The sequence below is a fragment of the Trachinotus anak genome, unplaced genomic scaffold, assembly GCF_046630095.1.
Source record: "Trachinotus anak isolate AG129_WGS33_773 ecotype Australia unplaced genomic scaffold, CSIRO_AGI_Tana_v1 ptg000024l, whole genome shotgun sequence".
In the NCBI taxonomy this organism is placed as follows: Eukaryota; Metazoa; Chordata; class Actinopteri; order Carangiformes; family Carangidae; genus Trachinotus; species Trachinotus anak.
The window spans coordinates 6,040,085-6,245,381 of record NW_027273875.1 but is presented as its reverse complement, the minus strand read 5'-3'; the positions used below and the strand labels follow the sequence as shown (position 1 = coordinate 6,245,381).

Sequence of the window (205,297 nt, the reverse complement as noted above, 5' to 3'; positions counted from 1 at the left end):
ATTGAACGTACCCTGGGTGACCAGCAATGGAGCAGCAGGATGGCTGGTTGGATTTTTTTTTGTGTGAGAAACACAGATTCATACATGAAGGTGCAGTGCAAAAAAAAAAAAAAAAAAAAAAAAAAAACCCCCAAAAAACAAATGCTCACCATACCTATAGTATAACATGTATGGTATATAATAGCAATTCTATTCTTAATCATTATTTTTTTACTCTTAATTCACGCTTATTCTTTAACATAGTTCCCAGACAGCCTCTGTGAAGACTTACCACTAGATGGGGCCCTAACACTGATTTTAACTGCAACATCAGCAACAGCTGGTGGCTGATGCTGCTACACGAGGGGCAATGTTTAGATTTAGAGACATGATCATTTGAGAAGGCAGTGACACTACGTATTTAGTACTACAAGCTACACAGTTGTTGATGTAATTTTGTCATGCTTTTTTGTCCTCATACTGTCAGTCAAGACAATAGAGCCACTTGCTTCCTGACAGATGAGGCTGAGCATGTGATTAGTGGCAGGGTGAGTAATAAATCTCTAGAAATGGAGCCAGTGTTGCTCATCAGGCAGCAGGCCTATGCAGCGTGGAACTGTGAGGCTCGCACAAGGTGTGACTGACTTAGGCCTGTTCAAGCTGGACAGGAAAACACACCACAAAATCCATAACACTTTAGAGACTCAGTTGATAGCAGAGTGTCCAATACCTGTCCTAGGTGCCTGTGGGATGTCCTTGAAGTTGCCAATATTGTTGGGCCACATAAACCAGAGAGTGATGATGAAGAACAAAAGAAACTATGCTGGAGTTTGTGCTGTTCTCTTGTTCTCTGTTCAGCACTGGGACCAAATAAATACAGTTCCTGTACTGGACACAAAATTAATGATTTACTGCCTAAAAAACTTCACATTGCTTTGAAATGACATGGTATTAGAAGAGCTGACTGTCATATGTAAAGAGGAAATGTGTGCAAATAGGTTTTACTATAGGCATTTCTGTAGCCCCCTCCTTTAAACGCTGTTTTTGCTGGCATGCTGTCCTGGCACAACAGTTGGGGAAAATGGCACTAAGACATGGCCTATTCCAACACACTGTGGCTTATCCAGCTGTATGTTCCCACACAATTAACTCAGTTATTTACTTGCAGTCCTGTCAACACCACAAGCAATTAAAACACAAGCCATTTTGTATGTGAAATGTGTCGGCTTGAAAATACTGACAATTCACAAGCATATTGCAGCATTAGTCTTTTTTTTTCATGATACTCTAACAGCTCATTTTCCAAGCTGTTACTTAATCAGATGTCATACTGATTAATTAAATATTTTGTAACCATTTACATGACACCTGTGGCCCTCCATATGTCGTGCCCTGAGAGAAAAAAATATTTGGATTTCCCCACTTCCACATTAGGTAATCTGGATTTAGTTGTACTTTAATAAATTTATTTTATTTTAATTTAGTTAAATTAAAATAAAATAATTTAATTTATTTTTTTTTATTTTAGTTAATTTATTAGGTTGGCCAAATATATAATTAGTTATAGTTAAATGTATAGTTTTACCTTTTTGGAAATATGATAATTCACTTTCTTACCAAGAGTTAGTTTACAAGATTGACACCACGCTCTATTAACTATGAAAAAGAGCCCGGACGTGGTTAGCTTATCTTAGCATAAAGACAGGAAGCTGTGAGAAACAAGATGAGAAACAGTTCTCATGGTTCAGTCCAAGGCAAAAATACACCTACCTGCAACTCTAAGGCTCAGTAATCAACATGCTGTACTGTATCCTGTTTGCTTAATTAAAAAAAAACATGCATCATGGTGTTATGGCAGCTAGCTAGCGTAGTAATAAAGAACAGAGTGGTTATTTAAAATGATAAAGTGTGCAATTTTGCAAAATATGTGATTGGGATTCCTAGGCATTTTGAAGGGTACTTATGTCTAAAAAAAAAAAATCAAATTGTTTGCTTTGCTCGGGAAAAAGAAAAAAAAATCGGGGGAGTTTGTGAAAAGGAACAGCATCTGGAACACTGCTCCAACAGCTGGTTTGTTTTGGGGACAGATGATCTATGGTATTTCATAGGAAGTGAACTCACCAGGCACCAAAGACTCGCCAACAGGAGACAGGGAGAACCTTGTTTGCTGCCAGTGTGTCATGTTTCACACATTTGGTTTCTGGGATAACGCAGGTTAATTTTGTAAATGTCATTTTTATTATTGATAACATGATTGCATTTTAGCTCCCAGCTGGACTCAAAATGTTAAGCAACAAGACAACAAGAGGATTATATCATGATACAGTCCAATGATAACAGGCGTCTTTATAGACTGTAAAACTGTCACGTATTAGAAATCACTGCTGATTTATATAGATAGATGGAAACATAGAGCTTAATGTGGAAATGGACTGATGATGCCTCTAAGGGGTTGCGCTGCTAAACAATGAGAGAGAAAAGAACATTTTTATGTGTGAGCTGGGAGAGGCACTGTGGAAACCAACTGCAGAACAAGAAGCCAGCCTCTCAGAAACAAAGGGGAAGTTGAAAGTGTGTTACAGTGATCAATTGGAGACTTTACAGGGCCGGCAACATTCCACAGTACTGGAGAAAGCTCATGTTCGTGTCTCGCCCTGCTTTCTTCATCCCTTACGTACCTCTTTTTGGGCCGTCTTCGGGGGCTTTCCTATGGTGCTGGTCATGTGTGCAGCTGGGGATGGAGGCCATGCAACGCTAATCCTCCTCCACAGCTCAGGAAAGTACCCTGTCTCCCTGTGCAGAACGAAAACAACAAAGAGCTGAGTGTGGCTGCAGCCTCCGGGGTTCAGTGCACCCACCAGAACATGTCCAAGAGACACTGCTCGCTCCCTCCTACCCATCTATCCATGCATGACTCTCCTTCTCTTCCGTGCTTTCTCTCTTTGACCCTCTTTTCAACCTATGAAAGACACGTACGATTGCAGACTACAGTGTAATATTCCTGCCTTTCCAGACGAGTGATAGAGGACTTTAGAAGGTCAAAAGGGAGGACACATAGAACGCAACAAAAGAGCAACACAATGTGGTCGTAGTGGGTTCTATACAGGAAAAATGATTCCTGTTTGTTCCACGTCATTCCACATATAATTACAGCGACTTTGTCTAAAACCCTGACGGGAAACATACAGAAAATGTAGAAAGAAATTGAAACTCTAATTAATGTCTCCAGAATCAGTCGGAAATAGCAGAGAGGAAGAAAGAAAGAGACATTCAGTATCTCAGGGCTCAGATGTTAACAAAAGCATGTGGATAGTAAAACCTGGTTTAGGCACGTGGTACCAGCAATGCACCGGGGTTACTGTGTCCATGTGTTTACGGATCAACTTTGTTGTCTGTTGTGACAAATAGGTATAAATTGGTTCTAAAACAAGGCTGTAAAATCCAAAACCGTTCAGCCTGACTTTCACACAAATAAGTGGAAGCCATCATGTAACTTAATATGGATGTCCCAAAACTTGAGTCTAAATCAAATTTGACAATAATGAAGTACCAATTAATCATCTTTATCTGATAATAACAGCTCTGCTGTGTCACAACAAGGATTAGTGGCTGCGTTTGTTAAACAAACACAATCATCAAATTAGTCAAATTCTGGGAAATCTGCACTTTTATCAGGGTTGATCCGTCATCCACTGGGGACCAACTCGAATGCTTCAACGAGAGTAGTGATCGGAATGAACGGTGCCTTATAACCCGTTCTTCTCTCCACTGAACCTTCCTCATTTATGCGGCTCAGTGGCAATGATATGTGCCGATGTGTGTATGAAGCAGTGTCATGTTTATATGCAGCTAAAGGTAAAGGTGCATCTAGTTTAACACCAGTGTTACTTCCAGTGTCACAGCACAATATCATCCCCGCCATTATTCACAGCCATCAGGCACCGTCGAACCACCACTACTCCTCATCCATACGTACGAGGGAATAGGAGCAACTTAGGTCGAACTGAGCGTCAGTGAAGGTTTTGCTGATACTTTGTGCAACATGAACATTTTGTTTGATGTGCTGAAGAAAAACATAATATAAGCAACAGAACATTTCTCCCAAAACATAATTTGCGATGAAATCGTCCTGTGTGCATGTAACCTCCTTATTCTTGTGTTTGCGACAGAGCAGTGAAACTGTCATTTTTCTCCAACTCTTCACTTGGAAGAGTGTTGTTGCATCAAGTTCACACCCTAAATTGTGTCACTTATTTAGATGAGCTATCTGTTTTGAGACTGAAGAGATCACAAAGTGTGAAAAAGACAGACAGGTGGTATGGGACGCTTAATGTGGCTTTTCTGAAATGTTTTGCTTTGCTGGTCTTGCTTGTACCCATTTCCTCTATTGTTGTTGCAGCATAATTCCTCATCTTTGAGGTTAAAGGTATAAAAGTACCACACAGCCGTGCTCACTTTACTATCTGAGGAGGCTTTAATTTGAATTTTAAACAAACTTTTTTATACTGACTGATGGAATGAAAGCTAGAGAACATTATCAATTGGCATTGAAAGCAGATGTCATCTGAACACATTTTGTTATGTTTTAGGACAGAGGTAATTAGGTTTACTTGATATTTTATGATGAATTTAATGCATTTGCTCGAAATAAATATAAATCACAATGTATAATAACTTAACGCAGAATCATTATCATGGATGATCTTTGTTGTAAGAGATTTTGGGTCTTTAAAGCATCACATAAAATATTACAGCCAGGTTTTCCCAGCTTGAGAAATGTCTGATTGGTGAGATAAACGTCACAAGTTCCCAGTTCAGTGTCATCTTGGAACAAGTGCAAAAAAACTCAGAAACAATTGAAACGGCCCTGTGCAGATTTATGTTAAGATATTTAATATTTTAAGTCATTATTTGAAATGGTTTTACACTTTATTAAACATGAATTAACTTGTCTATGAGTTTGGAACGCAAATGAGGTAATTACGCATTTGGTGGCTTTTTGACTTTAGTATTTACTAAGTAAGTGTCATGTTTATGAGAGCCAGAGCATATTTGTTTGCAGGGAGGTTGTTTGGCAACTGGCAGAGTTAGTAGAACACCCCCTCCTCTCTCTCTATCCCTCTCCCTCTCTCTCTCTCCCTCTCTCTCTCTCTCTCTCTCTCTTCAGCTGCCGCGATATTTTCCAGCTCTGGAGCCTCAACCGCACAGCTCGATCGATTCGCATTGATTGTCCCTGACGAGCTGCTCCACTTTCTAGCCAATGTCAGCCAGTCTGCGATCGGGAAGGAGAGAAATGAAGGAAAATCTCTGCCGCCCTGGCGGTGTCATTTCCACACACTTGGGTTGGCCGCCTGCCAGCAGACAGGGCGGCCGAAAGAGGTGGAGTGGACTCTGGGGCCGCGGGAGAGGAGGAAGAGGAAGAGGAGGAGGAGGAGGAGGAGGAACAGGGAAGCGTGAGGCTGATTCCTGTCAGCCTTGCATGAAGCATAACCTCTGATCCCTGCCTCTTTCTTGACAAGGACACGATTAAATAATAATAATAATAATAATAATAATAATAATAATAATATTTAAAATATGAACATTTGAAAATATGTTTTTAGGCACATTTTATTAAAAAAAAGATCAGTGCTCATCCAGGCAGTTTTCTGTCGCTTAAACAATCTGCATGAGAAATAATAATAATAATAATAATAATAATAATAATGATAATAATAATAATGATAATAATGATATGATGGCCATTTGAGCTGCGGCTGTATCACAGACGGCTCCTCCCGGCCGGCAGAGTGGGCTCGGTCAGCTGTCCCTGACCCCACGCTCGGCCCCGCGGGGGCCACGGCTGAAGCGCGCGCGCGCCGCCGCCGTCCGCCGCGGAAAAGTCCACTTCGGTTTTTCCGCGAGGCCCCAGAAATCCATGCGATGTGTTTGCATGTTCCTCTCTGCGAGCGAGGATGTAGAGGTGGGATTGCGAGGACCGAGAAAGCTGGGGGAACCCACGCGTTCAGCCTCTGAGAAAGTACGCTTTTCCGAAATAACTGACGGTGAATATTTTTTTTTTTTTCCTTTCCACATTTGTCATTAACAGGCAGGCACTCTGCAGGATTGTGTCCACGGAGAATAAGCTTTTTTTTTTTTTTTCCTGCCCTTTCTTTTTTTTTTTTTTTTTTTTTGTCACCATTCTGCACGGCAGGCTGAGAGACGGACCGCTCGGACTGTGGAAGCCCTCCCCTCCACTCGGATCTGCTTTGGTAGGTGCGAATAAAATGGGCCCGTGTTTGCAAATATGCAGATACATGGAAGAGGAGGGGTTGGATGTTGGAGTGTGTGTGTGTGTGTGTGTGTGGGGGGGGGGGGATCATACTTTGTGGAAGTCTGCTGAAAGTTGGCATGTCATCTTCTTATAGGATCAAGTTATAGCAGGGTGAACAGGGGCTCCTCTGTGTATCTGCAGACCAGGGGCTACGCTGGTACCGCAGACAGGCTGCCGTGCTCATAGATCACTGAGTCCAGACAAAAGCCAGCTATTTTGATCTACTTCAAATTAAAGATAAGAATAAAGCTTTCGCTCTAAAGACGGCAATTGGGTGGGAAATGGTGTTTCAGCACTGTGCCGGGATGAGGGAGATATTTTGCAAGCTGTTCTCAGTCTTTCAAAGAACAAGCTTCATTTTTCTTTATTTAATAAGTCGCCGCCGGCGCTGATACCGATCGGCTCAATGCTGAACCGAAAGCCCGGTGCTTTATTGTGAATCAGCTGTCAGTAATGCGCACTAAACTTGGCGCTGCCAGTTAATGAAAGAAAAGATCAACGCGCATTAGAGTCGGATCATGCGTGCATTTGACAACAGACTCTCTCTGATCGTCACCCTTTGGTCTTTAATTGAAACTTTTATTTAATCCGCTGTCACCCTGAAATCTGGTAAATGGATGTTACAGTTTTCCGCTCGCGTAGAGGGAGGTGAGGAATTCATTGGCTTTTTGAAATATATATATATATATATTTATATATTTAATTCCAAATGTCATATTCGTCTAATTTTCCTCCACACCTCCCTCTCTTTTTCTCCGGGCATCATTAGAAAGTTCACAGGTAGCTTTTCACCGTGCTACCCGGAGATTTACAGTCAAACCCCCCTACCCTACCCACCCCCCTCCCCACTGCAATCCGCCGCCGGTATCGCAGCTCCAAGTGCTCCATATGTTTGCGAATAATTTGAAGTCGCGGTGTGCGCGGCGTGGCTGTTTCTCCCCCTCTTAACTTTTTGTGTGCATAGCTTAATTAGGAAGAATACAACGCAGCAGGTTACGGACAGTGGATGAAGCCTTGAGTCTAATTATTGTCTCCACGCTTTTTAACTTCCTCTGCGTTTGTGCGTCTGCGCGCGCGTGTGTGTGTGTGTGTGTGTGTGTGTGTGCGCCTGTCCGTGTACGCGCGCCGGTCGACAGGAGGTGGGAGGAATAGAGAATGTGTCGCTCACCGTGGACAGCGCGTCTGCGGACGGAGGACGCTGCGTTTGCATCGTGCATCGCCCTGAACTAATGCGTGAAGTCTTCCCGCGTCTCCAGAGGTGCGGTCGGCTGCTCCAGAGTTGGTGGCCGACCACCACCCCCCCCCCCCCCCCCCCCCAAAAAAAAAATTGCCGTGATTACCTGGCACCTGCGCATGCAGTGACGTCAGTGAAGGAAACTTATTCAAGAGTTGCGCCCGTGAGTCACACATGCACCTGACCGGTCCAGGTGGCTCAAGAGAGAATTGATCGTCAGGTCAGACTCGATCTGTGATTTCAATTAGTAATTTGTATTCAGTTCAGGGTTTTGTTTAGATTTTTGTTCTAAAAAAGATTATCCAAGAACAATGGGAAACACACACTGACCTTAAATGAGTTCCTCCATTCCTCCATAATGTATTGATCAGACCAGTCAACAAATGAACCAACCAACCATTCATCCATCAGTCGGTGGTCACTGTATTGTCCACTGACCTGCATCTGTCTTGTGATTCCTAGTACGGCAGCCGTTGTGACACCAGCCACCTGAGGAGAGAAATCATTTTAAATGATGTGAATTCAAGCTAACTTTTCAAGTTTAGAACAATTAGAAGCTGAGAGCAGCATGTGAGCGTTAAACGAGCTGTTCGTGCTCATACAAGTATCATAGCTCTGTGGCTGTCAGAGGGTACTCATCATTTTTAGTGCAGTGAACCTACAGTCTATCAAAGGACTACCTCATTCGCCAATGATTTAAGCTTTAAAGTTTTTGTAAACGTTGCACACAAAATGAAGACCTCCGCTTCGTTCGTATGGCCTGTCTATGATTCATACACTAAACCTCTGACATATTTATATGTGGTTTTGAATGGTTTTACAATGTTTTGACTCTGTTTAGGGCTTCTGACTAGCTTTGCTTCAGGTATACACAGTATATACAGCAGTACTGACAATTCGCCATTTTACCAAGGGTTATATACCGGACTATGTCTTGGCCAGGACCAGTAGCTCCCTGGAGTGTCCAATCCAGTTGCCTGACAGCTGGTCCTCAAAAACAGTTTTGCACTTGACTCATGTTAAAAGGTAAATTGTTGTTTCTTTGTACATATTAGACAAACAGGATAAAACATGTTAATTAGTGAGCTTCAGAGGTGCTGGCAGGTGGATCTTGTCACTTGTGGACAGAGCCGGGCTAGCTGTTTCCCCCTGTTTCCAGTCTGTATGTGGAGCTTGGCTAACCAGCTCCTGGCTGTAACTTCATAATTAATGTACATACATGACAGAGGCATCACTATTTTCGTTTAACTCTTGGTAAGAAATCAAATAAGCATGTTTCCCAAAATTCTGAACTTTTCCCTTTGAGTGTCTGTCTCAGGTCACCGATACTGAGCTGTGAGTTTCATGTAAATTATTAGATGTGTGGTCAAATAGCAAATAGACAGACAGCAAAAACAGAATTTTTCTTAATGGATCAATTCGGTATTCTGTAGAGCAGAAATATCTGGACACCACATTTCATCTAAACACCACATTTCACACTCACATGACATTTTGACACTGCATTTCTTGAGGCTGTTTGCACAGAATTTTGTAAATGTGCTCACTGACACAGCAGCCATAGTATATGTGAACCCAGACTCAGTTATAAGCTATAAGTTATAATAGTTACGAATCAAAATTAAACTTCACACACAAATTAATATCTTTATATCAACTTATGTGACATTTTTGCTGCACACATTTAAACATTATGGTTTGAAATTCTAATTGAAACACTGCAGATGAGCTTTTTTTAACAAAGTGTCCACAAAAGGACAAAGTTACTGAGCTGACATCAGCTGATTCACCAAAAGAGGGTCCAATTAAGGGGTCTTTACTCAAAGAACAGCAACATTATGTAACAACTAAATGATTTATTGATCATCAAAACTGTGATTCTCCACCATTCAGATTTATTTTCCATAAACTGTAAAAGAAAAACAACAGAACAGATTTTTTGTTTTGTCTATAATGATTTTCTGCAATTATTTTGTTCACCTCAAGCCTCTCAGGCCACACCCATGCTCTCCAATCTTCCGCTGAGCTCATTGGTCGATCTGAAAAAGGCTTCACAGCTGATCATTGGGGCCATCTACATCCAGATCTTTGTCTCCATCTGCTAATCCTGCGCAGCAGGTTTTTGTGCTTACATGTTGTAATATGTGACAACTAATTACAGTGCACTTATCAGGCCAATTCACACAAGTCTGAGGCTTCAATGTGAACCATAGCATTAAAGCTATAATATGTAGCTTTTCCACATCAAAATGGCTAAACAACTAGACCGATGTTGTAATTTTTTTGATTTGTGTACTTACATTATCTTAAATATTTCCAGCAATTTTCAAACCTAGAGAAATACCTGATTTTAGTCATGGTAATGGTCTGTTTCATTTGGTTGCCTGTCAATGGCATCATATTTCCTGTACATGCGTCGATGTCCTGGTTGTCTGCCAGAAGCTCAAAATTGACTTGTTATCCAGTTTTAACCCACATTTTTGAGATACAGTTTTCACACCCTGGTCATTTCCAACCATGTATTGTTAGTCATCGGATATCTGGTCTTAAGATGTCAGAGAAAAAATCCAAGCAAATGTTAGGCAGTTCAGCTCCCTTCCCCTCCGAGATGTCGTGTGCCGTCAGTGAATCATTGACTTTTAATATAAGACTTTATTTGTGTTTCTGCTGGTTTTAAACCAGTGGTCCGTTGGTTATGGAGAGGTGGACACCTCAGTGGATAATTCGGCTGTCGGTAAAGACCTCCTGAACATCTGGACCATAAGTTATCAGAGAAAAAATCAAAACAAAGATGAAATTACATACTGTGCATTTGATAGAGTAAACATGCTTAAAGGACAGAAGAGAACTTTTCACAATTATCTGGTTTTAGGAGACAGTTCACATGAGGACATATACCTCTTCTGTAAATGATGTGCTGAAGGATGCTGTAAGTGGAGGGAGCCAGAGACTATATGCCATGCTCAGGGTAGACGATGAGGGATAGAGTGTGATTGATAGGTCAGTGGGATGGATAGCTGCTGAGGAAGGTGAGTATGGAGCTGGAGGACCAAAGCAACAGCTGTGGTGTGGTGGACCACCTGTGACTACAGTCTGAGCACAACCTGTAAACATGTAGAACACAAATCTGGATACACATGGTTGTCACACAAACTGTTTTCCTTAACAGTCTCTTCTCTTTGAAATTTCTGCCAGGCAACAAAATGTTAAAAAAATACTTTATTCATATCTGTATTGCAGCTGTTGGCCCTTATAATACCTCACATATATCTGTTTGTTTCCACTGTTAACACCACTGTGGTCTACTACAAAACAGTGTGTTGAAAAGCCTACTGAAGAATATAGCTCAGTCGTGCATGTCACAATGATGTGTTCAGTTATAATACATTTAAAATCCCCGACATTTGTCAAATTATTTATATATTACTGTGGAAACAAAGCGAGTGCGTGTGTGTGTGTGTGTGTGTGTGTGTGTCACTCCATTATCGTCATATAGTAGGTGTTGTTGGGATTGACGCAAAGCAAGTCAGAAGTACCCATGAAAAGCATTGTGTCACATCCATACTATCCAGAGGGAAAGCACAGCAGTTGAAACGCATGTCATTTTCATTCGAGGAAGACTTGCCTTTTTAAACCCAGTGGTGTCATCAGCAGGTCAGCTACTGGCTGATGGGACAATGATGTCTGGGCTGAATTATTATGTTACAGCCGATCAGTGATATTTTTGAAAGCGCTCATAAGCCGTGATTGCCAACTTTGTCGCTTTGTAGCGGACTTGAGAACTCATTTATCCTAGCTATTGATAATGTGCCAGTTCATTAATTATGTGGAATACTCAAGTCTTTTAGCACATTTACTGTATTTAGATCATTGATGAAGCAGTTGGATCAGAGCTGGATATTCTCCCAGGCCACAATTAATCAGGAAATAGTGCTGTTGTACAAGCGGCTAACCAGATTTATTTTTATAAATGCGCAGTTGCCATAGAGTTCAATTAAGATCTCAGTGAAAAAGCACCTTGAACAACATTAAAATATTCATAACTGACCCCTAAATACCTAATTTTTCTGTTCCAATATTCCATAAAACCATACAAATCCCCTTGTATCCCTCTGATGATTTGCACTGCTGTAATGCATTCAGCCACAACTGAGCAGAGATGCAGTTAGTGCTGAGATGCTTTTGGGAAACTGGACCCTGGTCAGTGGTGTAGTGGGAGAAACTGAAACTATGGGGCTGAGGGGCTGCGGAGCTGGCTCTGGTTCACTGGCGCCACATCCCCCTGAGCTGGTGAGAATGTGGGGGCTGTGCTCTTGCCTTTGAAGCTTTACCTCCCACTAATTCTGGCCTTCCAATTTCCACACACTGCACAGACACCCCCCCCCCCCCCCCCCCCTCCATCCTCTTCCCCTCCCTTTCCCTTTGTTTCCCTTATAAGGACTGGCCCGGCCATTTCCTCAGCTTTTCTGTGGGAGGTGGTATGCTTGTTTGTGAACACAGACAGGTCAGGAGAATAGCAGCATAGTTTTTTTTTCATAGATGAGCAGTCACAGGAATCTTACGCTAAAAGCCTGTGGATGCATGCATCTCTCTGCAGTGGGGAGTCTCACACTACAAGCCTAGTGAACCCGTTTTATAAACCTCACCACTCCATTTAATCTACCATTTCACCAAAATATATTGTGCTACAGGTGTGGTCTTTAAAACTAATTAGGTGGAAAGTAATTGACTGACACGTTCAAATGACAGCAACCAAGAGGAACCAAAAGTTCATCAAAGAAAATGAACTTCCTTGGTTCTGTTCCTTGGCTTTGGGAAAATTTTCAGCAGCTTCCCAGATTCTTGGGTGACACAAGATTCACAAGGTTATACACTCAGATTAATGACCATGTAATTGATAGTCAGTAATGCTTCATGTATTAAGTGACTAAATTGCATTAAATAAACTTGGTTTATTTATACAGTAAAGCATTCAAAGCAAGTCAGATCAGTCTCAAAAGCGAGCTCTACAGGTCGTGTAAAGGGACACTATTAAAGATATGACATGATACTGATACAACAGATCAATAGGTTAAAGAGGTCTTACAGAAGTTCACCTGGGCATTGTGTCTACACAGGTAGTAATGATGATTGTGGAATTGTGTCCAGCATTGTAGAAGGTCACACCACAGATTCAGGGACTTTTCGGTAATGACTGCAAAAACTGTGTTTGTTTATGAAGTGCTGCATATAAAGACACTGGTTTGTATGTATGAATGTTTTAACTTAAAGTGCAATATATACATATACCTGTAGCTTTTAGTCTTTTAGTGAAGAATATAAAACTGATATCAAATGTTAAAGTGATCTTTGGTTATAGTACTTTAGAGTTTGTAATTTATGTAGTTTACCAAAGCAATTACAATTACAATACAACTTAATTAATTAGATTTCTTTTGTGCTTATAATTCTTTTTCTTTGCTAACCAATCAGAGAAACACCAGCGGAGCAGGTGTTGATTCACCGGTCAGGAGTCTCTGAGGTTTGATTTGTAGATTGATGTGTTAAAACACGAAGCAGAGATGCAATTAAAGCTTGTGATTTCCCGAGGTTGAATTTTAATTTATTATCAGCTCATCTTGATCAGTGTTTTTTGGGCTATAAACGAAAACGCTGGGTGACCCCAGTTGAAGAATTAATTTTGAAAAACTAATTTCATTAGGCTATGAGCGTCACTAACTGAAAATTAATTTTCATCTCAGTATTTAATTCAAATGTTTGCATAGTTTAGCATTACAAAACATCATTTGACATGTTTGCCTTCAGACGACAGAGAATTATCACGTAAATCTGTAGCTTCCCTCGGACCTGCACTGTGCAGCTTCACTATCACTGTTCTCATAGCGCTGTTGTCAGCCACAGAAGGCTCTAAAAACCTACTGTACACTCCCTGCTCAGCACCAAACAGAGGACAGTAACAGTTAGCAACTAGCTGGTGGAGCATGTAACAGCTAAAGATTCTTTGGTATGGACGAAAAACAAACCGAAAACTGAGAGGTCTAAAACAAATGAATGCTAATGTTGCAAACTGTTTGCTGGTAAGTTCAACATGTCAGTTGTGCTCACAACTTAATGTCCACTGTCCCAGAAAAGAAAATGATTTCAATGCAGTTACAATATTATGGTTTAGTGGAAATCATAGTAGAAAAGTGGAAACTGTTGTTCTTGAATGTTGCAGTGTTTAGGTAAAGTGATCGCTAAAGAGTAATTGATACACATCTCCTCTCTCTCTTGTGTTAAGTTTCCAGACGGCCCATGGAAGACCGTGGATGAGGGCTGAGCTGTAGTACGGGCAGAAGGCTCCGGGGCCTGTCTGTTGTCGGCTGGTTGATTGGTCCATTGAGGTGAGGCATCACTCTCACCGGGGCACAGAACGGACCGAGAAAAGGTCTTTGCTCCCCCTCCTCGCTCACCCCTGCCCCCTTTCCACCCTCACCCCCAACCCAGGCACACACGCTCTGGACCATGTCTACCGGGCTGTCGGAGGGGGGCCGGACAGAGGACCTGGAGCGGAGCAGCTGCAAACAGGACTCTCCTGTTACAGAGCGCAGGAACCGCAGTGGCATCATCAGTGCGCCCCTCAGTAAGAGCCTTAAGAACTCCCGTACCCTCTCACAGTATACAGCAGTCTCCTCCGCCACCACCAATGGACACACGGACAATAGTGAGAGTAAGAGCCACTCGGCCAAGCCTCAGCCACCCCCGCAGCCCCAGCCCACTGTCTCCGCACTGACAGCAGCCAAGTTGGACCGAACCCTAGAACAGGTTCTGGAGGGACAGAATGGCCTGCTGCACTTTGCCCAGGCAGCAGCACTGTTAAAGCGGGCCGGTATGGAGCACATGCTCTTGCCTGGGGGCATGGGAGTGGGAGTTGGCGGTGGAGATGGAAGCTCGGGGGCTAGCGACTTGGAGGGTACGTCTGTCACGGACGCCGTAGGTGGTCCTGTTGACTTCCCATATGGAGTAGGGGGTGGCTTCCCCTTCAACCCGGGGCTTTTCATCATGACGCCGGCTGGAGTGTTTCTGGCAGACAGTGCACTACACATGGCCAGCCTGGCCGAGTACCCAGCGCAGAGTGAGCTGGCCTCTGCTATCAACTCCGGTAAAAAGAAGCGAAAACGTTGCGGCATGTGCCCACCTTGCCGACGGCGGATTAACTGCGAGCAATGCAGCAGCTGCCGGAATCGCAAAACAGGCCACCAGATCTGCAAGTTTCGCAAATGTGAGGAACTGAAGAAGAAGCCCTCTGCTGCTCTGGAGGTAAGAGGGTGGTGGTTACGGTGTGTCTTTGCTCTTCAGGGTTCTCCAAAAAAATAATCTTGAGGGGTTTTGAGCCAAAGAGTCACTACAAAGCGTCAATGCATTTACAAAAACTAACAATATTTGGATGCAGTAACCATTACCAATTGTGAAAAACCAGACAAATAGACATAAGTTTATCATCATGGGATATAAAATTTGGAGATGATCCACACTGAGGAACTGGAGGATTGTTTTAAAATTACTAAAGAGATCTGCAAACCTCATAAACAAATTTAATCTTCACATCTGAAAGCACAAAGGCCTTTGGGTTCATACCTGAATGTCGTTCCCCTTTAAGGGAAATAGTACAGGGGGGCTTTTTGGTGGGATGATGGCTCCACAAGCAGGGAAATGACAGGTGGTGAGGAGTGTGGTGGGTATGTGCAGGGTAAGGATGCACCATGGGGTCTCTTTAATCTGTCCACCATAACCACACCATCACCCTGCCCACATCTTTCAATCTGAGGACTAATTCTCTGGCCAAAACACAAGATTGTTTGTGTTTTTCAAATACACCTACGAAGCGTAGTTCCCCACAGTGGACCTTTTTGTTTGGTCACATCCACATCCTCTTTGTGCTGACTTGTGCTGATTGTACAGAAATGTAAGATAGATGTGTGGATGCAGGTTGGCAGTAATTGAGAATATGGGTACAGTATGTTTGTGCGTAAGTGTACATGCGTGGGTATGTTTGTGTATGTTTGTGCATGTAACAAGGCCCATCTGGCCACCGAGCTGTCATCTGGAGCACCAGGTGTCAGTGCGGCACACGCGCCCCCCTTTCGCTGCCTTTTGCTGTCCTTCTCTCCGGTGACACTCCTGCTCATCTAAATGGCCCTCCAAACTTCCTGTCTGTTACCTCCATCACACGCGGTGGCCTCACTAACCCTGACTGTGGTGACAGAACGACCAATCATGAAATCAATTTCAACAGATGTTCCATCTCAAAGGAAATAAACTTTTGTGATCAATGGATAATAGTGTCACTTTGGCATTACATAATAAACTGATAGATACGTAACACAGCGTGAGCATGAACCAATGGAGAGGTCTCTGGTCTAATTGACGCAAACTGGATCTGTGCTTCAAACCGCTAATGGCTTTACTTCTTTCTCTTTCTGATGGTGATTGAGGGTGACAGCCTGGACTCTTGTTTGTAGGCTGAAAGGTCGGTTGTTCAATCTCCATGTGCTGATGATGGCCATCCACACTGAAATGCTCCTTGAAGGGACAGTTTTGTTACTGGAGAATTCTGAGTTAAAAGTAAGTGATGAAAACCTTGTGGAGATTTAAAATATGTTTAGGTCAGGTAATCCAGCGAACTGAAGACCATGGCTGGTTTTTATTGAGTAATAATGTAGGCACAGGCTGATGTGAAAAGTCTGTGTACATCATCACAACAGTAACTGAATATACAGTACCTACAGTAACCGTTCCTATCGGCAGCAGTTATTATCCTAGAGCAGAAACAATACGCCCATTAATTGATAAGTTGATTGACATAAAAATAATTGGCATCTGTTTTGATAATCAATTTGTTTCAGTAATTTGTCAAACAAAGCTTGTGAATGAATGGTGAAAATTCTCTGATTCCAGCATCGCAAATGAGAGTATTACCTGCATTTTCTTTTTTTTCTTTTTTTTTGTCATACTTGCCTCTGTAAAGTTGTGATTTTTTGACATTTTTTTAAAAAGTTCACTAACTTTTGATTTTTAACTAAACAATTAATTGAAAAAATAATTGGTAGATTAATCAATCATGAAAATAACTGTTAGTTGCAAATAAATCAGTGACTGTCTCGATGTCACTGATTTGGGGAAGAACAGATCTATAACACTTTAAAAACATGTGGTAACGTTTGAAAAATAATGGGCAACAACAAAAAGTGTACATGAGCTGTAGAGCAGTAAATGAGATACAACACTGAAAAAGTGTGACGTGGTCCTTTAATAGTGTGACATTTAAGGATTTAAGAGCTGGTCGTCATTGTAAGCGAAAAAACCTGACTGTCTCGCGTGTTGAGGATCAGACCGATGTGTCTGAATATCGGCATGTCGTTTTCCAGTGTTGTGTTGTTCAGCTGCAAATTGATGAGATGCTTCATTTGTCTCTGTTGATGATTCACCAAAATGGTGAGATTTGTCAGCTTGCAATGTAGGTGGTACGCCTCAATGTCTGTAACAAAAAGGAATTTAATTTTAATTTATGATTTGCAACTGATGTTGGCATAGCCAGTTAGCCTAATACCAGACGTTCACACCATTGATGCCAAACCCAAGGGGGCTTGAATATTCATGAATGTTGATATAGGTCATCATGTTGCTTGTAACGTCACAGTCTGCTGATGAAAGAAACTCCAGGGTACCATAAACCTGCCAAGCCTCCAAGTACCAAGTATAATAGCAGTCTGATTATTGACTTTAGTAATTGTATGGGCTGTAATTACCTTGCACACAGTTTTTACTCCTGACATTTGAGAAGCTCTACTACTCACTAATTTATTTAATGTGTCTGTCAAGCAATTTCCTCTTTTTCAGAGCAGAAATGAGAAGGCAAATCTCTGCTTACAACTAATTTTCACATTTACAGTTTAGTATAACAATGTTAGGGTAATGAGTATTCTTAAAGGATAATATTGGTGTTTTTAAAAGGTTGCAGCTGTAGTATGGGCTACACTTCTCTACTACATCAGTCCTGATGGTGTCTACACAACATCGGTGTAGCTGTCAAAAGCACACAGTGTGGAAAAAACAGCTTTCAGACGTAAACATTGCCTGAAGTAGTCCATCAGACATCAGCGCAAACACAACATTTTATTATTTTTCACCAGGCAGGAAGGTGGATTGTTACAGTCAAGGTGGTCTGAGCATTAAATAGAAATGGACTTGAGGGTCTCATTAATTGCCAAAGCAACGGGTGTATTGCAGGTGCTGAACAGATGAAATATGACATTATACCAACAATGACACAGCCTTCTTGGAGGTCTGAAAGTTTCTGCCGTGCCACAGCTGCACTGAAGGTCACAAGATAGTAATGGGAAAGGCAAGAAACATTCATGCCAAACTCCTGCACATGATGAACCAAACCTTAACCTCAGTCACCTGACAACCTAGTGCAAGAAATAAAATCTTTGTGACAAAATAATCCTTGTAATATTCCTCTGATGTCGCCTTATAATCCGAATGGTTTTACTCAGGTTCTTGACAGTATATTTTGGACTTATTTGTTATATGATAGTTGACTTTGACACTGTAAAGTTTGTACTTCAAGAATGACTTGAAGCAGCAAATCATGAATACATTGTAACACAGCTGACAAATGCACCTGGAGAGTGAATGGGCTATAACTCAAAATGAGACCAGTATTCACATTCAATCAGGAATCCATCAAAGAGGTCTGCAACTGTTACTTCTTTGCTCCAAATTGATTTGCTACAGTAGCACAGTATCAGCCTGTATTTCCACCTGTACAGAGCTCTGACAGTAGTACAACATTTTCAATTTTGCCTGTTTTTTTTGATATATTTCTTATTTTTTTATTCGTCCTCATGTGCTCGTACGTTTCCTTTTAGCAGTCTAGTAGCTGTCTCGAAAGGCTTTGTTATTAAGTCAACAGCTCTCGTTCAGGTGCAGGTGGCAGGTGATTAGATCAGAGAATACAGCCTGGGCCGCACCGTCAGTGAGCGTGATGTCATCAGAACAAGCTTAAATGTCAGAGGATGAGATTCATTGAAGATGTGCTGTGTCAGGAGAGAAAGTGGGGAGCGGAGAGTCAGCAGTAAATCCCAAATGTCAATATTGAGTAGATGATGTAAGATTGTCAATTATAGTATATAGTTTTATTGCCTTGCCTTTGAACAAGGGTTCTGTAAGAGAAATTCCTGCTTCCCATCAGCACCTTTAAAGCACATTGAGGGTGACTTGGGCAGCACCTGTGCCAGAAGAGAAGATCCTCCTGGCTTTCTGAACTGCAGTGAGCCTCAGCTGCAGCTCAAACAGCCCCTGAGTGTCACATTCCCCTTCAATCAAAGACAGGGCGGCACATCCCCGTCTGCTGTGGCTGTTGCACTCAGTGTGCAGTCTCTTAAGGGGCATGACGTCTTATTTAACATGTGTCTTGCGGTCAGTTTGTCAGATGGTTGCGACTGCTTCCTGGCATGTCTGTGTGCACGCACGTGAGCGAAGAGGCTGGAGGAAATATCGCAGCTTCGCTTTTTACTGCGTTTGCATCGCAGGGTTACGCTTGTGTGTTTGTTGAAGCCTGTGAGCGTATACGGGTTGGTACACAAGTGCAGTCCAGCAGCAGTGTGCTTATTTTAAGGGTGTTGACGGTTTCCATTGAAAGCTCATGGCAGCTCAAAGAGGAGCGTAAAATTGGCAAGTGAGGGGGAGTTAGCATGCTGAGGCCTTTGCCACCTCATAGCTCACTGGCTGAAGATGTCTGGATTTATTCTGGGAATGCTACATTTGAGAGAAATAAGTGGGAAGGCAGTTCCTTTCTGCTCTGTGTCTGAATACCCTCCAGTGGTGTCAGTCTCAGCAATGCTGTTCAACACAGAGCGACAGAAGGAGAGTCAGGATTAGGAAGTTGTAGTGTACCTTGTTTTTACTTGTATGTCACTGTATTACACTCAGGGTGTACTGTATATGTGTGTGGGCAGTATTTCAGAATATTATAAGACAGGAGCTGAGTTTTTCTCTTTTGTCTACTTGTTGAATAATATATTTTGTAATGAAATTCTCTGGTGTCGTCAGACACGGCTAACACCCGAACATACTTGGGGCCACTTTGCCCCTATCATACATTGACATGGGCGTGGCGTAGTCCCTCATGGTCTTTCCTGCCTCCCAGACACCGTACACCAGACAGTCAGGACAGAGGAGACTCATGCAAACTGACAGGCATGCAGACTGACACTGAGACACATGGATGTGTGGGCAAGTTGCTGGGCAGACTGAGGGACAAGTTGGAGTGGACAGAGGAGGCTAAGGAAGACAGAGAGAAAGAAAGCAGTGAGGAAGCCAAGGTGTCATACTGATATCTGGATTTACTGAAAGAGAGACATATGTGCAAAATAAAAATATTTTAAAAGATTTTGTCATTTGCAGGTCAGCAAAACACTATTTCAATGAGTGCATTTCAACATGTAAATGCAGTCATTTAAATGCTATTGAAAAAAATCAGTATACAAAAGCTTGACATCCAAATACCTTTCAATTTTTAACCAAATTAGCCCAACTCCATGGGTATTGAGGGTCAGTGTGAAAGATTTGGAGCACCAGCTTTAGCATTTATCACCATTCAAACATGTCCACCATCGCCTCTGGTATATTTACAACAAGAGCTGGAATGAGAAAGTTAATCTGCAGCTGTTAAGATAATCGACTAATTGCCTGTAATTTGTTTTTAAGCGAAAACATGTCACATATCATGGTTAGTGGAATAACAGAGGACATCACACCACTGTGGCCTGGTTATTCTTTCACTATTTTTTTTTCATGTCATAGACTAAGTGCTAATAATCATCAAATTAATAAAAAAAAAAAGTTAGCTGCAGCTGTATTTATGCCAGAGACACGCATAATTAACTGCTACAGGAGTTATGGGTCATACTAATAGATCAGCTTGAGATGGCTGTGAGATGTATGTAATGGTACAGTAAGAGAAACTGTAACATTTCCCTGTTCTTTGAACAGAAAAAGTGTTACAGCCCTCATACAATATGTGGATGAGGAGATTCTTTGTGTTCATTGTGTCAGTTTGTGTTTTTTTTCTTGTAGGTGTCCGTGAGGGAATTCTCACAATTGTGGATGATGAAGCCATGAAAACAATAACCAGACTGCTCAATGGTGCCCTGGGGCAAAAACTGAATTCACGATGGCTTAAACTGGCTAAGAGGAATTTGCATCAGTAACACCTAACAACATGCACTGTACTCTGAAAGGCCATTATAAATGATGGTGGATTTAACTCATTGTTTCCGTTTTCTGCTTTTGCGGCGCGAGTGACACACAAACTGTTGGCGCTACGCTAAGACAAATGTGCTTTCCTTGTTTGAAAAAACACATCCATCGATTATAGTGATTGGCCACTTCACACCCACGGATCCAATCTGTTTGAACCTGTGCAATCAGTGTTGGTGAAGGGAGGGTTTTTCTGTTCCTGAGTGGCTGCCATTTTTCCATTGATTGCACATGTTTGATAATGAGGAAAAAACAGCATTTACAGTTCAACCGAGGGACATGTTGATTTTCTTCCCACACATTACGTCATGGTCACTCCGGCCTTCACCAGGCTTTTGACATCTGTGGCAGCGCCAGATGTTGCTGTCCTCTGACTGTCTTCTGAACAGCTGAGTGTTGCTGCGGAAAGGTCATCACAGAGATGGATGAGGGGCCAACTATACTTAACACACAGACCATAAAATAATGTGGCAATATGCTGCTGTTAACCTCCAGGTTTGTGGTTCATATTCAGCCAAAAAGCATTTCCTAGACGTGCAACATCCTGTGCATGTCCATGAAAGCTACAAAAATGAGCAGCTCCATGAACGCATCCAATCGAAACCTGCATCCGTCGAACTGCATTTGCTACTTCTATGAGAAACTGACATGAAGTTTGGAGAAGCTGATGTGAACTGGCACACATACATGTGGGCAACGAACAGCACTGTGTCTCTGCTGTCATACTATTCCTGATTGAGTCGATTTAACAAATAAAGCACAGTGTGGGCTATATTTGGCTGAGATCACCAGCGTAATTACCTTATTTGAAGTCTTTTTACTCGAGCAAAAATGTTTCAATTTTGTCAGCAGGAGTTAACTTTCAAAATCAAAGTAAATGAAACCTGGGGAGCATGAACCCCGCTGTCACTCAGTTTCATGTCCAGATATGAACAATAGCATTCAAAAGAACACTGTACCGCTGATTCAAGGGTAGAGGAATGGTTTAAGTGAGCCTGAAAAGTAATTAGGGCTGGTATTGTTTTTGAACAAACTTCAGTGGGCTAATGGGCCATTTTCCTCTGAGTTGCCTTTGTTGAAAAACTCATAATTTCACTGCAGCTGTGCAAGAGTGCCGCACAACAAGACACAAAATTCTAAATCTGATTATGTTCAGGTTACAATTTAAAAAATTTTTTTCCAACAGAATTTGGGGCAGAGTTTTCACAATTTCATCTTTTTTTAATCTTTATACAGCAATACCACAATGTGAATATCAGCGATGTATGACACATACAGTGCATTTTTTTTTCAATAAGATAGGTGTGATCGTATGCATGGGTGTGTGTATTTGTGTTTCCACTCACAGTATGTACGATTCCTTATTAAACCTTCTGCTGTCGGGTACTGATGGAAAAGTGGATCTGAATCCATCGTGTATGAGAATTTTAGTTTAACAGTCTCACTGTTTGGTGTGATTTCGGGGGTGTATTGTGAGTGTCGGTTAATGTGCCACTGTGTGTGGAGGTGTGTGACTGTACTTGAATACATATTGGTTCGGTGTGAGAGTGTGTGTGGGTGCATAAATGTTTGCCGAGCTCCTCCTGCCTCGCTCCAGGCAGAGCTGGCTAACGGAAGAATCCGTGCTGCAGAATGGAGTTGCAGAGGACGCCAGCCGTGCAGCTCCGTGCAGCTCCAGGGACCCGAGTGGCTCTCTATCTCCTGGCTGGCAGGCCGCTGCCGAGCCCTGCAGCTGCATGCATGTGTGCCACTCCTGCTCAGTGCAATCAGACACACAGATAACCACAGTGAGAGAGGGGTGGGGGACGGAAAACGGCATCATCATTGATGATGGTGTGGGAGAGCAACGCTGTGGTGGTGGTTAAATAATAAATGTGGCATATCGGGTTTTGTGTGAAGCCAGGACTGAAGCCCGTTCCTGTGGTGGTGCTGGGGGGAGAGGGGGGCAGCTGATGGACCAAACAATGTAGGATGTAGAGATTTCACACATATTACTCATCCAGGGAGAAAGATTGGAATAGAGCTAGTGCTGAATTGATTTGCTATTTAATCAATTTGTTGATCAACATTTAACATTTAAGTCTATTATTAGCTAAAAAATACCAAACATTCACTGGTTCTGCTTTTGTAAGTTGAAGATTTTCTGCCTTTGTCTGTTGTATAACAATGTAAACTGAATATCTTTGGGTTTTGACTGTCGGTTCGACAATAGCAATTTGAAACATGCAAGTCCTCCTTGGGTTCTGGTAACTTATGTTTTTTGTCACATTTCATATATTAGAATTCATAGAATTCACTAAAAAAGCAATTGATAGATTAGTCAGTAATGACAATGATCATTAGTTTCAGCCCTAAACTGAAGAAACAATAGAAAATGTAGGAACAGGAGGGCAAGATAACGTATGTCTCTGCTGAGGTGTGAAGAAATTGCAGCTTCTCAGTGAAATAGTAGATTTTGTGATTATATTTACGAACACTTAAAAAAAAAAAGTGCTGTTTTTCATTAACAACTCCAACCTCCTCTCTTCTCTTCTCCTCTCCTCCCTCCCCCTCCTCCCTCCCCTTCCTCCTCCCTCCCTGTCTTCTGTTTCTCCAAGAAGGTGATGCTTCCTACAGGAGCGGCGTTCCGGTGGTTCCAGTAGGACTCCTCCTCCACTCCCTACCCAAAGCTCTGCCATCAAGTGCAATGCCAACTCCTGGATTGTCTCCGGAACAGACACTGGCTAATAAACAAACAAGCAACAAATAAAATTATAGGAAAAAAAAAAACAAAACAACAAAAAACAAAAAAACAAAAAACAAAACAAAAACAAAGCAGAAAAAAAAAATCAATCGGGTAATGGATGCACCTACTTATTCCTTGAACCAAAAATGAAGCGTAAAGAAAAGCATCTACGGCAACTTTCATTCCCTTTTCTATGTTTCCATTTTGGTACCTTTTGTCCTTTTTCCAGCAGGTTTTTTTGTTCTGTTGCTTAAACATGGAACTGTTCATTACCAGAAACAGAAATGACGGACTGAGTGTGGACAATCAACTAATTTCTGTGTTTGGTGTTAATGTTGTTCATGTGTGGAAAGATACAGTACTTGTGTAGAGAATGTAAATTTACAGCTATATTTTAAAACTAGTGGCTAATGGCAAACATTATTGTAATTCTTCACCATTATGTTACTTAAACCCTTGTCTGTTTCATTCATTGATTTCATGATTCATTTCGTTGAACAGTTTTCAGACAGATCAGTGGTAAAGGCAACGAAAATGTTTCAAATTTGCGACGCTGTTGATTTCAGACTGAAATGAAACTGAAATGTTAGTGGGCAGATCTCCAGAGACTCTTCACTGGGTTGAAGACGCTGTTTGCCAGAGCCATCACTACTGTAATCTCCTCAATCAGCCCTCCTCTGCATTTCCAAACTTTTCCTTTAGTGAAACTGGCAGCCTTATGTTACTGTGGCCCTACTGAGCATGTGCCAATACTGCTCAGGGCAATAGCACTAAGAGACAGCACTTGCTCTGAGTCAACCCTACTGAACGCACTGAGACAAGATTACATTTTTTTTTGTTTTTTTTTGTTTGTTTGTTATATTTTGTCATGATTTTGTTATGTTGCTGGGTAGCTACAGCTTTTAAAAATAACCAATCTTTGTATTCGTTTAGAAAATTTGGACTGGTTTTGTGAATAAAAAGGAATGCATGTATTCGTGTCAAAATTTACAGCTCTGATGTTTGTCTACTTGTCTATTTGCATGTTTTGTTTTGTTCTGTTTTTTTTTTTTAAACAGCTGGTTTGGCATAAAGAAATATTGAGTATAAATTTTTTCCATAAATTGATGAAACTGTTTCCTTTTCTTTTATAATTGGATGTTATAAAAAAAAAAAAAAAAGAAAAAAAAGAAATTCTGACAGGAGAAGAACTCATTAAAAGTAAATCAGGCGGTGGTGTGGATCACCGTGATGTCCTTGGTTTGACTGAGATATTTCTCTCACCTATGTAATAACTTCCTATATAGTGGAATGACTGATGGAGCCTTGCTTTGCTAAAATGTAACCAAAATTATTTAAAAGATGTCTGGATAAGAACAATTTTGATTGCAGTGTTTCTTCAAAATGCATGAAACCTCCTGAAAATACTCCTAAATGTCTTATTTTTTCCTCAATGATTTTTGCTCTTCTCCAAGATCTTTGTGACATTCACCCTACTCCATGACATTTACGGCCAGAAAACACGAGCAGAGAATCATTCACAGTCATGGATTACTAATGGGACGTTTTGTCGTCAGAGCTATAAAGCCTATCATAAAGAAGCCTGGATAAAGTGTGTGTGTTTAGGGCTGGGTGTGTTGTACATACAGTGGGTAGAAGGGAAGTAAAGTTTGGATAAAGACTTGGAGATGTGAAAGCAGTGCTGATTTAAAAACCTCTCCAAAAATGTGGTCAGTCTCACATGGCTCTTAATGTAATTACTGATTCTAATGCCTCAGGTCTGTGACACTAGAATGAATTTCCATTTCCTGCAAAGTGATGATTTTCAGTGATTTTTTTTTTTTCAGCTCTATAGTCACTCTTTCATTTCCAGGTGGGGAAGTAGATGCAGATTTCTGCCGCAGCCGTAGTACTGAGTGTTTTTAATTAGTGAATATCCACAGTGGAAGGCCCAGTATGGTGGGCTTGTGTACGAGCTCGTGATCAGCTTGGCGAGCGGAGGGTTGGAGAGTGTAGCTATATTCCCAGCTTCCCCCCCGGTGACAGTGCTGGGCTAGTGCCATCGCCATGGCGATGGGGGGAGTGTGTGCGTGAGTGAGAGAGAGTGTGTGTGTGTGTGTGTGTGTGTCTGGGGGGGGCGGCTGAGGCCTTTCATTATTAATGTGCACCGCGGCGTCCTTACCTCCTCTGAGCCCGCACAGCTCACTGCCTGACCTGCCATCCAAGGGAGAGGGAGTGGGGAGGGGGGACTGAGGAGGCAGAGATAAAGAAAGAGAAGTGAGCCAGGGAGAAAGAAAGAGACAGCACGACTAGCATATAGCGTGGAAGCATACGACTGTAAAGTAGAAATTCATGCATGGACTTTTATTTAACGTTTACACCTGAAACAAACAAACAAACAAAAAATAAGATGACATGTGTCAGATCAAGATTTTCAGTTTGAGTGTGGAGGTTTTGGGTGTGGTTGAAGGTGAGTGTGGCTCCTGCCCACTGAGGTGTAGCAGCCCAGGGGTGGAGGAGGTCAGGTGGTAGTGGTGGTTGCGGTTGTCTCCGTGCAGAGGGGTGTACGGCTTGGTGAGCAGGCCTGTCACACTGGGAAAATCCTGGAATCTTATCACCGCCTCACAGACACTGAGCCGCACTGATCTACTCACCCTCGTTGCCAGCAGACATGCCCTTCCCCCCATCCAAATGCCCCTGCACAGGCTGGCCCCTTCGCAGCTCAGTTGCCACCTTCTTCGAACGGGGAGATAGCAGCAACTGATGCAGTCCACTTTGTTGAGGAGGGAGGAATGCTGCTTGTAAAATGTAACTAACAGCAAGAAATACAAGTGAGTATGGAGGCCAGAGTGCCGGAGAGTCAGCAGCAGTGACCCTTGTTTTACTGGCTGACCAAGTGAGGGAGAGGAACACAGTGTGGTACATGAGAATATTAAAGAGATCTATTTGCTTAAGTGTAATGTTAAGGTTAAGATCCACTGAGTGAAAATCAACTCACCTCTACACACACCTCAGCACCAGGATTCAGACAGGAGTAGTAAAGGAATAATAGCTATCTAGGGGATGTAACATTTATTTCTGTGTAATGCAGGAAAGTTGATGATGGAGTTTGTCTCATTAGGGTTCACACAATCTCTCTCTGTCTCGCCACATGCTCCAAAGAAGTTGCAATGGCAAATGCAAAGGTCATACATGATGTCACTGTTAAAATGTAAGTTTTTATCTCAGATTAAATTCTGGACTATACTTGTTTTCAGGCAAAATGTTTTCAGTGTAAAGCACTCCAGTTGAACTATTGATTGTCGAGAAAAGACAGTAGTAGTGGTCATTTGTATTCTTGCCTGTTTAGACCATTATTTATAACATGAATGTGTAATTCAGCATCACAATTTTTTGTATAATGGCCTGAATACCCTTAGAATACAGTAAGTCATTAATAAGAGGAAAGATACAGGTAATATCTATCAAACTGTGCTCTGCTCTGCTTGTGTGAACACAGGCTGAAACACTGAACCATAGAAATCAGTGCAGCCAATACCCCTGTTGAGTATTGATCATTTGGAATTCAGGCATTCTCTATCCAGTTGATTTGATAACTGAGCATAAAAAAACGTGGACAAACTGTGATGACACAGATGAATTCACGTTTGAATTTTACCCACATGCTGCTTCGTGGACAAACCTGCTAACAACAACAACAACAGCTATAGTGATGATGAAGTAAGATAAAATAAACTGATACTAGAAAGGAGGCTGTCACCCAACTATGGCTTCAGTGCTACTTAGATGCCTTTATGTTTTCCTGTGCTCTATCTCACAAATCCTGTTTTGTTGTTGCGGGATTATTTGGAAGAGAAGCCTATCCCCCTTCCACTACACTTACCAGACTTCTATTAAAGCTCAGAAACACCAGACATACAGACATGATGGATGCTGGGCCACTCACAGTATTAATAGTGTGTTATGAGAAAGCTGGCAACTAAAGAAACTGCAGCAGGTATTTTTTTTTGCCATGTGACAGATGTTATAACAGGTATTGTTTCCACAAGGCCTGGCATCAACTACCTGTACGCATAACAACAAACTGGAATTTATTGAAACTGTACATGGTACAAATAGGGTTTGTATTGCTGTCTTTTATCTATGTCTGAAGGTACACGTTTTTGAGCATGGTTTTACCTACTTTAACAAACCACCCTTGAGGTAATTTAAAACACATATCCTAGGACATATCTATTAAAGAAGTATATGACATTTGATTTCATAAGACTAAATACGACTTTCCCAGTGAGATCAGGATTCATACTGAGGTAAACGTGCTAAATAGCAAAGGATAAATCTCACTTTGGGTATGAATGAATAAAATGTTTACTCTTCCAGCCACCACCACCACTGCCTACCCACGCACCTCTGCACACACGTATATTTGGTTGAGACAAAATTACTTTAAGCTGTTCATATATTGGTGCAAATGTGTTGCACTCACTCAGTTATGATAAAACACACAAAACTATCACCTTGAAAATCCAAATCCACTGTGTTCATCATTCTTTCAAATAGTAACATGTAGCTGACGCATACCGCTGCTAAGGTGTGAAGACTTACAGTACTAACTGCTGCTGTGTAATGGGATAATATAAATGTCAAACATCCTGTGTAAATGTTCCCTTAGTGAATACACAATCCATCTGAAACCACCGTGGAGTAGCAAGTGTCTCAGCGGTTAGAGTCACACTGAGCTCTCATTTGAAGATCTGTTGTACCTTTTTAACCTGAAGCACTAAACAGATGGAATCCGAGAATGGCTTTCTGTGGCTGTTTTGGCTAAAACGCCATTAAAAATATGACAATCTGTGAGAATCTGTATTTAGTGGAGAGCTGCTCAGTTTCAGTATTTTTAAATCCTTGTTCTAAGTGATGACTATTAACTGTGAAAAAAAGATGCTGAGCTATTGGTGCTGCAAGTGACACTGAAATTGTTACAATGAAAGCTGTTGCTGTGAGGCGCTGGAAGACTACTTCCTGTTCAAACCTTTAATGCACATATAAATACTTTCATTCACAGAGTCTGGCTTTACATGAACAAATAACCAATTTTTTTCTGTATTATGGCTTTAATATTGAAATAGAAAAATTATTAAATTAAAGCAAAATGCACTACCAACAGGAAATTATCTGAAGTTTGGCTTTGAGATGCTCTGGAAAAAGATTGTGTTTTTTTCTTCATCAGATTCGTGCTTTCATTTGAATGTGGCGCCACAGATAACTGCAGAGCAACCATCAACAGGCAACTGTTGCATCTAACATAATAAAAACTGAAATAAAAGTTGTATCTGGCAGATCTCTCTCACCATCCGTTACTACCATTTCAATATATTATTGGTAACCAGTGCTTCAGGCCTATGTAAGGGCATGTTCTTCAAAAAGAAGAAGTGACCTTGCTCAGGGGGACCTTTAAGCCGTTAAGGGCTTTTTGTGTTACCTGTGTCACAAAACATAACCTAGACTCTATTTAAACATCTGACGCAGTCAAGATGACTCACGGGTTAATAACTCTGATAGTTAAAGTAATAATTTGCATAGAAACTCACTAAGTTTGTGCTGTTAACAGAGAACATCTTGTGATCAAAGACCCTTTAAAACAGTCTTACAATGCCTGTCCATTAATGTTTTATTCATGCTGGACTAGAATTGAAGAGTTGGTTATTACAACAACTTTAACATTTTAGTAAATGTGCAACCCATTACAATTTGTATCTTGACTCATGAAAATATATTTAAATCACTCAATTATAAAAATTATAATATACTAGATTTGCAAGAAGGTACACCAGGGTCCAAGCACCTGACTGCACAAATGGCAAACTGCCTTGGGGCAACCAGTAAGACGAGTCCATCATTGAATAGGGCTCAAATAGCTGATTTAATATCTATTTGTTTGCATGCTTGAAGGCTGAGACGCCCTCCTGCAATACACACTGCCAAAATCTGCTCCAACCTCAGACAACCAGAGCCATGGAACCTGAGTCTGTGCTAAAACTAAATAAATCTCTATAAATCATGATTTAGCCACGTGAGTGTTGAGGTGCCTTCTCGTTTGGGTTATGTTCTCTGCAAATAGACTTAAAGAGTCAAAGGCAAATGTAAAATGTGTTTTTTCCACCATTGACTGATTTGTTACTCACTATAGACTTTAGAAACTCATAAACCAAACACAGAATAATATAATATAAAAATAATAAACTCCTGATTCAACTATAAAGCAAAGGTCCATATGTCGTGCATTGCGTGGCTGTTCCTCAGTGTGCAGAGGGGAAGTGTTGAGATATATACATATATACACACACACACACACACACACACACACACAATGAACAGAACAAGAAACAAGGTTTGAAAATCAGTCTTGCACTAAATCATACACAAACATAAACACAAACACATATACTTCCAAACAGACAAAGACTCCCTTTCCCGTACTGTCTCTGTCTCTCTCTCTCTCTCACACACACACACACATACATATATATACACACACACACACAAGGACACGTAGGAACAGATTAAGTCCAAATCAATGGCTGTGGCTGGACTGGGAGAGAGATTTCACCCAGGGTTCTCGTTAAGGTCTGACACATGCGGCAAAGGCTCGAGGGAGTGTTATTACCAGGGTGATGGTTGATAAGACGCTCGTTTCTCCACGGTGCGTCCCGCGGGAAAATGCATCGTGCGGCCATGGAAACCATAAGGCTAGGTGTTATGCTATAATTGGGCCAGCTTTTTTAACGGTGCAGCTGCACTGCCAGGTATGCCACTGTCTTCAAATGAGAAATTATAGTGGAGCCACAGCAGAGAAGATGTGACCGATTTTCTAGAGCGTTTTTCTTCCGATGTGATTCCTTTTTGATTTGTTTGATCAAACAGACTTATACAAAGGGGATATGACAAAAGATAATTCTATCAGACAAGTTGGAATATTCCAAAATACCTCCTCAAAATGAATTAGCACAGAAAAAGGACTGTAAACCTAGGAAGAATTGCTTGTGTGACTGGAAGAGCAAAGCGAACACATCTGTCACTATATGTTTTGAGGTATTTACACCTCACAAAGTCCGTTCTTAATTGCTTGCTAACATTTTTTCTTCAGTCTGGATCAGGAAACACAGTATAAGATGGAGGAAGAAGACAAGGGAAGAGAAAAAGGAGGAGGCAGGAGGAGGAGGAGAAGCGGGGAAAGAAGGTCGTCGGCCAATCCCTGCTCAGTCTCTGTAACTTGGTTGATTACGATCAATTTCCCTGGTATCGATGGCCTCCCTGGCCCTGAGCTACACTCCCTCCTGCACTTTGCATGGTACGTGCTTTGTGTACCATGACATGATTCACACTCCACCACACCTTCCCCAACCCCTGGCTCTCCCACCTGCAGTCCCCCAATCCTGGCCTTGAGAAATATCAACAGCTGGGTAACTGATGATGGGGTATAAAGAAGCTTTCCAAAAACATAAAAGTTTCCATGTCCATGTTCTCCAACTCAGTTTGAAGTCTAGCTTGATGCAGTATTTTTAACCGATTGGTTTGTGAGTGTGGTAGGTGTAAAAAGTTTGGGTGGTGTTACTGCAGCAGTGCAGGAGGAAGGGAGATTTTTTTTTTTTTTTTCTGTCAGCGCTGCTAAAGGATTGAGCCCTCACCGAAAAACTCAGAGAGACAAGGTGGAAATGATGAGATGAAGTTTGGTCACGATGTGCTGGACGGAAAGCCCCAAATCTGTATTTGTTCTGGGGAATGCAAAACTGTCCTCCCTCCAGCATGTGCGAGGGCGCACCCCACTCGCTCTATCTCTGCACACTTGGCACACTCTATCCGAATTAATTGCATCTCTGCAAGGGAGAGAGCGAGATGGATAGAGAGAGAGGGAGAGAGGTTTAGCCCTTCTGTTGGGCTGGTCTTGCTACAAGGGGAGTCATTTAAAATTCTGCCTCCCATGTGGCTCCTGGTTTTCACTTTAATGACCCCCCCTCCTCTCCCCCTGCTTTTTACCCCATGACTTTCCTGGATTCGGAGCTGCATGCTCAGTTTCCTATGGCTTTACGGCGCCAATACACATCTTATTTATGCATGTATAAAAAATAAATAATGCGTGTTTATTGACCAGCATCAAGGCCATTAGTGACCAAATACCATATGCACCTTCTGACTCTGCATCTATACCTTTTCCTTGCTTCCTCTTTGTCACCAGACAACAACCCCCTCCACCTCCGCGGTCAACCATGCTGCCATCAACGATCCAACTCTGCTGCAATGTTTGCTTTCCAATTACTATATGAGCACCACCTTTTCTCTGGGAAAAAGGCTGCAGCACCTGTTGTCAAGCTGAGGGATCTTTGAATTAGTCTTTTCACTGGACTATGCAATAAAAGAAATAGTGCTTTATTTTGGAAAATCTTTTGTCTATAGTGTGAAAACGTATGTATACTTGGTGACAATTCTTAAAGTCAGGATTCTGACAGATATATTGACCTATCCTGGTTATTTTAAGGGGACAGCTATACATAAGGAAGTGTCTGGGACTTTTGCGGTGTGGGTGTGAGTGTGTGTGTGAGTGTAGCAGAGGCAGCAGAAGGCCCTGTGGATGGTTAACTGCCGCAGTGTTTACCGGCGCTACAGTGAGCGACGATAGGAAATGGCCACAGTAAGATAAAGCTGAGCTTTCTGCATGCTTCTCTGCAGGGGTCTCTCTCTCTCTCTCTCTCTCTCTCACACACACACACACATATCTGCGTGAGTGCAAGGTGGGGGTTGAGTGGTGTGGGCTGTAGGACAGCGATGGCCCACAAGGTCAGAGTAGGCAGTGTATATGGTTGTTTTTCTCTGTTTTTTCTCTTTCTCAGTGGTGGAGCTGTGTGCTGCCTCCCCGGGTCTCTCATCTGGTCAATACCACCACGCAGCTTCTGACGATCAATGGAGGGTCAATACCTCTCAGACGCCTGCCTCTTTGTGCTCTCACTGATTTAGCTACCACCTACCCAGGCCATCTTTTTTTTTTACTTTTTCTTTCTCCCTCCCTGTTTTTTTTATGACCCAAGCTCTCACTTAAACACGTGAACCTGCTGAAATTAGAGACACAGCAATAAATCTGCGGTTCAGAGCGCACGTTTTCTGCCAAACGGCTTAAACCTCAGCCTCTTCTTAGGTGTGTTGTATCAGGTATTAGTCAATGATTTGTCTGACATTGCACAAATGTCTTTTCATGTTCTTCATTAGCTAAAAGAAAAACTAAAAAGTCAGTTCATTCCACAGTGAAACAACGAATTTTGCTGGAATTAGCATATCAACTTAACGCTATACTTGTGCAGGCTGCCTCAGTGATAACATTCATCTAATTAATGGCTTGTAAGGTTCAGGGTGACAGTAAGAACCCTCCTTACATAAAGAAGTCTGATTCACCTGTAGATGGGGCTAGGTTGAGTCTAAAAAGCCCAGGCTCTGATATAATGGAGCTTGCAGCAGCTCATACGGGACAATCAGTCATGCATGATATCAGCTGACCCATGAGCACACAAGTTACAATCAGACTGACAATAAGTCGGTCTGTTCAAACCGGAGTGGCTCACACTCATTCTTGCAGCACATTCACAGTGCTGCTACTGGTGATAATGATGATGATGATGATTGGTGTTTGTGAAGCTTTCCTGCACCACTCCTCCTTCTGTCTGCACTGCTTTTGCTTTTAATGCACAGACAAAAAAAATCCCCTCTTAACATTTGGTGGCTACAAATATGTTGATATTATCTCACCAGGTAAATCTCCATACTTACTTTGTGTAATCTGTTAAGGTTTCAAGGCCTTTTCCTTCTCTTTAGGGACTAAATGAAAATTGCTGTGATGTGGATCGGGGGTGAATCTTAAATGTCATTTTATAAAAGAGCAAAGCCCTCCACAGAATTTCTGAAAATTTCTTTGAACCCTCTACTTGACAAAAACCTCCCCACTATATATATTTATTTTTTTTATTGTTTTTTGTTATTTATTGTGGTCTGTGCTTATTGTTCAAAAATTGTCTTCTGTGTGCAGGATAAATTCCCTTTGGGGCAATAAAGGTTTCATTCATTCGTATCTCAAAACATTATATTTATGGCAAATATAACAAAATAATGAAAACAGAGCCACTCTCCATATTTGAATAGAAGAGCTGCTGCCTCTCTGGTATGAGAAATGGTGGCAACACCCTCCCCGGCTCTCCCAACAAATATAAACTACCCTCCCTTGAGCAAAAATTAAAAAGACATAACCCTCCCTCCACAAATAGTTTTTGTACATCACCTTAGGACACATGAACTTGAATTGGACCTCAGTGATATATAAGAAGCGGACCTTTTACAACTCTATCAGCAGCTGTTGCATTAAGTGGGCTTCTTCAGGAAAAGGGTGCTGCTCCTTATCACCCACTGTTCTACTTGTGGCATGCTTTTACACACTGCTAGACATGAGTAGAAACAAAAACTATATGGACTCAAAGAGCAGGCTATTATTGGTATGCTCATTGTGGTCATTTTCAGAAAAAACACCCTGTCATAAAGATAACCCAGGCACAATACAGGGGAAAGTATACAGCTGAAACTTAAAAAAAAAATATTATGTCTCCCTGCTGTTGAAAGCAGTCTGGCACTCCGACAGTGTAACAAATCCTTGAGATGATTATGCCACTGCAAAGCAATGCTCTGAAAAAAAAAAAAGTTCTGCTGGCTTCATTTAGACAGACCACCCTGTCTGACAAAGTTAATAAACTATCATCAAGGTACTGCTTTAGGTTAGTGTTAATTTTGTGTCTTGAAATTACTATAGCCATCAAATAATACTGTGTGTCAGCATGTGAAGGAGGATTGATGTCACCATCGAGCGACCAGTGGCAGAGGAGAACGAGGCGTTTGCTCGCCTACTAATATGCAGTCTTAATACTTTGGTCACGTTATTTCAAGAAATTTGTCCGAGAATTTCTTGAAAGAAATCATTAGCACTAGTGGAGCAGCTGTTATTAGACTAAAATTGCTGCAGAAGAATGGCAGCATGACATCTGTTGTTATTCCATTGTTAGGGTACCAGTTTCCCCCACTGATCAACAAAACACCTCTCACTCCTCACACTCCACCAAAAGAAACAAAAAAAGAACAATGAAAAATTGTGGTAACACCAACAAGCTCATTGTTCCCCGGCAACAGTAAAACACAAAGGCCAACACAGACTTAACACCGGTGTAACTTATAGTTTTCACTACATTTATTCAAAACCTAATTTGCTTCATTCTTCATTAAAGCAATATGAATGAGCATGATGCATTGGTAAGAAAGACCCATTGATTTTTCAACACTAACTAAATCACAAACACAAGCCAAACACAGTGGGCCATTAAAAACACCCACAGAGCCATTTGGCATTGTTCTACTGGAAACTCAATATTCTTTACTAAAAAATTAAGTGGGAATAAACCAACAAACAAACAAACAAACTGTACGAAAAAGTGTATTTTGACCAAATGTTGTAACTATCTTTAGCTCCAAAATTCATTCATTGGCTTTAATTAGCAGCACATCACTAAGAGTAATGAAATAAAACAGCAGCTGTAGATGAACATCAGAGGTGCCATGTTATCTGAAATAAAGTGTGGGGTTTATCAGGTGATTGTAAAAAATGTGGCATGTGTGTGACAATCACACTCAATAACCTCAGATCTATTTCGCAACTTTTTAGGACAATCACCTTCTCGTCTGACACATGCTGAGTCACAGACACAAGCTGCCAGTGTAAACATGTTGTAATGACAAACTCACAGTCACTTTACACTCCTCTCAGTTCTGACAAGACCAGGGGACGACTACTTTTAAAATCACTGGGTAATCATCAACAATTCATTGCTGTGTCAATGAGGCATACAATTACACAATATTTCTCCACTTGTCAAACTCAATCAGTGGTAAAAAGATAGTTTTTTCTCAACTAATGAGAAAGGAAAACATTCAAAAAATAATATTTAGTCACAGTAGTTGTTTAATATCACAGGCAGTATCATCTCAGTGCAGCTTCAATCAGGAACTAGCTAAAACTGCAGATTTACCGCCCAAAAATATACTTCTTTTTGAAACAATGGGTTCTGTATTTCAGATAGAGGCAGGATCACTAATCGGTTAGATTCACTGCTCCTCCAGTCTGCATGTTGAAGTGTCCTTGGGCAAGATACTGAACCCTAAATTGCCCCTGATGCATCATTGATTGTGTGTGTATGGTAAAAAATCTTCGTGCTCGATAAGACTGGAAAAGTGCTATATAAGTGCAGTCCACTTCCCATATCTCATTTATAAGCCAAATAAATGTTAATGTAGTTCCAAAAAAGTTTTCTCACATTATAAAGTCTAGAGCTCCTTTTCCACTGGTCAAAAAACCTGCTAAGACCCGCTAATGATGTCAGGCTTTTGTCAATGCAATGGAAAAGGGGTCATTCGGGTTTTAGCCAAAAACCAGAAAAAAACAAAACAACAATAGGTCAAAACATAGTGTATTTTTATTTTGTCTCTCACACAGTGGACAGCCTCCGACTGGGATCCACAATAGTTTAGCCTTTTCTTATCTCAACCCAAAACAAAACATTACATTTATTTCACTTGTTTTCTAACTCCTTTTGTTTGATTTGCATTTCAGTACGAATCCTCATTTTCCGTCGCTCCCAATCGGCATGTTAAAGTTACTGCATTACGTAAGCCACCGGTTGGCATCCATATATGTTCCGGCCATGTACCAGGTTTATACCCAGTCTTGTTTGAAAAAAAATCTAGTGACAATAAACTAGATGCAACTTGTTTTTTGTTCTATGTAATATATGAAAACCAATAAATCTATGGAAATTTAGAATCAAATCCAAAAATGTATAATATGCTTTGGAAAATGGTCAAAATTTTATAATTTCCCATGAATGGGCTAAAACCTGCAATACTACTGTTACAGTCCCCTAAGGTAGTTTAGCTGGTAGCACAGAAACATGACACTTACAGTCTATAATGTCCTTCTCCTTGGCTTTAGTCTTACTCCTGAACAGCCAGCAGAAACTGATCAATTTCAGGGAATCACTCATTATCACATCAACCTGCCACTTATCTCCACCTCTCAACCCACTGTTGACCTCACCCTTGCTGCGGATGCAGCAGCTTTACTGAGCATTAAGATGTGGTAAAATGCAGGTGTCAGAGCTGCAGCTGCCACTTGCCAGAGGAGCATCACATTGCACACATTAGTTAACACTGCCAGTCAGTTTGAAGACCACAGACGACCGTCCATCTTCGTTCTACGCTGTGAGCAAAAAGGTTCGAGATTAAGGTATTTTGGTCTGAATTGTGATTTTCATGTTATCTTAATGTCTCCTTTATGGTATGAACAGACAAACAACCTATAGAGATGTTAATGCTTCATCAGTCAGTAGTAAGTAAAACCTTCCACTTCTTTCACATTGTGACAGATGAATGAACCCAAAAGAAAGACAGGAAGCAAACCAAGGATAAGTAATGGAAAAAACGAAGAGAAAATGGAAATGGTGTATTTGAATAGGCCAAGTATTGGTGAATATCTCATACATAGAACACTTTGGTGGGTTGTTACTAAATTGATAGTATGGTGGTTGAAAAACAGGTTTCAGCGTGAGACAGTGTCATAATCAAATATGGTGGTGCACCCTTTGAATCTCCAGCAGCAGTTGACTAGCATCCCCTCTCCCAAAGTGACGGATGATTGGAAGGCCCCTGTGGAGCCCAGTGACATTATGGTAATTGTCATTACTGGGGTTGGAGTGCGTGCGTGACTGACGCCATTAGAGAAAGTGCAATTACAGTAGGCTTTGGTGACCTTGCTGACTAGTGGAGGTCAGGGCTTCTCATTAGAGTGTGGTGGAAGGCAGCCCAGTGTCTCCACTGTGCCAATCAATAAGAGCGTAGCTTGGTCGGCGCTAATCATAGCTTTGACGCAGCCTCACACCCTGCCACCCCCCATCACCACACATCCCCATCTCTCTTCCTCTGTTCCACTTTTTAACTCCCTTATTACCAGAGCACTAGTACCTTTTTCACTCCACCATTTAATGGCACAATTGACTTAAAGGTATAGTATAATGCATATATGGATGCATACATACATACATGTAACATATAGAAACCGGTAAGGCTTGGTATAGTATTGCTGTAATAAAGCATGATGATGGTTCTTATTTGCAAATAAGCTTTAAGTAATTACTACAGATACTAATACTACTGAAACACTGAATTATGATACACAAACTTGAGTAAATGTACAATTCCAGCTGTCCAAGGCGTGATTGGATACTAAACCAATGTTTTACAGAAAAAAGGTTGAACTTACCAAAGCTCAGGTTTTGTAACTTCAGTGGGTCAGTTCAGTTGCAGCCTAACTTTCCTTCTGTTCCTCAGGCTTCTATTCAGACCTAGACCGTATACCGTGGGCGGTTTCAAAACTTCCTTTCAGATTAGTCTCAGTGTGCAGTTGTGAATGATGTATGACCAACAGTTTTGAACACAAGGTGCACTGATAGCAAAAAAACTGACAGGAAAGTGTAAGATTTTGGAAAACGTCTTTCTCTGTTTTAGTGGTTGAGGTGATGTAATCTATAGGAATCTATTCTTAACCCCCTAGATGTCAAGACCTATTAGCAGAGATACCTGGTACACAGCAGTATTTTTTATTTTTTTTTAAGATAAGAGAGGGGCTGTCTGAGTGTGCGGAGACATCTGTATTGATTTGTGTTTATTTATAAATCTCTTCTCCAACATTTACAAGCATATCTGTCTCTTTTGGACTCGAGTGTTAGAATGTGTCACAGATGAAGATCCTTTTTACCCACTTTTTTGCTGCCTGTTTTAATCAGTATAAATATTATGCATATATCAAACGTAAGTAATTGAAATATATCAAACAAATTATGATTGTCTTATGTTTTTGAGAACGACATGGTGTCCTATCATGACAAGAGTAAAATCCATCATGATCTGTATTTCTGATCACATCAGTTGTCTCAACTGTTTTTCATGAGTTTGTTGGGAAGTGACTTGGTTTACAAATACAAAGCTCTGTTTTTTTCAAACTATGTCATTTACAGGACTTGACTGGGGTTGAAACCACCAAAAGGAAATTAAAGAGATGTGTCATACTAGCTGTGTCTCAATGCAGGGGTCACATCCTTAGGAGGCGGCATTTGAAGACTGGTTGCGTTACAGCAGCATGACTAGGCTGTCCCATTTTGAAGGCCTGCTTAAATGCTGCTGAGGAATGCAGCATTCTTTTCCTGAGCAACGAAGAATCCAATGGGTGGATCCTTCATGGCCCAACTTCTTGGCCCAAGATTCATGGTCCACCGGTAATGAAAGCAAACAACACTGACAGAGCCTGAGGATTACACTTTTAGATGTAAGTATTGGGTTTCAGCTCAGTTCAATAGCTAGCAGTACAACTGTTAAAACCAATGGCCTTAAAACCTCAAGTTTTTGCAAAAAAAAAAAAAAAAAAAAAAAGATATGTGTTGTCGAGGTTGCTAGGGAACAGGAGCTGCACGTTGCGACGCAATAGTAAGGGCCAGGCCTCCTGGTGACACAAAGCTAACCCTCCGTATGCCAGACCATCTAATTTCGGTTCCGCCTTCACATTCAACAACAGCTACCAAGGGCCACATTTTCGTAGACCGCGTCATCCGTAGGATGTGGCCCCTGAACTGGGACACAGCTACAGTATCATTCTAGCTGTCATCAACTACATATTCAGTTGGTGAAATTTTTCCACCATTCACTTATGTTATGTACTCTTTGATAGCACCACCACAACTCTAGACCAATGTCACATACATGAATTAGTGGTATCCTGCTTCAATTATAAACCGCACAATAACTGTTTGCATTTTTTCATTCACTGTATAACAGGAGTGTGGGTGTAAGTCAATGTGAGACGATTCCATTCTGTCCCCATATTTAACTTCTGTCATTCATTGAAAGTGATGGGGAATGGCCATACTGCTGCTGGTGCCCTGCCCACACATAGTGGATACTAGCTGGTATCATGTTCTGTGTCTGATGAGGTTTGGAGGGAATTTATTATTGTCACTCCTGCATCTCTGTAGTACTAAGCCTAGTGTATGCTTGCAGTTACAGACAAATACACCGTCTGTAACTTAACACAGTACAACCACAAGATGTGAGTTGGCTGACTGAAATGGAGCAGTGCAGCTTGTATCCAATGCACACTTTACAGTCAAGATGTCTATCGAAGGTGTCAATATATAGCTTTGCACTGCATGCTGCTGCTGCTCTGATCATTTGTAAAAAATTGCTGTAGCACTGCTGCCAATGCTGTTGCTCATATAACATTTCATAAGCACCTACACACTATTATTAACATGTAGGATCTGTTTCTAAGTCAGTCAGACCTTGTATATCTAGACTGTACACCTTAGTAGTCAGAACACAACAGTTAACAGTGAACTGGCAGAACTGGTTGAAACTGAAAAGGAAAGTATTGGAAAACTTGGAATTTAATAATTTAAGATAGCCTCATGGCACATGCTTTCAGAGGCATCTCAGGACATGTTTGACACTTAATATGCTAAGAGAACCTTTACTCAGCAGTTTTCCCATCCGTCATCAGACGAGATTGACTCTTCATATGATGAGGAATTGATAATACCTCTGCATGGTAAGTGTGTGTGTTGCGGTGTGCTCAGGCCACGGTGGTGTAAGGTATGCAGCGTGGCTTGGGGGCAAGCAGTCAGGCAGACAGGCTGTGAGCCAGTCGTCTACAGAGATGGAGGGGGAGGTGTCCCCACCCGGGTCTTGTCATTCTCTACTCTGTTTTATCTTGCTTCCACTCTTTTCTCTCTTGCTCCGTCTTACTTATTTTTCCAGGTCTCAGTCAGATGGGAAAACACTGTGTTGCATCTATGGCCTTCTCCTGGTGTCTGTGCAACTCTCATTCGGCCCCTCTGAAGAGTGAAGAAAGACCTATAAAGGTTTTTTTGTTTGGCAGTAGCAACTGGAATTGTATCCGAGGTGTAAAACTAGCATCCCATGGCTATTGTGGCTTTTAGTGCCTTGTTTGCTAAGATCCAGCTTGTGTCATTTTGTTAACAAGAACAAGAGACAGTAGGATCATGATTTTTAGCCGTGCCAGCGGTGTGGCTCTAGGGATAGCAATGTTGGTCTGTTGATCCATCACTTTGGTCCAGGCTGAGATAATTCAACAATTATTGGATGGGTTGTCATGCCTTTTTGCTCAGACATTCACGGTCCCCAAAGGATATATCAACTGGCTAGTGACTGCTTTAACTTTTCACCTCTCACCACTATCTTATCAAAATTTCAAATTTACTGCTAATTAGAAAATGTCGGCATGCTAGCACGCTAAGCTTAGATTGCAGACATGGTAAACATTACACCAGCTAAACATCAGCATGTTGACACAGCATGTTGCTGTGAGCATGACTTCAGATCTGTTGTCATGATGTCACTGTAAAGTTTTTGCATTTCAAAATGCTTCCACACATTACATCCAAGATGGATTGGTGTCACGATTATCTGTTCAGTCAGCTCGCTTCCATTTTCTCTATTCTGCACTGATAAAAACAACAACTTTGCCTTGTGTACTGATATGAACAAGGGATCTAGTGACACTGCATTTTACGAATGCACTCTGAAGTGTTTTCTGCCTATTGCACATTATGCACTGTGAAAGATGTGAACACCACAGTCCAAACATTTATTCCCCCTTTATGATGGTGTGTTTGGTTGTGGTTCAAGATGGCACAGTTGTTTTTCAAACACTGCACTCTCCCTGCTCTCACCCCGCCCACCCTCCACACACACACTCCACACACTCCACACACTCCACACACACACACACACACACACACACTTTTTTAACTAATTTGTTGTCTTCTACTACTAATCTTAATTTTGTAAATTAATATGTATGTACTGCTATTGATCACAGATTGTATTTCAGGCCTCAGATTCATCAAAAGTGGTTTTCACTGACTGTTGTAACCTGTGTAACCTCGTGTCTTTACTCCCAGCCATACTAAGGTTCAGTGACAGTCTTAAAGGATAAGGCTTCTGATACACTGTCAACAATCCTACGAAAACACCAAAACCAACAAAGGTTTATCCTGCAGTAATTTTCCTTTCAGACTTCACCAATCAGTTTGTGGCTCTCGGACAAAGCACAATGTTTCCCTCTGAAATGTAATTAGGTGACAAATACTTAGTTTCATTTTAAAAAACTGCTCAGTAATTTTGTAAATAGCTATGGTCATTTTTAGCAGCTGTTACTCAGAGGATACATATCACCCATTGCAAGAATGTGGTTCACTTATGTGTTTTATTGATACTTTCTGAAAATCAATGGAGATCTATGGCACAGAGGAATACAGATATATCAGGGTTTGGCCACACAAGCAACACACAGCAGGTGACATTTATTGTTGGTTTTGGATTTTTTTATGGAATTTATTGGCAATAAAACAGATGTAGAATAACACCAGACTTGTCCTTTCATCATATCCTTTAGTGTATACTCAATACATAACAATGCAAATACCCTTAATGTTGGTTGTGTGTTACATCAGAATACTTAGTTGGTATTATTTCTCTTTTACATCCCATCACATTATTTTTGTTATCAGCTGAAGAAATCAAGAATTTGCCAAAAAAAGCTCTTTGGAACACAAAAATTGCTCTCAGAGAAGAATATACAGATAACGAGAAAACAGTTTTTCGTTATCTGCGGTGTACTGAACCTGCCACTTAAAAGTGAGACTTGCATGTGCATTTGAAAGCAGAGTCAGACTCAGACTGCCAATGTCTCAGTGATGTAACATTTATTATCAGTTATATCAACATAATTACCCAAACTAAAAATATAAATAGTGAGATTTCAGGTTGAGAAGCAGATTTTTTTTTAGTTTAGCTGGTTCTGCCTCTGCCTCATGTTGAACCCTCAAAAGTTCAGCACCTCAGAATTTCTGACAACTGTACTAACTGATATGGAATAAAGTAGTATTTAATGTGTACCAATTGACCACTGCTACTACTACTACTACTACTACTACACAATACAATTCTGTAGTAGTAGTAGTAGCAAGTATCCACAACTTTAATTAATTTACCCATCCTTTCATTTGTCAAACTAATTCAACAAATCCTTCCTAATAAATGTAATCTTTATCTACATTTATATGTTGTGGTAAGGTTTTATGAGCATAACCAAAATCATTTCCTAATAAAGATTTTGCTCCGTGAATGGACTTTGAACTTCACCAAACTATTTATTCACTCCTGTGTGAAAGCAATGGTGGTCATGGAACTTCAGGAATTTGTGCGACTGCATGAGTATTACATATGCAATCACATACTCCTTGTTGTCATACTTATTAGGAAGTGGAGTAACAAGAAAAAAAGACAGTGAGAGGTGTGTGCTCTTCATTCATCTGCAGGAGTGTGGGCCTCATGCTGTTTAAAGCTTACTTAATCATTCATAAAGATTACATGATATGACAAGGTAAAAAATAAAAGTCACTATGATATTTTCTGTCACGACCAAATAAAGCTAAAAACTGCACTACAGTAGTAAGAGGCCATCACATTTCCTACCTAGATCCATTAATGATCTTACCAGCAGAGGCAAAGCAAACCACATTTTGGTTGAAACTCAGGCCAGCAGACCTTTGTGCTTGCTTTGTTGTCGATGTCTGCGCATCGCTTCATCCCCTGGCTGCCTGTGGTTGTTCTTAATGGATTGTAAACCCTGGTGCAAGCATACCACGCTGCCGAGGGAGCCGCACCCCCATACCTCCAGGCGATGCTCCAGCCCTGCACGCTGCTCGCTCTCTATACGCTCTGCTTCCCTCTCTTGCTCAGCCCTTCCTGCTCTGATCAGCACTCCACCCAGCCCCAACTCGTCTCCCCTACCTCCCAAATGCTGGAATGACCTTCCCTCTACAGCCTTAACAGCAGAGTCGCTACCTATCATTGGATGTTAGTGTAAAATGTATCACCTTCCCAAGAATTCACCCCCAACCCTGGAATTCTTTGTCCTTCACTTTTTTGATATGCCCTTGTCTGAAGCTTTGTGTATAATAAGTATATAAGTTATAATAAGTAGCTCTCATTTGTCTTCATATCAAAGTTAAAGTCGTATTAATAGGTTCTTACACATACTGACAGGACATTTTAAATGTGTTTCTTTCACTTTTTTCCTTAAACTAATGACAAAACTCATTAAAAACTATATGTACATATAAAATTTGAGCTGAGTCATCTTATTTAAGAAAAAAGTATCAACTAAATACATAAATTATAAAATGTTCAATAGTTGAAACTAGAACAACCAAAGACGAAGGCAACTGGGGTTTCCTCTCAGGACTATTCAGCTCTGGACTAAAGGAGGGTCTCAGATGAATGTCTTTAGGACAAAAATAAAAAGTCCATTCACCTTTGATTGTCAATCTAGTGAGGAGATTTTAAAGATTTTAAATTCATGATATTTGATAATAACTAATATAGTCTGAAGAAAACTGTGACTTTCCCCACTGCTGCATCAGAGTATTAGTAGGGAGCTCAGAAACCCCATAAATATCATGGAGCAGGTGCTTAGGATAGTATATAGACAGAACGCCACCAAGCCAAAAGCCTGCTCAACAAGGCAATCAGACTGGAGAGTCAGGTTGCCAACAATGACGCACGCTACAGGAAAAGACTCAACAGTCCTCCTTCCCCTCACTCGCCAACAACCTCAACTCCCCTTATTGTTTTATGCTGCAATAAATCTCTCCCCCTGCAGAAAACAGAAGTCCATTTTACCACATACGATGTTTATCTGTGTGTCATATGCAACCTGACTCTCTTATTACGGTGTCATCTTCTTTCAGGATTGTATGTTAAAGTTTGATAAATGTCTTCCCTCCTTACCACCCACTGATTCACTTCTGTGGAGAAACGCAGGGCCAGCCAGGTGAAGCTGAAATGATCTTTTAAAAGAAAGACAAACAGCTGTGCAGTTTGCACTGTGGGATGGCAATGACAACACCTGCTGTCAGTATAGGCAAGAATATAACACACTGTATATATTCCTCTGCCTTTATGGTCTGTTTTTTTTTTTTTTTTTTTTTTTTTATTCGCCAGACTATAAAAATCCCAAATGTGATGCAGCAAAGCAATACAGCAGTTGTGTCAATTTTTTATTTTTGTAGCACCAAAATCACAACAGATGTAATCTCAAGGCACTCTTCATAGAGAGCAGACTGTACTCTTTATAATATTAATTACAGAGACCAAACAATTCCCACCATGAGCAAGCGTTTGGCGACAGTGGCAAGGAAAAACTCTCCCAGGCTCAGGGTGGGCAGCCATCTGCCTTGACCAGTAGCACTAAAGGACGGAGAACAGTGTATTCACTGTTTTGCTGACATAAAAACCGAAGAGACAAATTATTATGGTGTTTGGCAAATGGATTAAACTCTTAACGGTGTTCAGAAATAGTCATGATACATTCAGGACTGCAAAACTACAAGAAAAATAGGGAGTAAAAATAATGAAGATGAACAAATTGATGATTTGGTCTATCTGGTTGATTTTAAAGTTTAATAGTCTCCTCACTAAAACCATCAATTGTACAACAAATGCTTTTATCAGCATAAAGATGTAAATCTCAGTTTAGTATTGATGCAATGAACAGACACTGTAAGTGAAGAAGCTATCCAGCTGGCTTGCTGCATACAGTATTTGAACAAATATACAAACCCATAATAAATTGGAGATAGAAAAACACTGTAGTTGGACGATCACTTTGTGTATGTACCCAACTTTGTGAAGCACTATTCAACCATAATGCGCTGTTTGAGCTCTCCGGCTCTGTCTGCATGGGAGCATGTATTGTTGGACTGCTGAATATTTTGAAGACATTTGTGTTGAAACTTCAAACTTGTAAACCTCTAAGAATTAGTAGATAGTTTCCGCCTTTTTGACAAACATGTCGCAACCACCCATTGTGGCGCTACACAATAGATCCAAGTGGAAATGACTTAAACTTAATGGTATGCATATGGAGAGGATCTGAGCTTCGCAAAACTCTTCCATGAATAAAAGTACCTCAAACAGACACAACCACCTAACAATAAGGAGATGGGTGCAAATGGCAGTAAGGCCACTTTAGCCACAACATTATGTCCATAATCTTATAGGAGTTTCTTTATTTTTTTATGGTGACCAGTTTGACCATTTGCAGCATCGTGGCTTACGCTGTCAGTGAGGGAGAAGGGAAGAGAAACAACCTGGTGTGAGTGGGTTCGCTTTTCAGTAGGGGAGACAGATGCTTGTTTACTGGCCTCATTATGTCAGCAGCTGTCCCAAGCAGGTCACACTGCAGTCCTCTGTCCACCTACTGAGACCCATAAGTCCAGCACCTGACAATGGACACACTGTAAAGGGTTTCAAATATGAGAAAAGCTTGAGAGGCTCTTCATTTAAATTGCTGTCACTTGGCCTCTGTGTGTCCCAGCATAATTGCAGCACGGACTAAATAATGGCCTAACAGATTCAGTCATTTAAAGATGTGATGTGTGCTGATAATCTTAGAGGAGTAAGGCTATATAACTGAAAAGTTTGGCTTTGGGAGATGAAAAATACCCATTTTTAGAAAGCTATAATTAAAAAAGTTAACAATAATTAAAAATAGTTAAGAAAATAAATGCCTGGTTATCCCCTGCATGTAAAAAACAAGGCAAAACAAAATAAAATTTTGTTGTGCACATCAGCTACTTTAATTGATTATTGCAGCACTTAAACACAGAGAGGTGTTAGATTTGCTTCAGCTGAGCAAATATTACATTTTACACACTCAAATAACAGGTGATTAGTGGAATTAGCTTTCAGGTTGCAGGAAGACTTTTGCTTACTTTATCTAACAAATGTACCAATTTTTTTAGTTTGTTTGTTTCTGGTATGGACTTTTACAGATTCTGCATTCTTTTTTCTGTTAATCACACCCATAGTTTAGATTAGTTTTATGTACAACAAAAATAAAATGTATATAATTGAACAAAATACTAATTTTTATGTGCATACTTCATAATTCCAGCCATTTTTTGCCCCAAATGCATACATGAATGTGTTGTTTTTCCTCTCTGCAGTCCCCACATCTATAATCCCTTTTATTGAAATCCGTGTCACCTGCCGCCTGCGCAGTCCAGCACCCTGAAGCATTAGACGGCTGGCATAGTGACGGGCACTGCAGTGAGAGGAGGGGGAGGCAGAAACATGGCCATTATGTCTTTCATTTAGTTACGATGGTGTGCTTTTAAGATTTAGGCTAATTAGTGGTTTATTTCATGTATAAATTTAACCAGAAGGCCACAAGCAACTTCGCAGCAGGGTCTGCAACAGAGATATTAAGAGGAAGAACCTTAATTTTCACTGACAGTGGTACCAAATTTTGCTGGGAGCTTGACATCCCCCTGTTGTTATGGCAGCACACTGTCACCAGGGCTGCCCACACTGTTGGTCAGGAAGATGGAGTCATGGTGGGCATGTTGGCTGGATGCATGTTGCCTGTTTCCCTATGAGTATATTAGCATTGCTTCTTCCCTTAATGCACATGGCAACACAAGACAGAGCATTGTGTTTGGGGAAGGATTGAGATGGAGAGGGTGAGGTAGCCCACGCCACCAGGGAGAGAGAGAGAGAAGACAGAGTGAACGAGAGAAAGGAAAGCCAGAGGGAGAGAGGAAGAAGGGAGGATTGAGCAGAGGGAGTGCGAGGCAATTTTGCAAACCTGTGACACATTAATTATTAACAAACTCAGGCTAAACGCATAAACTCTCCCTCCTTGTTCATTCTCTCTTCTCCTTTCTTCACAGTCACCTCCTGCGGAAAGCGGTCACATGCACTCTAGATGTGTACACACACATACAAACACAAGCACAAGAGCAAAAACCCAACGAGGTGGCATGTGATGCTCATAACATGAAGTGGAGCATGTCAAAGGGGCTGGGGAGGGTGTCAGGCACGAGGCCCGCAAAGAGTGGGGAACCGGAGGAAGAAGAGCCGGTGAGGATGACGTGAGGCAGACAAACAAGAAGGTATGTGGCCATCACATGAAAAAGAGGAGTGAGTGCAGCTACAAAGTGAGAGTAAGCTATAAACAGCAGGACAATGAGAGAGGCTGTGGGGAAGGGGAGTGAAGAAAGTGCTTGTGCATGTGTTGCATCTTCCTGTAGGTGGGGATTTCTGTTTTTAAGAGCTAATGAGGCGGCTAACTCTGTTCATGATAGAAACATAAAGCAGGAACGTGTGGTCCGACCTTGATATGGATAAGTGGTGGGTGAATAAAGGTATTGTAAAAAAAAAAAAAAAAAAAAAAATGTGTGTGTGTGGTCAGGTAAAGCAGCTACAGCTACATTCAACCTTTGCTCGGAGAGCAGCATATATCTTTCAAGCAGCTTGGTTAGCTGCTAATCATTAATAGGTGGTCAGTCCATTTGGCATTCTGCGTTCTCTAATCAATTGGCTAGATTGTAGCAACGGCATAACAAGAATGTGCCTCTGTGCTTTTGTGTGTGTGTTTGTGTGTGTGTGTGTGTGTGTGTGTGTGTTGAGGCAGGCACTGCTTGAGCGGTCACTCTGCCCCTCAGGCGATGGTGTGTGTTTGGAAGGGAATGGATCCTCCCGCAGGAGTGCTGGGAGGAGATGTGTGTCAATGTCCCTACAATACTTTTGCTGCAGTCTGTCCTCTCACACAGGAGTCGGGTATCTGTGAGCATGTGTATACAGACACGGCATCCAAAGGAAAAAAAAAAAAAAGGCCAAGATATAGATAGTCAACTGTGGAGTATATAAGCAACTCAAATTGTCCCAAGGAATTGCACTGCAGTAGGGTGTGATTCTCCTTGTGTGCATAAAATGATCATTCTTATTCATTTGTAAAAACTGGCGCCGGCATTACCCACGATGCAACTTGACCACTGACAGTTGTTTGGCTGAAGATTCAGGTGTTTCACTCTACAAGCGGCTAATGTTGCCTCGAGCTGCTGGCCTCAAGCAGAGATGAGGAGCCGGCTACAGAAGTCTGATAAGCTCACTACTTTCTAACTGGAGCCATAAGAGGCTTTGTACACTTTTTTCACATATGCTCAAATACTCCCCGAGACCTGTAAACAGACTTTGATGTGTAAAATCGATGGAGTTCAGGCAATTCAAATTTTTTAAAATTAGTTTAAGAATTCAGAAGTCAATAATCTAGAAACTTTTTTTTTTCACAATGTTGTCCAAATTGATAAGATGAACATAAAGCTTCAGTGTGTACCTCCTCTCTTTTGCTTGTGACAGCAATGACAAACATATGAACTGAACAACTGCTCTCTGTCTGTGTTCTACCACATGTTCTAATTTAACTTCTGTCATGCTGCCATACAAACAGCAAATGACTGGAGAAATTTGAGAAAATGAAATGTGCCATTGGTGACTTCCCTCCCCAAGCTGAAGCGAATAAACAGGCTTCCTGAACGTCACAAAAAACAAATCTTTGTTTTTGCATTTTTCCAGAATTGATTAGCTTTAGTCCTGGTTGTATTGTATCTTTTGTGCAGGCTCCTGATGGCTATATTTCATTCTGTCTGAAGGCAAAAACAAACAAATGCACTTGTTCTTATAAAATATCCAGTATGCTAATGCACATACAAATGGCTATAGTATGCACCTTCATATCACAATAGGCACCTTTACATCACAATGGGCACCATTAAGTTACAATGGCTACCTCGATGCTCGCAGCAGGGTGTATGACATTTCTGTGATATCAAGGGGGACAAACGTCTTCTTTGTTTCTGATTCAGATTAGCATAAAAAGTGTTCTGTGATGCTGAATTAGTACTGGACCTCATTGGGTGCAATGCATTTTGAATATTTTGAATCCATGTCTGTGGAGTCTACTTCCCATTTCACTCATGTCATAGTTTCCGAGAGGTCAATTATCTCCGGTCGTCCCACACAATCATATATGATATCAGAAGTTCAAGTAAATCTTTATAGTGCCTTCTACATGTAGAAAGTGTGCAGCTGCAGGCTTAAAAAGCTGCAACAGACATGAAAAATAACAAGGTCAAAGTGGTGACACGCAACTAGTGGGATGCAGATTTTCAGACAGAAAAATATCTCTACTTTGGCTTTGAAAGCTTTTGTTGTGCGAAATGTTTATCCACAAAAGTGCAGACATAGCTCCAGCTGTCACCAAAGCTCAGAAAGTCAGTGCAATCAACTGACAACTTGACCATGATCATACTTTATAATGGGAGTTCCTCAAGAAAGCATTAATATCAGAAAACTTCTCACTTGGCTTTTGATAAACCAACATTTTTTTATAAAGTAAAAAAAAACACCTAATCCTTCTATTTCCTTTTTTTCTAGTATGTTACCAGCTGAGTTGTCTCCTTAGTGAAGAAGAGTCTGCAGCCATTACCTGTTCCCAGTCCAACTGCAGCGCACTGTGCGATTTTGCCAATGGTTGCAGTAATGCCATGTCGACTTTTACGCATGAGAAAAATTCAGACTTGGGTGCTAGCCAGTTGTTGAGGCACTTCACTTCGCCTTAGAGCTTCACATCCTTTCATGTGTCACAGCTCTAGCTAAATGGATATGGAGACAGGGCATCCTGAGTAGGCAGTGGTCACATAAGGAACAGTGGTAACCAAAAACAGCAGTGTGGGGAGATGCATATCATTTCAGAGTAATTAAATGTGATCAACAGTATCTGCCAAAATAATTCTCTTATCAAAGACAGTCTTAAAAGGTTACCACAATTTTGTGTGGACTGAAAGGTGTGTGTGAGTATAGATAAACAAGGTTCCACTATTTTTTTTTTTTTTTCCTGTCACTGACGTGCTCCCTGTTGTCGCTCACAACCACACGTCACTGGTGCAGCCGTTCTTTCTGCATCTTGGCAATTAACTCTGCTTTATACATAACTTCAGATCAGCACTTTTCTGTCATACAGACTGAACCTATTTACCATTACAATGCTACAAATTTAGAGCATTAAAATTGTCTACACACACTTAAGGTTAGGGTAAGTCGATCTAAAATTATTCCACGTGTCAGAAAAACAGGGTTACCCTGGTAACAAATGTTTTTCATTCAATTTAATGCAAAAAATCCTTTGTTGAATTCACGCAGTCTGTAATTATCTGTCGTGATAAAAACATGAAATTCTTGCCATATAAATATGTTTTAATTGCCCCTGAAATAAGACCAACAGTGTACAAGTCACCTTTGTATGTGGCGGTCCATGACCTCACAGTCACTATATGCACTATATTCAGGTTATATATGTATATAACCTGAAGATTTGATTGGTGAAGCTTGAGTGGGATTTTTCTCTGACTTGGAGGAAGAAATTCTTGAGACAAGAAACTCAAGGAACAAATGACCCTGAGAGGACATAAAGTCTCCTGTGCCCTGAATGAAATAACATAATCTGTGGAAAACAAAAAGTTGTTGTTAAAAGGCTAATTCAATTAAAAAACAAGTAATGTTTTCCAAGAATATGGAAAAGGATTAGGCAACTCTTAATTTCTAACAAAGCAGCCAAAGTACATAACTGAAAAGTAAAATAAACTACATCAATGACGTGGTTAATGTCTAAATAGAGTTATACAGTGCGAACGCCTTAAACCTCTGCAGACCATGACTCAATAAAGAGACAAGAATGAGTCTGCATGAGTCATATTTTGAAATCACGCCACGATGGTCAAATCTCACCTGAAACTGTGATAATGCCTTGAACTACGTGCTCAGCATCTTTGTCATAGCATGTCTGAGTCTGACACACTGGACACCGTGGCTGATTTAACAAATCTACATGCTGTTGAACTAAGGTGGGTGTCTGCTGCAAACACAGGAAGACTGGGTGAGGGTGCAGTCATTATGCTGTCACACGTCAATGCTGCGCCTACACTTTCGCTTACGCTCAGGCTGCAACATCTCGAATAATTTCCATAGTCAATATCAATCTTAATAATGCTCGGTGACAAAAGGTCATCAGGCACTGCTGACTAGAAACAATCCACAATGCAGTTCAGAAATATGAGGTGATGACAACTGAGCCGGCTCCATCTGCTGATAAAGGTTGCAGATTATTTTGTCAAAGCTCAAAAAAAGCGGTTTTTTTTCGGTCAGAGGTACAGTATCTGCTACCATTTTATGTATTTATTTATTTGTATGCTGACTTATTTAAGTGCTCTTCTCAAACCCATAATGTGCTCAAAAATTCTTCATCACCAAACTTTCACAGGGCAAAGTCTGATACTGAGAGCCAGACCTGTGTTCTTTCACATAGTCTATTTCATCTTCTGCATCTAAGCATGGCAACAGCATTTCAAGTAAACAGCATGCAGAGAAACACTTGCCTGTTTTACATCTTGTAGCTGTGGTTACAGGTTGTAGGCCCACAGGATTTCCAAAATATTCTCTGCTTATTTCCTGTGAGCTGTCACATTCATCATCTAGGTTGGTTTTTTTAAATGCTTTATTTATTTTACGACCACAATCGGCCTCATGGGGAGCTTAGAGTTGAGAAAGGTAATGAAGCAGTGATTTTGGGATTAAGCAACTACTTGATAGTGATCAAGTTACATTTTATCGGAAAACAATGTTGTAAAATAATACTACTCGTAATACTCATATTGATTATTATATCCTTCAGAATTACATCAAAAGAGTACACATAAACATCTTAAGCTGAGTCATTAGTTCTACTAACACACTTCTTCCCTTTACACATGATAAATGTGAAAACATTTTCAACAAAACAAAGCTGTTGTTAAGTCACGGGACTTGAGACACATGACAACAGTTACAATGGTGATATGTAGGTAAAAATGTAAGTTTTATTTCAGTTCAAATGTGGGTGGGAACAACAAATCAGTGAATCAAATTTCAACACCAATCAAACACCTCATGAGGGTGCAGCTCAAAGAATGAAATGCTGATTCAAATATGAAATTCCAATAGAAACTTATAGTTATCTATAACAAAAGGTGCTGCTTTGTCAGTGGAAAAATACCCATGTATAATTTCAAATAATCATTTCGAGATGTGTATTTATAATCAGATAGTAACAGAATCATCTGAGGACCACAGCATGTTTTTTTTTCCAGCTGAAAAATATTGTTAACTTAGATGATTAGATGATTGTTCAGGCTTTTATTTCATCCCCTTTTCAGCTGTCTCAGAAAGAAATCAAAGCCTCATTTACAGGTGGTCCACAATGTTTCCTCAAAGCTTTTGACCACTGGCGCCTCATCAAATTCAGTATCCCGTTGTGGTATTGTGGTAAATTGTATGGTAGGAACCCAAGGCCCACCTTAAGACTTGCTTAGTTTCATTTATTTTTTATTTTGTTGATTCATTTAATTTTGTGTTTCCAATTGATGTCTTGCTTTTGTCTTTAATTGTCCAACACTTGATGTAGAAAGGTGATAGACTTTACTTACTTAGAACAATGGTAAAAATGTTGCCCTGTGTAATAATTCTGTATTTAGCTTAGAAAATCCAACCTTCAACTATTGAAGTAATAAGTCCCTTTGTCCCTACCATCTGATACAACCCATAGGAGCGTCTCCCGAAATAGCACCCTTACGATGGCAAGCATACTGGACCACCATCGTCATGGATACCATATTAATCACATGTTTAAGCTTATGGAACGGTCACGGTTTCATCAGCTTTAGGCACAATAACATTTGGTTAGGTTTAGGGAAAGATCATGGTTTGGGTTAAAATAAGTACTTTCTGAAGGTTAGACGACCTTCATTGTCATGGTTATGATAATAAACACATGAAGTGTACCAGTGGCAGCGTACCAGACCTTTGTCGTAATGGTCACAATAATAAAAACATGTTTAAGCTCATGCAACTATCATCGTTTGGTTGGGTTTAGGGAAAAATCTAGGTTTGGGTTAATAGCTATTTCCATGGCTACAACAATAAACAGTCATGGTCCTGTACATTCACCCCAGCCTCCTCCTAACATGGAGTTTATATCATTTTTCTTCATTTTCGTTATTGTCATAATAACGCCAGTCATAAGAGGCCACCCAACAACACAATGTAAATATGGGTCGTAATCAGCTGCTTACAACTTGTTTTTTAGAGGAGGACAGTCTCACTTATTTGCTTTCTTGCCAAGAGTTAGATAAGAAGATTAATAACTTTCATAGTTATACAATAAAAATGAAGCTTAAGTCAGCAGCCAGTTAGCTTAGCACAAAGACTGGATTTCTACTAGGGACAAGGACTGTGCTGGTAGGTGAATTTTGTTACCTTTGGGCCAAGCCAGGCAACTTGATTTCAGTCTTTGTGCTAAGATACACTAATAGAAGATAGCAGATGGCTTCAGAAAATTAGAATGCAATGAAAGTGGTATTAATCTTCTCAAATAACTCTCAGCAAGAAAGCAAATTAGTCTATCTCTCAAAATTTCAAGCCATTCCTTTTAGTGGCACATATTTGCCCGTCACTGCTTTCTTTGACGCCCCTCTGAGAAACAAACACCTCGTAAGATCCTCCCTCTTAAGCTCGTCACACATGGATGACTAAAACAGACACATTATACTTGGACAGTGTCGCTGTGGCTCTCTGTGGGCTCTGCCTCTGTGGCACTGGTCCCAGAGGACATGATCTCTAAGGACGTCTTACTCTGTCAGTTGCTGTATCTGAGGAAAGGAGGAAGGAGGAAGCAGATGAGTCTGAGATGAGTTTGTGCATTATTGCTACAGCTGTTACTCTGTTGCTTTGTTGATTTAAACCATTTAATGTTATATTAACTGCTGTATAGTAACTATTTTGTGCTTGTGCACAATGACATACTAACTCAGACATATGAACACTAATACTTAGGATGCACATAGCAAAGATATCTGTTCTGTCCATGTGGTCTGGGAGAATGGTCTCTCTGGCCCGACAGCCTGGCTCACCATGGCAACACTTACCACTGTGCTAGCCCTGCAGCTGCATTTGTCTTCTGCACACTGCATGCAAACCAGGCTTCCAGCATCCCTAACACATATGCACCCCATAAAAAGTACAAACAGTATACAGTACACCCACAAACACATCCCTTCATAGGCATGTACACACAATCACACCACGATAGCCATATCCTATAACTTTCAGTTAAGGTCAAAGAAGGAAACTTCATGCATATCAGTGCTCAGTTAGTAGTTATTATTATTATTGTTATTGCTGTGGAATAATTCCATAGAGATAACATGATCTATCATCATCTATCTAAAGGACAACAAACAACAGAAATTCTTTTCAACGTATTTAGTTTTTTTAGGAGTTTCAATTCTTCTCATGAATCTCTTGAATTTATTTATTTATAATCAAAGATGAAAGATAAAGAGTTGAATCAATGCTTTGTAATTTGTTCAAAGTGCTTGGGGTCTTTGGTTGGTGACACTGAGCAAGCAGCTGTCTACAAGCCTTGCTACAGCCACCCCAGTTCAGACCTGAGGGGCCACCTGCTGCTCTCTGGCTAGAAAATCATTAAAATCTGTCCACTCTTTTAGACCTTTTTTTTTTTTTACCAACTTTATGAACAACACGGGGACATAAGGTACTTGGCCATAGATACACTTACTGCTCAGACTATGCTAAATATCATATTTTACCAATATCAACTATCTTCAGAGGCTATACATCTGTGTGTGCAGTAGCTTTTCACCTTTCTTATACACTGTAGGCTAGATTACATATAATTTATTCACTTTGTGAATTTGACCATATATACTTTTTCTCTAATCAAATCAAGAAAATAAATTTGACCTGGGAGTGAAATACTGCAAAGTTCCCCTTTGGTTTTCACCTGTAGTTGGCTACTAGATAGATTATAATGATATTTCCTGAAAAGTGTTTTCTGATATATTAACTGGACATGACATGCCTCAGTAACTGACATTAAAAAGTTTCTGAAAAGCTCATGTAGATCATTCATGATGCTGAACTACTTAACTTTTTAGTTCAGAGATGTCATGTAACTCAAACAAAACACCAGACACTTTTAAACACGAAAGACAGGCCAGCTATTTATGTTGTCATCTCCTCATTCATTCCTGCTGTCCTACCTGCTATAAATGGCTATTAATGGTTGTGCTGTTTACACTCTCTGCCAGCCCATTTTTTCTTCCGTATTGTTAATCAATAATGTCATTGCACGTGTATGTTTGTGGGCTTCTTAGTTGAATTTTTAAATGATGAGAAAAGTGACTAATAGGTTTTTTTTTGTTATCTAAAAGTTGGTGTTCCCACAGGCTCCCACCCACATGTAAACTCTATAACATTTTGTGCAGCAAATGGCTGAAAATCTGTGCTCCTGACTGAAACTTTTAAAAGTGTGTCATTTGTATTTAAGAAATTTGACCTATTTTTGCAAGTGAGACATTTTAGCTCAAGTGACTGAGGTGAAGAATTACTATATATTTTCCATACTGAAAGTATATTTTAGTATAACGTGTACATTAATCTGAAACAAATTATACCTGTACTCTACCTTTTGATCCAGTGTATTTCAAGAGTGGTTGTCTAATATTCCATGTAGCAGTCCAGTATATTCTCGACAAGTATATTGAAACAATTTTGTATTATTATTTCTTTTGTAATAAACACTGTAGGCTTGTAAAGTAAGTTTTCCCCTCCTTTGCAGACCAACTTGAATTCATGTTGATTATGTCAATTGCAATCACAGTGGGTATAAAGTGTCAAACTGTACACAAAAACTTCTCAAACCTCTCCTGAAGGATCCACCCTCCTCTGTCCATCTGTAGCCTCAATATGTTTCAAACAGGCATATTTTTGCCAAAATATGGATAAATACACAGATGGACCTACGTCAAGTGTTTGGCCCATGTATTGGATTACTGCTTCAGTTTTGTGCTAAAGCAACACTTTTATAAGAACATAGAGTACTACTACTGGAGTTACTGATCAGAAGACGATGCTACTCAAAATAATCACAACACCATTTCAAGGATGAAAGAGTCGGTGATATGTCTACTCAGGGGATCACAGAAGATAACACATTACAATTGAATGGCAAATGATACATAACGACAAAATTTTAACTGAGGTGGAAGGCACTGAAAGAGTGCACATACTGGCAGGTTCACCACCTGGACCGGCTTATAACAGAAGTAATGGGCAGCTCTGGATGTGTATGTAGACTAATGCATATTAGTGTGTGCACCTGAATGAGAGGGAGGCAAAGCTGTAGGTGTACCTTCTTTGGATGATACAAGGTTAAAAGGCAACTTGATCCATGTTTTGAGAATACTGTATGACAATATCAGTACATTACACATTGCACACTTATTGTACTATAATAAAATAATTAGGCTATATATTATGTTTTTGCATAAATAGAATATACTTATAATAAAGTATTACATAATACGCTGTTGTTTACATCCAAAAGAAGTAAACACATAAAAGATCACTTGCGAATACCTAAAAATGTCCTTTTGGTTATATTTACTGTATATAAGCAAATTAAACTAAATCAACCAAAACACAATTTAAATGTAACCCAGCTGCAGAAAGCCAGTCCTTAACATAAAAAACATATAAATATATTTCCAAAGATTGTTGTATAGGCTGCTATTTTGGAAAAATATAGTGTATGCTCATGACACACTAACAAACTAACAACAAACAACAAACTTGTCTTAAAAAGTACGTTTTGCCATCGCTACATTGCCAACATTAGCATTAACAGTTGTTTTGAAGAAACGTTATGAGTTCAGCTTCAAACTTTATTCCAATGCTCACCAAGAGCTGTCTCCAGCGCTGGAAAGAAATTGCAATGTTAACTTTTATTTTGCCTCTTCAGTATTTCTATCTCTTTTTTTCTTCTACTAAAGTCAGCATGCTAACCAGCTAGCCCTATCCCAGTTGCACCATATTGTCAGTTTTCACTGTAACGATGTCGGACGAGGCAGAGGCCGGAGTTTACTTCTCGAAACTCTTGGTTTATTAAAGCAACACAAAGGTTCAGCACAAACAGCTTTAACTACACAAGTCCCCGGCAGGGAGAGATGCGGTAGACTACACCTGGTGAAACCTAACTTCCTTTACACACGTACCCCGCGGTCCCGCCCTCCCTGTCCCCGCCAATCACCAGCTTGCGCTTTCACTTTTACCATACCTTAATGATGATTGACAGCCAGAAGGGAGATTATAGTCTGACTCCACTACACAGAACTTGAACTGTACACGGCTGCTACAATACAAAGTCACTGGAGTGTCGGGTCTGCCCTGAAGAAGCTGCTCAGAGAGCGTATCATCACCTCTTGGCTGAAGCTCTCGGTATCACTGGTAAGTAAGTAAGTAAGTAAGTAACAGCTGTTAATGCTAATGTTGGCTATGTAACAATAGCAAACCTTACAAATAGAAAAGAAGCAAGGTGCGCTACCAGTAAAGATATAGATGCCAATACATAGTGTTATATTATATAGTAGTTTGCTTAATATGGCTTTAAATGAAATATAACATTATTTAACACCTTGATGTTGGGTTACATCAGTTTCTGTGTGGTGTTGTCACTTCAGGGTTGTGATTTTCTTCCCAGTAGTTTTGTAGCTGCAGGGCTTCTCTCCTGACAATACTACACTCTCACCTTTTCTCTCAGCAGCACTATATTTGAAGTGGGTCCAACCTGCAACATTTTTTTTTTTTTTTTTTTTTTTACCAAGCAAGCCTGATTGTATGTTGACAAAGCTGCTGCAGCCATAGCCTTAAACTGCATACAGTGGCTATGTCTGGGGGTAGCATTGTTGATGATGCATTCACAGATACGCTGCCAGTATGCAAAGTCAGGATGATTTTGGCAGAAGTGAAACATACAATCCAAAGAAGGAAGGACATTTGGACTGTGTCAATGTTTTTTTCTCTTATTTTCTCATAAATACAAATCTTTGAAAGATTTTGCGAAAGTTTTTATTTTTAAACTGCATTTTAGTCACCCCTTTTTTATGAACGATATTGTATAGAGATTCACACATTGTATTGTTTAATGCAGTCATTTTCGTCTTGTGAACATCTTATTTTCATCATGGGAAAAAAAGGTTGTTTGCATACTAATTGTAGGCAGTCTTTGTCAACACCACAAAACATGGAAAAAGTTTAAACAGTAACATTGAGTGAATGCATTGAATAATATGTACATGCTGGATAGATAAGGTGTTGCAAGGATTACAAACAAGAACCATGCTGTATGGACCAAATATGAACACTGTGCTGGTGTAGAGGCTAGTAGGCAGACTACAGATCAGGCCATGGTGCATTTTTTATGTCCTCCCAAAAAAGGTATGATCTAACACCCATCAGAGTGGTGCGATGTACATTACAAGACTGCGACTTCAAATCCATGGCTTGCAGTACTCCACATACAAGAGATGTTAAAATGTCACTTTGAGCTCATTCAGGCATTTTTGGACGAGTTGCATGAGGTTGCTTTTGATTATTTCTCAGATGATTTCATCAAGGTGATATTATTTACATAGGTTGAAAACAACAAACTGTTCCACACACATACTGACCATTTCCAAAACCCTGACCTCAATCTTAACCCAGTGAGGGAAACTCAAATCGCTCAAATCTTGAATCACCAAACAACAAAGCTGACCAGGTCTCAACTTCCAGTTTTGCTAAAACCCAACACACTGCTCATATAATCAAATGGCCTTTCTCACCCTGACTGATATCTTCTTGGTTTACACATTCTGAATGATAATTCTTTGCATTGCACCTCAAATTCCTGATTCAACAACACACACAGAATATATCACGTGTCCCATTTCCACAGTACATACTAATACCATAGAATATAAGATAGATACTTTTATGGATAGCGTACTATTCCGAGGTTTCAGTAGTTCAATTTAAGAAACAGCATGAAAATGTCATTGAAAATATTTTTTCAAGGATTCCTTACTTTACACTTGTTTTCCACTGTCAAGCATGGCTGGAGATCGACCTATGAATCTATTGTTCCTACACATGGTCAGAGTAGGTTGGACTAATATGGGCACAGCATGGAGTGTGTGGCCTGTCTGACTCATTGGACTTATATACCGTATGTGTGCATCATAAATAAATATATACAGTGCGTACATGACCAACTGCCAATGTCCTCTTAAAGTAGATCAGACACACACACACACACACACACACACACACACACACACACACACACTGAGCCCCTGGTTTGTCCCCCTGCCCACTTCCTCTGCAGCCTATGGTGTTTCCGCTGGGGTGAGACAGTGCCAGCTCCCTCCCTCTGCTTCCCAGTGGGGTCCTGCCTCCCGGCATCTGTCAGGGCAGCTGTCTCTCCTCTCCACTCTGCACTGCGCCACACTATGCCAGGCCTCCACACAGGATCCTGAGCTACTCACACATTTCATTAATACGTGCCAAGGCAGGATAAGACATGTCTTCATAGTTTTATTGTCAGAAGTCAGAAGTTTTCTCAAATCGAAAAGCCTGATTTAATCAATTGATTTAGAGCACTGTATTACCCAAACTGCCGAAAAGACTGCAGTCAGATTAAATACACTTGTCAAATCCAGGGGTTATTAAATCTTATTCATGTGTGTTTGGTGTTTCTTTAAAACATAAACACCCCCCCAATGACAGCAAGATGTGCTCATACCTCATACCACCATCCTGTCAAAGTGACACAGTTATGCCTCTTTCAAGCCATAACACACCATATTGGACTACATGAATCTTATACTGTTCAAAAGGCAAGATAGCTTCAGACAAAGGGGATTATTCTACAGATAATTGGAATAAAGATTTAATATGAAAAAACGTTTTTGCCATCCACTCAGATTCTAGGAAGAATAAGTGAAACAGGCAGAAGCTGCTGTTTTCTGTTTTCTCTGTGGAAATGTGCACACTGACTGCCCTCATATTATTCAATTTCATTTGTTATTCATATGAATAGACCTGGAAAGAGTCTGGAGACATAACAGCCAAACAGGAGAGAAGGAAAAAAAAACACAAAACTGGAGAGCAGAGATGAAAGAAGGAGGGGTAGCTCAGGTCCAGGTGTGCCAGAAGCTTCAGGAAGTAAACATACAGGCACTGAGCTACACAGGTGCTGAAAAATGATCCTTTTCCTAGCGAGGCCCAGCAAAGCAGAGAGCGATGTGTGTGTGTATGTGTGCATGTGTTAGGGGGATAAGGAGTCGGGGGGGTGTAGCTGTTACTGAAACCAGGAGATTAATATGAACAAGGAGGAGGACATCGGAGCAGAGAAACTTGTCCATGACTCTAGTTTTGACTGCAAGGCTGGAATAAGCCCAGCATCACCAACCTCCTCTCATCTTTGCCCACAAAACACACAAACCCCTTCACTCAATCCGACCACATTACAGGCACACTGTGCACTCTCACAGGTTGCATGCACATTCACACTCACATGCATGGAAACACAAAACGTGTGTGCATACACAGACAAAAACACAAACATCTCTGCTCCACCCCCTCCCCTCAGGGTAGAGGTCCGTCCAACACAGATGTAGCCCTGATTAATTGGGCGCAACACAGGGAAGTGGGTCTGGAAACTACCTGGCAATTTCCTGCAGCCTGTCCTCCCCCCACCACCTTCTTTCCACCTAAACACCCCCTCCTCCTCACATTTGGATCACGTAAGTCAGCAGGTGGGCTGCTGGGAGGAGTGTCTGCCGTGTGGCGTTGATATTCTGCCTGCGTCCAGCTTGCTGGGCGCCCTACATTGCAGGCACTCCCTCTGGCAATGCTTGCCTTGGCTCTGGGCTGAGTGCTGGAAATGCTGAGAGTCTGACAGACTCCATGGGCGCACATACAGGTACACACACACACACACACACACACACACACACACACACACACACACACACACACAGAGAGAGAGAGAGAGACAGAGAATGGACTGCTCTCCACTGCCCAGCAGAGCACATCATAGAAAGAGAGAAAGAAGGGGTAAGGAAGGGAAAGAGATGGAAAAATAGAGATGGTTGAGGCAGAGAAATGGATAGACGTACTGTATTTACCGCACACTTTTTCGGTAAAGCATGTGGATTACCCAGTGGAGCACAGGGAGGCTTTTTAATGAAAGCACAGGAAGGGGGCAGCAGCTGGTGGCATGTGTTTGAGCCGGGAGGATAAGACCCCTTGCGCTAGGCTCGCCAGCCCCCCTCCCTCTCTCGCTTTCCTCATCTCCTAACGCCCCCTTCATCCCTACCATCCTCCCCCCCTCCTCCCCCCATAGAGAATGAAGTCCTTTGTCCGTTCCACTACTGCCCATCCTGGAGTTGGGCCTGAGCCGCAGGGGCCTGCTGGTCAGCCAGCACCAGAACCAGAGCAGAACCAAGTTGAGCTCCTCACAGCCCTGGCTACAGCCTTCCTCCACAGACCAACACAAGTCCCCAATCACCCTGTGCTGGGAAAGGAAAAAGAAAAATGAGCAAAACAGAAAGAGACATCAACAGAATGGTTGGACAATACCAATGAGAGAGATGGACAGAAGGAAAAACACAGGAGTGTGGCCAAAACTACAAAAGAACAAGGGGAAATTTCACTCTAAAGTCGTGCAGCCACAAGATGTCTTGGGCAAAGAAATTAGCCAAAGTGAGCAAAGGAGTACATCATTGTGCTAAACACATACCATCATGTTTTCCTATTATCAAATCAAGGGATTAATTTGCATCAAGTCCCCAACCTGAACAACCATATAGGTCGTTTGTGCCTACCCTTTGACCACCAGCGGCAGGTGTACCAGACCTTCATTGTCATGGTTACAAAACTAAACATGCAGTTACACTTATGGTAGGGTCATGGTTAGGTTAGGCTTAGGCATACAGACAACTTGGTTACGATTGGGGTTTGGGTTAAAATAAGTATGTCCTTAAGGTGAGAGGATTTTCGTTGTCATGGTTACAATAATAAACACACAGTTAAGGTTCTTTAATGGTCACGGTGAAAAAAAATAAAAATAATGATTTTTGGTTTCACACAGGAAATGAACAGCATCCTTGCAGTGTCAATGCCCTGTGTTTTGTGGACCCATCCACCCACCCCAGCCTAACACAGACTTTGTCCATCTTTATTCAGTGTCACTGGACTTCCTCTTTTGTCATAGTTACTATGGCAGCTGGAGGTCACCTAACAATAAAACGTAACTATGGGTCGTAAGAAGCTGCTGGCACAGACAACCTATGGGCATGTCCTTTACAGGAAGACATCCCTTAATTTGTCAAGGAGCACAGCCTGTGTAGACAGCTGAGTCTTGTATGAACAACTGGATAAGATACAAAGCTGGATTGGAAATTCTGTGCAAAGTCATTAAGTAATATAAATATTTATTACATATGAAAATATAATTGTAAAATATGTAAACATATTGCAGAAGTGTAATCTAATGAATTATGAGCAGCATTAAAACAAAACAAAACAATACTAAAAAGCCAGCGAGAGCCAGTGTATTGCAACATTACTCATCCCCTGTAAACCTCCTTTACTCATTTCCAAATATTTGTCCCCCATAAATGTATTTATGAAATTAATTAGGAAAAAGAATACAAATATCAAACAAAAAAAGAAAAGAATTAAAAAGAGAAATCTCCACCTAGAGATTACACACACTTTTTAGTTTAGCAGAATTTGTAGTTGAGGGAAGTTGGTCTGAGTTGGTCTGAAGAAATAAATAAGTGATAGACAAGTGAAGAAAACTGGGTTGTGCATTGAATCAATTGAAATGAGGTGAATGTTGGAGACTCAGTCCACTGCTGCCAGTGGTATCTGTATCAGGTTGCTTCCACGGAGTTATGTGTGTTCAGTAAGAGCAGATATGAGGGGCTCCACTTATCAGAAAGTCTCGATGCACAAAAGACCTTGTGTGTATTTCAGTAAATGGATCTGCATCACCTTGTTACCCCTCAGACCCTTCATCCCCCTACACTTCTGAACATTCACACATAAAAGTGATATCATTCAGTCTTGCCAAGTGAACAGTATTTCTGATTCTTGGTGAATCAGTAAAAGCAAATAGAAACAGTGAATACGAGTTTGGACACTGCGCTCCTGTTCTTCGTCCCCCCCAAAGCTTCCCTAAACTCTTTGCTCTTGGATTTGGTAAGAATATCTGTGAGCTCTTTTCTGCTGATTCTGGAGATTCTTATTTACTCAAGCATTTTAATTGAAATCTTTGATGATAAGAAGTCATTGCTGTGTTTATATTTTTTTGTTATTGTTTCTGCAGGTTTCATTTCTTCCCCCATGCTGGCCACAAGTGCTTATGCTAACTGCTTAAGTCTTCTTGTATCGATTTCAGACACACTGCTGCTGTTGCTTCTGGTAACATATCAGTTCCTGTGCACCAGAGAGGATTATTCCCAGGAATAAACATCTACTGTACCCACTACCAGCTGCTCAGAAACAGCAAACGCAACAATTGCTAAAGCTTCCCTGGACTCTCTGTTATTATGCTAAAATAATGAGTCTTTGAACACGTCAAAACAGAAATGAGTATTCCTTTTAAATTTACGTAGCAAGCCTTTGTACAGGCAATTACAGTGATAATTTTATATGGATTTTTTTTTCTACATCACTTCTTAAATGAAGAAATGAAAGTAGAATATTTTAGACTAAAATTCTCTTCCATAGGGAGCTCAGTCTACAGGGTCGGCTGCAGAACAGCAGCCTGAAGCAGGTGGGTTGTGACTCAGTGGAGGGGCTTGTACTCGGTTGCACAGGTTGAAGGACTTGTCTCACTACTTACTCTAATGCACGGACTCCCTGTATGCAGTAATGTGCAATATAATTTCCTGTGAACCTGGGTGAGTGTAGATATCATTACAACCAATAATCATCTTGTTGCTTACAGAGACACAATATTATATCTGCATTGCTACAGTATGGTGCAGTGTTTGAGTCAGATGTACTAATATCTCTATCTCCAGTGTAGAAATAAGATAAACATAACTTATAGAAGCCTTAGTGCCTTCAATATTCTGGGCACTGTGGTAATTATGTTGCCACTAAATATGATTTTATATAGAGCATGACAACACTGATAAGGCCTAAACATAAACAGGGGATAACAGTGATTTCTTTCAGTCCCAAAAGTAGTTAAATATTCATCATCCACTGGTGTTAGTTCCCCTGGTTCAGATTTCTCATTTCATAAATGTCCTTACAGTTTCCACTAAAGCTAATATTTAGGTTGTTAAACATTAAAATGTATGTTGTTTTTATGTGTGTTGAATGCAATGAAATGCCGGAAAAAGCAAAGCCAAATCAAAGGAAACGCAGACTTCAACTTGCAAACTTTCACACTAGTAGTAGGTAGTTGAGATAAAAAAAGATTCCCCATTCATTTTTATTTCATTAACACAAATGTGATGGGCCATGAAATAGAAATTAATGGCTTTACGGGAGCGCATTCTCCTTGATCTGTGGGTTTAACAACTCAGCTCAGAATTGATAAATTAACAATAAAGATGGGTTTAGTACACATCATTTAAAAGTAATTTCAATTCATCTTAAGTGGTAGGTAAATTGTGCAAATTTAAAAGGTGTTCACATTCACATGTCAAGGTTTTTACTCACCTGAATGGTTATTTTATTGAATGAACAATGCCTTTATCTGTCACCCTGTGTTATCTCACACTGTGTGTGTACAGGTACACGCAGGTATGTGTGGGAACATTCTTCTGTAATCTGTATAAGTGTGATCATTGTTCCCTGATCTCTGAACTCAGTGTTGTGTTCCTGCTTTGTGGCTCTGTTGAGTTGACGCAGCTATATGCTTGGTATTGAATTGAATTCAACACTTCAATGACTTACTGTGCTTGGGTATATTAAACTCCAATCCACACGGTGCATAATCTAAACCAGTGCGGCTAATGAGTGTAGCTGCACAAACCTTGCTAGCTGTTCCTCTGTCATGCCTCAGTCTTCCACTCTCTGGCAACTAAGCCCAAGAGACTTGCTTCTTTTGCACGTCGACACCTCGTCCTCCACCCCCCTCTGGAACCATACTCAGGGCGAACTGACCACCTTTGAGGCAGCTACAATGATCATGTGCCTGTGACATCTATTCTAGGCAACCACAAATGATGGATTGGTCACAGTTTCAAGGGAGAAAAGCTGGCACTGTTGGTGCTGTGACTCAGGTGCTAAGGGTGCCCCCTAGAGACAGGGGAAGTCATTACTAGTCCTTGACGATGATGATGAACCAGTTTTTTTTGTTTTTTTTTTGTTTTTTTTTTCCATGGCTCTTTCACACATGCTTCCTGAAAGAGTATTGAATCCTTGCCCTCCTGCACATCGGAGCATGGCAGGCAACAGCATCCACGCATGGCAACACCAGCCCAACAACCATCTCCTAGCAACGCATGTCCTCTGCCCCAGGAGGAATCTGGAGGTCTCTGCTGTAGTCACACCATGCATTTCCTGGAGGGCAATCAGATTTTTTCCTCATCTCTTCTCTAACTCTTGCCCTACCTCTCTCTGCTTCGCCAGTACTTCATTCCAACTGGCTTAGCTGTTCTGGAAGGAGTCTTTTTTTGGGATGGAAATAACAAGCCCACAAAATTTTAGTAAATTCAATTCTTACAAACTGCAATGCAAAGCCTAAGTAATCGTGAGAACAGGGCAAATATAACGGCAAAGATCCAAAATTCAAATTTGTCTGTGAAATTTTTGGTCATTAGTCTTTCAGTTTTCAACATTACTCAAATGTATAAAAAACTTTAATGTGTATTACCAAACGAGAAAGTTTCCCATGACCTTGCATGACCTTTTTTGAAGTACTACTATACGAACCGAAACAACTGAACCACAAACCTAAAAAAAAAGCTTAAAAAAACAAAAAAACTCCAATGAGTTTTTCGTGTGACAGAAGGTACCTAATCAAAACATCCTCTTCATGCAACTGCTAACATGCGCGTATGTTTCCCATTCGTGCTAGTTCCCTTCCTCCCAGCCCCATCACCACAAACCACCGTTCCCACAGTATTCCCATGACTCTCCGCTGCTCCCCCTCTCTTCCCTCGAAGGGCCCAGACTTCACCAAAAGGCAGCAGGGCTGCGTTGGCGAGCAGCGAGCTGCTCTAGCCCACCTTCCTCACATCTGAGAACCTCTGTGAAATCCTAATCCCCAGAGTAGGGTGAAGCGCAGGCCCAGCTTGCCTGACCTCTCTGGTTGCCATGGATACAGCGCACTATAAATAAAACAGAGGGGGCTTTTTTTCAAGCAGTTTGGCAGGGCTGTGTGGCCTGCTCACTGGTGGGGCTTATTTTCTCTCTCCCTCCCTCATTCTGTCTCTTCTCACTCTCATTCTACTCCCCCTTTCACTTATTCTCTCAATCAGAGAGCCCGTCCTCTTTCTGTCTTGTGCTTCCTCCCTCTCCTTGTCCCTGTTGCTCATTCAATACTTCCATTCAACCCCTTCAAAACAGAACACCTGTATTAGTGCCATACCTGTATTTATATTTATTTATTCATTTCATTCTTGCAAAACCACTGCAAAATCACTTGAACAAGTCATTGTTCAAATTAAGAAAGTAAACAGAGGGGCAACTTGTTTGGTTGGTAGCAATTTACATCTGTCAAGAAAACACAGAAAGAGCCATCTCAACAGAGGCCAAGTTGGTGAAAAAAAAAAGACGATCTATTTTCTTGGTGGTGGCAGAAAAGCATTAAGAGGCGAGGGAGGTTGAGTGTGCTTGCGCACTGAATCAGGACTGCGTTGCAGATTTTTGTCTGGCAAGGCAAATCTCGGGAGGCTGGAAAATAATTTGGTCATGGCTGTGGGAGGTTGTTGGGAGTGGGAGGCGTATGGGTGATGTGGGGGAGAAGGTTTGAGGGGTGACTGGTTGGTGGGAGGAGGAGGGGGTAGGGTTTTGACCGTCTCGCTGTGGTGAAAACATGCTTGACACTTCATTCCTTTCCAGTTAATGTGGTGCGGACTGCAGGATGTTAACCCTCTGCCTGCCTTTTGATGCTTGGTCTCTACTGTTGCACAATACCCATTCCCCGCAGCACTTCCTGCTTTACAGCGGCTCAGGGCTACAACATTCCAGGACAGTCTTATAGAAGAAATCAGTCCTGCCAGCCGTGGGAGTGAAGGTTACAGTATACATTATTTTCCGGTATCATGTCTACATTAGCTGAGTGTAATACTGTGAGACAATAAGACAGGCCTGCTGTGCAATCCTCAGAAGCTGTCATGGTGATTTGAAAATTTGACCATCACATGCCAGATACTCTTTGTCTGGGAGAATCTGGAAGAGTAAGCCACATTTCCTGGACCATCTGCCTCATATGAATTACACAAAAGACAAGACCAGCACCAGAAAACATCCACAATGTTGCCTGGGAGACAGAGGTCACATGAGAGGATGAGTCACAGAAACCCAGAACTACCCAGAAACCAACACTATTGAACGGCCTCACATCAAGGTGCTCTTTACAGTTTGGCGACACGCAGAAGGATTAGTGTCGTGTCAGTGCATAAACGACAGTGAGATGCTGCCCTTGGCAAAAGCCAAGTATACAGTTAAACTTAATGGGACCAGAATCTGATACCTCAATAGGAATCCACTTCAATGCCGGCCACTATTCTTTACTAGCAAAACACACACACACACACACACACACACACACACACACTCTGCTATTAGTGTATATCAACCTGTGTCTGACCATGGGTCTGGCGCTGGTGTGTTGGTTTGTGTGTGTGTTCACGCAGACTGGAGAGTAGGGAGTTAATGCAGGCAGGGCTGTGGCAGTCCTCCTGCCCCTCAGCCAGATTAATCATGCAGGAGAGACACAGCAGGCCCCCGTTCATTCTGCCTGGGGGTGAAGCTGTGCCCGCATGCTCTTCGTATCACATGGCCCTGGCCCCCCTCCCCTCTCTCCTCTCTCGCTCTTTCTCTCGCTCTACTGGGGGTGCTGTGGATGGGGCTGGTGGTGGTGGACCAGGAGGAGGGCGGGCAGGGGGTGGGGGGGTGGTGGTTATTGGTGGTGTGGTAGAACGCCACAGCACGCAGTATAGCTTTCTTTCTTTTTTCCTCCACACTTATTTTTTTTTCTCTCCTCTCTCTTCACTTCCCCTTCTGTGGGTGTGAAGCGAATGAGGCAGAAAAAAAAAAGAGAGAGAAACAGACGTCTATCTCTCCTGCAAGGAGACAACAACAGCCTCTTTTTTATCTCCCGTCGGAGGGCCCTGACGACAGCAGTGGCCAGGCTCGGTGGATGAAGAGGAGAAGTGTGTGGGGCAGAAGGGGTGGGGGGGTGGGGAGGGTGGGCATACCAAGGGACTCGCCACAGATATCTCCTGGAAACTGCCCGACGATGTCTCTGCGCATCAGAGAACAGCCACAGCCATTGTTGGGCTCATTGGGAGACAGAGATCCAGGCAGCATCGCACAGTTGCGTGCTTCAGCATTTTTCATTTTTGGCATTGCACGAGCACCAGTGTGTGCACAGAAGTAGATCCTTATACGTTTTTACCTTGTGTTATATTGTATATCTTCAACATGAGTAGCCTTCTGTAAATGTGACTGTAAACAGTACAAGCATATGTGTGCTTAGGTACGCGGGCTCTCTGCTGCCTGTTTGTTAAAGCATGATACGCTTTTTACAAGTGAACATCTGTCTAACAGTGACACTGGTGCCTACCTCTGTGTGGGCCTACACGGATACAAGAAGATCCATGTGTATTTAAACAGCAGTGCATTGTTTTCAATGAATGCTTTGCCTCCTGAGTCTTATCACTTTGTCCAAGAAACGACACAGAGACTAGGTCAAGTGTAGCTTTGCTGGTCTTTTTCATCTGTACCAAAAAAGCCTTTGCCAGGAAAGTATTAAGCTTTGTCTTTGTATGATGTGCTATAGGTACATCAAAGTTTCACTCAAGAAAGTAATGATTTTACACATAGCATGGTGTTTTTAAATGTAATACAAGTGAGGTTTTAGCTGTTCTCTACTAAGAGACAATATTGAGTGGCAGCGATGTAATGGTTATACAACAGTAACCAGCCTGACTTTAAAATCTGTTTCCCCAGCTGGGAAGTGTATGTACTGGAGTAGTGAAAAAGACACACTACCATCAACATGTTTTAGACCGAGCAATCAAAAAATATTTTCAACATAATTTTGGTTCATTTCTATGCATAAACACAGCAGGCTGTTGAGATGCTGTACTGCAGGTTTTCACTGTTTCCTGGGAGTTTCCATCCAGTAACCATACTGCTCATCCTTATAGGGTCACTGGGGGGCTGGAGCCAATCCCAGCTGACATTGGGTGAGGGCGGGGTACACCTTGCACAAATCACCAGTCTCCTGGGAATTTGTCTTGAAGATATATACTACTAGCCTGACTAGTCCATCATACTTTATGCTGAATATGATCTATTATATGAAGCATGAGCATGACAATTTTGTAACTTTAGTGTACAACCAATTGTCATACATCTTTAGTTATTGGGATGTTTTATACACAAGTTTAAAAAAACTGCAATACAACAAAAGTTGCATTCATTAAGGGAGCAGTTTGTCTCTGTGAGGTGTCTTAAACGAAAAGATCAGCAGCCAAAAAGGAATCTCTTTTAGGATATGAGCTAAGGGTTCCAGAGACAGAATACCCACTCATTCAGCCCCGCCAGCAGCAACAACTAAATAAATAATAATAATAACAACTAGTAATGATGCTTGTAAAGGTTTGCTTAAAAGTAAAACACAGTGATGCTGATAGTACAAGTGTGTGTGTTTGTGTTTATGAATGCAGCCTGCTGAGTCTAGATAATTTGCTGTCCTCTGAACTTCTCAGAAACAATTGACGATTGCTACAACAGTCTGTTCCGCTAACACATGCTACACACACACACACACACTGAACTTACATGTCCCCTGTAGTGAATACCATGACTCCTGTACCCTCCTGTACTGTGTAAGTGTATTACATTGCAATTGTAGTGCAATGAAACACCACCATACTCTCTGCGTTTCCATACGTTTGAGTTGACTCGTGTGTATTAATGTTTGCTTGTGTGCATGTATGGATCTTGCTTCCCATCTTATCCCCTTTAAAAGGCCATTCACAAGTAGGAAATGTATGATTTTGCAATTATATATTATATCCTACAGCTGCTATGAGACAGGTACCCTTTCTCCAACACCCATAACCAGATTCCATGAGTTGGGCTGTAATGTATCTGTCAGATAAATGACAGGCAAAGACTACATGATGTCTAAATTTTGTTAATGAAAACTGTGTACAGCAGCACGGGGCATTTCTCTCTTCATCATAAATCATATGGTGGTACATTAGTTTATACAGTGCTGGAGTGTTGCTTTTATTTGTTACAGTGGAGATTTTCCTTAAACAGATCAACCAGCTGCCAAACATTAACCATAATCTGCAATGGAAATCACAGATATAAATGTGAAAATATGCCTCACAGTTTTAGCATCAGCAAATATTTAAATGTCACTCACAAGCTTGGGGAGGTCTTTTGCTGGAAATTAGGCAAGAAATGCCTGAGTGCAGTAATAACAAGCTCGGGGGGTGGATGTGTAGCCCTGTTGAAATTCAAGTGAAAATTTTACACTGGTCCTGATGAAGCTCGCAGGTCTATTTACTGAGGCTGAACATTACAAAGTTGCATATATTCTCAGTGAACTATCTGCAAAGTGTGCGGCATGTCAGTGTTGTGGGTTTGTATGCAATTGTGATTACAGCCTTTGAAAGAATTATTCTATTGCTGTGGGTGGTTGATTTTAAAATGTTTGCCCTAGAAATACTATGATGCTTCATTTCAGTATGAAATTATGAGTTAAAGACAGACAAAATGGGAGAGAAACAAAAATGGTTTTTTTTAAATACAGGATGTACAATTTATACAATTTTATTGTTTCTTTGATTTCACCATACAAACTTGACATCAAAGATAAAGATGCCTCTCATTTTACAAGTGAGCATTGTAGTAGCATTAAATATCCCATTACAAAACATCTTTCTTCCCATTGAAAATATAAAAAAAAACAAAAACAAAAACAAAAACAAAATGCAACCACAAATCTCTAAAATGAAACTGAAATGGGGAAGAGTAACACAGAGCTGGATAATTTGGCAGCTACTGTCTAACTTGCCAGGATTTGATCCACTGGGAGTGACAGATGAGGCATTTGGCACTGTCATTGGTCCACAACAGGTCGCAGTGAGGCTCCTGCCAGGTGGCAGAGGGAGACATACATTGCATTGTGACAAATAAACAACCCTACACTATTCCCAGGGAGAAGACAGCAAGATGAAGGAGGACCCTACTGTACCTTATTTCACCCCATTCTGCCTGCCTGTGCCCATTCTTTCATTCAAGGAGACAGAAATTAAAAAAGAAACACTGCCCGAGCAAATGCACACTGTCTCATAATACATGAAAATAAAGGAATCTGTAAGTAAACAATATTGTGTGCGCAGGCTTTGTAAATTGGACTAAAAACTGTGTGTTAGAATGAGGGTGCATTTTTCCACGTTACACAAAGTGGAAAGAATCAGCAACAAGTGAATACATGTGATAGTCATCAATTCCCTGGCAAACACATAAAAGGTAGAAGAATTGTTTGTTAAACAAAACAAATATTCGATTGCTTTGGAATTTCTTCCCCACAAAGAGTATTTACAGTACTGCAACATCAAAAATAAAAGAACCATTACGTTCAAGCATTTCCACTGCTAAACTTTGGGAGTGATAGCAACATTGTGAGCATTACCATATCTGAGGGCCACCTTTGCAGGTCTCCATCACATTAGCCTATTGGCTGATGCTTCCCAACAGGTGTCTGGTATTGTCCAGTTTGGCTTTCTTTGAACAACATGGAGGCGTGAAACCGGCTGGGCACCTGTGCAGTGGTGTGTACGGATTACCTGACAGTAGGTGTGGTCGTGAGACGCAAGTGGCTAGGCTTGGTGGGGAGAGGAGGCTTGATGCTGCGAGAGGGGGTCTGTGTGGGGGTTGCAGTGCTTTCAGCGCTGAAGGTTTTCATCAGCTGAGCCACCCGGCCACGCCCTGCGCAGGTTGGTGCGCTCCCTGATGATCCGGCCTCCTCTGAGGCCGCCCTCCGAGACACTTCTGATGCATCTGAACAAAAGAGAGGATGAGATTTCCTTAAGAGCTCCAACACTCTGCCCGTTTTAATTGTTAGGTTTTTATTAAATCAACAACAACAAAAGAAACTTAACCTACAAATAAAATGGAAATTGGAGTGTTTTTTCTTAATATTTCAAAATTGGGTGTATATTGCAGTGTATTTAATGCTTCATATAAATATATATATATATATATATATTTAATATGTGAACTTATTGTTATTCAGGTTTATCATTTAGCATGTGCAGTCTGCTTCTTTTTAGTGTTTCTGTTTGAATCTACCACAAACCGCATTATCAAATTTCCTCTCAATTTCTCTCTCCACTCTGAATTATCGGATGATTTTCCAGGCTGCACCTGTCACAAGACGACCTTGTTTACTGTAAACTCCAGTGATCAGTGTCCTGTTGCATCAGGAAACACGCTGCCTTTCGAGAACACAACATTATGGTGAAAATCAGTTTAAACCGTTTTTTTCCAGTGAGAATTAGATGTTCAACCCATGTGTGCTACTATCATAAAAGCAGGTATTCAGTCTTCCTACACTACCTGATCGTTTTCCCCTCTTCAAATACTGTGCCTACATCTTTCTTCACTTTTTTCTACCTTTTTTTCCCCCTTTTCATTTGCCTCCCTTTATCCCACTCTGGCTGAGCAGAGGTCATCCTCAGTGGAAGTAGGGACACAGCTGGGTGTAGTTGGGGTGTGTGTGTGTGTGTGTGTGTGTGTGTGTGTGTGTGTGCTCTTGCTGAGGTACTGTGTTTGGAAGAGGGTGTAATTGAGGGAGGAATGGAGGGAACAGGAGTAACGGAGGGGAGGGAGGGCCACAGGGACGGCAATGGAGAGCAGACAGACGCTGCTCAGACACCAGAAGGCTTGAGGAGCCACATATTTTTAGCGTCATCCCCGGGGGACAGAGATATGTGAGAGCACCCACGTGCACGGCTGAAGACGCGCGTGTGTGCGCACACACACACACACAAAATAAAGTGAAAACAGGCACAAACGTGCACACAGTTTCTAACAGTTGAATTTCAAAAGACACACACAATCTCACGTTTCATTCAGGTCCATGCATGTTCACACACACACACACACACACACACACACACACACACACACACACACACATACACACAAACATGCACCCTTGCACAGCCCTCCTGCTCATGGATTCAGTCACGCATGCAGCCATCTCTGACTAACACCACAGCATAGCACAGAGTCACACACACAGAGGTGGGGTACAGCCAAAACCACACAGGCACTCCTGGGGCCAGGAAACCTTTAGAGCTCCTGATGTCTTGCAGGCATGAAAGGGAGAGACCCAAAGTAGCCTTTAAGGTGGAGTTATTGTTTATTGTTGTTTACTCTCCTTTCTCTCCTCGCCCTCACTCTCTCCCGCCCCTCTCTCTGTGGCTCTAACACCTACCTTCCTCCTCATCTTCCTCTCTCTCTGTCTTGCCCTGCCTTCCTCTGCCCCCTGACCTGCGGTTCCTGCGTTAATGTCCTCTCGCTGCGCTGCGTGGGCTTGCCTCTGATTGTCTCGTTGTGTTGTGTGGTCACCACGGAAACCTTGGATAGGCTCCAGCAATTGAGGCTAACACACATTCAGGCACGCACCGAGCACACACACAGTCACACAGATACGCACAAACACAGACAGAGGCACACACACACTCATGGTCAGAGAGTTTTTTGAGCTCAGAGCCTCGGTGCAGGTCTGAGTGGAATGCTTAATAGAGAGACAGATAGAAAGTGGTATTATGGGCATGGACTGTTGGAAAGAAATAATACAAATATATAAACCTATATATATCTTTTGAGAATATCTTAAAGCAAAACCCTAATACCTTTCCACAGGTAACCTGACGAACCTGTCTTAACACACCCAAAAAATGCTTAAACCCCACGCCTTCCTGTCTGTAACTCTCCTCAGCAGCTGCACTCTACGCTCCGTCAGCAGAAACAGCCATTAAAGCTACCTGCAAAAACACCTATTAAAATGAAAGAGAATCTCTGCATTAAAGCACTCGTCAGGATTGATTAATCTCCCATTTGAGCTTTCGGACGCCACTCCTCACATCTCAGTCCAGCTCGTAAATGTACAGGGAGGACAAAGAGGAGGGGGCGGGAAGCAGTGTCACTGACCAGGCTAGCACAAAAATTAAAGACCAATCTATCTCTTTAAAGACCTCCACGTCTCTCTGGCAGAAAGAGAGGAGGAGGGTGAGGGGTGGGGGTGGGGGGCAGAAGTGGGGCAGAGGGCAGAATTCCCGAGTAGCACGTCTGTGGACTGAAGGGCAGGGAGGAGAGGAGGTGTGCAGTGTGTGTGTCGGTACATGTGTGTATGTGTGTGTTGGGTGGAGGGGGGACGTCGGGTGGGGTGGGGTGGGGCCTCCTGTGTGGGGGCTGGGGCCCCTGTCACTTATCAGCTCTGGCTGAGCGTCGCCCAGGGCTAGAGTCGGGAAGCAGTGCAGGAATGTGTGTCCTTCCCTCTGAAGGTGAAGAGAGAGGAGAGGAAAGCCGACGGACGGACAGAGAAGGGTTTATAAACATGAACACACACAAACACACACACGCATACACATATGAGCATACACCGCCAGCTGCTGGAGTTTGATACGCTTTCATGCTCATGCACTTATGCTCAGATCATGACACACGCTAACACGACACACATACCTGCCTCTCTGGGTTGAGTTGTGGACTCTCACAGTGACTCTACACGCTCTCCGCTCTCTGAGACATTTCTAATAATGTGTCTCTCACTTTCATTTTTATGCAGACGACACACAACTTTAACATTGTATCTGCGTTATCTGCCATCATGTTCAAGTTTTTTCCCAATGTTCAATAAAAAATAATCAGGTTTTGTGGATAGAGTCGCTTGATTGATAAATATATATTAATGCATCTCCAAAAGATTTATTTCCTCCTTCCTTTTAGTATTAAGTATTAGATAATTTGCACTGAGTAACTAAAAAAACAATTTAAAGTAGAGAGTGGTTACCATTTGGATGGTAATTTTTAGATGAATCTGAGATTCAGATTTTTCTTTATTCTATGGGGTATTATTTTTTGATCTGATTTTCATCTGTTTTGTAAGTATCCAAATATCTTTGGGCAAATAACACATTTTAATATCAAATGCAAATGTCACACTTTCTTAAGTTAAGTTAATTTTAATCCTGCATTTCAAACAGCAAAAAAAATTCTTCAGATAAAATCTTATTATTTCCCCTGCATAAAAAATCTCACATCGCTTTCCCAGTTTGAGTTTACTCATCCCTGCTCGTTGTTTTCATGATATGTGACAACCACATCTTGACACAGTCTGTTTGGGGATAGCTTTTACCCTATCTTCTCTGGTGAAACAAAAAAACTATTAGTATTTGTCATGCACCACTGTTCAATCCCATGTACAACTTCTTGAAATCTCAAGTCAGGAGGTGTAGTCTATCTTCAACGGCTAAACGCACAACAGCAGATTATTAAGTTCATCTTCTACAAGTGTTGCGTGGGCCACAGTCTCTGCTCACAGGACGCAGGAATCCTTGTCATTAACCACATTCAAAAGAAAACAGCTGAGGCTTGAGCCTTATCCTAGTCTGCCTCCCCCTCCCCTTGGACCAAGCTTCCTGCCATTGTCAAGAACAGACACTCTGTCAGTATTTTTTTGTCCAGAGTCAAGACACATTTATTCAGCACTGTGTTCAGCCCACCTCAACTCCCACCACACCAGCTGTTCCTTTTCCTTTCCTTTCCCTTTCTTTCCTCTTCCCTCCATTCGCCTGTTATTTGCTGCCCTGGCATTGCACACTGATCTCATATCCAGTCACTAATGTGGGCACAGGCACACACATAAACACACCCGTGCAACCACAATTTATTGGAATTGTATCTTTTGGTTGATTTTTTTCTACCCAGGTTTTTGATCAGTTGGTCATTTAAAAGATCTGAGCTCACTGCACATGCCTCCACACATTTTTTTTACTTGACAGCATTGGAGCAGAAATTCCCTTAAAACGCTGTTTGATAATGACATCGGATGTTCAGTTCAGTCCAGTCTAGTTCAGGCAATAAGCTGTGAACGTGGTTTCAAAATGATTTCCAGGATTTTTTCTCTTCATGACATTATTAAGAGCTTGTTAGCCTTCCTGTGCCTGGCTTTTTGAGAGATTTGTCCAGCCTCCAAAATCTACATGGAACTGCCAGAAATATTCAGAGTGAACCAGACACTAAAGAGAGGGAGCAAAAAAAAAACATTCAACATTCAGGTAGGCTACTGTCTGTCACTGTGTCATTAAATTGAGAGATTGCTGTTGTGGTGTCTTCTTCTGAACGAAATGATCTGCATTGTCACAATTTAACTCAGATGATGTTAAGATGGCAATTTCCATAATTCTGCATTCATTTCAAACTACACTAGTTACACATGGCATTGGCCTGATCAGACTCTCTCAATCAGTGTTTAAAGGAATTCAAATTAAATAAATACAGTTTTCTTGCATTCTTCCCCCCAAAAGTTCAAACACAGGAGGAGAAATTTCACTTTGCTTGTAAGCTCCTCTGCTGTTCTAAAACTCAAGGACATGTTGCAGGGTAAAGTTTATGTATGTGAACACGTTCCTTAACTTAGATGTAGGATGAGCATTTTTCCAGCAGAGGGACCTTATGGAGATGAGGTTTTCTTTCCAACTTGACTTTTTTTTTTCTACAGTATCACTATTTTCCACTGGATGGTGCTAATTTCACCCTTACACTTTCCATTTTTCTGCATAACTGGGTCACTGTATGGTGAATGAGTGTTTGTCAATTCATGAAATTTGGTGTTGTGTTCAGACAGGAAGTCAAGGAATCACAATGACAATTCAAACAAGATTCAGTCTGCAGAACGCACTGTAAGACCAAGTGGCAATCATATTCAAGTCAAGGCACAAGATATCTCCTCTGAATAAAAAACCTTCAAGTCTGAAAAAATCCCATCTGTCTACACAGCGAACATCTGCATAGACAAAGGCAGAGATATGCAAGTAGCACAGACCGCATAACAGACATTAAGAGAGGAGCAAAAAGAAAGATACAGTATCTCACTGGTTTGTGAAAAACAGAATAAGTTACCCGCTCGTACAATGTGTTAGAACAGCACAGACTCTAATAAAGATCAAATAGTTCAAAAGGTAAACTGAAGGTTTTATTTCTCGTGCATCTCTTTGTGTGTATCCTAAACAAAGTGTATCCTCCATTTGATATTATATATGTTACTAAACTAAATGAGGGAAAAAATAAGAAGTGGTACAAAGATATTTTATTTCTGTGAAATTATCTGATACTGTTAACCCCCCATTTAATTTAAAGTAGATGACGGGTTCCATTATACTATGGTTTTGTAATAACACGCATACAGTACTAAATATGTCAAATAAATAGAGATTTTCATCTTAAAAGTTAAATATTAACATTTACTAAAAAATATGACTGTTAAAGACAAAGTCATTTTTGTCTTCTATTGCTCATTTCAGTTCACATTTAAATCAAAATCATTTGATATTGCTCTGAAGGACCATCGTTCATATTTTATCAGTCTGTTCTGGTTATATGACCATGCACCTCAATCAGTCTAGAGTGTTTTCTGACAGAGTCACCTCTAACATCCCATGACAATAGAGAAGCTACCAGACAAGCAGGTGTGCCGTGGCGACGTGGTACAACCGAACAAATCCCAGTCACATAAGCTTTTTCCCCTCTAGCCCGGCCTCTTTTTACTCTACCAGTCCATAAAGATTCCAGCAGGCTGAGGCACTATTTGGCGAGCACATTAGGTGTGGGGAAATAAATCCTTCTTCCTTGCTGCAGCACTGAGAAGCACATCTACTCTGAACTTTGTTCAGACTGGTTGTGCTCAGCTCTCCACAGTCATTATTACTCTCAAAGAAGAGAAGAAGCAGTGGAAAAGTGTTCTCTTGTTGGCTCAGTGGCTTGTGGTGATTTTCATGTAAGCTATGTGCAACGCTGTTGACTTAATTTTCAACCCACATCTGTGTCCAGTCTTTCTCCAATATGTCAAGATCCCACTCAAAAACATAATAGAACCTATAAAGTAAGATTCATGCACAAGCAAATTTCAGGCGACGTCTCTATTAGCTGTGTGTATCCACGATGACACCATTAATATGACTGTTCATGTGTCTATCTTAATTAGCCTGCTAGAGGAAGACCGCAGGGAGTGGAAAAAATACTCGTTCATCAAAAAGACAGAGGAAAATTTTATAAATAAACATATATATAATGATACATTTATTTATTTTACCCATGATGTTATGCTCACTCACCATTCCCACCTGGTGATTCCTGGGGCCTCTGAGGTTCCTGTGAGCACAGGGTCCTCTTGGTGGTTCCAGAGTCTATTTTGACAGTGCTGCTGGGGGAAGAGTATGGCGCGGCGGCGGCCAGCCTCAGATTTGTGAGGCCAGGTCTCGTGTTGACAGAGCCTGGTGTCGCATTTGCAGAAGCTGGTCTCACGTTGACGGGGCTAACTCTCACGGGAGGCCTGGAGCAGATGGAGAGCTGGGGAACTGACTTCTCCACAGTCGCATTGGCTGACTTCAGCTCGGGCTGCAGAGGGAAGAGTGACAAAAGAGGACAGACGAGTGCGATCAGTGTTGACAGCTAATTCACATACAGTGGAATTACTGTCATGTTTGATTAAATCATTGGATAAATGATTCACCAAATTACAGTTCTCCAGTGACTACACTGCACTATAATGAAACACACAGAACTATGACCACTGATTAAGAGTTTAAGGATGTGTGGAGAGAAAATTATAAGGTGACTTGAAAATCAAGCTGCCTTGCTAATCTTCCCTTCTGATCTTACGCCTTCTTAATCAGCAATCTCAATCTCCTCCTCTATCAGACTGACTCCTTCCCGCTCTAAATCAACTGGAGAAAACCTGCAGCAGCGCTAGCAACAGCCACCACTACATCTGCAGCACCACACCGGCCCCTTTCTGTTTCCAGGAAGAAATCATTCAATCTACAAACAAGGCATTCAGCAAAATAATGAATCTTGTAAGGGAGGGCTTAGATTGTGAATTCTTGGCTCTTTGGCTGTCAGACTGGCCAAACCCCCTAAAGTGTGGATTGCCACATCAGTATGGGTTGGCCAGAGATGTGTCTGGTCTGGGCCTGGTATAGTCTGGTATAGATATAAGAAGTGAGGGAGAGACATTTCCTTCTGTGGCAAAGAGGAGGGAAAACCAGGGAACAGAGGAGAGCTCACGCGCCCAAACCTCAGGAGACTATCCCACAATCCCATCCATCTGCGACTGACGCATTCTCTATCTCTGGCGTTTTAATTCCCTGATCAAGTTCATCAACCATCTGTTCTAGGGCAGTCCAGAAATCCTGCCTTGCCTCTGTGATTCAGCTGTTGTCGCAGCGCGTGTCACCTGCACACACACACACACACATTTACAGGCACATAAACACAGAAAAAGAAAGAAAGCGAGGGGAGATAGAGCGCACACTCCCCAGACAACCCAAGGCTGGAGCGATGATGGAGCCAGTGGGAGGACAGTTCAGTTCAGCTGTTCCCCAGAGAGAGCTATGAGGGGTGCGGCAGCTCAGACGTGACAGCGCACGGAGAGGGAGAATGCTGGGAGAAAGATGATCTGCACAGAGGCTGGGAGTGAGGGGACAGCTGGCCTAACCACCATTTCCTGTTACTCACAGAGGGTGGTGGAGCTGCCATGAAAAAAACACGTCGGCACTCGAAAGCCACATTTCAGAAAGCTGAGGAGTGGATTGTTGTGTTGTTAATCACACCTTGCTAGGATGTCTGAGGCTGTGTTTTAAAATGTGTTAGTCAGTGCAGATGGCACTACAAAATAAACGGTCTCAAAAAAATCTATAATTTATACTAAGAGCAATAAAACATTTTGAAAGAACAAACTGAATTGCAGGAACAATACAGAACAACCAACAATCTTCAACAATGACTTTAGTTCACAAATACCTTTTCTGCTGCTGGAGGTGATGAATGCTCACTCACTGACACCTGTGGGTTTAACAAAGACATTACATGAGTGTTATGGGCCATGATGCAACCCGAGACCACAGAGCTCAATTATGGCAGGCAGTTGCTTGAACTCACCGGCAGAGGGAGTAAAGTGCTTGTCTCCTCACATTTCCCCTGTTGGGAGAGACAGTGCCATGTTAGATGATACTAGAGGTGACACGTCATCCTCCTTAACTTTGAGTCAGTTCAGTATGAGCTTGGAGTGAGCAGGGAAAAGAGAGCAAGAGTTAAGAGTTAGTTAAGAGTTAAGTCAAAAAAATATATATATATTATTGCAAATTATAAATATTTGAAAACATATCTGCGCAGGGGGTGTGGTAATGTGACTGCAGGAAAACCAGTGACGAGCTGGGGTGCTAGTTATTTCCACTGAGTAAGCAGCTTGCAGATTCAGCTCAGAGCACCACCGTGGTCAGGCCAGATGAGACCATCCACCCCGGCTCGCTCTGGTTCAGTGTGTGCAGGGTTGCCATGACAACACAGCAAATCTCTTTTTAAGATAGCGTGAAAAAAGGAGACATCCCCACCCCCCAGCCCCCTCCAGCTCCAAAATCAACAGCTCACACACTGCCAACTGCGCACACAAACGCACACACCCAAATATATCACCACCCTGGAAATGATTCTCACTGAGTGCTTATTTTGACAGAAAATAGAGGCTCAAAGCAGAGCTAGATGAATTTAAAATGTGGCAGATTGATTGTCGCCAGCTATGCTCAAAAGCCTGACTGATAGTTTTCACAAATTGCACTGCAGGTAAGAGAAGTGGAGATGAAGTCATGGAAATGTTATGTTAGGCATGGAGGGGCTGAATTGAGAGGATGAGACAATGGATCAGTTCGGAAGTGAAGGTGATAGGACAAAGGGATACTATAGGACCTTAGTATAAGTTGATCTGACAGACAAGTGATTCTCTTTGATAAAATTATAGCTGGCCTAGGAGACAGTAATTTCACATGACAAAAAAAAACAAACAAAAAAAAACAAAAAAAAAAAAATAGAAATAAGAGTATGAAATCTATCATGCAGCCACACACCTTTAAATTCAGTGAGATTCCAGGTTGTGTTTTAGGAGGAAGGTTCTCTCTCTCAGTTCTGACAGGCTCTGTGGTTTTTCTGCTCTTCAGGATAGTTTGAAGGCTGTAAAAACATAAAGAGACCACGTCATATCTCTTTGCAGATATTGTCCAAGTTGCAACTTTTCAGGGCTGAAAAATTCAGCCAATTCAAATTGCCAAATACTGCAGTCCCTCGATTGGCCACTTGAGGCTGGCTCTAAAAGCGAGTCAATCCCCATGGACCCCAACGTTATGTTAAAAGGCCAAACTTTACTGCAGTAAACATATTTACAGCCTGGTACAAAAAACGGTTTGGTCTCAAAAGCTAATTTTCCCCTTTCAAGACGACTATATGGGGGGTGAATTTTAAATTATTATTATTATTTATTTATTTATTTATTTTTTAATTCACCCGTTTAAATGTCATTGAGTCTGTAATTATGCATAATTGAAAGATGGATGCCGTCACAGTTTGATAGCCACTCAATGTCACCTGAGCTAATTCAAGGTGACACCTTTCGGGGGATTTTTCATGCAGATATCGGATAAATAACATGACTTGTTTTGCGGTTAATTGGCTAGAAGAACGCGAGGAAGTCTGTGCTCCAGTTTTTGAGGTGAGTTCTTGTATTATTTTATTAATAAGTTAGCACAAATTGTCAGGTATTGGTGTCTGTGTATATCATACCTGGTTTGTTAGCTTAGCTCGTTAACTAGCTTATTAGCAAGCAAACGAGTTAGCCTTGGGTTATCCTTCGAGACGCCCAGTTGTGCTAAAGATGCTAACAGGAGTGTTTACGATGGATGTATTATAAGAACTTATAATATATCCATGGTGTGTACCTGCAGAGATATTTAACCTGCAAATACTGAGGTCTCGGCTTCGCACAAGCCCCACATCTTTGCCCATTTTTGGATTAGCCGGGGATGGCGACGGTGAGCAGCCCCAGGTGACGTCACGTCCATTTTTATATACAGTCTGTGATACAGTACAGTATATACAGACAGGTGACAGATTAAAAGAAAAACCTAAATAAATGAGTTGAGAAACATAGAAGAGCAACTTCACAGGTAGCTAAGAATTTAAATACGGGATGTGATCAGGCTGTATCAGCAGGAACAGTCTATCTACAATAATATAGAGGGATATTATATATATGGAGTTGCAGTGCATAAATCCCTCATTACAAAGAAAAATGCATATTCGATATTTCAGTGGTGCAGAAAACGTAGGTACTAGTCTACAGAGATTCTGACAAAAAAAAGTTATATAGTAAAGATACAGGGCTGAACAATTAAGCGAAATGTTATCGAAATTGCAATATGGCCAACTGCAATATCCATATCACAGACACTGCCTTTTTTTTTTGTACATGAATGAGGCATTGTGGTGCTGAAAAGATGCCCTGGCCTACAAATAATATTCTCCAGACATAAGGAAACATGCTTGTTTGGTTCAGACCCCAGCAAAAATCACATCATCATTTTAATATTTTTTTCAGTGAAAGTGAAATGCCAAAATAACCATTCAAAGTCATATTGCAATCTCAAAATCTGCCAAAATAATCACAATATGATTTTTGTGTGTGTTTGTGTATCATTCAGCCCTAGTCAGATGAGTCATCCTTCAATATATTCTCCACAGTTGGGCGAGTGCACACCAAGAGAATGGTACAGGCCTGAATTCTTGACCCCTACAGTGAAGGGATGTGGTGACTCTGTTATGCTGCGGGGGTCATTTTGCTGGCAGTGATTTGGTTCACGTTCCCTTACAAGGAAGGGTCACTGCAAATCAATAGAAAGTTGTTCTGAGTGATCACCTTTTTCTTATGATGAAGCATGGGAATGGTCTCTTTCAGGGCGAAAATGCCCCCATCTATAGGACACGAGGGGTCACTGAATGGTTTTATGATTATGAAAATTGTGTGAATCATATGCTATGGCCTTCACAGTTGCCAGATCTCAATGCCACTGAACACCTATGGGAGATATGTTTTGGAAGAATGGTGTTCAATCCCTCCAATAGAGTTTCAGAGACTTGTAGAAACAGTGCCAATGGAATTGATGGCATGTGTTGGTCCAAAGCCTCAGTGAGACACTTTATGTTGTTTTTTTTCCTTTTATTCGTCACCCGACTGTATATTCCCTTGTATAATTCGATGTCATAATAATATATCTCCTGGAATTACAGTCTTCTAAACAACACTAATAAACTGAGACACCAGTAGATTTTTTCCATGTTACATATTGTTCACTTTCTGTAATCTCACAAATCACTGCCTGTTTTATATTACAAAAGTGTCTTACTATGTGTTGTTCTGAAGACTCGGTGCCTTCTTCTCTCCAAAACCTGAGCAGATGAATTTGGAGCTCAGCTCATCAACCTCTCCGATCACAATGACTGCCACATCTCCATCACGGCCAAGCAGCCAGCTCACACTCTTACTGTTGGCTGTGGGAAACACAACACACATACACAGATGCAAACTAAGAGTTAACGGGCTGTTGAAACACTATGTGAACATTTGAAAGTGGTTCTGAACATACAAATATTTGTCACTCAAAGTAATATTGAAGAAATGAGAAGACATACTGGATCATAACAATCTTCTAAAATGTTATTTGTGGCCTTTTCACTCATTGGCCAACCATTGCTCAGTTTTGTCTATCTACTTTCTCTCACTTTCTCAGGATCATGAAATACCAGTTATAATTTGTAAATAATTTTAAAATACTGTATTGATAAGTATTCATATCTCTGAGATAATCAGTAGTAGCTCTGGTCATTCTGAAAGAAAACTGTCAGCTCATCAGCAGTGTATCTGATAAGTTCAGGTTGCTGTTCAGTTGCTGTTCAGGTTGCTGATATATATCTACACACACAGATAGCTATATATGTATATACATGAAATGATCTTTTAATTCCTGCCTTAAACCCAGTCCAAATTCCTCCCCTAAGAAATATTAATAAATGTGATCTTGTGTGGCATGCTCTCATGCCTTCTCCTTATCTGTCTGCCTTTGTGAGGACATTGAGTCTTCATAAGCTTAGAAGCACAAAGGGAAACATGCTCACACACATGCAAACATGTTGTTGCTTTGTGACTATGTTTGGGAGCACAGAGAAGCTACTTTGTAGAGATAACCCAGCTGACGCAGGCTCAGAGGGTGAGAGCTCGTTGGGTTGGAAACAGGATAACATACTTTCGTAGTGAACTGGTTTTGCCAGCCTGCCCTGTGGATCACATTCCAGCAGGGCATACCAGGATAACTTTGAAAACACAACAGCCATCGCATACCTTGGTAAACAAGCTGACAGCTTCACCACAACAACATTGTCAGGTGCAAGTGACAATTAGAAGACATCATATTAATTGTGTTAGTGTGTGCCCAATGGCCTACTGTAAAAATATAATTTCAAAAAGTTATAAAAAAGCAACTCTACACTGAGCTATGCGGTTTGTTTCTCTGCCACATGTGAATGTCACCAGTCTGCTTTCAACATAAACACAAGGCACAAAGACGTTAGGATATAGTCATGTAGGACATAAACACTAATTATATTAAAGTCAGCCTAACCAGGGCAAAAGTCCCATGATCAGAGAAGCCTTAAGGCTAAATATGAGCTGTTAACAGCAGCTGAGCGACGCTGGCTCATTCTATGCATAAAAACAAACTTAGCATGTGAGCTCTCCCGCGAGGCCATCCTGATAAAATCAAAATCTTTGTTTTTCAAACACATACATTTCCTGCATGCTTCCTGTTTTGCCCTATACTAATTGTTTGAAGGACTGAGTCCTGACTCACTTCCTATTTTTACACAGAAACACTAACTATCCACCATTTCCTCTGCACTACAGATGAGTAGCCTGTGTGGAGAACAGTTGGGACCATGTGATCACAGCCTGCAGTCTCCATCCAGCCTCCTAAGGACAGCTGCACTGGTCATTAAGAGATAGAAAGAGCACTGTTCCCTCACTCTGCACCACAGCTGATAGTAAGTGCTTTGTTATTAGCCAAGATCACATTACTATGTCAATCAGATTTAATGCACCAACTGCAGTGTAATGTTGATTGGCTTTAAGTCATACTCCAGTGGGTTTCATCCAGAGGCCCTTCTTGGGAATATAAAGATTCATTATAAAAATATACTATGTAAAACAATTTATTATGTCAAAGTCATTACACTGTCTATTTCTCACACTAAGACTCACTACCACCAAAGAGAAAATGCAGACAGGCAAGATGCTGTAGTATGCTAAACCAGTTTCAGGACAGACTTGCGGCCTCTTGAGTTTCAGGTTGTTTAGTTTTGTTTGATTGCTGCATGTATGCTTTTGACTCCAACTGTCGCCTTAGAGCAGAAGCCAGTTCCTCATAAACCCATTCACATTACCTGTGCATGTCACCCTCGTGGGCATTTTTTATAATGCTGATGTTTTCATCTGCTTATTACTTTCCTTCTATTACACATTCCAGACATGAGTGACATCTGTCACCCAGTGAATATTCTCCTCTGTTGTTCTTAGGCTCACATTGTGTTGTATGACTGAGAACAAATTGATCTATGTGAGAATCTGAAAGCAAAACCTTGGTATGTGAAGACGTGTGTTGTGATGTGTTCTTCAACACTATTAAAGCACATTTCTTACAATACACTCAGAGGGTCATTTTATCAGGCCATTCTCTTTGCTTTGCTTGTGTAAATGTTAACATCATCTTTGAGTGTCATGCTAACATTCACTCACCAGCATCAACAATCTGCTGTAATTGTTTAGAGACTGAGATATAAATAGAACTTCATATTAGTGAAGTATAAATGCTCTTTAGTTTCTGTCTGTGTATCACTCAGCATGTAGGTATTGTTATGTTCCAAGTCTCAATTTCCACAACATATTGATATGGAGCAGCTGGTGTTTATTAGCCCAAGTTTGTATTTTAGGAAACTTTAAACTTGCCACATGGACTTCAGGTAAATGCTGTGCCTGTGTTGGCAAACAGCTGTTGAGATGACGGGGAACATGAGCTGCAGCAGCAGCTATATTATATCCAGCAGCATAGGATGTCTGTCACAGCCAATGCACACATGCCTCTGCAGTGTGATTCTCAAGCTTCGTAACTCTCTATCAGATAATTCACAGCACACTATGCATACATCTCGACTACAAGGATTCATGGTGTAAGCCTTAAAAGGGGAACAGATGGTTTTCTGTCAAAAGCTTTGTTTAAAAGTGTGACAGTCACTATGCTTGAAAAACTTGAAGCTGCACCTTGTCACACTAGATAAACAGGAAGAAGAAAAGTTAACAAAGGTGAGGTGGTGGTAGTGATGTGTTGGCATGGTTACCTTTTTTTGGCTTTGTTCGCTTGCACTCTGCGTCCCCCCCTTCTCTCTCAAGCTTCTCCTCCCGCTCTTTCCAACGCCGCACCTGCTCCTGGCGCATTTTCAGGAACAGAGTCTTTTTCTGGTCCTCATTAAGAGCGTTCAGCACATCAGGGTCGATGTACATGTCCTGTAAAATCTGCTGCAACATGTTGGCGGCTAACTGGTGGGTTTACTTGGTACCACCTGGCCAAGCAGTCGGAGGGAGGAGGCGCTGTCCTTTGACCAGCAGCTTCTTGAAGTGGACAGTGTTGGTTTATAGTCTCATGTCGTCAGAAGACTTTCACAGCTTCTTTATCATCAAATCACTCTTATAAACCCTAATAAACTCTTCTTCATGAATCAAGGCTCATTCTCCCACACGCTGTTGTATGTACTGTACAGTCTCACGTATACATACACTCACTCACACACACATACACACACACACACACACACACACACACAAAATCCTGTTTCCTTTCTGTGTTGTGCTGACAGTTTCCCCGCCCTAAGATATCAGTTTCCTTTGACTTTGGAGGTCATCACTGGGACAGTCTACAAGAGAAAAACCAAAGAGAGCATTTTGAACAAACATTTAGTTGACTATGTATGTTGCGTCCTGAAGATTCTACATCTTTCTCAGAGTTGCAGTGTTCTATATGTTTCTACCACCCTTCTCTCATCAAATCAGAAACTTTGCTTCTATTCATTCCTCTGGAAATTCAGTTTCAGGCTGTTATCTTGCCCCTCCCTTCATGAATACGGAAGAGCCCAAACCCTGTTCCTAAACTGACAGACTCTGGCCCAAAATGGGAGGAGATTCCAAAGGAATGGGACTGTTTCTGTCATCAGTGGCCCACCCCTCCCTCCTTCCCCTCCCTACCACACATCCCTTCCCAAGCCCATGTTCCTTTCTCCCCCACAATCCCATGAGATAGCGGCTCTGTTTTAACGTGGTTTGCTTCAGGTTGTAAGAGAAAAAAAAACAAACAACACACACAGACGCACACACACAGACACACACAGGGTCATAGCCCAGGACAGCATGAGCCGCTTTCTTTTACAAGGGGATTGAAATGGACTCCTCCAATCACAGTGGGTCCTTAAACAATGGCTACCACATATGCAGCACTTGGAGGGAAAGAAAGCTTGTCTCAGTCTGAGAAGTATCTCACTGGTGTAACACAGATTGGTGTCTGCTAAACACGTTGTAGGGTGCAGAGAAGGAAACCCGGGGGAAAAGGGGGGAGGTGAGGAGAGAAAGGAAGTGATACAAAAGAAAAGGGAGTTGTAAGATAAGGGTAGAATTTGCTGAAGTACTCACAGTGGGATGTAGACAGCCGCTCCACAGCAGAGTATGCTAACTAAGCTGAGAGAGTCGGAGCGCCTGTGGGTCCTCCTTGTCTTTGTGTGTGTGTGTGACTGAGCTGATGACATCACAGCATTCCATAATCTCCCTCCCTCCCTCCCCCTCTCTCTCTCTCTCTCTCTCTCTGTCTCTCTCTCTCTTTCTCTCTCTCTCTCTCTCTGACACACACACACACTCAGACACATTTCATTTAAAAAACGGGAAGAGAGCAATTCAGGAAGTTGACATCACATATTAAAATGAGAAAGAGAGAGAGGAAGAAATGCACTTACAACTTACAAGCTCCACTCACAAAACTCTTCATCAACAGTGAATGCAAAAATAAAGTTGCCACAAAAATGGGACAACACTAACTCTTAAATAGGCACAACCTGCAGTTGTTCCTTTATACACATACAAAGTTTACATACACAAGGTTTAGGAACTAAAAGTAAAGGGACAATGCTTTCAAAAATACTGCAGTGAAGCTCATACAAAGAGCAGTAAACAGAAAAAACTTTGCCTTTTAAACAGCAGCAACAGCAGTTCTCCTGGCCATAGCTGTGCGTAATTGTTCAAGGTAGTTGTTAGTGGGTTGAGGCTATCTCAGTGTCTTCTGTCTCCTCATTTAATCCCAACTTGATGATGCTGAAGTCTGAGTTCTGTGGTGGCCATACCATTTCTTGCAGGACTCCTTGTTCTTCTTGTCACATGAAGATAGTTCTTTATGACTGGCCATATGTTTAGGGTCGTTGTCATGCTGCAGAAGGAATTTGAGACCGATCAGATGTCTCCCTGATGGCACTGCGTGAGGAAAAGTGCCTGAAACATTTGTCATGTATGTACTTAAAAAATTATTGCTTAAATATCAGTAGAGAAATGGATCTCATTCCCTTATCATTGGCCATCTGATATATGGCACAGATATATTAAACATACTGTTAACACATATTGTTGTGTGTTCTCCCTTTAAATTAGAGAGAAATTTGATTGATGTCTTGATCATGATCTTGCCAGGTACTGTGACATTAAAAGGTGAGCTCAGGTGGTGTAAATGTTACATTTTGTTCAAGGGCTGTTTATTTTATTATATCAAACAAAAGTTCAGACAATAAAATATATTAAATTATGGCCCAAATTGTATGTAGTGGTTCTAAATTGTAGATATACATTCTATGTATGTAGAAGCCCTGTTAAACTGCTCATGTTCTTTGTGACATTTATTTAAATAGATGTTTACTTTACCTTGTCTGTGGTTAATTCTACAATGGTACAGACAAAGGCATATTCCTCCTGTGGGATTCTTCTGCAGTTCCCTGTTCCTTAGTCATCATTTTTAGGTAAAGAGCAGCCTCTAGTGGCCAAAACCGGAGGAGCCCACTTATGAATTACGTCACCACTAAGGCCTGTTTAACTGCTTCAGAATACAGCACCAAATTACAAAGTTGAATAAAAAAATGGAAGCGACGTTCGAGTGAAGGCAGCATTTCCAAACATATGCCGCCACCTCTTGGCTTTGTGAAGCTCAGCAACACAACACCACAAGTAAACATGCACGCAGGTGTCCGTTCACAAAGGATAAAAAGCGGCCGGATTTACACTGAAACAGGCTTTGTTAAATAATTATTGCTGTCAGTTAGTGCTCAGGTGATAGTGACCATGTTGCAGCCACAATTTAAAAAATGAATTTGATCAAGTAGCTTCCTCTCGGCTAACAGCCTGGCAGCTGGACCCAACTAAACCTGTTATATTAATCTTCCCTAGCAGCATTCCTGTAAGCAATTATTGCCATTGTGCTTCTCAGTAGCATGACTGGCAAACCATCATGCGTGAAAATGAAAGGATTTATATAACCTTTCATCAATAGATAACGCTGTGCTTTCACAAATATAGTGTTGGTTTGACTAAATACAATTTATCATGATTCTGATGCATTGCACTTGTGCTTCCAAAGCTGTGATGACCAAAACCAATCCGCTCTGTGGGGTTCTTGGATAAAGAGCAAAGTCAGAATCTGAGTTGGCATTTGGGTTGGAGTCCATCTTAGGGTAGCACATCTTCAATTTTGTCTCCCTGCTTCATGGCCAGCATGACGCACACATACTTCACAACAAAGCCTAAACATAAAAACGTTCTGCAAAATTGCCTTTGAGTTATCCCGACCCTGCATTCTGACCTCCCTAGAGAGAGAATGTTTGTGGTGGTGGGAGATACAAAATTGAGTCATCCTTATGTATATTCACGTTTCTAAAGGGGTTTCCTCTGGTAAATGGTCGAGGAGAAGGTACAGGACAGTTTAAAGTTATAAAAATCCATACAAGGTTGACAGCCCTGGCAAGATCTCCTCATGTCATGGCAACTCAGTCATTTAAGGCAGAAACAACACTCAGGCTGTTGATGATCTGGTGAATGAAAATGCTTGGACTATTTTCAGTATTTACAATAATTAACATCTTTCGTAGCATACCATTTTATTAACACGCATTAAACCAGAAAACTAATTTTTGATTAGAAATCCTTCTAACTTCTAAATGGCTATAAAATTAATTAAGTAATTAATTTTTTTAAGTAATCTAAAATCTCCTCACATTTTAAAGTGTCATTTCTTTGGCTTTGACCTGTGTTAATCACATATGTAACAACATGGAAAACCCGAAACTCATATCAGGAAAAAAAAAAAAAAAAATTTGCAAATTGTGACAAAACTTAAAATATATGCAGGTTCTGTTGCGTCATGATCAGTAAGCTATAGTCTTTCATGAGCAGTAAAGCTCACAGAAGAGCAATCATGACAAACAGATGATCACAAATTGCATAGTCAGGGTTTTTTGAGACCAAAGTAATGCTTTATTTTACAGCCCGGTATTACACATACAGTACTAATGTAAAAATCTCTAAGAAGACATGAGTCATCAGGTACTTGTCATTGTAAAGTTTGCATTTTAAAGGCTGTAAAATTAAGCTTAAGTAATTAGTATCATTGCAAATGTAGAGTTAGACATTTCAGACAACACTACATCAAAATTAAACATACTTTTCATCAGTTAACTGTCGACATTTTGGAAGTTTTCTTTCCAACAAGAAATGAAACATGAAGAACACATACATTTTGAATGCAGATTTTCCCTCATGGGTAAATTAAATTTATTTTAAAATTTGTCAAATGTACATAAATTATATTTAATGCATCAAAACCAAATGAGCAAATCAAATCCCCTCTTTTTTTTAAAAAAAAAGGAGGCAACATAGGAGAGAATGACATTCTTTGTTGAAATCATTTTAAACAAGTATTAGTCAGGCATTTCATTAACCTGGGAAAGCAAAGTGCTACACACAACAACCACTGAAGACAGTTCACCATACACCTTAATGAGGATTGGACTGAAGCACCTTTTCTTAGCTTAAAGCTAAATGGAGATTTCACTGTTTCTTAAGTTTTCCTTTTCACAAAAACTCCACTGTGTGTTTATAGTCTACCTTCAACAACCCTTGAGCCAAGTTTACCCTTTTCCTAGGGAGAGGCATACTTACAGTGACATTGTTCTATTTCAAGTTAAAGTACTTATGTGAACTGCTTGACCCAACAGGCTGCTAAGACCTTGGTTTACTATATTTTCCTCCAGGATGGAGCTTTGAGTGCAAATAAAGGCATACAACTCCTTCATGAGAAATAAACATGGAATTCAGCCACATGCTTTCAAATAGTAATCATATATTTAATTGATATACATATATTGCCACCATTGGCACATACGATATTGCACACAGTGATGAAATGTTGCACAGAAAAAATAGATATATTTTTTGTGGGCGAAAACATTCCAAAATTACAAATAATGTGGAATAATGCTGAAAAGGTAAAACTACGTAAAACAAAAAAACAAAACAAGACATGCTTGCTACTCCCCATTAATTGAGCGACTTACAACTTACACATAACTACCCAAGCCATACGACGAGCATTTCAAGGGGGGCTTGCCAACAATTTACATCATTTCAGGCCACTGCCAATGTTCCCAATCAGCCCCTGCTCTCCCTGCTAATGCGCTTGGCTAGTGAAGAGCCAACTCCTCTGCATCATCTTGCATCTAGGTGACCACCCCCTTCCATGTTTACATGTAGGCCGATACCTGGATGGCTGGGAAATGGGGATGGCAATGAAGTTGGGGAAGAAGGAAGGTAGCAGAAAAAAGTTAAGAATTCTGCTCCTATTTTTCTTAAGAGTTTGTAACAAACCCTTTTAGCACCACGAGTCGTGCGCTAGCACACAAGGGGGCTGAGACACAAAAATGGAAGAAATTAAGAGGAAACGACAACAGAAAGAAGCCAAACTGCGATCCAAAGCACCAGGCCAGCGTGTAAGCATGCGGAGTGTGTAAGGCACCAGGTTGTTTATATGCTGAAGAGGATGCTCCCAATCACATATCATTTAGGCTATACCAGAGGCTCCAAAAATAGGTGGTCAAGGACAGTCTAGTTTGCTGGTTTCCAGTCAATCTAAACATGGGAGCAATCATTTAATTCAATGCTGAGGTAAATCTGACATTATCTGATTGTTGCCAGTTTCTCTGGAGTTTACTGACAGAGTTTATAAAACTGCTATCACACATCTATGAGATGCGACTGAACTGGATTAGAACCAGTTGTTTTCCGTGTGGCAGCCCAAATATTTACAATTAGACCAAAACAGAATCTCATCACCCCAGGTAGATATTTGGGCTTACAAATCTAAAGTAGAGCTATGAGCATGTATCCAAAGTAGCCCCACTGAACTTCACACCTTCAGATCTTAAAACTTGTAGGGATGGGCACATCCATTGACTCACAACTGGAGGTTCATCAACAGGTAAATTGAGCCCTCTTCACCTTGGCTTATCCAGGCGTGCTCCTCTGTGTCCCTCCTCATAGTGTGATGGTGATATTGTAATTACAGTTCGCACGATCGCTCCTTTTACAATCACGCTCTGAAAACAACTTTCACTACAGATACACCAAGCCTTTGGATGGAATCACTCGGTACTCAAACTTGAGATTCGTACAATATAGGCAGATAAAGATACATATAGAAGGGTCCTTGAGCCAATATTTTGGGAGACCAACGAAATCTTAGTGCAGATTAACATGCAGCAACAGCACTCCTTGGCACCATTTAGACTTTTATGACTGAATGAGACCATAAAATTTTTCTGTTTCAGGTGTACTAACCAATGACGCTCTGCTGAATTCTGTTTCTTTTTTTTCTTTTTTTTTTTTTTTTACACCACTAAGCCAATCAACACAGTATGTGTGGGGTGTTTGTCTTGTTAAGTAATCTGCAATTCAGGCCATTTGCTACATGTTGTCACTGCATTTCCTCTATCAAATACACATTTAGTACCTTTAAAATGAACACATTGCATTAACAACGAGACACAAAGGTAGTCTATAATATATCCATCTGCATGGCAACAATTTCAACTGAAACAAAAATTACAATATTAATATTTCTTTGAATGCCTCTGGCAAATGTCATCATGTCAAGATCCACTGACCAGTTCAATATATATTTGATTTTTATGCAATGCATATTGCACAACAAATAGAGCACTTATTTCATTTCATGAAAATGCCTATACTCCTTTTTATACTGCATGACATCTAACCAGGTTCCGAAGCAGGCCTAGCCCTCATATGATTTATGTGTAAACACATCTCTACTCACAGGTAAAGGTAAATAGGATGGCAAGTACATGTGACAACCTTTTACAAAGTTTTTGAATTTTGGTTTAAAAATTAAAATATCTGATTTGTGCTGAAGTCATTAGCTCACATGAAAAGGAGACGTTTTTTCATCGGAACTCGGCAATAATTCCATTTGAACATTGCAAACACTTTTTTACAATAGCTTTAACTGGTACAAAAGTTTTCTGTTAATAAGGGAAATAAACACTCAGTTCAATATTGTTTGTCAAGTAGGAAACAATGTTCAAATATAATGTTATTACTTTGTTTAGCAGCCTGTTAACTGTATTAATGGTGGATAAGTGGGGTAACATCCAGCGATGAGTGACAACATGTCATAACTGTCAGGTTGTGGAGGTTTCTTATATTGTGGGTGATGCTCCCTTGGAGTTAAACCATTACAGTTAAATCTTTAGATTTCTTTCTTTATACAGTAGAGTTTTAATTATATTTCTCTTGTTATTTTCATTACTCTTGCATGTTTTTGCTCTCTATATCAATCCTCGTCTCCATCGTCCGCCTGCATCTCCTCTTGTTGCTGCAGCTCGCATGCCCTTTTCTCCCGCTGTTTCTCCTGGATCTTCTTCATCTCCTCGGCATATTTACAGAAAGTATTCCCAAATTTGGACCACACTTTGTAGGGCACCGTAATTGAGTTGCGGTACGTTGGCTTCACCTCGCTTACCCTCATGAACACACCATACTTATTGGATCCGACGTCGAAGAAAAACCGTTTGTTGTCCACAGTCAATGATGACCCTTCGGGCAACTCTGCAGGTTCGTCCTCTACACCGTAATCGTCAATAAGTTTAGCCAAAGCGTCACGAAACTCAATAAGTCCCTGGGCAGGCAGAGCAATCGTCTGGCCTTGCGTGGATCCCAAACCGGGCCCCCGGTTAACGGTCTGTCGGATCCTCAGAAACCGTCCCCTCTGGTTCTCTTTGAGATCCATGTAGTATTTCCGATTTTCTCGGACCAAGAACTCGCTTTTGAGTGCTCGCCTGGGCTCGTCTTGTACCAGTCCCGGGTTGCTCGGACCCAGCTGGGCATAATGTTCGATGAAGTCCCCCAAGTAGTCACGGAACTCGACCGCCACGGACATGGAGAGAGTGAGGCGGCTCTTGTTTCCACCGGCCCCGACTTCTGCTATCTTTAAGAAGCGGCCTTTCGCGTTCTGCTTAACGTCCAAATAGAAGCGTTTGTTTTGGATGTCAACTCGCTTCGACGCCAGCTCTTGCGTCTCATGCTGGAGCCCGGAAGCCGAGCCCGCCCCTCCTGCCGCTAGGTGCATGGAACCGAAGCCTGGGCCCGTGGCTGCTCCTCCCTGCTCACTTCCACTGTCTCTGTCCGCCATGATGCTGCCTGCCTGCCTTCTCCCTCTGTCTGCTGCAAAGCCACGGCCAGCCACAGCCAACGCCGGAGATCTCGCGAGATCTACACAGATGTATAAAAAGACGAGGGAGACGAGACGTTAATGCAGAGCGATGAAGGTGTATTTTCTCCCACAGATCATGAGTTGAAATTGCATTGAAACGAAACTGTGGGTTGCTCGGAAGAAATGCACCCCCCGCTCTCTGGTTAAGTTTCGACCTCTCATACGGCCTCTGAAAATTCAGGGGGGGGGGGGGGGGGGGGGGGTTTGCCACTGGAAAGACCCTAGCTTACACCCTGTGCTTTTAAATAAGATGAGAAAATACATATCCTTCCGAAGTAGCACTTGTTAATATGGCATGGGTCTCTATACATAATTAACGTGCCGATTATTTTACAAATAATGGCTTGTGGTAACCTGACATTACTGCTCATTTGAAGTTTAAGAGTTGTGTTTACGATTCCAAAATTGGGCCAAAATCATTGATTTGCAAGTCATAAGAAAATCCGGTCAAAGCAATCAAGTCCCTCCAGTCTAATTCTGAAACCCTTGTTTCGCATCTTAGTCATTAGACCTCATAACCCGGTATATATATATATATATATATATATAAAAAACAACAACGATATTTCACGAGTATTTAATAAAATAATGTTCGTACTTAAGATAAAAAAATATGACCGATAAACACGAGTGGTCATTTCTTTGCTCACTCACGGGCCTGTGCAGCCAGTGGCACAGGATCCATGACAGATCCTGGTTTAAGGAGTCCACCTGCATCAGCTTTAAGGAGGTGACACTGAAAACACACAGCGTTATAATTCATTTCAGAATTCGACGAAATCACCCGATTTATCCATTAAACATTAAATTAGAGTTTGTTCTTTCACGACTTACATTCACATGTGCTTTCCAGCCATGGCAGTGAGGTGCATTATTGTCAGAGCATGTCGGGAGAAAGGGCAGACGGTGGCCATTTAACCTAGGTTAAGGTAATAGTTTAAGGAACTGTATTTATTGATGCAAAGATTAGGCTACATCCTAACACTGTGTTAGCTAGTTGATGTGATGGCAAGGTTTGCCTTCAGCCTATTTGCGGCTAGTTGGATTAAAAGCCACAGTAATATCCATCTTTATTATTACTCACCCCAGAAGGTGAGGACGGGTAAAAGCCCGCTGGTTTCTTCCTTCTGTGACCTGTGGCCGTGGTCACCTTAACGTCATTTCAGAAGCAGAAAAACGTATCGAAACGTTCATAACTTTTAAAGTCACGCCATCCGTGGGCCTGCGCTCACCGGTCCAGACATGGCGCAAACACTCAGCTCCGTCAGATTATAAAAGGCCGCCTGGGCCTGTGACAGTACCTACAGTACCCGCAGCCAATCAGGAGCGCGTATGAGAGGCACAGAAGGAACAATAGCATTGTTTTTAGTCTTTGGCCTCACTGCTGCTATCACGTCAAGTTGTTATTTATCAGTTATCTCTAACGTCATTTAAGTTATGACTTGAGTCCACACCTTGGTCAGGAGCGTCACCAGGCTGGATCACATGTGTCTGTCTACCTCACACAGGTGTCTTAGTCTGCCCCGAGCACCGTGCGGCAGTGGGGCGGCTGCTGCTGCCCAGAGGCCTGCCTCTTTACTCAGCTGTCTGTCAGGCCAACCGACCCCATGCTGCCGTCGCATTCAACAACAAGGGGTGTTTATTGTATCGGAGCTGCTTTTTTTTTTTTTTTTCCTTCACAGCAGCATATCATTCAGTACTAGCCTAAAAATCTGTGCCCCCATAATTAGACGTTTATAGGCTACAGCATAGACCTGCATTGTATTAAGAGACCAAAACATCCCTACAGTATATTTGAAGTTAGGCCAGCTGCCTATTTAACAAAGCTTACATAGGCTATAGGCTTTTAAACATCTCTCGGGTGAAATTGAAAATGAATTATAGTATTGTAGTTATCGGTTTATTTCTGCTAAAAAAAATAATTAAAAAAAAATATATATAAATATATATATCCTCCTCACCACATTTACCTGTTATTGGTCACTTGTGCAAATACTGTCCCCATGCTGGCGATACTTTCTCCACAGTAATAAATCTTCCATCTGGTCCAGCTGGAAACAAATTTGATTGCGCAGACCTTTCACTGGAAACATGGGCTACATGGGCCTATATATATATATATATATATATATATATATATATATTTTTTTTTTTTTAAATCTAGCTCAAATTCGTTTACGTAATTTGCTGTCGCTTGTCCGAAGCCCTGCACATCATGTCAGAGTGTTTTAATATTTCTTTCAAACAACTTCAGCGTTTCTGGAAAATTATAGTCTATGCTACAAGAAAATGATAAATGAAGTAATTCTTCTATTTTTTTTTTTTTTTTAAATTGAGGAAAGAGCGAAGCCAGACTTTTATTGGAGTCATTCAACCAGCAGTTTGAATGCATGTGAAAAACTGTGAGACTTGGAGGCTAATTCAGCCGGGCCTTTACACGCTGATGGGATAATAATTGCGGCCAATAAGGTTGAATTAAAATATTTGTGAGAGAATGCCATAAAACTTCTACATTATTATATTCGATTTTCACATATATTTTCAGGGTTGTCAAACAGCCAGAGCTGCACCCACATCGGGCCACACCAAGGCTGTAGCCTACTATGACTATCCTGTACGCCGACTCTCATTTCAGGCACACCTTCTTATATTTTATTTGGGAATATCTTTATTGACATTTATTGATTATTGGTGTATATAAATGTGTGTGAAGGCTTGAAGTTGCTGTAACATACGCCAGCCTCCTCAAAGTCTAAATGAACAGGATGACCAGCAGCGTAACTCCGTTTAAATTGGACGCTCTCTTACAACATTTTCAGTCGATATTCCTTATGCACTTAACAAATATGCATCTAACAAGACTGAGCAATCATCCTCAAAATTTTATTTATTATTTATTTCGCTTAAAACAAGTCTATTATTTTACTACTAATGATGGGCCAGTTTTGCATTTTTTTTGTTTTAACATGCAAATTATTACTTTATTGTTCTTCGTAAAGGAAAAGAACTTTATCACATAATTGAAAATATTTTTTTTTTTTAAATTGACTACATCAACATTTCTTCAGTGTATGCGTCTTAAAAGCTGTTTGAAGGCCTCAGTGGGATTCAGTAGCCTAATACAATCACAGGTAATCTATCCCAGAAACTAAAACACTTAAAATCTCTTACCATTCATAAATGCCTGTTTATTTACAGATGCGTAGACTGTGACTCAGTTATTGTCACACAGTGGACACACATAGGCCTATTATTTAAGATGTCTTTAGATGTTAAATGTTGCTTTGCATCTGCATATAAATTCAAAACACTTACTAACCTTTTCTAAATAAACAAACAAATAAATAAAGATGTCTAAAAGTATAACACTGAAATAATCCTAAAGTTAATGAGCATATAACAATGAGACAATATCCAGTGGACGGGTATAGACTGATATGAAGTAAGAACGCTGATCAAAGGCAGAGGTGAACCAATTATTCCAAATTTTATGCTCGGGAATTATTAGGACAAAGGACAAGCTACAAAATGAAATAAATAAATATTGTATTACAAAAGTAAAATATTCTAACGAATTGCTGATAAAATCCTCCAACGACTATTAGCCTCTTACTAAACATGCCAAGAAACGAGTGACGTAGGCTACATGAAAAGCAGTAGTTGAAAATAACGGGCCTCTCCAAACTTAGTCAAACTTCAGATGAGTCCAGGTGAACCTAGTGAGTCTAGTAGATTTATTTATTTATTTTATTTTATTTTTTTTTAGAACTTTGTTGTTGAACCTTGATCCGCATTTAGATTTGTTATATAAAAGCATTCACACATCCCCCGATCTTATTCGCTCGCAGGTCGGCAGGCCTCCTGATCAGCTCCAGAGCGATCATAACTTCTACACACAATCCATGCTTGCTGGAGGAAATTATTAGTGATATAAATAAGACATGCCAACATTCAGTGAAGCAGAAATAGATTTACAAAAAAAAAAAAAAAGATCATTTGAAATAAGATAAACGTAAAAAAAAATAATTATGTGTGTGTGTGTGTGTGTGTGTGTGTGTGTATATATATATATATATATGTATAGCTATATATATAATATTCTATAGGACGTATATCTGCATAGGCCTTTTATGCAGAAATGTGTGCAATGAGTTTGTCTTCAACATAGTAAACTAGTTACTTTACTTAATTGTCAGTCTCTTGAATTGGTTTGAGTCCCATCTTTTAATTCTTTGCCGTGATTTGTTTCTATCGGTGTTTGAACAATACCTTACTGTTACTCCTGTGGAGCGCCCTTCTTCTTTTTTGCTCTCCTCAACCAGGGGGACATGCGTGCTAAACACGAGTCTGCAAAATAACTCATCATATTGAAATTCAGACGAGATCTTGCTGTTTTGGCATTCGACATAAATTTTCCATGTAACCTGCGTAGGATGTTTAACATTCCCTCTCTTCCCTGAGCCTGAATAGACCACAGAAAAAAAAAAAAAAAAAATCCCAGTTTAGTATTTTATCCGTCTTTCTTATCCAGAATCTCACCACAAGGACGTTATATGTCTGTCCTCCAAGGCTTTACAGACCCCGTCTGTGTGCGGTGGTTGGCCAGCTGCTCCGACAGACCACAAACAACCTGTCAATTTAATGAATCTTTCATTAAGCAGTGCTTGTTCTATTTTCCAGACCAATTTTTAATCATCAATATCAATAAGAAAAAGCTGTTCTTTTCGGATGTCGAGGCCACGTCCAACGCAGATATCAGCCTCAAAAAGGTGTTGTCGCAGTTTGCAAAAGGCCGCAGCTGTGATCACCTCACAAAGTTTTGTCCTACATCCCAACACGGGAATGCTGCGGCGCCGCTCCTAATGCAGTAGCCCTACTGTTCGTATTTCAGATCAGACGCACGGCCGCATGCTGCATGTTATGCTTCTGCAGGAACTCTGCGAAGCAATGACACATTCTCGGCTGCACGTTGGGACACTTAAATGCTGCAGGACAACAGTAACAATCCGAATGGCATATGTAAATAAAGCGTCATTCCACCAAGCCAGATCCCACAACCTACCTACCTTACCCCGCTCAGTCTGCAGGCGGAGCGCCTTACAGCCTCGACAGCTCGCCGCAGGAGACAAGACAAGGCAAAAGACACATGTGAATACGCTCGGAGGGCCTTTTATGACAGCACGACAGACTGCTTCGGCTTGCTTCACAAGATGGACAAGAAACGGCGAGTCGTGGCACGGAGAGCGACACACGCACAAGTTCAACGCCGCACGTTTTCACCTCTGATGTCAACACGCACTGTGGGAACTCAGGACGTGCGCCTCCCCTCGGTGTAATTGAGGAATTGCAGCTCTGCCTTCCTGATGGTAACAGGTAGGGCAACATTTCGGGGAACTGTAATGGAGGGCAGCGTCTAATGAAGTAGTTGAGCTACTGCTACTATCAGTAAAAGTTACAGGTCTCACTTTACAGCAGGGGAGTCAGTGTTACGTTCATGCACCGGACCCCTGTGCGTCTGTTCTATGTTGGTATTGAGAGTGGTGTTTAAAAAGCACATTACATCAGCAGTCAGGAGAAAGAGGACTTTTATTCACACAGTAATGATACCTGATTTTATGCCCGTGTCTGACATCAGCTCTCTATAGGCTTAATTTATAGGCCTTGTAAAAAAAAAAAAATTCAGCACCACGGAGAGCAGCCAGGGCTGAGTCAGCTCTGCAGGACAGGCACGTAAATAAAAACATAAGTAACCTAAATGTGTGGGTTTGGGGGATTTAAAAAAAAAAAAAAAAAAGGGTAATACAAATCTGTTTGTTCTGAGACGCTTGTGCTCTCTGTTTAAGTGTAACTCAATATTCATTTAGTGGCCTAAACTGTGGGCCGGTGATAACACGATTATTCCAGTGTGCGCAGTTATTTTTGGACGGAATTCAAATTTGTTAGTGGCATTGGTGTTTGATTTACAGCAGCGTTTACAGCAAGTATGTGTCAGATAGCTCATAAATACACTGTGGTCAGCAGATGTCGCTCTTTGTGGATACTGACAGTACAGCATCCTGTATCCGCATTCTATTTGGTATTTAGGCTAAACCAAACCAAAGCACTACTACCAGAACTTGACCTAATACATCGCCCTTTATGATAATCCAATGTGTGAATTCTCCTATGTTTAATTGTGTCTGTTAAAGCGCTCTCCAAGAGCTATCTCACCATGTGAACACACATTATAATTGTATAAAAAAAAAAAAAAAACACAGGGAAGCAATACTTTACTGAATATTCTCCATCCAAAGTGATTAAAATATATATATTTTTCTCCTTTGGACCTCCAATATTGCAGCTGTTTTAGCTGTATGGATTTGATGCGGCGCTTCAACATCAGTTTTTTCAGAGGCAGAGCAGCGAATGTGACCTGAATACAGGGCATGACTTAATGGGATGAGACGCAAAACTCATTCAAAACAGTCTCTTGAAGAATCTGAAATGCTTTCGCAGCCTTAGTCATCGCAGCCATATGATTTCTCGAGGCCCACCGGAGTATATGCGGCTGCATTTTTCAATGTGAACCCGTTTCATTCTTGGAGTAATGCCTTGGCTACAGTAAAATGCGATTTTGAGGAGGGACAGTCATGGATTTAGGATTTCGTTTGTTTCATTATAACGTGAGATCACCGCTGATCAAACACCATGGAGTGATTGACACACAGTAGCTGGGTTTAGGGAGTGAGGAGATCGACCTTTTGGTCCATCGGTTGCCTGCATCTCAGTGCTCCAATCCTGCGTTTTTTTTTTTTGTTGACGGAGCCCCTTGGCAATCGGCATTATTTTCCCTCCGTCTGTGGCTAGTGGGGGAGGCGGAGAGAGAGCCGCGGTGGAAGGCGGCGTATTAGCGTTATAGCTGCCGATCAGAAATGCCGTTTTATTTTTTGGAATGAAACGTGGCTTTTGTTTTGCGACCGGACTACCAAACTTGTGCTTCACTGCAGCATTTTGCGTCTTCTCCCTCCGCTGCAGATGATACAGAAAACCATCATAGCGGTACCCCACCACTGCAATTTTTGGGCAAAGATAAGAGTGGCGTCGTCTTGCAGTTAAGGCTACTATGGCAGCATAGGGGGGCATCTTCTGGAGTGGAGAATCCGCCAATTCCTCGCTTCGCGTATCTGCCATGCCTTGTTATTAGCTGAAAGCTGTGACTGGATTTGAAACCCAGCCTCATCCCGCGGTCCCCCCGTTTCAAAGCTGCTCTTTACCCACTGAAAATCACTCGGAAAAAGCAGCGGATCCCGATGGCATGGACACTTATGCAAGGTCTGCCGCGCTGCCGTGCTACTGGAGCCTACTTGCTGTCTCTTCATTCAACCCAGCTCCATCGCCATCGCCCCGCAGCCGAGAGAGCCCTGCCGCAACGCGACCAGCGACCACCGAGCCAAAGCAGGCGGCATGAGGCTTGATTCAGTACATTTATCCATGCTGGTCATCGGGGTCTCATTCGCCTGCTACTCCCCGAGTTTGAATTCCCTGCAGGACCAGGCTTACAAATCCGCCGTGGTGATCGAGGGCAAGGTGCAGTCTACGCCTGTGAACGTCTCCGCGGAGCCGTACCGTGTGAATGTCAAAGTGCTGGATGTTTGGCCCCTAAACAGTGGGGGTCTGGAGCGAGAACAGCTTGTCACCGTGGGGGAATTTGGATCTGAGGCTCCGTGCACCAAAGTGAAGAAGAACCACAAGTACATTTTTTTCATGGACCCCACTGACGAGCCCTTGGTTTTCAAGGCATCGTTTGCGCCTCTGGACACGAGTGGAAAGAACCTTAAAAAGGATGTTGGGAAGATCTTGTGTGAGCACTGCGGTAAGTTAATGTATTGTGGATTACCGGTGAAGTCCAACCCGGAAGAATGAACGGTCTGTTAACAGCCCCCGGCGTAGGGCTTTTGGTGACAGGCGCTCTGGTGAATTGTGGTTATTATGGCCACAGCATGGTTTGGAGTCAGTGGGTACCAGATAGGTGCCTAAGGGGCGTCTATGCAGCAATTTTCGACAACTCTCGCAGGCTCCCATAGCCCACATGATCAATCAAACTCTCTTTCTCGCTTTCTCTCTCCCATTCCCTCTCCCCTGAACTGCATCAGACATGCGCCTCGCACTGTTGCTTGTGAGGAATTGCAGTTTGTGTGTATTGAACTATCTGCATCCTGCAAACCCGCATTATACTTTAAACGCTTTAGGCACATTAGGCAATGCATCTTTTACTTACCTGACTTAATATATAGATGCCCGTTGTACTGACACGTTGCAGCTTCGTATATGAACATTGAGCACATGTATTTCATGGACCCGGTACAATTTCAGGACCAGGGACAGCGGCCTGTATCACTGGTATCACGTGTGCCCTAAGCAAACTGGTTCCTTGGCTATATTTAGGCTCACGCCCTGCTTTAATGCTTTAATACCCTACACTTTGCCATAGCCTATCGTCCTGTCCTGTACACACACATCCGTGCTCAGTGCAGGCTAGCACCTTGTGTTTTAGTCCTAACCTGGAATCAACGAGGTTGTTGTTGAAAATGTCAAATTATCAACTTTACCACCCATCTCTTCAGGGTTTTTCTTTTTTAGATTCATGCATAAGAAGTTCAGGAATGTATTTTGGTCAGTAGATGTCGCCCTTAGGGAGTAATTTTGAATCACATCAGGCACATTTTATTTGTAGTAAGGCGTTATTTAATTATTTCTTAGTAAATGAATTATCACTGGTGATATTCAAATTGATATATACTGTTTCGACGGAGAGTGCTCTCTCACTCTCTCTCAGTCTCCACATGGCTTTTTGTAAGATTTCACAAAGGAAAATCAAGGCGGATTATATTGAATAGGCTGTGGAACTTACAGATTAAGTACAATGCAGCATACTGTTGCACTGTTGGTGCAGTAGGCTGCACACAAATACATCAGTTCATGTGCATGTTTGCAAGGATACACTGACACACATTTTATTTTTGCTACAGAATTGCCTTAGATGCTGACAGACTTTGTGGGGTGTACTGTTACTACTTTTGTGAGCGCCAAAGAGCACCAATGCTACAGAGAGTTTTCTTGCTCTTCACTGGGGTAAAATGAGTCTGTGCTACTTTATTTATAAAGAAGTGTCAGTAACTGGATCTTAAACACCTCTCAGTGCTTGTCATGGAGCTACTCCTTTACTTGTGTCTACTACTTATGTCCCATGCTGGTCAGCCTCCAGCACAACTCCAAATTAAGAGGCTGCTTGTCTTCCATACTTTGAATGTATAGAGCTGATTAGGACATATGTCACACATATAATAATAAACACGGTTCACACAGTTGTACTTCCATTCAAGTGTTGTGGCCTGGAACATGATGTGTGCCATACTGCTGCCTTCTTAAATCTGCTTACCCGTTACTCATGAGACACAAATGCTCCCTTGTCTCTCTGATTTTGCCACATTCATGCTGGCTTTTAAACTCATCATCCCATTAGTGAGGTCACACAAAATGGACCTTATTACCTCTTGAGTTTCTTTAACAGCCCAAACATCCCCCCTCAATTCTTCTGCCACCTAGTAGTTTATCAGTGATGTGATCAAACTGGCATGGCCACGTCACCGTGTTACCTGAGAGAGTTGCCACGCCCGCTTCCTGGGCCTCTGTAGCTTTCTTTTATTTAGTTCAAAGTACCCAACAACATAGCTAATGTTTCTCGGCTTGGTTGGTAGGCAATTCCAGTTGAGATGATTCTCACTCAGTGCCATTTATTTTTTTCAGACGCCCCCTCCCCCCAATCATGCCATTTTCAACATAGCCTTTCATACAGACAGATAAACAGTCAGTCCCTTGACATCCTCTTGTCCCTTTGAGCTGACTCAAGATCAACAATGTTCTGTTGACTGCTTCTTTCCCTCATGTTAAGTTCCCTGACATTGTATCAGTGCATCTATGTCATTGGCCATTATGTCCTCGTCTTGAACCTTGAATTGCTGCATATGCAGCTTTGTCTGGGCCCTGGCAGTGAGTCCAGGCCCACTTAGCACACATCCTAAACTTGCCTTAAATCCCTCTCTCAGAGGGACACAAGCTCCCTAGTGTGTGAACAAGGGGACTGAATGTACGTACTCTAGAGCTCTCAAAGTGATGTAGTTGTTGTCTACTGGTTCCTAAGGGCTGCCTGAAAAACAGTGCTTACCACCTCCACCCTTTCCTCAGGACTCAGTCAGCTGGGAGCTCTGACATACTGTTTTTCTGACATAGATTACAACAAACACGCAGCAGCAGCAACATACAGCAGAGACAGGCTCATGTTTAGTTATGAAATCTGACCCTCATTTTTGCTGCCAGTGTCACAAGCAGATCATATTGTATCTGGATGAAACTGAAATATCATCTGACATTATTGTACTGTAAAGAAAATACACAGTGTAGTACAGACTATAAACATCTCAGTAAAATACTGTATCTTAGCAATAACACATGACAGCCAGTGTTTCCTGGAAGTTCACTGCTGCTTTGTGACAAGTCACTGATGATGGCAAAACACTGTCACCTTTAAGAAGAAGTTTGCCTGAACATGTAATCCAGGCACGTGCATATTTCACATTTGTTTCACAGTGAACCATATGCAGTATATAACTGCAGCCACTTAAAATGACATTATAAAGCACTATGACCTATTCCTCAGTGAACACTTTCTATATAGTTGTCTTTTTAGCTTGTTTGGTATACACTCACCAAGCACTTTATTAGGAACGCCGTACTAATACAGGGTGGGTTCTCCTTTTGCTCTCAGAACAGCCTAAATTCTTCATGGCATGGATTACACAAGTTGTTGCAAACATTCATTTGAGATTCTGGTCCTTGTTAATGACTGCATCACATCATTTCTGTAGATTTGTCAGTTGCACATGTGTGCTGACAATCTCCTGTTTTTCCATATCCCAAAGGTGTTCTGTTGGTTTCAGATTGGTGTTGGGTCGGCAGCTGAGTACAGTGCACTCATTGCCATGTTCATGAAAACACTTTGAGACGACTTTCGCTTTGTGACATGGTGCCTTATAATGCTGGAGGTAGCCATTAGAAGATGATAAACTGTGGCCATAAAGGGATGCACATGGCCAACCACAGCACTCACATAGGCTGTTGCATTCAAATGATGATTGACTGGTATTAAGGGGCCAAAAGTGTGCTGAGAAAACATTCTCCACACTATTACACCACCACCACCAGCATGAAATGTTGACACAAGGAAGGTTGGGTCCATTGATCCATGCTGTTTTGATGAGCCTGCGTCCACTGCAGCCTCAGACCTCTGTTCTTGGCTGACAGGATTAGAACCCAACATGGTCCTCTCTGCTATCGTAGCCCATCTGCCTCTAGGTTCAACATGTTCATTCTGAAATGCTTTTCTCCTCACCACAGCTGTAAAGAGTGGTTATCTGTGTTACCGTAGCCTTTTGATCAGCTCGTAAACAGTGCTGTGCAGTCTCCCCTGACCTCTCTCATCAACATGGTGTTTCTGTCCACAGAACTACTGCTCACTGGATGTTTTTTGTTTTGCACCATTCTTAGTAAACTCTAGAGACTGTTGTGTGTGAAAATCCCAGCAGATCAGAAATACTCCAACCTGACACCAACAAATTAGGCCATTGTCAAAGTCATTGAGATTACATTTTTCCCCATTCTGATGTTTGTGAACATTAACTGAGGCTACTGACCTATAACTATGTGGTATTGCTACATGCTGCAATGTTTAGGTAACTGAATTAATTAGCAGGTGTGCAGGAGTTTTTAATAAAGTGCTCAGTGGGTGTATGTCGGTAGACTTGGTATGGGGGTACCTGAACCAGGAAGCCAGCTTCTCTACATTCGTGTTTTCGTTCATTTGTCATAAATGAAATCTAATCACTTCAGACATTGAGTGCTTTTTTATGACAGAAGCTGAGAGGACTGCCACAATTAGCATATCCTGGTTATCTTCTATTACCAAACTTTGTTGCTCATGTGCTGTGTTATAAACTATATATTGCTTTTTTAAAAAATCAACTCAGGGTATAAGATGAGATGACAAAAAAGAAATTTAGAGTGGATATGTTTTCAGTTTGAATGGAGTCAGACATTGCTGTAGTGCGGAACTGTAATTTCAGGTATGTCACATTTGCCTTTTACCTTAGCATAACAATAGTGTTTTTCCCTCATGGCTCAGCCTAAATCAAAAGTCTGCATAGTGGAACAAATGTGGAAGGTGAGGCCCCTGGCTGTTAATCTATTCACAGACTCCATGAAGGAGACCCTCATAATTGCATTTTGTATGTGCATGTGTGTGGGTGTATGCAGACTGGTGGGAGCATTGTATTAGCAAAAGGCAGTGAAAATCTGTGCAACACTTATGCACAAAAAAAAAAGGTCATCTGAGTCGAGGAGTAACACATCGCCCTGAAACCGCCTTCATACTTTTATCAAGTTGCACATTAACAAATGTGCAAATCATTCTCGCTTGTGGGAGTGTTTATTTATTGCTCATTAAGGCCACGTATTTCTGTGAAGTAAATTAATGTAACAGTGCTGTTATGAATGCACACTCGATCACTAATCTACCACTGTGAAGCCCCACTGTATGCAGGTCGCAGCTGTTGCATTGAGGTGGTAGACAGGCAGAATTTTGCCCCGAGCTATGCATCTTTCTGTGAATTGAGAGAGTTCCTTAGAAGAGCTAGACATAGAACATGAATGACAGCTGCCGATGGCTACTGGGCTCTGCACTTCCCCCACAAGGCTCTGTGGTGGCAGTATGAATCAACATGCATCTACAGGTTGGTCATTATACCCTAATAGCACCCTCAAGGGCAGTTCAGCATACAGTTGTTGATTGTGACAAAGACTCTCATTTACTGTCATGTACAGGATGTGTGTTTGTTTAGATAAGGATGATTGAAGTGTTTTCAACTGTCAGTGCTGTAGTGTCTCTAGCCCAGGGCAGAGGTGGAGGCTATTGAGACTGACCAGCTGGAAGCACGAATTGTTTCTATGGAGGTTATACTGTATGTTAGTGGGGACTGTTTTCTATCTTCACTGGGTTATTTATGTAGAATTTCTGCTCTGTTCAATCTCCACTCGTGTACTCCACTCTGACAAGATAGCTTGATGTATATTTATAAGATGTATAAAAAAAAAAAAAAAAAGGGCATGGCCATTTTCAATAATTGGCTGCTCATTTTCCTGTCCAATGAGGCACTTTCTCACAATCACTCAGACTTGTACTCCACATTTCTAAAGACAGAATTTTACAAGCTATTATTATGACGGAGTGAGCATACTGGGTCTCTATATTTTGTGTCTCCAAAAGTCACAATTCTGCAGTGACAGACCAGTTTTCACGGTAGAGTTGAGGTTTACTGATTCAGGAGTTGATACCTGTTTGCAGAGTACAGCTGTTACAAAGCAGATGTGTGATGAGAGTGAGTACTAAGCTTGGCGCCTTTCAGTTACTGGGCTTTACCCCTTAAAAATATCGTATCAGGGAGATGTCATCAGGTGGTGTTTGTGATTGTTGCTGCCCAGTCTTACACCACAAAGTGTGTACACCTGTGACTGAGTAAAAAACAAAAGTCTTTTCACAGTCTTGACTTCAGTGTGTGTAGCATTGTGTGAGCCAGTACTTTGTCGAGTTTACTACAGTGTCAGCTGATTCATATTTTCTTTAAAGCACTGTGATGCTCTAAAGAATGATCCATGTCTGTTGAGGTTAGATGACTAATACAGGAGTGAGGAATTCAAATTCCTGTTCTGCTCCAGCTTTGGTCCTCTCAGCATTTTCTTTGAAGCGCTTACATTCAGTAGTCCTTTCAAATTGCACCCGCCCAGGCTTCATGAAGATTATGCATGTAATAATTCAGAAATGTTTTGGATTTTATTATCTGAACTGGACTGACAGCACATACAGTATAATTATTTCTTAATATTACATCCTCAAACTGATTTTGACTTAATACTGTAATTTCTATAGTGTGTTTATTTTGTGTTTTGAGTGCGATTTCACCTACTTTGTTTGTATCTTAACAAATACATAGACAGGTGAAAATGCCATACAGTCACATCATGTGTGCAATATCTGCTGCTGCTGTATGGATGAAATTAATACAGCCCTGCAGTATACAAGGTCAAGACATGTTGTTTATTGTAAAGAGGATCTAGTCTCCTGTAGAGCTATGCAGTAAGGTAAGCTGCCTATCAATGTCATAACTAACCTCTCTATATATTTTCTTTTTCAGCATAGCAACAAACAAAACAACAACACAGAAATTTCAGTTTTGGTAGTTACTGAAATTTATGTTCTTCCATAATTTGTTTTCCATACACAATTTTTGGAATTGTTCTTGAAAAGCTGTAACCTACAACAAACAAATAGCTTATGACAATATGCTGGTGAATGTTACCCGTTGTCGGAATAACTCACCTCTTGTGTTTGTTAATTGTATTTTTGAATGTGGTTAAACATAAGCTCATGACATCTTTGGCATATAATCTTCACAAAGGAGGTGTTGAAACGTTAGATTTACAAATACATTTAATATCAATAGTTTGAAAGAGCACAATAGAATTGAACACTAGAGGGTTTAAATTTACTGAAGTGTTTTTTTTTTTTTCCTTTTGTGCAGAGGAACATCACAACAAGCTAACAAACACATAGACTTGTTATCTACTTGTTATAGCTGACATGTTAGCAAACAGCATGTCTGTAAGGATTCTCAGTCATTCAGGTCACCAATTAGTTAGATCTGAAGAAGCCTTTCTGGATGCCAAAATATCCTTAAGAATCTAATCAAGTCCCACCGGCTTTTAGTTGCCTTTGACTTAGCACTTTTAAGTTAACAGACAGTTACCCTATACATCCTGCTAACACAGAGCAACATTAGCATTAATTTGGAGATGTGTTTTGGATACCTTATGGATGTAAGTTCAATATCCACTCTCCTTTTATGTTTGTTTTGGCCTCTACCAAGTGGTGTAAAAATTGCCTACAATGTTTGGGTTTTTAGTTGCTAGATGGTTCTTCATTATCTAGCTAGTCACTATCTGGCTGTCGTTTGGTGTTGGGCAGGTTTACATGGGGGTGCGCATTCAGTTTGTTGAGACATTTTCAATAAGAATGGCTGCCTGGTGTGACTGTAACAATAAAATACACCAGAAACGAGAATTTTGCATCAAACTCACTGGAGTTTAAGGATTGTTCACCAATAGTGACATTAGTTAGCCTGTTAGGGCAAGAAGTCATCTCTATGGCAGCTAATGTAAAATAATCTCATGTAGCCACCCATGTTTGCAGTGGTTTAGAGAACTGATGGCACAATAGCTATTTGGAAAAGAGCTTAGAGAAAATGGGTTGTAGTTTTACTTGACACGAATAGAATGATGCAACAGAGAACCGTTTTTGCTCAAACAGAAAACTAGCTAAACGTACCAGTTTTGGATTCAGTTCAGTTTTGCAAGTATTTTCAGAATCATTGCCAATCTAATGCCTGCATGTCCAGTAACTTTAACTAGGCCTATGTGTGGTGATGAGGACTCCCTGTCATCCCACATTACCTGACATAATATCCCTTACAGTTTGACTCATCATAATAAGGCAAGCACAGGTGTGATAAGCCAGAATGCGCAACATCAGGGCACATGCTCACCTAAATGGAATGCAGCCGTTATTAAGGCTATTAGTTGCACAAAATGTCTGCCTCGAGAGAGGTCTAAGCAGCTTGTCTGGCATTTCACACGAGCTGACCTCTGACAAATAGATCCAGAATGTGATAATGTCACAGATGAGATCACAAACACGGGAGTGTGAGAAGGTTCCATAGTAATCCTGCCAACGTCCTATTTGTTTGTTTGTTTGTTTTTTTATTTCATGGTCATTTTAACATTTGGTGTATTGCTCCAAAGTTCACATTGAGCTGAGACAATTCCATGACCAGGAATTGTGTGCATAGAGATTTTCAGGAGATTACTTCTAAAAGACTTATGATATGAGAGTGGAAAAAAGTTGTGTTTTGATAGACTACAGTAAGCCCAAAACCTCGGATTATACTGTACATACTCTTATCACAACAGAAAGTTCCACTTCTGATGGATTAACTACAGAGCTCTCTGTGATGCAAGAAAAGCTCTGGACCTGACACAAACCTAAGTTGTTATCACCTCCTAATTCTGCTTTAATGTGCTGCACCACAAAACTAAAATACTACCAGTTTAGTTCTACATGAGCAGTTTACCCACTCTACTGTCACAGATACTGTATTTTCAACAGTTTTGAATGTCTGTTTAACATGCCCTTTGATTTCATACAGCAAAGCAACGCTTTGGATGATTATAAATTTCCATGCTGTAATACAGAATTATGTCTGGGCTCATGGAGAATAATGGGCTTACTCTAAGTTCAGCTGGATAAGAACTATGAGAACAAGAGTGCAATGTAATGCAGTTTAAGGCTTGTGATTTTATATCAAATTAATCATATGCTCCACATAACTGCAAATTGTTTCAGTAAGATTGTCAAAGAATTAAAATTATTTATTGGATTTTGAGACTGGGGAGATTTGGTAAGTAGCAGCCAGCAAAATGACATGTCAGCAGAGGTGATAGAAAAAGAGGAAGAGATTTGTTTGTTTAAAACCTGATTTGGTAAAATCTGCACATTGGACAGAAATGTCAAAATATGCATGTGCATTTAAAACATGTTTTATCACCTTGTAGTATCTCCAGTTTGTATTAAGAGGCAATATTAATTATTTTGTATTTATATCTATCCAGGGCATCAATACGCATTCAGCGTATTAGGTGGTGGATATTCATTCAGTTCACTGCAAATTCTGCTGCATGAGAGTCAGGCTCTTTTTTGTCAGTTTCTATCAAATGAAGCACATGCATTTGCATTGCAACAAAGCTGATCAGAGAGTCAGCATTTTTTATGTTTACAGAAACATTTGTGTTTTATATGTAACACTTCCTTTGTTTCTCAAATCATCGATACATGTATCACCTACAGCACTGCTGCAAAACTGCAGCTTGCAAACAGCTGTCAGACGGAGGAGCAGGATTGGGTCGGCTGCTGGTGGTGTGAATGCAGATTAGTCTTGCAATTAGTACATAATGTCACAACCAATAATCTCCATTAATCTCTGGCTTGAATTCATAAAATGGGATGAAAGCTGCTTTTGGATCAGCAAAAGTATTTGGTACACAACGTTTCTATTTTCAGAGAGTTCCATCACACATATCAGATTTTCAAATTTTGCTAAATAACTTGAGGTGTATATTTCAAGAATATCTTGTGATTTAAACGTTATATAGAGCTATCATTTGTTCCTTTAAATCTCGACATCAGATAAACTGCAGTAAGTTACACAGGAAACAGAGAGAAACACAATCTCAGTTTCACTCGTTGAAATTGTAATGGTAGATATTTTGTTAGTTGCAGAACTGACATAACTCTTATACACAGAATCCTTCATCCTTCATATAGTTGAGTTATTTTTGGCTGTGTCCATTTATCACTTAAGGCTACCGTTACTGCCCTGTAGCAAACAGCCATTTAGTGCAGCAACAAGCAAACTTATATATACTTACTATAACTGTAGACTCACTATAACTACAGTACAACTGAGATGAAAAAAAAGAAGTTATAGTAAATGTCCTACTAAACAGAACAGCAGTAAAACATTACAGTTTAAACCCTGCCTCTCAGGCTTTCCTGAAGAATGTTGCCTTCACCACAATGAGGCAGTATATGATCAGGATCAGGAAGCAGGACAAACACTGAAAAGTTGAAAGGGATGAGTCCGTTGGGAATGTCACAGCAGTTGTTAGACTCCCTGCCCCTGTGGCTGGAGCTGTGTCAAAAACACTCAAAAGCCCACAGTCACTGCACAGTCTGGGGGACATGTACAGGATAACAACTGTGAAAGTCACTGCCATTTGGATTTTACATTGTTCAGAAAAGGAAGCCATCTTTCCAGAGTTAGACCTATGCTGGTAATACTGCAGTCAGTAAGTGGATGTATTTGTGACTAAACTGACCATAATGGTGTGCCCTCAGGTAGAAGCAATCATGTACAGTGTTTGACCGTGGTCAAAAAGCTGCCCATCATTAACTCTGAGCAGCTGTGTGGATTAAAACATTCATACCTGCCCCCGGTGCTGGATAGTCCCAACATACAAAAAAACAGTGACTTTTAAATAAAATGTATTAGATAAGATTGAAACCTTACAGACATGGGAATGCATTTTTCTGTCTTTTTTAATCTCATGTAGTACTGAACAACATAAGGTACATGCCACATTTAAATATCACCACAGACAAGTCATGAAAGACAATCTACAGTGAAATGAAACACACAAAAAGTCAGGGAAAAAAACTGTTTTATAATTTGGCCTATTGATTTATCCCACCTCATACCACTGTTTAACGTTTTTATATCGGCCTGCTCTTTATCACTTGTATCCTACTGCTTTGTGAAGCCAGGTTAAGTTTACTCTGTCTTTTGAATCATTTAGTAATTTGCAGCTATCTTGGGCAGCAATACTCCTCCTTCACAGGCTGCAGCCAGTGCATGTAATTAAATATTTAAAGCATTTTTTTCTGTGCACAGCATGAAAGGTTGTTGACAAAATTAACCCTTTAAAGTCACAAATAGTATCACCCTGGAACCAGAAGAGCCAGAGGGACCAGTGTAAAAAAATGGTATACAGAAAAAAGATCTTTTTATGTTGTACAATTCAATCATTCACCATCATTAATAAAGGATTATTGTGCGTCTGTTTTGGCATGACTTATGCTTAGAGAGTAATGTAGTTTTATGCATCAAATTTGCTCTACATATAAAGTATACGTGGCCAACAGATTAAGTAATACTTGGAGGAAAAAAGCTGCCAATAATTTTTTGCAGGGGTGTTAAGCTTTTTTCATATGCATTTGGCTTTGTTTACATCTATTGACAGCTCCATAATTAACCCTGTTTAGTCTGGTAATCCAGCTCTGGATCAATGCATGTAAACGGCATAACTCTGAGAAAACCCAGGTAAGCTCATTTTTCAATGATCTGAAACCCGAATAAGCTGCTTGGCTCCATCCAATATCAAACTAGTTACTGTGGCATGTAAAATATTTTTCTTCCTGCCTCTTGTGCTTGTTGTCTCTGCAAACCCATACTGACAACAGGGTTGGATTCACATTTGATAGATACTTTTTAGGAGCAGCATAATTGCCTGTAACATCAGGCTTGTTGTCAGGAGTGTCAGGATCGCACAAATTACTGTTGAGATCAACTTTGTTTTGGCATGTTGGTGTAGAAGTAACCTACTATTGCTCAGTCCAAGGAGGGAGGGTGAAGCTGGCGGGCACAGATTTTGCTTGTAGATCTGTAGCCATGGGCATAGCACCAAGAAAACACATTCCATAATATTCCATAAACTGGTTTATAGATAACTACGGGTATCCTCAATCACAGGGCATCAAAGGTTTGTGTAAACAGCTTAAGGTCTTCAATGTCAACCTCAGACACAGTTTATTTATATTACAATGTCACAGCAGATTTTTAAAAATATGTGCATTGTCTTGTTGCCAGTGTCAAGTAATGACCTGATCGAGAATTAAAATTTGAGCAATGTCACAATTTCTGTCACTGTAGGTGAAATACAGTAAGGAATTCACAGTCGGGAATTCATCATGATGTTCTCGAAAACAAGGCAACATGTTTTAGCTGGAAGTTGAAAGTATAAATATCTCATCACTTAAATTTAGAAGGCCAGATTGCCATAGTTGCAGGCAGAATTACTGCAGCTAATCAGTAAGGCTGCACAATGAACATTTTTAAAAATGATGATAATATGATTTTTATTGGGGATTGTACCAAACAAGCATGTTCATTTATGTCTGGAAAATATAATTTGTGGGCTGGTGCATCTCTGCAGCACCCCAACGCTTATGATGCTAACAATGCACAACAAGGTTGTGACACATTTGACCTTTACCAAAAAATAAAAATTGCAGCTCTTGCAATTTGGATATTGCACTTGGCCATATTGCGATTTCAATTATGTTTCAATAAATTGTGCAGCCCTAATTGTCAGTTTTTCATTTGTTGCTCTGGGCACTTCTTCATGGCAGCTTCACCTGACCAAGGTGTCAGGTAGATTCTCAGGAAGCAGCATGACACTGAAGGACAGTGCAGGAGATAACCTTTCACTGCAGATTCTCTCTGGCATTCATCTACTATAGGCCCCAGGCCATTGCTTCCCTCTCACCATGCACCAGTTTCTAGTCCTCTATTGGTTTTATCTGTAGATCCGAGCATGTTGTGTTACATCATGATTTGATTGCAGAAACCACAGTGTTCTGGCTGTTTTTAAGATCATGTAATTGTGATAAAGTTTGTTGCTCTGACACAGGAGACTGAAATTAGCTTGGTACTCGTATTCAGTGACAAAACTATGTTTAGCCACATATTCTCAAAGTTCTACCTTTACACATACATAACCTAAACATAGTCTCTTACACTTCTGTTTTTCTGTATCAAATTGAGTTCAACTTTATGGAGATTTATAAGGAATGCAAGTAATTTGATTAAATTTCTTCCCAGCTCAGTGTAGATACCTGCCAGTCCTGGGGTGTGTTATTCTTTAGATAATTGTATGTATTTCTGTCAAGTGCATTTGCTGTAATTCAGTGTTGGCAAGCATATGCATGTTTTCCTGCGTCAGTTGTAAGATGGTTAGCTTCAGAAGCTTGTCTGCATTTGCACATTGAAGCAAGCATGATTAGTGTCGTGTAGTCCTGGAAAAAATAAAAAAATCATACATTGAAGTGAGTGTGTGTCCAAAAGTGTAATATAACTATCAGTTATAAATGTCCAGAGAAAGCTGACAGTGTCCATGACAGGAACTTCAACAAAACGATAGGGAACAAAAGGACCATGGGAAGGGCAACTGTGTTTGTGTGCAGCGTGCTGAAGTGTTGAAAAGAGGGGCTGCCGGCACTCCCGCTGGGCGCCTCCCGGTGTGTTTAAGGGACGTGTCCGGCCATGTTCACCCCACACACACAGCACATATCCTGAGAGAAGGTTTGTTTCCTCAGGTATGTTGTAGGTGTGGATTGATGTGTGTCTTAACATGAAAAGACTTTAAACAGAATGGAATGGCTTGTTAGCAGTGTATGGAGGTGGACCAAGGCGAAATCATGTTTCCTTCAACAGCGAAGGGGTCTCCTGCTTTGACACAGAGGTTTGTTTCAGCGGAGTTAGAGAAAGCACACATTCATGTCAGAGTGGGGATGAATTTCCTAATCCTAAGGCCTGTGCTTGAGTGTTACCATCCTGAATGTAACACGCAGGAGGAGCTGATAAAAGATTATGACACTGCTGACTCACAGAAGAATCACTTGTAAACAACTTGACACACGCATTCCTGAATATTTACAGTATGGATGTGGATATTTAGACACAATTCAGCTTCACCATCATCCCACTATGAGATGACCAGGCACTTGACACCAACCCTCGCAGTGACTCTTGCGTGCTGTCTGTGTTTCTAAAAACTGTGACGCCATCAAGTTGTAAAGTCCTGGAGCTTTTCCAGAGTGAGTGATTTTGGGAAATTTAGCGAAAGATGGTAAATCCCCACAGGGGTTTCATTTTTATTCATTAAAGACATACTTCAACTTTATAAATAAGGCACCTCAGTGGCTAGATTCAGATGCAACATACAGTACAAGGGAAAGAATAATGTTTAGGATCATTAAATATCAAGCTCTGATAATTAAAGATAAACCCTGCCTGTCTGTCTGTGATTACTCTTGCGTGTATGCGTGCGGGGGGGTGTGTTTTGGTAGTAGGCTGTCACTCTATCCTTTACCCTTGCTTTCTTCTGACCTTCCACCAGTGCTCCTGCTCATTATTGTGTTGCTCTAATCTGGAGGGGACAGGACTGGGTGCAGAAGTGTATTTATCTTCCTGCACAAATAGGACCTCTTTCCGTCTGGTCCCTGCTCAGCTTGTTGTTGAAAGATAACAAGTGAGCAGCGTAGAGCGAGCTTCAGTATGTGCTTGTGTGTGTGTGTGTGTGTGTGTGTGTGTGTGTGTGTATGTGTGTGCATGGGTGAACTGAGATGTGTCCCAGCTGGCCCACAGACCAGCACACTAACCATCACCTCACTGCAGCAAATGCAGACAAAAGAGGAATATATCTCCCTTGTGATATTGATACTCCTTAACTCGGGGGGTGTTTTACCCTAAATGAGAAAGCAACATTCCTCACAGAGGTCTTGTTGTACTTGCAAAAGCCAGTAAGATCAGTGTTACAGAAAGTCCCTGTAGCGTGAGCCCTGTAGCCCTGTTTCCGCTTTTTCTCCATCACATCTGTTGGGATGTGTACTTTTGCTACACATTGTCTAGGCATGTTTCTTTTCATTCCCTTGTTTTCTCCATGACATTAGGCTCGCAAGCCGGCTGTTATCATACTGCAGTCGCCACGGGCCAGGAAACCACTGTAGGCAATCCAGCGTTTCAAGACAACACAAAATGTGCCTGAAAAATAATACAAAGGATGGCTTCTCATATTTTCCTGTGAAAACCCCATTCAGATGGAACTGTTGGTCAACTGACCTCAGTTTTGCCCCGCGGTCAACGAGTTGCCACTAACCTGTCTTAGCACTTCATCTGTATCCACACAAACATAGTTTAGTGTCACATTATTACTACTTGGCTTTTTGAGCAACAATTAATACTCTGCTGGCCAAAACTCAACTATTAGATTTTAGGCTAAAGCTTTGGTATTGCTCCTCCATCACTAAGCTGCTCACCCCGGCGGTGGCTTGCCTATTTAGAACTATTACAGCTTTAGCTAGCTTTGACCTCCTTCTTAGTACGCGTGTTGTCCATCACTGCTGCACTTGGCAATAGATTCAACTGCTTCTAGAGGGGTGGAGAGGGTTTTGTGGGCCGTGCAGTCGTTCTGTCGCTCTAAGATGACCTACCACAGTCCTGGCTTCCTGTCAGCCATTTCTGGCCTGCCAGAGCCCAGTGTGAGGCCATCCTGGCACAGTCAACTGGGACCACTCTCCTGCCCACTTATCAAGTTCACTCAATTTGAGACCGCCTTGATGTGGGCTTATGCCGCCAAAGCATGATCTAAGCTTACACATGCGTAGTGGCCTGTTTTCCAGGAAAAGCCTACATTGGTGAAAAACAAACAAAGAGATAAGAAAGCCCCTTGATAAGCCCAAGCTCAGCCACGAGAGGCAAAAACAGAAATGCAAATGATTTGACCAAGAAGCTGGTTTCACTCTGTGTGAAACTCCTCACAGTGTCCTCATTGTGACATGTTTGTGTTGCTCCAAAAGCACATTCTGGAGATAAAGGACAAGTGCAGAGCGCAAAAGGAATTTGATTTGATGCGAAGAATGCAAAGCAGAGAGCGGATGCACGTATGTTTTTAAATGGGGGGGGGGGGGTTTGGTTGCTGATAAGAACACAACCTTCCCGTGTTTTCCCACGTGTCTATTTACGTTTCTGCAGTTTAAAGTTGATTTTCACCAAGTATGACAAGTTAATTGATAGATTCATTTACACTGAAGTGCCATTTATCATCAAATTATATAAACCCAAATAATTTTGTAGTATAGTTTTTGCACTATTGCAGTCATGGGTTTGCACAGAAACAATCATTAAGGTTGGGGAATCATTTTTAATCTTTCCTGAGATTAAGTTTATGAACAATACAGCATTATCTGGTCCAAGTTTGCACGTACAGACAATAAAAGATATATATATATAATTATTATTAATAATTATATTTTTGTATTTATAATGTTTATAATTGTATGTTTTTTCCAACATTCAAATACATTACATAAAGAATTCCATGTAAGATGCAAAACAGACATAAAAAGTTTAGTCAGTTGGTTTTAGAAGAAAAATGTGCGTAATGGAAAAAAACCACACAACAGGTGTGCTGTTTTTCAGTAGAAAACAGGTCCATTTTGAACACATCAATGACCCATGTGCTTCTTCTATTTACATGTGGATGCACCTGTGTGTTTGCATGCGTATGCGTATGTGCGTGTTTGAGGGGGTATGTTTGTATTTGAGTGTGACAGTGTATACTTTGTCGGCCCGAGGACACTTAGATTGAGTGTGTGTTGCTCTCTCTGGTGAGAGCACACATATGTGTTTGCGTGAAGACCTGGTTCTATGTGGGTGTGTGTTTGATAAACTGTGAGAGCATGTGGGAGACTGTTTGTCTATTCATCTGGGTGAGAGCAGGAGAGAAAGAGCAGAATGAGGAGGTGGAAGAGATCTGCTTCCAGCCTCTATCTTCAAGTCAATCTGCTCACAGTCACACACAAACCGCTTTATCTCTCCCTTAGACAGAAGGGAGGGAGACAGGCAGAGAGAGACAGACAGAGACGCAGAGACTCCAAAAAAATAAATATGTTTTAAAAGAGGAAAAATACAGATAGGAGATAGAGATTCAATCAGGCAGCCTTAAGAAGATAGAGCGGATTTTTGTTTAAGAGGATCATCAAAGTCATGCTCAGACAGCATCTGTCATTAAAATATTTGTGCTATTTTAGTATCACAGCAATGAGCTATTATTGTCCAATTGAGAGGCTATTTGTTATCAGTGAAGAAAGATACATAGAAAGTGAAGATGTCGTATCACCAGCGTTATCAGCAAACAGAAAATGATTTCAGTGTTCAGTACTTCAGCCACAGTGGAAGTTGAGTGGCAATTGACATCATCCGCAGCTTCTTTTTTCAACTGCACTGTATCCTCACGCACACTCGTACCAGTACATTCAGTGCACACGCAAACTTTGTCTCTCTCTCTCTCTCTCACACATGACAACACATGTCATCACATACCCATGACTAATGCCAAAGAGAGGCATTCATTTTCCCTCATGGAACAAGAAAAAGCACAGAATTGTAACTCTGTGTGGGTGTGTCTGTCTGCAGACCAAGCATTAAGAGCAAAACAAAAAAAGAAGAAGAAATTAATAAATCAACCTCAGCTTAATTGTAGATCTGGCATAAATGTATGGCTGTCATACACCGGTGCAGCTCTGGTAGATGACTCTCACAAGACAAACAGTAAGAGTTTGGAGGCACAGAGATCACATCTGGCAACAGGGCTGTGGTGTGTGCTAGGCTGATGTGGTGCTGGCCTGTCATTGCAGTATCATGCCCCATTGGCTGATGAGTTGCTATGCTCATGTCTTGTTCCTCTCAGCCCCAGTCAAACCTATCACAATATGAATCAGAGTGGCCATAAGTGGGGGAAGATGCCCCTTACCATTAAATCAATCAGTTATCAGACTCATCAGTCAGATTTCAGCCAGTGTGGAGCCACATCTGAAGCGGAGAGACAGGCGCTGGTGGTGTGTTGTGCTCATGAAACCTGGATAGTGACAGATGGAGGCTGGAATAGAGCTGGAGAACTGAACAAACTGAGAGGCTAAAGAGCTGAAATCTCATTTTCTCAGTGGCCTTGAGAGTGGAGCATGCTCAGTGCTGATGTTTGTCATCTCTCCCTCTCTGAGATGCTACTGCAGTGCTTCCCAGCAGGCTTGGCACAGGCTTACTCATGGACATCTCTCTTCTGGAGCGATACAGTGGCCAGGCTGCAGCTGCTCAGTGGATACCTCGCTGTGCTTCTTTGTTTCACTCTCTGTTTCTCAGTTTCGCTCTGTCTTCATTGCTCTCCTGTCTTACCTTTCTTTTATTTCTGCCTCTCTCACTTGTCTTCCCATTGTATTTCTTACACATTATCGCCTACTTTCTCGCTTGCATCCTCTCTTGTTTCTCTCCCCCTGTCTCTCATCCTCACTCCGCCCTTCCACATCTCTCTCACATACTCTAGTTGCTACCCTTAAGACTGTGGTTACCATGGTGACAGCTATGTGCTGCGGAAACGTCAAAGAGCTGAATTCACCCAGGATCACTTCCTTGTTTAACACTTAAATTCTTTCTTGCTGTTTCTCCTTGATTTCTAGCAGCTCTCTGTAAATAACAAAACAGTTATGCTTGATTTAAATTCATCCATTCATTTGTTTTATTAAATGAATGAGGCAGTGAGTGTGATTTCTGGTCTCTTTCCTGTGATCCTGATCTCAGCTGTTGCTGAGCAGAGTCATTATTAACATTCAGATTTGGAATCTCAGTTGACCTTGGCACAGCTGACCTTGAGAAAATAGCCCCTTCCTCAGGCCTCCAGATGTCACTGACATTGATTTGTGTCGTGTCTCCCCTTAAGGGGGCTTCACCAGCCCGCCCACTGACATAAGTCTTCAGTGTCTTGTCACATGCGTCTCATCCTTTGCCTGTCATTCATACAGAAAGCCACTAAATGTTCATGCTCAGTGTTGTGTATTTTACACAGTCTCCTTGGTCTGTACTACAACAGAAACTAGGGCTGGATGAGCAGGTTTTCGTTTCAGTAATCAGGCAGCCTGTCTGTGTTGTTCCAGCAACACACCTTAGTGCGTGGTCAGCTGAGGAAGCAGATGCCTTGTTAAAAGGTGAATATCAGCAGGTGGGGCTGTTTACTGTCATCTCATGAAGAGGACATTATTTTCACTCTTTTGCACTTTTTACCTCATGTCCTACCCTTTCCTCCCTCTTTCCCTGCTCCCTTTCTTACCTTTTATCCTCTGTTCTTCCTGTTTCTCTGAGAGGTTGCGTCCTCCCTCTCCCTCCCTGCCCCTGCCTCACCTCTGAGGGTAAAGACTACAGCAGGCATTATCCCCTACTTTAAGCCCCCCCCCACCACCACCACCACACCCATATACACTTTGTTGGCAAAAAAGCAGTCAGATGTAAACAACATAACCTAATGGCTGTTTAAAGCCATTATGTCTAAAAAGATAAACTCTTGTGCCTGTGAAAGGGCAGGAGTGCTGTTGAGCTGTTGAGCAGTATCAATGTGATGATGTGCAGGTATGCTGTTGTTAAGAGGGAGCTGCTCAACTCCATCATACAGGAAAGCTGTCTCCCCTTTTCTGGGAGCAGTGAGGAGGCATTAGGAGGCAGGCGGAGATGGGGCCTGTGAAGCATTTATGAGCAGGGCATACAAAGGATCCATGAACTTTTAGGGGTTGGCTCAATTTTTTTTTTTTTTTTTTTGGATGTGCTCTTCAAGTCATGCTCCTCCCACACTGGCCCACTGTGCCCCTCCACCTCCAGACCCTGATCCAAGGACGGCCCACGGCTGTTGAAAAACAGCAGATGCTTTCGAGGAGACTAAAAAAAAGAGAAAGAGATTTAGATGCACATGTCCGTGACCATATTTGTGCCTGGGTGTGAAAAATGCAGTTCATTTCAGACTCTTGTTGTACCCTACAATCTCATATACAGCAATTCAGACTTGTCCAGAACTCATCACACAATCTTGTGGACAAAAATACAACCTAATTTTCCTACACTGTGTAGTCTACTATGACACTCTGTCCATTCCCTTTTTTTGGATGTGCTTGCAATGCAATTTTTGCATATCCACTGGCAAGTTGGACACAGTTGTGGAAAATAGTGCTCATAAAATTCAAGCATTTTTGCATCCATATTGATATACTGCAAAATTTTTAATTTGGTCACAGTTCAACAAGTTTGCAAAAACTTTGAGACAAGCACGTCCTACTCCCAAGGTCCCAACACTACAGTTATGTTCTGTGTACCCCCATAAGTCATGTCAGCTACTGTTATATTTCACTGCTTTGCACCTTGTGTGGCTCTGCTTGAGGCAACCCTGTCTCCTTAAATTTATGTTTCTCTGCAACTAAGCTGCAAGAGCATATTTTGTATGATATGTAATTGGGAACAAATTACGTCTTACATAACATATTCAGGAAATGCTGTTTGGCAAATACATACATTCACAAACCAGCCATATCAGTAAAATGTTCACAGACAACGTATGTGTCCTCAGCCAATTGCAGTACAATTTTCAGTGAATACAGAATTATTTAACTTTTTATGGTTATTCTTTGCCACTTACAGCACTTGGTTAAAGTTAGGGAGAGTCCATGGTCTGGTGTAATACAGAAAATGTTCACAGTGACTTCAGACACATGTTCATTTACATGTAACCAAAGCCGTGTAACCATGTGAATGTAGCGCTTCATTCATCCAAAAATCATTTTGCATCTGAACATAATCCAGCCAGCACTTACAAATTTGCAGTTGCAGTTTCGTTGTACAGGGGTGTCATTTCTAGAGACAGGGTTGTCTTGAAGACAATCGCAGGATCTTGAAGGAGCACTGTGAAAAAATGTTGTTGAGAAGCACAACTTGTTCTAAATCTAAGTCCCATCAAACCGAAAATCACATTTCTTTTGTCCTGACATCACAAATACTCACCTTTCTGACACATACATAAACTACATGCCCACCCACAGACTCAGAGGCCTGGGAGCGAGTCTCATCTTGTAGAGTGGTAGAGAAGGAAGTGAGTGTTGAGATTGGGGGGGTGGTGGTGGGGCAGCAGCTCTCTGACACGCCGTAGCCCCTGCCAGTCCTCAGTTACCTCTGCTGACAGATTAGATCATCGAGAGCAACCTCTGGGAGGACAGGAGAGAGGAAAGAGCGATTCATTTCTGAAGTAGGAAAAGCACTACACTGGACCTGGTTGACGTGTCAAACCTTGGCCTTGGTTTGACCTCCCCAGTTTTCTTGCCCACAGATGACACTTAGGCTATTGAGTGTGCTGACCTGTTAAGACATGACCCTTCTGCTGCCCCTTCCAATCCCTGCTGCTGACGTCTCCTCCCAAGTAACGTCAAGAATCCTCTGAGGGCTGGAGTGAGAAAAACCTCGGGAGGGCCCCACAGATGACTCATCTACAGATTTCTTTTTTTTAACACACGAGTTTCATTGAGAGTCACTCTGCTGTTGTTTCGATGTATTTTATTTTGTTTCCACTTAGCAGGGTGACGAAGTTCAGTCAGCATGAAATTAGAAAACCTTACTCTGATAGAGCAGCTTAAAATAATACTGCGATCATCATGTAGTCAAAGTTTCGGCTAAACGGATAAACAGATTAGCCGCAGTGTTGTGTTGAAGTTATGTTTGCATTAGATATTGTTTCACACAGATGAGTAAAATATCCTCTTCTTAAATTAAAGTCAGGCAGGGAGTACTTCCGTTTTTTTCCCACCTCTTCTGGAGCCACATGTGTGCCCCTGCTGGCATTCAACTCCGTCCTGTCCCCCCTTTATCTCATGAGTCTCCCCTTGCCCTATTTTCCTCTGAATACACTGAAAATACCGAAGGAAAGGCGACATGCTCTCTCACCTTTCAGAATTAAAAAATAATGGATTTGCATCTTATTGCTCTTAATGCACCAATCACAAAGCTGATATAAAAGCTTGTTTTAATGGTTGAAAGTCCTTACTGCTGCGTGGACATTGATGAAACCGGGCTAACCCTGATAAGTGCTAGAGAGAGAGATACAACCACAGACATGCTGGAACTTGCCTGTAGTGCTGAGAGGGGAACTGTGAGACAAAAGAGGTGAGGAAGGGGAGCAGCCAGGGAAGCCAGTGATGATTTTGTGTAATATTTGCGAGGAGCAGTCTGTCACAGATTGTGATCTGACATTCTGCACCTCTCACACCGCTCTTTTACACATATCCACGGAATCTGTGCCCAGCTAATCTGAACCAGATGTGAAGTGTTTTGGGGACCCCGACATCAACCTGGCAAGGGCAGGTCTCCGCCTGAATGATCTGGGTGGGGTCAGCAGTGCAGAGGGGACAACTTAACGGTTCTCACTCTACTTTTGCATGGGCCATTACAAAGGGGAAGATGCTCACGGGGGAGAGGAAACAGAGTTGGCTACAAGCAGGGCCACAGAGCATGACTGGGCCAGCTTCAGATTTTTGTGTGGACTCCTTGGGACCAGTTTCTCTCTGTCCTCAATTGTGACTGCCGGACCACAACTGAGGACAGAGCCACTGCTTATCTGATAGATCCAGTAAGGGAACAGTTGATTGCCTTAAAGCAATGGGAAATGCCTTGCTTGCTCCCTCCCTCTTTCTTCCCTCCCTCTGTATTCTCTCACTTTCCCCTGTTAGTTTCTTGAGCAGTGCCTCTCTACCTTTCTTTCCCTATTTTTCTCCTTGCTCCCTCCCTCCCTCCCTCTCTCTCCCTCTCTCTCCCTCTCTCTCCCTCTGCCCTTCTGTGAGTAGGTGGTTCCTTGCTGTACTTGATTGGTGTGAGTCTATATAGGAGGAGAGACGCTCTAACAGACTCAGAGTCTGGTGGTGCCCACTTGCCACACGTTTCCAACAGGACTACCTGTTTTTTTTCTCTGTCTTTTCCTGAGAGGATTTACTTTGTTCTGACAGCATGACGGAGAGCAAGAGGAAAGATAAGAAAGGGAGAAAGAAGGGGGGTAAGAAAGGACAAAAGGAGAAAGAGGCCGATCCCGCTACAGGTAAAAGTAAATGAAAGGTGTTTTCTGTGTAACATATATATGTATGTGTGTATATGTGTGTGAGAGAGAGAGAGATTTGAAGAGAAAAAAAAAGTGAGATTAAGTTTGTGTGACCGTATTACGGAAGTGTGGGACCAAGTAAGTAAGTATCCCCTTGGCTTGTCAAAGCTTGCTGCCAGGTTGTCACATGTATGGCTCTCCTAATGTGGACATCGTGTAGAGGCACATCTGGTTTTGGCAGTACTTTGGAATTGCAGGAAAGCCAAATGATATGACGTGTGTAAAAAAATCAACGAAACTTTTAAAGCAAGAACCTCACAGAACCAAAGTACAGTTGTGTTGTGAGCTCTCTGAAAACTAACAACTAGATATAACTGTGCTTTCAAGGTTTTTGTTCATTTATGGCATGATAACAAATTCTCTGCCACATATCACAGGTTTGAAAAAAAAAGTCTGCTTTTTTTAACAGTTTTATCATAAAAGTGATGTTTATATAGCAGAATACATCATTTCACCAGGTACGTTTTGACTGCATTAATAATTCAACAGTTGCTTCAAAGTTTATCTTAATTCTTAGTCTGGGTTTAGTCATCCAACATAAATGTCTGTTTGGATTTTAAATTGACATTGGAATAACATGGGACCTACTTGTCTCCCAGTCACTTGAGTAGCAATGTGATTGCTCAGTGGTGGATCCTACAAGCTGCAGCATGTAACTGTAGTTTGACCTCAGGTCATGGGGAAGCCCAACCCCCGTTTCAGTGACACCTTGAGGACAATACCATGATTATTGTGTTGCCGAGAACGTTTCATTCTCAGGTTGATCAGATACTTTATCTTAGACAGCATCTCTTCATGATGGTAGCCATTTTGTACCTGCTGATGTCACTATGGTCAGCTTCCAACAGATAACCACCGAGACTGGGTTTAGCAAAGCTGTTTTTTTTTTTTATTGAAGATGCTTTGTAAGCCTCATAGTTATATAAATTGCTTCTTTTTCAGTTTACATGTGCTACTGTTGTTTTTGGCATTTGTGGTTAATTTTCTTGTTTTATTACGCATACAAAGTTGATTATATAAATAATTACTGATCCTCATTCCAAGTTTGATTGTGATCTATAAACACATAAGATAAACAGCTTCCCGAACTACACTGGACAAAGAGTGCTTGCAGAATGTTTTTTGGCATCTTTGTTAATCAACAAGTGCAGCTGCTGTACACAGAAAAGAGCTGCGTGTCGTGAACACATTCTGGTTTAATTTTCTCTACTTTTCACAAAGTGACACAAGACTTCAACTGTGCCTGTTTATGTCTTGAATTTTATCAATATGCATGGAAGTTGTAAGTGGAAATGTTGTTCATGTCAGTTTTAAATGTACCAGAGCATAAGAATTTGATCTTTAATCATCATTTTTAATATGAAAATGAGATCTGTTATTGATTTGTGACAAAACTGGGTAAATATATAACCTATGTCAATCTACATGCTCACCCATTGTAAAATGGAGCTTTCAAAATAGGTCAAAATCAAGACATGCTCATGGGTGATGTACATGCACCACATCAGGTGTGTTCTGTGCCTAAGACTCCAAAATGGGTCATCCAAGATAGAAAAAGAGGAATTTAACAACACTTTGGGGGATCTTCTACTCACTTTTTCAGTCTGATCATGCTCTATAATAAATGTTGCTAGCGTGTAATAAGTGACATCATTTTTTAAATTCATGATTAAATAACGTTTAAAAAAAAGTACTCATTTACAAATGATAGAATAAGTCGGTACAACCAGATATGCAGCTATGTATGAGCATAATTTAAAAAAATATGTAATTATGTATGTATATAGCATCAGAACAGCTGGCTTTCTTGTTGTCTGTGCTTAGTTCAAAAGATAATCAAAGAACCTTTAGCAAGCTAACTTGCTTGGCTGGTATGCTAACTAATCAGGACAAAATGTAGAGAAATAAGTTCAAACTGACAAATGTAGATTAGCGCCTGTCTTGCTGTATACCTCTGTGGTATTAGGTCTACATATACATATATATAGTTAATTGCACAAACATTTTCCCTGAGAGTTACAGTAACAGTTTGCTGGATCCACAGCTGATCTCGGAGCTTCCATAGACACAACTGATTCTTTGCTGATTTTTCCGGGTTTTCCTCCACTAAAAACAGCCCTATAATTCCTCTCTGCAAGTGTCTCATTACAACCAACAGGTGACCTATACTGGCCACATTAGGACAAGGTTTGGGGGGGATGTCCACAAAATACATGATTTTGAGACAGGAGACTGCTGTTTGATTCCTCGTTGAAACCAGTAGTCATCTTTTTACAATAGCCGTTCCAAAACATTAAGTACGTGTTGATTGCTGTAACCATGACAACAAAGATCCTCCAACCGTGATAGAACCGTGAAGTATATTGTAGCCCAAATTATGATCTTTCCCTAAACCCTATCTGAGCTGCTCTTGTGCCTGAACCTAATCACTTTGTGACTGTTCCATTAGCTTAACCACATGTTTATTATTGGAACCTTGATGGTCAAGGTCCATTGCACTTGCTGCTGAGGGGGCGCTATTTCATGAGACGCTCCTGTGGGTCGTATCAGGGGGTCTCTCAGATTGGAGGACTTTCCTGTAGTTGTGGCTGTAAGTATGGCTGACATAGAAATGTGTTTTTGTTAAATGCCATTCTAATTTATTTAAACTTTGTCAAGATGATATTTCAGCTCAACTTTTTACATCAATGCAACAGTATGCTGCATTGTGGATAATGCGTCTTACAATGTACTATCTGTGCATGCATGTGTAGATGTGCTTGTGTGGATGAGGTGTGTAAAAATATAGCGATCTGTTGAGGCTGTTACCTCACAGCAGGTATTTCTCAGCTATAATTGCCTTTTCACTGGCTGTGACGTCTTCAGGATTTGGAACAGAAAGTATTTCAAAGTGTTGATTTAGGGTGTATCCCTGCTCCAGATGATCTCCTTTCACATCCCTTTTTTGAAAGCTATGTGTATTGTGGCTGAAAGTTGACACTCTTTAAAGAATGTTGCATGACTTTTCTAATGAAACAGGCCCAGGGTAAGAAAGAAAGGACTTCTGCTGTCCCTAACAAGGACTCCTGGGCCTGAATGTTGGTCCTTATTGTCAAGAAAAGACACTTGGGAAAACCTGTGCAACTTTGTAATCTTTCTTATGAATAATGTGGACAAGGAGAGCAAAATGCTACAGGCATTTCATAAAAACTGTCGTCAATACAATGCAATATGAATGTATTTATCTCTTTTTTCAAGTAGTAGCTAGAAATCACTGTACAGTCTGTCTGACTAAATTTTGCTGCTGATAATACATTATAATTCATAAACTTCTACCATCCATTTTATCTTTCATGAAGACAAAACACAACAAGTTTCCTTCTGTATGACCGGGTTTGCTTGCGTAGTAAGTAATTAGTTGCGGAAGTGAATAGTTGGCTCCTTCATTGTGTGCCAGATGCTTTTTATTATGACCTAACAGCTACCACACCTTTACAAATGAAACGGAGCTACTTAGATTATTTAGCAACAAAATGTTTAGATGTTTGAGACCAGTAGTCAGGGGAGGTGGTGTTAAAGCCTCAGACAACATCAGTTTCCAATTCAGGTGTGATCATGCTCCATATAATTGCTCTTACAAAATTGCTTTCTGTTGTGCTGCTACTAGCAACAACTGGAAATAGGAAAACTAATCAAACAGGCAACTAACAGAACTTAAGTCTTTGTACAACTGACCTATACATACAGTATTATAAAACCTTTAAAACACCAAGAAATTTGTGCGCAGACAGACCCTATTCTTTGTTCCAAGTTCACTGTCAGTGATAATCTCCAAACATGGCTAATCAGAAGCAGAAGCATATCACTGCCAGGCAAAGGGAGGATTTTGAAGGGTGGTTCTCAAAGAAAACTTATAATTTGAAAGCAATCTGCAGATGAAACTTTTTAAATTGCTGGTTTACCAAAGAGCTTCCATGTCATGTTGTGACACAACCCTGTCTCCTGGCAAAATTACATTTATTTATTGCTAAATTGTATTCCCAATTATGTTGTGGTGACAACCATAATCGCTCACTGGATTATGTTTTGGTTTTTTTTTTTTTAATGATTTAAAGTGCTACATTTGTGAAGTGCAACAAAGTTGGTAGAAGGTGGATGGGTTGGACAGTGGGTGTACAGAGTGACCAACTATCACACCAGAGACTGTATTTCACATTCAGTCCTGTCTGTGGTTAGGTTTATGCAACAAAAGTACTTTGAGTAATGCTAAGGTAAGAACATGGTTTTGCTTAAATGTAAATGAACACGTTTTGTCAGAAGGTACTGTGACTTTTCTGTATTAGACCGTGACCTCTCCCAAACCTTGACCAAGTGCTGCGTGTACCGAAAGATAACCATAAAAAGTTTAATAATGCTGTAGTCAATGCAAGTGGACATTATACTGTAAGATCAGGTATTTAGGCAGAAAACAAACAAGTTGTCTGTGACCATTTTACTGATACTTTCGTTATCAACATTTTTGCAAATTGCCAAATATATCAATTAACATTGCCTGACAGTGTGCTTAGGAATCATAATCCAGGCTGCAGTAACCAGTCTCCACTTACTTTACTTGTGTATGTATCATTTGTAGTCTCTGATGTGCCCACTTGTGCATGATTTCCCTCCATCTGTTTCTGCCTCTATCTCTTTTTGTTGCTTTCTTTGTAAATGAGTCAGGCAGTACATATGTAACAGCAGTATTGAGCAAAACCCTCATCCCTAATGTAAATGTGTGTGGGCCAATGTCAGTAGCCCAGGTTGGGAGGAGGTAAGATGTAGGTTTGACCCAACTTACTTTGTCAGTCTGAGAGGTTATTATGCATCTGTCAGAAACAGAATAACATGGGCATCCCATTGGAGACTTCTCTGCCCACAGCTGTTAAAGTGTAATACGGTATTTGATCTGGTTTGCCCTGATTTTATCTCTCAACACCTCAGAAACATAGAAACATTGTTCAACGTTTCTGCACCAGCCTGTATTTAACGTTGTCTTGTCGCCACTTTAGGCACGAGCAGGCAATGGAAATCCAGGGTGTGTGAATTTGTGTGTTGGAAATGTCTACTTGCAGAAGAACCCAACCATGGCAAACCAGAACGCAGAGCTGGGGAGTAGCTGAACGCTGTCTAGAGCTGTGGTTGCGATTCTCTGTGGAATTAGTGGTATTGCCGACACGTCCACATTACAACGGTTAATATAAAAATATTTCTTAAAAGACAAATATTTTGTTCTTAATCTAAACATATTGAAATAACTTGTGTAACATAATAATTTTCCTTTGTCCATCATGTGGCTGCCACTGAGAGGCAAATGTCAAGGAAATGAGTAGAGATTTACAGCTTTTTGTTGCACAGTTTAAACATTCAACACAACAGTTTACAGTTTACAACATTACTCTGACAATTTCTTAAACATAAATGTCATCAACACAAATGCACTGTATTTCAGAAGAAGTCACATTATTGCAAAAGAGCAATGTAACAAAAGCTAAAGCATTGCAGCTAAGACTAAGATATGACTACGTAGGTTGCACACAAGTATCTTATTTTACATTTTTTATTTCACTGTGACAGTTTGCATTGAAAATTTTGACATTTTAATGTATAGACTGGGATGAAATAGTGTGACTTTGTGAAGAGAGTTTAAGCAGACTTCAGTTCAACACCTGGTAAATTCTGAACAGATGACTCTAGACTCAGTTTTGGTCGTCAGTTTGTAGCATGGTGGTCGCAGGTCTGACTACTAATAAAGATGTTCACACTTTGTTAATTACAGTAACTTGCTCTCATCCAGCCACTTCACATACATAGTAAGCTGCTGGGTGACACTGTGGTTTAAAACTGCTGGCACTAATCCAGTTTGAAATTTGAACTGAAACTATACAGCCAAACATATAAAACTGATATGCTACCACAAAATCAAGTCTCTAATTGGCAGCATGTTGTATTGCAGTATACTGCATGCTGTTATACAGTACTGCAGACATTTAGTCAATGGTTTGTGTAAATGTGTATTGGTCAACATACTGGCTCCAATATGTTGAGGGTATCAAGCCATAAATGGAGGCCAGTTCTGCTCCTTGTCTTTTGCTCCAAATTGACCCAGAGTCGTATTATTTATGATGGCCTTTTGCTATGTGGGGCAAGCCAACCATGTCAGTCAGGAGTTGTTTACATTCCACCATCACTTGAGTGTGCTTTGAACTTTTATCGCAAATGACATCCGTTTTGTTCTTCTTTCTTACAAGCCTACATAATTCACACTATTGAAACAGTGACAAAGGCTGTTGTGGTGTCTTTGTGCTTTTCATTGTAAAACCAAACAAAATTTAAACAAGCGATTTAAAAAAAAAAAAAAAAAAGAAAAGAAAAAAATGGTGTTAGAAAAACCAGAGTCTGTGTATTGTGTTTATATTATTTACTCTGCCTTTGTGCCAGCTATGAAGAATTGACGTGCAGAAACTGTGATCCCCACATTTTCATCACGTGTCAGTGATGGACTACCAGTAAAATTATCAGAAATTAAGAGTTATAAAATCATAAACTAATTTACTGAAACTGTAATGAAGTAAGTTTCAATACAAGAACAGTCTAATGGAACAAAACTGGGTGGAAGGTAAAATCAGAGTAGTAGAAATGATAAAAGCTTAACATGCATTGTTGGATTTCACACATTTTACTGTTGCAGAGAGACATAAAACAAAAGTTATTCATTTCAAAAGGAACACTATTAGCAACATGTCTATCGAGTTTAGTGAGTAAGAAGAAGAGCGTTTTGAGTCATATATAAACAATGTGCCAGATAATTATTTGGTGAAAGTGTATTGGCTCTGGTGGGAGGCTGTTGAAATGATCTCTTCGAACAGATGTTGTGTTACAGTGACTAGTGTGCAGTGTCTGAAGACCATTCCCACATGCAAAACCCATTTCTCTCACTGTCTCAGCATGTAATTTGTCTTTTGACAACGTGCAGTGAAGTGACATAACACCAGAGTAATCAGGGATACTTTGTCTAGAAGGGAAACACAAAGGCATGCCTCAGATTCCTTTTCTAAGCTCCTGGAAGTAAAACAGAAATGTTAACTCAATAATATGAGCAGTGCATTGTTAATTCATCAAATTACTTTGTTTTTGAACCTCTCTCCGGGCTGAAGTTTCCAACTGTTACTCAAGGCATGAGCTGTTGACACACCGGATAGGCTTCTATTCTCAAATTTGGTTTTTATAGTCCATGTCTGCAGCTGCCCCTTTGCTTCAAAAAGAGAGAATCAGGCTGTTGTTGAGGCAGGGGTTTATCATCGCTGCCTGACACTTTTTCCACTGGTGTAATGGAAAGTGAGATAACCATTTGTCTCTAAGAAATTATTTTATTTCCAATGATAATGACTCTTTGTTTTCTCGTTGGAAAACATGAATTGTGAGTAAATAAAATTAACATGTTCTATGTCAAGTACAGTTGACTTTATTGTACTGTACTTTATTGTATTGTACTGTACTGTACAAACATGAGCAACTGCTGTATATCACTGCCCAAGCTGTCAGAATACGTTATTTTGCGATTTCTACAAGTTTATGGATTCTTGAGGCTTTTGTTGTTAATATATTTTTTTGTCAGACAGATAAAAGAGCTGGAAAGATTTCTGACATTGTTTAACATGAATGTGAGGACTAATCCCTGCGCAGAATGATGTTAAACATCTGTATCCTGAAGCTAAAGTGTCTGATGGACTCCTGTGTCTTCATTAGGACTGTATCCTGTAGATGGAGCAGACCCTCTTACACATCTGGCTTACTGGGCTGATGAGAAGTGCAGTACTGTGTTTCTGTAACTTTTCCAGACAAGGACAAAGTTTGTTTAATTTGCTTGGCAAGGACAGACCTGTGTCCAGACGAAGTACTAAACATTCTTCTTTACAGCGCAGCCTCATTCCTGCTGTTCTCTTGACTATGACTGACAAGGATTTCCTCAGGCAGTGTGCTGGGCTGAGTCTGGCAAAGCTGAGTGTGTATGGAAATCATGTACAGTAGTTCACTTGTACAGACTTGGGACCATGGACTCATGCCGACTGTTCTGTTGTGTAAGCACTAAAATCAGTTTTTCTAATTAGATTCAAATAAAAGTTTTCTTGCCAAATCACATTTGTACAGTTAATGAAAATGTGTGATGAAGCTGCTAATCAAACATAACATATGTGTGTATGTTATAGTATTCATTTATGCGCCATGTAGTTACAAAACTCTGGGTCATTACATACAGTACAACTGAAACACTGTTGAAAATTTTCCATTAACCGGTGTAATGTGAAAATTAGGGGGATCAGTAGACCATAGGGCATTGTGCAGTCTGATCTTTATTTAACATCAAGTCCCATATGGTACATTACATTTGTTAAACAACAGAAAATGTTTAATGAAGAACATCTGGAACATCAGGGGTCTCATGTTCAGTATATGGTCTTGCTAGAGGCTATCGATAAACCCACACCACTTGCAGAGTTTATTTTAAATGGCGATATGTAGCACATGTTCAGTCTATACAACTTCATGATAAAACCTCATTTATGCCTTGCCTTTATTGTCCTAAAACCCTTTTTGAGACAGTAAAATCTTCAACCAACTGCTCAAACAATTGCAGCACAAAGATCCATCTTGAGAATAAGCTCGTTATGGATACTAAGCACCACAGTACAACAGCGCATCCTCCTTCTATTAGAATCTTTATTTTCCAAATGCCATGAATATCATCACTCACATTTTCCAACAGGAAGGTGCTCACAGATAAAAGTCCACTGTCTTACCAGCCACAATGTAATTTTAGTAACAAATAGCTGCTATTGAACTAAAAATAGTTGTTTTTCCATTGATCTGTGTTGTTTGTGGGCTATTTTAAATTTGACATTTTGCTATCTGTGATTCCAGTGGAAATCAGCACAAAGTGTATGTCAGTCAGGCAGACTCTCTTAGTATATGTGGTACTCAGTATCCTGGAATAATACCTGCTTGTGATGTGAATTGCCTTTGTGTGTTAAAATGTGTCATTGATGCCCTTTAAATTAGACAAATTGATGCTGCTCAATGTCATTACTTAAGTGCAAAAATGACAGTAAACATCAAAGGTCTTAAGCGCTGTGAACAATCACTCTAAGATTACTATAGAAATCAAGCAAATTACATTAATAGTCTATGTATATTTCTAATTTCTAATAATTTAGACCTTTAAGTGAAATAAAAGGTGGGTATAGAAGGATGAATGATGGTAGAGTTTATGTATGCTCTGCACTTTTCAAAGAGATCCATGGCTGGAACGGAGAGCAGTGACCCCTGACACCTATTAGGAGTATTAGTGCCTAGTGACCAGAGGTGGCAGAGCAGAGCTTCAGTGTCAGCATGTAGACTAGAGGACACACTGTCAGACACAGGACGTAGTCACAAGGTACTTGGTTGCTGTAAACAGCGCTCTTTACTGTCTGTCTGCCAGGATTGCAAAGTTTAAGAAAGCTACATGAGAATTGTATGTGAATTCTCATGTATATGGCTGATATGGAGAAGCTGAGTCAGGCACAATAATAAACAACAGTGACCTCTGCAGAAGGATTCCTTCAAATCACTGCAGAAAATTTTGATAACTTTTATGTTTTGAAAATTCTTACAAATTGTAGGAACACATCAGGTTTTCACTGGCAAAACTTCAAGTGTGAAAATGCTTTTTTCTTTTTTAGATGCAAACCTAGTTGTATCCCAAATCCATCACAACTGTCCACTGAAATCCACAAAGAAAATGAAAAATGCAGCATCATTAGGGTTTTTCTTTCTGTGCAGACGTGTCGCCTTTACTAGGTCAGTGAAGTAGGACAGTCTCCAAAAAAGAGGACAATGGGGGATAATTTTGGTGCACCTCTATTTCAATGTTTAATTGAAGTCATTACCTATGTACAGTACTTCATTTTGCTTGTCATGCTTTGTTTGTCTTCATTTTGCTGTCATCTTTTAGAGGCGATGCACGTCAAACAGCTGTAATTTGTAGGACTGCACAGTTCAGCATATGCATGAAATTATAAATGTTACACATGGAGACAGAGTGTGTGTGTGTGTGTGTGTGTGTGTGTGTGTGTGTGTGTGTGTGTGTGTGTGTAAGACAGAGAGAGAGAGAGAGGGAGAGGGGCATCTTGGCCAGCCCCTGGTTGACCCTTGTTCACCCCTTCTCTCTTGCTCCACCCTGGATGAGTCTTCTCCTAAACATGTGTGCAGCTGTCAGCTGGCAAGTATTTGTCTGAGTGTGTGTTCTATGTACATGTATGTGTGTGTTTGGACAATGATCATTTTTCATATTTCATTTTTTTTTTCTGCGTTAAAAAAGAAATTACAGAATACACCAAGACAGTGTTTACTGATTGCCTTTAATTGCACATGAGTTTGTGGTTGCAGGTTTTCTTCATCAGCTGGTGGATGCTGAATATTGCTTCAGGTGCTTTTATAGCAGCAAAGCCACAGTGAAATTCAGCCTGTTTATTAGTCTGAGGCAAAGTTGATAATGTCTCTAGTGACAACATCTGGTGGTCACATGAGAGAGTTGTTGGCTCAGTCCGTAGAGATGATGATTGGCTCTGTTGCTCTCTCTCTGTTCTTCTTTGTCTCACTGTTTCTCTATAAAATGATACATGAACAGCGCTAACCAAAGAATCATGTTTTAGCCCATATTGGTTAATAACATTGAGTTTTTCTCCTTCTTTCTTTTTAGCTGCGGCTCCAAAGTTAAAACCGATGAAGAATCCAATAATAGTGGACGAGGGAAAGAAGCTCATAGTAAAGTGTGAGGCCACAGGGAACCCTCTCCCCACCTACAGATGGTTCAAAGATGGCAACGAGCTGAAGAAAAACAAAAAAGTCAAAATAAGGAACAGCCAGTGAGTACAAATCACCCATGTCCTGTAAACGTAACACAAGCAGTGTAAGATGAAAAGTAGATACTCTGAAGGCGAAGCATGGTTGTTATTATCAGCTGACAGGAAACTGCTGTTGGAAAGTCATTGGAAAAAAGACTTTTTCCATCACTGAAATATAGACCAATGACTGATCCTGAGTCAAGTCAATTTATCATCCCTTCTTGTGTCTGTGTTTCATTTTCACACACATAAATGTTACATTTAGAGGCAATAAAGCACATCCACCCTCAGATCACAAGTCATGACTAATCAAGTCTTGATGGAGTGGCTGATGTTTGCTAACTTCAGCTTAGACATTATCGTGTATATAACTGACATTAGAGAGTGATTTTGCTGACTTTTTCTCAACTTGCTACAGTTACATTACATTTTAGGATTTTGCCCTTAGACATTGTCGTGATTAAGTCACATGAGTAAAACCAGATGAAAATGTAGAGTACCTCACACAATCGTTTTTTTCCTGTTTTGTTCTTGTTCCATGGATGTATTATAAGAACTGGATATAAGACTCCAAGAGTTTTCTGCCTCAGTTACTCTCTGGAATGATGACAACATCATCATGTGACAACAAAATTTGTTTTTTTATACTGAAGTCTGAGTTCAATACTTAATTTATAACACAAAGAGTTATAATGGACCTATAATGTCCTGTCAAAGTTTTTCTCTTTTGACAGTTTTCTCGCCCTGCCAAAAGTTTTCTAATACTACTGGTATATTGGGAAAAATTCTCTATTGGCTGCAGGGGATTTTTATTGCAGTGCCACAGTCACCACTGGGCCACTGAGTGGCACCACTATATCCGGCTCACTTAATACATCCATGGTCCCATTCCACTCTCTTTTAGTCTGGATGGCTAATCATTACATATTTAAGGCCAAAAAAAAAAAAGGTGAAAACTTTTCAAACTTCTCATCCTGTAATTATCCCTCATGACCACAGCGGCTGCCATGCCTCTTTAATAATATGCTAGGTAGTTTTAATGCTCAGTCCTGATCTTTCTTTTTGTTAGCGTTTTTTTCCCATCAAATTTGGCCTGAGAGTAAGTTATTATGGATTCACATCAAAGCAGAGAGTTGGTACCATGCTGCTGCTTGCCCTGTTGTCTGTCTCACTGTCCCCCATGTTTCCACTTGTTGCGTTTCCATGCTATTTCCTCCCTGCCCTGATTCCCCTGACTCAGCTGTGTGAGTGTTGTCTCCCACAGGAAAAACTCCAAAGTCCAGATCAGCAGAGCAAAACTGGAGGATTCTGGGAATTACACATGTGTGGTGGAGAACCCGCTGGGAAAGGACAACTCCACTGGCACTGTTAACGTCCAAAGCAGTGAGTACTGACTCCTAAGCAACAAGTGAAGTGGCACAGATGTACTGGCATTCTTGTTGCTGTTATGATTGTTCTCTTGCCAATTGAGAGATCCAGAGGAGCCATCGCAAACAGGCATGTAACAATGGTAACATGCATGAAGAACAACTGTCCGCACATGGCTCTGGCCCATTAATCAGTGAAACAATAAATTGAACTTGGAGGAGGATGGAATTTAAATGCAGTGTATGGTGTGAGCTCTCAGTTTTTCATTCACTGCAGTCAGCTGGCAGTGTAAAATCCCACAAAACTACACTGCACAGTGCCTTTGCCCGTCACTAGCACACAACAAAAGCAGCAGACCATAGAGTATAAAATCTAAAACATAGCTCGACAGAATATGAATATATTGTAAAACGTGTCTAAATCTTCAGAGTGTGTGATAGAATCTAACAGGCTTGTTCAGTAGTGGTGTCTGTGCATTGCTGCGTTTTACAAAGTACTGTAGCAGATGAAAGAGTTTTGATAACAGCTGTTTCCATTTGGTGGGGTGGTGAGTTTGTGTTTGTTCCAAGCAGTGCGGGTCGTGAGTATGTAGCTGCTGTGGGTAGCTTGTTGTCTGAGTGGTTGAAGATAAAAAAAAAAAAAAAAAAAAAATATATATATATATATATATATAAAATTCACGTTGCTTTGCTTCTGCCTCTTTTCAAGCGAAGACTTGATGTTATCTGATGCCGGACTGTCAGAGAACTGTACGGCAGGTTGTCTGGCATGCATAGGTCAGAAAGTGCTTGATGTGCTTGAGGAACTGCCACTTCCTACTGGCACATTGAGTTCACCTGGCTGTTCTATCTGAGGACTGCTGAATAATGCCTCAAGATTTTGATACTATTGAACAGAGTCCGTGCAGAGAGTGTTTTTTTTTTTTTTAAATAAAATGTAACATGCATGATGACATGTTTGTATTCATACTATTGCAGGTGCACCACATGACTAGATTCATATACTCACCGCTTGTGGAGAATCAGTGAGATAAAGGTAATGCGTTACCAAGGAAGGTTCCTCATGCCTCACTTCAGAGCAGATACTCTCATTCTCATTGCTGACCTTGACAGCAGGATGATTTCTGTAGACATCCCACACTGGCAGGAGAGGCGTCGCTGGTGAGGAAAAGGGAGGGACTGGAGTTTAGCCATCACTCAGTGTCCTTGTATTCACATTCAGGCACAATAATCACTCCCCCTTCTCTCTTTACATTTGTCAAGGCCACCTTTTAGTGCTATTGTTTACAGTTAACAGTTCTAAGCTGGGCTGCATTATTAGAGTCGCAGCTCTTTTCGGATAAAGAAAGGGCCCATTGTGTTTGGAAACACAGAGAATCCCAGAGGTTCCAACGTTAAAGTTTTGATTTCCAGCAAACAATTGTTCAGAAAAGAAGTCATCCATCTTGATTTAAATGGGGCTGCACATTGCCTTTTTTATTTTCTGACATGTAAAAAGCTTCAATTGTGTTTTATAGCCAGATCGTGTGACTTATAACACATGCTTGTTATGACACTTGGCTTTATTCCAGTGCAGTGATATATTTCGTTTAACTCATGAGCATGCAATATTTAGAAGGTTAGTGACATGAGATTCCATGACTTACATGCCCACTCTTATGAAAAAGTAATGTGATAGATGGTAATCACTCATTAACAATCATGTTTAAAGGCAATTAAATAAAATAGGTTAAATCGTGCTCTACAGCCTGCAGAGGTCGAGGAATCCCTGGTGGTAGCACCTGTTTGCCTGAGTGTATAATGAAGGCTTGAGAACATGTGACTAGTGGCCCATGAAACTCTATATGATGATCTTAGCAGGCAAAAGTGCTGGTAATACAACAATATCAAAGAAAATCTAATATTACAAAGCAATGAACAAGTGGTCTGAGACGTACAGTAGCCACAATGGATAAAACCTGCCTGAGCAATGATACGGTGCACTAGACAGTGTTTTCACTTACAGCACACACTGTTTTAGACAAGTACACTAAAACATGATATCCCTACAGTTGGTGCAAAAATATGGGATACCTTTGGGTGCTAATAGTTAAAGCTGATGTCAAAGCACATATGCGTATATTTGTGCCCATTGCAAAATGTACACATATGTGCAAATGTGCATACTTTCCATGAATGGGGAAGTGGTCTCAGACTTTTTGACCCCACTGTATGTTCATATACATTTGCACATTTTTTGCATATGTGTCTGTGTAAATGCATCTCTGTATGTTCTTTGTGTGGCCATCTGTCAGCACTGACATTTGCTCAATTCACTCCTGGATATTCAAACAATGGCATCGTTGTATGTCGTATCATGTGCCGTGATCACTAGATGTCTGTCTCTGTGTGTTTTTTGTTTGTGTATGTGCGAATGTGTTTGTTCAGTGTTCAATAAAAAAGTCCCATTGTGTTACAGCAGCACGCCTAGTTCCGTCATGCTTCAGGGGAGAAGGCAAGACAGGGCGAATCAGGGGTGGTATGTCCATAGGCAGGGGGAGGGCTACACCAAAACTACATACAGCAATAAAAGGAAATGGCAGCAAACAGCGCACGTTGCTGTGATTATCATATGCTGATGAAAGGCTGAGATGCAGGAAAAAAAAAAGACATATTGCATTTGCAGTGAATGTTTGTGACAATAATGGGCTTCATCTGCCTATGAAACAGATGGATTTACAAACGTGTTTGAACCAAACATGCTATTTGCTTGATTTTGATGCAGATGACGTGTAATTCAAGAGCTGCTTCTCGTCCTAAGGTCATAAGAGAAATGGCTATTGTGTTAAAGGGCTGCAGTGGAGTATGCTTGCCTGCTGCAGTATGTTGCCGAAGCAGCATGTAGCCGCAGTATTATCTGTGTATGTGTGCCTTCTAGGGAGAGAGAGTGAGGGGAGGGGTGCAGATGTAGATGGACAGAGAGAGCAAAAGAAGAAGAGAGCGTGGATAAAGGGGGGGGGGGGGGTGCAAAATGAGGAAATTCTTGACAGAAAGCAGACGAAGACATTAGGGTAGAGACCGAGAGGACGATACAGCTAGAGGAAAGAGAGACAGACTGTGAGGGAGAGAGAGAGAAAAAAGTATGAAGAGGACGAAGACAAGAGCCCGCTGTGTTGCAGAGGAGACTTTCACACCCATTTTAGAATGCAGTTAGTGCTTGCTAGCTTTATCCGAGGCACCTTCCTACTGTACTGTCAGATGCTGGTGCATGGCTTTTTTCCACCTGTGTTGTAACCACTGACAGTATCTAGCACGCAAGCATGCTAACCCAGCTTGAACGTGCTTTATCAATGTAAGGTCTCTGAGGAAAATGCAATCAGTAAGAATATCGGCTCTGACTCTGACTTGCACAGACAGAAAGTGAAAGCTAACGATCAAAGATAATAAAGTCAAAAAGCATCTTGGCACAGGAGCATCACTCTAACCCTGTCAGTGAGGCACAACGTAGCACATGGCTCTGCCTGCCTGATGTCTGCTCTGGTTAAAGCAGATTTTGGGAAACCATCACTCAGCTCCACCACATGGTGAATGCAGGCCACCACAAGCCAGCTCAGCAGCTCACACAGACTCCTGCACTGCCAGTCATTCATTTGACTCATTGTTGTGTTGGTGGAGGGTGAGGCTGGCAATTAATTTATATACATCTTTAGATTATTTATTTACTTGTTTTTTTCATGAATTTGGGGGGGGGGGGGGGGGGGGGGCATTGATATTTCCTCAGTAAATGCAAAAAAAACTTTTTCCTTTTTTTTATCTGCACTGCTGTGATTTGCTGTTTAGGCTTTTAAACAGTGAATCTGTAGTTTTCCTATCAATGAGTTTGAACATATTTACAATTGACATATGCATTGTATCAATTACACAAGGCATGTCAGACAAACCTGACACGTAGCCCTGAGGTGTGAATAACTGGAGTTGCCTGTGATGTGATGGCTCAACTCGCTGCCACTTGCCATAAAAAACAATAACATATAAACCCTTATTACTGATACAGCATATAACATCTGGTCATTACCCAACCCAGCCAACCCGTATCAATATTTGTGTAGGAAGACAAATGTGACACCCCTGTAACTCCAAGATGTCAAGCATGGTGTGCAAATCGCCTTGGGTGGGAAAGAAATGCTCTGGACGTTCAAGGCTGAACCTTAACTCAAAGTGAACCTCTCGTGCATTTTAAAGCACGCAGCACATTGTGGCTTCATGCCAGCCATGCAGTTTGCCAGTAGCATTGAATGATTGGACCTGTGTGGGGATTTTGCTCATGTCCGTTTTGTTTGACCAGTGGAAGAGAAACACACACTGTCAGCTGATTAAGTGCCAGTTAATGTATAATTATTCAGCACAAATGGTTGGTAGTTCTGCTGAGTTGAATGTTTAAGTTGCTTGCTATCAATGTTTCAGCCTTAAGACCCATTTAATACTCTCTCGTTCTCTTTGGCTGGATTTTAGCTTCCTTGGAGTTTCAAAACATGAGATCGATCAGCAGAACAATTTTTACATTCATGTCTGAATCCAGAAGACTTTCCTCCATGTTTTGCTGTTTGTATTTTGCCATTGTGACAGAATGTATAGCAGCACACAACATCTGTGAGAGTGTGTGTCTCCTGGTGGTCTGGAATATCATATGTCCTTTAAGCTTTAGTTTCTGTAACAATTGCTGCCTTTTCCAGAGTGGTGTTTTCAGCCTTATGCCCAACCCCCAGTGTAGGGGACCAGGGACCATTTGTTGTCCATGTGGTTTGACCTCTACCCTGTAATCAGTCTGGCATGGTAAGGCCTGCTGGCCTTCTGCAGAGCGGTGTAGTATATCATCAACTGTTTTCTATGAGGCCAGTGTGAAAGAGCAACACTGGTCAAAGTTTGCTTGGCTCCACGTGGCTTCAGATTAAGGCCTCCCATTATCCTACAGGCTGCTGTGTTGTGATAAGCGCTTGTGAGGCAGCCATGTGTCTGCAGGCTGCAGGTCACATCCTTGGGGGGTGCTGTGCACAGCTCCACTGAGAGAGTGTGTGAGCGTCCAGGAATGTGTTGATGGAAATCACAGCTGAACATATGATTGCTCCTCAGCAGTCATGCTGGGGCCCACCAGCAACAATTTCGCGCATGCACGCACATAGGCCCACACACACACACACACACACACACACACACACTCACACACACACACATAAATACACACATAAATACACACGTGCACATACCTTTACACATTGTCACGCCTCATCCTAAAGCCAAACACAACCCCCCCTCCCCCCCACATCTAATGCTTAACTAACTAATAACTGTCCACTGAGTGGACAGACAACATATTAGCATCTCACCAACACGATGATGTTCTCAATTTCTTGAGAACATCATCCATAGGCATGCAGTCACTGTTACTGCAGGAAGCTGAATTCACTCTCTAGTGTGCAATTCATCACACATCATTCAGCTGGAGAAAATCTGTCAATTGATCAAATAGAAATGATGTGTAGATGTGCTGATGTATACCTTTACAAAATAAAAGGATGGTTCTGATGATGTGGCACTACAGAGTCACTCTATTGAGAGAAAACCAGACGAACAACAGAAAAAAGGCAATAAAGAACATGCACTTTTAATAAGCAATAAATTCATTAATCCTCCATTACCAAAAATGTCATAAAATCATGCTGCATATATCTCATTTAGAGGACACCCCTTACAACCCTGCATTTTACTATTTCAAATTAAGCTTAGTTAAAGCAGATGTAGTACAGTTCAGGCACCCTGGGCCTAAATCTTGAGTACATTTTTTAATATCAGTTTCTACTGCAAAGAACATAAAACAAAACAAAACAAAACCAAAAAAAACACAGCTTTTTTTCTGTTTTCTTCCAGTAAGTCTTAATATCTGTCCTACGTAAGTGCTACTTTGAACTAGATAAACAACAACTTCCTTCTAAGTCTCTCTTTGGTCGGAAGAGTAAAAACAAAACTTACTCACTCCTACTACGCAAGCGACAAGATAAACTCATCTGTAATGACGCTGAAGGATGTTAGTTGTGGCCGTGGCTGAATGTGGAGCATCTGTAAGCCAGTCAATTGTATTGATTGGTGTGGGTAAGCAACAGCAGCAGCAGCAGCCATGTCTGAGAGGAACAGGGCTTCACATCTGCCAAGTGTTCTGTATTTACAGGCCACTGGAGAACAGCTTGTCAGGTTCTGTGGATCAAGCCGCTGTGCTGTTAGTCATGCCCACTCTTTCAAAATTATCCTCAGTCCTGGGGTCTGGACAGACATTCCTCTGAGGTGGCTATCTGATTGCACCAGAATCTCAGGTCGTGTCAGTTGGCAGGTTTGATCACAAAATCAGGATCCAGTTAAGGCTCTGTTGAGCAAATATGATGTTGCAATCTAAAAGACATACACAGCATGAACCACTGTGCATGGACACTGTGATTTTGAAATGCTGCTGAGTGTGTGCCTTTTCAATTCAACAGTAATGTAAGGAACTGATCCCGATTTCACCCTTCAAACATCTAAAAAACTATGTTAAAAAGTTACCAGAGATATAAAAATAAAAAAACAGGATCTATGTTGCTCCACCTTAAAAGAGTAAGAAACCTGTTAATGTGTGCACCATCTTCCCATAGCACAAACAAGTGAGTGAAGAAGTTGAAAATAATTTTAATGTAAAAGTCAAAATTTTAAATAAACAATATGTGAGCAACTGCCCAATTTAATGATTATTCATTATTAACTATTTTCATAGTCCTTTTTAAAGTTTTACCGACTAAGACTTTGTTATTCTGTCTGACATCACATCTTACCTCATGACAGCTGCAGCGTGTCAGAGTTTAGACCTTGTTTTGAAGTTCACCCACAATAATGTTTAGTTCTCGAGGCAGTCACAAAATCGTCACTTCACCCACACTGCATCTTGTTTTTGTTTAGTGTTAGGGCCTTTCTGTATTAGTGGGCGCAGCATCCGGTACAGTGGGAAGATCCAGAGTAAATGGAAGAGTTTATGTCACGAGCGGATGAACACCCACAGCATCGTAAGCACACATCATGCTCTCATGCAGCATCGCTGAGCCATCGTGTTACAAATGGGTTCAGTGTATACATACGCACACAACTCTGAGGAAGACCTTGACCCCGCGCAACGAATATCATTCACAGGAACAGTAAATCACAAGGAATTACTCATTGTGGTGAATGTTGTGCAACTTGATAGGACACTTCAAGAGAATTTTTTATGAGAAATTCTAGCACGAGGCAGCAACTAGGTTACTGAAGAAAGGAACATCTTCATGTTTTAGCAGATCTTTTGGCACCTGGGTGTACATATTTTCATGAGCATTTCAGCCTGGGCATGTGTGTTCAAATTATGCATGTAATAATTATATTTGACCCTTAAATATAAATATATATATATATATATATATATATATATATATATATATATATATATATGTATACCCCAGTTAAACGTCTGCAACTTCTATGAGGCTTGTTCGTGAACACTGATTCAAATCTTCACTTTTCAGATGTATTTGTGTATTTTCCGACATATCAACAGGAGCAATCCCTCAACTCTAACAACTCCAAGCTAATCTGACAGAAGACCAGCAATGTTGCTGAAACATAAAACATAAATCAGCTCCCTAATATGTCAGTAACTCATTGCTTTTTGACAACAGCTATGCATGGTATGAGTTACTGGCTTTGATGTGTATGTGCTAATGTGTCAGAGAAGAGGCAGCTGTTGAATCTGATCATTATCAGAATTAGAGAAAAATGAGTTAAAAAAATATGAAATAAAACAACGTGGAAAAGTTTCTCAAAGCTATGCTTGCTCTCTTAATTCATTTAATCCTGTCGATCCAATGTGATAAGTGGGCGCACTCAATCAAATTTTTGCAAAGACAACTAAGTTATTGAAAATCAAAACGCATCTCACTTTTTAGGATATCCAGTAATCTCACTGTGTTATGTGGGACACTTAAGCCCTCAGTGTGAATGAGTGAGGATATTGCTATGTGTGTGGAAGGAAGCAGCTGTTACACTTGAAAAGCTGAGTGATGTGAGCAGGAGGTGACATGAGGTTTTTGCTGTGTGCAGGGCTTTGTTAACTCTTCCAGGGTCCGAGACAAAACCTATCTGAGACTTAATTTCATAGCATAATAAAAGATTCCCTTTCAGGCCTCCTCAGCTGTCCTGGTGGTCTTTCTTCCTGATGGTGACCCCAACTGTGGGTGACTGTGCAGGATTCTGTTTTAACGTTCTAAATCACTGACAAACATTGTGGGGTTTCTACTTTCAAAGAGCAAAAATTATTGCCTGAAAAATTATTATGCATTAAGTGTCAGAAAGGCTTGCTTGTAGTGAGTCAGTAATAATTTGCAGTTGCTTGGAAGTCCAGCGAGCAGAGCCAGCAGACTGAAAATCTATGGTGGTCTTTGAGTACACTATTGCTCACTGACATCAAACAAAATCCTTGTTCCTCCTATTACTTTGCATTTTTCAGAATAGGATGTGAGCAACCCTGGGTGTCTTTTTTAAAGTTTTCTTTGAGCACAAGAGGAACATATACTTACCATTCCACTGCTCAAAGCACAGGGGCACAGTACTATAGTTTGTTTGCCACAGCTGTCTCTCATCCTAAACCTCCCATTACTCCATCACGCTTCTTCCTTTTGTTGTTGATTTTGCAACTGTGTTCATCATATAATGTCTTTTGGGGTGAGTAAGGTTTTTCCTTGGGATTGTGTGTGAATGATGGGTGCGGAGTTACCGTCATTAGCGTATTTCCTTTACAGTGTGCAGGTGTGAACTGTGGATCAAACAAGTCCCCCTTTAATCACTGATACACTCACTATGAACTCATCCTTTAGTATACAGAGGGCCGGCAGCCTAACAAAACAGCAGTGCTCCTTCGCCTGTTTTCAGAACATACAGCCAGTGTGGGTGGTGTGTGTGTATATAAGAGTGAAGGAGGGCTGCAGCACACACATACAAGCAGACTGGCTTTTGGGGAATAGCAGTGGGAAAACCTTTAGTCCTAGCAGCTGGCCACTACTAAATAAGGACCTGTGTGGTATATGTCTTCTATCTGGTACAAGGTTGCAAAGTCTGCCTTTCCTCAAGAATGAGGGCCAGCTGTTGAAGATGAAGAACAATGAAGTGAATGAACTTTTAAAGTGATTAAATTATCTAGCAATATATTGTTTACATTTATTGCAATATATGGTTATTGATGAAATGTAAGTTTCTGTAGATAGCCAGCCTCTTCTTAGTTTTTCTTTCCTGATGGCTCTTACTTTTTGCCTCTGTCTTTTTCAAACTTTCTCTGCTCCTGTATCCTTTAGCAAACATTTTCCCCGAGGTCATGTGAATTTGCGTGTCAAAGTGATTGATAAAAATTTCATCATTCACTGTGACGTTTGCTGAATGTCTTTCTGGCTGACTGGTGAACCATGTACATAAAGAGCAGGTACTAAGATGCATCAGTGATTGCAGTTCATCCAGATTAAAAATGTAGAAGTGGAAGACATTTCCTCCTTTGATCAAAGACAGGAGATGTGAAGGAACTCCTGGCCCTCAGGTTCAAATGTGTCAAGTCACAAACTTGTGTCTCTGACTTAAACCACTGGTGCCGCTGTCTGTCAGGTGAGCTCAGACAAAAGGTGGCACGAAGCGGCTCTGTGGTGAGTGACTAAATGTCCCAGAGACATGTGGTCCTTTTTACCAGAATGGATCAGTGATTTGAATTGAATTTATTTCTGAGCACACATCCCTGCAGGAGCAAAGTATCACTGAAGGTTTTCTGCAAAGATTGCTCCTCTTCACTGTTCATCTGTAACTGTAGTGGCTATACATACCAGTCAGGAAAGATGCAGTAAACAATAGCTTCTCAGGTCAGAGTAAAAAAAAAAAAAATGAATGCAACAGGCATCCTCAGACTCGAAACAAGGATGCAACAGCAGCAGCTGGAACACCACGCTGAGCCTGAGCTGCTTCTGGAAAGACAGAGCAGGAAGCAACCCTGTCTGGAACCGTGCCGCGGAAAACACCATGTGTCACTTTGTTGCCAACTGCACACAAACTGGTGCCTGCCAGCAGCCATACCAACACACGTTTCTGCACCCGCACCATACCCTGCCCTTACTAAGTGCACTGTGCTTCTTTTGCAGTGCATGAGCAGCTGTTGTGCAATCGCACACTGGGCTGCTCTTTGATTTCACTTCACTGCTGAGATGATTGAGGCAGGCAAGACCAGGCATATCAGCTATGTGACTGAAAAATGGTAAGAGGAGACAAGAATATAAAAGAAGACACACTGGTTGTGGCGGTGGCAGTCTTGCAGGAGAGTGGGTGGTAGATTAATGTTCCTGGCAGGCTCCATTTTGTTCATTTCTAAACATTCCTGTTTCATACTGAAGGTGTTTGAATTGTGGATAATTTTCTATTGAAAAAAAGCTTTAAGTGCACTTTCATTCATAATAGGTTCTTTCGTGAGTCCTACCTACAGTAAATAGTAATTTAATTCCTCTTTGGGTATTTGACATGAAATGTCTCTTGCTCACTTTGAACTCTGTACAAAATGCTCGGAGTCACAGATGCTGGATGTTGCCACTGATTGGGTGTGCCTATACTGTATGTGTGGAAGTAGGTGCGTGCATGTTTTTTGTTGGCTTTGGCAAGCTGAAATATTTTCCAAGTTAAGATCCTGTCAACAAATCTTCTCAAATCTCCTCAACCCTCCTCTTCCTTGTATAACTCAGTATTCTATCTCTTTTTTTTTTTTTTTTTTGGCCTTTCATCTCATTTGTTTCAGATTTTTCTCTTTCTTTCTTTCAGTGCTGCTACATTTGTCTGGGCTTGAGCTCCTGTCAAAATATGTTGGACTCTAAACCTGAACATGAAAACACGTTTTGTTCTCTGTTTGTTATTTAATCAACAAAATCCAAATAACAAAGTCTCAGTCTTTCATGAATATAAAAGCAAATTTTTACATGTAGCAGGTCTGCAAGCACAGTTTATCTTGCTTTTTTTATTGGCTCCAGTTTCTATAGAACTGCATACTACTATTCAGTATCACTACTCCTACGACGTAAAAAGATAAAAACCACAAATAAGGTGTTTTTTCTTTGCTGTCATGCATGGATCTTCTTAACCACACATCCTCTTTCACCAGATCAGACCCGGCTGTCAGCAACTTCATATTCAACCAAAACCACACATCCCAATTTGGGCCTTTTGTACTTTTTCCTTATCTGTTTATCTCATTTATTCATTCACTGTTGAAGAGATAGTCTCAGCAGAAAGAACATAATACAACACACGCAAATGTAGCAAGAATGCATGCAATATGAATTGCCCTCCAGTAAAGAGATAAAAGATCTCGGTCCCAGCAGTAACAGGAGACATGTCAGACATTCCCTGCCCTGAGTCGGGAGGTGAGGGGAGGTAAGGGGAGGGGGATGGGGGGCACTCAGAGCTTTTTTCTAGTACATAAAACTGACTTGTGGAAAAGCATGTCTGGGTGGCAGAGCTATTACAGATACCAACCTCTTTATGTGTCTGCTGAAGGGTCAGCACTTAATACATTTATCACTTTCCCATCCGATTTTAATGGCCTGACTTAAATTTTTCTCCTTGTTTTAGATTGTGATGATGATTTACATGATCTGATAAAACAAAGAGTTAAAGCTCCTGTGTGGTATTGCAGTATTGTGCCACCTGTTAACACACCACCTCCTACTACCTTTATATGTATATATATATACACACACACACACACACACACACACACACACACACACACACACACATAAACATATATGATCTTTTATTTGCAAGTATCAGAGGCTATTAAAAGTTAGTTTACATTTTTAACATAAAACTTTTTTGTCCGTTTGTCTACCATGCTTCACTGCAGAAATGTATTGCTATCAGAGATGGACCTGGTCTGCACACTGTTCTTGCTCACTGACATACTCCCAAATAGGCTACATAATTTATACTTTTTATCTTGATAACATTGCTTTTAAGAGTGAAAACACAAAGCCATAACAAAGTCCAGATGGAACCGATCCACCACTGGCTGAATAACTGCCTTGGCTTTCTCCCTGCACAGAATCATATTCTGTCTTGTGTTTTGAGATGGCGTCGCTGTTCAATTGCAGTGCAGAAGTGAAAAAGATTAAGCCAAGCTGAAGTAAATTATCAACATTTGTCATAAATGAGGTGGACATGTGTGTATCTATGCACCACAGACAGGCCAATTGAAAATGTATTTTATTACACAATTTGGCGTTTCAGGGTGGGTTGTGAGGGCTAGGATTCAAAGTGAGCACTTTTTTGTTTGCTGCATATGCACAGGGTGCCTCAAGAGGAAAAAAACTGTGCAAAAGGGACCTCTCTTTTCATTTTTACGATTTTCCTAGAATCCTTTGGAGAGCGTGGAAAGACAGGCATGTTTATGAAGGTTTCCAGATGGTCCTGCTTGCACCCCCAGCTTTTCTTTTCAGTTCTTGGGCCATGAAGGATTAATCAAAGTCAGTGGCAAGGGCTGATGGCTAAACACTGTGGCTCTCACTAACCCAGAAGGAACCTCTCTTCCAGTCCAACTCAGATTCAGCCCCTGGGCTACAGGACCAGGGAAAGTTGAAACCTGAGGTTAAAACACCAAGCAAACTTAACTAAACCTTGGCCACATAAGTGCAGATAAATGAACTCTGCCCTTAACTCTGTTAAGCAGAGCAGCTGATCTTCTCCTTAGGTTAAAGAAATTTGTCTCCCACATCCAGCCAGGAAAGCAGAGTCAACCTTGACGAATACACCTGAACTCTGGTCCCCTTTGTGAGGTGGGGGGATTGTGCTGCGTGACTGCAGACAGACAGCACCATATGGCAAGGCAAACAAATGCACCAGAACAAATTGATGGAATGATTGAATCATTTAGACTTATCTATGCATTCTCTGTTACATGTAAAGATTTTAATTAATAGAGTTCGATGTCAGTTTGGTCATGACTTGAATCTGTTCTCAGTGAGCGAATGCATTCTCACTGTAATGTAAGGTGAGTAGAAAATGTCCATTTTTAGCCTCAACGTTACCGTCTTGCCACTTGGGGATAGATCCAGATAAAAGTGCTGTCTCTAGAAAGAAGATGACAACCAATAAAAAAACACACAAAAGGGGAGTTAGAACAAAACTGTTACCTTACAAATAAGACAAAGTTATTTTTGTTAACAGTGCTGCCGAGTGTTGTCCTTCCATTATTTGTCACTTAAAACACTGTATAGAGAAAAGAGTCCTTCAGTTGACAGAGCTAACTGGGGCAGGTGGAACAGAGGAGCTCTCAAGTGACAGAATATGTCTTGATTGGTTTGTAAGACTTTGTGTGGCTTTTATACCAATCTGCATTGAAACCAGTACATACTACTGATACATGACAGTGCAATGCACTTTCTCAGGTTTTTTTCTTTATTAGACACATGCAAACACACTGTCACTTGTACCAACATGGCTGAGCAGCTGCTCTACATGGCAATGATGAACACGTACAGCATTCACTACACTTGTTATTTTACCAACTGTCAACAGGAATTGCTGTGGTCTGTTCGCAGCAGCCTCACTGGATGATTACAGATAAGTCCACTTCAGATCAGCCATTTGGATTCAACACTATTCACATACAGTAAGACCACATACAGTAAAACACAGATTGTGAAAGGACATATTCTGTGTGACTCATTCAACGATCGCAGACAGTGTCATCAAATAATATCTGTCTTATCAAAGGAAAAAATGTATTGGCGTGCTTTTGGATTTGTCACATTCAGTTGGAGACAGTGTATCTCTACTCATTTATATAGGAAATGCATTCCCACAAAGTCTTTTAACAAGTTGTCTTTTAAGCCGTAATACAATTACATTAGCGGAGTAATTTAAATATCATTTTGTATCCACATCATGCACCCCTAAATGAGATGCTTCTCCGTTGTTTATATGTGTATCTCTAACGATGTCAATAAATTTTTTGGCCTTGTCATTAGTTTTAATCTGGAGTAAACATGTGGTGCAGCCTGAGTAAACACTGTATTGGCTGAACCAGATCACCTCAGAAAGAAAACACTGTTCTTGTTTCATCACTGGGACAGGGTCTGTATGTGGCTCTCCTTGTATGGATTTTCCAATAAGTGAGAAAACTCCCACCAGTGATAAACTGTTAAAGTGCAGTAAGACTGAAGTAAATGATGCTCTGTGGGTCTCTTTATCTCTTCCTGTTTGTCCTTTGAACATGGTGAGACTCAAGGCTTTTTATGTCAAAGCTTTAGTTTACTTCCTTTACTGAATGAAAACACAAGTATTCACAACTACTTTAAATGCACAGATTAGGTAATTAGGCCAGAATATGGCCTTCAAATTTACTACACGATAACATTGATTATGCAGACACATTTTTCAATAGATTGTGATTCAGTGGTATCACAAAACACTATTTGTAGAAGGAACATTTGCATCATCTATGCTCAACTCTAAGAGACAGTTAGATAGTGCATTATCTAATCAGCAATTGATAACGCTCTAGATTCAGTTTACTTTTAAGTGATATTTTGACCCCTCAAGCATCCCACAATGTTCTGAAAGCCGCATAAATGCCATAATCCTTCCCTGTCTGCTAGAAATTATTTTTATATACAGCTAATTAGTTTTCCCAGTTTTTTGTTTTTTTTTGGGGGAAATGCAATTGCTGCCAGGATTATGTTCCCTTACAAACGCAGTGCAGAACGTTGACACCAGAGGCTGGGGTATGCAGTGGAAAGATCATGGATTTGGTTAAAAGTTATCAAAATAAACATGTCACGTCCTCCAAGTCACTTTTAATTTTTTCAATATTTAACTCAGATCCACATTTTTATTAAAGTTTAATTATGCTGTAGGTAGGGATAACGATATCCGTTAAAATAACCTTCACTCATTATGTTAATAGAGAACATGTCCCTGCAGCCGTTCAGAAGTGTATTTGGTGTCACAGGTTACTGTGGTAGTATATAAACATAATATCTGGAGGGCATGGTTGCACAATGATGACTAAGAGCATCATTATCTAATGATGGAAATTCTCACATGAAAACATGAAAACATACATTTTTAAAATTTCTTGCTGTCACGTGCACTTAAGTTCATCATGACCTGTGGGTTGTTCACTACAACAGATACCATCAGCGAGTTACAGTATTCATTATTAGCACACTGATGACACTACCACTGGCTGCAGATGAAGATGAGAAGCATCAACAGACTCTCCTACAGAAAGGCTGTGGCATCTCTCAGTCCTGCCTGGTTGTTTTACTGCTGCTCAGCAGGTTTTTACATACTTTTGTCAAGGTTTACAAGTTTATTATAAAACCTGAAGTGGGTGCACATGTGTGATTTATAGATGCTCAGTGCACCAGTTGCAGTTCACTCACTTTGGCCTCCAGCTGTTTGAAACAAAGTAGTCACACTTAAAACTTTCAACTTGACACAATAATCCGAATCGTTGAATCTCTACTTGCTGATGTAGTTCCAGGTTTTTAGTGTATATTATCTCTTATTATAATCAGTATTTGATATAGATATGTCTTTCAATTGTGTTTACTCGACAGGCCTTGTATGCTGCCATGTCCGGCAAGTTGTATTATAAGATGTTGTTGTCAGTCTGTATATGCTTTATAATTAAAGCAGTTACAGTAAAGTATTTCTAAGATTGGCACAAGGACTGAAACAAAGTTTGTACAAGACGTTCTGAAACCAGAACTTTTCTTCACTCCTCTGTGTTACAACAGTGTGTCTGCTACGGGGGAGTAATTGGAGGACACAAAAGAAAGGAGGGAGGACAGCAGAGCGAAGGAGGAGAGGAAAAGAAAATTGGGACACTTAACTGTGCAGTGTCATAGATTGGATGTCAGTTGATGACTGCAGGCCAATAAATGTTCCCAAATGGATTGTTTTTGTTAGTTTTGGGATACATGCCATCTTTGAAGCCACTGAAAGTGAGTTGCAGCAGTTATTTGAATGTTGCTTCAAGTAACTGCTTTGGGAAAACAAAATCTGGTTGTTGTGAAAGGTTTCAGAATCCTCCACACCACAAATCTGTATGACTTGTGATAATTTTCTCCAAGTTATAATAAAAATGTCCGCATAAAATCTTTTTACATATTTTAAAGCAGAGGGATATGTGCTGTTGGCATTTAACTGAGGAGCTGGGAGCTCTTTACCAGTCTGACTTTTACACAGTAATGGAACACCTTCATTTTTTTTTAATATTGTTTGTTTTATGTATGTGTGTATATGTCAGTAGAGAAGATTTACCAATGAATGGATCCAGGTACTTGCACTATATCATGCCTTTGAAAGCTTGATACTGCCAGTGCGTGAGACTTCCTGCAGAGTACATTAAAATTTCCAAGAAAAAGCCACTATTTTATCTTTTTTACTGCATTGAGGGGGAAATAATGTCCACAGGAATGTGTTTCTGCTCCACCTATAAGCTTTTCAATACAGGCAGGTGGTGTTTGTGGTTTAGGCAAATGGACCTTGTCTGCTGAGGGAGAATGCGTAGGCTCTTCACCTGCGAGCATTCAGCTGGGTGCCAACACAAAACAACTTGTGGAGACTGGTGTGGCAGATATATGGGCCTAAAACTGAGTTCACAGCTCCAAGGTTTTTCAAAAACTACAATTAATTATCCGTTGCATCACCCAAATAAGTCCTTCTTTACGATGGATTGGGATATTATTAATTTGACCTCATTCCAGTTAATTTAAATTGGTCTAATAATCACTTGGCACATTTGATGAGCAGAGTTGAGAAAATATCATGATAGATGTATTTTAAGATCACTTGGGCCATTGAATTTTTCAGAAAAGAAACTTGTGCACGCTCTTGGCTCATAAAAAATAATAATAAAAAAATGTATTATTTCTCTCATTGAAAGTATTTTATCTTAAAGTGGTTTCAGCTGTTTTAAATGCAAATCTGGTCAAGAGAGTGTAGTTGGTGGCCTGTGGACTGTTTAATGGATTACAGAAAAGTAGGTTCTATATTCTCAAAAAGAGAATAGACATTATATTTTTGACTGAAAATAATGAGAATGAGTAAAAAAAAAGTGAGTGCAGTCAAGTGGATTTGGTTCAACCAGCAGTAGCCTTATAAACTTTGACAGGAGAACAGGTCCAGCCTTGATCCTTTCTGTGAGAAGTTTACATGTTCTCCGCCTCCTTGTGTGGGTTTTCTCTGGGTCATCTGTTTTCCACCCACAGTTCACCCACATGTAAGCCAGGTGGACTGGAGATTATGTGTGAGTATGATTGTCTGTGCGTTAGCCCGCGCACTGCAGAGGACTGATGAGCTGTCCAGGACGTTCCCTCCCTACCACCAGTGCATTCTGGGATAGGCCTGCTGTCGTAGATAGAGATTCATGCAGCTTGTAGTGGCACCTTTTGTTTTGCATGTTTCACAGTTGAAGACTGCACAAGGTTTCTATTTTGAGCATAGGAGGTTTTTACAATGTTTTGAGGTTCCCTCTTCCTGACAGCTTTGTCTGATCTTTTTATGAGGTGTTTTACATGCCAGCACTCCAAGTGAGAGGTCAGGTGTGACGAGGACATAGTTCTGATTAACTGGTGAACCAGGAAATGTTTTTGAAAAACTTTGAGCCGTGACAGTGGATAGATGTTGTGCTATGTTGGAAACACTGGATTGCTTTTGGAGAACAATAACATGACAGCTTCTATTTGAATCTAAATATGCAATATGCAGTTTTACACCAAGATGTCAGTTATAAATATTACTCATATTAGTACATCTCATCAGAGTAAACCAGCTGTAGATTAATGCTTTGGCGAGTAAACTAGACTAAAACTTAACACAACATTTCTAGTTTTAGTCATAATGCCGTGTTTGTAATTTGCAAAGTGCTGACTTATTCATGTTCTTCACAGACTCATACTGGCAAGTGAAGCACAGACTGATGTCATCTGTTTGCTTTGTTATGCTAACTAGCATGGGAATAAACCTCTGTTGTTTTAGCTAAACCGGACGTGTGCTTCTGAATGAAGCAGAGCGCACTTCTCCAATGACAGGAGAGAGTTGAGCTGGCTTCTTCAGCAACAAATGAGAGTTGTGAAATCTTGTAGTGGTGGCAAACAGCCTACTATATGTCAGAGCCCACGGCCCAGCTGAATAAAATCCTAGGGCAATTTCTTGTCACAACATTCTGCATGACACAAGTATCAGGCTGCTGAAGCTGATGTATTGTAGTTGTAAAGGACTTCCAATTGGAAACTTCCAACAAACTGTCACATCCTGCTAAGGTGCTAATAGCATCTGACAGCAGGTATACAGTTGCCATCACGTGTCAACATCTGACATGCGAAGCACACTCCTCCCTTCTCAAGCCCAATCCTGCCACTGTGCACCTCTCTCAGCACTCGTCTTCCTTCAAACGTCCCTGCTTTCTTCCTGATAAGCAGACTTCAACCCAAACATATATCTATTCAGTCGGGGGGATTAAGTGCAGATACATGACATTTTGGGCCATTCCAAGGACCTGAGTCAACGCATAAACAACTCCTACGCTATGTCAGGGAAATATTTATCTTTGCTCATAGAACTTCTTGAGATAGTGTCAACACTGCTTAGAGACACAATTACATTTGTGGATGGAAAACTAAGAGTCCTCATGGAAATACAAGTGTATAATATGAGTAAAGCTGAGAATACTTGTAGAGATTCAAGACTATTATGCTGATAAAAATGACAACCAAGTTCATATTAAATAAAACTCCTGTCTGTGGTCATATATCATGATGTCTCCTTAAGTTTTATTTTGAAATAACCATTTATTCAACTTACTGGGGCTATTAAGGGAGTGATATTTACACACAAAAAAGATTAATTAAGATTACGATAATCAAAGCTGACAGTAATTTGATTTTTTTTTTCCTCTCTCTTTTTTTTTCTTAGTAACCACAACTCTATCTCCAGGCTCAGGCCACACCAGAAGATGCAACGACACAGAGAAGGCCTACTGTGTGAATGGCGGCGACTGTTACTTCATAGATGGTGTAAATCAGCTCTCCTGCAAGTGAGTTATCCCAACTGTTTGTCGGATTTACTGTGAATGCAGAATTTTCTTTGTCAACCTCCCTTAATTAAAGATTCCTTGTCCCGAAGTTTAAAACTCCTTTCATGAAGTCTTTACCTTTAGTTATATTCTTCAACATCTAACCATGAATTTTTATCCTGCTGTTTATTTTCCTGATAGCACTCGATTCCCGTTCTTCTTTCTTTCAGCAGCAGCAGCAGCAACACATCACAGGAAAACGCTGCCAGTCTGCCTAACTACCCACCTGTTGTGTATTTTAACACTAATAATGGAGTGGGGCGGTGGTGTGCTCATCCTTTTAAGTCATGTTTAGTGTACAGAAGGGCTGCACATTAAAAGCCCTTTCAAAATGTCATGAGTCACTGGTTTAGTAGTGAGCAAATATTTATGCCTGTTGGAGGCCCCCAATGAGGTAAATAGAATCATTGCTTACATTTGAGGTCCTTGGCAGAGGAGATCAAGACCCATGTGTAAAGTGTGCTGGAGAAACCATGTATCTCTGCTTTTCAGGAAGAGAACGGCTTTGACATTATCACAGAAACAACCTTTTTTTATCTTTGACATTTACATTTTAGTTTGTGTTAGACTCAAGGTCAAGAAACATTATTTGGGAAGATGTTCAGGAGAAGTTAACATTTAAAATAAACAGTTTTCTTTCTAGTTTCTTTCTGTTTTTCAAAACACTGATGTTTGCATTTAGAGCTGTAAGGATTAGTTGATTAATTGATTAGTTGATAGTACCAAAATTAAACAGCCAAACATTTACGGGTTCCAGATTTTCAAATGTGAATATTGGCTGGTTGTCGTGTATCAAATTGCTGATAACTGAAAAACAAAATCTTTTGGGTTTTGTCGACTTTTTTATAAATACACTTTCTTACGTATTAAAATCAAAAGATTTATCAGTTAATCAAGAAATAATAATCAGACTAATTAAAAATGAAAATAATCATTTACTGCAGCTCTATTCATGTTTTCATCAGCATAATACCATTTGAAGAGGCTCAGTTACAACCAGTAAAACCTAATAGTATATCATAACACGAAACATGCACATTATCTCGTGTCATGGTTGCTAAATATTATGTTGCATGTTCTGTTGGACCATATGTCAGCATAGCATAAGTCCTCTGGGTGGTTTGATATAGAGCTGAAACACTGGCCGGGCTTCTGTGCCCAGTTGGCCCAGGGAAGAATGCTCGACAAGCAATGAGGACATGGCTGCAACAGCCGTTCAATACGCTGTGTACAAATTGGAGGCAGCAATAACTCAATTGCTGCAGCTAATTCACTCACGGCTGGGGCATGGGTCCAGAAAAGTTGGATAATGCAGTGAAGGCCTGCGGGGATTTGTTGCCCCACAGCCATCTCATTCAATATAGGCCAGGCTTCAGTGGGTATTACTCACTGGCTAAACAAGTCGTGCAGACAGCTAGCCCTACTTTTATGTCCGGCTCCCTCACTTTGAGGTATAAACTTTGTTTTGGGGAAAGGTAAGGTTAATAAATGACCCAAAGTAACTAACTCACTAACGTATATATATTTTTTGTGATGATTTCCTGCACATAAATCAATTTAGCAATAGTTATTTAGAAGTCAAAATACAGTATACACTGTAGATAACTGTTTATATCAGTTGTCCATTTCATGTAAAGAATAAACAACGTTTTTGTTTGGAAAATGAAAAACACGATTAGAAGCTGCAGATTAATTTTATGTCCAGTGACTAATTGATTAATCAACTGATAGTTGCTTCTTTATATAAGTTAATAAAAGTGCTCTAGCAGTCTGTAAAGGAAAATAGAATAGAAACAGGATTACCAACAAGATGCAATGGGAATTTTTGACATAACTTTTACCCAATCATCTCTCTCGAACTTGAGAAAGGCATAGCTTGTGTAAGTCTACTGTACTGTATATACAGTATGGAGAGTATTTTCAAGTACGAGCCCTGCTTCATGTCTCCACACATGGTAAAACTAAATGTTACATGTGTATTTTTAGTCAAAGACTAATGAATGATGACAATGATTTATTCCCCCTTTTTTAAACTAAAGATAAAAGAGTGATAATAGAGTTTGCAGCTGCACCACGGTGGATATTTGCACGCTGATCTGATTTTTAATGATGTAGTGACAGTTCATTTCTTTCTTCTTTCAGCCAAGTTTCCTTGGTATAGGTGGTGCTATCCCCCATTTAAACACCTTCACTCAGGATGAGAAATTGTTGTCATGTGTTGTGTTGTGTGCAAAACTAGTAATCCTAAGCAATGACCTTTGTTGGACTGGTGGTCTAGTTGTGATTGTGAGTGGAAGGTTTGTGCCCCTAAAAGATCAACTGCTTATCCTAATGGGATTATAATGAGGAAATATGGTTTTTAAGTAAACAAAGTTGTCCAATGCTGTTTTTTTTTCATTGAGAAATACTGTATCTACATATTCAAATTATGTTACTTATATAACTGGAAATACAAATTCAGAATTTTATTTCCTCCTGATTTCACTACTTTACCTCACTGTCCTCTGGTATCGGTTATAAAACTGTCTCATTTGCAGGTTATGACCACAGCAACCAAGCTCCCAACAGGCACCGAGAAAAGAAACCACATTACCCCATTTTCAGCTTTGCTGCACAGGCTCCCTAGGATTGATTTATTGATCACCTACAAAGCAGTGCACAGTTTATCCCCAGCTACATTCCACATTTTTGTCCATATACTCATGAATGTCCCTCTTCTCTCATCCCCCAAAGTACAGACTGAGGTCAAAAAGAGACGTGGACTCTGCTGTTGGAGGCCCTGAGGCTGATATAATACCTGCCTTTTATATCATAATTTGAAACATGTTTTTGTAAACCTTTCATTTTACTGACCTGTTAGATCTATGCATTTCTTATTTATTTTATTTGTTCACTTTCTATAGTTTTCTTTGTCACTTTTTTTTTTTTTTTTAAATTAATCAACGTTCAGTTCTCTTTTTTCTGTGTCCATTTGGATTCACTGTGGTCTGTATGTGTGGAGGGGTGTAAATCCATAATATTTACAGTGCACCTCACTTCCTGTGTGTTTGTCTTTTCATAACACTTGTCCGCTCCTTCCCAGATGTCCGGCTGGATACTTTGGCCCACGATGCTTACAGACTGAGCCCCGGCGGTTGTTCATGCCCAATCCAAGTATGTTCACTTGATATGAGCAGCTGAGAACAGAGACACAGTTGTCACTGGATTACCTCTGTGGACTCCTGCTGCCCCGTCCCCAGTTCTTTTCCTCTTTCTCCTCCTCTTTCTCCTTCTCAGGTCAACACGCAATGAGCTGTGCACTACACCACGCACACGGTGGTGTCATCCATGGGAACACTCTGCTTCTGCTGTCCGTAGTTGTGCTGTTGTTCTAATTCTTGTGTCTCTCTGCCTCTCTCTCTCTCTCTCTCCCTCCCTACCCCCCACCCTCCCTCCTCACTTTTCCTTACGCATACTCTCCTTTTCACTCCACCCTTTCCCTCTCTCTCTCTTTTGTTTTCTTTCTCCTTCTCACTCATCCACCACCCATCTCCTCCCTCTCTTCCTGTGGCTTTGTTTCTTTCCATCAGGTGTCCAAATGACTTTACTGGTGATCGCTGTCAAACCTACGTTATGGCCAGTTTCTACCGTATGTCAATTTCCTCTTCTGTCACTCTGTCAGACTGTCCTTGTGTCATGCGTGCATGCTGGGTGTAGAGAAGACTGCATTCATTTCCTGTTATTACCTATTAGTTGTGTCCGTACCTCCTCTGATGACTCATTCACAAGCTGGCATAGTTTAGTTGAGTCTGTTACTGTGTTTGTTCTGCATGTGATAGTGTGTGCCCTGTAACTCGCAGTGTATTGCATGTGCACTCCCAGAATACAAGCTGATAGTAAATCTTATAACAACAAATAGTGGGTGAATTTAGTCGCTTTGCGGAGGTTGATTTGCATAAAGTCAGCTGCATGTACCAACACAGTCTAATGGCAAATCAGTTACTAATTACTTACCTTTGGCTCACTCGCTGATGATGCTTGTCTATGCAATCAGCAACAAACACAAGCATGTATGTATGACTTATTAGAGATGATCCATGGATGGAAAGGCAGGCCTGAACAATTAGTGTTAACTAATAGGCATGGCAGATGATTCAGTCTGTTAGGCTCCAGCTTCACTGATCAAAACGTGTTTTTGAGAGCCACTTGAAACAATCTGATTAACTAAAGCTCAAAATTTCCTCGTAAATATATTGCTATGTATGTGGGACCCCATTTTAATAGTTAGTATGTAGATCATACATGAGCCAGCATAGTTGTCACAGTCATAGTAACTACCATATACATGCACATGCAAGCTAGACATGGAATCACCTCAAGCTGTTAAATAGGAGACACCTTTTTTTTTTTCGTTGTTTTCATTTTCAGATCAGCCAATAACTCAGCTAAGACCTCAGTTATAGTCATTCATACAGTGCACACTGAACATTGTCAAGTCCACAACAGAACATTCACAAAATTGCATTTGTTGCTAACACACATTCAGATGTAGCAAGAAAATGGTGCTCTCACAGCAGATGTGAGTAGAGTTCACACGCTATACTTGAGTGCCGTGTCAAACAGCTTTGCTAGCCTGGGGTAAGAGAAGTCAACCCTGCACCACCCTACACGGCAACATCAGCAAACACATCCATCAACAGCAGATTTATACCGAGATTAGATGAAAGTTTGTGGAGAACTACAACTTGATAGATCTTGCCCTTCAGGTTTTTCGCTTTGAAAACCATCCACGCGCTCTAGAATCACGTTTATTCAGATTATTAAGTTGTTACTGCAGTCTTAATTATTCACACCTCAGTGTTACCTGTTGGTTGACTCCTTCTAAAGTATTTCAAGTGCTATTGAAAGTGACCTGACATTAATGGAACATAAACAACTGTGGTTTCACGTGGTTTGGACTTGGAGGTTAAAGATACTGTATAATAATATATAATAATATAGTATTCTAGCATAATTAATGTCAGAATAGCAATGCCTGCTGTCTTACTGCATGTTTGTGAGCTTCATGCGTTCACAAGCTCGTGTGGTTAAAATTCAACACCACATTACAGTTATAAAGTAAAGTAAGCATCTGCTCTTGGAGTAGAGTCTCATCCTGTAGTCTGACTTGTAGAGCTTACACATACTGTTTGTTGTATGTTGGCTCAGAGCACAATGCAAAAAATCCCCTTCTTAACTACAAGTAATTTCATCTCGCATTAAGTCGTAATGCACTGTGCTGAAATTACTTGCTTTTTTGGCAGAGTAGACAGTGGTGTGTGGGAGCTCTTTCTCCTGCACTCACTCCTGCATTTCTGCATTCTGTTTAACTTCAGTGCAGCTGTGCGACTGCATCAAGGACAGAACTTATTTCCAGTTCTTATCCAGCCACATGGACACAGACCAGGCTTTGATTACTTAGTTTACGTGCTTAAGTCAGTGGCCTGACTATTTGTTGTCAGGAAGACAATTTTAAAAGTGAGAAGAGTGAAAACAGTGCCATTTAATGAAACCAATGGTGGAACAAGATGTAATACCTGTTAATGTGCTAAACTTAATTAAAAGCTATGATTTCAAATAGAGACGATTAAGCCTCCACTTAGTCCAAGTATAGGATTTAATATCCTGCATATAGCTGTTAACCTGCAGCAGTTTCAAAATGCAGATCCACAGTAGAAATAAGGTTCATGAAAGCCAGCATGATAGATGTGTAGACTCTAAAGTGAGCATTACAGCCAGACCGTTTTTTTGGAGCGCTACATAACAACTACTAATGATGTGTCGCATATTAAACATTTTCTACTCTCAATTAAGGAGAATACATCAAATTTTCTCCCAAAGAGCAGCCACATGTGTGCACACACATCCAGTCCATACTTACAGACCCGCCTCCTGGAGGGGCGCCTCCCATCCCCAGGAGATACCAAAGAGAAGGAGGATGGCTTCTGCTCCTCAGCCATAAGGGCTTGGCTTAACAAGAGCATGTTGTCATAAGAACAGCTGGGACTCACTTCAACCCAAGTAAAGCAAGTGAGCTGCCAGAGATATGGATTCAGCTGGTTGGTGCAACCTTCCTATGGCCTCACTCTGCTATATATAAGGAAGCCCAACCATAATTCTTCTTAGTCAGTGTGATTAGTCAGGTACCGTACACAAACACATCATTTTAACTTGCCTGTTCATGTGATGGGTGTGTTTGGAAACTGACAATGTAGCATGTTTTAGAAAGCAGAAAACTGAAAGCACAGGTAATCTCAGTGGATGACGCATATTTTCCTGATACAGTAGTAATAAAAGTGGCTATGCATCTAATATGGCCTATTCCCATTACGAGATTTCCTTTGTTATGTAATGAAACAGAGCTTTCTGCAAACCTGAAATCACTATCAAGAGTCATTTGTAAAATGTAGAACTGAGGCACCTCCTCTAAAAGCAACAATAAGCCTGGACTGTGTTGAGACATACAGTACATAGACATTTTACACAAGAGGAACATCCAGCGTCGACCTCCAGAACTGTTGTAGCTTGATCAGAATATGTCATAAAAATCCAAAACTGTAAAATGAGAGTGTTGAAACTGTAGTTGTGTAGTCATATAGGTCTGTGTAGTGTGGTCTGAAGTGTGTGTTGCATGTTGAAAGCGTGTTCTGATGTCTTGTCTTTGACGTTACTGACCACGTCGCTCTGACAATTACTGACAATTGTATGTTGTCTCAGTTGCTGTAATGCCTATTTTTGTTTGCTCCACTATGTTAGAAGGTGCCACTCTCTTAATCTGGTCTTTTTGTTTTCTTTTCTTCCAACTGTCAACCCTCTGCACTGGCAGAGCATCTTGGGATTGAATTTATGGGTATGGAACAATCCATTTTGATTCTCAGTCCTAGCATAGCTCCTAAATAGACGTCCTTCGTTTTGACATGCTCCCGTTTCGTCTGTGGTGTGAACTGTAAAACGTATTGTCCCTTGATTAACCGATCGATCTCCCGACCAATCATACCATAACTCATTAGAGTGACAAACCCTCAGTCACTCCAACTGATTCTCCATCAAACATCATTAACATGGATGTAATTACCTGCACCTCTCATATGTGTGTGATGGAAAAGTAGAACTATTAACTAAGTTTAACTCAGCATATTTTCTTTTTTGGACAGATTTTTTTTTCTTCATTCCATCTGTAACAAGCATGATATATCATGTTTGTAGCTACCAGATGTCTTTCCTCAATCCTCAACTCTACCTGTCTGATCCTTTTAGTCTCATGCCTTTAGTGTTTGTCTTGATATGCCATCTCTTTCTTTTTATTTATGTGTGACCTTGTCCATGTTTCTTGCACCCCGTCGTTAGTATAGCCGAAATGTAACTTTGAAGTATGAAATATAGTATCTGTATTACTGGTTTGAATTATCCTTCCAGGAGTAGATGCTGTGATGTGAGCATGCAATGCTATATTTAGGATCTACAGTCACGTTTTTCTTCTTTCTGCCGCTATTTCCATCCATCTTGTTTCCAGCTATCTTTTCCAGAAAAGTGCTTTAGTGGTTGAGAGTGTAAAATAAAGGCTAGAGGCTTTGTGTGTTATAACAGAAGTGATATTGTGCAACACTGGTATGATTTCCTCTGTTGATAATTCACTATCAGTAGCTAAAGCAACATTGGTAAAGTATTACATATACTGTAGTTTACTGCTATAAATAAACTGACCTCAGTGATTTATTTATGGCATCAGAATCTTGACACAAATTGGCAGGTCAATGTAAAATGGCTGCTGGTGAATGAAAGGTGGAAGCCTCAGATGGAAGCAGTTGTACAAATTCAATTCTTTCTTATTACATTATTTATCAGGGACCACACCACCTCTTAGCTCCATCATTTTCCCCTGGGGAAACTAAGAGTCTACCTCAACCTCACATAAGCTCTTCTCTGGAAAAGGCATCAGCATCAATCAAGATTTCTCCAGTTTCATAATTGTTGATGTTTCATTTCAAAATTGACTTGTTTCATGAATTACTGTAACATAAAATCATTGTGTTTACTAAATGCCTGAGCAGATGAAGACGTCTGCACCATGATAGACTGAGCAATACAATTTTAGAGTCAAAGGATCAAGTCAAACATGGCACATTTCCAATTCACATGTATTTCATTGAATTGATGCAATACTGCACAGTTTGCAGCTTCTAATGGTCATCAGTTATAAGCCTGAACTATAATAGTATCATATATATAATTTGAAATTGCTCAGATTTTCAGAGAAATACAGTTGTTTAACAGATCAGTCTAACCACTGCTGAGCCCCTGCCCCCACCTACGCTGTCTTACTGCAGCACAGGGAGCAACGGCATCTGTTGTATTTGTGATTATGTGCGAGGAGAGGCTTGACTGTGAAGTGAGTTGTCAGGGAGGGGAAGATGAAGATGAAGCTTCATACTGCTCAGGATTTAGTCCAAAAAAAGACAGAAATGTAGATTTACAGTGAAAAAGTGGGAACATTTACCTTCAAGAGACTGATTTTTTCCCCCCTGTTATTTCTGTCACTGTGCACTGTGTGTGTGTGTGTGTGTGTGTGTGTGTGTGTGTGTGTGTGTGTGTGTGTGTGTGTGTGTGTGTGTGTGTGTGGTGGGTGTGTGTGTGGGTGCGTCTGTGTATTTGTGGGTGTGATGTTAACAGAGGCAGAGGAACTCTACCAGAAAAGAGTCCTGACAATCACGGGTATTTGTGTGGCTCTGTTGGTGGTGGGCATCGTGTGTGTGGTTGCCTACTGTAAAACCAAGTAAGTCCTGCTAATAAGTGGATCAGCTCATGCTTTTTGAACATGTAGGCTTTGATTTTTAGTTTTCTATTACCACCTGTATTTTATTTAAAAAATTACAGTTTAGTGTATACTCAAGTTGCCTGTAAGGTGCAGTATACTTGGGATTAATAGGTTATTATATTTACTGTCTTAAAATGTACATATTTACAGGCAAAAGAGTTAATCTAGTTGCTGCATCAAGTAATAAAGCACAATGTTAAATCAGTACTTACAATATGTTTCCCACAATAAGAGAAATATAAGAGAAAGTGACCGATATTTGCTCAACAGGAAACAAAGAAAGAAGATGCACAATCATCTGCGACAAAACATGTGTCCAGAACATCCCAATCGTAACCTAGCTAACGGACCCAATCACCCAGGACCAGGCCCCGAGGAAATCCCTATGGTAGATGTGAGTTTCTGAAAGTATTTGTGACGTTATTAATGTATACGCACACAGATGTACACCAAATGGTTTTTAAACTTGTCCCTCTTTTCACATTTGTCCATCTGCCAAATCGATCTTTTTTTTTTTTTTTTCTTTTGGCCCAACACAGTACATATCAAAGAATGTCCCTGCAACTGAACGAGTCATACGGCCTGCAACAGATGGATCGTTCCCTGCCAGCCATGCCTCTTCAAGATCTCACAACTCTTCCACACGAGCCCATTCATCGACTCACAGGTAAGCATGCAGCACACACTGCACCATTAAGTGTTTTTCCCCATCACATGTACCTCAGAGGACATTCAACCCTTTCATTTCATACAAATACAGAATCAAACAGAAAATGATTGATTCATTTGGTTAATTGGTTAAATGCCAAACCTCTGGAACCAGATGCTTCAATTGTTGGGCTTCTTTTTTCAAAATGTGAAGCACACTGGGACACGCGGGGGTGTGTGCATGTTAACACTTTTTTTATTTGTCAGACATGAGGAACGGACATGGAGCCTGGAACACTCTGACAGTATCCTCTCTGACTCGCCGGGAATGATGTCATCATCTGTTGGGACCAGTAAATGCAGCAGTCCTGCGTGCATGGAGGCGCGGGCACGGCGCGCTGCACACTGTGGTTACTCTGACCCCCATCGGCCGAGCCTACAGTACGGGGAGTCCTTCGACTCGCTGGGAGACTCTCCGCACAGCGACAGGTGGGAAACAGGCCTGCGTGGCTGATATGGCTCTGGGTTTGTCATGAACATTTTGAGAAGTTTCCTCTCTCTGCTGGTTCTCTCTCAGCCTCGAGAGGCCAGTCAGGGCACTCTGAGAGACTCAGTGGAAACTGACACACAGCAGGCATGATGATGAAATACGCTAAGGTAGGCAAGAGTGAGAAACAGTGCTTATTTCAATGGGAACTCTGTGCATACAGCTACTGTAACATTATTCTCTGGCCAGGATGTAATTCTGATTGGCAAAAGTGTTCCCTTTAATTTTCTATAAGTAACAGTGTGACATTTTGGGAAATGTATGTTTACCATCTTGCCCAGAGTCACATAAGAAAATATCAATTTCATCTCTGCGTCACAGAGACAGGTCTAGGATGTCTTTAGCTGTGTTTAGCACAAAGAGTAGAAGCAGGAAGAAGCAGTTAGCTAGCTCTAACTGTCAGAGGTGGGGAAATATGACTTTCAACAACTCCAAAGTCATTTATTCATCCAGTACCTATTCCTGCACTGAGGGCTCAGAGATATCAATCCTCTCAAGTGATGTGGGCAGGATGGCAAACAAGCATATTTTCCAAAATGTTGCGCTGTTGTTTTAACATGAACTAGAAGTTGACAGCTCAATTGATTCACTCTAAATGATGTGCTTTCAGGTCTTGCCCATGCTTTCTATTGAAGTAGTACTCAGTGTCATGCAGGGCCTGAAGCTGAAGTTGAATCTGAACTTTTTTAAGTACCTAAGATACACTACTTGATTTTGTTATAGGGCCAAACAGTGACTCACTCCTGATGTTCTGAATTCCAACACAGTTCCCAGCCGAGCATCCATCGTTCATTAGCAGTGAGCTGTGAGGAAATCTTGGGATATGGGAGTATGATTTGGCCTTAAAGTAAAATTAAGGAATACATGTTACATGTTACACAAGCATGAACACAACCCCCATAAAAACAGTTGGTCAGGAGTTTTCCGTAATAGCACACATATCTTTTGAAGGAGGGGAATGATGGCCAAGTTCAGTAAAGCAAGTCTGTCTTTGCTGAACCTGTAATTGAAGACCCTGTGTTTAAGCTTTGAAAAAACAGGCTATAGGTTCAGGCCTTCATTCAGTTTTAAATCGTCAGAATCACTATTAACCTTAATGTCTTCCTTCATGGAACCTTGATTGTGCTCATCATCAGTCGATCCATTTGAGATGGGTTGCCATTAGAAAGAGTACTGTACAATGATGAAGAAGAAGAAGAAGAAAAAATGTGAAACCACATAAGATCCAGTGGATAGACAAGTATTATATTCAGAGGTTAACATCTCTCAAAATCTGAGCTGAGATGGCCACAAAGCAGACATTTTTCAATGAGATTAGCTTTTAACAGTGAAAGAAAGTGGTCACATTCTCACAGGAGTGACATGTTTTAAGTAATGTAACCCTTGCTCAGGGTTGTCATCGAAAACAATTGTTTGTGCAAGTGCAAAGCACAAGTGTCCTCCATATGTGCAGGTCACAGGTGTGAAGCAACCTTCCCTTTTCACAGAGAGTAACAAAGTGAAAATAAAAGCAAATCTATGTTAAGTACATAAGGGTTACATTTATTGAAAAAACTGTGCACTTCCAAAGAAATCACTGGATCAGTGTGCACACTGATCTCAGCTTATCTGCGGCAAAGATGCAAAAGGGTAAACCAACTGGTGCCTGTTCTGCCTTTTGATTGAACAAGGCTCCACATTCAGGCCAATCAGAGACACAATTAGGACCAGATGTAGAGTTAATTCACACAAGTTCAGCACCACATTAACTCATTGTGGTGCTGAACTTGCACTCAGTGATACATGGCTGGCTATTCCTGCAAGATGCATACTTGAGGTATTTTGTATGCGAATCAGCACATGTACGGCTTCAGTCACGCTTTAAGAAGTGAGCCAAAATGAAAATAGACATTCCTATTGATTTATTGCTTGTATCTTAAAAAAGAATTTTAAAACGACTAGAATTGAGTTCATGTTTGACAAAGTGTCAACACAAATATTATATAAATCACAAGAACAGGAAACAGGACTACTGAATATGCTAAGCAATTTTGGCAATAGTTCTCTGAATAAATAGTATTTCAAGTGAATAACAAGGGCCTAATAAATTGTCAAAAACTAACCAGATAATATATGCCTTGCCCTTTTAAGTATTTGAGTTCTTAAGATATTAACAATACCAGCATACGGTGCAGCAAGCATGCGAGCGTGAATAGGGGCTTGGCTGCTGAGTTGTTTTGCAGAGCCAGATTGCATAACCAACATCCCCTCAGAGTTGTCCCAGGTAACAAACGCCTCCTCAATCATGGTGACAGCTTCTGCATAGCTGAATCAGCAGTGTTGTGGGAATATCTCAGGCTTGTGTCTGTTGTAGTGTCCTAAAGGCAATAAACAGACACTCCAAAGACTCAGATCCCCAATGATTCACCATCAGTGAAAGTTGCCTTTAAAATTTACTGGCATTAATGTTTTGTTGGTTTATGATTATGGTGTCATGACTGTAGGAAAATACGTGTCTAACATCTGTGATGATACTCGTGAGTTTATGTTTTAACAACCCCAAATTATGCCCACATGTTCAGGACACACGTTTGAACAAAGCTTCCTAGAGTAGCAACCACTGTAACCATGTGTGTAGTTAGCAGTTCATTAAAAATTAATAAGGGGGATGAAGATTCAAGAGATTGCACCATAATATTACTCAGTAGCTAACAGTCTATTATGCAGTGATCAGTAACTGGTTAAGGTATGGAAGAGAACTGGGGGTAGTATAGTATGAATAGTAATCAGCATATACACTGACATGCTAAAAAAAGATATAGTGCCCAATGTGCTGCTAAAAAGTAGCAGATCAAATAATAGTCAGACTTAAAAAAGTCTGTTTTTACAAGTGTAAGTAAAGTAGAACACAGGGTTGGCTGGGTGATCTTGTTGGGCAGGTTGGTCCAGAGCCTAGGGGCCCTGAAAGAGACAGTTTAGCCGCTCCTGCTGCTCCTGCCTGAGGACCTTTGTTGTAAACTATTCGAGAAGCTAAGATAAAGCCAGGTGAAAAAAAAAGAAGTGGTTCAAATGTAATTCATAACATTAAAATTGGTTATTCAAATGAGGGTGTATAAGATTTTAGCACCAGTATTAATGGGCATAACAATAATAATTCATTTTTGCAAATTATCAGCATCAACCACTGTTATGTTTGTATATTAGAATGACACAAGAATGTTAACAAAGCCAGTGGATCTAGGATAGATCCCTGTGGGACTCCACAGGAAGCTGTTGCTAATGTTGAGAATACATTTCCATTATTGCCCTTCAGTTCTTTAGACAGAAAGAAAACCAGACTTGAACAGTACCATGGTACCAAATATAGTAACACACAATGACCAACTACAGTATATTAGATTCTCTAATGCAAAAACTTACTAAAAGTAAAACAAAGTTTTTCCAAGTAATTTCAATCTGGGGAAAAACTCCCTCAATACTATGAAAGAACTTAAAATCATGTAGTACTATCAACACTGTGTCTGAAAGTATGTCAGTGGTTAGGAAAGAGACCTATCTTACAGCAGTTCAACTCAAGTGAAAACCTAAGCTAAATCTATGTATGGAAAATGCTTCTTTTCCATGGAATATTTTTAAGTATCAGATTTTTAGTAACTTGGCACTGAAGGTGAAAGTTCATTCAGTCAACAGACCTATGAAACGTGCAAACTGTTTTTGTACATTCCCCTTCTACCTCTCTGTTCTTCGCTGTTCTCTACTTAATTATTTCGTCCCCTCTGTATTTATCACAGATACGTGTCAGCCCTGACGACACCAGCCCGCCTCTCGCCAGTGGATTTCCATTACTCATTGCCCCCGCAGGTGCCTACCTTCCAGATCACATCCCCTAATGCCAGCCATGCTATGTCTCTCCCTCCTGCTGTCCACAACCCCTACCCTCTGGAGGATGACCAGCCTCTGCTGCGCCGCTACCAGGTGCCCCTACACGATGCCCAATGCCAGGAGCCCTACCGGCAGCAGCGTCGTACCTACCTAAATGACAGCAGGGGAAGCCTGCCCTCCAGCCCCTACCGGCTGGCTGAGGATGAAGACTATGAGACCACCCAGGAGTATCTCTCCTCTCGGGAGCAACCAAAGAGAAGTGGGTCCAGTGGAACTGGCAGCCGACGCTGGCGGAGATCCAGACTGAACGGCCACGTGGCCCCACGTGGATATGAGGCATCTCGGGACTATGGGTCTCGAAGCTGCCTAACAGATAGTGAGTCAGAGGAGGACGGTGAGAGCACGCCCTTCCTCAGTATGCAGAACATGAATGCCGAGCCCCCCACCATCTACAGGCCGGTGGACAGTCGGACTTCTCACTCATCGGGGCGGCACAGTGGGCATGGGAACATGCATACAAGACTAACACACTCACGCTCCAAACCGGACAATACACCCCATTAAAGAGTGAAAATGAACCAACAAAAATCAATATAGTATAGACCTGCATCTATAAGAAATATTTTTATTTTATATAACTGACAGATATTCTAAACAAATGAAATATTTATTTTCATTTTAGCAAAAGTTGTCTACTAGTTAACAGCAAAGACTTTTTTATAGGGAAAACTCTATTTATATGTACATTTTGATTTACAGCATAAAAAGATGTGCCAGTTTTTTCACAACGTAAAAAATAGAGTAATATTGTGGTGCCTTTTGCTGTATGCCGATGCCAGAGGGCCAGTGGAGGTTTTTGTAGCCTTTCTTATATGGACGCCTCATTTTTTATACACATTTATGTTTTTTTTCCTCTCTGGTTTCCTGTTTTACTTTCTTTCAAAGTTGCATTCTTTGAGGACTCTAGCCCCACTGGAACATAACCCTTCCATATCACGCAATATAAACCACTTCAACATAAAGTGTATGTTTACATTAATATGATTTGCCTGTAGGGTTTATGATTTGGGAATTAATAGAACGCCTGATAAATACAATGTAAATCCTTTTTGCCCTCTGACTAATGTCTACCAAGAGAAAGAGCGAGGGAAAGAGAGAGAGAGAACGTGTGCGTGCGTGCGCGTGTGTGTGTGTGTGTGTGTGTGTGTGTGTGTGTGTGTGTGTGTGTGTGTGTGTGTGTGTGTGTGTGTGTGTGTGTGTGTAAATGCCTGTGTGTGTGTATGTGTGCGCGCATGTCAGTTTGCTTGCATGTATTTGTGATTGTTAGATGAATTTCATTGTTTGTTGTGGTAACATCAAATGTGTGGGTTACTGGTGTCTCGGCAGAGCTGACAGAAGAGAGTCTCAGAGGTTCACAGAATAGTGCTTTATCAGAACAGTGACCCCCAGTGTAGGTGGACAGGTAAGGCTGCTCTAGGGTTGTATGTTATGCAGGTCATTGCTTGATGTGTTTACAGCTATTCTGCCCCTTTCCCAGCCGGCCCCAGTTAAGTCCCTTTTATTTCTCAGCACGTTTTCTTCATGTTAGCCTGTTATGAGGCCAACAAACACTGAGCCGCTTGGCACAGGGTGACCCCTGCCATCAGAGGTGGTGGCAAAACAAAAAGATTGCATCTGTTTTCACTCAACTCCGACCCTAATCCCATGCCTCATTATCCTTCTGTGTCCATTCTGTTTTTGTGGCTCGTGTAAAAAGGCCACACAGTGTCTCAGGAGTTCCACATGCCCCACCCCCCGCCTTCACCTAAACCCCTGTTTTCACCCTCTTCCTCTACTTAAGGTCTACCTAAGACTAAGGTTCTCAGATGTTGAGGGCCTAAATGTTAACATACAGTCTACACCCGTTCCCTGAACACTCCCATACAGAGAGAAGGAAAGTCAAGTGGAAGCAGCTGAGTGGAGAAGAGAAGAGTACAGAACATACTAGACAATAGAAATGAAATAGCTGTGAAACTTTGGAGGATCATACAATGCAAAAATATGCAAACTTTCTATTTTGCTGTTTGATTACATCATTTTCTAAGAGGTGACTGTAGTGTGTTGTGTGTGAAAAAACTATGTGATGCCTATAGTGTAGAATGAAATAATGTGATATAAATGCATATTTACATGAGTTATTTTTTAAAGCCATTATGCAGCCATCTATCAAGTTGTCAGCCTTTCTTGTTCACTTACTCATGTCCATTGAATGATTGTGTCCATGAATGATTTCATCACTTGGTTTAGACCGCTCCACTTTACATGCGCACTTCCAAGTAATGTCAAATAGCATCCAAATAGTGTCTCCTCCAATAGTACTGTGTACTGCTTTGTCTTGTTGACAGATCTAGTCATTTCAAATTTAGTCCGTAAATGATAATACTTTTAAAAGTAAACAAAATCATTTAAGCCCTCTGTCCTCCACTGAAGGAAAAGTAAATATTTAAAATATAATTCAAGAAATGTCAAACCCATTACAAGTGAATCAGTGAGAGAGGACAGTTGATGATTTTCATCACTGTTGGTATGTTTCTACTCCTTGTTAAAAAAAGAAAAAACAACTGAATGCTGAATTATCACATGGTTATTGGTTAAATAACTCTTAAAAAGATTGATCTGCAATTCTATCTACTATATGGTAAATGCACAGTGGTATTGTTATAGAGAATGGTCCTTGGTCACACCTCACTTGCAGATATTTCAGAGTTTCTCACCTCTGGGTCTAATTTTGTATGTCTGAAAAATGCAAAAGACAGTGCTCCTTTAGTTTAAATGTGATACTCCCTTCACTTTGCCAGTCCTCTCACCCAGTTGAGATGCTACCAGGCACGTCCTGCCAGTCTTTTCAGTTTAATTTTATGACACCCCCCCCCCCCCCCCCCTCCACCCCCCCCACCCCCATCCCCATCCCCACCCCCATCCCCATCCCCACCCCCACCTGACCCCACCCTCGCTTGAAATGTTTGAACACCTCTCCTCTGCATGTCCTTGTGGTCAAGGTTAGATGGGTGCATGGTAAAAAAGCAGCAGACAATTCTTTTCCAGTCAGTGAAAGTGTATTTCATTTAACATTCAGCAATAAAAAAGAACCTTTCCCCATGTCATTCCTGAAATATGCTAGAAAAAAAGAAAAACAATGCGAGATTGTCATAGATTGTAAAATAAAATGAAAACTGAATCCACCTGTTCATATGAGAAAATAAATCTTTATTCATATCATTTTACGATGTAGTTATTTCTGTAGAAAGCTGTGCTCTGCATTTTGATTCATCATTTATCTGGGCTGAAGGTTGGACTCATCTGGCACAATGCAAACAATACACAGTGTGTCTCAGGAGTGCACACATAAAATCTGATTGTGAAATAGGATCTATTTAATATGGTAATCTGGGGTTTATAAAATATAACAAAGCTGTTTTAGATGGTAGTTCTGCTCTCAGGAGTGACAACTCATACAGTAAATGCCAGACACATAAAAACACATAAATCCTGCATGACAGCTTAACATTATAAAATTATATAACTGTTTTAAAAAGAAAACACATGAGGCTATACTCAAATTATAAAAAAAAAAATAATTGATTAAGTCTAGCATTTATTTTTATAATCAGTTTAAATCCTTATTGTTATTATTGTCCATCCTCAGATGACTGTAATAATGCAGATGGATTTTGTTACAACCACTTCTTATTAAAACCAAAGCATATTAAGTAAATATTTCAAAATTGCCCAATGCATAATGAAAAAAAGAAAACCTTGAATGCCAAATTGTCTATTGATTAAACTGATTATGTAAGACAGAGCTACACACTAATGCATGGGTTTGTCCAGCAGATTTTGAAAACATTATGAACTAGAATCTTTATAATGTACAGGTCAGGATGTCACATTACATTCTAGCTTATAGCTTTTCCCTTTTTATTGTTTACAGATATCCTAATGAGTTGAGTTGAGGTGATGCATTAGCCTCAGTGCACCACTAGATGGTGTCACAACATCAAGATTTATAAGTCATAAAATCAGAAGAGTTCACTCTGCAAATGTGACACAGAACAGCCTTTCTCATCACACTTATCATAGGAAGAATGATGTTCAAAGAAAAGTCTAATTCAGTAGCAAATCCAAACCACTCCTGGCCTCTCCCTTTTATACTCCACTATATCTTTCAGAAGTGAGAAAACATCTCATTCATTGCATCTTGCCCACATTTATTTACATAATGAATGCAGATGCAGGTGCCCTGCATGGTATGATTAAGCAGTGAACCTCCAATCACGGTCTGTGGCAGGTATAGAAATGTTGAACAGGCCCTGTAGATTCTGATTTTGTATCAATATGACAAGAGGAAAAGGTGTAAGTGACCTTGAAAAAGGGTTCATTGTTGGGTCACAGATGGCAGGAGCCTCAGTCACAAAGACTTTCAATAGAAACAGTTACTAAACTGACATCTACATTTAGATCTATGGGAAAGACATCAGTAATTAGGGTCTTATATAAATTGTGGTCATCAGCACACATTTGATGACCTTCATGTTCATGTATTAGTGCGATATGTAAGGAAAAACAGAGAAGCAAGTCTTCCTCAGGTGACTGAGAATGTAAATGCAGGAAGTGGTCAGACTTTGTATGGTTCGTTTACACACATTCTCTTGGAGGAAGGCTCACTGCAAATCAATACAAGTGATCTGAGTGATCACCTTTATCCTATCCTACGAAACATTTCTATCCTGATGGGAGTGGTCATGAGGGGTCACTGAATGGTTTGACGAGTATGAAAATGATGATGTGAATCATATGCTATGGCCTTCACAGTTACCAGCTCTCAACCCCACTGAACACCTATAGTAGATTTTGGATTGATGTGCCAGACAGCGATCTCCACCACCATCATCAACACACCAGATGCGGGACTATCTTTTAGAGATTGGTGTCTATTCCTCCAGTAGAGTAGAGTAGAGTACAGTTACAGACTTACAGGAGAATTTAAGCTGTTCTGGTGGCAGGTGGTGGTCCAACACCTTACTAAGACACTTTGTTTGTTTTTCCTTTAATTTTTCACCTGTTTGTACATGGATACTCATGATTTAGTTTGTGCATTAAAAGTCCTGCAGACATTAGCTAGACGGACTCCCAGACTCAAGTTTAATAAGTGAACATGAAGGGGCAGGTTAAAAAGTGTGTTTTCCTCAGAAAGAACATGATATGACAACAGGTAGGTTTACTCATTATTTATTTCAGAAGCAAATGATCAGGCCCAAACAGTGAATGACGGGGCAGACCAATTACCCTTTTTTTCTTAGCTGTTGCTGTTGTGTTTCTGTCTCCCATTGGGTGGTGCTGTTTTCTCTGCATTTACACTCAAATTCTTTATTTCTTGTTTATGACAGGTTCTTCATCCGACTTGTTTCAATTAATTTACCTGACAGTGACTCAGCTCATTTAAATTGGACGTTAATAACAAAACATGCTGTGTATCTGGGTTCAGTAGACCATAAGAGAATGAAGACACAGATGATATAAATGAATAGATGTTGATTTTAATGAAAATACATTTTTGTTCACAAATGCAGGGTTGTATATAAAGTAATACAAAGTTATAAAAACACCAGTAAAAGCATAGCATAGTCTTTAACCTGTAGAAGGATCAAATATAGAAATCATTTTTTTTACACACATATTTAAAATAAAAAATACACTTGATCCAAAATGACACTAAAGTCCTTAAAGCTACTTAATAACAAATAGACATAGGTCTGATTGTTTGCAGCTATTCATTTCACTGTATTGACCTCTCCAAAAATAACATTAAAACTCCATTTGTCCAGCAGTCATGAGGCACAATATACTCTTAATGGAAATCAAACAAATAAACAGGCCAGAGAAAAAGCAGTACCCACTCTACTTTCATTAACATGTCAGCGAAAACATCAGGAGTACAATACAGCTGCCCTCAGGCAGCCTGCTTCAGGAGGTTCGCCTGGGTGTCTTGCAAGATTATTGCTTCCTTTGGCGACATTTTGGAGTTTCTCCCAGATCCCCTGTGTTGAAAATAGAAAATGTAAATATGGATAATCTGCCATAAATAAGCCAGACCTAGAGTGAGTCCTCCTGTGTACTGTTACCAAAATGAATGTTTTGGTTTTAGGGCATGCAGAGATACATGAAAAGGAACACATGCTGTCTCCTGGAGCACAATCTTACCTCTCCTCCACATCTTGTATTGTGTCAGGAAGGGGTGAGCCAAGTGTTTCTGGAAGAAATACTGCAGCCACTCCACTGAGGATCGGTGCTCCTCCATAGATTACACCTGGCAGCCATGGTATGTAGTCCCCCGTGAGGAGCACCATAGGGGCCACCATGGCTCCTATACGAGCCATCATGGATACCCAGCCCATGCCATTCTGACTGAGAGAGAGAAAGTAGATTGTGGTGCATTAAAAAAGTGGAAGATGGATATTCAATCGATTCAATACATAAATCACACACATTAGGGTCAGGGGATTTAAAGTTACTGTTTATGCGAACAGTTGAATGGTTGAAGATGGTTTATTTGTTGGTGTCACGACTCAGCTCTGGAGTTTCCAGAGAATGGTATAATAAACAAAGACATGCGGTCAGCAGCCGTTCTGCTGGGAAGGAGTTTGTCAGTGAGCAGGGGACAGTAAACAATGAGCAGAGTGAGTCAAGTTAAACAAACATACGGTAACTGAGCATTGCAACAATACAGCAGTGATGTCAATCACAAAATGGATATCACTGCGCACAGTTTGTCAGGCCACGATGAGCTGTTGCTGATAGAGTCTAAGTAAAACCTTACTGAAACCATATTTTGACGATGTCCTCTGGCTGCTTTAAATAAAAATGCATAGTTATTAATAAATAAGCATAAGTGATGGAGCTGTCACTGAGCTGATAATGATCTGTTACTGTTTAGCGATCATGTCATATGGGGTAGAAGGTGATAGAAGTGTCCTGCTCGACACTGTTAATCTTTATCTGTTCTCCTGCTAATGTGTCTATAACCAGCATAAACACCACACAGCCCTTCTTTGCTGCAGCTTGCAGAGAGCTGTTGTTTTGGTGGATGATTTCTGTCTCAACACAAAAAATTGTACATAGTATGTCAAACAATAAATTGTGACTCTCCTGGAGTTGCAGTCCAATTGTTGACTTATTCAATATTCTGAATAAAACTTAATTACAACTAGCCAGACAGGCTCCAGACTTCTGTATTATTGCCCAGCAGTTACACCTGTATCTCAGACTTATATAGGTCCAGCAGAGAGACCCTCATCTGACTCATTCATAAATATAAGATGAGAGATGAGTTCAGGTTTCCTCAATAGAAGCAAGAAGAAATTGTTTCATGTGAACTAAATTTCCTCAACAAACTGACTTACCGAATGATGGTTGGGTACAGTTCTCCAGAGTAAAGGTAACAGCAGTTGAAGGACGCAGCAAGGCAACCTTTACCCACGACAGCCAGAGAGGTGCGTATAGTCTGTTTATCTGCACAGAGGTGGAATATACATCTGATCACTCTGTTGTTTCTGCAGTGAAATGTCACAGCAGTGTGGTATGGACACACTCAATGTGCAATGGACCAGCCTTTACATGTACACATGAGTTCTAACATACCATAAGGTACCAGTACGTTGATCAAAATAGTGATTCCAGCGACAATGAGAGCACCACACTGAGATGGACGCCGTCCAATAAAACTCATTGACACTGTTATGACAATTTTAGCAGGGATGTCCACAGCTCCGAAGATCACTTGGATCAAGTAGAAGTCCACCCCAAACTTTTGCAGATCCATAGCAAGGCCATAGTAAGCAAAGCTGGTTGATAACCTAAGCATAAAAGGAACATGCATGCTATGATTGTAATTTCATAGATGGTGCTTGAAAAATGCTATTGAGGTTTTTCTACAAAAAGAGCTGGAAACGTACCAGACAGCACTAAGGCAGACTGTCATTGTCCTCATTGTGGGTGTGCGGAACAGATCCAGGACAGAGTAGGAGCCCTGAGAACAGGACATCTCTTTCTTCATGGACTCCTGCAGCATCTATGCATAAAGAGCGAGTTCTCTCAATTCAAATGTGTTTGAAATACAATAATAAACAAGGATAGATGGTGCAATAACACACACAAAACACACCATGTTTGCTTACTTTAAGGTCTATTTTTTCTCCCTCTTCACGGCGTCCGTTAAATTTGGCCACACTTTTAAGGTTCTTGATGGCTTGCTCAGACTTATTACTCAGGACTAACCATCTTGAAGATTCATGAAACCACCTGTGCGAGATATGTGTTTATTAATCGGTAATTGTAGTTGTAGCACTGTAACATTTTTACAGTTCAACACTTAGCATCTCACCATGAAAAGAGGAAGAAGACATAGAAGGGCAACGACACAGCCAGGGTTAACCACCTCCAGTCCCGGATGAAGTACGCTATCATTGCCAGGATCAACTGTCCCACTGTGTAACAGTAACCTGTTACTGTCCCCACCACAGTCCGCACACGAGTGGGGATCCACTCCACAACTTGAAATGAAAGAATCACAGAGGGAGACATGATTTATAGAATTTAGTTTGATTAATGCCTGATTATCATCGCAGTATACTGGCCTGTCAACTTGATCACTTAAGGCAATCCAGCTAAATTACTTACTGAGAGAGAAGGTATTGAGTCCTAGGCCAGACAGAGCCATGCCACAAGCAAACCGGAACAGGCAGAAGAGGGGGAAGGAGGTGGAGAAAGCCGCACATGTTCCTGCCACTGCCATCAGCAGGTTAGAAATGAGCAGGAGGATGCGTCGACCATATCTTGGAGCCGGGGAGATTTGAAAAGAGTGAGGTCGGTGAGGCCAGATTACGGTATATAAAGTTATTTAACTGACTGAGTGACACATATATGAACAAGTCACAATTTTGAACAAGACTACATGTAGAACAGGCAGGTTTTCATATAGAAGATGAATAAAACGATGCAGCAGGAAAGTTACATCTACAGTTGGTTGTATGCAGTGAAACGTTACCTGTCTGAAAGACCTCCGAAGACAAGAGCTCCAACAAGCACACCACCCATGTAGACGGTTTGTCCCATTTGCTTCAGAGAACGCATATCACACACCAAATGCCACTGAGGAACAATTAGCACAAGTTAAAACACATGACAAGACAACTTATGAGAAAAAGATGAATGGAAAAAAAGAACTGGAAAATGCAGCTGTACATCAGATATGATTGTTGTACTCCTGTCAGTCATGTTATAGGACCATCCATCTGTGCATCCCTGCAGGTCAACATCCAGACCATCCTGCGTGTCCCCCAGCTCCCCTGAAGTGGAGGTCCCGTTCTTAGCCAGGAGGTGCCACTGTGGAGCTACGTAGCGCTGGCACCTCTGTGGCCTCCCTGTCTGGTCTAAGGGCACTGTGATCAGCAGCATTTCCTCTGGGCTCAGCTGGGACTGAGAGAGGTTTGCATGTGCGCTGCAGTGGTGAAAAGGTACTGCAGCCACAAAGTTCTGCAGCAGGTTATGACTGGCCATCATCAGGACAGGTATGCACAGGAGGGTCACATGCAGGATCTGGAAGCGTCCTGTGCTGCCCACCTGCTCTAGGAGGTCACCAAATGCCATAGTTTTGTACAGAAGCTCTCCAGATGGTGACTTAATGTTAATGGCTCTAGATCCTGATGTTGGTAGGTTCCTTTAAAATATTTAAATGAAATATATATATATATATATATATATATATATATATATATATATATATATATGTTGCTCTGGCACCTGTGAAAATATTGAAGAAAACAGCAGTTGATAACTAAATCTTAGTATGTTTGTGTTACTGTGTGTATTCAAAGGTGTTAATGATGTACTTACCTACTGAATTAGTCTTCTCTTGTTACATGAAATATGTAAAAAATCCAATAAAAATTCTGGCTCACCAAGTGTAGCACCTTCATTAAAACAACAGAGACATGATATTCAAAAAAAATCCTGGCAAAGTGTTCCAGAGAGGGTCCTTTAAAAAATAAGCCAAAAAAATCAAAAAGAAGTAAAAGTTGTCTTGTTGCTTCAGCGTGTTAAAGTGTGTAATCACCTCTCAAATTCCAACGGCTTTTCTGCACTTTGGATTATTAGAAGTGCAGTGTAACCTCTTGAGGTATTAGCAGCTCATTCACTGAACACTGAGGTAGAATGCTGAGTCCTTGCTGTGCAGGAACAATGTTTGGTTGAAGTGTTACAGGGCGAGTATGCTCCAGCATCAAGAGTGGGCATATAACTGTGCTCAGCTCTTTTCCCTCTTTGCTCTGAGACTCACTCCCTGCCCTTTATTGGTTACTTAATCAGAAGGACACAGGGTGATAGAATGTCTGTGTGTGTGTGTGTGTGTGTGTGTGTGTGTGTGTGTGTGTGTAACTAAGCTCATGTGCATAGCAGTGCATGCACATGTGAGATCAACCAAATTAATTTAGTTTTTATTATTGTTTCCATGTCAGTTTCTCTCATGGTTTCCTGTAATTGTTTCATTGTTGATTTGTTCAAAAATCATCATGGGTCAGTTTACTGGGTTACAGGTAAACAAGTTGAGGCCAATTAGAGAAAGAAAAACAATAAGTAAGTGTTTGACATAAATTGCAAAATGTGCTGACAAATATTCAACTGTTCAAATGCACTTCAACACCATGACCTTTTCTCATCCTCACCTCAGGTTATACAACAGAATTTGGAGTCAATAAGTGACAGTGTGAAATGACTTTTCACTCAGCAACCACTGAAGGTGTCTGACAGTCACGTTATGTTGACAGAGCAGTGGGAACTACAGCACTGCTCCCCAGAATGTGTATTTCAATTTGATAATTTGTGTTTCACAGTTGTATCATGTTTGCAGAATACATGAAGCTAAAAAGCATTTTTTGCCTGGTTTTGTGTCCTGATGATTGGTTTTGAGGAATGCGTGCGCTTGTGTAATGATCAGCATGAGATGTCAGGCTGAATGAAGCTGCAGGTGCACCAAAGCAAAACAATAAACTTTCAGTTTTTTCAGCTGTGAGAGACTCTGATCGGGGGAAAGATGTGTCCTTTTAAATTCCTTTTCTTTCAGGGTATTTTCAGGTTTGAGCCCTAAAGGCACAGGTATCTGACAGAGTATATGAAAAACTTTAGAGAAATAAAAACAGATATCAACAAAGTCCCACACAATTGCCATGGGAGCTCTGGGCTTTTAGAGAAATGTGGACAACAAAGATACAGTAAAGTGGAGGGTGAGGGTAGAAACAGACACAAATGTTAAACGAGCCAAATGGGCTGCAGTGTGAAACCAGATCAGTTTTACATCTGGCCTTGATGTTTTACACAAAAGGAGATGTTCTTACGAACATAAGAGAACGTAAGGACCTGGGTGACATTTGCACATTCTGGATTTGAATTAGTCACTGAAAACAAGAGAACACAAAGTACACACAAAGTAAATGACGTAATGGGATCTGTGCGGTATCAAGGCACCCATTCCTGCAGTGCTTTAAGTGTGAGTGAGTGTTAGGAAATCTGCTCTGGCATGTACAAAAACCAGCACAGAGAAATCATATTGGTTTGATGTGACACCATTCACCACTGTCACTCGTTCTGTTCTCTTTGGTCAGTGGGTCTGAGCGCACAGAAATGTGCACGACTCATGTCATCAAAGAGGAAGATTTAGGGTGGCGTCATGTTGTACTAGCATGGCTTTATGGCTGAAGAAGCCGCCAGCTTCTGGCACACAAATACAAAAAGATGAAATATTTGAAATTTCATGTTACAATCTTTAGCCAACATTTAACTAATTGACTTCACATTACACTTTACAGCATAGTTCACAGAGTAACGAACGCCAGGCTGGAATGCAGTGTTAAACTGCCCTCGCTGCTTTCAAGCCTGCCACACCTCTAACCACTCACAACAGTGAGAGCCACATTCACAAAACATCCTCAGGATAAAAAACTATTGACTTGCGGAGTTCAATAGAGAAAAAAATGTAAAGGGCATATCGTTCCTAATTCACAAAGCATTTTAGCTGCTAATTGTAGCTCCTAAGTCCAAGGGACGTTAGCATTAGTTAGTCCAGAAGACTCCTGAGTCACTAAGACCTGGGTTGGTATGTGTAAAGCCACTAAGAGTGAAATGGTGGTTCTAAAGCTGGAATTATGCTTCTCCCGGCCACATGTTGTTAAATGTGCACAGAGTCACTCAGATATGTTTGCTTGGCGTTTAGACCTACAGTTACCCATAACACCCCTCTCTGTGTATGTTGTCACAGTGATATTTACATGTATCTTTGAAGAAACATAATTCCATCTTGATGGCTGCATCACAATTCAAAGAAGGAAACAGATTACTGATTAATATCTTTTTTTTTTTTTTTTTTGAGTAAAACTTGCTCTCAGTACCATTGTCAATAGCTCTTAAAAAATCATTAGCGATGAACCCAGGCAGCCTTATCACCACAGTGGGACCTGAGCCCATGCCTGGAGTAATCATTGGGAGTTTAGAACATTTTTAAGGGGTGAAGTGCATTAGCCTCACAAACATGGGCTCAGTTTAACAACTCACCTTCAACCCTTAACATACCTAAGATTTTTATGGTAATGGATGACAATATCTCCTTCATCAAGACACACGTGAAGTGAAAAACTTGTTTAGGGTGAAGTAAACCAATGTATGTCTCCTTAACTATATATCAGCTTTTAAGGGGCTGAAACTGTGAGAGATTCTTTCAAGAAACCATTTATAGGCTCACAAAGATTCTGCATCATAGGGATGTGCCATTTAAACAATTCAAAGTGATGGTTTCTTTTACCTCTGCGCTTATCTATAGCTGCTAGATGTCTGATGCGGGTTTGGACTTTAAACTTGTTAAGCTCAGTGACAGGCCCTGAAGAAGAGGAGTTATCTTACAATTTATAACACCACTAAACTCTTAGTTTAACGCTGCAATCACATTGACAGCAGTGACACATTACATGCTCCTTGCTCTGTTAATAGTTACAAACAAATACAAGTGAACACATAACACTTTGACCTTTTGTCTCACCGCAAAGCCAAGAAAAATATCAAAAAGTCTGATCAGGGGTAGCAGTGCAGGGGCAAAGGTCTGAGTCCCATACCAAGAATTGTTTTAGATTCTTACAAATTCGCAATCATTTACTTTAATACAGGTTTTATTTGATGAAGCAGACTGTTAGTTCAGGCAGTGCACTAAAGTTGCACTCATACTGGCTGATTTCAAGGATCCTGGAGGGGGCTCTCCCTCCAGAATCCTCTTTGCTGCTTGGATTATTTGAGGGTTCCTTCAAAGAGCAAATCATTTTCTGCCATTTGCTTGAAGTGTCTCAGACTGAATGGCTGGTGTTGTGTTTGCTTTCCTGGAGACACCACACCTACTTTTGCAGCTTGAAAACATGCCTAAGGAAATCGTTTAATCAACTTGATTCATGGCTTTTCCTGATTTTATGAGAATTACTCATAAACATGTTTCGGACGTCCACTACAGTAAATTACACATTACTTCTTTTTGAGGTGTCAAGGACCAAGGCTACAAAACATGGTTAAATACAATGTATTTATATGCTCTATATCTGCCGTTGTAGTTAATAGTACTTTTTATGATGCTCATGCATCTAACAGCAGTTTGACCTCTGACAGGAAGGTCGTTTTTGCTCCAAGTTGTTTGTCTTTTCCATGTGGCCTTCACTAATTATATGTACTTTTCTTCACACGGGCTCAAAGACAACTTCTGTGAATATATCTCCAGTTTACTCCATATGTCCAAGTACTTCCTCAGCAGATTGCAGTCATTATCAACAAGGGGATATCATGTTTATGTGTGCACCATGGCAATCAGCCATGTTTTATTGTCACTAACAGTACCCTTAAAGCATAAAATGAAGTCAGAGGGGCATATGTGCTGTTTCGGAGTCACAGTCCTGGATAGCACACAGAAACTTGTGCCTCACAAGATCATTTAGGCTTTTCTCTTTCCTCACGCAGGCATCAACAGCTCCTCCAACAGGCGACTCAAAAAAAGTTTTTTACAGTTATTGTCGAACTGCAGCACAAATGGGAATGTTTCCAGGGGTTTTCAGTCTCTGGTAAATTTCAGGATCTATCAGATGCATGTTTAAAATGAATAACCAACAAATTATGTTTCATTAATGTATTTTAGCAAACATAATTATCCTACTAGGGGTTGCTTTAGTTAATTATCTGTGACAGCAAAACATTTTGTACTTAACTGAACACAATTTATTAAGGCTGCTAAGTGATAGATTTTGATTGGTCTGGCAGCATATCTGAACCTAGAAAATAAGCTGTTACAGAGTGCCAGCATTTGCAGGCCAATGCTGTAAGGAATCCCAAAAGATCCAGTTTTTAGGACACAGTAAAGTTTTAAGTTGATGTTGTGATTCTTTGCCTTGGATTTTGGATTTAACTTCCTCGGATCTATAGTCTTGTCAGGAACAGCCCATAATAACAGTTGGCATTCAGACTTACTTTACTGCCTCTGGCTGCATCCTATCACCAGTGCAGCATGTTAGAGTGCTGCCCTCGCTGTCACAGTGCCAAAGACCTGCCTGCTGCTGAACTGGGTCTGGTGCTGCTGCTGTTGTTATCCAGGGCACCGTGGGGTCATGGACTTATCAAACATTCTTATCACTCTTTTTTAGTTTTTGTTTGTGTTGCCCCACTTAACTCTGCTCCACATTGTCCACTTTTAAACCTTCCCACTTGGCCAGACATTTGTGATCCTTCCAAAAATGTATTTCATTTAACTTCATTTAACCTCTTAGTGGGCAACATTAAATGTTTCTCATCTGGTTTTATTTCAGAGATCAAAAGATGTGATGCCAGCATCTGCGAGGGCGAATGTTCTCCTTAGGCAAGTGTAAACCTATAATTAGGTAATTTTTTACCTGAAGTTTAAGCAGATATTGAATGAATATTGACTTAAAATCTACCTCAGACAGCCTGCAGATTGGTCAGTGCTGTCCTCTGTGTGGAGTAAACAGAGTTGCTTTATCTTGAATTTTACAAATTTACAGAAGAACTGGAAACATTTCCTGTGTATTTTTGAAACTGCATGGCCCATTTTTTATTTTGAATACTTATCTAAGCACAATGGGGAGAACTCGCCATGCACAGTCAACATTAGTGCTGGTTGGTTGAGGAACAACTAAAATGAAAATCAGACTTGACCACCACACACTGAGATGACTTCACTGTGATTTTTATTGAGAGTGAACAATGTCACGTGACCTATTATCATTGTTTTCATTTTGCTGCAACATTTTTTTCCAAATTATCATTATCTTTTTTTCAATTTGTTTTTAATAATTTGAAAAAATTGTAATGTTATTTTTGAAAAGACAAGAGACAGATCGTGCATATAATGATAACTATAATAAATATTATTTATATAGCACAAGTCATGCATCCAGGGGTGGACAGAAACAGTAGCTCAGAATCATCATGTCATTGATTACCTTTATCAAAGGCAAACTCAAAGTAGAAAGTTATATGCGTAGGGCTGACAGGAGCAGCACCAAAGCAGCAACTGTGTGGACAAACACTGTGAGCCACAACAGTTCAATGAGGTAGCCATCACACACAGGTGAGATGATGCAAGAGGTCTGTCAACTCATTCCTGCTTGTTATAGCCTATTGGCCTGGTCAACTTTACTTTACCAAAACAAACCTGAGACCATCAGAAAATGCTCCTGACGGGCTGTCCACCACTTCATGCACTGAAAGCAACTCAGAGTTCAATCACATGCCAGTCAGATATCCATAGAGGCTGCGAAATGGGAATAACTGCATGAGGCATAAGGTCACACAGTTTCAGTGGATCAAATGATAATTGGTAATGTATACTAATCTATACTAAAGTGAAAAACTTGCCGAGAAATGCATGTGGTTGAACATTTAAGAAAGCGTATTTGTGTTTTTTTTTTCTGGTGGAAATTATGTGTGGTAAAAGACAAATGATTAAAGGGACATTATTAACCTACATGATGCACTTTAGTTTTAAGGTGATGTTTTTTGCTGTATGTGACTGTATTGATCTGTAATTTGTATTTTACGGCTGATGCACGGTCTCTCAGCCTGATTGAGGGATTTTATCCTCTGTAATGTCACAGTCCTGAAGTTCACTGCCTTCACACTATGGAGTTATGGCCCCACTAGACGGTAAATATCACCAGTAGAAAAGTCCTTTTTATATTTGTTTGCAAAAAAAAAAAAAAAAAAAGGCAAAATCAATCATAACACCAAATAAAATGTACTGTTTTCAATTAAAAATACATTGACAGGATTTTAGGTTATAATTCAAATTGTGCTTTCTTAAGTATGATACTTAAAAAAACAATCATTACCCAATAATAACTCTCTTTGTGACTAAATGCATTATGATCATGGGAGTACATTCTGTACTAGACATTAGTTTTATAAATGATCTAGAAATTCCTGGCTTTACCTGAAACTGACTGAGAACAGGAGAAAAAGTCACCCAGGCTGCTGTGGTATTTAAGACAAATTTTATTCAGAATGGGTCTGAGTGGAAATAAAAGAGTTTTTGTTTTTTGTTTTTTAAATAAAAATATTATAACCAGTAAATTCACAAAGCCCACCACAAAGCTCTTTTATCCACATCACAGCAGCTAAATAGCAATGTCTGCATCCCTGACAATAACTACAACCATTTTATCACACCAGTAGCTTGGATAATGTGAATATGCAGATATTAAAAATATAAACTTATCCAGTCCAAGAGGTTGTGTGAGACTTGTTGTTGTACTGCAGGGAGTATTTCATGCTAATGTGTATGTGTGCAGGTTTATGGGGGCTTTTACCAGGAAAAAAAAAGAAGGTGTTTTCATTGAGAGTGGGGAAAGATGGGGAGTCATGTGGACAGTTTAATGCTTGTCATCGGGGGCAGGGATTTTCTCAAGCGTTGGCTCCATGCCCCAGATCTCACGAGCGTACTGGGCAATGGTGCGATCACTGGAGAACTTGCCACATCCGGCAATGTTGTAGATCACCTTCTTGGTCCATTCCTTGGGGTTCTGATGTAAGATGAAAATGATTGATGAGATTAATAAGATCAGTAATTATTTAGATTATTAGCTCTGAGTCTCCTTGTATTGGTGGTGAACTCATAATGTAGCCATGCAAATGAAAATGATCATCTGTGAATGCATAAAACAGCTTTCTGAACCATTAATTATGAATGAACATACCTTGTAGAGAGCATTGACTTTCTCCTGGCATTTAATATAGTCTTCATAGTCAGCGAAAACCTTAAATCTGTGAAGAGAATAATCCGATTAATTAATGAAAAAATATATACAGCATGTATATTGTGCAATGTGAACATATGTGGTGCATGAGTGTCTATTTTTATGTGTGTAGTACTGATTGTTGGTGTGTATGCAAAAGACTATGAGTGGTTTTGTTTGTCTTTTCCTCTCTTGTACTAGCCTGCAAGTTTATACACATTCTTATTTGTATGTGTGCATGCGTACGTGCGCCTCAGGCTGCTTATGTTAGATGTGCCTTTACCTGTCATGATGCATCAGCATGTTGACAATTTCTTTAAACAGGTCAGGCTGCTTTGGGCTAAAGAAGCCTCCAGAAATCTGGTCAATAGCCTGTTTCAGCTCAGGCAGGCGGTTGTAGTACTCTGAAGCGTGGTATCTAAGCAGGACCAACAACAAATAATAAACACATTCAGAAAAAACAGAAGCACAAGCTTGTGACTGCAGTAAACAGCCCATTCATAAAGGAATAGTAGTCAGTGTCCACACAGTGGTACCAGCGGGTTCCCTAAAGGCCATGACTTTTAATGTGGAAAACCTCAACTTGTGTGGAGAACTCATTTGAGCCTGGAGGCACTCACTGGCAGAGTGCAAGAGAGAGGTCACCAGCAAAACCTGTGAGAGACTGCAGAGCTGAGCTCGCTGCATCAATACCAAAAGGTTTTGACAGTTGGACTATCTTGAAGGTATTTCCTCAAATGAATCTGATAGCAGTCAACACACTGACCTCTCATATGCAAATATATTAGATCCTGAAGTGGCGCAAATAAAAAAGCATAGGGTGAACCCTTTCTCTGCCTTTGTTCCCTTTGATTTACTCCTGTGGGTGAATTTATTTTGTTCACTACAGAACAAAATATGTTTGAGGTAGAGAAAATACAAATGCAACCACTGGAGCGATTGGGTTTCATTCTTTACCCTCTCTTGTCAAGTGCATCAACGTCGTGCACTCTCATGCCAAAGATGAAAAGGTTTTCCTCGCCGGCTTCCTCGGCCATCTCAACATTGGCTCCGTCCATGGTACCGATGGTAAGAGCGCCGTTCAACATGAACTTCATATTGCCAGTGCCGGAGGCCTCAGTGCCAGCTGTGGAGATCTGCTGTGACAGGTCAGATGCAGGGATGGCTGGAAGATTACAGAAGTAGAAGGTTGATGACTCTAATGAGCGTTTTGGGTTTATGTTTTATGCTGTGTATCAAAAAATCCTGACTGCAGACATCTGCAGAGGAGGGAATGAACATGGATGATCAGCATGAAAACAGATAGAAATAGAGAAAAGAAAAGCCTTGGAATATGGCAAAGATTTAGTAGTTACCTCTCTCTGCCAGTGTGACTCTGTAGTTCTCCAAAAAGATGACTTTCAGACGGTCTCCAACCACAGGGTCGTTGTTGACCACCTCACCAATAGCTGTGATCAGACGAATAATCATCTTGGCAGTGTGGTATCCAGGAGCAGCCTGCAAGAAATGGACAGTTAGAGAAACAATGTCACATGAATGGGTTAGGTGAGTTAGTCTTTAAAGCGCAGTTGCATGCCATTACATTACAGACCTTGCCTCCAATCATGACAGTTCTTGGAGTCCACTGCTTGTTGGGCTCCTTCTTGATGCCTGGTAGAAATATCGAGAAATTAAAAGACTGATGTGTCTGTGTCTGTGAAATCATATCATGAAAAACTGAATTAATTGAAATCCAAAATTCTTTTTAAATGTTTACTTACGGTTATAATAGGTGATGATGTGCAGACAGTTGAGCAGCTGTCTCTTGTATTCATGAATTCTCTTGACTTGGACGTCAAACATAGAGTTGGGGTTGATCTTCACCTTATAATGCTCTTCCAAGTGCACAGCAAACTTCAACTTGTTTTCCTGCGTGATTGAAAAATCAACTTTGTTGCATAAAATGCAAAAAATCCTGCTTCCATGTGTTGTGTACTGATGCATATTCAGAATTTTAGCAGAACAGTTGTGTAATAGCACAATGAAATACAACAGAAAAACATACATTAGGAAAACTGCATAGGTTAAGTGTTAAAGACAACACACTCCTTCCATATACTCTGGCCACACTGGTGCAGAGGTTCAAGTAAGAACTGTCCGTGGAGGCTTTGACATTGATGACAGAGGAACAAACAGCTCTGCAGGTTCTTGAAAAGAGTTGTCATGTCACGGTATTTACAGTCTATCACAGAACAAACAGTATATGTTGCCTAATGTTGAATGTGTGCTATTCCCCACCAGGGCTTTTTTTTTTCGCTGAGCAGTAGCTAAATTTACATATTCAGCTATAATAAAATATATGTACATTCACAAGTATCAACTTATCTTCCTAAGAATAATGGTGTTAATTATTATAGAGACAAAATAACATCTAAGTTGTTTCACCTGTTTCACTTTGGCAACGTCACGAATGAAAGCATCATCATTGACGTACTTGCGGAGACCCTTCAGCTGGTCGAGGTCACGAATGAAGTCCTCACCAATTCTCTGATCGACAAAAATTATGACAAAGTGAATAAAGGATATGTCAGTTTCCCCTATAAGGTACAACTAAAAATATTAGTTTTGTGTTATTTGTGTGTTTGAAACACAGCTAACCTCTGCGATGACCTCAGCCAGCCCGGGGTTGCACATGACCAGCCAGCGGCGAGGAGTGATGCCATTGGTCTTGTTTTGGAACTTATGAGGCTCCATTTCATAGAAGTCCTTGAAACTGCAGAGAGCGTAAAGCATCACATACATCAGGACGCACAGACGATGCAGCAGCACATGAAACCACCGAGGCTGGGGATTTATGGCACTGATACCACTACACACACTTCACATACAAGAACTGTATTTTTGGTATCAATTATGATTTACCACCATAGAGTACTGCAGGCAAATTAGTGTTTATTTTAAGGACATACATAGTAGCTTTGAGGATGTCAGAGTGTATCTGGGCCACGCCGTTGACAGCATGGGAACCCACAATGCACAAATGGGCCATGTTGATCCTCTTCTGTCCACCTTCCTCAATGAGAGACATGCGGCGCAGACGATCGTTATCACCAGGGAACTTAGCAGCAACTCTCTGCAAAATGAAAAAAAAAAAATCAATAGGTTGTGTTTTTCATTTTGCTAACCATTTACTGAATAATATATTTCTATCTTCATACATATGAAAGTAGGTCATCACAGCTATTCTCAAATAACATCAAATTGGCGGGAAAAGGACAATTTCCATGAGTATGTAAGTAGATAAAGGAAATTCAGTGTACTCTTGTGCAGTTTTACAGTTCATAAAACCTCCCCACCACTTCATGTCAGAAAACATTTCTCAGATTTTGCAATTAAAAGCCAATAAACATAATGACATTTACATTACAGCATTTAGGTGCTCGTGTCAATATTTAAAGTCATTAATTCATTGCATTTTAATGGGTATTTCTGTCGTCTCTCTCCACAGTGACAATCTAAAAATACCCATTTGTAATCAGAGGAAAGATCAAATATCAAAGTTCTAATTAACGAGCTTCTTTTTTTTCTGCTTTTCTAGCCTCAAATGTTTTGAATTTCATATTATTCTTAAATTTTACTCTGGGAAGGTCCCATTGTTCTAAATCCTCACCCAAATTGCACCAGGCTTTGATCTTATGTACCTTCCTTAACATGTGCCATGTATTCAGACAGATAAAGTAACGACAGATATTATACTTATTACAATATTAGCACTTAACCAGAGAACAATGACAGTGTGTGCCCTTTCTGCTCTATATATTGAGGAGGAGCCATAAGGATACATTGTATTCAACACATCATGGAGATTATCACATGTTGCAATGTGCAGTACTAACCTCCAGGTGGCGACGGTTGATCTCATAGACAATTTCCAGGTGACGTGGCAGCAGATGAGCAAACAGGTCGACTGGCCAGCGCTCCAGAGCTTCAGGAAGGACGGTGTGGTTGGTGTAGGCACAGGTGCGCACACAGATGTCCCAGGCCTGGACCCCAGCAGGAAGTACAGACATATATACCATAAATTTTAATGTGCAAGACAATATGAAACAGACTTCAGAAACTTACTGCACAAAAATGTTATGCTATTTCATTTCTCTTTGTGGTGGTGATAAATGGTGTGTTAACTACACTAAACCGATGATCTCCCAGTCAAATGGGTTGCTCTCCCTCACCATTTCCCATGGAAGCTTCTCTTCATCAACCAGAACCCTCATCAGTTCAGGAATAGCCATGGCTGGGTGAGTGTCATTCAGCTGGATGGCAACCTGAATATGCAGAACATTATTAAATGTCAAAACAGAACAAGCATAGACCATAAAGTGCTTCATGGATACTGTTCATTTCAAATGTTCTTACAGGATACAATGAAACCCACCTACAGCCTGTTCTACACACTGACAGGGGCAATTTAACGAAGGCGCAGAGAGAACATCGGGGGGAAATCTTTTCATTTTTGACAGAAACTATTTTGTTGAGTTTTTCACTTCACCTTTTCAGGCAGCTTGTTGAAGTCTGTGCGAACAATCTCCCTGGAGCCAAACTTAGAGACCTTGAAACGGCGGATGATGTCTTGCAGGGTGGCAGACACCACAAAGTATTCCTGCTTCAGACGGAGCTCCTTACCTTCAAAGAACTGAGGATAAAGATACATTTTTGTCTGTTTCTGTTCTGCAGGCAAACATGAATCATTTTTTTATTCATTAAACATAACCTTTTGTATACAAGTGACTGATGGACAACGGAAATCTTTTCATTTTAATAAAAATATTATCCAAGCTTGATGTGGACAAGAGTGCAGCTGCTTGAACTCTATATCTAATATTTGTAATAGAATCATCATGCACTTATAATCATTTTATTGTAGCATCAAACATATGGCTTATTTATCATGTACAGTTTTATGCATGTGCATACTGTACATGTGTACATGTATTGTGTAAATGTAAAGATCCCTTTATAATGATATGAGATATTTATGAGAGCTGAATTCAGTTTTTTTGTTATCTGAAAAGTCACTCATTCTTAATTTGGCATTCTTAAACTAGCAAAGAGCTATTCAGTTCACAATGCTATAAAACTGAGAAAAGCTGTAACATGAGAGAAACTGAAACCGTTCTCATTTCTAATGGGTGAAGTTCAAAACTTTTATCTAAATTAACTATTTAATTAATCAATTAATTGTTTCAGTTTGCTTCTGTATTGTTGAAAGAACAACAGTTCAACACTGACTAAACTGAAATTAAACAAAGCTGGAGAATCAGCTCCAGCACAGGTCCTGCTCTCACTTGCAGAGACATAAATTACCAGACCTGACATGAGTTATATCTCGAGCTAGATGGTTATCTCCTAAATCCTCCTTCTTCAGCCTTCAGGGAGTCAGCACATGGTGGTCCGGTTTTATGTTAGATATAGAGGACAGCTTCAGAGGAAGCGGAAAGAGCACACAGTGGCTCCAGTTGAAGACAAAGGATACTAGTTGGATCCAAATTATGGAAATCCATCTCTCAGTGGAGTTAGGATAAGCCCTATACAGTCATACAGGAGTCATAGAGTCCACAGCTACTTTACCTAGCAACATTCAGCTGTTTCATGTGCATGACAATCCAATGAGTGCAGCTCTGGGGGATTAAAAGGTAATTTAGTCATAATTTCTTACATTGTCGTTGGGGTACAGCACACGAGAGATGTTCTCAGCCAAGTTTCTGTCCAAAACAGCCTGAATGTAGCCACCAATATTGACTGTAAGGAAAACATATATATGCATGAACTCCTGTAGTTTAAAATCATTCTAATTTGGGGTTGCATGATTGACTTGATCTCTGACATGATACATACAGTCTTTAAGGTTGAACTCGCAGGGGGCCTTTGCAGACCACAGCCTCATGGTGTTGACAATGTTGTTTCTGTAGCCAGGGATAGGGGTGTCATATGGCAGAGCCAACACTACCTGCCAATATTATGAGAGACAGAGGCCGACATTTCATATGGATAACTATCTCTAACTATCTATAACTATCATATTTCATACGGATGTACTTTAAATCCTATTTTCACCTGAGTGTCAACCCATTTGACGCCATCAGGGTGATGCTCAGTTCTGCCATAGAAATGCACAGGACGCATGTACTCAGGACGCGCCTTCTCCCAGGGGTTGCCAAAGCGCAGCCAATCATCAGCCTCCTCAACCTGGATAATGACATGCATTTATAGAGAGGGAAAAAACACTGATTAGGTGAGTGGCTTTCTGAGCTGAGGCAGACAGACAATGATCAGGAACATCAGGTCACAATGGCGATAAAGGAAGCTTATCCAGCAGGGGATATGAGGTGAAAAAGAAACACTAACGGCTATTCTCACTTACTGACATGAAAGAACATGAATTTCTGAGGAATATAAAGGCAGAAAGAAGCCTGATAGTTGAACATTTCTGACCTGCCAGCCATTGACAATTTTCTGATTGAAGATGCCAAATTCATAGCGAATACCATAACCATAGGCAGCCAGACCCAGTGAGGCCATGGAGTCCAGGAAACAGGCTGAGAACCAGAGACGGCAGATGAAAAAAAACAAAACAAAAAAACAATCAGCCTTCGACTGGTTGTTATAATATATTTATATAAAATCCTTTTCTAATTTTCACATCAAAATTCATGGACTTTATCAAATATGAAGAGTGAAAAGAAGCTCACCGGCAAGACGGCCCAGACCACCATTGCCCAAACCAGCGTCTTCCTCCATGTCCTCCAGCTCTTCCATATCTAGACCCAACTACAGAGGATAGCAGAACACAACATGCACTGATGAAGCTTCTTTTTTTTTTTTTTTTTTTTTAACAGTAGTTGGTCATAACAGGAATAAATGAGGCATGTTTGTCTCACCTGGTATGTGGCCTCGTCACAGGCATTCTCCAGTGCAAGGTTCACCATGGTGTTTTGCAGGGTGCGGCCCATGTAGAACTCAAGGGAGATGTAGTACACACGCTATAGTTTGGTAGGACAGGGAGAAAAAATTTACATCAACCGGACTGAACAGACATAAACTGTAATATTAACACTAACTGAGATATTCTTTGTGCCATTATATAATTAGGGTTACAGAAAGGTCTCCACAGTAGCATGATGGCTCCAAATTTGACACTGAAAATCCTTAAAAAATCAAATGCCAAATGTCATAATAATATCCACCTCAGACTGTCAGGGAAACCATCAAATTTTATGATGGTTGGGAGTGCATGGAGATGTGCCACCTGAGTCTATGTTTAGCCTTTGCCATTTAGTTTTTTTTTCTCCTCTGTAATGGAGGGGGGACACAGGCACAGGAAAGGCAGAGGAGAGAGGAGCAGCAGGGGGAGGGGGCAAGGGTGGGTGGGTGGGAGGGGGGGGGATTACTTTGGGTATTGCATAACACCAACATTTTGGCCCAGTCAAAAATAGCTCCTGTAGAGGTCGCTGTAAAGGTCAGCCTGAGCCTGATACCCTTTCATTGTGGAGTTCACGTCTGGCTTGATAGGAGAAATAGTTCAGATAGATGTGTAAAATAATAATGAATACAACTGACAAAGCCATATCACAGAGTAGCTAACAGGATCTCCTGAATTATATATGAATCCATGTTCCAAATTTTATCTGACTTCCACCCTTGTTTCATCTCATTATGCTGATTTGCTCTCTTTTTTTCCAATAAAACATATTAGCAATGCGAAAAATAAATCTTGTTGTTGTAACAGTAACTTTGCAGTATGTGATCTTTGCACAAAACTCTAGACTGTACTTGAATGTCCTCCTCCTCCTCCTCCTCCTCCTCCATGTTTCTGTTAAGACCTTTAGGGAACTCACCTTTGACCTTTCAGTCTAGAGCACCAGACCAGGGTGATACAGTTTGGGGGTCAGATGGTTTCTGAGTTAGAGGTTACAGCCCATCAACATCTGAATAAACAGTTTCTGTGCAAGAAGTAAATGTCTCGCTACTGATATCAATGCATCAGGGCTTTGACACTTAAGTTCCTCAACAATAATCCTTCAGGGTGAGACAAAGTGTACAGGGAAATTTTCTTCTGACGTTAAGAAAAGAAAAATTATCCCCTTTATTCAGCAGAGTTAATAATGAATGCACTTGGAGCTGAGTTCCCCTCTGCTTCTGAAGCCCCTATTGTAATTACACACGGTTTTATGTAACATTTTTCAAGCACTAATGTGGTGTGGTTTGCAATTATGCTGCTTTATTCTAGTGATGCCAGCTTCCTATTGTTCCTTTAAGGTTCATTCTGTAGCTGTTTATACCACAGCAGTTGCTGAGATAAAGCTTCTGTGTGACTTGTGCTTTTATATTATCTCAGATGTCCTCATAGGCATGTGCTCATATGACACAAGTAAAGGCTAGGTGCTTGATGGTCAGACAGGATGGGAACCGAAGGTAATGGAGAAGTTTAATGTTTCAACACACTATAAGAACGGCAGCATACCAGCAGGGTGCTAAGAAGTTTAAATGTCATGACTGGGCATTACACTGACATCAGGTTGCTCAAAGTACAGTTGAAGAGAATCAAACCCTTGCTCTCGGTGGTGGAAGAAGATTTTGCATCCTTAACACAAGTAAAAGTTGCAATGCCAAACTACTTAAAAAAGTAAAAGTGCTCATTCACAGGTCATTGCAAATCATTATGCAGAAAGATTGTTGATACTCGTGGGTCTGTGTGCAAGCAGCATTACTGGTGTAGCTATTCAAGGTGGAGCAACTTTTCATCATTTTATACACTGTTTAAAATGATGGTAGTTTAGTCCAGTGGTTTCCAACCTAGGGGTCAGGGCAATTCAAAGCGTCATTAGATAAATCTGTAGAGTTTAATGGGGTAGGAAAGAAGAAAAAACAAAGTTCTGCCAAACATTTATGTCCTTTTTTCTTTTTTTTTCCCTTTTTTTTCCTTCCTTTTTTTTACTGGATGATTATTTCCTCTTTGAGTTATCAACAATTATTTACATATAAGAGAAGAGAAGTTTAAAGGGAAAATCAATCAATCACTAACAACTCATAGAAATTTTAAAAAGGTGCCCCATGATGAACGTGGTCCTTTGTTAGGGGTCAAAAGCCAAAAAGGTTGGGAATCACTGGTTTGATCTTCAACAGTGCATTGTAATTTATATGCTTATCAGTACAATATTTCCCTCCGAACTATGTTTATAGAAGAAGGATCAAATGAAATACTCAAATCAAATACAAGACCCTCAAAACTGTACTTAAGAACAGCTACTTTCCAGCACATTCAAGGTTCTGGAATAAAATGCTAATGAAACACTGATGACAAGGTAGCAGATTTTCCTAAATGTCCTGAGGGTGTGCTGCAGTTCTCAGATCAAACTCTATAAGCTCTATAATTTCTTTCTATCACCAATATAAGATGTGACACAGTTTATACCATTATTTCCATTAAAATAATAGCAGTTCTTTCACTTCATTAATAAATCTACATATTCATGAAAGTTCACACTTCAGTAACTCTTGTCTATTTCGCTCTGCTATAACTTGAACTTACTTTGGGATCTTTCTCATAGTAGTGCTGCTGGGTTCTGATCCACCTGCCAATCAAGTGGTCCCGCACAGTGTGGGCAAGAGCAAAGTAGTAATCCCTTCTGGTTGCTACATTTCTGTCCTTGACCAGCGTAAAGTGGAGATGTCTGTTGAAGTTTTGCTTCAGATCTGCAACATTTTCAACGCCGGCAAGGCCTCGCACTGAAATCTGTTTCTTTCTGTCATGGTCAGACAATGGTCTAGACATGGTGGCACGAGTTGTAGCAGCTCAGGGCTCTGACTCTTGAAGAATGTAAACAGTAAGGCAGCAAGCACACACCACCAGGCCCAGATAACAGCTAGAGAGGCACCCACACCACAGACAGAGGTTCAGCGTTTTAAAGGCACTACTATGAATATTAAGCAGAGGGTGGAGCAGATTGTATGTATTAGGTAAAGGGTGGGGCATTTGTTGAGGATAGAGGTTGTAACTTTTCAATGATGTCACACAGGAATAACTAAGATGCCCATCTTGGATGGTATAAGACTGGCAGCAATACATGGTATCTTAGAGGAAGATTATTTAATTTACAGTAAATCTATTCATTATGAATGAGAGAATAATAAGCTTTAACTGGGTTCTATTTACTTTTCTGTTTTTATTTATCTGATTTAAACTGATGAAAACCAAACTGATCGAAGCAGTAAGATCAATATATTTAGAAAAATGGGGAAAGCTTTTTTCCATTTGCATTGTCTGTTATGCTGGTATTCCACTGTTGGATAAAGGTGCCATTTCACAAACATGACAGCCTTGAATGATTAGAATGATTTAGAATTATTTATTATTGTCATTAGAATAATTGTAAAATGCATAGTTGGAAGTTGAAGTCAGAAATGTATCTTTGACTAGATATATTTTTCAATAATAACTCCACTGCCCTGTGAAATGTATTGTCTGATTTTGTAGGAAGAACACATAGTTGTGATACTATGCAGCTGCTACAGTGGCTAACTTGTTTTTCTCCCCATACTTGGCAGGAGTGCCTCGGCCAGCAGATGGTAACAGTATATTAAATTTTATACAATGTGTTTTGTTGCACCTACAAAGCAAAGCACTGCAAAGTCTACTAATTATCATATTGTAGGGTGACACTATATTTATAAGTTGCTGCATTAGAGGGCAGTTACAGGGCAGATTTTTTAGCAAACCACATTGCAGACACTGGATCAGGTCGCACTTGCACCTTGGCCAGCTCTGACGCCCAAACAGCAGTATTGCTATGTTTAACACTTTCATGCTACTGTCACTTCACAGGTACTGTAAGTAGTGGTACTGTAAGTAACCAGTCATCCAGAGTCTGTGTTCAAGAGCCTGGAGCTATAACAGACACAAAATCAGCTGCAGCAGAGCTACGTAAACCCACTCTATTTTCAGTTATCACTCTAGCAAGCTAAACTATCATCAAGTCTTGACCTTCTATAAATAGTAACTGTGACCCAGTCCCAAAGGCCATGATATTTGAAAGGCATATCTTGTTAATGTCAGCAAGAGCCGGGAGACAACACTAGTATATTACTATGTGTCGGACCACAGCATATGGAGGAGTGTAGTGTTTGCTGAGCTGTTCTCAGTGGGGTGCAGTACTGCACAATTATTATAGTCTTGTTAAACAGGGGTTTTGCCTTTTGCGTAAAATTGGTTAAAAGCTGGATGAAAGAATGGCTGTTACATTAATGTCAAGATGCACTGATTTGCACTACAGTTTGAATAAATGTTGACAGGAAAGCATTGTGAGTAGAATTAGCATGTCTTTATAACCATTTGCCATTCTGTAGCATGATTGGATGAGATGCGAAAAGAAAAAAAGACAAAACAAAAGATGCTGCTGTCAAACACCACAACAGTTGGACAGCAGCTTAATAGGATTCAAATTGCAGGTGGTAGTTGAAGTGGTTGGCAGCGCTTCAAGGCCATTTCTGCATCACTGGAAGAATTTTTAGAACTTACACAGTATATAAATGCCGTCTACATCATTTCCTGTTATGTTCCTTTTAATGCTCCTGCATGCCAAATGACCCCCAGAACAGAGGAACCATCACACAACAGATGACAGAGATTGAAGCTGGCATGCCCCTGATTTGTCCATTATGATGGTTCTTTTTTTTTCAAATTATGTTCTTACATGTCTACTGGCTGTTCTGTCAAGTGGTACATCAAGCATTTTAAGACCACAGTGAACGAATGCACTGCCTCATGGAATCTGTGGGAAAAAAAAAAAAAAAAAAAAGAATTAAAAAGCCAAATTTCCAACAACCAATCAAATTGTTACAACAGTCAAACCACCGAGCCCATAAGCTCAATGTGACCAGGTTGTTTTTTTTTAATTTTTTTATAACCTCCTCTTTTTCTGTGGACAGCGTCTGCCAGTTTGACTGACTATTTGTCTGTCTTTTCACCTAACAGAGTTACTTATGATCTCTCTATCATATAATCAGGAAGACGCATGAAAGTCTAATTAATTCATGTTTTAATTCTACTCCCAGGAGAACATTAAGTCAATTAACTCTGATGTTAATGAAGGGCCTGATTGGCCAACAGTAACCGCAGTTATTAAGGTGCTTGTGATGTCTGGCAGACGGAGGCTGGTGCAACTGGAACTGCAGTTCTTGTCTTTAACATGCATGCTGTTGTTTCATCAGACTCCTTATTCTGTCAGACTACAATGAATAGGCGGACAAGATGGGGAAATGAGGGACTTGATCTACTGTATGTACACAGGTATGGCACAGAGAAATGGGGAAGGAAAAGACCTTTTATGTTGATAACTCTGTAATTTAGTATGTGTTTCTAAATATCATTTTAGGTGTTTTTTAACACTGATTGACTGCTGACATCATTGATATTCAGAGTTTTGTGAACAAATGGTCTCAATCGCAATCTTTTGTTTGTTTTGATAATATATATAATATTATAATATATAATACACATACATACACAATACACACACACACACACACATACACACACACATATATATATATATATATATATATATATATATTACCGAAAGGGTAATGATCCTTCCACAGGTTCACCTACGGAAACTCACAGTATAAAACACATTTTAAAATATGTTTTGGGTACAGGATCTATTGATAAAGTCTGTCTTTTTTGCTTTTGCTTGGTCACAGTTCTGGCAGTCAACAACAAAAGCTTCTTGAAGATTTTTGGTTTTTCACTCTTCAAAATATGAAGCTGACATTACAATGAAACCTCCCTTCCTCCCATCCTAAATGTATCTGAAAGCTGTCACACAGAATAATGTGTTACATCTGCAGGTGTAAGCTATGTCTCACACCTCCATATCCTAAACACCGTGTTGCTCTGCATCATTTTCATACGCATTCGATTTTTTTTTTCATTGCTTCTTTCTTTCTTCTTTTTTTCTTCTCTCAGTTTCTTGGTGTTCTTGCCTTTGGCTAGCCGCTGAATTCAGCTCCTTTCCAGGTGAAGAGAAGAATTCATTTTTTATTTCCAAAGTATCAGGATGCAGGAGCCATGGGATAGGATCCAGAGGAAGCAAAGCATGGAAAAATATAAAATAAGATTTGTCAGAATCTTGTGAGAAAAAAAAAGTCGATGTGGGTGAGTTCACCATAGGTTTCATCAGTTCGATACAATGACATCAGATACAGTAATGAAATGTGCAGCAGAAGGACATGTGATTCAACTTCCTCACAGTAAGAAATTGTCTGAATAAGAAAAAAAGAAGAGAAACTACAGCAGTATTGTACATTTACCACTCTGTGCCAGTTAAAATGTGTCGGCTTTTGTTGTTGTTTTAATGAATCTGGACTTTTCTATATTTAACACACATTGCAGCTGACTAAACCTTTTGTGTACAGCAGGTAAGCAGCCACATATTTACATCTGAAAAGCTCAAACTGATCTGGCTGTAATTCTCTTTTACTCCCTCTCTTGCCTCACACATCTACTCCCAGACATGCGCAACATTACACACAGTCTGTTGGTGGGAAAACTGTTTCCTCTCCTGTGCCCGAGGAGAGTGGGCATCATTGTTTACATCTAACCAAAAGTAATGGACTTGACGTATTACACCTGCTATTTGGCACACATTCATTTCTACACATGGTGCTGCAGCAAACAATTGTAACAAGGTGTTAGTGTTTTCTGTTTGTTAATGGATTTAATTAAAATTAAAAAAAATATGTTCTAAACTTTAAAATCTGTGCTTAGGCAATTAATCTTCACACACCGTGAAATCATTTATCTCTTGTTTCTCTGCAATGTTTTCTAATAGTGACAGACAAGATAAGTGTAACTGTGTTTTTTGTGTGTGTAATAACATTTTATCTCTGATGGTGGGAAAGGGTGTTCAGTTGCAGCTGCGCTGAACATTTCTGTTGTGTGGAGCTTGTGTTTTCAGAATACCAGTCTTCGGATCTCCATTGCATTGAATCATGGGAGAGTGGCTTCATGAGGATGTTGTTAAGTTGCTGTGTTTCACTCAGGTCAAATGCTTCCTTTTGTCTGTTGGTGAACCTGTCAACATGGGGCCAACACAGGACAAATACTGGCACCTGGTGGTAAATATAGTGATGTCACTCTGAAAAAGCACCAGGTTTGTTCTGTGGTAGGTAAACTGAGGAAGAGCAAACAGCACTGACAATTGCACCTATGAGTAGTGAGCGTTAATCAATTCACACAAGGATATTTATCAACTAATTAAAAGGGCACTCCACCAATTTTACACATGACATTCAGTTTACTCGTCGCAAGGAGTACTTATAGATGTTCTACTAGAGATAATGTCTTCTGTGGCTCTGGAGGATCTCAAGGATCCTGATCATGTCTCATAAACGTCTCTACTGAATTGTATTATAGGAAGTGTAGGAGTTTCTTTTTTTGGATAGCCTTTTCTTTAATCTTTCTCTTGTGAATCCTCAAATGTTATGAAAGTGTAATAGAGTACATAATAATTCACTTCTATGCTATGTCTTCAGTGAATTGATCTTCTATTTTCATTTGTCTATGTTGAAGTGACAAGGTTTTAGGCAGTTTATATGTTTGGATTGTTATCCATCACGCCAGTACCATCAGGGAGACGTCTGATCTGTCCCAAATTCATTCTGCAGCATGACAACAACCCCAAATATACAGCCAGAGTCATAAAGAACTATATTCAGCAACAAGAAAAAAAAGAGACCTGCAACAGATGGTCTGGCCCCACAGAGTCCTGATCTCAGCATCGTGGAGTCAGTCTGGAATTGAAGAGACAGGGCACTAAGACAGCCTCAATCCACAGAAGAACTGTGGTGAGTTCTCTAAGATGCTTAGAACAACCTACCTGCCAAGTACCTTCAAAACGTGTATGCAAGTTGTTTTGAAGGCAAAGGGTGGTCACACCAAATAAATGAATAAATGAATTAAAACTATTCCTGGCATTATTTTGCCAAGCGTCCTCATTTCAATTTCAGTGCCTTGAACTTTTCCATAAGACTGTGTATCTAATGCAATGCCAGTGCTGTGCTCATAATGTTGTGACTTTAAAACAAACTACAACTATTAAATGAAAGCATTTATTTATGGTGACAATATAGTTATATACTGGAAATTTTTATTTATTCAAGCTTATTTTGCCAAAAAAAACTCAACAAACAACATATGTAGCTGATCATTCATCAGCATTTCATCCAAGTTCACCCATTAATCAAATTACACACAAGCGCAGAGCAATCTAGATAGTTTAGTTTTCAGTCAGTTGGCTACTCTCAGACTTGTTTATTTGCACTGCACTTCTGCTGAATAGCTTGTTTTGAATGTGAGCTGCTTAATTGTACTGAGCAAACTGCTTGAACTGCATAACTGAGTGTATCACAAGAACTGCACCAGCCACGGGTATGTTGCTTGTGGACGAGTGTTTTTCAGATAAAAAAAAGAATAACCTGCCATTTGTTGCCAAATCCCACAAAGCAGATTCGGTGACATGCATGCTTTACTTAAGTCCTATGGGCTTTCCCATAATACGGATGTTGCTCAATATTTTATTGCAATTCTGGATATGTATCTCTCTGCACAACAGATGAGTGCCTCTATTCCTTCATCCAGGCCACAGAGCTTTGCTCTGCCTTCCACCACAACAAAAATCAATAATTGTCTTAGACAGGTCACTAAAACTCACATACACTCTTTGGTACGGTGTTCGGGGGGCAGAAGTATCACAGATGTTCACAATAAAAGTATGGGTCACGGTATGATTGTGCCCCAAAGGTAGGGACAAAAAGATAATAGATTGGTGACTTAACATAATTATGATTTAGTGCATTATAATACTGTAAAACACAATTTTCTTTCTATTTGTATTCTCTTTACATTTGTTGATGCTTCATTGCACAATAGTTCTGCTTGGCAGGGTTTGGTTAAAAACACATATTTTCTACTGCAAAATGTCTCATGTGGCACAACAAGACTAAGTGTACAACCATGTTTGCAGCTCTGTGAGGATGTGTTTAAGTGTTCATTGAACTGAATGCTATCATCTGCAAGCTAACATTTTAACAATGACAATTCTAACATGTTGAGATTTATGTTTACCCTGTTCAATACTTATTTTATTATGTTAGCTTTCTTCAGGGGAAAATGGATGTTTTCA

General features: G+C 40.7%; 6 protein-coding genes across 19 annotated transcripts; 2 read left to right on the top strand and 4 right to left on the bottom strand.

Annotated features, from left to right (window-relative positions):
* The first annotated feature begins 5,804 nt into the window (after window positions 1-5,804).
* cxxc5a (CXXC finger protein 5a) lies at window positions 5,805-24,546 on the top strand. 6 transcript variants are annotated; one of them, XM_071460974.1, is made up of 5 exons: window positions 5,909-6,023; window positions 6,173-6,230; window positions 13,807-13,909; window positions 14,013-14,825; window positions 23,429-23,722. In XM_071460974.1, the coding sequence occupies exons 4-5, from the start codon at window positions 14,031-14,033 to the stop codon at window positions 23,471-23,473; spliced, it is 840 nt and encodes a 279-aa protein (XP_071317075.1). In that variant the 5' UTR covers window positions 5,909-6,023; window positions 6,173-6,230; window positions 13,807-13,909; window positions 14,013-14,030; the 3' UTR covers window positions 23,474-23,722. The 6 variants fall into 6 exon arrangements, with proteins under 6 accessions (XP_071317076.1, XP_071317075.1, XP_071317077.1 ...); XM_071460976.1 differs by having other exon boundaries at window positions 13,807-14,825; window positions 23,432-24,546; XM_071460977.1 differs by having other exon boundaries at window positions 5,938-6,230; window positions 23,432-24,546.
* A 47,104-nt stretch (window positions 24,547-71,650) lies between these two features.
* LOC139608095 (SH2 domain-containing protein 4A) lies at window positions 71,651-88,788 on the bottom strand. 4 transcript variants are annotated; one of them, XR_011684949.1, is made up of 9 exons: window positions 88,646-88,788; window positions 87,304-87,876; window positions 84,264-84,408; window positions 81,936-82,038; window positions 80,974-81,012; window positions 80,836-80,877; window positions 79,149-79,431; window positions 74,246-74,413; window positions 72,668-72,804 (listed from the first exon to the last, which is right to left on the bottom strand). XR_011684949.1 is itself a non-coding variant. In XM_071461575.1 (8 exons), the coding sequence occupies exons 2-8, from the start codon at window positions 87,488-87,490 to the stop codon at window positions 72,587-72,589; spliced, it is 1,008 nt and encodes a 335-aa protein (XP_071317676.1). In that variant the 5' UTR covers window positions 87,491-87,876; window positions 88,646-88,788; the 3' UTR covers window positions 71,651-72,586. The 4 variants fall into 4 exon arrangements, 2 of the variants coding, with proteins under 2 accessions (XP_071317676.1, XP_071317675.1); XR_011684950.1 differs by having other exon boundaries at window positions 79,158-79,431; XM_071461575.1 differs by lacking the exon at window positions 74,246-74,413 and having other exon boundaries at window positions 71,651-72,804; window positions 79,158-79,431.
* nrg2a (neuregulin 2a) lies at window positions 82,225-174,975 on the top strand. 5 transcript variants are annotated; one of them, XM_071461573.1, is made up of 12 exons: window positions 82,225-82,573; window positions 85,817-85,953; window positions 137,128-137,293; window positions 138,537-138,655; window positions 157,669-157,789; window positions 161,398-161,456; window positions 164,673-164,696; window positions 166,517-166,619; window positions 166,932-167,055; window positions 167,201-167,328; window positions 167,577-167,798; window positions 171,627-174,975. In XM_071461573.1, exons 3-12 carry the CDS (start codon window positions 137,151-137,153, stop codon window positions 172,279-172,281), a joined length of 1,698 nt encoding a protein of 565 aa, XP_071317674.1. In that variant the 5' UTR covers window positions 82,225-82,573; window positions 85,817-85,953; window positions 137,128-137,150; the 3' UTR covers window positions 172,282-174,975. The 5 variants fall into 5 exon arrangements, with proteins under 5 accessions (XP_071317674.1, XP_071317670.1, XP_071317672.1 ...); XM_071461569.1 differs by lacking the exons at window positions 82,225-82,573; window positions 85,817-85,953 and adding an exon at window positions 102,329-103,677; XM_071461572.1 differs by lacking the exons at window positions 82,225-82,573; window positions 85,817-85,953 and adding an exon at window positions 126,041-126,311.
* On the bottom strand, window positions 93,893-101,072 carry puraa (purine-rich element binding protein Aa). Of its 2 annotated transcripts, none has more exons than XM_071461578.1 (2): window positions 100,892-101,072; window positions 93,893-95,824 (listed from the first exon to the last, which is right to left on the bottom strand). In XM_071461578.1, exon 2 carries the CDS (start codon window positions 95,742-95,744, stop codon window positions 94,887-94,889), a length of 858 nt encoding a protein of 285 aa, XP_071317679.1. In that variant the 5' UTR covers window positions 95,745-95,824; window positions 100,892-101,072; the 3' UTR covers window positions 93,893-94,886. The 2 variants fall into 2 exon arrangements, with proteins under 2 accessions (XP_071317679.1, XP_071317678.1); XM_071461577.1 differs by lacking the exon at window positions 100,892-101,072 and adding an exon at window positions 96,910-97,118.
* Window positions 174,976-177,277: 2,302 nt separating the features above from the next.
* On the bottom strand, window positions 177,278-181,505 carry slc22a6l (solute carrier family 22 member 6, like). Its single transcript, XM_071460455.1, has 10 exons — window positions 180,997-181,505; window positions 180,800-180,903; window positions 180,433-180,587; window positions 180,137-180,305; window positions 179,931-180,054; window positions 179,709-179,824; window positions 179,395-179,609; window positions 179,157-179,265; window positions 177,958-178,161; window positions 177,278-177,794 (listed from the first exon to the last, which is right to left on the bottom strand). The coding sequence occupies exons 1-10, from the start codon at window positions 181,399-181,401 to the stop codon at window positions 177,707-177,709; spliced, it is 1,689 nt and encodes a 562-aa protein (XP_071316556.1). The 5' UTR covers window positions 181,402-181,505; the 3' UTR covers window positions 177,278-177,706.
* A 5,509-nt stretch (window positions 181,506-187,014) lies between these two features.
* Window positions 187,015-198,988, bottom strand: LOC139607521 (glycogen phosphorylase, muscle form-like). The gene is made up of 20 exons (XM_071460454.1): window positions 198,646-198,988; window positions 195,995-196,096; window positions 195,806-195,884; window positions 195,549-195,652; window positions 195,171-195,302; window positions 194,952-195,063; window positions 194,773-194,855; window positions 193,606-193,749; window positions 193,289-193,381; window positions 192,953-193,099; window positions 192,026-192,189; window positions 191,715-191,829; window positions 191,502-191,603; window positions 190,838-190,985; window positions 190,669-190,727; window positions 190,433-190,574; window positions 190,035-190,242; window positions 189,361-189,495; window positions 189,039-189,105; window positions 187,015-188,864 (listed from the first exon to the last, which is right to left on the bottom strand). Exons 1-20 carry the CDS (start codon window positions 198,886-198,888, stop codon window positions 188,715-188,717), a joined length of 2,529 nt encoding a protein of 842 aa, XP_071316555.1. The 5' UTR covers window positions 198,889-198,988; the 3' UTR covers window positions 187,015-188,714.
* Window positions 198,989-205,297: the final 6,309 nt, after the last annotated feature.

Excerpts from the sequence above, each read along its gene's own strand:
- LOC139607521 (XM_071460454.1), bottom strand. The coding sequence starts at position 198,888 with ATGTCTAGACCATTGTCTGACCATGACAGAAAGAAACAGATTTCAGTG. Across the intron at positions 193,750-194,772 it reads TGCTGTACCCCAACGACAAT|TTCTTTGAAGGTAAGGAGCT; the intron begins GTAAGAAATTAT and ends CTTTATCCTCAG. Across the intron at positions 191,604-191,714 it reads TGGCTGAGGTCATCGCAGAG|AGAATTGGTGAGGACTTCAT; the intron begins GTTAGCTGTGTT and ends TTTGTCGATCAG.
- LOC139608095 (XM_071461574.1), bottom strand. The coding sequence starts at position 87,490 with ATGTTGCAGCAGATTTTACAGGACATGTACATCGACCCTGATGTGCTG. Across the intron at positions 82,039-84,263 it reads AGTCTTCAGAACAACACATA|CCTTCAAACTATCCTGAAGA; the intron begins GTAAGACACTTT and ends ATGTTTTTACAG. Across the intron at positions 81,013-81,935 it reads GAATCTCACTGAATTTAAAG|GGGAAATGTGAGGAGACAAG; the intron begins GTGTGTGGCTGC and ends CTCTCCCAACAG.
- slc22a6l (XM_071460455.1), bottom strand. The coding sequence starts at position 181,401 with ATGGCATTTGGTGACCTCCTAGAGCAGGTGGGCAGCACAGGACGCTTC. Across the intron at positions 180,904-180,996 it reads GTACAACAATCATATCTGAT|TGGCATTTGGTGTGTGATAT; the intron begins GTACAGCTGCAT and ends ATTGTTCCTCAG. Across the intron at positions 177,795-177,957 it reads ATACAAGATGTGGAGGAGAG|GGGATCTGGGAGAAACTCCA; the intron begins GTAAGATTGTGC and ends TTTTCAACACAG.
- nrg2a (XM_071461569.1), top strand. The coding sequence starts at position 103,269 with ATGAGGCTTGATTCAGTACATTTATCCATGCTGGTCATCGGGGTCTCA. Across the intron at positions 138,656-157,668 it reads CACTGTTAACGTCCAAAGCA|TAACCACAACTCTATCTCCA; the intron begins GTGAGTACTGAC and ends TTTTTTTCTTAG. Across the intron at positions 166,620-166,931 it reads GTTGCCTACTGTAAAACCAA|GAAACAAAGAAAGAAGATGC; the intron begins GTAAGTCCTGCT and ends TTTGCTCAACAG.
- cxxc5a (XM_071460972.1), top strand. The coding sequence starts at position 14,031 with ATGTCTACCGGGCTGTCGGAGGGGGGCCGGACAGAGGACCTGGAGCGG. Across the intron at positions 14,826-23,428 it reads AGCCCTCTGCTGCTCTGGAG|AAGGTGATGCTTCCTACAGG; the intron begins GTAAGAGGGTGG and ends TGTTTCTCCAAG.
- puraa (XM_071461578.1), bottom strand. The coding sequence starts at position 95,744 with ATGGCGGACAGAGACAGTGGAAGTGAGCAGGGAGGAGCAGCCACGGGC.